This window comes from Perca fluviatilis, chromosome 22 (genome assembly GCF_010015445.1).
Source record: "Perca fluviatilis chromosome 22, GENO_Pfluv_1.0, whole genome shotgun sequence".
Taxonomy (NCBI): Eukaryota; Metazoa; Chordata; class Actinopteri; order Perciformes; family Percidae; genus Perca; species Perca fluviatilis.
Genome location: NC_053133.1, coordinates 22,071,553 through 22,295,155, shown reverse-complemented (window position 1 = coordinate 22,295,155; position 223,603 = coordinate 22,071,553). Strand labels below are relative to the sequence as shown.

General features: G+C 40.2%; 8 protein-coding genes across 15 annotated transcripts in view; 3 read left to right on the top strand and 5 right to left on the bottom strand.

The window, feature by feature from the left end:
- Positions 1-10,103: 10,103 nt before the first annotated feature.
- phex (phosphate regulating endopeptidase homolog, X-linked) lies at positions 10,104-46,531 on the bottom strand. Of its 2 annotated transcripts, XM_039790689.1 has the most exons (22): positions 46,303-46,531; positions 40,645-40,701; positions 40,348-40,509; positions 39,962-40,045; positions 38,302-38,528; positions 37,103-37,171; positions 34,639-34,755; positions 34,349-34,432; positions 33,993-34,135; positions 33,651-33,744; positions 32,221-32,349; positions 31,899-32,000; positions 20,480-20,557; positions 18,356-18,459; positions 18,204-18,262; positions 17,699-17,753; positions 16,335-16,402; positions 16,102-16,232; positions 14,759-14,824; positions 13,473-13,577; positions 12,299-12,375; positions 10,104-12,203 (listed from the first exon to the last, which is right to left on the bottom strand). In XM_039790689.1, the coding sequence occupies exons 1-22, from the start codon at positions 46,424-46,426 to the stop codon at positions 12,104-12,106; spliced, it is 2,235 nt and encodes a 744-aa protein (XP_039646623.1). In that variant the 5' UTR covers positions 46,427-46,531; the 3' UTR covers positions 10,104-12,103. The 2 variants fall into 2 exon arrangements, 1 of the variants encoding a protein (XP_039646623.1); XR_005638029.1 differs by lacking the exons at positions 10,104-12,203; positions 16,102-16,232 and having other exon boundaries at positions 12,352-12,375.
- Positions 46,532-50,646: 4,115 nt separating this feature from the next.
- On the bottom strand, positions 50,647-73,426 carry mbtps2 (membrane-bound transcription factor peptidase, site 2). 2 transcript variants are annotated; one of them, XM_039790531.1, is made up of 11 exons: positions 73,116-73,426; positions 68,307-68,455; positions 65,240-65,378; positions 64,444-64,547; positions 63,029-63,156; positions 58,448-58,566; positions 57,423-57,603; positions 55,269-55,369; positions 54,313-54,511; positions 52,613-52,688; positions 50,647-51,165 (listed from the first exon to the last, which is right to left on the bottom strand). In XM_039790531.1, the coding sequence occupies exons 1-11, from the start codon at positions 73,188-73,190 to the stop codon at positions 50,943-50,945; spliced, it is 1,494 nt and encodes a 497-aa protein (XP_039646465.1). In that variant the 5' UTR covers positions 73,191-73,426; the 3' UTR covers positions 50,647-50,942. The 2 variants fall into 2 exon arrangements, with proteins under 2 accessions (XP_039646465.1, XP_039646467.1); XM_039790533.1 differs by lacking the exon at positions 50,647-51,165 and adding an exon at positions 51,373-51,410 and having other exon boundaries at positions 52,581-52,688.
- Positions 73,427-76,774: 3,348 nt separating this feature from the next.
- Positions 76,775-92,389, top strand: smpx (small muscle protein X-linked). Of its 2 annotated transcripts, none has more exons than XM_039790526.1 (5): positions 76,775-76,882; positions 81,454-81,513; positions 85,395-85,481; positions 86,628-86,780; positions 91,619-92,389. In XM_039790526.1, exons 2-4 carry the CDS (start codon positions 81,478-81,480, stop codon positions 86,775-86,777), a joined length of 273 nt encoding a protein of 90 aa, XP_039646460.1. In that variant the 5' UTR covers positions 76,775-76,882; positions 81,454-81,477; the 3' UTR covers positions 86,778-86,780; positions 91,619-92,389. The 2 variants fall into 2 exon arrangements, with proteins under 2 accessions (XP_039646460.1, XP_039646461.1); XM_039790527.1 differs by lacking the exon at positions 76,775-76,882 and adding an exon at positions 77,697-77,844.
- Positions 92,390-95,109: 2,720 nt separating this feature from the next.
- Positions 95,110-99,920, top strand: LOC120551932 (kelch-like protein 34). The gene has a single exon (XM_039789531.1). The coding sequence runs from the start codon at positions 95,553-95,555 to the stop codon at positions 97,350-97,352; it is 1,800 nt and encodes a 599-aa protein (XP_039645465.1). The 5' UTR covers positions 95,110-95,552; the 3' UTR covers positions 97,353-99,920.
- Positions 99,921-103,460: 3,540 nt separating this feature from the next.
- On the bottom strand, positions 103,461-166,907 carry cnksr2a (connector enhancer of kinase suppressor of Ras 2a). Of its 3 annotated transcripts, XM_039790888.1 has the most exons (25): positions 166,378-166,907; positions 148,939-149,102; positions 147,088-147,290; positions 137,774-137,861; positions 137,325-137,366; positions 134,582-134,701; positions 132,252-132,311; positions 131,370-131,438; positions 128,991-129,137; positions 127,061-127,173; positions 126,824-126,978; positions 126,482-126,571; positions 122,423-122,637; positions 120,595-120,646; positions 117,540-117,715; positions 115,577-115,650; positions 115,364-115,435; positions 114,461-114,528; positions 113,678-113,775; positions 112,980-113,198; positions 111,391-111,532; positions 110,643-110,867; positions 108,447-108,634; positions 105,270-105,349; positions 104,447-104,527 (listed from the first exon to the last, which is right to left on the bottom strand). In XM_039790888.1, exons 1-24 carry the CDS (start codon positions 166,439-166,441, stop codon positions 105,314-105,316), a joined length of 2,880 nt encoding a protein of 959 aa, XP_039646822.1. In that variant the 5' UTR covers positions 166,442-166,907; the 3' UTR covers positions 104,447-104,527; positions 105,270-105,313. The 3 variants fall into 3 exon arrangements, with proteins under 3 accessions (XP_039646820.1, XP_039646821.1, XP_039646822.1); XM_039790886.1 differs by lacking the exon at positions 105,270-105,349 and having other exon boundaries at positions 103,461-104,527; XM_039790887.1 differs by lacking the exons at positions 105,270-105,349; positions 126,482-126,571 and having other exon boundaries at positions 103,461-104,527.
- A 7,637-nt stretch (positions 166,908-174,544) lies between these two features.
- Positions 174,545-180,071, top strand: LOC120552473 (toll-like receptor 13). The gene is made up of 4 exons (XM_039790569.1): positions 174,545-174,927; positions 175,117-177,722; positions 178,408-178,525; positions 179,640-180,071. The coding sequence occupies exons 2-4, from the start codon at positions 175,193-175,195 to the stop codon at positions 179,872-179,874; spliced, it is 2,883 nt and encodes a 960-aa protein (XP_039646503.1). The 5' UTR covers positions 174,545-174,927; positions 175,117-175,192; the 3' UTR covers positions 179,875-180,071.
- Positions 180,072-181,130: 1,059 nt separating this feature from the next.
- Positions 181,131-183,065, bottom strand: ccl20b (chemokine (C-C motif) ligand 20b). The gene is made up of 4 exons (XM_039790568.1): positions 182,839-183,065; positions 182,444-182,546; positions 181,659-181,733; positions 181,131-181,539 (listed from the first exon to the last, which is right to left on the bottom strand). Exons 1-4 carry the CDS (start codon positions 182,909-182,911, stop codon positions 181,464-181,466), a joined length of 327 nt encoding a protein of 108 aa, XP_039646502.1. The 5' UTR covers positions 182,912-183,065; the 3' UTR covers positions 181,131-181,463.
- Positions 183,066-205,582: 22,517 nt separating this feature from the next.
- map3k15 (mitogen-activated protein kinase kinase kinase 15) overlaps positions 205,583-223,603 on the bottom strand; it is a 27,462-nt gene continuing 9,441 nt past the window's right edge. For 2 of the 3 annotated variants that reach the window (XM_039789903.1, XM_039789905.1), the window contains 18 exons: positions 223,434-223,483; positions 222,977-223,072; positions 222,744-222,831; positions 222,514-222,647; positions 221,906-222,033; positions 221,425-221,555; positions 220,184-220,289; positions 218,582-218,739; positions 218,212-218,395; positions 217,118-217,295; positions 216,264-216,438; positions 214,209-214,394; positions 213,143-213,248; positions 212,771-213,011; positions 211,416-211,528; positions 211,205-211,311; positions 211,020-211,096; positions 207,656-207,749 (listed from right to left, as the gene is read on the bottom strand). In XM_039789903.1, the coding sequence (XP_039645837.1) occupies positions 207,656-207,749; positions 211,020-211,096; positions 211,205-211,311; positions 211,416-211,528; positions 212,771-213,011; positions 213,143-213,248; positions 214,209-214,394; positions 216,264-216,438; positions 217,118-217,295; positions 218,212-218,395; positions 218,582-218,739; positions 220,184-220,289; positions 221,425-221,555; positions 221,906-222,033; positions 222,514-222,647; positions 222,744-222,831; positions 222,977-223,072; positions 223,434-223,483 (2,352 nt within the window). Of the gene's footprint in view, positions 207,750-211,019; positions 211,097-211,204; positions 211,312-211,415; positions 211,529-212,770; positions 213,012-213,142; positions 213,249-214,208; positions 214,395-216,263; positions 216,439-217,117; positions 217,296-218,211; positions 218,396-218,581; positions 218,740-220,183; positions 220,290-221,424; positions 221,556-221,905; positions 222,034-222,513; positions 222,648-222,743; positions 222,832-222,976; positions 223,073-223,433; positions 223,484-223,603 lie in introns of all 3 variants that reach the window. The other variant, XM_039789904.1, reaches the window with a different exon arrangement.

Sequence of the window (223,603 nt, the reverse complement as noted above, 5' to 3'; positions counted from 1 at the left end):
TAGCATACAGTTGGCAGGAGCATTATGACAAAATGTAGGCTCTCTTCTGCAGGATAAAAATTCACAGTTGATTCTGTGCAACTCCTGCTTCACTTGCACAATTATGTAGCCTACAGTACATAGGCCTACATAATATTAGCATTGTTGCAGACGCATGAAGCATCTCTTAGGTTTGCTTTTGTGTAACATGTTGCCATAGAAACCAGACACATTACTTTCTTTTTTACAAGCCACCCTGGTTCCCATGGCAATAAGGATGCCACCCATCCCCCCCAAAATAACACAGATTTTAGCGCACACACACACACACACACACACACACACACACACACACACACACACACACACACACACACACACACACACACACACACACACACACCTGCTGACTCCCAATCTGCTTATGGTGTGGAGGTGTCTGACACAGTGACATGACATTAAAAGCAAAAGAGACAGACACAGAGAAAGAGACAGAGACAGAGAGAAAGAGACAGAGACACAAAGAAAGAGACAGAGAGAGAGGAAAAGATGTGAAGACAATAATGAGTACAGACAGCCTGAGATCACACTCTTCCTGTCTGTCTGTCTGACTGTCTGTCTGTCTGTCTGTCTGTCTTTGTATTCAGACCCATGAAAATCAAATAGCCAAACAGCCTTTTGGTCTGTCTGCATGGCACCAACTAATGGCTCCTTCGTCTCCCTGGATATCATAAATTAAAGGCTGTTTGGATTATAAATAGAAAACCTTTTCCTTTATTCCCTCAGCATGACAATGCTCAGATTGGTAAAAAAAAAAAGGCTTTTAAACTGGTGGGCTTTGTCCTACATGGCAAATGAATACCTAAATAGATTTTAAAATATATAAATATAACAATGATCAGGCTATAACTGACATCTGCAATATTTGAAATACAAACTGCTTAACCAAGGAGTGAACACATGCAACTGTGGGTTAATCAGCATGCTAAGAAAAACAATATGCCCATGATCATTTTTTTATAGGAAAAATAGAAAAAAAGCAAAAAAAACAACAAGAAAAAAACATCTGCATGCATGTTCTAATCTGTTATTCAATTAAGCCTCAATTAGCCTTTAATCCCCATTACCAGTCCAGTGAGAGATGAGCGGTGAAGGAATGAATGAGTAAGTGTGTCCCCGGGGAGGAAGGAAGAGCAGAATAGAAAATGAAAGACTGCAGAGATATAGGGGGCTCGGGGCAGTTTCTGATAACAAAAGTACTAATTAGTGTCGTAAAATGATTTATAGAAATCAGAATTGTGTGTGTGCGTGTGAAATAGAATGAGGAAAGTGGAGAAAATGGATAGAGTACTTTGAAAGCGTGCCCATTTCTTTCAGGCTATTTTCTGCACCTACAGCATCTAAGGGGGAAAATCCTTCAGGGGTTGAAAACTGTAGCACGCACGCACGCACGCACGCATGCACACACGCACACACACGCACACACGCACACACGCACACCGGCAGGCATACAAGATTGACAGATGAGGGAAATAGTAAAGGCAGCAAAGAGGAGAGAACCTCTTGTGACTTTATTTTTGACAGGCTGTCATTTTGCATGTCCATATATGGCCTCCACATTTCATTTGCTCTCATGTTTGTCCATCTGCATGACATCTTGTTTCCATTATTAAAGACGGCTCTATAGACGCAGAGTTGGTCATCGTGAATAAGGCTCCTCTCTCAGCTCCTACTCTTCTGAACCTGGCCCCCATCCCTGTCTTCCACCCCTCCCATCCCCCGATCCATCTGTTTTGGTGGAGGCCATCCATTAATAAAGACTGTCCCTTCATTTCTATTTTCCCTCCTTCTGTATTATTTATTTGCCAATCTATCCAGTTATGGTGGGCAGATATGGTTGCCGGATTGCCTTCTTCTTGGATGGAAACTGAGAAAAACTTGATTCTGTCCAAACCTCTTACCCACAAATTCTCTTCTAGATATGGAAACATGTAATCCACTAAAGTTTATAACTTTTACGACTTAAATATTTAAATCAGAATTAACTTTCTGACAACCACTTAAGCTCCCACAGTAACATTTAGCAGAGGCCGTGATTGGCAGCTCCTCTAATATAAATGAAGAAAATTTGCTGGGTGTAGGTGTTACAGCAGCTGAGTCAGAGTCACTTCAAATGCAGAAAACCTGCCTGATAAGAGGAATTTTTACACTCCAGCCCAGAAGAGTCAAAAAGTGATGGCTAGAGTTAGACAGAAAAAGCCTGTAAAAGTATTTCTTTTAAATGCTAATTACTGTAATGTACTACTGGCATTAAAACTTTTCATGAGCCCATTTAGGTTGCAAATCTCCACCTTTCAGATAGAAGCATTTTTAATACTTTCCTTCAAAATAGTCCAAATAGTTTATATTTCATATTTTTAAAGCCTACATTATCAATGGTTCCCCCTTTTTCAGTCAGGTTATATAACCTTACAGGGTTGTTTCCATTGTTATTTTTTATGTGTAAGCATAAAGTTTGAGTGGAAATCATCATCCTTCTAGACCTTTCAGCTGCCTTTGACACAGTGAACCACCAGATCCTCATTTCAAAACTCCAGAATCTGGGTGTCTCAGGCTCTGCGCTCTCTCTGCTGACATCTTACCTTTCAGATCGAACCTACCGGGTAACTTGGAGAGGATCCAGCTCAGAGCCTTGCCCACTCAAAACTGGGGTTTTCAGTCCTGGGTCCCCTCCTCTTTTCTCTCTATACCAACTCCCTTGGGTCTGTCATTCAGTCACACGGCTTTTCTTATCACAGCTACGCAGACGACACCCAACTAATTCTTTCCTTTCCTGAGTCTGACACTCAAGTAGCAGCACGTATCTCGGCCTGTCTGACCGACATCTCTTCTTGGATGTCCACTAACCATCTGAAACTCAACCTTGACAAGACTGAGCTCCTTTTCCTTCCAGGGAAGGGCTCTCCTACCCAAAACCTGACTATAACAATCGACAACTCTGTGGTAGTCCCCACCCAGACTGCTAGAAACCTGGGTGTGACACTTGACGACCAACTCTCCTTCACTGCCAACATTGCTGCAACCACCCGATCGTGCAGATACATGCTGCATAACATCAGAAGGATACGTCCACTTCTAACGCAGAAGGCGGCTCAGGTTCTGGTTCAGGCTCTAGTCATCTCAAGTCTAGACTACTGCAACTCCCTGCTGATTGGCCTGCCTGCATGTGCCATCCGACCCTTGCAGCTCATTCAGAACGCAGCAGCTCGACTTGTCTTCAACCTCCCCAAGTTCTCTCACACTACACCTCTCCTCCGCTCTCTTCACTGGTTACCAGTGGCTGCCCGCATCCGCTTCAAGACACTAGTACTTACATACAGGGCCATGAACGGATCAGCCCCAGCTTACATCCAGGACATGGTCAAACCATATACCCCAACCCACCCACTTCGCTCTGCATCAGCCAAACTGCTTGCTGCCCCCCCACAGCGAGGGAGAACTAATCACTCAACCAAATCCAGACTGTTCACTGTCCTGGCTCCCAAATGGTGGAATGAGCTCCCCACCGACATCAGGATGGCTGAAAGCCTACACATCTTCCGCCGAAGGCTAAAAACACATCTCTTCCGACTACACCTCGGTTAAAAAAAAAAAAAAAAGAAACTCTTTAACCTGCACTTTTGTTTCTTTGTAGCTTAGCTTATTTAAAGCTAATGTACTTGCACTTACTACTTGTTGTCTAGAGTTTGGACCTTCTCAGTTGAATGCACTTAATTGTAAGTCGCTTTGGATAAAAGCGTCAGCTAAATGACATGTAATGTAATGTAATGTAAAAATCATGGATATTAATGAATAGTGCATGTGTGACATCACCCACTGGTTTGTGGAGGTCTGCTATGAGTTTTCGAGTTTGCCGTTACGGGCGCAGCCATCCTGGTTGCGGATGTGACGATTTTAGACGAGAGGGAGGAGTGAGGGAGGAGCCATAGACTGTTGGGCGGTACTGCTTACACTCTACGTCACGTTACACACTTTCACTGGCAATCACATCATAGCCACGCCCTAAAACACCCCCTGCTTTATTGCCGATTTTAAAATCAACGAGACCATAATTCAAAAAATTAACATCGTTCTGTGTTGCAGAAGACTTAAAACTAGCGATTGAGACCATAAACTCATTATGAAAATGTTTACTGAGGTAATAAATCAAGTGAGAAGCGGGTCACTTTCTCATAGTCTTCTATAGAAACCGACCTTCTTTTGCAACCGCACGTGTCGCCTCAGATAGAATTCAGGTTTAAGGCACTTCCGCATTTGCAGCACTTCGCCGAACCGGATGCTTTGTCCATTAATATTAACAGTCTATGGTGGAAATATATTTTCCAAAATGATGTCATCTTTATATATGGCCTATTTTTACTAAAACGGCTGCTACGGAGCCATGACGTGAGATACAAGGTAATGGAGCCTTTTATACATTGTTGTGTTTCTTTAGAAATAAACAATGGACAAATAGAGTCTTTAAACGCTTCAGATGTAAAGTTATTCACTGTCAAAGTGACGCCAAAATGAATGGCAGTCAATGGAATGCTAACAGCAGGCGATGGCTTGTTAGCATCAAAATGTCTCCATAGGAGATGCGCTTTGCAGATGCTCGCTTACCCCCTTGGTACAGAGCCACGGTGCCTCTGCAAAAGGAAGGAACTTGTTTTGGTGGAACATGTGTACGTTCAAAAGTTCTTTAAGTCGTGCAACAGAAAACTCAGATTGGACAGATAGTCTAGCTAGCTGTCTGGATTTACCCTGCAGAGATCTGAGGAGCAGTTAACCATAGTTTTCATAAATCCAACACAAAGAAAGCGTAAGGTAACGGACATCCGGCTGAAAAGTGGGACATCTCACCGAATTTTCAGCAGCACCGGAGGAATCCCGGAAGTGGAACGTTACTCCATCCGTTACAGAGAAACATAATTACTCATTTGTCAACCTGATCTCACAGAATTCCGTGAAATCAACACGGCCCCTTAAGAGAAGGATAAGCTCGTGATGGGACAACGGGACAGTTGGGTTTAGGAAAACAACAACGGGACGGTTGAGTTTAGGAAAAGAAGCACAGGACAGTTGAGTTTAGTAAAAGAAGAACGGGACAGTTGAGTTTAGTAAAAGAAGAAGAACGGAACAGTTGAGTTTAGTAAAACAAGAAAGCAACAGTTTAGGAAATGTAACATGCGGGAAACGACCCCCGGTCTCCTGGGTGAAAGTCCTGTGTTGTTTGACCCATCCACCACCCCAACCAACCTCCTTACGCTGATTTTCGGGCTTTCATACTACTTGCTACCGTAGTCGCTCGTAATGATATGTCATCTGTCATTGACTTTACTTTGGCATTGTTTTTTCTGTGGTGGCCACACAGAATTTTCATACATTCCGTGCCACCACCACGTAATGCGCTGTTAACAGTTTGTGCTCATTTCACGGAATTCTGTGAGACCAGGCTGCATTTGTAGTCGTGTTTCTGGTCACCTGATGAAAATAAGTCCAATATTCACTCTCCTTTTAGCTCTGTTTTTGGTCTCCACCTCCTACTAAGGTAAAGAAGCCCTGGCCTACAGTGGGATTTTAGTACCTTTCCATTGAAAAATGCTGCTTGCTGCATCCGAGAACTGGGTTAATGAGAGCAGTCCGAGTCAGAGGTGTATAGTCCAGGTGCCAGAAAGTAAAAATCCTGCCATGTTTTTGGATCTGCCTCTACATCTAGAACAGGTGTTTTCACTAACAAGCTCATCTACCTGGTAGAGGAGCTGGTTTAGTGATGGTTGGGACAGCTGCTGGACAGGATTTCTACTTTCTGGCACCTGGACTATACACCTCTGGTCCGAGTGAACCAAAACGGTAAAGTTGCCGGCCAGAAAACCAAAGCAATGAGCTAAAAATGTGACCCCTTTCACGAAAGTCATTTCAACCATTGTTAAAATTAAAATAAATATTGATTAGGGCGACTTTAAAAGTTAAGCAACAAGCAAAACTTTTGGTTACTGAGAACAAATAATAAAATCAAATATGGTCTGGATCATTTTTTTTTTTTTCAAGATTTACAAACCATTTAAGAAATGTATGTCCTCAATTTCATGGTTTCCAACCTCTGCATCTCTATATCGTCTAATATCCATTCATCCATCTCTATTTTCCTTTCAGCTATTTCTGTCCATTGGTGTCTTGGGGATCAGCAGCATTCATAATTTCATAAATGTCATTTGGACATTAGCTCACAAGGCCAGGAAGGATGCCATAAGTGGAGAATGATGGAAGGGGGAGGTCATATGGAGGGGCTTGAGATGAGATATACAGTGAAGTCATCTCCATGGCCTCTTAGACTCAAAGATTTGATTACAGTTACAGGCCAGAAACAGAGAAGATAGATGCAGACGGATACAGATAAAGAGCACATCACATGTCTCACTCTGCCTCTCTTTCACGAAATCGCAAGAGAAAGCGCCAGAAAAAGAGAAAGGGTGAGGCAGCTGAGTGCTACAAGCTTGATGAATAAAACTGGGGGAGGCCCTATGACTTGAGTGTTGCCTGAGGAAAACCTGTGTACTAAAAGGAGTGTGATATCTGAGAAGAGCCATTTTCACCTCTGAGAAAGCTACATTTATTCTGTGTGATTAGTGGACCCTTCTGTAATCTGTACACCACCTCAAAAAGCAGCCTGAAGGCATGTTTTCCCTGCCCTCTATTGGACAAAAACAGAACTACGTGACTGCACAATATTTCTGTATTTTGGGGTGGTTTCTCTGACTGCATGTTTTATAATGCAGTGAAGTGAAGTGTTTTCTGGACTGATTCCCTTTTGCCATCACCTCCACTTAAGAAGAATTTGAGAAAGAAAAAAAAAGAAGAAAACAAAAAAAAAAAGGGGTTGGGGGGGCCCCCAAAAAAAAAAAAGGGGCCAAAAAAAAAAATAACCGCTGCCATTTGATCTGATGTTGTTGTAAACTGAAACTGACATGCACTCACATAGACACTTGCTGCTTGGTTTGACAAGTGTCTAGGATTTAGGCTATATAATGGGGCAGGGCTGGACGCCACGGAAAGGTATGTAATCATACTTTGTATATCAAGGTGACATGTAGCCTACTGTATACTGTAATAGAGTACAGTGTCTTTAAATTGAAATGACAAACAGTGTATTGATAAAATAACCAGATTTTAATATAGGTTTTTGGCTTATCCAGTGAAATAATATTTAATAAATCAAGTTACGTAACCACATGGATGCAACAATCCTGGAAATTAAATATTACCACGCTGCTGCTCATTTTGATTTGCAATATTGTTCACAATGGCCAAATACAACCAAAGATGCTTAAAGTCAGTAATAATGTGAAGCAAAATCTCTACAACCCTCTATCATCCCATAGGTTACTGTACAGCATATCATCATAATACTCAACTGTAGGTGGGAGGAATTGGCCCCCGTCGGGTTGCATTGTGTTGAACAGATTTTGAATTAAAAATATTCAAATGTGGCAAAAAGACGCTTCTGCACACTAAGGTCCAATACAAGTAGCTAATAAAAAAAGTGTTTGGGCAGTAGACCTTTATCAGGGCAAAAGTTTGACAAAAGGGAGTCCCAGATCTTATAATGACATCAAATAGCACAGACATGTGCTTTATCATGGAGTTCCCAAATGCAGTCCAAAATACAGAGGAAACCCTCAACATGAACTTAAAACTGAGGATAACTGCAGAAGGCAAACAGGATAGCAATGACAAAAGTAATAAAAGGGAAGGAGATATTGAACAAACAGAACACACAAACTGTTATGAAGTGAAATTTCATAAAGTAAAGACTCAAAAATCCACATTTTAACCCATGGACTGTAAAATGAGTATCCAATACAGCTCCTATAATTCTTGGAGGGGGGTCTCTATCTTGGTAATAGAGAGCCGAAGTCCCTGGGACCTATCTTTCGAAAAATTATGAACGGGAGTCAATGGAGAGATAATAATTATTGTTTGGTCCGATTTGAATTGAGCCACGGATTACAAATATGATGTTCGTCAATTTAAAAGATAATTTTTTCAGCCAAAGAAAGTCTCAGTTAGCCATAGGTTTGTCATATGACCGCTTAGTGTGAAACCGCTCAGTGAACTACATCTCTCGTCTCACACAATTTACGTCACCTACCTTGATGCTCAACTTGCCCGCTAGCTAGCTAGCTTAGCTCTGTTCCACAGCGCCTCATCTGAGGAGGCCCCAAAAACTGCTAAAATTAAAGTGTGTGGGGAGGGGCCCATTGGGAATACCTTTCTACAGGGCCCAGAATTTTGTGCTACGCCCCTGATTGTACACATGCTCAATACTCCATGATCACCGGTCCCAAACCATGTGATAACAATCCTTACAGCAGCAATAATAAATATATTTTGTATTACCAATTGGTTAAATGAGCTAAAAGAAGAGTGATTGTTGGACTTGCATTCACCAGGTGGCCAGAAACATGAGGGCACATGAATGTTAATGTGTCTAATGGAAGTGTAAATAGGCGACTGTTTGCTAACATTGCTAACACATTCAACAACTATACGACATGAATGTCAATGGTGCGTTTACAGCTTAATCTGCTGCACCCAAGTGGCCAAAGAATGTATCATATACATTTTTTTATTCTAAATACATTTTTGACTTACATTTTTTGAGTTTACATGGCCTGTAGAAGCAGGGGAGGCACAAATAGAATACTCAAAATGAGTTGCCCCTGTTACCACAAACCATTTTTTGTTTAGTGATCCTCGGGGTCAATCTGTGCCCCTCTGCTACTCGATTTACTGATGTTTGCAGATTGGTGTGGTTTTGTTTAACAGAGACTGGATCCAGGGGATAAATCAGCATTTTAATCACCTTAGCAGTCATTTTTACACCGGCCACTAAAGTAGATTTATCACAATTCAATAAAGTAATGGTACAAAGTGACGCAGTAGCTCATCATTAACTGCACTACCAACAAAGAGCATCGAGGTAGCTGCAGGGAATGATTCTCATGTTACTCTCCGGTCAGCAGGGCTGACTGCAAACATCAGATATATACATAATAAAAATAAAGCTTAAATCTATTCAAATCAAAGTTTCAAGTGTTATTAAAATATTCAAAATATGTAATATATATACACATTTTATGAGTGGCAGTAATTTTAAGAATTTTGCGGAAGCCTAATTGCAAATATCAGCTGTATACATATATAAAAATAAATGTTCTACTCGAATCAATATATATATATATATATATTATATATATATATATATATATATATATATATATATATATATATATATATATATATATATATATATATACACACACACACATACACATTTTAAGAGTTTTGTGGAAGCTTAATTGATCGTTTTTGTGGAAACATCTCAGACACAAATTATAATTCAAAGCTAAGTATTTTCATGTCTTAAAACTGGAGGTGATCTTTGAAATGTTTTTTTTTGGGTGAAAGGAGGCTGCGACAGAGAGAGAGAGAGAGAGAGAGAGAGAGAGAGAGAGAGAGAGTGTGTAACAAAAGAAGTGTTGAAAAACGGTTTTATCTATTTCTTGAGTAAATCAGTGGTGGAATCCGCCACGATAATGAGTCAGAGTGAAGAACGGCTGCCAGGAGCCCGATGCATGATGTTGCTTACACATCTAGTAAAATGTTAAATCTCAGCTCATTATCGTCCATCTCACTTACCTTCCTCTTTGTCTCTTAAATCCCCCACAACACACACACACACACACACACACACACACACACACACACACACACACACACACACACACACACACACACACACACACACACACACACACACACACACACACACACACACACACACACTCTAATCGACTGGGGCACTGAACTGTTTTTCCACAATAATTGGTGTGTATTGATGAGACTGCCGCTGGTGTTGCCACAGATATAAGTCATTAATGTTACCCCCTGCCTGGTAAGACACACATGCAAACACACAAACACCGTGACAGCTTCAAGTTGCCATGGGAACTGCTGACATAAATGAATGAGATGTGATGCGTGTAATAGCAGGTGCAAAGGAAAATCAATAAATGGACATGTTTTCAGATGCAATCTCAATCTCTTTATGTCTTTTGTCCTGCATCCATCAGACCCCTCCGTCCACTGTCCGCCACCTCTGAACACACACATTTTCCAACTCAACGTAACGTCTCAGAGTTTTATTACAACCCGAACTGAACGAGGCACAACGAAAAACAGCAACACAGTGAACCATAATCACATTCAGGCTACTACAGTATAATGAAGGAAAAGCAAAAAAAAAAATCCATCCCATGAAGTTACAATAATAATATTATAAAATATCATAAATGAAGAAACGCATAAATAAAAGGACTTAAGAATTCACAGCGGTTTCAATTTAATATTTTTCCCTGTGGAGTTGTGGATTTTTATTATTCAGCATTTCAAAGTACACCTTACTAGGTGATTAGAATGATCATATTTTGAGGGGGCTGAAATGATAAACTGAATAGCCAATTGACAAAAGCGAATTGTCAGCAATCACCATCAAAGTCATTCATCAAGGAGAAATGCTTAGCATTTGCTATTTTCAGCCTCTCAAGACGTGTGAAATTTGCTGTGTTTAACTGTTTAAACTGAATATCTTTGGGTTTTAAACAATAGAATGGGACATATGATGACATCATAGGGGGAAGGGGGGAGGCAGCATGTGAATATGCCATTCAGTAGTTATCTGTCCTTGAATCTGGGCGGGGGGGAAGGTTATGAATGGGGTGGGGGAGGGGGATGTATTTGTCTGGCAGTTAAGTTCAAATATCAACAATCTTACAGAATCACTTACTGCACCTTTAATTGTAAGTCTAACCCTCTACTATTTTTTTTAAGTGGCATCAATTTGTGCCGAAACTTTTGAGTGCACTTCAAAAAGGAGAACTAGAAAAGCTGGTCAGATAAATTTGAAATAAACAGAAGAAGAAATAAAAATTCTGGTGACAATTATTTAAATCTGTCAAACCAAACCTGAACATTGGGTCAAGATAAACACATTTTTCATAAGATATATTCTATACATTGTCTGACTAACTTGTGAAATCTGTAAAAAAAAAAAAACATACTCCCCATATTCCAGAGTAACATTCAATACCACAAACAAGCTAAAGTGTGAGTGCACCTTCGCCAGTGTTGTAACAGAAAGACAGATGGAGAGAGTACAGGATCTTGTAGTTTGAGTGCTTGTAATTCTGTGAGTTCATTTGCCTCGGGCGGAACTTCAGCAGAATAAATATAAATGTCTGACATAAGACCAGGGATGAAACAAAGTGGGACAGAAAGCAAAGACAAAGGCATATCAAAGGAGAACGCACGCACACGCACGCACACGCACACAGATTAGTTATATATATTATTATATTACAATTATGATAAATGCATTCACAATTATTAAAAACAAAAATAAGGAAAAAGGAAAAGGTTTTAAGAGTTAATATGAGATCAAATTGGACTGTACATATCTAACTTATTTCCTTTGTATTTTATTTAGCATGTTTTGCTCACACATAATTGAATCTTCAGGAATTCATGGCTGCTAATGAATATATGCAAATATTGACTTGATATATTTCTGCTTACCACAGTTACCGTAACATTTACCATATAGGTAAGCATTCATTGTACAGTTACTTTAATATATAAAACAATTGTATTCCCATAAGAAAGGTTCTAGCTTTATCAAGTCACACAGTACAAATATGGGCAGCTTCTTTTTTCCAACATTTCTATAATCCATAAAGTATGGTCCTTAACAAATGGCTTCAGTCATGACTTATGCAGTAACTGCAACATATGCAGTAACTGTAACGAGATACAGTAGCCCACTGAAAACTGGCTTCAGTCTACAACATTTCCCACTCTTACCGTAACACAAGTGTATTCTTTCTGTGAGAAGAACTCTGCTTCATTTTTGCATTGTTCCCACATCATGTAAACTAAGTTGGCTAAGCGCAGCATTATCAGCCTTTGAAACAGACCTCCTGCTGACAGCTCTGGCCTGGTTCAGGATCTTAGCTGAGGTCAAAGGTCACCACACCCGGCAGGACTGTGCGGCTCGGTTCATGACCGAGTCGGGGCAGCTGAACACTTTCCGAAACTCTTCATAGTTGCTCATTGCGCCGATAACTCTGCAGGGCAACAGTGATGGTGAAGGTCAGACTGTGTGTGTGTGTGTGTGTGTGTGTGTGTGTGTGTGTGTGTGTGTGTGTGTGTGTGTGTGTACCTGTATTTTGGTGGACTGTGAGCTCCACTCTGGATCTGGTCCCTGGCTGCTTCTGGTCTGTATGAGTTACATCTCACCTACAGAGAACATTGTATAGATAATTGACTTGCCTGTGTGTACTAAATATGTGTATTTTCACTTCCCTGCTTCACCATATGCGGCACCAGCAGCTAATCTGTGTTGTTGTATGTAACATTATGAAGCACATCATCAGTAAAAGTCCCTCATATGCAGTGGTGGAAAAAGTACTCCGATCTTTTACTAAAAATACTCAAATATATAAACAAGTAAAGGTCCTGCATTAAAAATTTCACTTAGGTAAAAGTACAAAAGTATTACCTGAGTAAAAATATGCTTGATATACAATATATTGGATGATTATAATATGCTTGATATACAATATGCTTGATATACAATATATTGGATGATTATAATTATTGATGTATTAGTGTGTGATCAACACAACTTTAATATTGCAGTTGGTAAAGATGGGGCTAATTTAAAAAGCATTTAAAGCTGTCAAATGTAGTGGAGTGAAAACAACAACATTTGCCTCTGAAATGTACTGGAGTAGCAGTTTGAAGCAGCATACAATTGAATTACTCGAAAAAAGTACAAGTACCTCAAAATAATACTTTAGTACTATACTTATTTACTTTCCAAAACTGCGCATATGAATAAAATGGCACGTTTCACACATCACACTTTACAAATCGAAGCACCAATCACAACCGTTGAGGTGGACTTTACATGATGACGATAGCGCAGCGACGGCGAGCAGCTTTTTGTTTACATTCAACGTGACGGCCACCAAAGCGCAGCAACCGGTTAATGCCGCTGTCGCTGCTACGTCACCCGGATCGTTGGTCTCGTTGGTCTCATTGGTTGAAGGACTATCCAATTGCACCCAGAGGCATTTGAGAGGCGTCCGTTGGGGACGCCCCTTTGGAAATGGGATGGGGATGAACCTTGCCCAGACCCACGCTCAGGGTCTGGTGTCAACCAGGCTACAGTTCAAGACCAATACCTCAACATTAACCTAGTTTTGCGAAGTAGCTACTTGCAGGAAAATGCCAGTCTATTCACACATAACAGAAGAGCAAAGAAATGCTCTTACTAGTTGAAGCATGGCATTGCCAGAGTGGCAAAATAGTTTGTGTCTGTGTGTCCTTACATGTGCATAGCTCAGGAAAAATAGTTGGTTGTTGTTCAGTCCGACACCAGGCAGCCGAGGCTCCTCCACACCACCTCTGTTCTCATCTACCCAGCGCCTGTATGCCTGCACACAAGCATAAAGAGAACATTTTCTCACCTAGGCTTCTTAACATGACAAGTTTTATAAAGAGTCCTTGCATACATATGACATTTTGAGTTGTGAAGTACAGGTAACTGCGAAAGAGGATTAGGGCTTAAACTTTAGACTTTAAACTCAGAACACAATACATTTTTTCACATGTGGCCCTAATCCTCTTCTGTAGGTAACTAATAAATAAATGCGTAACCAATTATAAGCACAGGTGCAGCTAGGTGTAGCTAATAAAAAAAAAACACATACCAATCTCATTACAATCTACGTAGCCCCTCTGGGGTCAGCTGAGAAAAAAAAAAACTAAACCGTGCGCACAGAATAAAAATCTGTTTCCCTCGGTTTTATAAACTGTTCGCACGGATTCATAATAATTTACTACATTAGGAAAGATGCGTTGTTTGTGATTTAATAACATTTCGCTATAGAGTAATTGATCCCGGAAGTTCGAATCTGTGAATATATTTCTAACTTTGCTCGTTTAGAAAACCGAGGGCACGGATTATTAATCCGTGCGAACAGTTTATGAAACCAAGGGAACAGATTTTTATTCTTTGCATGGTTTAGTTTTTTTCTTTTCTCAGGTGACCCCAGGGGGGCTCCGTAACAATGTAACTAATAGGAGCATCAGCACCAAGGTACTGGGGGAGCGTGTCTATGTTCCCACAGACCTAGGTTCCCACATTTCTAAGAATTTTAGTTTTCACTGAAAATAATGCCCTATGTTGCCACATTTCTAAGATTCTTTTCAAAATTAGGCCCTATGTTCCCACATTTCCTTTTTCATAAATTTGTATCAGATTTCATCCCCCTTTCTCCCTATTTGGTAGGTACACCCAACATATTATCCAGTAGCAATAGACTACAGATGGAATGTAACCCTAACCCTAACATAGGGCATAAACTTAAGAAAAAATTTAGAAATGTGGGAACATAGGGCTGTGGGAACATAGGGCTGGTATTATTGGTATGACTTACTGACACACCTGAATGCAATAATATCATCAGTAACGGTAGTTAGTTTCACCTGTCATTTTCCGTACAACAGGACAAAATGTCTGCCCTAAGAAAAGGCCTATTATGCAATTCTAGAATCAAATCAAGAGGAGCTTTTCTGCTTTGGCAAGAGTGTTGTGTAAGAAAACAGATCATACCCTAAAAGACTCTCTTATTCCTCCATTGTCGGCTATGTTTTCTGCCAGTGTCCTCTTGCCCCGCACCTGCAGAACAACACATCCACAAAGCACAGATTCTCACGTTATTCCTTCAGTAGTAGGGTGACTTTGATTTCCAAAAAGGAGGACACTCGGCCAGGCCTCGAGACACACATTCAGACAGGCTTAATTAACGGTTAATGAACATGCTTTATTATGCCTCAATGGTGCAAAAATAACTTCTGTAATAAAATAAAATAAAATCTGTAACCTGTAACACAATACCTCTCTTTTAAAATAAATAAATAATATGAAATAATGTTCTAAATATGACCTCTTCTGTGTTAGAAAATCCAGCTTCAACAAAATATCTCTTAATACCTTTTCAATGTAATAGGATAAATAATAAAGACACTGCCACCTTTGCACACGGTGCACTCCGCCTCCCACTTGTCCGGTCCCAACTGGGACGTCACGTGGGACATTTTTTTTTACAGTTCAACTGTGAAGCTGCACTAGTCTCCACGCAGAGATTTCGCCGTAGCCTACGTAAGTGGCGTGATGTTTATACTTGTGCGCTGGTGTGTGCGTTGAGCCGGCATGTGTGTGCATGTGTGTGTGGGGACTCCCCATTACACCATTACACCTCTGAATGTCCCACTGGGGAGTGGGTGATAGAGCGAGGGAGAAGTGAGAGAGTGACGGCGAGCGAGTACGACTCTAGAGCCATAGTGAGAGAAACAAAGTGTCTCCCCTGTGTTTTCTGACCGCAGTGGTAATCTTTAGCAGGAAACGCTTCGGCAGTTTGTGTGCAATGCTGCTCCGCTGTCTGCTCTGGTCTCTGTGTATGGTGCGTCGTAGAGCTGCCCATTAGGCAGACTCTCGGGAATTACGTCACACAACAAAGTACCGTAGTATTGTGTGCAAAGCGCCAGTCAATTCAATGGTCCCATGATAAACAGTGAAAAACGGACATTTTCATGAATTTATAAAACCCCCCCAGATGCCCTGGACAGTATGTAAAAAGTGGATGTTTACAGGCAGAAGAGGACGTTTGGTCATCCTATTCAGCAGGCCTCGTATTTACAGAGGTTACAGTCATAAAAGTTCATTCTGGATCAGGGTGACCCGGCTGTGTACTATGCAGCCCTTACTGTTGAAACACATTAAAAATGCATGAGAGTTAAAAATAGAAATGCACTGAAGACACAACCTCAAAGAAGCCTGTTAAGTGTCAAACTGGCACTATGCAAGAATATTCTTGACTTGATCGTTATTTGAATTTGTTTTAATGTTTTCAGGGAATTATTTTAAGCTCAAATTATGTAGATTCAACCTCTTACATTTAGGCCGGCCTCCTCCCAGTAATAGCCATTATACTGGTCAATCATACACTGGGTCTTCTCATTGAAGGCTGTTACAGAAGCGTTTGTCCACCACGAGTCGAGGTTGCCATTTTTGTCATACTTGCGACCTGCTCACGAAAAGCATTACACACACAAAAATCACCACTTTTAAAAATCTCTGACGCTATGATGGTTGTTTTCTGAGGTCATTCTTGGCGATCAGTATTTACCGTTATTGTCAAAGCCGTGTGTTAACTCATGTCCTACTATCACCCCGATGGCGCCATAACTTAAAGATCTGGAAACAGACAAAGGGATAAAGTTTAGTCCTCCTTTTTAGGCTCCTTTTCTAACGTAGAATAAGTCACAGCAACAAATAAAATATAATGAGAAAATAATTTCATTTAAATGAAATTGCTGTGGGATGAATGAAATGGTTCGCAAAACTCGATGGTACAAATACATCTTTTCGAATAAACTGTGTAAACTTCCGTTAGCTTAGTGGCTAATAAAAATTCTAAGTGACAGTTAGCGAGCTGGTTATAGCTTAGAGAGCCTTTTTTTTACCCTTTAATAACTCTTTATTTAATGAAATCATCTACAATGCTATGAACAAAATACCAGGGGAAAGTAAACAAGTACAGAGAAAATAGGAAGAAGCTTTTGCGACCGACTAGCACTAGCATATTTCCCAAGTTGCTGAAGTTTTATCCATTAGCTCGCCAGCTCATTTACAGCTAACAGCTGATAATGAATCCTGTATTGAAATGGTTTGTAAGCTTTGCCTGTTTTTTATGCTAACATTACTTGTGTGAGGGGACGCTTCAGTGCCAACTTTGTATAGTCTTGGTTAGCATTACCATTGCAACTAGCTGCCATTTCTCACTGGAATGCCATGTGTCATATTAGCTAGCTAGCTGACAGGCTAAGACATGCATGTGGTAAAATGTTTTGAAAGTACAAGTTAAGGACAAATGCAGCACATACTGTATTACAAATATACCTTTACGCAGTATTTTGACTGGCTTCCAGTAATTAACTTTATTTCTAGATACTGAAAATGTCCAGCAATCGTGACACTGTAGCAATTTCCAAATCCAACCTTTAGTTTTAGGAATTTCTACTTGTATTGTGTCTTCAAGAGATTTGCTTGAACTTCCATTTAAAAAAAAAAAACATTACAGAATTTCTTTGTTAGGATTATCACATTTTTTGTCTTTAAATGACAAAATAATGAATCAAATTGCATATATTTCATTGTTTTTTGTACAAACAAATTGAGGATTATATAATGTATGGTTGTGAAATACAGTATTTACCAAGATTCTTTACCAAGAAAAATGTGTATTATAAGACTCTTAAAATGAAACTCATAACTTATTTAGAAACGTATGATTAATGAGCTGTAATTTCATGATCAGTGGAGCATGAGGTATTAAATTATGGCCTCTACAGCTCTCTCTGTGGTTTTCTATTAGTAGGTTCATGTCAGAATAATTATTTCAGAGCTCCACATTGCTCCTGAGTAAAAAAACATGAGGTGGCATTTTCCTTTGGTCCGTTAGCAGAGCTTGTCACATTTCTTTAATCTCACCTTGGATACTCTTTTCCCCAAAAGAAGGGTTTTTGAAGCTCTCCAGCGGGAAATCCTAAATGGAAGACCAAAATAGTTTTAGTCTGTGTGTCTTTAGCCCTGTCCAGACAGGGTCCATTTACTTCAGAAGGTCGGGGTATATTCTTCTGTTTCAGCCTGTGTTAGGCACAGTTATTTGTGATTAAAAAACTGGGATTTCTCTGGGGAGTAACTATTATGAAACAGATCACATTTGACCTGTTTTAGGGAGCACTCCTCATGTCCTCTCTGTCAGTTTTAGTTTCTTTTTAATGCAAATTCCCAATTATTTCTGACACTGAAACGCCTATTCAGCCATTTTAAATGGAATAATAATCCCCCCAAAAATGTATCCAAGGCAGTTACTTAATTGAAATCACTAAGGTGCAGTGTAGCGTCACCCTGTCTGGACCGAGATTCAGAAGTCAAGAACTTCTGAATAATTTAATTTTGGCGTCTCAGTAATCAATCATACATTGAATCTTACTGATTTGATTCGTGGACGAACTGTAGAAGGCGTTGACAGTTGTTGGGTTTGTAAACCACCTGCAACACAAACACACATTATGGCATGTCAAGAAGGAAGTAACACACAAAACGTCACACAGTACTTTGGCAGTGATTAGTCCTGCCACTCACTCTGTACGCGGGACACTCTTTCGGAGCCAGCCGATGTCCGACAGGGCGATGAACTTCAACGTCTGCATCACATTCCCGTAGTAGTCGTTCTCCCTGAACCCTAGCTAAAAAACATACAGAAAATCAAATAAACATTGAGAAGTACCACACTTTTGAAAAAGTAACCCCAAACTTTAAGCCAAGGTGCGCAAATATTACATCAGGAAAATAAATTGGTATAAGCAGTTACTGACAGCTTGCCATCTTTGTTCTTAAGATTGATTAATACTTAACCCTTGTGTTGTCTTCCCATCGACCATGCAACTTTTAGATTTTCTGGGTCAAAATAATTTAAATGAAAACCTTTTGGTCGTCTTTTTTTTGGCACTTTTCCCGATGTTTTTGTCACTTTTTTGTCAATTTCTTCTGCACTTTGTTTTTTCCCCACGTTTTGGATTTTTTTTTTGACATTTTTGTCACTTTTTTTCAACGTTCTTGTATCAATTGTATTTCAAATGCTATAAAATTGAATTAAACAGCCAAATTCAATGAAAGAAGTGAAGTGATCATTTATTTTACTTGTGAACTTGTGTTTTATGGAAACATTCACATTATTTTATTTTGACAATTTGGTTGAAAGAAACCAAATTTCTGATATAGAAATTCTTGAAATTGGGTCAAATTTGACCCGCGGACAACAGGAGGGTTAAAGGTCCAATATGTAATATTTGTACTGTAATAAATCCCAAAATGACACCAATGCCTCATCAGATATTAAGGAAACATGTTAAACTGAAATACTATCTTTTCTGACAACAATGCTAATTTCAGTATTTTTTCTTTTTGAAATTTACATTCCGTGACGGAATTTATGTTTATGTTTTGATCTGTGTGTTGTTATCAACGGCCCAGTTTGACAGCCAGGCCGGGTTGCCAGATATACCTGTAAAAGTAAACGTAAAACCGCGCGCTACAGCTGTAACGTTAGTACAGCCATGAAAGCAGCAAACAAACAAACAGGATCAATGGAGATAGATTCTACCCGACCTAAAAAAGAAAACAGCATGTTTCTAACAGTTGCGCGACCAGAGACATAACAACCCCTGGTAAATAATGGAGATGTATTTGAAAGATGGAGACAGCTTAGAGCCCAAAAGGACCAGAGTTGGCTTATTTTTCTCCTGAACCGGTAAGCATTAGCTTCAGGCTAATTTATCACAGCTACTAGGGACGGGCATTTTTTGTTTTCAACATTTGTGTTCTCACATTGAATTATATAGCTAGAGTACCCGAGTTGGTTACTCGCAAAAACACAATTGAGACACAGCCAGTAAAGTGATCCCGACTGGTCCTGGCTAACGCCACCATGCTAACCCTGCTACCTGTTAACATTACCGGAGAACCAGGCAAGCAGCCCACGGCTGTTTACAGCTGTAGCCTTGTCAGCGGCTGGAGCCGACAACGGTGAGTTATTTTAAGCCACGAGAGGGGGGCTGTAAATCGGAAAGAGAGGACTGTGAGTTTGCAGTGTGTTTAGCGATTTTTGCCATAATTCTAAGCCAATGAAGTGTGTTCCGTCGGTAAGGTAGTGGTATTTTTAGCGTTTCATTTTGTAATTCTAAGCCGAGGAAGTGTGCCTGACTGGCGTGTGGAGAGGACAGTGAGTCAGTGTCAGTTGGTTACAGAGCTCCGCGTGAGCACGGGCTTTTATAACTGTCAATATAGCCAGCATCTACCGTTAGCTACTCCGCTGTGCTGTGGAGTAATGTCTGGCTATGTGAGAAAAGTGTCTAGCAAAAACGTTGTTGTGAATGCTGCGGTCTCAGCCTGGCAACCCCCGTGAACTTTGAGTCTGGGCAGGAGGGGGCGGGGGAAACGACTCTCCAGTATTTTGAATTGGTAGTGCAGTAACTATTTTAACCGCTAGCTGCCAGTATTACACACAATATTACACCTTTAAAGATTAATTGATAAGATTTTAAAATATTACTTGGTGTTCAGTTATTTTCTTGAAGCATTTATGGGTGAGAAAATGAAAGCAAGGATAAACCATGAATAAAATAAAAAAAAAAAACATTTTTATTTCAGATTCTATGTTGTACCCCTGCTATGATAAAGAGCTAGTTTCAGCAGTGTTATACAAACCTGCTTTAAATCTTCATTGAGGTAGGTGTCGTTCAGAATAAACTCGGGGTAGCCAACTTTAGCCAGAACTGCATGAGCCTTGAGAGAGTGAGACAGTGAGAAACAGAGTGAATGTGACGGAGAGTTTAAAACAGGTCTTCACATAAACATGAATAGAATTAAATTAAGCAATAAAGAGTGAGAGTCACAGCCGCGGTGTCCTGACAAAAATGGCTTTGTAACATAAGAAATATGGAGCCACTCTGAATGCAATGATGTTGGATTTTTATTAGGTTCTTGTTGAACTGTGCAATTCTAACATGCTCGTGGCAAACACTCAAGAGGGACTTGATTTGTTGAAATGTTTTCAATATTGTCATTTTAACAAAATTGGTGGATGGGGAGGAGATTGGTTCAAGGAGAAAAGTACTCTATGAAAGGAACATTTTAAAAGTCAATGGTCCTCCACGGACAAAGTGGGTACAAAGACAGTAAAAATGAAGGACAGCACGACACCGCTGTGTCAAAGGAAAACAAGGTCTTTAATCCAAAAATGTGTGAGCACTCACGATGAAATGAGATGAAGCAGAATCCACAGACATCAAAGTTAGATTCTCAAGTCGGTCAATATTCTGGTTTAAAGCTGCAGTAATCCATTTTTCCTAAAAATATTTTAACCCACTGAGGTCTAAGGGCAATTTCACATATCTTCTTAAATTTACCTTTTTAAGGTATTTGGATATAAGTGATCCCCATGTGTTTCTGAGGTATATTAACATCCTACTTTATTCTGATCATTCTATAACTTCTATTTAGGTCATATCTGAACTATCTATATGTAGCTAGAAGTGATGAACTTTAGCCTACTTTCAGAAGACACATCTGGAAAAGTGTTATCAATGGGGTCCTCCAGGACAGAGCCAGTTGGCATGAAGCCATTGGTCAGTTATCGATCCCACCCCAATTCATGGAATATACACATGTGGTCCACACACAAAGAACTTTAGAGTGACTTTTGAGAATCTGGGAAACTGGTCGCTCTCCGGGCTCTTCAGAGCTTGTAAATTGATGCTGATTTCTTTGATGTAAATAAACCTTTATAATCAAGAAACAGTGTCGACGGATTCCTTTCTACACAGCAACACAGCATCGCTACAAAATACACCACATTTCATATCAAAATGTTGAGAACAAACTCAGCTTTCCGTACATTTCACCGCCAGAACGCAAAGGGGTGTGTGGTTTCCGTAGGGTCAATTGCGAAACTCTGCCATTTCCGATGAAAGAGAGAGAGACAGTTTATGTTATGTTAGCAAGCAAACTTTAGCACAACTGCCCACAAAGTACTGCTTGCTGGCGAAGTGCTAATTTCAAAATGTTACTAACATATAGACACTTTACAAAGTTATAACCCCGTCACTGTAACCAAATATGTCTGAGTTTATTTTCAAAGCTTATGTCAGTGAACTAGCATGTTGCTACTCCCCACAGTAGGCTGCTTGAAACACTGACTATCAACACACAGGACGAGTTGACTAATCACAGTCCTTGTGGTCCGCGTCGCCTCGACGCAAAGTTACAAATTTTTGGAGGTGCACGTCGAGCTACGGCGTAGGGCTTGGAGAGGGGTTTGCGTCCACGCAGAGGGGTCTGCGGGGGTATGCTGTCGATTAGACGCAGAAGCATAAAACAGCTTTAACTCATAACTCAAATTGTTTCAGGGCTTGAAATGAGTTTACCACAGTCTTAGGTTGCATATTATGATTTAAATAGTAAATAAATGTCTGAAATTAAATTTTCTAATATCGCTTTTTGAGGAGTTTTGTCAAACATCACTTGGACGCGCCGGTGTGTCTTTCGTCCTCAGAGGGTTAAATGAAAAAAGGATCACTCACAGTGACAAACCCACAACTCTACTGTGCTTTTTAGACTATTTTAGCACTTTGTTTGGGCTTTGCGTCACATTCATTAGCTTTTATTATGCAGTGGTCAAAAAAGAAACTTTAAAAAGGACAACTCTGGCGCAAAATGAACCTAGGGGTTAATAACGTGTGTACAAAGTTGACCGTTCTCTGGGATATGTTTTCATGCTAATCGAATGTGTCTCTAGCTTGAAACAAGCTAGCGAAAACCGCTGATTAGCTTGTGACGCTAGTTTTCGGGGCACAGGGTAAAGTAAAAAGAAATCACTATTTCTACACCACTAACAAGGCTCAAAATAGCACCACACTTTCCCAAGATGGCGCCTGCCTGTACACGAATGATAAGTCTTTATAAACTATGTTTTTAATAAACTGTCTGTACACTTAAAAAGTTCTCAATGCTTCGGTTTACATGTAAGGACCCTCATTCTGCTACCGTGGAAGTGTGGTGCTATTTTGAGCCTTGTTAGTGGTGTAGAAATAGTGATTTACCCTCTGCCCCGAAGGCTAGCGTTAGAAGCTAATCACCGGTTTGCGCTAGCTTGTTTAAAGCTAGAGACACATTCGATTAGCATGAAAACATATGCCAGAGAACGGTCGACTCGATACACATATGTTATTAAGCCCTAGGTTCATTTTGCACCGGAATTGTCCTTTAAGTTGAAAGAAAATATTTTGGCCCGTACAATTCAATTTTGAGTTAAGAGGAAATCAGAGCGCAACTCTCCCACTATCGCCACTAGGTAGGATAAACGCTGTTAAAATGAACATTCTGCCAAAATTTCTTTACCTTTTTCAGGCTATTCCTCTGTTTCTACCCCAATCCTTCTTCAAGAATATTATCAAACTAGTCTCCTGTTTTATATGGGCAGGAAAATCTCCTAGAGTTTCCAAAATTCTGCTTCAAAAAAGTTGGCTAAGTGGAGGGCTTTACTTGCCTAATTTTATGTATTATTACTGGGCAGCAAATATTCAGAAATTAGCGTTTTGGGTACAGACCCCCTCTTTACCATGGTGCCAATTAGAAGCTAGGTCTTGTACTTTAACATCTCTCCCTGCTATGGTATTCTCTTCTCTCCCTGTGTCCCTTTCATATTGTTCGAAAAACCCAATAGTATGCTCTTCTCTCAAAATATTTTTTCAATTTCGGCGTCATTTTAAATTTATTTCGGCTTCAACCATGGCTCCGATTCGAAATAATCATCTCTTTCTTCCTCCTGTTTCAGATTATTCCTTTTGGGAAAAGAAAGGTCTGAAATGCTTTGAAGATCTTTTCATTAATGATGTGTTTGCAAGTTTTTCTGAATTATCTTCATCATTTAATCTACTTCCCTCTCACCTATTTCGTTATTTTCAAATTAGGCACTGTGCCTCCTCTCTGTTCTCCGGGTTTCCCTCTTTGCCTACAAAATCTACATGGGAAGAGGCTTTTAAAATGAATCCTCTTATGGGGGGGACTATCTCAAAGATATACACAATTATCTCGTCAAAGGATAATGCTCATAATATCAAAACTGTTAAGGCTTGGGAGGAGGAACTTTACTTAGAGTTTGAGGGTGGCTACTGGGGCAGAGTATTAGACGTAGGGTGCATCAAAAAACACAATTCTTGAATTTTGATATGGCTGGGTGCTAAAAGTGTTCCAATATATGTAGAAACAACACATGCAAAATATTTTTCCAGTACATGATGATTTAGGGGTGCCACCGCACATCTGTTTTTGTTGGATAAAGTGGTTAACAGTGCTCAATGGTCGCCATGGAGATCTGAGGTAAACAATACTACAGCTCAAGAAAACTGAGGTGATCTTTCTGTTTGAGGTGATATTTCTGTGTTGGGTATGTATTATTACATATTACTATCACATCTGTAGTTGTGTCTTTGTATACTTATTTATCATAAGTCATTTTTATAGGTATTTGGTGCTCATTACATCTAGCTAACGTTAGCTAGCAACAGTTTGCTAACCACAGTTACCTATCTATGTTGTTATGTGGTTGGAGATGCAGAGCGGCTGAAACTGCTTGGTGTCCCGGTGTATAAGAAGCAGGCCATCTCACAGCAGCCTGCATTGCCATACAGCTCTCACTGGGCCGACCACTGCTTTGGTCTGGGTGCCGGCACATTGGTGGGGTCCTCCTGAACCGGGTTTTTACAGACCTGAAGGTGGAGTCATCACGCTCGCCAGAGGTTACCTTGTTCACACGTCTGAGAGAGAAATGGAACTTGTTACCACAAGAATCCAGCAGCCAATGGTCCCGCTACATTCCTGGCAACACCGAGCAACCACTCCTGGGCAATTTACGTGCTGAACTTGTCAGGTGCGCAAAAGAAGTCACTGACCACAAGCGAGGTGACTACCATGAGTTTGTGCAGCTGTGTCTTGTGTCCACAAGGTACGATGGATGGCCAAGCTGCTCTACACTCTCAAGCTGGCTTTGATGGAGCAGCACATCACGTTGCTTCCCCAGGGCACAATCACAATCACCTGGAATGACCTGACACTCTACCACCACCTGCAGGCATACAAGGCTGTAGATGACGGCATTGCAGAATCAGCGATCAAGGCGCTGGAGAGGCATCGCTGGTACCTGACAGGTGAGATGCTACCCCTACCTCTTCAGCAGCAAGGTGCCCAATGATGACAAGCGTGCACTTGCCAGAGCGATCTTGGAGCACAAGCCCGCTGATCTCCCCATGCACATCCCTGAGCAGCGCTTTGGCACTGGCTTTGGCAAGCCAAAGTTTCCCACCCTCTTGCCAACCACCAGCTTGGCTGACCTCGCCAATAAGGATTGCTGGTTTGGGATGCACCAGCTGCACATTGATCCAGAATTTATGTCTCTCGATGTGAAGGAATGGGCGACCAATGCTGCGTTCAAAAAAAGTGAGGTCAATGTACGTGGTCAATGACTGTGCCAAGCGTGGCGTCAAGCTCACATCCGACTTTGTCGCAGTGGCAAGGAAGGAGCAGCACCTGCAGAATGTGCTGCAGGCAGTTGAACATGACCGCAACCAACAGCCAAACCTTCGCCGCTACAAAAGCAAGTCAATCCCTGAATAGGACGGTTACTCTTGGGTGGCGGGTGGGGTGACATATCTGATGGGAGACGCACTAGCTAGGTTCAGAGTTCAGGTTCCATTTCCTCTCTCTTTCTTCCTGGTGATGTTGCTCACTGGAGCAGACTCTGGCACAGACTGAGCAATTAAAGGGGTGATAGAATGATTATATAGGGTATTTCACACTGTTCCTTATGGTCTCCTAATGGGGTATATAACATTAGTTGGGCTGAAAATGGCCTGGTTGATATTTTATTGGCCCTTATGCATCCCTGTGTTTTGGCCCTATTTGTAACAAGAGCTTTTCTTCCAAATATGGTATGGTCATGAATATTTAGATGAGCTGCGCGCTGCTTGGTTGAGCCTTAGCCCCGTACACACACATAGAGACGCTGCGATTGGTTGAGCGACTCGCCATACACACGCATTAGAGGTCATGTGCTGATTGGTTGAGCGAATCCCCAATACACAGACATTAGAAACGCGACAGAATCTCATATTCCAGACACTGCAATGTTTCCTTACCAAATTCACTTCTGAGACTTTTTTATGCGAGAAATCAACTATATAAAGCTCAAATATGGGCCGTTTTACGAAAATTGATGGCTAATTACAAATTTGGTAAAACTGTGTGTCGGAGTTCAGCTGCCTGTGTTGCTGCCTCGCCGCCCGGCCTGCCTTCCTCCACAGACCCCAGCTTGCTGTGAGCTCAATTGAGCTCCGGCACGGCTGCTGCAGCCCACAGCACCTCATACCCGCGCAAAGTCACCGTTTGGGCTGGTAGTCTACTACCAAACGCATCTCCTCTCTTCCTGCTAGCTAAATGGCCAGTGTGTGAGAGCGCGGTCAGCGAGCTTTTTACACCAGCAATCTCTTACCACATGTTACACACATGTCACGCCACTTAGCTATACAACATATAACTATATGTTTTATAAAGCTAATAACGGTGTCCGATTTCAAGTTAATGAATATTTGTGAGCTGTAAGGGTTTCGTTAGCTGCGACTGTCCCTGCAATCCTATGTGTACAGATTGCGGCAAGTTAGCTTCATTTTTGGTCGTAATTTGAGTATATTTACAGTTTGAATTTCGTCACGCCACTTATACAACATCTAACTATATGTTTTATAAAGCTAACAACGGTGTCCGATTTCAAGTTAATGAATATTTGTGAGCTGTACGGGTTTCGTTAGCTGCGACTGTCCCTGCAATCCTATGTGTACAGATTGAGGCTAGTTAGCTTCATTTTTGGTCGTAATTTGAGTATATTTACAGTTTGAATTTCGTCACGCCACTTATACAACATCTAACTATATGTTTTATAAAGCTAACAACGGTGTCCGATTTCAAGTTAATGAATATTTGTGAGCTGTAAGGGTTTCGTTAGCTGCGACTGTCCCTTCAATCCTATGTGTACAGATTGCGGCTAGTTAGCTTCATTTTTGGTCGTAATTCGAGTATATTTACAGTTTGAATTTCGTCACGCCACTTATACAACATCTAACTAAATGTCTTATAAAGCTAACAACGGTGTCCGATTTCAAGTTAATGAATATTTGTGAATTCCAGAGGAATTCTAAGAGGAGGCTCGCTAGCTCTCATTGATAGAGCTCCATCCAGCCGCAGGCTCTATCAATGAGACTCATGGACAAGCGGCGTTTATTTTCCCAATCGTTTGTTTAAATAACTCAACACATTATAATTACACACATTATAAGATTAAAGGGATACTTCACCGATTTAGCATTCAGCTTTGTATCAGTAGAAACCCGATAGTATTTCTGAATGACCGTGCCTCCCTCCCTCATGTCCCCCTGAGACGAGAGATTTCTGCATTTGGGGCCTGGAAAAAATCTTCCGATGACGTAAAATGACGATTTTTGCGTCATTGGAAGATTTTTGGGCCAGAGGGCAAAGGACTACAGCCAGTAATAGGATCTACTTCCGTATGTTTTCAACACGCCCACAGGGGTTGGACTGCCGAGTCTGGCCGAGGTATTCCGAATGAAAACGACTGTCAGCCATCTTGAATCTTCGCTAAACAGGCTTTCGGTTTTCAGCAGAAAACATTTACAACAATTATCTGCATTCAAACTACCGGACGCGGTGTACCACCGGGATACATCGGTACAGATCGGAGAATATGGAGGAAACGTTATTACAGACGCAATACCGGCACACTACGTGAGCTTGCGCCTGCACGGAGACCAGCGGTTCGCCCAATGCCGCTAGCCGGCTAGGGGACATCCTCATCGGCTAGGTTGAAAGCTAACGCTAGCTGTCCACCTGTCCCAGCCATCCTGCTTGCAAGTGTCTGCTCATTAAACAACAAGCTGGACTACATCCTCCTTCAACGAAAATCCCAAGCGTGAGTTCAGTGACTGCTGTGTTTTTGTTGTTGTGGAAACATGCCTGAACAACAGTGTACCGGAACCGGGACTATCCAGCTACCAGGCTGCTCACCGCGTGGAGGTGGGCTGTGTTAAACGGACTGGTGTAGAAATAAAATCCAACTAGCTACTGCTAACTGCTGGTGGAGCTTGTGACTGTTAAATGCCGACCATTCGACATTCCACGCTAATTCACGGCTGTGTTTATACTCTGTGTTTAGCTACACCAATGCTAGTATCGTTAGCTGAACTTTACGGATCCTGCTTGCAAGTGTCCGCTCATTTAGACCACAAACTGGACTACATCCAACTCACGCACACCCAACGAGTCCAGAGACTGCCGTGTTTTTGTTGTTGTGGAAACCTGCCTGAATAGTGTACCGGACTGTCCAGCTACCAGGCTCGCTAGCCCTCCTCGAGCTAGAGATGCTCTGTCGCCAGGTAAAAGAGGTGGGCTGTGTTGCACACCGGTGGCGCAGAAATGTGGTGATTTGTATCCATTTAACTGCTAACTGCTGGTGGAGTTTGTGACTGTTAAATGCCGACCATTCTACATTACACACTAATTCACGGCTGTGTTTATGCTCTGTGTTTACACGCCCACCGCTAATGCTAGTATCGTTAGCTGAACTTTACGGAGCCTATAAAGTGTGTGTACTAAATGTAGCCTTGTTTCGTATGTCGTTTTTATATAATGTCGTTTTTATATATGTTAAATGTGTAACACCACTTGAGTCACGATGAAACGTTGTTTCGTGTATATGGTTGAAATGACAATAAAACACGCTTGAGTTGAGTTGAATGCCTCTGTCGGTCTGTCAAGCGGTAGGCGTGGCTTGGGAGTGGACTCAAAGCAACGAAGCAGGTGCATTCTGGGATTTGGTGTTTTTCATCCATATAAGACCAAAACACATTTTCTGACTTTTCTCGGCCTAGAAGGCACCAATTTAAATTTTTTTTTCACATTTCTACTACATAAGTGACCCAATTTAAAGATATATTCAGCTTTCCAGCGGTGAAATATTCCTTTAACTAGAATCTGTGGTAAGAGAATGCTGGCGTAACAAGCTCGCTGACCGCGCTTTCACTCACATACACCGGGCATTTAGCTAGCTAGCAGGAAGAGGGGAGTTGCAGGCCCTGGAGCTCTGTCAGAGCAGCGGCGTTTGGTAGTAGTCCAATAGCCCAAACGGTAACTTTGCGCGGGTATGAGGTGCTGTGGGCTGCAGCAGCCGTGCCGGAGCTCAATCGAGCTCACAGCAAGCCGGGGTCTGTGGAGGAAGGCAGGCCAGGCGGCGAGGCAGCAACACAGGCAGCACCAGCCTCTGAAGTCCGACACACAGTCGGACAAAATTTGCAATTATACATCAATTTTCGTAAAACGGCCCATATTTGACCTCTAAGTAGTTGATTTCTCGCATAAAAAAAGTCTCAGAAGTGAATTTAATGGTAAAATAGCATATGAACAATGTATACATTTTCTGAGATCTGCACGACCTAGATTCAGAAGACTAACTGATCTCAGGTCAGTTGTGTAGCCTATGCAAATGTTGTAGGGATGTGACGATCTCATAGCTAAAAACATGGTTCGGGATTGAGATCTCTTTACAAGCAACAACTTTGTTCGCCAGATTCACATCGTCATTCGTTTTTTGAATTCTATCAACCTTTTAAATATAAGTTTAGTTAGTGTCAGCTTTTTTCTTCCAACAAGCCCCCTTTTGTTGACAGTGAGTTAGCCCCTAGAGAGGGTTTGTTCTATTAAGTGTGTCAGTATCGCCCCTTTGTGTTTAACAATAGTCAATTGAACTTTATATGTGTGTTCGACATCCATCACTACTGCACAAAATTCAGGGTAAGGCCACGTGAACATGTCCCATTGACCTCCATTCATTTTGTCTATAGGACAAATGAATGGAGAATCTTGAAAGTTGAATTCTGAGAAATGCCCAAGTTGCCCAAAGGGCAAACAAACAACTTTTACTTTGAAAACCCCATAGAACATGTTACTGTATTAAAGTTCACTGTACTCAACATTTCCAGGTCAACCTTTCGGCAATTAGACTAAAAATTGCAAATTTTTCGAAATTTTGCCAAAGTTCATGTGTTAGGTGGCACCCCTAAATCTCAATGGAATTCCTCAAAACTTGGCAAAAGTCATTTTTATGTTAATTGGAACAAAATGCAATGCCAGCCAAATTGATATTTTGAAATTAAAATTTCCCATTCAAATTTGATGCACCACTTCGTGTACTAAATTTAGCTTTATACAATTTAAAACTATTCATAGAGCTCATCTCTCAAAGTCAAAACTTTCTAAAATATATCCCAATGTTTCAGATTTGTGTGATAAATGTAAACTTTCACCATGCAACCTTAGCCACATTTGCACTGTGTCCCAAGTTACAGAACTTTTGGAACTCTTTCTTTAAAAGTAGTGTCTGATGTCCTAGGGGTCAAATTGGCAGTTTGCCCTTTGATTGCAATCTTTGGTGTTCCATCTCAGTGTCAGCCTTTGAGCCGTAGACAGGCTGATGCCGTAGCTTTTGCATCTCTCCTCGCTAGGCGCAGAATACGGTTATCTTGGACCTCCTCACAACCTCCTCCTATTTCTGTCTGGCTCAAAGACTTGGCCTTTTTTTTTAAACTTGAAAAAATTAAGTACAATATCAGAGGTAGGGGAGAATCTTTTGGCAAAAAATGGCAACAATTTATTACATTCTTTAATGATTTACCTACCCTAGATGTGGATTGAGGAGGGGTTTATATAATTTTTTGTTTTGTTTTTTGTGCTAATACCATCTAAATTTTGCATGTATCCTTGCTTGTATGTAGATACGCTTTATTGTACCGGTATGCAAATATGTAATTGTTTGTTTGTTTGTTTGTTTGTTTGTATGTTTGTATGTATGTATGTATGTATATATATATATATATATATATATATATATATATATATATATATATATATATATATATATTTTATTTTTATTTTTTATTTTATTTTGGATCTTCAAACATACAGTTTTTCAGATTGGGGTTTCCTTGTTGGGGCTGGGTAGGGTTGATTATGGTGGTGGGGTGGTTTAAAGTGTAAAATGCATTTTCAGCAAAAAAAAAAAGACATTGATAAATCCACTGCACTCTAGCTGCCCAGCAGTAGACAAACAAAACCAGTGACTAGCTGGGGAAGAAAGTCAATCTATCTAATCGGAGTCATCTAGCCAAAGAGACAGATACAGTATTTTGATTGGGAGTCGGTAGAAACCAAAACAGTGCTGCCCCCAAGTGGCCAAAAAATAAAACCAATAATGCAGCTTTAAAGTGATTTGGGGTGTTATTTTGTGTCTCTGGTGCTTCTACACGCATACAAACTTTGAAAAAAAAAAAACATCCATGCTGTTTTGAGTGAGATACAGGGTGGGCTGTTCAAAATCTGCACAGCTTTCTATGTCACTAGCCGAAACAGGGGCCTAGGGGGCTAACCGTTAGCATGATAGCTTGTTCTCAATGGCAAAACACTGCTACAACACACAGAAATTCACCCTAATCTACAAAATAAATTGTATAGAACTACTTCCATGTCCCTGTTCTGCAGGTATTCCACGCAAAGTTGGAAGTGCACCATCGTTTAGAAGAAGTCTGCCGGCTAATCCTGCCTTGTACAGGCCGAAGTTGGAGAAACAGCTAGCTAGCTCATTTAATCCTTACCTAGCTACTGCACATGTGCGACTGCCAACAAAGATGTTACAGAAGTTGAGAGGTCTCACTCTGTAGCTAAAACAGAGACCTGACACAGGGTGAAAAGAGGAGCTGCAGCAATGTGCAGTACAACAAAAACATGGTGTTTTTTGAAAATTAAACCATGTAAACCTATTCTGGTACAATCTCAAATTACTATTATGAACCTAAAAATTAGCATAATATGGCCACTTTAAGTTTAGGGCAAAAAAAAAAAAATAGAAGTTCATTGGAGAATACCAGTTATTACAATGGCTGTGTCCAGACTGAGATGGGACAGAGGAAATATTTAGAAACGGGGAGATGTAGCTGTCAGCTGTTCTTGCCTTCTCGATGGCTCTCTTCTTTGTTGGTTGATCCATCCAGTCGTTCTCCTTTTGCAAAATGTCGATGAACGCCCAGCGAACGCCCTCGATCAGCTCCTCCATCTGACAAACACACACTCAATTAATAAGAGTCCGCTTACAAAAACACAACTGAACTCTGTGTCATTGCCACATAAACACACACACCCGCTTCGACGCAGATGACACAACATTACATGTCTGACACACAGACAGAATACACTCAAAACACACATTTGTTACACAAAATTTAAACACTTGACCCGCGATTTAGGACAGGGTGTCATTTCAAGAGCATACGCACCATGTGTTTCTTATCCTCCTGGAAGTGTGTGTTGACAAAGAGGCGGCCCGTGGCATAAACAAGCGAGTTCTCCACGTAGTTTACACACTTATCCCAGCGCGGGGTCAGAGAGGTGGTTCCCGTGGTTACCTGGTGGGGGTGTAAGAGACAGAGATGCAAGGTGACATTGTCTTTTCCTCCACATGGCGCTAACTTACACTCTCAGAGTCTCTCAGCCTCTGAATCATCACTTGGGGTGGGGGCATTTTGGGACGAATTTTTAAAAGTATAACAAATTATCATAATTTGCGTTTTTGGTGCTATAACATTAATTTGGAGCTCCCTCTAAGGTCTTAAAAATAGAAAACCATAGCACACAAAATCACATAACTTTCCCAGCTATGTAATCACTGTCATGAACATTTGGGGACATAAAAACAGAGATTGAGAAAGTTAAGAGTGTGGGCTTGCTGCTTACATTTTGCAGGATTTTAGGCTTTCCTCATTAACATTTTTTTTTTTTTTTTTGAGTTTTTGCATACGTATGAGGCTGAAGCTGTGTCCTAATTCCATACAGCATATTTTGAGTAAGTAGTCCATTCCAACTGGAAAAGTGATGCATACTGATTGCACATAAATTGCATTGCAGTATGAGTTTGATTTTGTTGATGCGCTGATGTGTTATTATTTACATACACACACACTTCTCTTTGATTCATATATTCTATTCAAATGTTCTTGTGAAGCACTGTATAAGACTGGTTTTGAAGGGTGCTATGTGACTATGTGTTTGACTTACTAACTAACTACTAACAAATGAAATGAAGGAGCTACTCACAGCTACAAAACATTTAGACAAAATGCACCATCTTTTAAAAATCAGCTTGATTTGATCATCTTTGGCCCATATCTTTTACCTTTAGGTTCAAACCAGTAAAGCAGGGCTGTAAAAAGTGTTTTAAAAATACTGAGTTCAGTTTTAATATAAAAAGGCAATTTTTTTTTTATTAATTGGGTTTTCATATTTTATTTAATTATATGTAAATGCTATTTCCCATGCTGTTTCAAGGCCCTGTTTACACTGACCATGGAATGAAAATGTGATTGAATATATATATATATATATATATATATATATATATACATATACATATACATATACACACACACACAATATATATAACTAGGAATTCAGGACTCTTCATGTACAGTAGAGCTACATAGTATAATGTAAACCAAATTCCAGTGTTTCACAGCCAAACAGCTTTCACACTTGCAGTTTAAGGTGGGACAGCTACAAACCATGTATCCGTTTAAAGGTTTTATTACATAATGTAATGTCTTTTTAGAGAGTTTTCTGCCCCACAACCCATTTCATTCTTCAGTTAATCTAAAACTTAAAAAATCCCCAAATATGGACATATATTTTGTAAGATTCTATCTGCACCAACCCGAGCATAGTCCAGGTATCTGTAAAGGAAACGACGGCTCAGAGTGGTGATCCTGGAAAAAACTGTCCGCCACTGTACGTAGTTAGCTACAGTCCTGAAAAAAAAAAAAAAAAAAAAAAAAAAAAAAAAAAAAAAAAAAAAAAAAAAAAAAAAAAAAAAAAAGAGAGACATTAATTAAATGCCTACATGTAATCTCATTATACCCTATAATATACTTATAATGAGAGACAGGTGCCCTCAAGCCCCACTGTGTGCTCATCTGTCTGTGTGTGTTCTCTGTCCGGCTGTTCGTGTTCGTGTGTGTGTGTATATGTGTGTGTGTGTGTGTGTGTGTGTGTGTACCTGGGGTCTGTGGTGTTAATGAGCTTGAAAAGTTCCTTGAAGTACTGCGGCGCTCGAACAATGACGGGCTCAGAGGAAGAGATGGACCGAACCGGCTCGACTTTAGACTCCACCACAGCTCTTACAAAACCCAGCCAATCAAACTGCAGAATGAGGGAGGGATAAAGGTTACATATAGAAGATGTAGGGATAAAACTATGTATTTAAAAGCAATTGTGTTGATTCGCATTTGACAAAAACAACATTGATTTGATATATAATTCACTATAAATTCTTTTTGCTGTTTTAAAGAGGGTTAATAGTCTTGATTTTGCCATTTTGTTGTTGTGTTATGTGTATGTATGTACTTAAAGTACCTGTGGTATGGAGCGCTGCAGACGGGAGAGTGAGAGTTTGTTGTACATGTTCTCACTGGTGCGGTTTTCGTAGGGAATCAGGATCTGCAGACACAATGAGCAATGTTATACTGACATGACTGATACTAAATTCCAACGTAAACATCATTTCCCCTTAAAGTTGATGAATCATTTTCATATTTCACGGTAAATAACACTGGGTTTTAATTAGCTCCAGAGCCATTGAGGCATATTGAACCGTCTCAATACATTTTAAGTGGGATTATATTTATCTGACGGGATGTCTTTACATGAGCCAGTTGGGTCTCGAAGGCAAGAGCCTCTTCCATCTGGGTCAGTGCTGATTTCTCTGGAGCGCCCAGCATGACGGCTGTATCTACCATCAAACTCAGCAAGGCTGCACGATACTGGAGACAGAGATAGAGACAGAGATAGAGAGAGAGAAAAAGAGAGACAGAAAGAGAGAGAGAGAGAGAGAGAGAGAGAGAGAGAGAGAAAACAAATGTCATTTATTTATTTATTGCTCCAGAGGTGTGCAACCTCTGACATATATAGCAATTGTGAGTCACTTTGAATAAAAGCATCAGCTAAATGACATGTAATGTAAAAATTATTTCATTTCTGTAAGCTACTGTCTAAACAACTACCAAATATCAAACGTCATCAGACATCAATCAAGGACTTACACCTGCACTCAGATACTATTGTACTGCTATAACATTATTGTATTTTTTTTATCTGTTTTAAGGGACATATACACAGCAGCAGAAAATAACCATTCAATAACACCATTAACAATATAACCATTTAAAGCTTAAACTAGGTTCAAACACCTGTGCCCGAATGGACTTAGGAGAAATATAAATACTGTATAGGTACAGTGCCGCTCATGAGTATAGGAACCCCTGCAAAAGTTGAATAAAAAGAGGAATAAAAAAAATCATCTTTTGGAAATTGATCTTAATGCCTTAATTGAAAAAAATAGGAAAAATACAACCTTTGAGAATACCAATTTTATTTGTGAATGAATAATGTATCGTAAATAAATAAATGTTCTTCCATTAAATACAGGGGGCACAAGTATAGACACCCCTATGTTAAATTCTCATAGAGGCAGGCAGATTTTTATTTTCAAAGGCCAGTTATTTCATGGATACTATGCATCCTGATAAAGTTCCCTTGGCCTTTGGAATTAAAATAGACCCACATCATCACATACCCTTCACCATACCTAGAGACTGGCATGGGGTTCTTTCCATAAAATCATCTCTCAATGCCAATCAAACCAGCTATTAGGCTAACTAACTAATTGAAATAAAACCATGCCAATCTCTAGGTATGGTGAAGGGTATGTGATGATGTGGGGGGAGGCTATTTTAAATTCCAAAGGCCAAGGGAACTTTATCAGGATGCATAGTATCCTGAATTCATGAAATAACTGGCCTTTAAAAATAAAAATCTCTTTCCTGTCTACTTCTTTTGTCTGGTACAATACAGTTTCTAACATGCAATCATATTTATAAACTATAATAAACTGTAATTAATAAATCTTTAAGCTAAACCATCTGTGCGTCCGTGTCTATTCATTGTACAGGGAATACAAGTGTGCCTCTCTGGAACATGTAACCTTCTTCTCTAAGATTGCACCCAACTCTTAGGCAATGAGCAATTCAGTGATAAAACAGTACATCTAAAATATCAGTAAATAAAATGGAATATTCTTACAGATCGCCCGGCGTTTTGCCCTATGGAAGGAGATGTGGTGGATTCTGCTGACAGCGATATTTTCCGGCTGTACCGACACAACCGCTAACATATCGACGTCTTGTTTGTTCAGGTGCTGCCGGAAAAATTCGCCAGATGTCCCTCTTTTTATTCCGGATGTCCTTCACTTTGCGCTTTCATTTTGTTGGAATTCTTAACTTTCGGTGGATTTCTGAGGACTATGGTTAACTTCTCCTCAGATCTCTGCAGGGTAAATCCAGACAGTTAGCTAGACTATCTGTCCAATCTCAGTTTTCTGTTGCATGACTAAAACAACTTTTGAATGTACACATGTTCCACCAAAACAAGTTCCTTCCAGAGGCTATTTTGCAGAAGTGCCGTCATTGTGTCAGGGGCTTAGTGCCACCCAAGACAATTGTGATTGGTTTAAAGAAATGCCAATAAACCAGAGCAGGTTTGGTCACAAGTGAGAACACAAGTGGTCAGCTGGAGATGCATGATAGACGCAGGTGTGACCGACGATGCGTCTCGGCTGTCAAGTTGAGTTCGGATCACCGAAACACATTTTTGAAGTGTAAACAGGGTCTTAAAATAGAGCGTTTTCTTCCGACTTGATATAGACCCCTGTATATATGGGGAGAATGTACTTTGCTACTGATAGTGACAGTTTACTAATAGCATGACAGTGAGTCTTTCCAGCTGAGAATAATTAGTCGCCGCATACTAATTGCATTTTATATTCTGGCCTAATGAGGCAGCTATTAGTGGGGTAATCGGTATCAGCTGCCTCTTTTACATTGTATTTTTTTTTTCATTACGAGTGTCTAGCATTTGTGTAAACGTTGAGTCTGAAAAGAAGCTCTTGTTCAGATAAAAAAAAAAAAAAAACTAAATTAACTATTGACATTTCAAACAGCCAAAATTCTTTTCTGCTACAATGTATCACTCAAGGAAGGAAGGAAATAGCTGCTGCAGGAAGAGCTCCTAGGTGACAGGTAAAAAGGGCTGAAAGATGAAGCAGAGACTCACCGCCCGGGCGGAGGAAGTGTTGGTGATGTAGTCTTCCCTGGAAGGCAGAGACAAGGACGCCTGATCGAGCTATGTAAAGTAAAAGAGCACAGGTTAGCTTCTACTGCTCTTTGTTTTCTTTTTTTTCTTTTTTCTTGTAACCTTTGCTGCAGAAATAAAAATCTGAAAAATGTAAAATAAGTACAAAAAGCATTTCTATACTGTTAAATACTGGTTGTGTACCCTCAACTACATGGGCGAAAATGGCACCATACTGTACACCAATACAAGATAATCGTGCACTATTTTGCACTATATGTCTTGTCTTAAATGTATGTAAAACTGTATGTTTGGTATTTTTAGCAGCTAATGGGGAACCCGAAAAAAGGAACAAAGACTTGAATTTCTTCGCCTTTTTTTTTCCTATCAAAGATACATAATGGTTGCCTGGTAATGGATGTGTGAACAGGCACTATTGTGAAAACCTCTTTTTGATGGCATAATCAGGCGACGCCGATGTTTCAGGTTTTGAGATTATAGGCATAAAACATTGTAATCATGTTGTCAAGCTTGGTGTGCAGCAGTTGACTCGCACATTTCATAATTTCATCAAAAGCTGCCTTGAAATCACTAACAGGAAAAGCAGTCCAAAAAGCGTGTCTGCTGGCAACTGTATCATACAATGTAACTGACAAAGATTAAGGTGGCTAAATATTCACTGTGATGGTCCTGTAGCTCAACATATGTCAGGTCTCTACAGGTCAAATTTCAAACTATGCTGGCATTAAACCAACATCTGCCTGGAAGGTAAGAAAATCAATTTAAAAAGGTGGTTTGAATAATGGTCTGCAGCAATGAAAGATATTCAATATGGTCCTTCAAAGCAATAGTTCCACATTTATATGCTTGGGAAATATTCTTATTCGCTTTTCTTGCAGAGAGTTGAATGGGATACCACTCTCATATCGGTCAGTTAAATATAAAGCAGCAAGTTTCCTTACCTTAGGATGTACAGTTAAGACTGGAAAGGGGAGGAAACAGCTAGATAAAAAGCTGCGTCTATTTAAAAAAAAAAAAACTATACCAGCACATCTAAATCTCTAGTCAGAATTCGGACTTTAAACTCAGAACTCAAATACATTTTTTACATGTGGCCATTTTCCATTGGTTTCTAATTCAAATTGTAAAAATCTAAATGTAAAAAAATATGCATGTCTGACCTTGATGATGTAGTGTAAAGAGTTTTTGTCATCGGGGGAGACGTACAGGCGAATCAGGGCACTCTTACTGTGCTGGTTCCTCATCTCTGCCAGAGTCTTCAGGAGGCTCCACTCCCCCGCCGACCACTGGTACTCCCCGCCGAGCCCATCCCCCACAACCGGCCAGCGGAACTCACGCTGTTTCAGTGTTTTCAGCATCGGTTTGGTGTCCACCTCCTCCAGTAAAGCTATGGAAGCACACACGGATTAATAAACTAGAATGAAATACACCATTGTGTTTCAAAATAGGAAAAAGGTCCGAGGCACTCTTCTTGTGAAACCAATTAAAAGGCCTTCATTTAAATGGCTATTTTATATCGAAACCTTGCATTAAAAATAGAACTGGGCATTGACACACGTGTTTTTGGCACAGATCGGCCTTCTTCAGGGTATAGCCCTCAAAACACAGTTTCCCGTTTGGCAGACATCATCATTACAAACCCAAAGCATAACCACCAGATGGTCCTACAAAGATATATAGAAGAAAAGTAAAAAATGGAAAAAACATGGGTGGGCAAAACAGAAAAAAAAAATATATATATGCCTATATGTAAATTTACAGGATTATATAAACCATTTTGTTTGATCGATTGTTTTTACTATTTTTCATGTTTGTATTTGTTTTTTGTTGTGTAATATACACGCAACTTTTGCTTTGTCACCTGATGAATCTTATTGCTTCTGCAATGAAAACCTCACATTGTCCTATTTTACACCATCACTGTGTCTTTGTTTGTGCTCTTGACATACAGGATCTTTGTGAGGACCTGTTTAGAGACATGGAGAGTGGGGACATGTTTGAATTGTGAAGACATTTTGTCTGGCCCTCACTTTCTGTTTGAGGGTTACGATTTGGTTTTAGGATTAAGGTTAGAACTAGGTTTAGTTTTAAAGTTAGGGTCAGGCACAGAGTAAAGGGCTAGGAGAGGCATTATGTGAACAACAGTCCCTACAAGGGCTGAACGAATGCACACCCTGGGGACAAAAAGAGTCACATTTGGACACTCACCTTCCATTTGGGGTTAGGATTAGGTAAATGTTAGGATGAGGGTAGTCTACATCGACAACGTTTCATTTACGGGATTGTTCCGGTGCCGTCGGAGGTTCAGCCAGATGTCCCTCACCTTCCGCTTTCTTTGCGTTGGCATTCTAAGCTACGGTCGATTTGAGAAACATCCTCTGAGCTAGAACCGACAATCAAATTATATATTTTTTTGAGTAAAATTCTCATCACACACTCGACAGCCATTTTAATTCCAGAGCTCGCCTCCCTATGTGCACGTTACACCAAGAGAAGTTCCTTCCCGAGGCTATTTTGCAGAGGCACCGTACCTATGACGATTGTGATTGTTGTTGTTTTTTTAAATGGCAATAAATCGGAGCACATTTTTCGCCTATCCAGGAATTGTACGTGGACTAGCCAGACCCTCCCCCACAGAGCTGTGAAAGAAGGTCTGGCAATTGTAGACTAGGATAAAAGGTAAAAGTTGTGTTAGACATGTAGGGGCTTTGGTCAAGTCTGCAGGCAATGAATGTAAGTCAATGCAATGTCCTCTCAAGTGACAAAACCAAGTTCGTGTGTGTGTGTGTGTGTGTGTGTGTGTGTGTGTGTCAGACTCACTCTCATTCATACAGGAGCGGTATAGGATCTTAGCCTTGGTCACTGCTTCCAGTTCATCAGGGCCCGAAGGAGCTTCTAGTAACTCTGACAAAGAAAACCAATCAGTGTCATAAGTCACAGCTCCAACAATAAACTGTACCTTAATTCAACTTTTAAGATATACTTTTAACATATACTGTAGATATATGTAGATATACTGTCTTTCCTTGTGAATGAATGATAATAAAAAAACAATTTAAAAGTCTCGCTTCTTTGCAATGTCTTTTCATGTGTATACCAAAAGAGCTCTTATGTTCTTCTGAACATTTTAGATCCGTTTAAGTCAAGCATACTTTCATCAAAGCCGATGAACCCGGGCGTTGCTGGGTAATTGTGGGCAAACGCACCTTTGAGTCGAATGTCTACATGCTGTCGCAGCCAGGGGTAGATGCCATACGAGGAGGAGTCTTCAGGGATCGGGTTCTCCTTTAACCAACCGCCACAGGAGAAACTATAAAAGTCCTCGCAGGGGTTAACGGACCGGTCCATTTTACTCAGGACAGACCCCGCTATAAGAATGAAGGAGACAAAAAACCCAACACCAGTAAGTCCAAATAATACTACTAAAATATCTCACGCTCAACCAGTTACCATACAAACAATAGTGGTTGGTCAGGGAAATTGTATGCAAAGTGACTCCTCACCTGCTTCGATGCATTCTGGGGTCAGACAGAACTCCTCCTGACTAGATTTCTGAGAGACTGAGGGAGAAGAAAAAAAGTTGAGGAGGAGGCTTGACATCTGTAAAATGTAAAAAAACACATAAGGGACTAAAATGGTTTTGATCAGAACATTTATTCATGCATATTGGTTGATAGGACTTATGGGTACCAAACCTCAAGCTTAACCTTCTGTGCATCAAGAAGTCACACAGAGTACTTTTAACCACTGCACACAGCTCTTTTGCAACTAGCACATACACACATACTCTTAATAAAATATTCCTACAACGTCCACATACAAATCGTCCTCTATGTTTGATTGATCAGTGTTGGGATGTTTATTGCTTTGGGCAACAGAGTCTCACTTTTTTTTTATTTGTTTTGAGCACACATTCACATAATCAATAAATTACTAGACCATTGTAGTAATAATAATAATAATAATAATAATAATAATAATAATAATAATAATAATTTGTAGATAGCACTTTTAAAACCGAGTTTATAAAGTTCTTTGACGGACAAAGCAAAAGTCAGATACCCAGAGGTTAATAAAACAGCAGAGAGCTGTGAACAGTGGGGTCAAACAAAAGCATGACAAAATATGGACTAAAGATGACTAAGACTAAAGATGCAAAACATAGTAGAGAGAAGACAAATAAAAAAAAATTAGAAACATGACAGATACAAATATGCAAATAAAAAGGAGAAAAGCAATAAAATCAATAAATACAAGAAAGTAAAAATTCAAAATAAGATGCAATAAAAATAGACGTAAAATGTAAATGGACTGTATTTATATAGCTTTTCTAGTCTGACTACTCAAAGCGCTTCTACAGAGTACAGGAACCATTCACACACTGTGGCCGAGGCTGCCGTACAATGTGCCACCTGCTCATCAGATACACATTTACAGCAATTCGGGGTTCAGTGTCTTGCCCGTGAGACTGCAGGGCCAGGGATCGAACCGCCAACCTTTTCGATTGGTAGGTGACCGCTCTACCACCTGAAATACAGCCGTCCGATAAAAGCAAGTCTATAAAAATGGGTTTTAAGAAGTGATTTCACTGATTCTGCGAACTTTATCTCCTAAGGTAGGTTGTTGGAGGACATGGAGCCCTGATGGTAAATGCACGGTCACCTTTAGATTTAAGCTTTGACTTTGGACCGGCCAGAAGGGCCCTGCCTGAGGATCTAAGGTTTCAAACTGGCTAATAGACCTTTTTCACGGCAGACATGTTGACATGTCATAGTAGGAAAAGCACAGGTGTATTCAAAACCATTAATGATGGCTGCATTCCACTTAGGAGAGGCCCTGGTATTGTGCATGCTGACTCACTGAAATAGCTTACTGGGACACTTGATGGAATTGAGCCATCGTTAAGGTTATCGATTTCAGCTGTGCTTTTCCTGCTATGACAAGTCAAAATGTCTGCTGTGGAAAAAGGACCACAGGAGGTCAACATCTCGGCTATACAGCTTGGAGCCGAGCTTTAAAAGAGATCAGAAATATCTTAAAATCAAATTATAAATCCGACAGGGAGCCAGTGGAGATAAGCAAGGATCTGGGTGATGTGATGTCGTCAAAACCAGTGAGAAGCCGAGCGTCTGCATTCGGAGATAGTTTTTTCCAGGTCTGAGTGTGAACGCATGGGTTTAATTCCAAAATTCCAAAGATGGATCCTATTCGAAGGAAAGTGGAGCATTAATAGAGCCGAATAACCAGAGAAACTTGACGTGTAGGTCAACAAACCACACATCACCAAGGAAAAGTTGGCTTATCTCTGGCTTTCTCTGCCAATGTGAAGACCACGAGATTTGGTTGAAAGTACCAGAAAAAGCCAGTAAATGGGCCTTGTGTTAAGATCGTTTTGTCAAAACAATGTCATGTTGTTTAATGAACAATAGTTTTGCATGGAAAGCAAAACAAAAAACTTACATTTCTTGGAGGAAAATTAGAAAGACATCAACAATAAAATGTGAGTACATAATACATAATGTGCCATTATTGTAAAAGTCTACTTTTTAGTACTTTTCCCTGCTTCTGTGCAATGCTACTTTTATCAAAGAGCTTTCCCCCAGATATGTAGTCACCAGCAAGGCACCATTCTAGAATATATAGTACAGTGCTAAATATTTCATTTTCATCATATTTTAAAAATAAACGCTGCCTGAAAGAAAACGGTATTTTTCTATATCGTTCTCATAAAAAGGCTGCAACATGAGCTATTTTCTATCAATTATTATAATACAAACTATCAATGAAGGAGGTGTATTGAGCTGAAAGTGTCAAACTTTCACATGGCTCAAAATTATACCGGTTATCAGAGGGGCGTCAATAATTCCCACAATCCACTCGTTATCAAACATGGGACAAATACAGACCAAAGTGCAGTTGATACAGCTGGAGAGCAGTCACACAGAGTAAACAGTTAGGGGATCCGATTTTTAACCGTAAATCTGCCTGCAACAAGGAATGACCCCACCTAGAATCACCCCACAACTTTTAGCGGTGATATACGGCCATGTCCAGTTGTCATCGGGGTTCAAACCATCCACCAGCCAAATGCTGGTAAAATATGCAAGTGGCTGGATAGATTTGCTTTACTCACCAGACCCTCCCCCGCAAAAAAAATGGTAATCTATTAAATGGCTGGTCAAATTTGAACATTCACAAGGCTGGTGGATGAAAAAAGTACATTTTGAACCCTTGTTGTAATTACTTCACACACTTCTAATAAAAAGGCAATCGGAACGCCACAACAAGACAGAACAGAGCCACCCCTTGTTTTTACGCTCCTCGCAGTGTGACCACAGGTTCGCTTCCCTTCCTAGAAGGTGAAGCAAAGCCTGCTCCTCTGACCTCTTTGCTGAAACCACTGTTATGTGATGTGGCTCTGAGGGCGAACAGAGGCCCCACAAGCCCACGAAGCGAGACGACAGATTTAGAAAACCAAATCCCCATTGTGAACGGATGAGTGGAGCGTTGCGGAGCTGCGCCGCAGTGTCTGACCTCGTAGGTTGACTGTTCTTGCTGTCAAGAGCTGCTTGTGAGAGTTGCTTCATGTTGTGCCCACTTATAGTAGAAACGCACACTCACAACCTCAACCCTGCACGACCCACTTGGCCTGGAACAACCCTGACCGCTCCGTCAGGGGGTACACACACACACACACACACACACACACACACACACACACACACACACACACACACACACACACACACACAGATGTCTGAGGCTGCGGGGTCACTGCTAATACCAACCTCATGTTCATTACTGAGACACCCAACAGGCCCCACAGCACAAACATGCATGTACACAAACATACATTTAAGAGGCACACTCATAAAACATAAAAAAATCAAACAAGCACTTGGCATTCCTGGGTCTGGTCATTCGCATGGCTGCAGACCAGAGGAGGGAGTGGGTGTGTGGTACTGCATACATAGACACATAACATAATTACACTTCAATGCCACCACAAGAATGTTGACTTCCCTCAATAACAACAAAAACAATACTAACACCCCTCCCTGGCACGACCATCCTCACAACCACTGAGCTACTGAAAAAGGCGGCAAGAAGACTAACTCTTAAAAGGAATAGTTTGAGAAGTACGCTTTGTTGCAGCGAGTTAAATGAGAAGACTGATACCACTCTCATGTCTGTCCGTTATTAGTCCAATTCCCCCGGATTTCACCCATTTCGGCCGGATGCCAGTTACCTTAGACTTTCTTTGTGTTGGCATTTTAAACTCTGGTCAGTTTATGAGGACTATGGTTAACTGCTAGCTAGACTATGTGTGCAATCGGAGTTTTCTGTTGCACGACTAAAACAACAAAGGAATGACAATAAACCAGAGCACATATTTCTCCCATCCCGGAATGCTGTGTGGACTTGCCAGACCCTCCTTTGCAGCGCTGTGGAGGAGGGTCTGGCAATGCCAGACTAGTCAGTTATATTATGTAGCTACAGCCAGGAGCCGATAAGCTGGAAACAAGAGGAAACTGCTAGCTTGGCTCTGTCCGAAAGTTACAAATGCTCACTAATTAACTCGGTACATCTCGTTATTGCAACTTCATTTGACATTTTTACACTTCAGCTTTTATACAAATTAAACAAACCAGATTTATTGTGATGAGTGAATGGTACTGGGTTGTTTTGTGCATGTGTTTTAATGCTTGGCTAAGCCAATTGTCTCATTGGCTGTAGCTACATATTTAACGTAGAGATAACTTGCTGTTTAAGCCAATAGAGAAGAAGTTTGATCATTTTAAGCATCCAGGCATACATTTTTTATTAGAATTAACTTTTAAGAAAATTCTAATAGTTAATTTTGCACTGTCTAACGTTTGATATATCAGGCAAAAGTTACACATGCAATTTATCTCACTGTTAATACTGTGGCTAGTGCTTCATAATTTGGTTTCTTTACAGATTTTCAAGCTGCACATGTCAATTTATGTCGAATATTTAAAAAAATGTCTATTCTCTCTCTTTGGAGCCAGTTCATGGACAGCAACTCAAAGAAAATAAGTCAAGTAGTTTAATCGACTGCATTTATCCATTCAGATGACAAAAAAAAAGAAAAGAAAAAAGAAAAAAAAAAAAAAAAAAAATCAGCCTTTTCTTTTACAGCCGGAATCATCTGGAATGCTCCACCTGTGGAAATGAGGAAATGCACTGCATACAGCACATCTGAAATCAAACTTAAAGTATGGTTCAATAGAATTTGATACTTTCTACATTGTTTGCCTCCTGTACGTTTTATATTGTCTTTTGTCTTCAAGCCTTTTATGGCTTCTGTGAAGTCATTGTCGAAAGGTGCTATACAAATAAACTTGCCTCGCCTAGCTAAGTTCATCAGGTCAAACTACTGCTACGCTTCAATGGTTACAGTGTTTTTTTTTTTTTTACAAATCACTGGTTTATCTCCTCAGACATCTATATTGATTTTTTTTTATAACATCAGTGTTAAGTAATGTGCACTCTCCCCCTATAAATAAACCAAAAAACACATGGCCGGTTAGCTCAGTTGGTAGAGCAGGCGCACATATATAGAGGTTTATTCCTCGATGCAGAATGTCCAGGGTTCGAATCCGACCTATGATGGTTTTCCTGCGTGTCTTCCCCCCTCTCTGTCTCCCCTTTCATGTCTGAGCTGTCCTATCATTAAAGGCGGAAATGCCCATAAAAATTCTTAAAAAACAAAACAAAAAAAACACACCCTACCCATTACTGTGCCACACAATTCACTGTTAATTAATTTCACATTCTGCAGGACATAAGTAATAGCCACAAAGTGTCAACACGCACAATCTTTACTATATGTCAACTATAGTTCAACTGGACTGTCACAGTGCATTACTTAGAGTACGAGGTTCTGCATGTGAACGTGGGCGTGCATGAAACCTTATATGAACCAAAAATAGTTTGACACAAGTTACCCACGAGCCCTCCACAAAGACTTTTGCTCCCACCAGCTTGCTTGTGTGTGTTATTTACAGTCTGCATGTACTATAATCTGAGGACAGTATGCGATACATTTCCGCTGAATTCCTTAGAAATTATAACGCAGGTTGAAGAAACATGTGCATGTTTGTGTGTGTGTGCGTGTGTGTGTGTGGTGGACTTACCCAGAATGAGCGCAAGCACCAGAGCGGCGCAGAGACACACACACATGGCCAGTGCTATCCTGTAGAGACGACTGTTGCCCCTCTCGGGTTTAACCCCGCCGCCACCTAAACGCTCCAGTTCCATGACTTACTGTACTATATCCCACACATACACATACAAAAAACACACACTCACACACTGTAAAAATCTAACTTTTCAGGTGAGGATGCACTCAGAAGATATAATAAGAAAATCTGGTAAAAAGAAAATCACATTTATGAAGAAACTTAAATCCAAAAACCGTATGGTAACATCTTCCTAAAACACACACTTTCTCTATGTACTCTGGTCTCTTTCCCAATTCAACACCGACTTTATTCACATTCCCAGTCCCTATCTCTCTGCTGCTATCTGTCCATCTGTAACTCCTCTAACTTCACCCCAGCTCTTCAAACTGTTCCTCCCTTTATTACTCCTCCTCTCCCCAACACTCCTCCCATCCCTCCCTCTCTCTAGAACAGAAGGGACCAGGCTTCCCAGTAATGACCAGAGATCTTTTAGTAAAATCAAACCAGAACATTATCTGTGTGTTACCGCTTGGCATTAGAGGCTGCAGACCTCATTAATAACCTGAGCATACATTTGAAGTGTGTGTGTGTGTGTGTGTGTGTGTGTCAAATCTCATGTACAAAACAGCTGGGTGCTCTGCTCGAAACGTTTATCAGATCAGACAGTCAGTCAACCACAACAAAATTAGATTCACTCACACGCTGATTACAATCGATTAATCTGATGATGACATGGCCGCCTGTAAAAAAAAAAAAAAAAATCAGTGTTTTTTGTCAGAAAGAATCAATAGTTTCTTTGAATAGACAATGGTGGTGATGATGACAATGACACCACAGTTCCTGATTGGTCCCTCAACCCCCCCCCACCCCCTGCTGTGGCGAGAAACTCTTTCCGCTCATTAGGGTTTTTGGGCGTCAGCCGCAAATTCCTTACATAGACGTGACTTCCTGCGCTGCTTAAAACACCCATTCATCAAGCAGACACATCGACCACGATGCTATTGTTCACCATTGTGACTCACAATCACTTGTCCTGTTTTCATTTGTCTTGTCTCAGCTGGGACACTTGGCTCTTAGTTTGGATTGTCTCCGTCAATCCACCTCTTTGGTCCAGACTGTAATATCGCAACAAAAACTGTACGGATGTTCACGATCCTCAGAGGATGAATCCTACTGACTTTGGTGATCTCCTGACTGTTTCATCTAACGCCACCAGCAGGTCAAAGTTAACACTTATTCAGTTATCTACAAGAATTGGCTAAAAAAAAAAAAAAAAAATCTGATATTCATGGTTTCCAGACGATATGTTATGACTTTTAACGCTAAATGTTATACAGACATTCATGTTTCACACAGGATAAATCCTGCTTGCTTTTGGTGATCCCTTGATTTTTCCTCTGGCAGCACCCCAAGGTTGACATTTTTATTGACATAGCTCAACAAATGTCGGAGGGATTGCCATGGAATTTTATACAGATGTTCATGACCCTCAGAGGACCAATCCTACTGACTTTCAGTCACAGCGAGATGTTAAGCTTTTGCTTTGGGATTGTTGTTTTTCAGTAGTTTATGACTCATTTCTGTGTAAAAAAATATGAATAGAAGATGGTTCCCCGCGGTGCATATGCCATATACCACTTACATGCTGCTTGTGCCCGGTGTAGCCAGTTTCATTGATGATTGTGGAAGCGTAGTGTTGGAGCATCTGCTCCGCATACATTACGCGTTTCAGCAACATGATAACAAGGAATTACAATAGTCCAGCGTCCAAGTAACAAATTCATGGGCTAGTTTTTCTGCATTGTTTTGAGACAGGAGGTGTCTAATTTTTGCAATCTTAAAAAAGGAAGTGAACGTGAACATGGCGGCATGCTTATACAACCATTTAGCTCAAAGCGCCGCTGCTTCAGAGTACAGCAAGGCAGAGCAGCTAGCATGGCTGTAGACTCTTAGTCCTGTTAACATAGAGGAGGTCACAGAGTTAATTCAAGAGCCCATTTCTCAATATGAAGCAGAGCGTCAGAACATGCCTCCTTTCTGCCCTCCCCTCTTCATCATCCTCCAATGTCTGTTTACCCAAACATCCCCCCAGGCTGCCATTTAAGCGCCAGATAAGCAACTGGAACACACATGCAAGGAAACACACGCAATCATTTCACACAGATAAGGGAAAGAAAATCAGCCTTCGAAATGTCTTATCTGAACACAAACATACATACACGAAAGACACCGAGTCCTACATGCAACAAGGTCCGATCCTCCCGCAAACTTCCCCAATTATTCAATGATAAAAGTTCCCAAAACTATTTTTAACCTGCTGACAGAGGTGTCTGCTCGTCGTCGGTAAACACACCTCTGTGGCTAAGCTGAAGGCCGTTCAGTATTTATATGTATGTAGGAAACACCCTTCCAAATTATAATGTGTATGTATAATCTCTCACGCTCACACACTCAGGAAACGTAATCACTGCATGACTCTCTGAAAGCACTAAAGAAACACTGTGGTCTGGAGCAGTTACTAAAAGTGTAGCTTGCAGCTTTTCGCTTGAAGACAATGAGCAGATATGCCGTGTATGAAATCCGAAAGGTGCAGTCTCCCAGAGAGGAACCTGCATGTCGAGGAGAGGCAATTACGACCTTCTGCGAGTGCTACAAAACCAACAAAAATCATTCAATTTTGTTAGAACACGTTCCAACAAACTATCGGTGAGCAATGTTAAAAAAAGAAACTGACTTATTAAACAATTCAGAAGGCAGTACTTAAATAAAAGCAGTCTTTTATTCCACAAGTTTAATAAATCGACTTTCACAACCGGATGGCAGACAGCGAGCAGCCAAGAGAGTAAAAGTGAAACTTAAAACTTTGGGGGAAAAGAGGGATAAGGTTCAAGGACAAATACATTTTTCCCCACTACAGTGGCCAAGGAAAAGAAAGACACTTAACAGAGCAAATGGGTTTCATTTCAAATGGGACACCAGCCTTTAAACATTTGTTGACTGTTAAGAGAACGTTGTAGTAGTCATCCTCATTCATTAATTGATGTACACACTTAGGATGAGCCGATTTCCATTGAAATACTGTCACATTGATATTAGCTAGTACATTTATTCCACCAGTGATATGTAGCAGAAATTCAAGGTATTGCCATGCATTTGCCAATAAATGGAAGGCGTTTAAAACTTTTTTTTTTTCTTATCTTCTCTGATCAACTTAACTTCCATGGGAACCTCTCTGCAGCACATGGAGATTGAGTCAAACAGTGTGTCAACAGGAACATATGACGTTTTGGAATCAAGCCCTTGGAAAAACCAAGACGGTTTTCTCTTAAAAAGGTCCCATGGCATGAAAATTTCACTTTATGAGGTTTTTGCAGCCAACTGTGGCTGTGTGAATGACTGTATGAACGCGCAGGGAGCAATGATGTCATAAATAATTCATGCCCCGCCAACTTTGCCCACATAAAACAACGTTGGAAAAACATGCTATAGTGAAGCATTGACTTTTGTAATGACAAACAAGTAACGATTATTACTTTGTGTTGCACAAAAGGTCAATCGGAAAATAAAAACGTTCCTCACAGAGAAAAATGAAACTCACTAGATTCAATATTTAGATAGAAGTTAATAAAACGCTGATTCACACATTAAAAAAAAGGTCCCATGGCATGAAAATTGCTCTTTATGAGGTTTTTTTAACATTAATATGCATTCCCCCAGCCTGCCTATGGTCCCCCAGTGGGTAGAAATGGTGATAGGTGTAAACCGAGCCCTGGGTATCCTGCTCTGCCTTTGAGAAAATGAAAGCTCAGATGGGCCGATCTGGAATCTTCTCCTTATGAGGTCATAAGGAGCAAAGGTTACCTCCCCTTTCTCTGCTTTGCCCGGCCAGAGAATTTGGCCCGCCCATGAGAGAGAAAGAGACATCATGGCTTTCAAACGAGCAAAATGGCAGTTGGTCAAGGCCACACCCCTACCCTCCACCTTGCCCCCCCCTCTCTCCTCCTCAATAGCTACAGACACAGAAATGGCACATCCTAAGGAAAGCTCATTGTGGGACTGGCTCTAGTGGCTGTAATTCTGCACCAAGGCTGAATTTCGGGAAAGAGACTTCAGATACAGTATTAGGGGACCACTAAGGTCTATATAAAAGAGACTTCAGATACAGTATTAGGGGACCACTAATGACTATAAAAAAGCATCCAAAGAGCACCATGTCATGGGACCTTTAAACTTCACACAGATATTAACAATCAGAAAGACTGTGCAGTCTTTGTAAACAGTCACATAGGACAGTGCTTTACGGCAAGTGCATCATTTATTTGTACATGTGCTTTTTTTAAGTATGTGGCAACACGGTGGAAAAAGGTGTTATTGTTTTCCCTGGTGGTCCAGTAAAGCCTTAAAGGCAGATTAATGCTCAACAGTCTTTTGAAATTGGACAGCACTGCTGGGTAATGCAGTCTGTTCCCTATATGTTCACAGTTTAAATGGTCCACACCGTGTCAAACACAACCTGAGAGAACAGCTCTCGGTCCACGTGGGGGATTTATTTGTTTAGTTCTTTGTCTTGCCAGGGGAGCTCACCGCTGTGGCTACCGTGCCGTGACCATCCACAGGCCCAGTGCCACGTTGGCTGCCAGCAGGGCGCTGCCCGCGAGCAGCAGGAAGAAACCGATCAGCTCACGCTTTTGACGGTCCGTTACCACGGTTACCAGCGTTGCCTCCAGCAGTGCGTTCAGCATCCACTGACCGTCGAGCGCGAAGCACGGCACGGAGTTCACTACTGCTAGCGCACCAGAGAGAGACACCACATATCTGAGGGACAGGAGGGTTAAGGAGGACAATACTACAGTATTAATTAAGTTTATTCTTAATCTTAAATACACACAGTCTCTCACACACACACACACTTTAAAACTTCTACTCCATGCTGGTTTAAAAAAATAAATAATAAATTGTCCAAGTAGTGAGATTGTTTCCCACTGATGTTTCCCTGGTGTATTACTATAATAATGCAGAATATTACATACAGCTGAGTCACAGGAGGGGACTAGAAAGACCTATAAAAAAAAAGTGAGAAAAATCAAGTTACAGCAGCTCTAAAGCTAAATGGTGTATTAGTCGTGTTAAATGACATACAGCGATAGATTTTTCCCTGTAAAGAGCATTAGAAACAAATAATAAAAGAAAACATGAATTAAATCGTGTTCATAGACAAAGAGCTGGTGTACAGATAACCGCAGCAGTCACTGGCTCATTTGTGAACAGTGTTGACTTTCCAAACATCACCAGGAGACCGGGAGGTTTTATAGAGGTGTGAATCTTCACTGATCTCCCGATTCGATTACGATTATCATGTCAGCGATTCAATTCGATTCAATATCTCGATGCGTCAAATACATTTTTACTATTAAAGCCATATAGGATATTTAATTCATAGCTTTTCAAGCTTCAAAACATTCTGCAGTGCTCTAATACTAAATAAATTGGATACATAAAATTACAGCACTGAGCACATGGCACTTCCTGAATGTGCAAAACATAACAGAATATGTAAACAGAAAGGTTGTTAATGGGCATACGCTAAATTGTAAACAGAAATAATCGATTATGGCCCAGCCGATTATCGATGCAGCTTCGATTATTTCATTAATTTCAACACCTCTAATGTTTTAGGGGGTCACTGGATGCTTAAACAAAAAGAAAAGTGGGCCTTTAAAACAACTACATTTTGGAGCGTGTCTTTAAAGAAAGATGTACATTTTGAAAGAAGAAATACCTCATTCTTCCTCTTACGCATAAGTCGAATGCCTTGACAGTATAATGCACTGGTCAATTCAATAGACTTTGCTGCTACAGCTTTACTCTGGTAGCTTATATTAGCTAACTTTAGATTCTCTTTTTAAAAATCAACAGTCCCACAAGACACAACGAAAGAAAAATGCATATTTAAACAATAAGTGACACAAACGTGATGCAGCAGAAAACTGCAATCAGAAAAGTTCCTCAGACCCCGTGACTATAGAGCAAAATGATTAAATGTTAAAAAGAAAATTTAAAAATAACAGACTGAATGTTCAGAGGCAAGTCGGAATCATAATGAAAATGTAAGAGTTTATCATTTGGAGAGAACAGATGGTGCTTTGTCCACCAAGGACTGATATTACAAAGTAACATCATTTGTTTAACTTTTGAGAAATTTACTCCTCATACATCCATCATCTACTTACGACTCATCTGTCCTTTAAACATGAAAGGATACTTGCAGAAGGTCTCCAAGAAAACAGGAAGATCCAGGTGGAGGAAACCAAAGCGGGGCAGAAAGTTGGTCAGACTCACTGGGGGAGACAAAACACGGGGAGGTGTTAAAGTCACGCGGCGGGCATTTGTACAAACCCGTCATTACAGAAAAGGTCTGATCTAGTCAACACGTTTGGATCTTAAATAGCAGACAAGACAAGACAACAAGCCTCTCCCTGCACAATCATGGTACATCACTTAAAGAGAGCCAGCTCAACACTGTAACAACGTAAACATCAATTATATGAATAATTACAGATACGAGCTCGGGCCTCCTTCTAGGGTGGGACAAAAAATATATGTATCTTGTTGCAACTCCTACACTGAAATACTACGAACTTTCTGCTGTAATATTTACAAATAAGACATACGTGTAAATATCATTTGTAACTTTAGAAGATAAGACTATAAAAATTAAAAGGGATAGTTCAATTTTTAGAAGTGGGGTTGTATGAGGTACTTATCCATAGTCACTATCCACACACAGTCCACTATTATTCTGAATATGATAATATTCCAAAATTTGATACAGTTCATGTAAACAGCATATTCTGTTGGATCCAACTGTATTTTTACAAATGTTCATGTGAAGCACTGTAAAAAGGTGCTATATCAAATAAACATTATTATTATTATTATTATTATTATTATTATTATTATTATTATTATTATTATATTCCAGTTGGATATTCTGAATAAGGCCTTTTTCCAAATATAGCATTTTCTGATTAAGACGTGGGATATTCCGGTATTATTTTGGTTTTACAGGCTTTCTTTGAACATGTATACAGTGCATTCGGAATATGTGTCTAAATCTGGGTTTTTAGCCCAGTTTACGCCCAGTTTACGCCCAGTTTACGCCCAGTTTACAGCCTCTTGCCTGTTTACGGCTTACGGTCAGCTCTGTGCGTTTCTATTGTCGCCAACCAACCAGCCAACAGTTTGCAGGGCTGCAGACCCGATAAGAAGGAGAAACACAGCTACTTTTAAACATTACCAAAGACTTATTCTACAGGTTTTTGGATATGTGCACACATGGCTACGCCACCGACCTTTTCAAGAAGCTGGTTGAAGGAATAAAAGAGGAAGGCTGTGTTTACACGGTCCCACAAGTCCACTGGAAAACTTTGAAATTGATTTTGCAGGGCTACATGTTAATGGGAATATTAGTGGAATATTCACTTTCATTAGCCATGGAAACAGCTTAGTCAGAATAAGCGTACGCTATATTTACAAAACAAGTGATTTTACCTCGCAGAACACTGGAGTTGCTGGTCTAACGCTGCTTTGATCGGTTCAACTTAACAGGGCTGTCTGACGGCTAGGTAAAATTGTGAAAATATTGTAAATATAGCGTACACTTAAACTGATTTTGATTGGTTTCAGATGGTCCCTATTTTAGGTGGCTAAAACACGTTGAGCTGCTGCCCCCATCCACAGCAGGACATTGCTAGATGCTTGTAGCGACAAAGTGGCCCAGTGGTCACTGGTCATACAACCTGACATCAAAAAATCCAAACTATCCCTTTAAGGCCTAAGATACTTTTATCATATTTCTAAATGGTTGATATGAGTCTACTTGAGCTAATCATTTCCATCATTTTGTAAACTAAAAACAGGAAGCGGGAGGTGAACAAAGCGGCACGACATCCTGTGACTCACCAGCGTACTGGAGGTGCGGCGGATAGCCCACAAACAGCATGTGTGTGTTGGGCGGGTGTGTGACACGGATGAAGCGAGTCTGGTTCTCCAGAGATGGAGTGACGCAAATGCTGGCGGCGTGGGAGTGTGCGGCGCAGTCGTCGTTGGTACGGCACACCCGTGTCCCCGTCACCATCTTACGCACCGGCATGCAGGCGTACTGCAGCCACAGGAACACAGAAGGAATGCAAAAGGACAAGAATAAGAGAAGCAGTGGGAATGCACAGTAAACAGATTATTGTTCGAACTTTTTCTGATGTTGGCTTGCTATCTTGTGTTTTAATCGACCACTTTTAAAATCTCCTTTGTTATGCTCATCTATGAAAGTGGTTATCTTGTGAAGGTCAGGGTTGCACACAATGTGTGATATTATGCAGGAAGTGCATCATTAGCAAATCAATCTAACAGGACACAAGTTTTATTATGCTCTAGTATTAAGATTATATTTTTATCTTTTAATACAATGTTGAAATGTGTTTTTTTTTGTATTTTCCTAATTTTTCCTTTTTTGCGCATTAAACGCACATAGTTGTAAACAAAATGCCACAAAATGGGAATAAAAGGAACAGAATTAAATAAAGGAAGAAATATAAATATACATGTGTGTGTGTGTGTGTGTGCGCGCGCGTGGGACTGTGTGTGTGTGGTCTGTGTGTGTGTGTGTGTGTGGGACTGTGTGTGTGTGTGTGTGTGCGTGCGTGTGTGGGACTGTGTGTGTGTGTGTGTGTGTGTGTGTGTGTGTGTGTGTGTGTGTGTGTGTGTGTGTGTGTGTGTGTGAGACTGTGTGTGTGTGTGACTGTGTGTGTGCGTGTGTGGGACTGTGTGTGGGACTGTGTGTGCGTGCGTGCATGTGTGTGTGTGTGTGTGCGACTGTGTGTGTGTGTGTGTGTGTGTGTGTGTGTGTGTGTGTGTCTCACCTCTCTGCTGTTCTTGTCCTGTGGTTTCATGTAAGAGAAACAGAGGTCTGTCAGGCTGTTGTTGCTGCAGCAGTCCATCGTTCCATCCAAGCGCTTGAAAGCTAGAAGAGAACGGAAAATAAGACAAATGGAGGAGAGAGACGGATTAGATTTGTGCGTCAGGCTGAAAACTAAAGATGGATGTCACTGAGGTTTTCTTGTTCCTTTTTCTTTTGTTTGACTCAGTTGATAAATCTACTCGCAGGAGATGATTAGACAAGGACAGAGTATCACACACTGGGTGACATTACTGAGATTATCACGCTGCCTCCTCACACGTCACCAGGAGCTCTCGCTGTGTACTCACACAAACTAACTTGACTGTTTACATATTCATACGCACATTAATACACTGTGCAGCAAAACGCATCGGGGAAGAAAGCATGCTTCAGTAAAGGCCAAGACACACCGACCGGACGGCCGACCCTCGGCAGAAAAGGCTGATCAGTCTCGCCGAGTTGGTCAAAAAAGTAATACGTCTCCATAACAGCAGGCGTCGCTAATCTGTATCGTCGCCCCCAAAAATGAAAACCGGCAGCTGACTGGACGAACGTGTCACGTGGGTCTGGTTTCTCATGGCATATTGTACTAAAATAGTTCACCCAAACGTGTTTCTGAAAACATTTGAAGCGAGAAATAGGCCGTGCAGTTGCTGAATCTGTCTTCATTTCAGATCGACAAAGGTCAGTTTAAAAGATTTTCGTCAGATTTCGCCATTTCCGGGTTAGCACTCTACCAATCAGATGGGTCATTAGATTCCGACTGCCGGCAGTGCCCGCCCCGCCGATTATCGGGGTTTGTCTACCCTTTGGTTGAAATTAAATTAGGTCTGAAGTTAACAGTTATTTTCATTATTGACTAATCAGCAAATAATTATTTTGATTAATTGTTTGGTGTATTAAATGTTAAAGAAAATGTAAAAAGGTGCCTTCAATTGGCTTGTTTTGTCCGACAAACCAACCAAAACCTAAAGATATTCGATTGACTGTTACATAGGACAAAGCTGAAAAGTGAAAAGCTGAAAAGCAAAAATGACTCAAATGATGAGTTGATTGATGATCAAAATAGTTGCCGATCAATGTTCTGTCGATCGACTAATCAATATATTATTGCAGCTGTAGATGAAATTATGGTATTTTGATTTAAAAAATATATATAATTATAAAGTCTGCCACTGGAATAGTTATAAACCACTCCAAGCAACAGGAGCTCTGATTGGCCAGCTGTTGAACTCTTGAGCTCACACATGACTCTGGCTCACAGCCCCCGCTGCTGCTCTGTGGGTTCGACCTGATTCCATTTTCAGGCGGCACTCTGAGCTGATCACAAAATACAACAAAAAGACATGTTAAAGCAGGAGAAACATTATTTGGTTTACTTGTTTTACAGTCAGTTGTTATTTAATTCATAAAATTCCAAAATTGAAGGTTTTGAAATGTATCAATTAATGAACGGATTATAATCAAAACAGTGAATAAGTCTTTATTCCAGATGCACATCGCTGACTCTCTAGTAGGTATGTCACCATACCAAAAATGTAGTAGATGGTACCGATACCACCAAAAGTACACAATGCTCGATACCAAAGTCGATACCACGGTGTGTAAAAAAATAAAATAAAATAAATAAACAAGGTCCGCTAAAACAAGTGCTAAAGTAAGCTAATGTCAGCTATCGGAGCTAACGTTAGGCTGTGACAGAGAACGGCAGAGAGAAACTCTACTTTCGGTTTGCGAGCTCCAGGTGCATTGGGGAAAGCCGTTGCTATAGATGTAATGTTATGTTAAAACCAGAGGCTGACTGCGGTCAAGCATGTGTGCACGGCAACAGAGATGAGGCTAGGGCTGGGTACCGAACGTCGATACTTTTACGGTATCGAAAAAAATACTCCAATCCTATGAGTATCGAAAAATGGTTTATCTTTCGGTGCCAAATTTCGGTTCCAAAAGCGTCTGAGCGCGTAAGCGCAAGCTTATCTGTCCTCTCTGCATATTGACACAGGACGTTCGGTACCCGGCCCTACCTCTCTCTCCCCTTTCTCACCTAGCTGTCCTGTCAAAATAAAAAGGCGGAAAAGCCCAAAAAATTATCTTTAAAAAAAAACAGCACACTCACCTCGTCCGTGAGCCCAGCTGGGCTGCAGGCTGGTGCCGGGGACACAGTATCCAGTCTGTGGGGTGAAAGAAATGCGAGACAAGCAGCTGCTCCAGTCATCCACTCCCCTGACCGGACAGTCCTCCAGCCCGGTCACTATGTCCCCGACTGACAGACCCCGGGGACCGTCAGCCGCAGAGCCCTGTTCGAAAGACACAGGCAGATATAAAAATTGGCGAAAGTTCACACAAGTACAGATTTATGGTTTTATGTCTTGCAACACGTTTGTCAGATCCGGGCGGAGAAAGCATTGACAAATGCACTTTCACTTGCCAACTACGATGAGTCTTTGAGAAATAGACCAAACTTCTTCAGCAGCCAACTGTGGCTGTGTGAATGACTGTATGAACGCGCAGGGGGCAATGATGTCATAAATAATTCATGCCCCGCCAACTTTGCCCACATAAAACAACGTTGGAAAACATGCTATAGTGAAGCATTGACTTTTGTAATGACAAACAAGTAACGATTATTACTTTGTGTTGCACAAAAGGTCAATCGGAAAATAAAAACGTTCCTCACAGAGAAAAATGAAACTCACTAGATTCAATATTTAGATAGAAGTTAATAAAACGCTGATTCACACATTAAAAAAAAAGATCCCATGGCATGAAAATTGCTCTTTATGAGGTTTTTTAACATTAATGAGTTCCCCCAACCTGCCTATGGTCCCCTAGTGGCTAGAAATGGCGATAGGTGTAAACCGAGCCCTGGGTATCCTGCTCTGCCTTTGAGAAAATGAAAGCTCAGATGGGCCGATCTGGAATCTTCTCCTTATGAGGTCATAAGGAGTAAGGTTACCTCCCCTTTCTCTGCTTTGCCTGCCCAGATAATAGACCACTAAGGTCTATATAAAATAGACCTCAGATACAGTATTAGGGGACCACTAAGGTCTATATAAAAGAGACTTCAGATACATATATCCATATATATATATCCAAAGAGCACCATGTCAAGGGATCTTTAAAAAAACCTGCGGCACTGACCTGCACAACCTCGGTGACCAGTGCCCCTCCGCCGGTGGAGTACATGGGAAACAGAAAGATGGGCAACAGGAAGAGGAAGGCTAATGCTGCCACACACAGAACAAAGTTGTGCCACACTCCTAGAGAAAGAAAACAGAAACTTTAAATATTCGAATAACGAAGTTCGGAGTCAAAGCCCTAATGAACGTCCGTTACATTCAAGCCATTGCCAAATGAGTTGCTACAAAGCTAATTAAGACTATCAGCTCCACACAAATCTCTCTGGATTTCTCAGTATGACTGTGTTCAGAAGATTGTGGCGTCCGGTGACTTTCCCGCACAGAAGCTCGAGTGAAGATAAGGACCTCTTCTGAAGACTCCATGTTTTTTTAATCCTCCGTGTCCTCCTTGGCTACAGGCAACTGCGTGTTGGTGGGGTGGGGGCAAGCGCGCGGTCACAGAAGGCTTGTATCATGTGGACGCGCCGACAGTTTTGTTGTCATTACCTAGAATTCCTCATGGGGGCGGCAGAAACTACGCACTATAGCTTTAAAGTGGCTATATGTAACTTAGAGTTTTGTGTTGATTCCAGCGGGCCCCTTTGGACAAAAGCGGTAGTGTTTTTAACCACACCTGCTGTATTGCCGACTTTATGTTACAGAGTTAGCGAGAACACGTTACAGATACACCGTTGCATTTCAAGTGTCACATATGGTAACTTAGCCTACTTCGGATGTATCGTGAGCTAAACTGGGTATCACTGTGTCACGAGCCAAAGCATTAAAAGATAGGTGCAGCAACCAACGCAGTAATAACTTAGATTTATATAGCGCCTTTCATGAAACCCAAGGACGCTTTACACAAGTACAGGACGAAATAAAAGAAAAGAAAGTAGTAGGCCAAAACAAACACGGATATAAAAGGAATAAAACGTCTGCGCTAAAGGGAAGGGGGACGTAATTTAATGTCGTTAAAAACATTTAATTTAATGCTACTGACTACAACCGCATCGCGCAATCTAAAGTTATTTTATGAATGAAATAGACATATCACATACCCGAGGGCCAATTCAAGGTCGGTTTTGAATCATTTACAATCCCGTAATTGTCTCCATCTGTTGAAAGCCCGACTGAAATTGACTCGGGTTTTCGCACGTGGCATTTCCTTCTTTTCTGTGATGGCCCTGCCCCAGTATCAGCCATAACCACAATAGATAACTTCTAAAATAAAATTAAAATACAATTGGGCCTGTATAAAGAAATCTCCTGCTACATTATACCTGCATACTCACTAACACAGGCTTTTCTGGTGTTATGCCGAAATCTGTGACCCGTCAGAATGTGTTACTGTAGCGCCGTTTACCTTCCGAAAATCATTTTGTGACTTCGCGGTGAAAATTGGACCCGGGCAAAGGCATTAATAAAATCAATATAAAAAAAATAGTGTTCTTTTCGCTGTTAGTCTCGTTTAATGTACAGGTCATTAATTAGTTTCAGTAACATTTAAAAGTTACATATAGTCACTTTAAGTACAAAAGGGACATAGAAAGGCTTCAAGCTCTCAAATATAGCCTTGAAAAATGGAAAGATTATTAATCTGATCAAGTGAACTCTACAGACTGAAGCTACTGAGAAGCCAACAGTAACACCAGGGATGTATACTAGAGTCTGCATACTATATGTTGTAACAACCGTTTTGCGTGTTCTCCACATATTCCGACTGTAGGATGTCGTGGCAAAACTCTAACCACTGCTCACTAAAAATAGCCGTCCATACCATCGTAATTATGCAAGAAGACACAGTCAGTCTACCAAAACCACACGAGGAAATGTCTCATTGCTTGATGAGGTCAAGGCACACCGTTTAGGTCTTATTTCCTGAAATGTACTAAACTTGCAAAGCCCTCATTCAGCAGCTTCAAGCAAAAATGCTACACAAAGTATCTGGTAAGGAGGAAATTTGTAGTTGAAATTCTGTGTGTGTGTGTGTGTGTGTGTGTGTGTGTGTGTGTGTGTGTGTGTGTGTGTGTGTGTGTGTGTGTGTGTGTGTGTGTGTGTGTGTGTGTGTGTGTGTGTGGGGGTGGGTTAAGTTTTTTTGGGGGGATTTTCCACCTTTAATTTTTGAAAAGGACAGCTAGGTGAGAAAGGGGACAGAGAGGGGGAACACATGCAGGAAATTGTCACAGGTCGGATTCGAACCCTTGATCTCTGCGTCGAGGCATAAACCTCTCAGTATGTGTGCGCCTAGTCTACCACTGAACAAACCCGGCCACCCAGAATTTTTTTGTACGATTTTAATTTCAGGCCTAATGGGTGCATTTGCATTTTCCATATTGACTTTATACAGTAAACAAATTGTTAAAGTGGCATCACCTATGTCTACAGGAATAAATAATAAAACATGTTATGAGAGGGAAGCCCCCCCTGCGTACAGAGATGCGCCGCGTGGGGGGGGGGAGAGAGAGAGAGAGAGAGAGACCGGAAAATAAACACAGCATGCCGTTATGTCACAACTCCCCTGATGGGAACGGCATGCTTCTCTCTCCCTCTCTGGCTCGTCATACGACTTAATTGGACGTCTCGGTTTGGTGCCTGCAGTCACCACCAGAGTTATTTCCTAGTCACATTAAGCAAAAGAAAAGCTTAGAGGAATGGGTGTGTAATAAAAAAGGTACAGATGGTTTTACAGTAGCTCGTCACTGCCCTCTAAAGGCTCCTAACAGCATTGAGAAACAATCATTTAGACTGAAACATTAGCATCTGCAGGGAGTTTAGAGTCTCTAAATCATCAATTGCCCTGTTTTGGGTTTTTTTTTGCAGGAGAACCACTGCATTTCCATGTCAAATAAATGTAAAGGTTGTGCGGACTAAAGTGATGATTCTTCCATTATTATAGCGGGATATGTATGCATGTATAAAATACTAATCACAACAGAAGAACAGTAGTGCCCTGCTATGCCCTGCTACGCCCTGAACTACTACAACTACTATTTCTAGTCAGTTCCATTATCTTTATTGTGACTATAACTGCCACTGTTCATCACACCCCCAACTGGCACCAGCAGACAACCACCCACCAAGAGCCTGGGTCTGTCTGGGGTTTCTCCCTAAAAGGGAGTTTTTCCTCACCACTCGAGGTTTCTGCTAAATGCTTGCTCCTGGGGGAATTACTGGAATTGTTGGGTCTTTGTAAATTATAGAGTGTGGTCTAGACCTACTCTATCTGTAAAGTGCCTTGAGATAAGTCTTGTTATGATTTGACACCATAAATAAAATTGAATTGAAAAAGTAGGCCATACTATTATGGTCTACTTTTCATTAGCAACAGTTAAACTGGTATAAATCAGTACAAAGCCTTTCTAAACAATCGTATCATCTTAAATAAGCATGCTATATTAGCAACTTAGCTTTTGAGTTAGTGTATTAGCTTAAGCTTTAGCACGCTAGCATTATCTTATTACCTCTGCCAAGGAGATCACGTTTTGATCAGTTTGGTTTGTTGGTTTATTTGTCTGTCTGTCAGCAGGATTACGGAAAAAACTACTGGCCCGATGTTAATGAAACTTAGTGGAAGGGTGAAGCATGGGGCCAAGGAAGAACACATTCGATTTTGGAGCATATCCGAATCACGGGGCAGATACACATATTATTTTTCACTTTTGTTAACATTGCGAGATAGGGCATGGCCTTGGTGGAGGTCTGCGCTCTCAGAGTGCCCTTCGAGTTTGTACTAGTACGAGGACAATTTGACTTGGAAAAATTACACTCTGAAACATATTATTCAGAACAATCAAATTATCTAAAGTAAAAAAAACACTAAAGTACCTTAAACATGAAGTGTGCTTAATTAACAAACACACAGCATACATAATTCACAATGACCATAGAGAATGTATAGTTTAAAGTCCAACATAAAAAAATTCACTTTTTATAGTGGTACTAAATACTCTTGCCTTTTGATTTGATTTCTGGCAGCAATTTGTTCCTTGTCAGGGTGGATTTTACTACACTTTACCCCAATTATTGGCAAATAAACCCTAAATGTGTACCTCTGTAATCAGTTTGAATTTATTTACCGTTGCTGAAATTTGTCAGAGAAAGAGAGAACTGTCCATTTTCTCTCCCTGACATTTTAACCCTCGATTGTTGAGTTGATATGGTATTATTTTTACAGTATTTAGAATCATATGTGCATTTTTTCTGCTGCTTTAAACCTGTCTCTTGACTGCTTTCTAATCAAAACCGGCAACATTCTTCCCGACCAGACTGCACTGAAAAGAATCAGCCATTTACTGCCTCCTACGGTGGCCCGGTAGGAGGCATCAGTCACATTCATGCGTGAATAACGGCCAGCTCCACCAATCAATTCATTAAAATCTAATTTCCTTAATTGCAGAGTGAAATGATTTGACGTGAGGCAGCTGTCTGGTGTTCAGAAATAAATGACCTCAGGACGACTTTCACTGGCAAAACAGAAATGAGTATTTAACAGAATGTTTGTAATAATTGTGATTAATAGCTGTGATCGCATTAGCTGGCACAATAATCATCTCTGCCATAAGGAGTGTTAAAAGCATCTCTGGATGAAAAAAAAAAGTCTTACCAGCACAGAAGATGCGGAGCTGCTGAGTGGGGGATATGATGTTGAGGTGTGTGGTGAAGAGGTCCACAAATGCACCGGGATACACCACAAACACAAAGATGCCGAAACCGTTTACTCGGACTTGCTCCCTGCCGAGGTTAGAAAAATATTACACGTTAAAATTGGTCCAAAAGAGAAAAAGACCACAATAAAGTCCCTGAAATCCTCTTACTATGAGTGATGGGATCCTATATGAAGACACTATTTTCTGCCATAGTTAGAGCAGGTTTTGGTTATGACACAATAGAGACATCTTTGTTGCTTATTAAATCATGACTAATGTTATAGAGAGATTTGAAGCCACAATTTCAGGGGCTGTAGCCCCCAACAATCATAATGTCCTGAAAACGTAATAAAACTTGCACTTAACCCGATGGAAAATGTAATAAACCCCAATAATGTAATAAAATGTACCGACTGATTTTGTAATAATATTTTTGCCGATAATGTAATACCTTTCAGGCAGGTTATTGTTTTTCAAAACTGTTGATGTAATAATTTTGACGGATAATGTAATAAAGTAGGTTTTATTTCTTGGAAATGTAAAGTGTGCAGGTATACAAAAATGTTATTACAATATCAGTCGGGACTCGGGACATTTTATTACATTATTGGGTGGGATTACATTTTTGATCAGGTTGAGTGTACATTTTATTACATTTTCAGGAAATCAATACATTATTCAGGTGCTACAAGGCCTTTAAGCATATAACTCATTACATAATGAAGGTCCAGTCATGTGCAGCTATACGCTCAGACTCAAACTTTATTTATTATTATTATTATTATTATTATGAAAAGTTTCAGGTTAAGCACTAACACAAGGGACAGACTCACACCAAACCCTGGTTGAAAAATGTCTCGATTTATACATCTTAAATGACTTTAAAAATATCTACTAACCCTTTAACCCCCTTGTGCACTTATATGGACTTGCATTGGTCACCTCCCATTTCAACTCCCATCTTAATGGCCATTGGATCCCCCTTACTCTGCCGGTTGTCATGGTAACAGTGTGTGTTGTGAAAGAGTGTGTGTGTGTGTGTGTGTGTTGGAAGTGCTTGTGTGTGTGCGCGTGTTGGAAGTGCTTGTGTGTGTGCGCGTGTTGGAAGTGCTTGTGTGTGTGTGCGTGATGAAAGTGTGTGTGTGTGCGTGATGAAAGTGTGTGTGTGTGCGTGATGAAAGTGTGTGTGTGTGCGTGTGATGAAAGTGTGTGTGTGTGCGTGATGAAAGTGTGTGTGTGTGCGTGATGAAAGTGTGTGTGTGTGCGTGTGTGCGTGATGAAAGTGTGTGTGTGTGCGCGTGTGTGCGTGATGAAAGTGTGTGTGTGTGTGTGTGTGTGTGTGTGTGTGTGTGTGTGTGTGTGTGTGTTTTACCTCAATGCTGCCACAGCGTGGCCCAGCTCGTGTATAACTCCGCTGAGCAGCAGGGCGATGAAGAAGTAGGCCAGCTGACTGGTGGGCAGATTAACACCAGGGACCTGAAGACACGCCCAAGACCAAAAAAAGGTTAAAGCAACTCACAACTGTGACTGGTACAGAAACACCACATGAACACCCACAGTCCTCTTCAGAGTGAAAAATCAACTTGTTTCATGGACGTTTTTTCCCGCTTTGATATGATTTGCATGGGTATTTGAATACCTAATTTGAATCCCTTCGTAGGAAAAAATAAATCATTAAACCAGGGTGCAATATATCGACACTGCACATTTGTATCACCGAGATATATTCCTCCCAACTCTTTTTTTGTGTCCTTTTTCAAATTAAATGTTTCATGTTTTGCTGAGGCTGTGGTTTTCTGTGCAGTCTGCATTGCATCTCCTCCGCTGGCTGTGTGGTGCATTCGCCCCAGGCTGAATACTCGGTTCTAAATGGCCAACTAATAGCTTCCCATGAATCACCTACAGTGGTCCACTGGGGATTGTGCTCACATTAATGCGCGGATATTTGACACCTCGATGAATAAATAGTGAACGGGAGAAAAATGCTAAATAAGAGCCCTTCTCATAATTGAGGGCATTTTTCGGCCCCTCATTTGAATACCACGGGCTTTGTATGACCCTTTCAAAAGGACAGTTCTGCTCTGAACTCCAGTTAACCTCTGACCCTGTCGACAGGAGAGAGAGACGCACAGCGCTTTACAAATCCAACCAGTTCGGCGTGTACATACCACCACCTGCAGGGCCTGCTGACTTCCCATCCGAGGGTTGTCCGTGGTCATCTGAGCGAGCGTCTGCTGCAGGGTCTGTGTCAGCAGCACCACTGAGCCCACCATGGCGACTACACCAAACACCAGGCCGCTGTTGAACCTGGGAGAGATAACGTTGAGAAAATGAAGCAATAATTTCAGAGTGGTCGGATGTGATAAATGTGTCTGAAAACAAAATAAACGCTTGCATGCAAGTTGTTACGACCCCTCCCTTGTCTGCCTGCTGTTGGCTTCACTGGCCTCCCTGCAGGAGCTGGCATTTTGGGGGGGGCTAATTGGCTAATGGGGGGACCACCTAGGGCCGCACGATATGAGAAAAATATCTAATTGCGATTATTTTGACTGATATTGCGATATGATAGGATTCACAGTATTGGGGGGAATCATAATTGATTAATCATTCTTATTTTCATTGAAATAAAATGATTATAGTGTGATTTTTGCGAGGATCTGTACCAAACAAAGATTTTTTTCTTTAGTCTGTAGGATTCGTTTTGTAGGCCGGGACGTCTCTGCAGCACCACAATACTTTATTCAGAATGGTTTAACACATATTTTGCCTTTAAAAAGGTCCAGTGTGTAACATTTGTAGCTGTTCATTATCAAAATCTGTATTGCCCGTTCACAAACTTGTCCTTTTTAATGAATATTTACCACCACCATCAATTCCAAGTATTCCTTTTGGCTTGAAATTTTACATTTGCGCTTGCATGAACTGGGGTAGACGCTCCATATTCATGCGCCGTCTTGAAATACGTTAGCCAGTAAGGGACATACAGGACCAACTGCTCCGCCTTTCGTGTTTTCGACTCACAGCTGCTGCTAAAGGGTATCGTAGCTTCCCGGCCCGGCAAGTTTGAAGAAGGAAACATGGAGGACCACAAGTATTCAAAATCCAAATTTCAGGAAGAGGAGTCTTCTTCTTCTCCCAGAATAAGAAAACGGATATTGAAAAGAGCAAGAGACCGGCGTCATCAGAAAAAAAAAAAAGTGAACATTGGAGCTGCTTTGGACGCACACACCAACCCAACTAGTTATTTATCCTCCGGACCGCTGCGGTCTCCTTTTCTTTCTCTCTCCTTTCCGTCGGGTGGCGCCACTCTCCGACATGCACTCCAACAACCACGGCTGATAAGACGGCCTTTTGTACACCTTTGCTTTTTGAAGAGTGAAGGCTACCGTAGCTGCAATACGGTACTTTGAACTGCGTGGTGAGAGAGAGTTGATTGCGATATATGATCTCCACGCTAGATGGGAGAAATTCCTACACATTGGACCTTTAACAAATATTGCGCCCCCCCCCTGCGATTTGGATATTGCACTAGTCTATATTGCGATTTCGATAAAATTGTGATTAATTGTGCAGCCCTAGTGACACTTGGGTAGGCTTCAATCTAGGCCTCAACCAAGGCTATAGTATATCTACATGCCATGTCTCATTGGGTTTGTCTCTTTCTCCTAGGATCCACATCTCCTGGTTTTCTGTTCTTCTGTTGCAGTTACCATGCATCCATACATGCCTTACTCATCCATTCACTCCACTGATACCATTTACTCACCACACCTCAGGTTTTTTTTGTAAATAGTTATTATGTTTATTTATCAATACACCTTTCATTGGCACTTTAACCGGTCTGGACTCGCCTCTTTGTCACATGCTTTCAGACAAAGTGCAGAAAAGAAAAGCTACACAGCACAAAGCCTGAGTGTAAAAGGTTATATCAAGATTTTGGAAGACTGGCCATACTTGTCCATTAAGTGATGAGAAGAGATGCACAAAAGAAATCATCACTGCAGCAAATATCATGTAGAGTGATAGTGACAGCTGGCCACTAACAAGTCTCCATAAGTGAGAAAATGAAAGAGCTTTGACAGCTCAACACCAAGTAACTCAGAATGATATTTGTACTTGTACTACGTGTGAGGTTTTGACAGGGAAATGGACATGTCTTTCATATACGGCTGGGTACCAATCAAATCCTGCCAATGCAGGTTCTTAGGCACTGATACTGGTTGTGAAACAATATTTATATCAATAACTTTTTAATTACAATAGTTTTTTTTTTTTTTTTTTTATTCAAAAACATTTCGTTAAACCCCCCCAAAAAATCTAATGATTTGTCCGTCACTGATCACATATCAACAACTTTATTACATTGTTTATTTTGTGTCTTTTTGTTTGTATTAATTAGCATATTTATTTTGCCAATTTATATTTATTAGTATGTTTTTATACAAAGGTTTAGACTAGAGCTTCTTGACCTCTCCTGTCGAATCGGTTTTAATTCGGTTCAAAGTGTGCGTTTATAATAAAATGAAATAAAAAAATAAAGTGCATTATACTAAAGCATTAACAATCAATGAGCTTAAGTTGGCCAACTGAGAAATCTTCCAAAAATGTTTTTTTTCGGGGGTCTTTTAAAGTGCTCATATTATGCTTTTGGGCTTTTTCCCCTTTCATTTATTGTGTTATACATCTTTTTTGTGTATGAAATAGGTTGACAAAGTGAAAAAGCCCAAAGTCCCCCCCCAAAGGGACTTACCATCTCCAACAGAAAACACTGTTCACAAACTGCTCCAAACAGCTCTGTTGTAGTCCAGCCTTTACTTCAGAGACAAACATGGTCACTTTGTAACACACGTTATAATGCTCACCTAGCTGCTAGCATGGCACCCCCTCATACTCTGCTTCTGACTGGCTAGTAGTCCTTACCTAGCTACTGCGCATGTGCGACTCCCAACAAAGATGGAACAGAAGTGAGATGCCTCACTCGGTAGCTAAAACAGAGAGCTCAACACACAGAGTGAAAAGAGGAGCTGCAGCAATGTGCAGTAAAACACAAATATGGTGTTTTTTGAAAATTAAACCATGTAAACCTATTCTGATATAACCTCTAAATACAATTATGAACCTGAAAATGAGCAGAATATGAGCACTTTAAGAGCAGGAGAATGGGAGACTGAACGAGGAGAGTACAGAAATGATGCAGGAACAGTTTGAGATATTCATTAAAACAGTAGTCCTCACCACAGGTATTGGGCTCGGGGGTTGATGCGGGCGCAGTACGCAAACAGACGGTTGAACATGGTGGTCTGCCATCTCAGATGGAAAGGAGACAACATCAGCCCTCGACTCGCCAACCAGGACTCGTAGCTGATCCGATGGGTCACGGACGACTGCAGGAGTCAATGGAAAAAGTTATCCAGAGTGCAATACCCCAACTCAATGCATTCCTGGAATTGAGTGTGTGTTAAGTTGTGCGTGGAGAGCCGAACCGATTTCTGACACCAATACCAATATTGATATTTGAGAGTGTAAAGTATCTGTTCATGATATACAGTATTATTGGTTAATATACATTTTTTAATATACACAGGCATTTTTGTTGAGGATCCCTTTAAATTTGATTGTTAACTAATTGTGACCAAGATATATACTGAATGGGAGAACTTCAAAGTTGAAAAATAAAATTGTTAGGCATTTGTTTCACCAACAATAGATCCAAAAACACAGATTTTCCAATTTGTTCCCCTGCCATGTCCTTTTTAAAAAATAAAAAATAAAAAATAAAAAAATAAAATAAAAAATAAGATCTTGATAGATGGTTTTTGGTCTCCAAGATATAGACCAGACCGGAATGCCAGCATCACCGAGGGTTTCTTTTGTGGAAAAGAATTGCACGGTCACATTATACAGAGAAACAGGAAAATGCCAAAAACGGTTGTGTAGCGGATTAATCAAGACGTTCACACTGAGATTCGAGGCTCGTCAGAAACGGGAATATTCAAAATCAGTGTGGTAAATGGCTAAATGATGCCGGTGACAGTTACTGATGGACTGCTAAGGTTAGTTTGAGTAGGAGGCTGCTACATATACAGCATAACAGCATCAGACTAGAGCCCGACCGATATATCGGCGGGTATTAGGCATTTCCCGAACTATCGGTATCTGCATTTATAATAATATAGTCTAATAGCTGGTTTGATTTGCATTGATATGGATCTTATCTCAGTTAGCTATTAGGCTAACTGAAATAAAACCATGCCAATCGTGAGATATGGTGAAGGGTATGTGATGATGTGGGGCTATAAAATTCCAAAGGCCAAGGGAACTTTATCAGGATGCATAGTATCCTGGATCCATGAAATAACTGGCCTTTAAAAATAAAAATCTGCCTTCCTCTATGGGAATTTAATAGGGGTATGTATAATTATGGCCCCTGTATTTTAAGGAAGAACATGTATTTATTTACAATACATTATTCATTCACAAAAAAATTGGCGTCCTTAAAAGGTCGGATTTTTCCTCATTGTTTTAATTAAGGCATTAAGATCACTTTCCAAAAGATGATTTTTTTTATTCCTCTTTTTAGTCAACTTTAGCATGGGTATGAATACTTATGAGCAGCACTGTATATAGGCAAATATATCAGAATATCGGATTTTTAAAATCACCAAATATTTGTATCGGTATCGGCCTTAAAAATCGTTTATCGGTCGGGCTCTACATCAGACTGTTGTCTCCAACTAAATCTCAGCCTATAGATCAAACACTTGGCTTTTAATACAAGGCTGATTATTTACAGACAATGCTTAGCCTAACAATAGTGATTCAATCAAATGTGTATGTCCAAAGAAGCAATATCCAGCCTCTGTGTTGGGTCATTGATCCGCTTAGTCCGGGGAAGACAGAGAGGACATGACATGACATTAAAGGTATGGCTAGTCTCGCATTGCCAAACCTTCCTCCACAGCGCTGCGGAGGAGGGTATGGCTAGTCCACACAGCATTCCGGGATGGGAGAAAAACATGCTTTTATGTTTTATTGGCATTTCTTTAAACCAACCACAGTCGTCTTGGGCGGTGATAAGTGCCGGACGGAGCAACGGTGCCTGTGCAAAAATGGCCTCGCAGAAGGAACTTGTTTTGGTACGTCGAGCAACAGAAAACTCAGACTGGACAGATAGTCTAGCTAGCTGTCTGGATTTGCCCTGCAGAGAAAGCGGAAGGTAACAGACATCCAGCCGAAAATTAGGGACATCTGGCGGAATTTCCAGCGGCACCTGAACAATCCCGGAAATGAAACGTCTTTCATGGAGACTAAGGTGTGGCCAATGCTCAGCTTCAGGCAAGGTCACAAAATAAATTGTAGACTTGTCTATAAAACAAACTTTTGTTTAACAAAAAAAAAAAAAAGAAAAATGCATACACATTCTTTAAATGATCCAAACATGTAAAATTGCATTGACATCTAATGGATCTTATATGTTTTCTATCCCCTCAAAGGGTGTGTGTTGTGTGTGTGTGTGTGTGTGTGTGTGTGTGGGGGCAGACTTGAAGTTTTTATGGGAAAAACTTCATTGCTCAGTGACAGAGGGACAGCATTTCGAGGTTCTAGGGCTGCACCCTCTGGTCCAGCCACAAAGTGGGAGTCAAAGCCCCTACATCAAAACGCAACATGTCGTGAGGCTGTAAACAACTGTTGGCTACTGAAACGGCCCAATATCTTTGAATGAAGGAAACCTTTATTGCCCCGAGGGGGAATTTGTTTAGCGCTCAAAAGGACCCACATTGAACGTTAAGCACAATAATATAATAATAATAATAATAATAATAATAATAATAATAATAATAATAATAACAGTAAAAACCACACCAAACATCCAACAACATCGAAGATGTAGAGGATACAGAAAACTGAACGTAAACAACAACGACACAGCAATGGTGGTAGCATGCAATCATCAGTCCAGTAGCTAAAATGAATCAATAAATAATTAAAAAGGTGCCTTGGCATGAAAACTTCACTTTCTTTTTTAACATTAATATGTGTTCCCCCAGCCTGCCTATGGTCCCCCAGTGGATAGAAATGGTGATAGGTGTGAACCGAGCCCTGGGTTATCCTGCTCTGCCTTTGAGAAAATGAAAGCTCATATGGGCCAATCAGGAATCTTCTCCTTATGAGGTCATAAGGAGCAAGGTTACCTCCCCTTTCTCTGCTTTGCCCGCCCGGGGAATTTGGCCCACCCATGAGAGAGAGACATCATGGCTTTCAAACGAGCAAAGTGGCAGTTGGTCAAGGCCACACCCCCACCCTCCACCTTGCCCCCCCTCTCTCCTCCTCAATAGCTACGGACACAGAAATGGCACATGGCTGAATTTCGGGAAAGAGACTTCAGATACAGTATTAGGGGACCACTAAGGCCTATATAAAAGATACTTCAGATACAGTATTAGGGGACCACTAAGGCCTATATAAAAGATACTTCAGATACAGTATTAGGGGACCACTAAGGTCTATATAAAAGATACTTCAGATACAGTATTAGGGGACCACTAAGGCCTATATAAAAGATACTTCAGATACAGTATTAGGGGACCACTAAGGTCTATATAAAAGAGACTTCAGATACAGTATTAGGGGACCACTAAGGCCTATATAAAAGAGACTTCAGATACAGTATTAGGGGACCACTAAGGCCTATATAAAAAGATACTTTCAGATACAGTATTAGGGGACCACTAAGGTCTATATAAAAGAGACTTCAGATACGTAGTATTAGGGGACCACTAAGGTCTATATATAAAAGAGACTTCAGATACAGTATTAAGGGGACCACTAAGGTCTATATAAAAGAGACTTCAGATACAGTATTAGGGGACCACTAAGGTCTATATAAAAGAGACTTCAGATACAGTATTAGGGGACCACTAAGGTCTATATAAAAGAGACTTCAGATACAGTATTAGGGACCGCCACTAAATTTCTATAAAAGAGACTTCAGATACAGTATTAGGGGACCACTAAGGTCTATATAAAAGAGACTTCAGATACAGTATTAGGGGACCACTAAGGCCTATATAAAAGAGACTTCAGATACAGTATTAGGGGACCACTAAGGCCTATAGAAAAGAGACTTCAGATACAGTATTAGGGGACCACTAAGGCCTATATAAAAGATACTTCAGATACAGTATTAGGGGACCACTAAGGCCTATATAAAAGATACTTCAGATACAGTATTAGGGGACCACTAAGGCCTATATAAAAGAGACTTCAGATACAGTATTAGGGGACCACTAAGGTCTATATAAAAGAGACTTCAGATACAGTATTAGGGGACCACTAAGGTCTATATAAAAGAGACTTCAGATACAGTATTAGGGGACCACTAAGGTTAAGGTCTATAAAAGAGACTTCAGATACAGTATTAGGGGACCACTAAGGCCTATATAAAAAGAGACTTCAGATACAGTATTAGGGGACCACTAAGGTCTATATAAAAGATACTTCAGATACAGTATTAGGGGACCACTAAAGTTTAAATAAAAAGAGACTTCAGATACAGTATGAAGGGGCCACTAAGGTCTATATAAAAGAGACTTCAGATACAGTATTAGGGGACCACTAAGGTCTATATAAAAGAGACTTCAGATACAGTATTAGGGGACCACTAAGGTCTATATAAAAGAGACTTCAGATACAGTATTAGGGGACCACTAAGGCCTATATAAAAGAGACTTCAGATACAGTATTAGGGGACCACTAAGGCCTATAGAAAAGAGACTTCAGATACAGTATTAGGGGACCACTAAGGTCTATATAAAAGCATCCAAAGAGCACAATGTCATGGGACCTTTAAACAAATAATGAATAGTTGACATTAGAAAATGTCTAGCTATGTGCCTGTGTCTGATCTGTTAAGTAACTGAATGCTCCTCGGCACAAATGATTTAATGGCACGTTTGGTTTGGTTTGGTTGGGGACTCTGAACTCTTTATATAGGTTAGTTAGCTGACCGTTTATTTAACAGCAAAAACAAGCACATATACTCACCCTGAGCAGCGTGTCGGCGAGATAGACAGCACACCAGACTCCCATCACACACACCAGCAGGGGAACAGGGATCATGGTGCATCAGAGGACTCTCCGTGGACACAGGGAACCGAACTGCGCTGTCTCCATCACTCCGTCCGCCTGCTCTTCATCGCGCAGTCACACATGTCGAACACTACATACACATGTCAACATTCTATATAAAACATGAAGGAAAGGAGGGTTTGTTGTGAGAGACGAAAAGAACCGTCAACACCATAAGCACTGTGCGACAAACTTCCGGGTGGCGCTTCTTCTTCGTTTTTAAAGATCAACCAGACGGAGCACTACCGCCACCACGTGTTGAACTAGAGAACTTCCCTTCTTGGAAAAAGGAACCTATTTTTTAGGAATGACGTTTACTAGGAGGATTTAATTATTATTTAATACTTTTCTTAAGCAGTTAGATAAAGTAAAATACACACTGTTACTCCGCACTCTCCATACATGCCATGCATCTGTTCGCATTTATGCTTTCCCATTTTATAAATACAAATATAAGTGTGTCGCAGTTTTATATTAAGTATGCTGCCTTCAAATGCAGTGGGAAATGTAAAAACTATGACGTGCATTTCCTAAATGAAAGAGGCTAGAAGAAGGCAAAGCTGATTTAGCCGATATGTTTTTGTGGAGAGAGGAATCTTCTTTGGCTGTGCATTTAAAATTGCAAGTTTGCAAGTACATTTTATTGTATTTTATCATCATTTAATCTCATGTTAGGGTTTGCAATGTGTTTTATTTTAGTTTTGTACGTCATACATTCATGTATCTTTTGAATGCATTTTTGATTTTTGTGGGTCACAAATGCCGATTTTCTACTTGTCATCCTCCTGCTGTCATGCTGTTTTTTTTTTTTTCTAAAATAAAAAAGATGACTTTGGCATTCAATTTAATGTTTGATTTAAAATAAAGAAAGAAGAGGACTAAACCTAAAGGCAGAACTAGCCCTTAACATGGAGCACAGAGCTACATTGGCTGAGCCAGAGCAGTAAAAAAAAATAAATAAATGAAAGTGGGAGTCTTGATATTGGATTTCATCCTACCAAAAGGCGAGAAGGGTAAAAGGACACCAATGAATTGTGATGGTCTGACTCAGATTTTGAAAAAGGAAACAAGCTCCCAGTCTGACTCATTAAGCCATAAATGTGAGCAACAGAACATAAACCGCTTGTAGATAAAGCCAAAGCCTTGTGCGTTGATGCATTTCACATCGATATTGCCACAATTCAGTGGGACACAGAGCCTCCAGCTTGTCAGTATTCATGTTTTATTCACACTATGTTTTGGAAGTCACTTTTTTCTGTTGCCATGTGGGGTTAAAGGTTAACTCTGCACACTAACAATTGTGTTCCTCGTGTCATGTATGCTAATAAAAAGTGTTGACCAGCCACCAAAACCCAGTCGGTTTAATTATCGTCAGTAATTTTGGCAAATGCTCACCATGAGAGTGAAATATTTGTGGCTTTTCACCGTGGTTGTGTAACAACATGAGCAGCTGGCGCAGGCGAACAGGACAGATGCCCTCATGTGCATGTGGCCTCCAACTTCCTGTATCCTGCCAACTAAACAGCTGCCTCCGGGCAAGAGGGACAAACTGTAGGCAGCGACAGACTATTATCTGATTGCTCATGAAAATAATCACACATCAGAGAGTTGACTCTTCATTCAGATGGCTGCATTCGTTCATTTAGCCATGAGTATCATCGCTGCATGCCTCATTTTTAATTCTAATCTCAAGTCTAGCCGCAAACCTCCAGCTCATCCACCCCTACATGAGCTGTCCCAAACTAACACTGAGTCGCAGAGCAGCTCATTAAAGAAGTGACGGCGTCCTCCCTGAGGCCAAGTCTAACCTTAAAGCTGACTCTTACAAAAAATACAAGAACACTCACATGTAGCAGATACTGGGAATACATCCAACTTGTATTATCTTCGTCAGAATCCAAACTGTTGAAATAAATGATATGTTCTTTACGTGGAAAAGCTTAATGTGCCTTATACATAAAAAAAAAGAAGGAAAAGGAGAAACAGATGAGTGAAATACAATGACTCAGTATACACTGTACCTGTTGTAGTAGGTATAAAATGTAAAAAAAAAAAAGAAATAAAAAAAAGACATTGAATGTATAAAAATAAAGACAAACGAAAAAAGGTACAAAGTAAAATAACAAACAAAGAAACCAAAGAAATGTCTGGATAATCTTGGGAGTATTAAATAAATCAAAGTACTGTTCTCTTTGGCATTTCTTCCAGGCATAATTGCATTAGCCAGCTGTGGGGACATAGGGCAAAAACAAGCTGTACCCTCCCCTCCCCTCACTGAACAGGTGGAGCACACTTATTGTATAAATAGCAAGTTTATTTTTCCTTAAGGCTTTCTGTTAAACAACACTTTGGTAAAAGAAATTCTATAATATTACCTTGTAGTTTTTTTAGTTTTCGTTGAGTTGATCTGCATTATTTATTTTGGTTCTGTTATTAATATCTCTCTCTCTCTCTCTTTCTCTCTCTCTCTCTCTCTCTCTCTCTGAGGTCCACCTCCAGAATGGCAGACTCATCTCGCAATCAACATTATTGGACTGTACCAACTTGAACTGAGGAGAGGGGTGATCTAGTGTGGGCTTCAATACATTTTGCTGTTGCTTTCTGTTGTAAGTTCAATTGTAAATATATTGTAGATACATTTCACAGCTGTTTCTGTAAGTAGAATGGTTAGACCATACATTATATATAAAGAGTTGAGGGAATTTTTTTGTTGTTGTTGTTGTTGTTGTTGTGAACATGGAGCTCTTCATTTCACCAGCCTTTACACTTCAGTGCTGTTGGTCACAGCGAATATGTATTCAACACATACTGACCCCTGACCCCCTGGCCCTGTTTGTCTCTGAAATTGATAACCTTAACGATGGCTCAATTCCATCAAGTGTCCCAGTAAGCTGTTTCAGTGAGTCAGCATGCACAATACCAGGGCCTCTCCTAAGTGGAATGCAGCCATCATTAATGGTTATGAATACAACTGTGCTTTTCCTACTATGACAAGTCAAAATGTTTACTGTGAAAAAGGTCTATAGGCCCAAAGATGTAAAAACACTGTCCACATCTGTACATCCAGAGAAAATGCACTAAAAAAACATCCATTTTATCTAATGCTACAACCCATGGACCCACCTGCAGGGTAGTTTCAGACCACAGCAAATTTCCAAAAGTTGTTAAGTACAATAAACAGTAATGATAGTGTTTATCTCTAATAGATGAGAGTTGTCCTTGCCAACAGGTAGGACCAGTGTGTGTGTGTGTGTGGGGGTTGTATTTGCATAGTCTGAAATATATACAAAACAAGGCTACAGTTTGAGTGTGTTCATTTTACTACCTGGGCAAACAATGGATTAGTTTCAATAGGCTCACTGTGGTGTGATGCCATGAAGGTGGACAACTCCATTTGAGGATAATCCTGAAAGAAAGACTTGAAAAATGTAGAAACAGATGAGAAAACACAATCTATATACAGAAACACACACACACACACACACACACATACACACACACACACACACACACACACCACACACACACAGGCTAAAAACTCATTCTACTTTTATGATGGGTCGGATTCCTCTCAGGGAGGAGTTTCTTGCCTCTCTGAGCCAATCAGGACGAGCGGAAACAGGTCAGGTAGGCGAAGAGGACCTCAGAGAGAGCGCAGGCAGGGCAGAGCAGCCACGCAGGAGGTAAGAGAGCGCACACACACATTCACACCCTAACACACACACACACACACACACACACACCTTTAACTCTGTGTGATGACAGTTCCCCTCTAAGGATGTACATCAGTGTATACATGTAGATATACCAGCATACCACTTCTGTGTGTGTATGAGTGTGTGCGTGTGTGTTTAAGTGAGTGTCAGAGCAGAAATAGGGCAGTGCCATTTTAGTCACTAACATTAGGAGGAGTGTTTTGAGGACTCAAGTGTCTCTGTTTGATGAAGCAAAAAATGACTTATACATGCCATTATAATCAGTGTGGATATCATAGAAGCAGTTTTGTTTTTGAGTATACTTTATGCTTAAATGTTGCATTTTTTTGAATGAAGTTTGGTCTAGCAGTAAAATTATTTCCCTCACTGGAACCTCTTACGGTAATTTTTGCTTGAAAACCTTACAAAGGTGTTCAAATCAGGGATTATATTTGTCATTTGTGAATATCATATACGCTTGAGAAAAGAAAAAAAAAGTTTGGTCTTGCAGATAAACTGTTTTAGTCATCGGAACGTTTAACTGTAACTCTAGTGTAAAAACCTTAAAAAGATGTTAAAAGTAAAGAGATTCCAGGCGCTCGGTGCTACTGTTTGACAATGTTTTGGTCCGTCACTCTGCGTGTCCATGTGTGTCTAAGAGTGTGTGTGGATAGAAAGCAGGTCCCTTCTGTGTATCACTCTTCTATTTATAGTTAGAACAAATCCCAGATATGAGAGGAATCCTTCCACCACTTACGAGGCAGGGAGAGAGAGAGAGAAAGAGGGAGGGCGGAGAGAAGAAGAAGGGAGAAAGAAAAAGAGAGAGAGATGGAGAGTAGAGAGGAAACAAGTGTGTGAGAGATGGCTAGAAAGTGTTATTGAACAAGCGAGAGAAGTCCTAGCGTGTTTAAAATCAAGCATTTGACCATACAGTTGTGTGTCATCAACAGGTAAGGTCTGTTTTGTTTATGTGTGTGTGTGTGTGTGTGTGTGTGTGTGTGTGTGTGTGTGTGTGTGTGTGTGTGTGTGTGTGTGTGTGTGTGTGTGTGTGTGTGTTTGAATGGCAGGTATGTTTCGGCCATTACCGTAATATCATCCATTCATTTTGTAGTTTTTAAAAGGAACAGTCTGTAAATTTTCAATACCCTGCAGGAACACTGTGTTTGGCAATTTAGAAATAGATGTGAACTCATATTTGGGTTTGTTTTGAACAAGGCATTGAGTTAGTCATATTTGTGCAAAAATTAACTTTTTTTTTTCTTTTTCTGAAAGGGTAATGCTGGCAATATTCTATATTTTTCTTATTGTTAACAAATCCAATAAAAGGATTAAAACCAACAATGAATTAGTCCCTCTTACAATATTTTCCAACGTTGCCTTCCAGCCCCAATTCCAATTGGTTCCAACTGAAGTGTAAATCTTTGAAGGAGTAGTTTACCTTTTCAGGAAAGATGTTCATAGAATGATACCACTCTAATGTCGGTGCAATAAACAGGAAGCCAGGAGATGATTGGCTTAGTTTAGCCAACATTGACTATGCTTGGCTAGCTGTTTCCCCCTGCTTCCATTCTGTATGCTAAGCTAAGCTAATCGCCTGCTGAAGCTGTACTTTGGCACATGCAGAGTGAGTACATGCTGACTTTGGGGTGTTAACATCAGGATGCTAACAAGCTAACAATGGAAATGCTAACATGCTAAAGTTAAAGCACATTATATTTGGGCTCACCATCTTAGTTTAGCCTGTTAACATGCTCATATTTGCAAATTAGCTAAGAGCTTTCACTCTGAACCAAAAATGTAAACCTCATGGGGGGCTGCTGTAAAGACAATATCGCCAGCCTTATCATTATTACCAAAGCAAAATAAACCATATTTCTCTAGTCATTCAGTCATGCCACTGTGTGTGCAGCTGAAGCTTTCCAAACATGCCCTCTTGTTGATATTCCAGGAATATATTCGTAAAGTCAGACAGGCACACACACTCACAGACACACACAGCGTCCCTCAAAGAGCCTTTTTGTTAGGCGTCTGCACAGAGGTTTTAATGTTTGAAGATTTGAATACCTTAAAATATAAGGAATTATTACTGTACCTGTGATTATGTGTGTGTGTGTGTGAGTGTGAGAGAGAGAGAGAGAGAGAGAGAGAGAGTGTGTGCACTTACACTATGTGTAAAAGTGAAAGGGTTTGTGAGGCTTTGCATTGTGTCATCAGGGGGCAGCTGCTAATCATACTGTAAATATCATCCCGTTGTATAAGCGTGTAGGCTATGTGTGTGTCTGTGGTTGTGTATTTTGGGGTGCCCAGGCTTTTGCTCTCATGTCAAGGACAGCACTGTATGTTGTTGCACAAACAGCACCCTAGTAACAGTATCTAAGAGCAGCAGCAGCCGGAGGGCCTGGGACTTACTCTGTTCGTTGGTCCTCTGCTCTAAACCACTCGTAGATAACATAAACAGGCCATGGAAACTTCTACGATTAGGAACCACTTGGGTTAGTGTTGATCTGTGAGACAGCAAAAAAAGAGAGGGAGCAAATAGAAACTAACAGAAAACAAGCTGAGGTGAAATGAGGAAGAGAAGGACAAAGTGTAGACCCATTTTGTGTATTTCTAAAAGCTAGTTCTAGAAGACACTTTGTGCAGGATTGTTATATTTGACAATTTTGAAGATGATCTAGATTGTATTTGTCAGAGAGGAGTAACCTCAGCAGAAACCAGAATTTAGACCATTAGGGGACATCGAAAACATCATAGGTACTGTGTTGCCTGTCAAGCTTGTGTTTTTGCCCGGCACATACAGTATATGCTTTACAGGATGGCTGATTGAGATGGCACTTGAAACAACAGGTCCTTGAATTCAGGCTGGCAGACAAGATCAGGCTTCTCATTTCTAGCTGGCAATGTTAACTCCATGAGTTGGTTGAAAACAAAAACAGTCATTTTAAAATTTAGCTGCAGCCCCCGTCCACAGCAGTACATTGCTTAGCTTCTGTGTTTCTCCAAACTGGGGGCCTGCCAACCGCCTTCTACTGTAGCTAATACACTGACTAAGTGGAATAAGTACATCATACAGCTCACTTCAAAAGATATTAACTATCCCTTTAAGCTAATATGCAGTAAACTTTAAAGCTACATTGTGTAAGAATTCCTCCCATCTATCGGTGAAACTGTATATGACAAACGGGTGAATATGACTTTCTAGCCCCTCCCAATCCTCTTTTTAACTGCTACGGTGGCCGAACCCGAAATTAGCTCTTAGTATCTCCATCGTTTACACGCAGCTGTTCTAGCCACTCCAAAATAACTTGCTTTGCCTGTTGCGTTGTCGTTTTAATTCTCTTTTTCGCTTCCCTGGTGAGTAATCTCCCCCTGGCATTCGTCATGTTGCGGGGGAGTGTAAGAGGGCGAAAGGTGGAGGTATGTCCCTTTTTGGCTAATGTATTTTAAAGATGGAGGCGCAACACACCGGCCGTCAACTCTATCACTGCCCAATGTGAGTCAAGTGCAGATGTGAGTAGCGCATGCGTCACTTTGCGACAAGTAGCCTACAAGATGCCAATGTCAATAAAGTAAAAATGGACCTACAACGAAGTTCGTTCACTGCTGGCTACAAGTTAGCAATCAAACACAACAAAGGCTGTCACTTAATGGTGGTGTGTGGTGGTCGGGTGCCAACCACCCCCCCACCCAAATTTCCATCTTCTGTTATTGTATGTAAAGAGAAATGTTTATTATTTTATGGATTTCACAAATTTCAGTATGACACGTTATGCCATAAACCGTTTAAATCTGAGCATCTCACATCTACACTCGACTCACATCGGGCAGCAATAACTTGCCCGTATGTATTCTGAATGATTCTAAATGGCAGATTCTAAGCTTAGGAGAATACTTTTGATTAGTTGGTGGAAGTAATTACACATGAATGAGCACATATTTGTGAAAGAACAAAGGGGTTTTTGCTAAGAATCAACAAAAAAAATTACACAATGGAGCTTTAACAATATGTTATCCCTGAATTAAAGACTTTATGTGGTTTGTTGAAATTTGAATCAAAGCCAGTGTGATTAATAAACCCATTTAGAACCTGGCTGTCACTGCTGTTTCTGCTAAGTAAAAGAAGGTGAAATACATATAGATGGCCTACTTATCCTACCATATATCACTATACTGAAAGTACTAAATAGTAAATAATTACTAAATAAATAAAAAAAAAGGTTCTTTCTCACACACTTGCTGAAATTGAGGCACTGTTGCACTTTTATTTTGACGTTCCCCACTGGCTCCCTCTCATGAATGATTCAGAGAACAGTTCCTCTACCTGCTTCTCTCTGTAAGGGCGCCGCAATGCTATACCGTAAAAAAAAGGACTCCACAGCGCCCACTTGCACCACAAAACGCAAACACACACACAAAAAAACAGCATACACACACAAACAACACACACACACACACACACACACACACACACACACACACACACACACACACACACACACACACACACACACACACAGAAATACACACAGCTGAATGTCTGTGATCTGTGCTTCCTCCAGGTCAGTGGACTTACCGAGGGGATTATGTCCAAACCTTCGTCCAACGTTAAGGCCCTTCAGGTAAATGATTTTCATCTGTGTGCACAACAAGGTTTGGATGTGTATAAAACTTTATTTTCCTATTTTAAAAACATCATACATTCAGTTGACAACGAGAAAACAAGACGAGCGAGGTATTGCAAGAATAAAATTACATAAACGCTTCAACCGAATGGCATAATAACTTTTCACCCTGTTAAAAATAAAGATGACAGGAGTTTCCACATTAAAGTATTTATTGGTAAAGGCAAATACAGAGTTCAGACTGTGCATATACAGTACAGTATCAAGGCTTTGTTAGCGCAGACTTGTAGCGAGGCAAAGGATGAGGAGTTGTCTGTATCACTGCGTGTTTTGTAAATGGGTCTGTATTTGGGTTGTAATGGCTTTGTGCGTGCATGTCAGAGAGGGTTTCTTCCATCGTCTCTCTCTCTCGTAACTCATTGTGCTCATTTTCATGTCTAACCATGGGATAGGCATCTGGACAGAGGACGTTTTAAACACCAGTACAGTACAAACATGAGGTTTCCTCGTCTCAGCTTAAGTTAATCACAAACAAGAACAGCAGAACACATTTACATTATAAATAAGCAACGTTTCCATCTAAAAAGACTTCCCATGTCTCAGAACTTGTATCTAATTTGTCTTTCAACATTTTCAAAAGCTTACCATATCTTCCATACAGACAGCTATTAGCTCCCATTTAATCAATACAATATGAAAATCAATTATTGTTGTTTTAGGTAATGCAGCTGCAAGCGGGAACTGGTTTAAAAACCCTCCCTGTGTGTTTAAGATAGAAGATTGAGATAGACTTTATTGTCTGAAAGGAAATTGTTTAATGTGGCTGCAAAATCCAAGATCAAAAGCCTTTTAAACACACACATTATAAAGATTTTTACATGATCCCATTTACGATGTCAATGCCTGCCACTTGTTTGCATTGTGGGTTGAATTTTCCGTTAATGTACGTAGCACATGATTGTATCAGGATTTTGGCTGCAGAGTGATCAAGCACTAAAACCAAAAAAGCAACAAAAGTAAAAGTATATGTCTGCAATATACTTTTCTTATTGTAAATAAAAAAGGAATGGAAAACCAGCTGTCTGGAAGGCAGGAAATCAATTACATTTTGGTTTTTTTTTTGAAAACGGTTTAATAATAATGTTAATTCTTTTTTGGCTAAACTTAAGTATGGTCCTTTAACAAATGGCCCTGTGCAGAACAATTTAACTTGGCTGATGGCTCTTATAGAACGCCCTTAAACTGGGCACTGTGTTTTATACCCAATAACTGTAAAAAATAAATAAAAATAATAATCAACAGTGTTGGGTCGCTGCCATAACGGCTGTTCGAGTCGACAAATGTACCCCACTAAACTGTCAAATCAAAGTCTGTCTGAATTTGATTTGAGCTGAATAAGAACTGACAGTAATAGATCGCTCTGATCAATGATGGCAAATTATCAGCTTGCTTTCATGTCTTGATCAAGGACACTGCAGCAGAGGGCTGTTTTTAAACGTCAGGGGCAAATCCTGCATGGATTGAATGATTGAAAGAACCCCCCCCCCCCACCCTGCTGGCATCCTTACTTATATAGACGTTGCCAATCCTCAGGAGGCTTCAAAATGAATGATCATTTAGTCAAATCCATGCCATTCAAAACTCCCGTACAGTTTGTCGGATTGATCGTCACACAGCCAGTTAACACTCTGTGGTTCCATCTCAGCCTCCTCCCAGATTAATAGCCAGCACCATCCTTTTTATAGCTGCAAAAGGCAAGCAATAAAAGGTCCATTACATTTCCTCCAAACAGTCGTGCAGAACAAGTGAAGCATTTTGTGCCCAAATGTTTCCATTGTGGATTCCAAAATCCAGTATTTACTTCTCTGATACATATATCCTTCACTAACATTGCTCTGGCTGAATACTGTGTATGCACCTTAAGTAGGGAAGCATAGTTAAATCATTAGTGTGTGTAAACAGAATAGACGATAAATAAGAAGTGGTGGGAGTACATTAACTGAAGTACTGTACTTATTTACTATTGCCACTTTATACTTTATACTCCAGTACATTGATTTGACACTTATGGTTACTAATTACTTTTCAAAACACATGATGAGCTTATAAAATGTTTCATTGTTATAAATGAAGTTACAGCTGAAAGTGTTAATCCATTGATCAATTTGTCGATCAACAGAAAATGTACCTGCTACCATTTTGATAATTTAATAATGGTCATATGAAGAAAAACGTTTCTCAGCTGTTCTCCGGTTCCAGCTTATCCAATGTGAGATTTCACTGCTTTTCTCCGTTTTTACCTCATTGTAAACTAAATATCTTTGAGTTTTTGGACTAAACGAGACATTTGAGCAGCTTGGACTCGCTATTTTCTGTCATTTTATAGACTAAATGTTTAATCAGTTATTGTTTTGTTCGACAATGGAAACGATCATTAGTTGCAGCCGTGCATTAAACTGCTAAATATAATATATAAAATACTTCAAATTAGCTCCATCACTTACAACATGAGAATGTGTTGAACAGTAAACTCTAATTTTGGAGTACTTTTACTTTTGATACATTGTGCGGCAGAGGCTGTTTGAAGAAGATTTTTTGGGGAGTAATCACATGTACTTTACTATGTATATTTTCTACTGATCCAGCCAGGCATCCATTGGTTTACCATTCATGTCAGACTCTCGCGGGTTGCTAAAGTATGTTATACCTCTACAGTGACCAACATCAAGTCTGCATACATTTTGACAAACTTCCATTATCGTCATGACTTTTCAACTTCTCAACTCTATGCTATCTAGTTTGTATTATGCAAATGTTAGGATCAAGCATTTTTGGAGCTAAATAGAGACTAAAAGCATATCAGCATATCTCTGCCTCTGCTCCATCGATTTTGGACCATTCTTTCTTTTGATCCGTGTCCTCCAACTTTATGGTGCAATGCTGTATCGCTTGAGTGCCCCCTTTAAATAACTGAAACAAACACTGGTATGGCCCGTTAGTAATGCAGGGAGGTGTAGGTGGAATTACAGCACAGGGGCTGTTGTTTGAACAGAGTTAAAGGAAGAGTTCAAACTTTTAGGAATCCACTTTCATGCCGAGAGTGAGATAAAAAGGATTGTCTTTCTCATCTCACTCTCGGCAAATAAGCAAATAAGCATCTTTCCTAAAAGGTCAAACTATATTTGAAATATTCCTTTAACCTTTGGTTGAAATGTCAGAAGATGATTGCCGACAGCACGCTAAGCATAAGACAGTAAACAACCCCAGCCAAAGCAACATTACAGGGATACAAATCTGAGCAAACATGCTTCGAATGAGGCGATTTCTTCCAGAACTTTAAACCTTAATCTCTGAAAAAAATAAAACCCAGCGTCCTCTGTGACACACACCACACTCCCTCTCTGTACAGCTGTACAATATGATTATATATACAATACAGTACACTACAGTACAACGCAAAACTACACATCAAATCCAAGTGACAGGATATCAGGGGCAGGTAGCAGTTGGACATCCAGTTAGCAGACAGATCACTGAGCTGTGTGTGTGTGTGTGTGTGTGTGTGTGTGTGTGTGTGTGTGTGTGTGGTGTGTGTGGTGTGTGTGTGTGTGTGTGTGTGTGTGGTGTGTGTGGTGTGTGTGTGTGTGTGTGTGTGTGTGTGTGTGTGTGTGTGTGTGTGTGTGTCCCAATTTTCATAAAGACACAACACCCTTTTTAGGGACATGGTGATCACAAGGAAATAGTGGTCATAATCAAAACAAGGGGTTTTGAGGAAACTGGTGTACATACACACATACACACACATGCAAAGACACAGAGACAGGGAATTTGTTAAATGTGTTGAAAGTATCTCATTGGCTGCTCTTGCTGTCCATCAGGCTAATTTGAACATCCCGATGGGAGCTCTGCGTCCAGGGGCGGGACATCCTGTCAAGAGGAGAGAGGAGACAGTAGACACAGAAGAGGTAAGACAACACAGGAGACACACACACACACACACACACACACACAGAAAGTGAAAAAGTGAAAGCAAACATTCACCAGCTTTGTGTGCAAACCAGAAGCACATTTCCATAACGTTAAGGTCTATACTGTATATTCAAATTGTATTATGTTTACCCTTCATATCACACATACAGTATATGAAATGATATATAATATAATATAAGTAAGTGGAATATGTTATGCTTGCAATGACCCACAAAACACACTTATGTGTACCGCCACACACTACTTTATTTTCATTACCATCCCCACCTTTCCTCATAGCACTTCTGTGGTTCTACTGATCCCAGAGAGGGACAATATTGCCCTACAAACAGAGATAGCAGTAACTAAAAGAAAGGATGAATGATGACAAAAAAGGGTTTAAAGTTTCTTAAGGCTCAAACCAGGTAGAAAAACTGTACATTTGATGCCCTTTTAGGGCCGAAAATTGTGGTTACAGTCACTCTGCTAAGCTAGGTTCATAATATTATCAAATTGGTCCAACTGGAAAGGAAACTAGTTTGAAAGAGTTGAGGCTTAGGCTTAGGCTAGCTGCAGCCATCTCACCAGCTAGCTTTAACTTAGCGGTTAGCGTTGTGTCCCTGCTGTCGTGTTGCAAACTTTTCATCATATTTTTTACTGAAATTGACTACTTCTATGGCATGATGAATATTTCACACGGTAAAACAGGTGTCAAAAGGTCAGATTCTACTATCATAATAATGTATAGTTCCTGCATTTTGGCTTTGCAGTGCAGAATAGCGCTGTGCTAGCGCTTGCAGGTACGGTAGTAGTACAGATAGGGATAAGGGACATAAAGCATTTGGAAAATCATGGTGGTAATGTAATACTAAGTGAACCTTAAAACTACAGTTTTGATGAAGTAACTGTAACTGAATAGATTTTTCAAATATTCAAAGAAGACTCACTGCACACAGAAACACACATTAAATATAATACGGTATTTGATGTACAGAAAATGGTACGAGATTAGTGGATTTAAAGAACCATTAAACTATTTTCTACTTTGTCTCCAATTATTTCCCACTTACCAAAATAATAATAATAATAATAATAATAATAATAATAATAATAGTACTTCTGTTTAAATTGTTTTTCCTCAGGCTCATTCACCAGACCAGCCCAGCGCTGCTGCCCAGACGCCAGAGGAGAAGAAGGCGTTGCCGGGCGCGGTGAAACTGCCCGGTCCTGCCGTTAACCTATCAGAGCTGCAGAACGTCAAGAGTGAACTACGATGGGTCACCAAGGATTAACATGTAGGTGGTCATAGTCTTATGAACACCCCTGAATGTCCTCTTCCTCACTGTTTTATGTGTAAAAACTAATAATAATAATAATAATAATAATAATAATAATAATAATAATAATTGGAAAATCAACCATTTTATTCCACACTTTTCTTCTAACCTTTATTAAAAACAGGTATGATGTTATTCCATGGAATAAGAAAATATTTTCTCATTTTATATTAATTTGGTTTGCCAAAAAGTCATTAACAGACTAATGTACATTTTACAGTGACTTTGTCTGGGGTCAGTTTAGTCTATATCCACAACGTTACACTTCCGGGATTGTGCCTGATCACGCTCTTTTCGCCCAGATGTCCAATACCTTCCACTTTCTTTGTGTTGGAATTCTAAACTCCGGAGTGTTAAATTCGGTGTTCCCGAGGCTATTTTGCAGAGGCACCGTTGCTCCATCCGGCACTTTTACTTGCCCGACCGGACAAGTAAAAAAAAACCTTAGCGTTGAAGTTATATACCTATAGATTAATCTGCTGATTGGGTCTTTGATTTATCCATCAATTGTTTGGTTTGAGCAACGTCAGAAAGTAGAGAGAAATACCGTCAAAATTATCCAAAGCCCATAATTCACTATCACTGTCATTCAAGACAAAGAAAAGCCGCAAATCCTGACATTTGGAGAAGCTGAAACCAGGAAACAATGATGAAAATAACTGGAAACTATTCATTCTGATTCTGACTCTTTATTTCGAATGATTTAAAAATGAATAAAAAGAATAACAAAAAGGATGAAAATAAAGAAGAATAAAAAGAAATTCAACACAACACACACACTAGACCCATTTGAAAAAGGGATGGGAAGGGGCCTGCAAGCTTGTCAAGTCCTACTGAAACAATGAATCATTATCAAAAGATAGTGGATTCATTTTCTGATTATCAACTACCGAACTAATCAATTAATCGACTAATCGTTTCAGCTGTGTAACTTCATACAAGGTTGGGTAGTTTCATCTTTTACAATGCTTCGTATTCTAAAAGCTCTTCATATGTTTTGTATGTTAAAATCTTCATTTGTAAAGTAACCGGAAAGTAAAAGCTGTCATATTAATGTAGTGGAGTAACATAATACCTCTGAAATGTAGTAGAAAATTTAAATACTGAAGTAAAGTGCAAGTATGTGAAATTTCTCCAACAGGCACACACAATGTAAACACTAAATTACCAGTCTGCACGTCTACAATTTGATACATTCACCTAAAACAGACCTTTAAAACTTACCTAACCTGCATGTTGTTGTAACATTGGAGGAAAGGACTTACACATTTGGAGGATATGCAAACTGGATAATTCCTAGCTGGCCAGGTAGGGTTACACTTTGTGTAAGGATATATTTGCTGTAAAAGTGACAAAACTAACCATTGAGCCAGAGTCAGATTAAATCCTTCTTTGCATATATATGTAAAACGTTTCCCCCGTAAATTTGCAGGAATATACTGGCAGCAGCTTCGCCAGAAAACTACTGTTTATTTACAGTAAGGTTTTATAGTAATTTTAAGGTATTTTACTGTAAATAATTGTTTAGACAATTGACAATTCTTACAGTATTATTTGAATTAACAGTAATATACTGGCTGCAGTGTAGTTCCCACCGTTTCCTTTTTTTTCCCGAAATGTACTGTACCTGTAATCTGTAACATTCGCAGATAGTAATGTAATATTATTATTTGCTCAAACCGTTGTAGAAAGAAGTGGCTAATCTTTAATTCAATATCTACATTGCCCATTATCAGCAACCATTCATCCAATGTTCCAAAGACACATTCTGTTTACTAATCTGATATCATTTTAAAAAGCTAACTGAGAAAAAATTGGAGAACCCTTTTGCAATTATGCAAGCACATAATATCATCTGAAAACTGCCACCCTGGTTAAAAAAACAATGCAACTGATCTCAGCTGGTATTCTGTCTATAATGGCATGGAATAGAAATTTCTACTACACTGACCGGTAGTATTTATATATATATATATATATATATATATATATATATATATATATATATATAGATATATATAAACATCTCTCTACAAACGTAGTAATGTATTACTTGTGCAAAAAAATATTTTTCTGTCCTGAAAATGTCACAAGACATTTCCATAAAAACCTGGTTACATTCAACCAAAACTATCTGTCTGCTAGATACTACAAGGGGTAAGTGAGAAAATTAGTTTGAACATTATATTTTCTAAATATAAAATAGGATCCGGGTGCAAAGCAGAACTGATTTTACCTAAGCGCATTAAAGTTATTCAAAACTTATGTTATTCAAAAAAGTTATTATTTTTTTACATCCTTACATAGCGAGACACTAAACTATTAGACATGATGTTATAATGTCTTTGTGACAGTAAGATAAACGCTACAATTCAGATCCTGGATGGTATCAATGAGACTCATCTCTACAATAATGACTTGCAGTGGTCGGAGCTCGCCACAGGGGGTCAGTGTAGGCTGCGCAGCCTGTTTAGGTGAAACAGCGCGTGTGTGTGTTGATGCCACTGTGTGTGGGCAGGAGGGGTTGAGTCAGGCTCTATATTTATGCTTTATAGAAGTGTGTGTTTGAAAAATAATGTGTGTGAGCACTGAGGGGCAGTCTGTGCTGTGACTTTCTCAGCAGGACACAGAAACCACAATATCCAAACACTGTGGCTGTTCTGCCCTGCCCAAACAATGTGGGTGTGATGTGTAGGATATAAACGAGAAGTTGGTTCAAGTCTTAGTTACAAACCCGTGTCTCTTTATCTCTCTGCTTTGGATGGACGATATATGTCCCACAATGCGATGCACACAAAAAAACTAGGGGAGCTACTCACAGCTTCAAAACAAACCAAGGAGAGCAAAAAATTGGGAGAGCAAAAAATAAAGTGTTAAATATCTAAGAAAACCATTTTGCTTTCTCTTCAGAAAGTTTGACTGTTATTCCAAGGTTGCAGTTTGATTGATTTGTTTATCGTATACTACATGGTCAAAAGTACAGTACAGGCCAAAAGTTTGGACACACCTTCTCATTCAAATGCGTTTCCTTTTTATTTTCATGACCATTTACATTGTAAATTCTCACTGAAGGCATCAAAACTATGAATGAACACCTATGGAATTATGTACTTAACAAAAAAGTGTGAAATAACTGAAAACATGTCTTATATTTTAGAGTGGTCACCCTTTGCTTTTTATTAATAAGGGAAAACAATTCCACTAATTAACCCTGACAAAGCACACCTGTGAAGTGAAAACAATTTCAGGTGACTACCTCATGAAGCTCATTGAGAGAACACCAAGGGTTTGCAGAGTTATCCAAAAAAGCAAAGGGTTGCTACTTTGAAGAATCTAAAATATAAGACATGTTTTCTAGTGAGAATCTACAATGTAAATAGTCATGAAAATAAAGAAACACATTGAATGAGAAGGTGTGTCCAAACTTTTGGCCTGTACTGTATGTGGACATCCTAAAGTTTCACCCACTTTGTAGTCTATATCCAAGACGTTCCACTTCCCGGATTGCTCCGGTGCCGCCGGATGTCCGTTACCTTCCACTTTCTTTGTGTTGTAATTTTAAACCATTTGGATTCATGAGGACTATGGTTAACTGCTCCTCAGATCTCTGCAGGGTAAATCCAGACAGCTAGCTAGACTATCTGTCCAATCTGAGTTTTCTGTTGCACGACTAAAACAACCTTTGAACGTACACATGTTCCACCAAAACAAGTTTCTTCCCGAGGCTATTTAGCAGAGGCACCGTGGCTCCATCCGGCGCATAGCGCCGCCCAAGACGATTGTGATTGGTTTAAAGAAATTCCAACATACCAGAGCACGTTTTTCCTTCCATTCCGCAATGCTGTGTTGACTAGCCAGACTCTTGTCTGCAGCGCTGTGGAGGAAGGTCTGGCAAAGCGAGACTACCCACTTTGTGACTTTTTATTTTTATTTTTTGTTAATTTGAATAGGGACAGATACAACAAACATAGATTATTACATAAAGAACATATATATATATATATATATATATATATATATATATATATATATATATCACTTTATGTAAGTATAAAATGAAAAAGTACCGTGTATTGATTTATTGTACTGCAACTGCAATACCGTACATACCGTTTACTGTCTTTTACAGCCAAAATTTGAGCTAAAAATCTGATTTGGGAACCCACGTTGGTATACTAAAAATAAAAATAAAATGTATAAAAGAGCAAGTAATTCCTTGTTTATTAATTCAAGAGTATAGAATGTCTTTCTAACATAGATGCAGGCTAGCCCATTTCAACTTTAAGGGTCAGCGAAGTTAACTAACACATAATGTAGTATGGGACAGCATCGTTTTGAATCTAACAAAGGATTTATATTATTAGCCTCCCTCTCAATCCGTTGTACTTTTGACTGAGCTTTAGTGTAACATTATTTAACCAGCAGAACAGTAGCTCCTTGGCTCCATCCACTGATGGTTAACTTGAAGCCTGAAGACCTGCGCTACGTTCTGAGAAGTGTTTGTATGACTAAAACTTGAGTGTTTGAGATGGAAATAAACAGAAAATGTGTCAGACGGTGATGGGAGATCACGACATAGAGAAACAGAAATGGAAAAAGGTCAAGAGTGAGATAAGTGCAGGGAAAAACCAGGTGATAGATCAACCAGATCTTGTATTTAAGGCTGCATCAGTGAATACAGAGACCTGGCCTTCTTCCTGCTGTCTCTCAAGGGGTGAGCCGCTCTGAGACCCGCTGATACCAGACAGTGAAAATCCCTCCCAGCGTCTTTATCTTTCTCTTTCTCTTTCCTCCAGGATCCCCAGCCAGGCGGAGAGGAAGGCGAATAATCTTCATAGACACAGACTTGTCCACTGCCACCGAAGACTAAGCAAACCACAAACTAATCCTAACATGTTTGGAAACAATAATAGCTGTCTGTGAAGCCAACGTCTGCAGAAAATGTTCAGCACTTAACCAAAACCACCAAGAAGCAGGCATCCATAAACTCTCTCTCTTTCTATCAGTACACTAATAAGTTAAAGCGCCACAAAAAAATCAGTGGAGATTGTTTTATCAGTAAATCTAAATTATGATTAGTACAAAAAGTGAAGTACTGTTGAGATATTCCGGCCTGTTTCTGCTGCAGATAAGACTCCACTTTACTTGGAGTTTTAGAAGTAAGTGAGTTGTGTTGCAATAACTGCATATTCTTTGCTTTTTTTTGTTTGTTTTTTTGAGAATTATTAAGTCTGAAGCAGCTGGCATAGAAGGACATTTGTTGACAATTGACATACGTTTCACAACAAAACTGTGATGACCCTTCTGATTCTGTGAAGACGCGTCTTTTCCATACTGTCCAAACTCCATCTGTTCAGCACTGATTTCTACTAATACTTTCTATTAAATTATTAAATCCTAAATGCCACCGCAACAATTTGCAATGTTGCGATGGCATCTAAGTTCAACTGTTTGACTTTTTTTGGGAGGGGGATTATAATGTTTTAAGTGTTTTAATGTTAGGATTCCCAGAAACTGGTAGCTTCAGGAAAATGTTGCAATAAATCAAGATGGTTCTAAAAAAATCACAAACTGTTCTACTTATTACTGGCTACACGTGCTATTACAGACTAATATTTAAATGTTATATATGTTTTATTTTTTATTTTTAGCCATGCTAGCAGCATGGCTCTATGGCCTGGCATAGCCAGACTAAAGCCCTATTCGCACGGGATAAGTATTACCTGGGGACCTCTTGTAGTTTATAAATTAACCCCACACGTCTGTATTTTGTCTGGCGCATTCACACGGGATAACTGAAGTCTGTATTTTACTCAAATTTACAGACATTATCCCCCAGATATGATGTCAAAACTTTTCATTTATAATTGACAACGCAGCCAGTTAGACCCCAAATCACAGAGATGCCCGTCGACGCGGGACTAATATTATCACAGGACCTTCGTTTTCGGCGAAATATGGTAGGTCATTTGCGGGGGAATTATTACTTTACAAATTACAGACATGACCGATTCGCACGGGATTAAGATCACAGACAACCTCCGCGATTATTACAAATGACTGGAGGTCACCAGGTAATACTTATCCCGTGCGAATAGGGCTTAATTCGCAAATGCGTTATCTGTCAGAGCAAATGAAACACAAGCTTGCAGATTCGGCTGGTTTCCAGGCTCGCGTGGCGCCATGGATGGACACGTCGGGTTGGTCCACCACTTTGGTCCAGAATGAAATCTCTCAACAACTATTGGATGTATTGCCATGGAATTTAGGACAGATTTTGAAGGTTACCAAAGGATGAATCGTACTAACTTTGGTCATTTCCTGACTTTTCCTCTAGCACCACCAGCAGGTCAAATTATTCACTTATCTAGTGAAGATTTTCACTTCTAACTTTTCCTGCAGCGCCATCATCGTTTTAATTTGTCTTACACATTTCAATTTGTCCCATGCTTCGGTTTAATGACCTTTGTTTTTGGTACTACTGAGCAAGTTTTAGCATGCAAACATGGTAAACTAACTTGGTGAACACATTGGTAAACATTCTACCTGCTGTTAGCATTGTCATTGTGAGCATGCTAGCATGCTGACATTAGCATTTAAGGCTAAGTTCCAGCCTCACAGAGCCGCTATTGTGGCTGTAGACTCTTAGTCTTGTTTCCTTGTCATTTACAAAGAACACAACAGCGGAATCAGCTAACAAAGACACCCCAAATAAGGTGACAGGACGTGTCAGTAAAGTTTTTAAGGTGGCATGTTTAAAGGGGATTATTTTGTGGCGGAAACAGCCTTTTTTTCCTGTGGGTGTCAGGAGATTGACAGTAAACAGAGTGTGACGATAATGCATGCACTGATTAAAAAAAAATATATATGAAAAAAATACTTTCAGGAAAAATGTAATACCCTAAAAAACCTGACAAAAACAAATTAAAACTTCATCTTTACTGTGATGGAAGATGTGGCCCGGAGAGTCTTTCAGAGTCAGTTTTCACATTTAAAAAATGAGCCCTGATTTTACAAATAATAATAATAATCTTATATGGTGTGCGTATGATAATGGGTGTTACTGGGTTTTAGTCGGGAGTCGGGGGCGTCTTTGTGCACGGAGTCACTTTGAGCCTCCAAATCCAACTGTTTCAAGAAGGAATGTTACATTAATAGAGGACACACATGCCATCAAACACACCACCAGCCCCCAATACAGCAGATATCCATCAGCACATCACATGTCCACACAGAGCAGCTGTATCTAAGTTTAGCCTCCATCAGGTCACAGAGGAGAGACACACACACTGCTGGTGTTTTAACAACCATACGAGAAGATCTGACATTGTGTGGGAAAGATTAAAAAACATTCTGCAGTTTCAAAAGGCGTGAGTCTGGTTTTTTTTGTCTCCTCTGCGAATAGCCTGTGTTGAATTTTGAACTGGTGTAACATTTCCATAAAACAAAACACACAAATACACACCGGGAGTGTAAGCCAGCATTTACTCCGAGATAATAACTCACGACGAAATGCACGATGCAGAAAGCGCTTGTAAGTGTGCATTAGAGCGATGTTGTTTGCGTGTATCAGACGGACAGGTGGCTTGACATCAATCACACGATCGTAAACATGCTGGACAACTTGTAGCCTGATATTGAAATTGAATCATTATCACTCTCGCTACCACCACCGTGTCGTATCGCTGCATAAAAATAATAGCATGACATCAACCTGTGATTTTTTTTTAAGCTGCACCAGGTCACCATAAGGTTGAATGCCTCCCAGAAGGGCACAGCTTATTCTAATACCAGAAGCTAAGCGCTCCTTTGGACACTTGTAAAATCTTTTGACGGCTTGGCACAATTTCCCTGGGTTTTGACACAGATCTCCGCCGAGCTGTGTCTGGTGTTTCTATTCCTGTCGCCATGGCGATGAAGGCACAGATAGGTGCCGTGGCAACCGTGCCCCTGGAATCTTGGTCTGCAGACTGTGGCGGCTGTATTTACCCATGAGTTCATCTGCCGGGATAGACACTAAGACCCGGCCAGGCTCCCTCTGTGTGTATGTGTGCGTTCGGTGTGTTTATCCACGCATCTGCTCGCTTGCCCGGTTGGCGTGTATGTTGGATGCATGTATTTGGGTGATACTCCCTCCCGGACGCAGAGGAAAGGGCAGCGGACAAACACAAAGCCAACATAGCCGGGACATCACAGAAAGAGACAGGAGGCTTTGCGACGGACTAAGTTTAAGGGCCAAAAGAGTGGAGGGGGGGATTGTGTTTGTGGTTGTAGGGGGGCAGTTGTTAGCCTTCCTATCACGGTGTCACATGTGACAGAGCAGAACAACAAACACAGATGGAGGGACTTCGACTGAGGACACGCACCTTCCTCTCTGTTCCTCTCTCCTGTCTTTTCCCATCATTTCCTGCTCTTTGCTTTCAGCAACTTATTACCCTGTTCTCTTACTAATGTCGGATTCTCTTTCTGTCAAAAGTTCTTTAGTGCAGCTTGTCGGCTACGTCTTTTTTTTTTTGACGAGACTCATCGCTGCTTTGCCTGTGCTTTCTGCTTTTAATGTTTCTTCCTCTAACTTCCCTCTCACTTCTGCTTCATCGCACCTTCCTGACTAAGCTTTTTCTTAGCAACTAGTCCTCTTTTTGACTATTTCTCCGTAGGTTTCGCTCTCTCTCTCTCTCTCTCTCACTTTCTCTCTCTCAATCTCTTATCCTCTCACCTACTATCTTTTGGATGGATAGTTACTCCCTACTCTACAGTTCCTCCCACAGAACCAGGCTTCTCTCCGGCTTCCAGCGTCTGCGCTCTCAGAGAAACATGTGTGATGTCGTCCTAGAGGCCGGCGGTGTGTCTTTTCCTTGTCATCGCGCCCTTTTGGCCAGCTCCAGCGAGTATTTTTGGGCTCTGTTTGGAGAGACTACCGCGGAGAGATTAGCTGGCTCCATCAGCCTCCCGGCGCTAACACCTGAGGGTTTAAACGTCATTCTGGACTTCCTGTATTCGGGCTGGCTCAATGTATCACCGCCAACACTTCCTGTTGTCTTGGAGGCAGCCAGGTACTTGCAGGTGGAGACGGCTGTGTCAATATGCGAGCGCTTTCTGACTGATGGTTTAAACGCTGAGAATTGCTGTTGCTATGCTAACCTGGCCGAGCATCACGCCCTCTTAGACGCACTTAAAGCTGCCAATGAAACCATCGCTATGGAGATGGGGACACTGCTGCAGGAACGCAGGGATGACCTTCTCGGGCTGAATATCCAAACGATGATGGCGGTGCTCGATGCTGACGAAATACCTGGTGTCAAAGAGGTGGAGCTTATAAAGCTGGCTCTGGATTGGCTGGATGAGAATGGACCCCTCCCTCTGCTGAAATCAAATCTTCTGCTGAGTCGTCTGCGCTTCGGATTGGTCGCCCCCTCTGACCTGACCAATATGAACCACGCCCACAAAGCCATGGCCACACCTCTCATCAGAAGTCAACTTACCCGGGCGTTGGAGTACCACAGGCTGGGTTCTGCTCAGCCAATCAGACAGAGCAAACAGTCCACGCTCAGAGCGTCGCCCAATCGGGTGCTACTTGTGGGTGGAGGATCCAGCCCTGATTGGCCGGAACAGCAAATGTTGGCGTTTGATCCTACAAGTAGGAAGTTTTCATCCCTGAGCACCAGCGTCCCGCTGCGACTGAGAAATCACTGTGCGTGCTCAGTGGGTGGTTTCCTCTTCGTGGTCGGAGGAGAAGAAGTGAAAGAGGGAGACGAGGATGGGAAAAAGTCAGTCACCGTGGCGACGTCCAACCAGGTGTGGCGCTACGATCCTCGCTTCGTCTGCTGGGAGACGGTGGAGTCGATGCTGGAGAGGCGGGCGCGGTTCACCTGCTGCGTCGTGGAGGATGCCATTTACGCCATCGGGGGACGACGCACAGGACCAGACGGCAACACACACACCTCGGTAGCTTCTGTTGAGTTTTACGACATGACCACAGGAGCGTGGAGGAGAGGAGCAACGATGCCTCGCCCCCTTTATGGCCATGCTTGTGCTGTGCTTGACAACAGCATCTACGTGTCAGGTGGTGTCCCGGGCAACCAGGGCGGCAGTAACCCTATTGATAACCAGGATGACCACAGAGCGAGCAGCAGAGAAGTCTTGTTCTGGGACCTCAAAGGCCGAGTCTGGGAAAAGCGAGCGTCCATGTCCATCGCCAGGTTCAGCCATCGCCTGGCAACCGCCAACGGCCACATCTACGCCCTGTTGGGAATGTACGAGCCTTTCTGCGATATCGAACAATACGACCCGCAGTCAGACCACTGGACGCGCCTTCGACCGCTTCTCATTGGCTCCTTCAACTACGGGATGGTGTCAACGCCGTCTGGGAATCTGCTGGTGTTTGGAGGGAGGAGATGGAGCAACGGACAGGAGGTGATAGTGAAGAGCGTGTTGGAGTACGATACAAAGAAAGATCGCTGGAGAGAGATCTGCCAGCTCCCCAGACCTCTCACTGGGACCGAGTGCACACTGCTGCCTCTACCAGACTGAAGTTCACTTAGTATGAGAAAATGTTAACATGAAAGTGAGTGACGCAAAATAGTCTCAAAATAATTACAACAGAGCACACATGAATAACATTTTGGGGAACTGAAACTATTACCGTAATTTCCCATTTTGGGATCAATAAAAAAAATAACAAAAATCTATCGGCCATGAAACTGTTCCATCTCATTTGAGAAGAACAGATGTGCATTATTCCAGGATATTTACAAAAATATTTTAAACAAGTAGACTTAAAGAATACTTAAAGAAACAATTGACAAGTTGGTTAACATATTATTTTTTGCTGAGAATTAGATGAAAAGATTGATACTACATGGAGCTAATACCAGGAGCTGGTTAGCTTAAAATCATTTTTACACTTTGGTTTTTGTATGGATGACACAAATCACATATAAGCTTTACAGATGCGTGTAGACAGAGTTGTTGCCTTTGGTCAGAGCTAGCTAGGCCAGCTGTTCCCCACTTCTTACCTGTCCTTGTGCTAAGCTACTCTTCTACTTCTTATAGGAGTAGTTAGACATTTTGGGAAATATACTTCTTTGCATTTTTGCCGAGTGTTTGATGATAAGATTGACACCACTGTCATATCTGTTAAATATGAAGCTAACCAGGAGATAGTTAGCTTACTTTAACACAAAGCACAACTTTTTGTAAAACATTTCGATTAAACAAACAATATTAAATTCATTTGTGAGTTTTTGAGTTGTTTGTAGGCTGATTTTGTTACCTTTGGACAGAGCTAGGCTAGCTGTTTCTCCCTGCTTGAAGTCTTTATGCTAAGCTAAGCTACTCTACTACTACTTTTAGAAGAACATTAACATTTAGGTTCGTACACTTATTCTCTTTTTTGTCGAGAGTTAGATGAGAAGATTGATACCACTGTCTTGTCTGTGCGCTAAATATGAAGTTTAAGCCAAGAGGTGGTTAGCGCTTAGCATGAAGCACAAGACCTCCCACAACTTGTCATTTTTACAATTCAGTTTTTGTACAGATTTAGTAAACAAGATATACCATGTTAATATGTGAGCTTAAGAGGTGTTTCTAAGCCTTTTTTTCCCCCTCCAGATAAAAGCCAAGCTAGCTGTTTCCCCTGTTTCCAGTCTTTATGCTAAGCTAAGCAAAACGTCTTTTGGAAAAACATGTCATGAAAATGACACAGGATAAAAGGTCTACTCACTGATCTGACAGATTGTTGCAAAGTACTGACAGAGGAAAATATTAAACTCTTTCGTTATGCGTTTGTATCATCTACAGGCATACATTTAAGTATTTAAGTAACCTTTATTTAGCTATACTCGAGAAGTCATTGAGGGATGGCCCTCATTTACAATGACATCGAGACAAATTACAAAGACAAAAACAAAACAACACAAAAAGGAAGCGACACCATCATGAGAAAAATAGATAGACACTTAAACTTTCTGAATTGGAAAAATGATTTGATAAATAAATTAGGATAATAAGGATGCAAAAGAAAGTACAATTATGTAAAGCAATTACAGTACAAGTAGAAGTTTGCAGGTTTAAAACCAGATTTCTAAATTGTCCAAAAGGTACAAGTGAGTTGATTTTAAGGAAGTGCTGTAATTTGATGCAGGAGTCAGAATTACAAGCAACCACTAGTGAGAAGTGATATACATGGTGTTCTGTCAACGATACTCCTGTGACCGAATGTGACAATGTTCTAAGAGAAGAAATAAAACAAGAGCTAAGGAGGGATGCAAAAGGGGATTTTGACAACAAGCAGAGGAGGAGGTGGGACGAAGGTAATTCCTGAACAAATGAGTTTTCAAGAGGAGGTTGAGCCAGGCTGCGGAGGAGTCTATCACCACGTAAGATGGAACAGAGAAGAAGTTAAAACAGGAGATAAGGGGATGAAGGTGGAGGAGGACATCTTTGTAATAAAAACAACAGCAAAGCTAAGCTGAATATTTTATGGAAGATAAAAGTCCGATGCATGTGACATTCCTGTTTATTTACTAGTGATGAATAATTTAGGTTTTCTGTGAGATAGATATAGAAATAGAAGCAAACCAAGGATATCGAGTGACCTTTTTTTCTGTCTTGTTTTCCATCTGCACTGACAACTTAATGGACGAAGTAGGTTTAAGCTGCAGGTTTAAAAAAAAACAGTAGCGGGAAATCGTATGCATGATTTGTTGATAATAGCTCGGTAACCTGCTGGAGTTTATCATGGACTTTTGTGCTTGCTTCCATTTAATCCTGAATACTGTCTGCATACACATTATTTATTTAACATGTTTTATTATTTGTGAAGGTAAAACTGGATTCAAAATGAATGTGGTGTTGCATTATATCCCATGGTTTTCAAAGAAAATATGTATAAAATAATCTTTTTTGCACGGGTACGTACTTCAAAACTTATACAGGCAACTTAAAATATTTTCTATACAAATCATAGTGTGGACTTTTCAGTTGCCTATTATTGTCAAAACCTTGTTGAATTTAATGTAGATTTTGCAGTATTGTACAATTAAACATTCCAATTGGTCATTATAATTTAAAATAATGTTTATGTATTATGAACTCTGATCCCCCAAAAAATCATGAACCACTAAATGAATCTGAAAACAATCATTCATATATTCAATTACCATCAAAAACCAATAAAACTTAATTGAAAAATACATAGGTCCGGTGTGTCTGTTTACTTTATCTCCATTTGAATCCTGAGTCCTGATTTGAGGCCTTAGTCTTTAGAACAAAGTAGCATCTTATGTTAAAGTCCAGCTAAAACAAAATCTGATCTTTGACAACCTAGTTTATCATAGAAAACCAGTTGTAAGGCTTACATGTACAGACTATGGCCAAAAGTTCACACCTGAACATCACATCCACATGTGATCGTTGAGTTTCTTATGCCAAAACCATGGGCGTTAATCTGCTGCTGTAACAGCCTCCACTCTTGGTTAAGTCTTTCCTCCAGACTTTGGAGCCTTTTCAGAGATTTGCTATTAAGTATTCAGTGAATATGAGTGAGGTCAGCTACTGATGCTAGGAATTATGGCCTGGCTCACAGTCTGCATCCGAGTTTCTTCCCAATGGTGTTGGACGTGAACTAATTTACAACTGAAATGCAAGAAATATGAGGAAGGTTACAGTCTCCTCATTGTTCTACACAGATGTGATGCTTTCTCTTCAGCGGATGCTTAAGTCAGATTCTTTATGTACGTCATCATTCATCCACTGAGACTTTGCGTTTCCATTGCACTTTGTCCCATTTAATTTTGAATCAAAATATCAACTATTCCACCTAAATCAAAATTTTTCAAATGGTATGGTAGAAAAACGTACTCTGGTTTATTGTCATTTCTTTAAATCAATCACAATCGTCTTGGGCGGGGCTAAGCCCTGGACACAATGACGGGGCCGCTGCAAAATAGCCTCGGGAAGGAACTTGTTTTGGTGGAACATGTGTACGTTCAAAAGTTGTTTTAGTCGTGCAACAGAAAACTCAGACTGGACAGATAGTCTAGCTAGCTGTCTGGATTCACCCTGCAGAGATCTGAGGAGCAGTTAACCATAGTCCTCATGAAATCGCCAGGAGTTTAGAACGCCAACACAAAGAAAGCACAAGGTGACGGACATCCGGCGGAATTTCTTGCAGCACCGGTCGTCGATATAGACTAGTTAAACTGAAACTGTTCTAGAACTGTCAGTAGTGGTTGCTATAGCAACATAACGTCCAACTGTAAACAACAGCTGGTTTCAAAATAGTAGCAGTCATACTGCAGGAAATGATTGGATTCCTCGCTCAGCTGTGATAGAGTAGCATTGAGGGAAAGGTGGCAAGGATTAGGATTGGTCAGTTGGGAGAAGGAGCACATTTGAATTTCTACACCTTAAGGATCTTAGTTGGTTTATCGTGGCCTCTCTCTCTTTGACTCCCGTGTTGACAGTGACGGTGCAGCAGCTGTTATCAGTGCTCATCATCCTGTCAGCCCCCTCTTCTTCTCACCGCCCACCGATAACGATAACAAACCACAAATACACCTTCATCCAAATGACCACACTTTATTGATCCACTCTTCTTCTTCCGACAGAACACAATAGAATGATAAATAAATACTGTTATTTTACCATAATTTATAGATTGAACATTAAACAATCTTTACTCAACTGTCCAAAAAAAACCTGATAGAATTAGAGAACATTATCCAAGACACTTAGTTTGCACTCTATAAAGAGAGATCTACTGTATCTACAGATTTTCAAACACAAAAACAGAAGAGGAATATTGTGTTTATCTACAACAAAGACATGCTACTACAACCAACCACGGGCAGCAGCATAGAAAGAGCATTCAAACTGTGTAGTGTAATGTGTGTTTATTGGCTTGTGTGCATGTCTTTGTGTATTTGTGTGTACGATTGCTTTTATAGTTTTGTGCAGTGTCTCTGAGTATTAAGTAATTTGGCGGCAGCGTACAAATAACAAAGTAATATATTTTTATTAGATCCATATTTCATTTCTTACGCAAATATTTCCTCATAGTCTCTATGTGGCATGCAGGACAGAGGAAAAATCCACCCTGAGAAACTTTTACACCGTGATATAATATATAATAAAACCGGGACGTTCGGAAAGTTTCAAGGGTTATTTTGTGATTTTCCTTCGTTTTAGAGATCCCCGTTTTAGAGATTTTTTCTATGACGACCTAAAGAAACCTTCCACTTGTTGTTGAATAATTTACTTGTAGTTGTCATGGTGACTGTATTTTCAAGTATTAAAGTGGCTGTTAAAGCCACAGAGAATCAAAGGAAAAATGAAAACAGGCCAATAGCCAATAGCAAGAATCTTTTTCTCTTTGAAGGTATTTCTTATGTGTACAACATGTCTGCACTCCAGAAGTTATAATAAACTGCCTTTCAAAATAAAATAACTTAATCAAATCTGCATATCAAGCAAACACAAGATTAAGATAAAAAAAAAAAAGAGCTTAATTCTTATGACAATCAAAGACGGGGGGTCCTGAATTCTTAGAGTTGCATTATGCAATATAAGGCTTCTGTACGCTGAGCTAAGCCCAATAGGTTTTTTTTATAACAAAGTTGCAGTCTGTTTAGTTAAAAATCACATTTTTGCATTTTAATATTTTGACTGTGGATTGTGTTCTTCTCTTACACTGAAATTACTTTAAGAAAGGATCTCACTGCGGCCATTATGGACACGACTTTCAATGACCATGTGGGCACATACAGTATATCAGTATTGGTTTAAGACAGACTTTAAAAAAATGGGACCCTATCCTTAATGTGATATCATGGGATTGGGGAATGTAATCAAAGGTATTACAGGATCTTTATGCATTTATTACAATATTATATGTATTGAGAGGCACTATGGAGGCCTTGTTTGAACATGAGCTGTTTTTCATGGAGATGTAAACAATAATATAAAATATAATGAAGTGGCATGCATTATAATATCTAACTGAAGATCATCATGTTTCTGTAAAAGGGATGTGATTTAAGGAAAATATTTAGGCCAATAAATGAATGAATTAGCTCTAAACAAGGCAGCTGATGTCAAATTAAATGAAGAGTATCAAAGATGATATGTTAAGACAAGACTCGCTGGAGGTAAAGTCATACTAAAAGTGAAAATAAAGTGACAGCATGACAGGGAGACTGGCATCATATCAGTTTTGTGCAAGAATTAAAGTGCTCATATTATGCCCATTTTCAGAGATCTGATATCATCAGAATAGGTTTATGTGCTTTCATTTAAACAAAACACCATATATTTGTTGTACTGCACACTGCTGCAGCTCCTCTTTTCACCCTGTGTGTTGAGCTCTCTGTTTTAGCTACAGAGTGAGGCATATCACTTCTATTCAATCTTTGTTGGGAGTTGCACATGCGCAGTAGCTAGGGAAGGACTACTAGCCAGTCAGAAGCAGAGTATGAGGGCGTGCCACGCTAGCAGCTAGGCGAGCATTATAACGTGTGTTACAAAGTGACGCGCGTTCGTCACGGCAGTAAAGGCTGGACTACAATAGAGTGTTTTCTGTTAGAGATGGTAAGTCCCTTTGGGGTGGACTTTGGGCTTTTTCACTTTGTACACCTATAACATGCACAAAAAGATATATAACACAATAAAGGAAAGGGAAAAAGCCAAAAAGCATAATATGAGCACTTTAAACAAAATACCCCAACATGAGCTCCTAAATGCAAAATACACTAGCAGTTTGAAAACAATGTTAAAAGTGTTTTTAGGGTGGACTTTTCCTTTAAATGGGTCTTATTCCAGGAAGCTTCTGAGTGTGCATGCTTCAGGTCCAGCCCAGCACAGTACAGTACGTTTAATTCTACCAAACCAGCACAAACAAAAGTCTCTAAAACTAGAAACTGAAACTAGTTGATTTAAAAAAGACCTGTGCTTATTGTTCTCTGCTGTTAACACTCACTGTACAGAAAAATATCATCATATACGTCAAGTGTAAGGCTTGATAGAATACAATGTATGTCATTCGATGGCTATTAGATGGTCTATGAGACACTGTGCAGTCGGTATAAACATGGCACAACAAGCAGGATGAAATACTGTTACTCATGAAGAAACTATTCTGAGGCCTCGGTCCATGTCAGGAGGAACAAACTGATGAAAGTCGTCCAATGTAAGTATTTATAGAGCACAAAAGCTAACGTGTAATACTTAAGAATCAGTTTATCGTCCGCCCCCGAGCCAACTGGAGTGGCATAACCAATCAGCTCGTAGATTGATGTGACATGAGGGCCACACAGGCGTCTCCTCAGAAAAAGTGTCATGCTGCACTTGTACACTGCAGCTGTCAAGTTGTTCCTACTCTCCCCTCTTGACAACGTCCATCACTGATCGCAACCCTGATGCATCAAAACGTCCGCTGCTGCTTGTTCAATTCTTTTTTTTTCCCCACAGAATCAGGAGAAACTCAAACATGTGTGAGTGTGTTTCACTCGTCAGACGTGGGTCTCGATGTAGGAGTGTGTGTGAGAGAGCGAGGGCGTGAGGGGCGGGCCAGGGTCTGATTCAGCGGTCGAGTCTGGCTCCTGAGAGAACAGCTCCTGATAGGCTCTTTTCCACTCCTGGAACTCTGCCGACGACAACTGGGGATTGGCCAACAGCCTGTCAATCAGCGCTAGCTCCCCCTCCCTGTCCTAGGGGGTGGGGGTGCAAAAACAAAGGAGGGGGGGAAGGGAGGGGGGGAATCACTTTTTTTAAATTTTATAATTTTTAAACCACTAAACTTAAAAACGCAGACACACGTGAAGCAAGACACACATTTAGCGGGATACAGTTAGTTTTGGGGAGAATTCTCATTTGTTACACAAAGACCACTCATTTGTTCGGCTACTGCAACTACTCTAATGCTACACTGTAAGCAAGGAAGCCTTTATAAGGGGATAACAGGGTGTAACAAAGTATATTAATAGATTAATCATTTATCAATGCTTTTTTTTTTAGATATGAACTATTAATAAGAATAATATTTGGGTTTGGGATTATCAAAATAGTTGCCAGTTAATTTTCTGTCAATCGACTAACATAATTAATTATTTTAGCTGTACTTAAACATGCTGTTGGGTAGTTTAATTTATAACAACTTTGTATGTTTTCTATGCAAAAAGCATAATTTGTTAAATGGACAGTTTGTGTATCTTGAAGTGGGGTTGTCTAAGGTACTTATCCATAGTCAGTGTATTAGCCACAGTAGATGGCGGTCAGCACGCCCCCCAGTTTGGAGAAGCAGGCACGAGTACTGACACAGAAGCTAGTCAATATACAGCTGTGGACGGGGGGTAGCAGCTAAACGGTTTTTTTTTTGTTTTTTTTAAAGGACCACCTCAAAAAATGTCAGTTTAAGTGTACGCTATATTAAGAATATTTTCACTACTTTACCTTGCCGTCAGAAAGCCCTTTACTGACGGGGAACTGAAGCTGTTCTATCCATCGATGCTCTCTTCAAAGCCACCAGACCTCTTTAACAAAAACAAAAAATTAATTTTGCCTTGCAGAACACGGGGGTTGCTGGTCTACCGCTGCCTCGATTGATTACCGTGCGATTTTGGTTTTAAAAAGGGTTAGTGACTAACAAAACTAACAAACTAACTAACCGATCGAGGCAGCAGTAGAAACAGCATATCCTGTGTTCTGCACCGTAGAATTGACTGTTTTTGTCAAAGCAGTCTGGTGGCTTTGAAGCGAGCATAGATACAGCATATACAACGGCTTCAGTTCCCTGTTGTAAAGCAGACTGATCTCATAAAGTGGCGTATGTATGACATGCCAATTCGCCTTTTTTGTGTGTTATCAAGACGTATAATCGCTTTTTAGTGTGTTTATCGACGCTGTTTGGCCGCCATTGACCTACATTACGTGGGAATTTTCGCCGTAGCGAGTAGTATGAAGGAAGGTAAATCCGCGTATGGGTAAAACACAGGACTTTCACCCAGGAGAACTGGGATCGCGTCCCGCGTGTGGCGTTTTTCAACCTTTTTTTATTTATTTTTTTTAAGCCTTCCCCAATGTTTCTTTCCTAAACCCAACCGTTTATTGTTTTCCTAAGCGTGTGACGTTGGTCACCGTCGTGGTTTTGTCATTTTTTTTGTGTTACTAAAGCCTTTCCCAGTGTTCTTTTCCTAAACCCAACCTTTTTTTTTCGCGATAGTACGGCACATTCTCACGATAAGTGGATCGTAGATAGCTCAAAATGCGTACAGATAACACACCACTTGGCTTTAGGAAAGTGGCATGTATGTTTACGCAAAGTCATGATGCCATGTTGGGTAAAGGGATGTCTGACGGCAAGGTGAAGCAGTGAAAATATTCTAAATATAATGTACACTTAAACTGATTGATAACAAATTGATGTTTTTAGGTGGTCAAAATATATATTTGCCATGTGGCCCCGTCCACAGCAGTACATTGCTTAGCTTCCATGTTGGTACTCCTGTCTGCTTCTCCAAACTGGGAGTGCGCCGACCGACATCTACTGTAGGTAGGTAATACACTGACGAAGGATAAGTACTTCATACACTCCCACAGTCAAACTATTTCTTTAACTAAAGCTGTAAATGTAGTGAATCAAAAAGTACAATATGTCCTTCTGAAGCAGAAGTAAAAACAAAGTAAAGTCCAAGTATCCCAAATCTGTACTTGACTACAGTACTTGAGTAAATTCAGTTCAACCACTAGATTGTAGCTGGTTGATTTGGTTTTGACACATGAAAGATATATATATATATATATATATATATATAAAAAAATGCCTTTATTGTTTCCACAGCAACCACTGTGGATAAGTCGCTGCTGCCTGAACACGACCTGATGCCTCGTAAACAGCAGTTAATGGTCTTCCACTTTGATCCAAACTCCCCCGACAAAACTTGGTGTATTCCTTTAAGGGACGCCAGGCAGGGAACAAACATGTACGCTCCTCCACCCAACCTGCACCAGCAGACACGTGCAGCCAAAGCCACAGACCCTCGCAAAAAAGCTACTGTAGCGACTAAGACCCCCGCGCCCTCGCCAACCATCCCCTCCCACGTACACGAAGGAAGCAACAAAGATACACACAGTCTATAGAGACAAAAAGAAAAGAAAAAAACAGCCACAGCAAAAGAGCCATTCACAGGCACCCAGCCCAGATACATAACCACTGCTCATATAGCATAAAGCCACAGATGGCTGCTTGACAAAGCTCTCAAACCAAACCGAGGAGACAGACGACAGATGACGGCACTGAAGCTAACAAGACAGAGACAGTGTGTACAGTATATAGATGTGTGCATATGTGTACATCAGGGTCAGCTCATGGTGTATAACAGCTAAAAATGTATTTGGAAGTATCCCTCTGCAAAATAAAAGGAGTAGCGTTTGATCTATTTCACCCAGCTCACATGTGATGTCGTTAGGTGCATTTGTTTGTGAATGTGGGCCAAGAATCAGTTCAGACAGGGAAAAAACAACTACTAAACTAAAGCATTGTAAAAAAGAAAAAAAAAAAACTTCAAAATTAAAGGGGTGAAAGAACGGTTTGTCAACAAAGAACAGGGAAAATTGCCTCATCTTCTTCTGCAAGAATTGCAACAGAACATGGGATATCAGATATGAGAGTGAGATATGAGATGTACTGCAAATTAAAGGTAAAATCCTTGAGATTTCCATGAAATCGACTCCTGTTTAGCCATTGAATGTTTGGTCACACTTTACTTGAAGGTATCTACATAAGAGTGACATGACACTGTCATGAACGTGTCATATACATTAGAAAAAAGTCATAAACGTTAATGACATAACGCCCCTGTCATTAAATGTCATTCGCTTTTTGTCATGATAAGTTAGGGTTAGAGTTAGAGTTAGAGTTAGGGTTCGTGGGTCATGATAGTGTCATGTGTTCATGACAGTGTCATGTCACTCTTATGTAGATACCTTCAAGTAAAGTGTTACCGAATGGTTTTACATTCAGTAATTATCTCTCTGCGTAGGAGTTTTCAGTCAGGAGACGATGCCGCATGTAATCCAGCGTTACGGTTTGTAATTCTCATTGATAACAGCTTAACTGTTTACTGTTCACTCTTCTAGAGACGTATCAGGGCTGTATTAACTTACTGCTAAAGCAAACATTTCCTACTGCTGCTACTGCACATTCAAAGTTATAAACTTGCTAAACACGGCCTGCTTTTTATTATGTGTAGTACTCGCAGGAAACGCAATCCTGGTCCCAAATTCTGACCGCTAGCAGCTCGACAAGTCTTTTCTGTACAGTAGATCGAGTGCGTTGTTGCAAGACAGAGCGATGCCAGCAGCGTCTTTTTTAAATTCTTGTTGGGCATCGCCTAATTAACCAGATGGAAATCTTAAGTATTCTAACTTTAATACAAAACAAATCTTACTAGAAAAAAATATATTTTATTTGCAATAAAAGAAATTCAATAAAGTCATCTCAAGAAAGGACTGAAATGTCATTTAATTCTTACCTTGGTGTGTGCAAGATATACATTTACAGTATATATGTGCTTATGTGTACTTGCACATTTATGCCTCCTGCACATGTGTCTGTGTGTGTTTACCAACCTTCAGCGTGGAGGTGAGTATACGGAGGCGGTGCAGACGGTCGTTGAGCTGAGGGTCGGCGGCCCGTCGCAGGAAGGACTGCCTGCAATCTGATTGGCCTTTGCCGTCCGACCCGCGACCCAGAGGACACACGCCGCCCTGCTCGCACGCACGAAACAGGTCGCCCAGGGATGCACCCTCGCTGCCGCCTTCACACAGTCAGAGAGAAAGACAGCGTCACACACTTTATCATTCAAATTTTATTTAAAGGAAAAGTGAAATCACCCTTCAACATGGTCTCAGTGCGCTTTACAATTAAAGGAACTTAGAAATAACAGACAGCAACAAAACAATTAAAGCAGTGATGATACACAATACAAAACCAGCAACATAAGAGAATGAGTGAAAAGCTTTGTTTGTGCAGGGAGGATGGTGTGTTATGGTTGACTATTGTAGTCTATATCCACAACGTTCCACCTGCGGGATTGCTCCGTTGCCGTTGGAAATTCGGCCGGATGTCCCTTTTTTCGGTCGGAAATCCGTTACCTTCCGCTTTCTTTGTGTTGTAATTGTAAACTCCGGTGGATTTATGAGGACTATGGTTAACTGCTCCTCAGATCTCTGCAGGGTAAATCCAGACAGCTAGCTAGACTATCTGTCCAATCGGAGTTTTCTGAGTTTTCTGTTGCACGAATAAAACTACTTTTGAAGGTACACATGTTCAACCAAAACAAGTTCCTTCCCGAGGCTATTTTGCAGCGGCACTGTGGCTCTGTCTGGCCCTTAGCACCGCCCAAGACCATGGTGATTGGTTCAAAGAAATGCCAATAAACCAGAGCGCGTTTTTCTCCCATCCCGGAATGCTGTGTGGACTAGCCAGACCCTCCTCCGCTGAGCTGTGCAAAGCAACACTAGCTATAGTATAATGAGTAGAGGTGGGTTTTCAATGAGATTTCAAAATGTCAACTGAGAACATGCAGAACATGCAGGTGAACGGTTCCAGTAATCCTACTGCTCCGAATAAGTGACAAAATAACGCCAACATGTTCCTATTGACATGTTGTGATTTGTAGAGTCACAGCATGTACAAAAAACAACGTAACATGAGACACAGCCATCTTCTAACCGTAAACAAACCGGGAACTATATTCTCAGGCAGAAGAATATAGTACTTGGGCGGAGTGATATGCTCGCAGCAAGCCTGTCTGAGAATATAGTTCCCAGTTTGTTTACGGATAGAAGATGGCTGTGTCTCATGTTACGTTGTTTTTTTGTACATGCTGTGACTCTACAAATCACACCATGTAAATAGGAACATGTTGGCGTTATTTTGTCACTTATTGGGAGCAGTAGGCTAGTTGGAACCAGTTACCTGCAGGATCTGTGCTAAGCTAATGCTGGAGCCGTCAGACAGCGTTACAGCACGCACGGAGATGAGAAGGGTATGTATCGACTTGTCTAACTCTGGGGGTTACTGTGAATAAGCTAAAGTCCCAATAAGTCGGCATGTTCCTTTAAAAGAAGAACCTTAAAATCAGCTCTAGCTTGCTCTGGGAGCCAGTGAAGAGAGGCCATGATGATGATTTAAACCTTCCTTTCCATTATGGTGTCAAATGATTCGAAGCTAAAGGCTAAAGAGCTGTCATAATCTGATTAGATTGAGTTATGTCTCAGAGCAACCACTGGAGGACAGCCGCACACACGTCAACACTTCTGCTCCACATTATAATGACTTGTGTTATTAATGATAATAAAGTCCTGTTCTCTCTGTCCCTTCAGCCTCATTTTGGCAGTTTTATTCCCTCTGCTTGGCTGATTAAATTGGAAGTCACATGGTTATTACATTTCATTGTTTACTATTTTAATTTGGCACTTTTCTTTCAGTACGCCGCTGGGCTCACCTTGGCAACCAGTGCACCATTGTCTCATTAGCCTCATTAGACGTGAGTGTGTGTTACCATGCTCGATACTGATGACGATTTAAATGGAAATGTGTCTGCCTGAGAGCGATTTTATTTCTGGCATGTACTGACGTCAAGTCTTCACCTAAAAAAAAACGTCTCTGGTGGCTGTCATTCAATGTGAGACACAATTTTCCTTTTCTGCTCTTACCTGACACCCACCCACCCACACAATACAAGGCTAAAAGTATGTTCTGTCTCCTCTGGTATGATTCCATGTGATTCACAGCACATGCATGTCCCTGACTAAACTCACCGTTGTGCGCTTGCTGGTCTTCTTTCGCTTGGGGTGTGAGGAGTGTGTGTAGGTTGCTGTCTCGTGGCAGTGTGAAGCTGCGGGGTTTCCCTCCCTGGGTTGCCATAGGAATCAACCTCTGCCTCGCCATGGGCAACGGGACATTCCTCTGTGCCGGAAGAGTGTAAACGGCTCCGGCCATCATAGTCCCACCGCCCGGACTGGGCTCAGCAAAGACAGCGTCCTCTGTGACGTCGAGAATTACAAGGAACAGCAGTTTGCATTGTCTGTGCTCTGTTCAATCAAAATGAGCAACTATTGACCGCATCACACATTTTAAGTACTGTACACAAAAGGCATATGCACAAATAAAATTCACCAGACATGTATTTAAGAATATAACAATAAAAAAGTAAAGAAAACAACTAAAAACATTCGATATCCAAAAAACACCTCCCCAGTAACTATTGTATTGATACGTTTGGTGCACCATTTAATAATATCTTGTGTCAGCTAAATTCTCTATGGAGCAATGCCCTACTTGGAGGAAAAAGTAAAGCAGCAAGCATGACAACAAACCCACACAATGCATTTTTCAGTGTCAAATATCTGGATCAGATGCTTGACTCTGACCTGAATATAATGGTAACACATTAGACGCTAAAACTCCCCATAAATAGTATAATTTAAAGCATTGTATCTAAAAACAAAAGTAAGATAGTCATCAGCTGGTTGGATCCATTAAGCATGTGGTGTATGCGTGTGTTACCTAGTGGTCCAGTTTGTAGGTAGTGCAATCCAGCCTCAGTCAACGGTGTCTCAATCAGGTCCTGCCAGGAACGTCTCTGAGACGAGGAAGAGCGGCCCGGAGAGCCTGTCTCACTGCTGCCCCCCGCCGGACTGGAACGGTACTACAGGAACCAGAGACAAATAGAACGTAGAAGTATTTTTCATCAATATTACTCTTAACGTTACATTTGCAATATGCTTTTTTTTTTTTGGAGAGTTTTCTGACCTGAGGTGAGATTTTAAGAAGCAAAATCATCTATGTGTCCCCAGTGGATCATAGTAACTTTATTGTGCTGTATGTGCAAACGTTGCTACTTATGTCTTTTATTTGAATATGGATGCCAGGAAGAGTAACTACTGGGGATCGAAATAATAACAAACAATCCAGAGGAAGAGGGCTCATTTCTCATTCATAACAGTTTAGTACTAGTCAAATATATTTGACACAACTGATAATATTCTGATGTGTTCACTTCACTGCCCATGACGGACAAGTTAAAGCTAAGAGTCTGGTTACTTTAAACTGCATATTTTTGTAACATTTGTATGAATTGTAACAACTATTTTCCAAAACTTGTGGATTTGGAAAATTTAAAGAATCATGAATAAATTAATAAATAAGACCCGCCAGTGGCTCCTCAAGTTTGAAATATTATTTTTATATAAACAACACACTGAGACTTTACCTTCAGAGCCTTGCTCGCAATGGGGCTAAAAATGTACATTTTGTCTGGAACAAAAGCCATTTTAATCATTTCTAAGGTAATTAAAATCAAGAGTCCCTACTGGTAGGATGGATGTAATCAGCTAATTGTGTGCCAATTACATGACGATGTGAAATTGTGTGCAAATTTGTTATTTTAGCCTGAAAAAAGAAATAAAGAAATCAAAATAAAGAGTGTTCATTCTCTGAATGTGGCAATAAGCAGCTAAATTTTGGCCTGATGGTGACGCTAAAGGATTTGAAAAGGCAGTCCTTCAAAAAATTACTGTTAATTCACATGAATATTCACAACTAAATGAATGCAAATCAGGCCTAAGTTGTTTAAAGTGCTCATATTATGCTCATTTTCAGGTTGATAATTGTATTTAAAGGTTGTACCAGAAAAGGTTTACATGGTTTAATTAAAAAAAAACACCATATCTTTGTTGTACTGCACATTGCTGCAGCTCCTCTTTTCACCCTGTGTGTTGAGCTCTCTGTTTTAGCTACCAAGTGAGGCATCTCACTTCTGTTCCATCTTTTTTGGGAGTCGCACATGCGCAGTAGCTAAGTAAGGACTACTAGCCAGTCAGAAGCAGAGAATGAGGGCGTGCCACGCTAGCAGCTAGGCGAGCATTATAACGCATGTTACAAAGTGACGCACGTCCGTCACGGAAGTAAAGGCAGGACTAAAACAGAGCTGTTTGGAGCAGTTTGTGAACATTGTTTGCGGTTGGAGATGGTAAGTCCCGTTGGGGTGGACTTTGGGCTTTTTCACTTTGTAAACCTATAACGTGCAAAAAAGATATATAACACAATAAAGGAAAGGGGAAAAGCCAAAAAGCACTTTAAGATATAACACGCACCTCTACAGCATCACATCTGTACTGCACGTCGCTGCTGCTGCTGCCCCCTGGTTTCCTCCCGCTGTGTGTAGTGCCTCCCCCTAGAGGACCAGGATGGTACTGTGGCTCTGCAGCCACCGCGGAAGGCTCGCCACAGAGGAAGTCCTCCTGGGAAGAGCGAGAACGAGACGTCTCCGTGGAAGACAGTCGAGTCGTCCGGCCTTCCAAAAAGGCACTCATCTAACATACAGAGAGGGAAGATGGAAAATGTGTTAGCCTTAAATCGATCGCCTAGTCTCATTCAATTGTATATATTACACTTAAAAAAAGAATTTCAACCGGCGAGAAGGCAGGGTGATGATTATATTAGTGTAGAGAAAGAATAATTAATGAGTGTTTGTATAAAAGGCTAACTATTTATTTTTATTTTCAGATATCATAATTCCTGTGTGTTTCTGATTATTTAAAATAAAACAGTGCTGTAATAGCAGTTGTTTTAGATTTTCATTTAATGTGGAGCAAAGCAGCGTGAGGGCCAATTATAGCATCAATTATACCAAATTTAGCCGCACCACTCCCTGCAGGCTAAATTAGCAATAACTTTAACTGTTAAATTGAATTGCGGAGGAGCACTGAGCGTGATTGTTGCCTTCAAGTACAGCATGTACTTTATATGAGTGTGTAATACAGCTGTATGTGTGTGTGCGTGTGTGACTCACTGATGGAGGCCGTGGGTAGGTATCATATGGAGGTGGGGGACTGTCCTGTTTGGGGCTGGAGGTGGTGTCCTCCTCATGTTCACTCTCACTCCAGTAATCTGCAGGAAACCCACACAAAGACAGTCAGAAACACCATCCATCCACCAATCCACCCATCCATCTATCCATCCATCCATCCACCCAACCATCCATCCATATATACTATACCAGTATAAATGCAATAGGAATAGCAGTATTAGGCCTAATGTTCAATCAGAATTACAACACAGCTATCAATGTGCAGCGTATTAGAGTTAAACATAACATACATATCCATCCATTCATCGATCCACCCAACCATCCATCCACCCGTCCCTCCATCCATCCATCAATCCATCCGTCCATTCAACCATCCACCCGTCCATCCATCCATCCGTCTATCCATCCATCCATCCATCCATCCATCCATCCTTCCACCCATCCATGAATACTATACAAGAATAAGTGAAATAGGAATAGCAGTATTAGGGCCTAATTAAACATAACATACGGATCCATCCATTCATCCATCCACCCACCCACCCATCTATCCACCTGTCGATCCATCCACCCACCCACCCATCCATCCATCCATCCATCCATCCATCCATCCATCCATCCATCCATCCATCCATCCATCCATGAATACTATACAAGTATAAGTGTAATAGGAATAGCAGTAGCGTGTTTGGTACTTAAAGACAATATCCTTAGCAACCATCTGCTGAAGTGCCCGTCAGCAAGTCACTGAATGAACCCCCTCACCCTGCTCCTGGCGTATCCTCTCTCGCTCGGCGTAGCCCACAGCGGCCATGTTGAGACGACTCAGCCATCTAACAGAAGGGAGGAACACCCAGCAACAGTCAATCACGATTATACTGTATTACAGTATCTCAAAAAACAATCAGTTTCAAATAGTTTGGATTTTGCTTATTTGCTTTCTTGCCGAGAGTTAACTGAGAAGACTAATACCACTCATATCTGTCAAGCCTGGAGCCTGGAGACGGTTAGCTTAGCATAGCTTAGCATAAAGAATGGAAACAGGGTGATACAGCTAGCCTGGTATTGTCCAACTACTTTATACCAAATCTGTCTACCAGCACCTCTAAAGATCAATAATGAACATGTTATATCTTGTTTGTTTAAATTCGTATAAAAACCAAACTACAAATTGGGGTTTTAAAGCCAGGCTAGTTGTTGCCCCTGCTTCCAGTATTCGTGCTCAGATAAGCGGCTGCTGCTTCTTCCCATCTAACTACTTACTAAATGTCTAAGAGACATATTCTAAAAAACAGTAAAAACATTCTTATTGTTTCCGCTGCAAATCAACCTATTAGAGGAATTTTGTAAAATACCCAATTGAAACGCAATGAAAACATCTATTTCTGATGTTTTAACAAAATCCTATATGCAGTAACGAGGTGATTATGTAAATGACAACACAGTTCGGGAGAACCTATGCACAGGTCGAAGTTTGAGCCTCTATGGAAATATATCTTGCAAATTATGTTTTATTTATTTTTTATTTATTAATAATAACAGGCCTTTATTTTTATCATCAAATAAAACACATAGTTGCTTTGTGCTTTGGGGATCGTAAACAGGAAGCTGCACTCCCGCCACCCAGCAGGGAGTTTGCCCTTCTGCGTAACCTTCCTCCGTGTTTACCTGTTCATGTCATCCACTCCATCTGCTGCAAAGTAGAAACTCTTGACCTTGGGGTGGCATGCTTTGAAAGCACTAGAGAGAAATGGGGGGAATAGTGGGAGTTATTTTTGCAGAAAAAAAGCATGTATACGTCATTGCATGTAAACTGCACATGGAGTTTAAACACATGAATATGCAGTAAACAGTAAAGTGAAGATTTTGACGTGCACTTACTACTTCTTGCGACATTCACTGGCCCGGTCGATCTTAAACTCCGGAAGACTGACGAAACCCTCTGCCTTCTCATCCTGAAAGAAAAATGAAAGATCTCAAGAGAAATACTAAGTTAAATGGGAAGTGGGAATTAAGGAAAATTCCAGTTTATTTCAATGTGATTTATATCCCATACATGTGGTTGTTGTGACTCTATGGGTCATGCTCCCTTGGCACTCCTAGTAGAGATTCAGGGAAAGGAGGACTCTATCAGAACAATGTACAGCTGTCTCTTACCGCTGTCCAAACAAACATCATGTTTAGATGAATCATTTCACTTGTCTCAGAGCTCAATCGAAAAATCACCGCCTGGAACGGCCATGATGACTTACTACAGATCGGTGTACATCCGGGTCAACCTGCACGTCAGTTAGTTTACATGTTTGAAGCAGTAGTTAATAGAAAGCATCCATTATGTAACCTAAACCCATGCTAGCCGGGTCTCAGGACTGGACAGGAATCCAATAACTCCAGTGTGTATTTTCGGAGCAATGAGCCTTCAGAACAGTGGGATTTTGTTTTCGGGATGACGGGTTGTCGGACTAATGGGCTTTCGGTCCAATGTGACATTTTTCAGACTTTTGGGGTTTCGGAATAATTGGCCGTCGGACCAGTGTGAAGTCCCCCTTAGTTTAGTGTTAGCATGCTAACATTTGCTAATTGGCACTAAACACAAAGTACAGCTGAGTCATTAGTTTTTCAGATATTTGGTTATAAATTGAAGTACTGAAAAGAAGAGGACATTTTGACTTAACGTCACTATTTTGAAGAAACAACTCACACATCCAAAAATTCTTCTGTGCAGGTGCGTTGGAAGATAAACTTGGAAACAAAAGAGCTATAGCAACAGCAGAGTGTGTGATTTGTTCCTTTGTTTCCAAGTTGTGTTTGACCTAAACTCACTAAAAATCAAATGTCAACTTCATGGTGGCGATAGCTAAAAGGTCAGGGGACAGCCACATTTGTTAGGATTCATCCTCTGGGATCTGTGGATTTTTGTAACAGATTTCATGCCAATTCATTTAATAGTTGCTGAGATATTTTAGTCTGGACCAAAGTGATCCTAGACCCTAGACCCTGACCGCTAGCATCGCTAAAGACCATGAGGTTCGACTTTGAAACATTTTAAAGACTTGAGAGAACTTATACTTTACACAAATCTAAGCTAAAGTCAGGCTGAAATCTCTTTTGCCTACTTCTACTCAGGTCAAAGTCTTCCTGTTGCAGTAATATTCTAGCGTTAAAGGTGCTCTAAGCGATGTCTCTGGTTTTTTAGGCTACAACATTTTTTGTCACATACAAACAACATCTCCTCACTATCCGCGAGCTGCCTGTCCCCTGAACACACTGTAAAAAAACGCGGTCTCTGTAGACAGCCCAGGCTCCACAAATGGCAACAAAAACAAACAACGCCAATCTGCACCACCAAACATAACAAACAGTGTTCCAGCCAATAACCGACATGAAGGATTTGGGGGTGGGGCTTGGGGTGTTAGTGTGCGGAAGCACGGAAGGTAGGGAGAGGGGACGGGATGAGGAGGAGGGAGGGGAGAGCTAGCCTCGTTTTCTTTGAAAATACTTTGAATGTCAACAAGAAGTGCCGTCACCCAACATCGCTTAGAGCACCTTTAAGCTCGACTTCAGGGTAACCTGACACAGTGTTCTCTCCCGTCGTCTTTTTCACAGAACCAACAGAACTATCACAAAAACCTGCTCCTGAAGTGCTTGCTTAAGTTACAGCAAGTACAGATTATGACACATTTCATCATTGGCTCTTTGTCCCAGATACTGTTTTAAACACAATGAAAGATATTACACTTTTCGGGATGCTGAAATATTGTTTTGTGACAATAATAAAAATAATGAATAAAGATTCAGATAAGAGGCTGAAAAAGGCGTAAAAAAAACGCGTACAACAACGCACCTCCTCATTGATGTACCAGTACAGGCAGTTGTCCTTGAGAACAAACCAGTACTTCTTCCATTTCTGAGAAAAGTAACCCTTTGCATCTCTCTTTCTCCACAGCCAGCCCTCGCAGTCTCCTCTGCCCAGCGCCTTGCAGGAAACACGCCTCCGACTCAGGGAGGCCAAACTTCGTCCTGAAACAACACGGCGAAAGCGTGACAGACAGTGAGTTATAAAATCAGAAAACTGAAAGAAAGCATGAGTTGAAAGCAAGAAACAATGTCGTTCAAAAGGTGCTTGTAAGTGCACACTCACATCCTAATGTTGCAATAAATCTTGGCAGCAGTTCATTCCCTGACAGAACGCTGCTGCACTGCGGTAAGGTAAGAGGTGTTTAAAGAAAATTGGCTTTTCTTTCTGGCATAGAAGCCCTGTAAAAAAATTTTTTCACAACGGGCTTCTCATTAGAGATTACCGGGGAAACTTGGCTCCCAGTCGAAGTCCGCCAAGAAACTTTTATTGTGCTGTATCAAAAGTCTTACGACTTTAAAGGGGATGCAATTCAATATTCCATTTATTTCTGCAGCAATGGAAAGTGCAGCGTACAGTATATCTCTAAAGGAAACAACTCTATACTCTCTACACAAAGAAACTTGTCTAGAGAGAATCTGCAGATCATTTACAAGTTATAGTCTCTGATATAGAGAAAACTTTACACCCTGAAAATGTACTAAAGTGCTTTTTTATTTTCACTTCATTCTCTCTGCAGCAGCTCCAAACTAATGCCTGATGATACCATCACCAATTTAATTTCTGCTTTTAGGAGAGAAAACGGCGATTGCCTCAGCCATGGAGCAAAAGGAGTAACTAATATTTCATTACTTGTTTGATAAGGGCGCTACTAAAACGATCAAGAAATCATCATCATCCCATTCATTTTCAAACTTTGGTTTAATTGCTGTAAACAAACAAAGCTGTTGCCTGAAAAAAAAAGTGCAGATGGAGCTGAAGCTTTCAGAGCTTCACGCGATGGCAGATGGTGAAATAAGTAAAAGAAAATCCCTTCCAACATGTTGATCCTCGTTAGTGTGGTGAAAGGAAGAAAGGGAAAAGCTTTGGTCAAAGATGCAAAGCCACTGATGCCAGGGAGTTGGAGAAAAGACAAATAGGAAGTGAAATCACCTCAACGAGAAGAAGCAGAAGAATTTAAGGGATTTGACATTTCAATAAACACTTGCTCTGATTAAAATGAGAGAAAAAAAATACCAATTATCTGAACCATGGTCTCATTTGTTTAAAGAAATCAAACAAAACGTCTATGCATGCATGTGTTAAAAAAATACTGCATATTACAATTGTAATGCTCTACAAAGAAAATGTGACCAAAACATAGTAGTTTTCATCTTCCCAGTAACACAAGGCGATGCTAAATCACCGGATTTTCATCCGTACAGTATAGAGCAAACAGAAGGAGACGGGACAGAGGAAAGCTGCTTCGCCTGCAGTCCTGTCTGGACTCGTGAAAATCTGAGAAATTAGCATGATGTGTTAAAATGCAAATACAGCGGCCTCTGCACCAAAAATGTGTGACAAATGTGTTTTTTTTCCCACTGAAATTGTTCTGTTGCAGAGATTTCATAAGTAAGAAGTTAATAACCTGACAAGTCCAGAAGTAAAAAAAAACAAATTCGTGGGATATAGAGCGCTGCGGTCAGTGAAGTTAGTTTTTATTCATATCTCACCAGAGTGATTGATTAGGTTACCAACCTGCATCTTTTCACCTTATGCACATAACCCTTAAAAAAGTGCCAAAACTAAATGTGCTAAAGGCACTAATGTGACTGAAACACTGATGTGCTGAAACAATCAGTCAATTAAACAATTAGTCATTATACAGAAAATAAATCAGCAACTATTTTGATATGTAACTAAACATTTACAGCATTTATTAAGCAAAACTTTAAACTATTAGCAAATTCCAGCATTTAAATGGGAATATTCACTATGTTCCTTTGTTTTATATCAATGTACATTTTTTTTTTTTTTGTAGGTTTCGGGCAATTGGTTGATCATCGAGCTTTGGGAAATTGTCAGGGCCATTTGTCACTTTGGTGGGCCCTTTGATAGATAAAAAAAAAGACTACTTATCAACACAAATAATAGATAATAGTCATTAGTTGCAGGCCTAATCCAGAAAATACATCGCTAACTGAATAATCACATACAAAATACAAGTAATAAGTCATTATTCACTCTATTGTCAGCCCTATGTACCATGTTATTGACTGATACTGTGAATAAAAGGTTGTATAATAGGACCGTGTGTAATGAAAGAATCATGATGGAATATTAATGTGAATTCATAGGGATATTCCTGGAAGGAACTATGTATTTTGGTACTTAATATGAGGGGAAATGCAGAAGCTGTGTTCAATGGAGCATTTCTAAATGTTAATGTTTAATAGGTTGCTACCATGAGAGTCTTTTAGTAAATGCACAGCAGGTCTAGCTGCACATGCAAAATATTACAGTTGTTAAAAATTGACTTTTCATTGAAGTAGGAGACTTCTTGCATTCTGCACTGATGAAATGAGCAATATTTGCATATTAATAGATTCTAGACTAACCGTATCTGGCTCAAATTAATATGCAAAGCAGAATATTGTAACGTCTTAAAATCATGTCTGGATGGGAAATGTGTCTACGGGCAAGAACACAATGAAGAATTAAGTTTCCAATAATAAAAGCATAATGAATGGATTTATTTGGGTTAATATGGAGCCTGTTAGTTAATGGAATTTCTTCTGGTTCTGCCTATGAACACAAAACAACTAATTCAAAGTCTATAATTTGTACCGAAAAACATGTTTTTTCCTTGAAACTTTCTAGCAAATTACAGACCCATAAAATGAAGTGCTACTAAGATAATTGGTTCAACTGAAGCAGCAGCTGCTCTCGCATTTTTTGTAAAATGTCCATTAGCCCGGCGTAACTGAGAGAGCAAGTGTTGGACTGTGACAGCAACTCGCAAAAAAATAAAAAAGGAAACCAAACAGGTGGCTTCTCTGCTTACCTTTATTCTTCTTCCTGTTCTTTGACTGCAGAGAGGAGGACTGCTGGTATGTCTGAGAGCGGGTTGGAAAGAAGAGAAGAAGAGGGAGGGTGAGATGAGGACAGAGCAAGCTGTCAGGATGAATCAGTGGCCTTTGTTTTGCTGCAAAGAATCATGGGATATAAAAGATGACAGAGGAGAGGAGGCAGAAGACACTTGAATACAAAGGGAAACACTCTTTGCCTCATTATCTCTTTCGCACACAGACGTGCGCTTATGCTGGGGTGGAAAAGTCGACCTCATGGAGGACTTTGGTCACTGTCACACCTCTAAACATAGAATAAAGGGACAGGAAGGGAGGGGTGGCACAACAGGACATCCAGGTGATGGAGGAAAAGAGAGAAAATAGAGGGAGCTCAGGGGCCTCAGGGATTAAAACAGAAAATTTCAGTAAGCAAAATGTGAAGGACAAACATCTAAAAGAGGGTTTTTTAAGATCTGTATGGGCTACAGCTTGAGCCTACAGCTTTGTTTACATTTTGGTAAACTGGCACCATTAATGCCATACATAATGCATTGAAAGTAATTAGCCTCAGGAGTGCCTGTTTGCACTGCACCCATGGATGTACAGACAAGTATCACTGAATTACTTACTACTGATAGTGAAGAAAACTTAAAAATTTGATGTTTCTCAGGCAAGTTCTGGAGTCTTTTTTTCTATGATTTTATGGACATTTATTTGTGACGGACATTGGAGATAACGTAAATGCCATTTGAGATGTGACCTCTCTCGACAGGTCATGTGGGGCACCAGATCAGCTCTGATGTCACGATATTACACGCCAGAGCCTGGAGCTCGGCTATTCGCAGCCCCACACTCAGCCAAGACAGATGACCTGGGCCCGCCCACACCCACTGATACGCCATCTGCCATCGCAGCACCCGTGCACACTGTAAACACACACGCACATGGAAACGCATTTAATTTCCAAAGAGATGCTGTCAAAATGTATAACGTCCCTGCCGGCCAAACGGACTGTCTGGACCTGAGAGCTCAGACAGACAGGCAGGGCGGACAGGTGTCACGGAAGTTACAGGGGGGTACTAACGAGTCAGCATTCGCTCGGATTACGCTTCACTACTTTTTCATCACGGCTAAAAGCTCAAATGTTGTTGCTCAAATGAGTCCAGGTTGCATCAAAACAAATCAGAGTGGATGCAGAGTGTTGCCTAATTTAACTAGTTTTAACTTTTGGGAGACAACTGAGGGGGAAGTCAGAGGGGTTTCGTAACCTTGTTTGATCCACATTTTGCAGCTACAGAATGCAATCTACCTGCAACTTAAGGAAGAATGAGCTGTATTTTTCACCCTTCAAGTGCTAGTAGTACCTTTCTTTATCAAGAGAAGATCAATGCCACTCTTATGTCGGTACATTAAATATGTAGCTGCAGCTAGTTAGCTTAGCTTAGTTTAAAGACTGGAAACAGGGGGAAACAGCTAATCTGGCTCTATTCAGGGGTAACAAAAATCTACCTACGAGCACCTCTAAAGTAACCTGACGAGCCAGATGGTTTGTTACTTAGAACCCTCTAAGAAGCCGTCATTGGAAACAGTTTGGAAAAGGGCAGGCACTTTCAAAAAAATACCTGGCAGGTGATTGGATGAACCATCTGTCTATCACAGTTGTGGCCATCATCACACACCTAAACCACGCCCGGAGCTGCTTACCTGACGCTGATTGATTCGGTTGCTGCTGTTCAGACACAAGCGCTTTTATTTTTAAAAGTTCTTGGCCTATCTGATGTAAATAAAACACATGTTGAGGAAACGACAAAATGAGTGACTTACGTGATAAATGGAGGCTGGGTCTCTCGGTGGAGAATTTCTTTGATTTGTCTGCAGGACGTAGTGGGAGGGGCTCTGGCTGTGGTGGCTCCGCCTTTTGGCACGTTTGGCCGTGTCATTGGTCCGTTTGCCCGGGCGAGCCGTGTGGGAGGAGTAGTCATCAGAGCCAGTCCTCTCGTCCACGCCGGACAGTCCCACGTAACGCATCAGTGACGCTTCTGTGAAATCATCCAATCAAATACATACAAACTTGCATCAAGGGTGAGTTAAAACCTTTACCTGTAGCTTAAGTGCCCACATTAGACTTATTATAATTGTGTCTACAGTATCTTGTGGTATTGAGCTTCTGTGTTATATGTTCTCCATCAGCTGTCTATCAGGAGTCTTAGTGGGTTAATTAGAGACTACATAAAAAAATATAAAAACAAAGTGCCAAAAGATCACATCGCTCAAAGCTTCATTAATATGAAATCAGTAGTGTTAAAGACACAAAAGAAAAGATTTTGACCTTTAATCACGGAATCATTATGGAGCTAATCAGTTATTCTTAAAATAAGAGTATGAATAGCTGTAACGCCTTAGGATGTGATCAACTGGAAAATACACCACGGTATTTATAATTGTTTCATACCCTTTAGTTTAAGCTTAACCTTTAATATCAGGCTGATTATGTAAAATGTGCAACAAGTCTGCCCATTGTTTCTATCTGAACAACAACAACTGGCTTCCAAAACAACGCATACGCAACATCATATGAGCATTTGCTCATCTGCCTCCTCTAAGGTGTTTTGATTTGGGTTAAGGTAACCAAAAGATCACAGTCATGCTTCCCTTCCCCCACTTCGGATGAGTAGACACAAATGTCCTTCTTGGCAATTGACGGACTTTATTAAAAAGTTACCTAGTGGAGTTTTTGACAACTAGCGAGCACTATGGAGCAATGTTTTTTACTGTTTGTATTACACAAGAGTTTCACGCTATTCCACTTATTATTTTTTTTATTGAACCTTTATTTAACCAGGTAAGTCTCATTGAGATATAACATCTCTTTTTCAAGTGAGACTTGGCCAAGATAGCAGAACAAATTAGTTACATATTAAACAATTTACAATCACAAAACAAACACAAAAAAGGCAAAGACAACTCAAGTGCATTTCAATTAAATAAAAGTGCCATTAATTCAAACATTTGCACGTGTGGATGGAATCATGTTCTATAATAACATAACCTTTAAAATCATTTAAGGAAATTAGACACTGTAGTTTGAGTGTTTTCTGTAGGTCATTCCAAGTAGAAGGTGCAGCAGACATGAAAGCCTTTTTGAACAACTCTGTCCAGGCTCGAGGTACATTTAATGAAATAGTGTTCTGGGACCGTAAACCATAAGTACTCTGTGTAAAAGAAATAAATTTGGATATGTAACATGGGAGCCTGCCTATGAAGATATAAAGGTGAGTGAGCCGGCGATTTGACAGAGAGGGCAAATTCACTGTGGAGTAAAGTGTACAGTGATGAGTCAGGGTTCTGCAATTTGAAAGAAACCTTAAAGCTCCATGATACAGAAAAAACTAGCTTCAATTTCAACTTTTTTACTAGGTTCTGTATATGAAGCTTAAAAGAAAGGTGATCATCTATTAAAAATCCTCATTTGTTTTACCCTGATCAGTAACAATATTCAGGTCTAACTCATTCTTTCTTGAATTTGAAAAGACCATTACTTTGGTCTTCTCAGCATTAAGCACAAGCTTTAATTGATAAAGCTGTGCTTGCACTCTATCGAATTTGTAAGCATTCATACGCCTTCCTTTATGGTAGCTGCACAACAATTAATATTATACATATATAATTATTGCCAGTTGCTGGTGGTATCAGGGCAACACACGTAGCAATTGAAGAAGAAGATTGCAAGCAAGAAAACATCAATGTAAACAATGCACAATTTAAAATATTTTCAAATTTGTCCTTTGCAAATGTTTTATGGAGGAAGGAAATGCAGCAAATTCAGCAGCCTTTTTTTTTTTTTTACTTTCCCAAGTTGCGACTCCGAAAGCTAACCGTTCTGGGTTTTTGAAACATATCCAGTTAATTATCCGAATGTATAGTAATAAATGAAAGGCACAAACTGGGACTAGTTGATAGCTATCTTACAGCTAACGTCTGTATAGTTGGTATACTGGCTCTTTGGGGGGTTAATAAACATAAACACAACACTTCTCAAGAGGAAGAAGTAGCATAGCCACTGGGACGTCACCCATTGGATTGTGGACTACCGTTTTGAAAGCCTCATGAGACCGCCCTGATCTCACGAGCTCCAGTTTTCTGCTCGCAGATCAGTCTGGCATCTTGAGATAGAGAAAATTTGGAGCCGTTCGCCAAACGACCGACCAATCAGCATTGGTTTTGAGGCGGGTTTAGGTGTGACGCAACGAGAAGCGACTGTTCAGTCTAAACAACACGGCAGCTTCCACGGATGAGATGAGCGTAGCTATCGCGCAAGTTTTATCCGAATTAGAAAGTATTCCTTCATTGAAAGAAGAGCAAAAAAAACGGCACTGGAGGCTTTTCTCGGAGGAAAAGATGTTTTTGCTCTTCTCCCGACTAGTTTCGGCAAGAGTTTGATCTGATTGGTTGATTTGGCCCGTCTATTGCCAACATAGGTGGTGATAGACAGATGGTTTATCCAATCAGCTAACCTGTATTTTCGCCCCTTCCCAAAAGTTCTCCAACGGAAAGTGGATATGCCGAGCAAATGCGAAGCAATCCATCTGGTGGAGTCAGGTTACCGTTTTGAAGCCTCGAGTTTGGCATTTTGGCCGTCGCCATCTTGTTTTGTTTGGAGCCAGAAGTGACCATATTTGGACGAGAGGGTGGAACTGGGGAGAAGTGAGGGGTGGATCTGACTGAGAAGCCGAGGACACCACCGGGGTAGCAACTTGTCAATCACAAGGTAGCCATGCCCTAAAGCATACCCTGCTATATCGTCTATTTGACTCTAAATGGGAATATCATTTACAAAATGAACAACAGGCTGTATTGAATAAGACTTGAAAATAGGGATTGAGACCATAAAGTTATTAGGAAAATGTTTACGGAGGTAATAAATCAAGTGAGAAGTAGGGTCATTTTCTCATAGACCTCTATACAATCGGACTTCTCTCTGTAGCTCCACTTTTCAGGCCCGGAGGTTGCCGCTTGTGCTTGCCAGAAAAACATTGGTTGCTTGGAACCACCAGTGTAAAAATGTAGTTATTGTACCAAGTTTTATCAAAATGAAAACGTTATTTTTTTTTTAGATATGTTTAGTGGACTGATGGAACAGCATGTGTTGTCGTGTCAGGTACAATAATGCTGCTGTGAGAGAACATATCCAAGAATTTAGGGAGTTAATCTGTATGACTGTTTATTATTTTTGTTCTGGTTCACTGTTTTTAAGTCTCTTCCTTCTTTATATATTTTAATTTTTTTTGTCCACCAACTTCCTCTTCGAAACTCAGGTTTCACCAGCTTTCTCTCCTCACAGTTCCCACCCTGTCCTCCCCTGGTTGCTAGGCAGCGGCCAGAGGAAAGTGAGACACTGAGAAGAGCTGCTGTCAGCGTCGCCATGGCAACTGCGTGAGTGATTCAGGTGGAGGTCAGGGAGAATAGTCTTTTTTTTTTTTTACTGTTTCTGCCTCCTCTCATACCTCATCCTCCTCCTCCTCCCATCTCTCTCTCTCTCTCTCTCTCTTTTATTCTTTCTCCCTTCATGCCTGCCTTTCATTTTCTCTGCCTTTGTACTAACTGTCTACCTTTCCTTTTTTTCCCTCTCCTTCCCTTCTCATCCCCTCTTATTTCATTTCTCTGAGATGCTAATCACAGGGAGAATTAGAGGAAAGGGATGGGGGCATTGATCCCCCCCCCACACACACACACACATACACACACGCACGCACACATGCACGCACGCACACACACAGACGGATCTCTTCGTAATACAGAGAGACGGGGAACATTTAACTGAATCTAACAGGCTCTTCGGGAGGTGCACACACACACATATGCACTCCACACGCCAGCACTCACCTCTGCGGCTTTCTCTGTTAAGCTTGGCTGGATCTTCATAGTCGCCCACCCAGTTACACTCCACAGGCATGGAGATGGGCCTCAGCCTGCCTACAAGTACACACAATTACAAAACCTAATATTCTCCCTAGAGTTTTTATATTCTGATATGTAGGATTCTTGCAAAGCTTTTATTTATTTTGTCCCCGTTGTAAAGAGCTGCATCGCTTTCTAAAACTTTTTATTGACCGCCTCGGGCTGGCAGGTGGATTCCCAGCCTCGTGGTTGTTTTTTTTGTTTTTTTAAGTGGTTCAACACAGCAGAATGAGATTGAAGTCTCTTTCTCTCATCACAAGAGCGTACCATATGTAGGCGTGGTGCAGTACACGGGCTCCTCCTCTTCTCGCCGGCGAGACTCTTGATCCAGGAAGGAGTTTGGTGACTCAGAGCGCTTAGCAACGCTGACGCCAACGTGGTTACGAGATGCCTCGTCTCCAGGCAAGGCTCCTGTCTCATCTCTATGGCAACAGCAGAGGCAGATGGTACAATTGTACATCAAAGTCAAAGCACCTCTTCACTGTCAAAAAAAAAACACTGTACCTGGGCATGTATGGCTCAGCAGGAGGAGGGGGGATGTAAAGGTCCTGGATGGCGGAGCTCTTGGTGGGTGTGCCTGAGGGTGTGGCCGAACTACTGCCTGGGCTTCTGGTTGGCTGCAGAAAGCGAAAGAGGATATATGGTTAGGACTATTCAACTTTTCTTTATTTTTTATTTTTTTTAAGTTTTTTGAGATCTTTAATGACTTGAATGGATTAGTTAATTTTAAGGATGATTTAGATATTTATTGTCCCATGAGGGAGATTTGTTTTCACAGTCTGTATGCGCATGGCAATATACACAAAATACATCAACAGATAACATAAAGACAGGTATACAGACACATAGAAACAACCTCATTTACAACAACACCGGATCTATACAAAGTCAGTGAGATAGTTTGTTCGGCAGTGCTATGGCAGAAGCGGCAAAACTTCTGCCAAAGCGAGTGTTTGCTGCAAATTAGGTACAGCAATGACATTGCTAGGATTGTGGCGACATCATTAAAAAGAAAGGCTAAAAAGATTGAGGTAGGAAACAGCAGCAGTCAGTCAGTCATACAGGTTTTAAACTAATCATGAAATGGATTACACATACAGTATTGTCCCTGTTTAACATCCATCACAGTTAACGGACCAACTTCCTGCTTCAATTGTATTCAGTACTTGCTGTTCCAGACATTTTGTATTCACTTTTTGGTTTAACCTCTTAATGAAGTGGTTTAGATAAACCTGTTGCCTTGTTTACAGCCTGATCTCGTGTTTCTTGCCCAGTCAGACTGCTGTTGTTATTTGATGACTGTTGTCTATTTGGTGAGTGTTCCTCGCTGCAGACTTAACCGTTTCAAAAAACTCATTCATCCCAGTCTCTATTAAGCTCCTAAATAGCCGCAAGCAAAAGGCAGAACAGGCCTGCATGACGATGGAGAATTGAAATTCTTGTACTTCTGATCTCTCTTTTTTTAATTTATGTTATTTATTTATTTTGAGCAATGTTTAACTAATGCATTGTATGACACCATGTTTTTTTTTTATACACCATCAGGATCATAGTGCAGTCTGTTGTATGGTATTTTACAGTATCTGTTGTTTGTACATGCTGTCTGTGTTGTTTGTTTTTGCTATAGCTGCAGCGTGGGTTAAGTGCCCAAGACAGATTTCCCACAATGTGGGACAATAAAGTTACAAGAAGCAACCCAGTCTCCCAAAAGTTATGTTTATATACTACAAATTTGCAACAGCAAGATGAAAGATACATACAGTATCAAAAAAGTACCAAAACTTTTGAAACTGTTTAATGATTATTTCTGCCAAGTCGTAAAAATTTCTGCAAAATGTTGACTCACGACGTGTTTCATTTGTTTTCCCTACATTATCTGCTACATTAACATCTTTATTGTGATGTTAAGGCGGAGACAGGGTACGGTGAGTGATTTAGTTGTCAGGATCTCGCACTTGCGTCCTAATGAAAATCTGTGCGTTACAAGAAAGTGACGGAAAAACATATTTGCAGGCAGGTTTTTTAAAAGTGTATTAAAATCAAATAAGCAGTATAGAACCTAATTCTAAGAAGACAGGGTTAACAAAAAGTTGTAATGAGCAAAAAATGATCTTTGGTCACACATAACAAAACTGTGATGGAGGGCAGGGAAAAACAGTTTCCCTCCTGATTGTGTAGATAGTCGGTGTTAATTAGGGAGATACATTTCATAATTGGGGGTGCACTGGATATGTGGTTAGAGAGTGCCGTCAACATTCCCTTCACATTCATTCCAGTGTGTTTCAGCTGGCAAACAACACCACGCTGAGCCACAGAATCCTGACCTAATTACACGCTGTGGCTGCAGTCGTACAGGGAGTGGGAATGCTGTGGGGAGTTATGTGGGCCAGCGCAGTGCTTTAATAAAGTCTATAAAAGGTAAAGCCGGTCCCACCTGCAGAGCGAGGGGTTTCCAGCGCATGTTCTTCAGCAGAGCAGGGGCCGAGCTGAGCGTGCTCTGTGGACGCTTCTTCAGGGTCAGGGACACGACGCCTTTATCTGCCCTCAGCGAGCCGACCAGGTTACGTAACTGCCAGCCCACCTGTGGACGGGAGAGAGTCAAAGCATCCAGTTATCATCATCTGGATAACGAACAACACAATCGAAGCATTATATTTATATTCAGCCTGTAGTTTGAATTCTGTCCACGTCGTGATTGGATCTCGCTTGTTGAGCCTTCTGTGCAAGGCAAGTGGGTGTGGAGGTGGTAAGTCTATCTATAGAGCTTTTATGTGATGTAACCTGCCCTCAATTTGAAAACAAATGTATCTTATGATATATCTCTCTGCTTTTTTAGCCACAGCTTTCACAGAACCATGCCAACACCAAAAAAAAAAAAAAAATGGCTACCATAAAGGTCACCAGAACTTTATTTTTCTTGTTGTTCATGGCTCTCACGTTGACCTTTTAGTCATGTGTGCTTTGTGAACAGAGGTACTTTTTAATTAAGGCAAACACACTAGCTTAATTGCATTTACTGGATTGCCCTGAGATCTGATCATAATGCAAGAGGAGGTGCAGAGAAGGTTGGAGGAACTGATTACAATCATTATGATGCATGCTGCGTGCATTTTGACCTTGTAAAAGTGAGGGCACAATCTGCAGTATAGATGTAAACAGACGGGTCGCCCTACCATAAAAATTCAAGACACATAATCGCAGTTGGCTTTAAGTTCTGTTTCGATCGACAGGTCAGATAATACAAGGCCTAGATCAGAGATCTTCAACATGGGGCCGGGACCCTTTGAGTCACTGCAGGGGGGCCCCAAGTTATTGTTCATACATCACCAAGTTAATACATCTGAAAATATACATAAACATGAGTCCAACATATTATTAGCAAAGATGAATCGGCCTATTTGTGTTTTGTTTTAAAATTTACACAACACTGATGACAGGCATACCGGCCTGTAGGTAAGGTAGCCATTAAGGTAGCAGATAGAGTTACTGTAAGCTTAAGGATTCACTGTGCTACATGTATACCAATAAAGCATGATGTATAATATATGAATGTCAATAATTATTTTAATAGCTTAGTATTGTATGCACCACAGAAAGGTATGTGTAAAGGCTTTAGGCCACCCTACATGTTATTGTAGGCGCGGGTTAATATGCAACTCAATTGCCATTCCCGGACCAGATCTCGCCGGAGTGTCCAATCCTGCCGTAGTTCAACATCACGTCTCCTTAAGTCCTCTAATATTTCCTCATTTATGTCATCAACACATCCATGATTCATGGAAATGTGTAAAACACAACAAGCCACAAAGAATGCTGCGACTTTTTCAGGACTGTACTGTAAAATGCCTCCTGACCTATCCAAACACCTGAAGCACATTTTCAGTAATATTTTTCCTTTTAATTATGTATGGTTTGCAAAAATGGGAGCTGCTGCGTCCGTGTAGATGAGAGAAGCAAAGTGTATGCGCGTTGTGCACACGCTACATTATGGCCAAGCATGCAATAGCATCTGAATAACGCGCTACTGACTTTAGACCAGGTTTTTCCTGGTCTTTGGCAGAATTGTTTTCTGAAACTGCAAAATAGCACCAGGGACCGTTTGCGCCGGAACACGCCTCCTCTTTTCGCTGAACCGCCCCCGGGAGCGCAAATATATTCCCTAATTTTCCAACGTGCGTCTGTGGAGGGAAAAGTCCGCTGTGCATTGGGTGTAAAATAGGAATTATACATGCGTCGGTGTACAAAGGCAATTGCGCTGAGTGCAAGATAGGGCCCAAGGGGTCCTTGGCCTAACAACTAAATCTTACTGTTAAAAGCTACTGTTTACATTAATCTATTCTGATTATGTTAAACTTGCAATATTTTTTTTTTCAGCAAAAACTAGCATGTGAACACAACACAGTCATATTATCCTTTTTCCCTCAAGTTGATGTGTCGAACTTGTTAGCCACCTAACGAATTTAAGTCCAATATTTACTCTCTTTTAACTCCACCAACTCCTGAGGGAAATATCTGTCTCTTTAGCTGCTAAATGTTCCACTATTGTTACCAGATAGTCCAAGTCTTTGTCTGCTATTGTTCTGAGCAGGTAGTTGGTTTCTAGGGCTTTGTTTAGCTGAAAACGGCTTAAGAAAATGTCGCTAAAGCATTGAGCCGCAGAGCAGAGCAGGGCATTGAGAGTGAACCAGCACAGTACAGTTGCAGGCCAGAAAAAACAAAACAATGAGCTAAAAGACACTAAAAGGCTAAGTGGAACTTTGGATTCATCATTATGACATACAGTATACACAGACATTGACAATAAGAAACCCACCACAGTCTGATGATTGACTTGAATGACTTCATCTCCGGCATGGATCTTCTTACAGCGGTCAGCTGGAGACTACAGAAGGCAGACAGAGGAGAAACAGACAACTATGAATTGATCCGAGTTTATTGATCGCCGCATACCAGTGCAGGCGGGCAAGTTTTCCCACAAACTGTACTTCAACACGGTGTAATATAACAGAAGGTATGCCTTGCAGAGTCATCGCTATGGAATCTGATGCGCTGTTATGGATCCAAATGTTGTAGGTATTCTGAGTAAGAATTGGTTTTATATACACTTCAACCCCACGGGCATTGGGGAAATCCACCTCAATGGGTGTTTGTGGGAAATAGTTTGTTTATATCACAGAGCAAACTAACAGCTTGGCTGAAGTTTAGTATGTGAATTAGGCCTGGGCGATATGGAGAAAATCAGATATCACGATATTCTTGACCAAATACATCAATATCGATATAGCGGCGTTATTGTAGCGTTGACAATTGGTGCTTTCACAAAATATTTTTCACAATGAGATTTTTGATCATCAATAATGTGGTAAACAGTTTCAAGTGAAATTATACAGAACAAATTAATATTTGTTTTCCAGCTATATACTGACTATTTTTACATGCATGAACAAAAATAGTGCAATGTTAAAAAAAAAATCTGCAATTCTTAAAATAATATTCCCTCAAAATGTTTCACAACAGATTTTCTGAGAAAATTGAGTTAGTATGTGATTGTTCTTATCAACGTGATTGTATATCACGATATCTCGATATATGATTTCATCACGATAGGATTCAATTGAAAGACGATAAATTATCATATTGAATTATTGCCCAGCCCTAATGTGAATGTGTGAAAATTAGGATTGTAGCCTCTTACCCCTTCAGTAGTTCCTGTGATTACATGGAGGCCGTCGTAGGTTGACTTGATGTACATTCCCTGATGGACAGAGGGAAGAAGGAGGCTTCTGTTTAGCTCAGCAGGCAAAGTACTTCATTTATAATTCTGACTAGGGATGGGGTTCGATAGCATTTACTCAAATTCAAATCCAGTATCAAATCCACTTATCAAATCTGAGTCCTTTCAAATCCCTTACTGAATCTTATTAGCTTTCCCTTTCGACAATAGCAAGTAACTGAAGGCTAAAGTAGCTACAACTCAAATGTGTCTCGTCACCTTTTGCTGGCCGAGAAGCCAGATACACTTCAGGTTTTAGTGGCAGGCTAATTAATGTCCCCCCAGTTTCATTTCCATTTCAACCTGAAAATGAGATGAGCAGCAGGATATTTTGAAATTGTTAATTAAGTGTATCTGACACATTCATTTAACAACTGTCTGAACTTGAAATACTTTAAATTCTTCAGCTACTAGTTACTCAGTTACAAATGTTCATATGAGTTAAAATGATCTTTGGCTGAATGCAGTGCAGCAGCTGCAGAGAGCACATTAACCAGAGAGCAGGCAAACTTTACTGAATTAGCCACCGGCGATGTTTGTCATTTTAACCAGGCACAGTTGACTAAAAATAAGAAGCTGCTACCTAGATGTTTCCCAGTGCTTTTTGCTAATAAAAAGACTGAGGAGACATAAAAGGTTTGATATGAGATTTGTTAGCAGCAGAGCTTAACCAATCTACATATTTTGCCAACCGGGAACTGGATCCAATTTGGAACCGGATATCTGACAGTGAATCTGTGTTGTAAATTGTTAGTTTATGCAACACGCTAAAATTCAGTCCAAACCCATACAAATTTGTTTTTTTATTAACTATATCTTACAAATACAAAACTGTTGTTAGTTTTTTTGTTTTGTTTGTTGATTCTTTGTTAACAAAAGTATATGATGTCCACCCTTTTTTTTTGTTCTTTTAGTATTTAACCACTTGGAGATGAGATTCTGTCATAACAGATTTGTAATTGTTTCCTGTATTCCAGAGCCAAGTACACAGGGTTTGACCTCCATATTACTGTTGGAAAAGGGAGAGTCATCTCATTATCTGGCTAATGCGGTTTTTCATTCCCTGCTAATAATGTAATCACATTTTCAACATGTCTGCAGAAAAAGGCTGGAGAGAGTAGGAAGGAGTATTGAACTCCTATGAAAAATACATTTCTAAAGTTATAGGTTCTTCATCATACAATAAGCACACAAAATCATGCAATTTTACAAGTGCTGTCAGTTAAACGCGTAATTAACGGCGTTATCGCAAACCCATTTTAACAGCGTCAATTTCTTTATCACGAGATTAACATTCTTTTTGGCCAAGCAAACTTTGGAGTTTTTTTCACATGCTGCTGCAACAACTAGTAACGTTAGAAAAAGTACAACACTACACCGGATGTAGCAAGACAAAACAACAGGCACTTGTTTGGGCTTGCGAGCCGGCCAAAAAGTAGTAGGCTATAACGTTACGTTTTGAGTGGATGGCGAGCATGAGACGCAGAAATGGATGCCAATAAGATTCTCAACGGAAAGTTTACTTTTAAAAAGTTGTCGAGGGGGACAGTAGTTTCACGCATACACAGCCTGTACTCCACGGAGAAAGCAGCCACACTGGAACTGCTGCAAAGTGCAAATGCTGTCTCATTAACCGGTGATCACTGGACATCAGTGAGTAATCAAAATGATTTAGGAGTTACTGCACACTATATTGACTCTGTATATCAGCATACGGTTTTAGGGCTGCGTTGTTTGTATTGTTTTTTTGACTGTTTTTGTCATTTGGGACCTTGTCCACCCCCTTTTCTGTCCAGGAAAATTGTTACATTCCTTATTAGAAAAATGTAAAAGTTACAAATGTCCTGCTGTGGCATCGGGTTTTTGGACCATTTTGTTTGTACTGTATAAGCAAAGTGTTAGTGTTACATCTTAGTTAGGTTAGATACTTGGAGGAATTGTGCAATAATGATGTTTCTTTTGTTTACAGTAAATAAAAAATAAACAAATATAAATCTTAAAGTCCAGTTCAAAAAGTAACTTTCTTTGCATTAATTTGATTCCCAATTAAGATACACTGATAAGAATTGCTTTCCATTGTTAATATGTACTTAAACACAGTTCTGAAATGCAAAATAATACAATACGGAAAATACATGCATCTGGCAGAATTTCCTGCAGCACCGGAGCAATCCCTGAAGTGGAACGCGAAGGATATAGACTAATAAGATACTAAAGCCTAGTATACACACACACACACACACAGTCATTACCAGGCCTTCAGAGGATTTGATGTTGGTGAGGTGAACCAGCTCGAGGTGGGCTGACTGAGAAACCAGCGGGTCGGATGACACACACACAATGTGCTCACACACCTCCGACAGAGTCTTGCACTGGAGAGAAGAAGAAGAAGATGAGAGACGACAAGTAATAACACACGGAGCTTTTAGAAAACAGGTTCAGCAGCGGTGCTTTATTAAGAAAACAGAGCTGGAAACAAAAGAATAACATGAACAACCTGCATCTTGTGATTGCCAAAATTAGACCACATAGACTACAGCTTGTGTTCCTTTGTTAGAGGATTTCTCTTTGGCTTTACTAAGAAAGAAACAACTTTTCTCTCCTAATCTAAATACAATGGCTCAGAATTAGAGGCCGCCACTATTAACACAGCTATAGTTTATTGCTAGTGCTTCCTGCAGCACTTCAAAGGGTCAGTTCATCTTAATTAAAAAAAGCCTCAAGTTGTATTTAGTTATGCGGATAAGTTTCGATTTTACTTATCCAGTGTTTTCAGATATGCGTCTCTAAAATGTCTGCGCCCACACCAATATAATGCAGTGTGGAGCCCACAACACTGAAATTCAAACAAGCCGAAAGTAGAATCCACCCAACATGCTGTCGACAGTTTCAGGCAACATTTCCCTGGTGGAAAGCACTGAGTATAAAAAAAAAAATAAAAACAGCTGACAGCGTATGTTCAGCAGTGGCTCCCAAACTTTTTATAGAAACAACATTTACAAAAGATAATGGCAGTGAACTCAATACTTTTCATGACATTTTGCTGAATATATTTTGACCTAACCTGAACCTGGGCAAAACAGAGCACTCTGGCTTCTGCAATTTCCAGAGGAATTAGAGTCATAGACCTTTTTTCGCAGCAGACATTTTGACTTGCCCTGGCAGGAGAAGCACAGCTACACCTAAAACATTAAGTATGAACTCCATTATAGCAATTACTGCAATGCAGTAGTTAGTGATTGTAGTAGTAACACCTGTGTTTGACGAGTCAAAAGGACTGCTGTGAACAGGGGCGATTCTAGGATCAGAGCTTTAGGGGTGCCTGGCACCCTTTTAACATCATTCTTTTTTAAACGTTATTCTACTGGGCTAACTGTGCATTTTAACATCATTTTGGACCATCATGGTAATGGAAACACTGAATTATGTAACTAAAAAGATACCAACAATTCTGAGACATTAATGCTGAGCCACAGGGCCATTACTATAAAGGTGAGGTGGTATTACAAATGAAATTGGATATTTATTTATGGAAAAGCAATAATTCCACAATGCAGTATCAATAACATGCATGCGATTTTGACTAATTCATTCAACTAAACAATGTTGTGATGTTCCCAGAGCAGAACTCCTTAGCTCACGATAGATTAACACATAGTTTTTTTAAATTAATTTTTTTAGCAATGATATTTTGAGGGTGCCAGGATCAAGTTTACGGATGCTTTAGCACCCTTAAAAAAATCACCCCTAGCTGTGAAAATAGTCAATTAAACTTGATCTGCTCCACAGTTTGTGATTTTTTTTTGGCTGTAAGGAGATGTTGCTGTGGAATTTTTCAAATGTCATTTTGCTTTATTGTATTGGTATGAAAGCTAAAATCTCACAGATGAATATCTGTAACATGTCCAGGACAAACAAAACCCAACCTAGCTGCACAGCTAAAGCTAGAGGTAAGTGATCAAATAAGTTAGTGTTATTTGAATGAATCAACCATTTAAAGGAATTAACATTTTGGGAAATGTGCTAATTCGCTATCTTGCCAACAGTTCAATGAGAAGATCGATACCAGTCTAATGTCCGTCCCTTATGCCTCAATTATAATGTTTAAACCATAACTATGAGCAACCAACTACGCATTTTTTTAGTGAGAGTATTTGACAGCGACAATGTGAACTAAAAGAAATGTCAACAAACTGTTGGCAAAGTGGCCGCAAAGCCACCATTGCTGGTACTGTAGAAATACAATCGATTCAGCTAATTTAAATGTACACTAAAACGTAAATCAACAATGGAATCTAATTTAGGCTATTTTAATAATATGACTACAATGCCAGCAGTGTGTTAATATTTCCATTCGGAATAACTGGATTTGGCTTTTCTTCCCATTCTGCCAATATCATGTGAATGCAGCACTAAGTATGGAGCTTGAGCCAGGAGGTGGTTAGCCTAGCTTAGCATAAGGACTTGAAGCAAGGGGAAACAGCTAACGTAACACTTTCCAAAGTTCAAAAATATGACCATGAGCAGCTCTAAAGCTTACAAATTAACACATATTTAGTTTTCTATAATAATTACACGAACGAAAAAGTTAAAACAATAGTTTTTGTTTTTAGGAGCGTCCTCACTGATTGACTAGCAAGCTTTGGTTGACGACAAGACGCCAGGAAGTAACTGTGCCTTGCTGTTATCGGCATGTTTTTTTTTTAAACTTTGGACAGAGCCAGGCTAGTTGTTTCCCCTGATCCTGTCTTCATGCTAAGATCAGCTAATCACTTCTTGGCTGTAGCTTCATCAGAGAGGTATGAGAATGTTTTTTGATTTTCTATAGAAACAATTCAAGATGCCTTTGAAAAAAAATACTAGATCCAGCTGGAGCTTCTGTGTTTGTGGAGTATTGTATGAGTGAGGGACTGGGAGATTTTAAAGATAAAAACTGGACACTACCCATCAACACAAAACAAATAAGCAACAGCTGGCTGATGAAGCAGGACTTACCACATGAAGGATTTTGTTCTCCGTCTCAAACACCGTACAGTCCTGGAGGAAAAGCAGAATTTAATGTAGCGCGAGCAGAACATCCTGTCTTGCTCAAAACAACACACACACACACACACACCATCTAACCGCTCTGTATACTGTCTGGGCCTCACGTTACTGAACCCTACACTTGCACACTCTATACCCTCTCAGATACAAAAAAAACACGCCCACGCAAACAGACACATTTATCTTTTATTTACACACACATCAGTCACAGAGAAGACAGACTGTAAGGACGTAAATAGCAAAGAATTGAGTCTCGCTCGAGGATGCAGAGAGTCTGAGGTTGCTGCATCACACCCACACACACCGTTCTTAGGGTGATATGACAACCATGGCAGAATAAAAGCTATCAGCCTTCAAAACACACACACACACACACACACACAAACAATTACACACACCTGCTGTACAATGGTGGTGAGCTCCAGGCAGAGCTGAATGACATTATTTCGGGTTACTGAGTAGTCTGCCACTGTAGCAAAGGGAGACCTGGAAGGAACAGATAACACAGCAGCATGTCTTATAATGTTCCTGCTGCATTCAATAATGTACAGAGATGGGACAGGAGCATTGTTAGAGAGAGAGACACTGTCCGCACACATACACAGGCACACAAATCTATAGGAAGTGTTTTACGACTCGTACATGAGTGAATCTGCGACATCATGTGTGTTATAAATCAGGGAAGTGGCATTTTATAGGATAACAAATGAAAACGTGGAGTAAAGTGACAGAAAGAAAGTTATGTTTGTGTTGTGTTTGCATTGTTTTTAACCTTTAATACAATATAAGAGGTTACCATTAAGCAGACATTATGTAAATGATCAGAACTCATTTCCTAACAATATTTTTATGTTTGATAAAAAGCTTGATGAGGTTCTCCTTCGACATACTTTACTGTTATACAGCGCTGCAACTTATGATTATCTGTATTTTCATTATCAATTAATCGACCAATTAGTAGGGGTGGAAATCACCAGAGGCCCCACGATATGATAGCGTCACGATACTTATCTCACAATACGATATTATTGCGATTTTAAACATATTGCAATATTCTCACATTCAATTATTATTAATATATACGTTGGGGAAACGTATGACGAGCTGCATGTCCTTTGCCCTTTGCGCGCACTCACATAAATGCATTGCCGATGGCGACACCAAGTCCTTCCGGAGTTGTGCCTTTTGTCATTAGTTTTGCTTTCAATAACTTCGTAAACAGTGGCAGTAAGCGAACAGCTACATGCAAGGTGAGTGGCACCAAGATAAATGATGCCGGATCAACAACGTCGAACTTCATCAGGCATCTCAAAACGGGTCAGTCACTTGCTAATGTGAAAGAGACGTTAAATTTAGCATATATCGTCACAGGTAACAAGCTAACTATGTATAAGTGTTGTGCTAATGCTGGGAACAGGCAAATTGTATCTTTATAGTTGTATCCATATGATGTGACAGACTTAGGTTAAAGGACAATTCCGGCACAAAAGGAACCTAGGGGTTAATAACAGATGTGTACCCACTCGATCGCTCTCTGGGATATGTTTTCATGCTAATCGAATGTGTTTGTAGCTTTTAAACAAGCTAGTGTGGACCGCTGATTAGCTTACAACGCTAGTATTTGGGGCACAGGGAAAGTAAAAACAGATGTCTATTTTGTACCACTAAAAAGGCTCAATATATCACCACACTTCAACAGTAGCATAATGAGGGTCCCTAAATGTTAACCGAAGCCATGAGAAGTTTGTAAGTGTACAGACAGTTTACTGAAAAAAGTTCACATTCATGTTTACATGCGGCCGCCGTTTTGAAAACAGTCATGACTTACAGCTGGCGATGCAAACTAAAATCAAAAGCAATTTGCTCAATATATCTGAAATAATCACCGATGTAAAACATAACTTGTCTAGTGTAGCTACTTAGCTACTCAGTGGATAACTGTCCATCTGGTCCCTCTGGTCTGGGTCGCTGTCTCCAATTTATTTTCAGGACATGGAAAAAAGTTTCAAGTACAGCCCTGTTTATCAGAGAGGGGAAATCTTCAGACTGTACAAAACACTGCGTCTCTTGGTTGTCGCAACGCAACAGGTCCCATTCCATGCAACACAGACACTCCTGTTCGGTGGCCATAGCTTCACAATGTCCACAGGTACACCACCAGTTTCCCGAAGTATGAGGCTGTGTTGCGGCATTGAATACCAGTAGCTCTCTCTCTCTCTTGTAGCCCTTTCACAGAGCTTCCGCAGCTCTTCGTTCAATAAACTGTCTGTACGCTTACAAAGTTCTCAATGCTTCAGTTAACATTTAGGGACGCTCATTATACTACTGTTGAAGTTTGGTGATATTTTCAGCCTTTTTAATGGTATAAATAGCGACTTGTTTTTACTGTCCCTGTGCCCCGAATATTAGCGTTGTAAGCTAATCAGCGGTCCGCGCCAGCTTCTTTCAAGCTACAAACATATTCGATTAGCATGAAAACATGTCCCAGAGAGCAATCGAGTGGGTACACATTTGTTAATAACCCCTAGGTTCGTTTTGCGCCAGAATTGTCCTTTAATATTTCACCAGGTTTTTTTTTTTTTTTTTTTTTTTTTTTTTAAAAAAAAAAAAAAAAAAAAAATTTTTTCATTTTTTTTTTTTTTTTTTTTTTTTTTATTTAATAATTATATAGATATTTCCCTTAAACTTTGAACACTGAAAAATGTAATGCATGATGAGGTTGGGCTTTACAGCCAGTTAGTAACACAGACAAACATGTATTCTTTGTTGCAGATACCAAAATTTGTGTTTCTTCAGATTGCATCGCAGTAGACCCCATCAAGTTATCCTACAACTGATTTTGATACTGTAGGCCTACTGTATGGATGGTAGCTACAGGACATGCTTTGAATTCATAAGATTTAACAATATAGTGTTAGGGACAGATCAGATGGCCAGAGACTTGAGACTTGACTTGGATTTGTGGGAAAAGACTTGAGACTTGACTTGAACTTGCCCCTCAAAGACTTGAGACTTGACTTGGACTCAAGCTCAAAGACTTGAGACTCGACTTGGACTTCCAAAACATGACTTGTGAACATCTCTGGTATCGATTCAGTACTGCAACAGTGCCGTGTTTAAATTACTCGTTTGTGTCCGACTAACCGTTGTCACGGTCACAGGTTAGCATTGATCGTTTTATAAACTTCAAGTCTTATCTAAAGTATTTTGGTTAAGTTTCCATCTATTTGTTTGAATAAATCAACTGAAACCAATGCTGATCCTCTTGTTTTGTTGGCAACCAAGGCACTCAGGATTTGTTGTGACTTAAACCAGAAAGTGGTCATTAAAGACCCAACAAGACCCACTAATTTTACCAGTACTACCAGTACTGTGCTGTGAAACTAAAATGTTCCGATTACAATAATGTTAAAACAGATAAAAGCAGCTAATCCTCACATTTAAGATGGAAGAGAGAGTTGTGTGTCATTTTTGCAAAATTGTCAGTGACGGATTTTCTGTGGCTCAACTAATTGATAATATCGATCAACTAGTCCTAATTGTTGTAATAGAAAAGAATATAAACACCTCTCAAATCAAGTCAGGAATGCAACATGTACTTAACTTTAAAGCTATAGTGCGTAGTTTCTGCTGCCCCCATGAGGAATTCTAAGAAATTAAAACAAAACTGTCGGTGCGTCCACATACAAGCCTTCCGTGACCGCGCACCACCCCCACCCCTCCTCCACGCAGTTGCTAGTAGCCAAGGAGATACGGAGGATTAAAAAAAACATGACGGATTCTTCAAAAGAGGTAATTATCTTCACTCGATTTTCTGCACACGAAAGTCACCGGACGACACCAATCTTCTGAACATAGCCATACTAAGAAATACAGAAAGAGTTGTGTGGAGCTGATAGTCTTAATAAGCTTTGTATCAACTCATTTGGCAATGGCTTGAATGGAACGGACGTTCATTAATATAAAAATTTACGCACTAAAGCCAAGTCTAAGCTAAAGTCAAGACAATGGACCCCAGATGGATTTTTAGTGACGCTGCCAGTGGAACCATAACAGGAGGGGCCTCAATAAAAAATGGGTGATGCTGTCAAAATCGACCTCCATGAGAAAGAATGGGCCTCTGCAATCTCATTCATAAAACTGGGCTCGATGCCACACTTAGATAAAGAAAAGAGTTCACACTCAATCAAAATGCTCATCTACATGCTGAAAGTGTTGCACACATGCACAGGCCCTGATATGCAACCCCATTAACTGCAACAATTACTCCGATATGATTAATGAAATGTCCATTGTGGCCCTTTAATAATATGCAAAAATGTGAAACGTCAAGCTACTAATGCAAAATGTTAAACATTACAGTTTAATGCTGGTCTGTCAATAGCTCTGTTGTGACCAATTAAAAAAGACATCCAACTTCAAGAATAAGCTTACATGCTCAAAAATGGCTTCTTTACAGTGGAGATTCAACTCCCACAGAGGAAAGGGGACACCGCATTTGGAGGGATGAATGAAGCTGCATTAGAGAACCTCGTAGGCCATTCTGTTCTGAGTGCACCAATTTACACACCTCATACTACTTTTATTTCAATCCAGGTTTTGGAAACAACAAACCAAAAAGGCATAGTTTGGCTGTTGACTGAAATAAACAGTGTGAGGAGGGTTATCGGACCATTGGGGATTTATCACACTTTGCCATTGGCACCATCAATTCCCAAAGTCTCCCACATGTTTGTGTGCTCATTTTTTTCCTGAGAGAAGAAGGTCTTTAAAGCCATTTTTTGTGCCAACACAATGTTTATAAATGAGGCGCATATGGTAACATAATAGGCTTTTCAGGTATGAAGGTGTTAACGATAAGGAACACTGCGGCTAATGCGGTGCACATGACTGCATACAGACACAAAGAGACATCAACACTAATGCATACAGTATGACAGAAAGTCATTATCATTCAGCTTTCATGACATACATGTATGTTTACAACCAGTGGTGGATGAATTATTCAGATCATCACCTTTACTTAGCCTAAGTAAAACATATGTACCACACTGTAAAAAAATATATTTATATGTACTTAAAGTATTAAAACTAAAAGTACTCAATGCAGAGAAATGCTGGTTTTAAAAATTCTGAGAATAGTGAGAAATGCTGTTACAATTACCCAGAGCACAAAAGGACACATTCACAATACTTAAAACATTATTAAAATAATTAAAAAGGAAAAGCAGCAAATCCTCACATGAAATGTTATTGCATGAAAAATGACTAATCAAAATAGTTGCAGATACATTTTCCTGTCAATCGAATAACCGATTAATCATCAGCTGTACTTGTATACTGTTGGGAAGTTTTTAATGTATAACACAGCATCACATTTTATAAGATCTTCATATATTTTGGGTGCAAATAATTTCAGATCAGATAGTTTTAGTGGAGTAAAAAGTACAATTTTCTTTAATGAAATGTAATGAAGCAAAGAAGTAGGACATAAAATGAAATGAAAAGTACAAGTAGGCTACCTCCACCACTGGTTGCACCAGAGTGATGAAATGAAAAACAGAAGCACAAATATACCCCAACACACACACACACACACACACACACACACACACACACACACACACACACACACACAATTACTTTACTTCATTGTTCTAAAGACCCAGATTGAAATTCGACCACAGCCTCAAGTGTATGCTGTATCTGTGATGTGTGTGTGTGTGTGTGTGTGTGTGTGTGTGTGTGTGTGTGTGTGTGTGTGTGTGTGTGTGTGTGTGTGTGTGTGTGTGTGTGTGTGTGTGTGTGTGTGATATTTGGGTCATCAGTATTGAGGCTGTGTTCTATATATACACAGGACCTAAGGCTGCACAGACTGTTTGCTAACCGTCAGGCTCCAACACTCAAACAACCCTCAGAAAACTAGGGTTCAAAATTTAATTTTTTGTCCACCACCCAAATGGCTTGTGCATGTTCAAATTCTACTAGCCACTTAATAGATTACCATTACCAAGATGATGCTAATTGCGTGAGGTGAAAGAAAGGCAAGTAAGGAACGAAATAGACAGACATGATACACATATTTTAAGAATCAGTGTGACTTATAGTATCCGAGCATTTCATTATATCCAATGTCCATAACGTATAAATGTCCATAAATGCGCTAGAAATCATAAAAAAATAAAATGAAAAATACATCCACCTTCTTACTCCCGAACTTGCCTGAGAATCATCACGTTTTTCAGTTTTCTTCAGTATAAAAGTAATTCAGTGATAGTTGTCTGCACTTCCATGGGTCCAATGCAAACAGGAACTGTTAATAGCTAGTTTGGCATACTTTTAATGGTGTTAATTTGCCAAAATGTAAACAAATAAAAGCTTTAAAAAAACGGGCTCTAGTTGTATGGCAACATTATACTTCCTGTTTACATCTCCCCAAAAATTATGGGAACTGTAGTTCCAAAAATTAGAGCTTGATTATCAAATTTAAGTACAAAGTAAGACTAATAATAATAATAATAATAATAATAATAATAACAGTAAGTGACAAAACCCATATATATGATATTCAGGAACTACTGGTTAAATCTTTAACGATACTTTGTATTTCATGTGTTTTATGTATTCTGAAAATGAATTAGTAACTCTAGCTGTTAAATAAATTCAATGGAATAGAAACTCAAGTAAAGTAGATGTACCTCAAAATTGGACATAGCTCTTATATTTTCAAGCTTAGAAAACGGCTTCAGTTCACAGTCGGAAAGGGCTGTCTGACAGCAAGGTAAAGCAGTGAAAATATTCTAAAAATAGTGTACACTTAAACCAATATAGAGTTTTTATTTAGGTGGCTAAATTAGGTTTAGCTGCTGCCCCCGTCCACAGCAGAAGCCTACATTGCTTAGCTTCCGTGTCGGGACTTCTGTCTGCTTCTCCAAACTGGGGGAGTGCTGACCGCCATCTACAGTAGGTATAATACGCTGACTATGGATTCAACCTCACTTCCAAACATCCAAACTATCCCTTTAAGTACAGTAATTGAGTAAATGTACATTAAATATCATCACATAATCCATTTGGAGTTATTCCCCGCTGGGTAGTTTTGATTTAAAAAAAATTTAAGTCTGCTTCACTACATTGGTTAAAAATACAGAAAAAAAGAACCATTTTTACACTATCAGCAAAATACATCACACATAAAATCTAGTTGTATGTGGTAATGTTATTAATTTATATGTAGGCACTTTCAAATGTGCATATAAAGAGGAAATGAAGAGTTCAAAGAAACAAGTAATGCGGCAAATTTCAGTCATTGTGCATTCCTGATAACATCACTTTTCTCCCTGACAGATTTAAAGCATTTTGCAGTGTGTCGTTTGATGTCAGCACAGAGATGAAAATGGTGTTTGTCACCCAGAGACGGAGAAAAGTAGCTATATAAGGACACATGAGGGTATCAAAGGCAGGGAAAAGGTGATCTTTGCTGTACCCACGCTATTATTTCATACATGAAAAGGTTGCTTAAATGTCTTCTCAAGTCATTAGAGAGAAACTACATTATGCTGTACATTTGCTGCCTGAGCGCTGAACTGATGTGTGACTTCCATTATCCCTGAGAGGTCTAATAACTAACGATCAGGGGGAGATGAAAGTTCAGTTTTAACATGCCTTATGCTAATTTGCTGCTGCTGTAAACCTTCTAGGAAAGAGTCATCTGTATTAATGTAATACAAGACAGATTGTAGCCCAACATCCTCGGAAATCATAACCTTTTCCCACATAGTCAGGGTCTCTTAGTGAATTCAACATATCATCCACCATGCAGCTTAAATTCGGCTTGTTTTACTCGCTCATTTGCTATTCCTAGGCAGTAGAAATCAATTTTAGAAGATGTGGTTTCATTGAAATGAAAGCCCTGGTGGGATCATATGCATGTTAAATTTACACAGCTGGAAAATGCTCTTTTCTTCCTCTTTGGCATGTTTAATATGCAGGATAAAACCTTGAAAACGTAGTGTTTGACACTGCCCGAACACAGATATGTCTCAGAAATGAAGACTAGAGAGCATGAAATGTCGGCTCTGCTGAGTCTATCACTTTCTCAATGTCGCTTTGCCATTTACAGTTGCATCACCGTGCGTGGGCGAACGCGTGTGCGCTTGCATAAGAAGTGTGTCAGTGCGTGCAGATGTGGGTGTGTGTCTGCAAACGTGTGTGTTTTGTACAAAGTGTGTGGGTGTTTCGATGGGTCTGAGTGTGCTTGTGGCCCTCCTTTGTGTGTCTAGATGGCCTAAGGACAGATGTGGGTGCACGGCATTTCAAGAAGCCGATGTCAAAGACCTTTAGTTCTGTATCTGACGTGTGTGTCGTGTGCAGGAGATCGTGTCGAGTCATGGATAAATGAAGTGACAGAGAGGAGAAGAGAGCAGAGGGAGAGACAGAGAAACATGGTTGGAAAAAACACTGACATTATTCCTTTGGGAAAAAAATATGGACATATTTCTGTCAACAGCCAACAGCTGCAGGAGAGTTTGTGTTCTACAGATTGAAAAAAAACTTTTGCATGCGCTAGAACAACAGACCTCAACAGAGGGGAGCTTCATAACTCTAGTTTCCATATGAAGTATTAAATACATTAGTGTTATTGATAATAGTGTAATTTTAATGATAATTCTATCTAATACTTTGATTAATGATTGATTTAGGCTATGAAATGTTAGAATGTGTTTTGTTCAACCAACTCAGTTTACTATAATAGAAGACTAAGAAAATGGAAAAATATTCACATTTAACCAGTTAATTTAGCCTCTTTTGCAACAAAACAAATTACTTACTTACTAACGTATTGAACTTTTAGTTTAAGTGCATCATTGTGCACTGCTTGCTTGTAATTTTTAGTTTAATTGGATCTTGTTTAGTTTCTGTTTATATTCTTATTGTATATACTTTGTACATCTTACTTTTTTACCTTTCTCTATTTATCTGTACTAATTACTACCTTTGTGCTGCTGCCACGTCTGATCTCCCCTTTTGAAGATAAATAAAGGCTTTTCTTAACATATATCAAATAATAAGTCAATAATAACAATAGTTGAATTTCTGTCGATTTACTAATTGATTATTTGGCTAATTGTTTCAGCTCTAATATCCATTTTTTGTAAATACAAAACGTATTGTGATAAGTGAAAGGATCATAATTAATCTAAAGCTAAACTTAAAACGTAAAAAATACGCACCTACCTCGCTACCAAAATAAACTTCCTAATTCTACCTTTAATCCAAAGTCAGAGACGTCAGGAATTTCTGACAGTGAAAATGTCTCCCACTTTGGTGAAATGAACCACAGGTTTCAACAAACTGCAGTTACATTTACATAAAATCCAATATTAACACTAATACAATGAATTCAGCTCATTTCAAAGGAGCTACGCTGTTTGTTTGTATCTGGCTTCACTTGTTAATGAACTCAATGAACCACTAACTGAAAACACCTGTGTGGGTGTTCAGGGCCTTTTTCTTGGGAGACATGCTGACATGTCACAGCAGGAAAACCACATCCAATTGTCACTGTTAATTGTTATTCCTTCTATGAAAAGTAGCTTTCCTGCTGACATAGGAAAAGTAAAATAATAAAAATGGCAACTCATCACATCTGTGTAGAAGAGAAACGGAGTATATCTCTGAAACAGCGACAGGGAGCCTGTAAACACATTACCTGTCCAGCCAGGCCAGCAGGCTCTTGGCGGCGGTGATGAGGTCGACAACGGAGGTCAGCAGATCATTGGGGAGCCGCCGCGAGGACCTGCTCTCTGATTGGCTGCTGCGGCGGCGGCCGGAAATGAAGTTCTGCAGGTTTTTGGCCGAGGCGCCGAGCTTGTGAGCCAGAGTTCTGACGCTCTCCGTCTCCAGACCTGAGTTCTACACCCACACACACACACACACACACACACACGGAGACATAAACAAAGATTAGCTGAACCTCCAGACACTGAACCACCATGAATACTGATTAGGATCGGATTTGTCAACATGTTTACAGGCTTTTCTTCAGGAGTCTGGTGCATATTAATGACTTATAGTGCATATTTGGTAGACAGGTCATCACACTGACTGACTGATGTTATTTTAAAAGTTATTCATGTTTCCATCAATTTGTAACCAGGGTTTTTCTGAATTTTGTCAGATTATTGAGCAACACATAAATTCTTAACAATAGAACACAGGAGGAAGACAATGCAATGAAATCACTTGTTTACATGTCACTGTTGGCTTGTCAGAGTGTAATAACACTACACTATTCTTTATTTGTTTAAAATAGTCCTTAGGGAAGTATTATTTTCTATTTGTCAAGTTGCATTCTTACATTCAAACACGATATGATACTTACTTTTACCTATCCAGGCCTCTTTATCTTTCAGCTGGGGATTCTGGTGTTGATTATTCAAACGATGACACACTGGAGCTCTTTAAACGACTTTTGAACAAATGCATCTTTCAACCTACGGTCAACGAGTTTGTTTCAACCAATTAAATGTTTTTGTGTGAGCCAGAAGGAAAGGAAACCAAAATGAACACATACTTGATTGACTTGTAGAAGCCATAGTGACTCTTACATTCAGAAATATGAAAAATGAAGCTCGTTATGACACGTTTGTTTACTATGTGATAACCACCCTCAGTAGCCGACCATTCTCTTCCAATCTCTCTGTAGACCATATTATTATTACAGGTTGACATTTGAACTTATAGGTTGTACTAAACAGTGACGGAAAGTGAACTAAGTATATTTACTCAAGTGCTTAAGTACAATTATGAGGTACTTATAAACCTGTAAACTTTACATTTTCTTCTACTTTAAACTTCCACTCCGCTATATCTCAGAAGGAAACATTGCACTTAATTGCTTAATACAAAATGTAATCAACAAAAAAGTCTTATTTATTATTATATGTTAAGATAAGACTTTACTGAACCTCAGGGGTAAATGTACAAGCTACCGATCAGTATATCAAATAATTGATATAGCTCCACCTTTACCAGCTGAAACATTAAAGTGATGTACACAATTATTATTATAAACTTATATCATATATTCTGAAATGGGCCATTTTGTATAATGAGTACTTTTACTTTTGTTACTTTAATATGTTGATGCTAATATGTTTGTACTTTTAGTAGTAAGACTTTTACTTGTAAGACTCTTCTACACTGTGGTATTACTACTTTAATTTAAGTGTAAGATCTGAGTACTTCTTCCACCACTGGTACTCAACTATTTCCAGTTGTGTCTTTTACCACAACACCTTACAAGTCTTACAATGTAGTTTGAAGAAGCTTTAAAGAGCCATTTCAACACTTTTTTTCTTAGTTTGTGACTGTGAAAAATTGGGAAATGCAAGGATTTGATGCAGCACAACTGAATTGACTTTGTGCAATCTATCACACTCTGCATTCAAGCAGAACAAGAATTCATTCTTACAGCTGTGGCTGTAAAGAGGGCTAATGAGAGTTCAGCACTGCATTGAAACTACAAAACACACACACACACACACACACACACACTCACCAAAGCACAGAGCAAGTCGACAGCCTCCAGAATGAGCTCCTGGTGTCCGATGCGAGAAACTCCCAGGTCCTCCAGCTCGGCATGGCTAATCCTCAGCAGCCTCTCCCCGCACACACATCCGCGCTCAAACACACACACATACTGCTGCAAGCAGTCGTCCAGACCTGAAGAAACACACACACACACATATTATTAGAGGCACTCACAATAAATACACTCAGATTTGTTCCCAAATAAGATCACGACCGCAACAAAGATTAATACATCATTTTCTGCTTAGGACCGAGAACGAAACATGGTGTTTGTTGTTAGTTGTAGCTAGTAGCCTACACAGTTAACCTGAAATATCCTGGGTTGACACCACATTTTCTTTATATCGCCATGATGTTTTATGCTATATTAAACATACACTGCAAAAGAAAATGTTTAACAAGTCATTCTGTCTATAATTTACCCCTAAAATCCTTAAGAGTTGGAAAAATAGAAATTTCAAGGAATAAGTATATAGGAAAAAGTCAGACTGCTGTTTTAGAATCAAGAAAATGCTGCATTGAAAAAGACATCATCTTAACAGGCAGCTTTTTGCATGTGTTTTAAGAAAATAAGAGTTTAAACCTGCATAAACATGCTTTTGGGCTATCTGGGAGCAGGATTATTTTTTGGGCTTTTTTATTTTTGTATTAGATAATGAAGATAGACAGGAAAGGGAGAGAGAGAGAGAGAGAGAGAGAGTGGTTGACATGCAGCAAAGGGCCACGCGTCGAATTCAACCCCGGGCCGCTGCCGAGGACTCAGCACTAACGTGTTAGCAAGCAGTTGCTTATTCCCACATCCAGCGAAGACTGAGCAACATTATCATTATTTGGAGTAATGATTCTGGCATATTATTATTTGTCATTCCACACAATGTACACAAGGCAAATTGGTAGTTTAATCCCTTTTTGTACACACGGCACACCCACATGCATTTTAAGGGAGTAGTGCAGGTCCGTATGGGGGATCCAGCGACGAAGTCCAATATTCACTCTCTTTTAACTCTAATGGAAATATGTGACTCTTGCTCTCGCTGCAAAATGCTCCACTGAAGTTTCCACCAGCTAGTCACCAAAGTTGCCTGCTGTTTGGTGCTGGTCAGGTAGTGTACATTGGGTTTATCAGAGCGATAAGACTGAACCAGTAAGTAAACGTTCAGTAGTTATAGAACTAAAACAATGAGCTAAAAGATGCCGAAAAGCTACATAGAGCTGTACTGCAGGCAAGTGATAATTATCTGTGTGTTAATCACTACAAGCAACCCCTTTTACATTACACGTAGTCAATTCAATTCAATTCAATTTTATTTATAGTATCAAATCATAACAAGAGTTATCTCGAGACACTTTACAGATAGAGTAGGTCTAGACCACCCTCTATAAATTTTAATCAGCAATTGAGCCATTGCTGATTAAAAAAATGTAAATTGAGAATCAAATTCTGCAATAAACAGGGAAGTGGCAGAAAAGAGGAAGAGTTGACAAGCAAGTCAGGTCAAATAAGGTCGATAAGTTTATTTTGAAAGTATCTTTTACAGACTAGTCTTCTGAGAAACTATTATACTGTTACATCGTGGCGGCACTGTTGGTTCAAGGTGTTTTTATCTAGTATACTGCCTGTAATTATATCTGTGTTTATGGCATTTATGAGAATACACAGAAGGTAGATAGAAAGTATGTTTCCTGAGCACAGGAGGGGAATAATCCCAACAACATTGTCACTCTTCATGACCCATCCACAGATGAGACTTTCTTCAACACTCTCTGATCGATAATCGGACACATGCCTACTTTTAAATTATAGATTTTGGGCTGTACTCCAGAATAATCAGCTTTTGTTGCCAATTTTTTTTACCTGCGGTTTCCCTCTTCAAAGTCAGCCTATAGGGAGGACAGATTTCTTTTACTCAGGAAAATGCCAGACATTTTTACTGCTGCTCTGTTTGTTTCAGATAACACAACAGCTGCTGTGTCGTGTTTTTGAGACGTTTCAGCTTGTTTGCAGTTTTGTAGATTTCAGCCCAACCCTGTTTCAAACCACAATAGGATTAGGTAAAAGTATAAAAAACAGTTTGTTTTGAGAGACACCTGAGGGCCACAAAAGGCATTTAGGTCTTCTTTTGTTTTTCTGTTTTATGTGGCAGAAAGGCAGAAAATGTGTGACTTTGAGACCTGTTTCACAATGTAATAAGGGGAAGATAGAGAGAGAGAGAGAGAGAGAGAGAGAGAGAGAGAGAGAGAGAGAGAGAGAAGGAACCGACACCCCCCTGTTTCACTCTCCCACTGTGCTGAAGCGACTGATAAAGATGATCAACAATATTTGTGCTTGTATCATCGCCAAACAGCTTTACAACCCATGATATGACAAAGCTCTCAACATCCCTTCAGAGGACCATGCTAGTGTGTTTGTCATGTTTTTGCTGAGCATTTTCAAATGGATGGTGAACAGATTTAGATTGGACAGTACATTTGCAGACATCAATTGGTATTAATTAAATTATCCCCACCATGAAAATCAACTTGTTGACTCTTGAAACTAGATTGAGTTGTGTAATCCATCACAGTGAACATCTAGTCTGCATTAAAGGTTGTCAATCTTACATTGTCATTGCATGGTAATTGAAAACTGTCCTCATTAATACAATGTAACAAAAACAAACTTGATGTACGGCACACTGTGATGGATTACATAACTTCACCAAGCTTCAAGAGTCTGCTAATTAATGGTAACCAATGAGTGCAACAAGTCCTCCAAACTAATGTAAACAACTCAACTTGTTTTTTGTCAGAAAATTAAAAAATGATCCATGTTAGCGTTTTCTGAACTGGTTCCCAAGGACAACATTGGAAGGACAAAATTGTTTGACAGTTAGTGGCTGTTATCTGATCTGCCAGCATCAGAAGTTAGCAGCTGAATTTTTAATCTGGTGATGAAGTAACGGTTAGCAATAGCTCCTGGAGCTCCCCTGGCATTTTATTCACTGTTGCACACTATTTTGTTCAATAAAAAGTTATTCAAGATGGAGTTATTCAAGAGGGAAAATAAAGCGCTCTCAGCTAACAAGCTTGCTAACAGTAAATTGGCAAGCTCATTAGCTTGTTAACTTATCTTGGTTGTTAACAGGACACATAGCTTGTACCATTGAATCTTGTCTCAAACTATTTCCTTTTTTTGTGGAACACTTATTAATACTCTGACAGAGGAGGGTTAAATAAAAGTGAAGGGTGCAACACAGCTAATAAGCTACGATAGCTTCCTCCATTTCGGGGTCTCTGTCCCCTCAGAGGTCAGCACTGTCAACACGGCTTGCTATTGGTCAACGGAAACAAAGCTCAACACAAATTTATTCTCCATAAAACCTAAAAGAAACTCTGTACCTGAAACAAGAGTCAAGAGACTGGAACAAAAGAACTAATGGATGGGCAATCAGGCAGCCACCCAGGTAAGATTTTACTCTCTGTAGGATTGTGTAACGTCTCTGTTGTGAGTGGGACGGTCTCTCTAGATCTGCAAGTGTGTGAGCGTGTTAGTGGGTGGGTGCGTGATTTGTTATTGTGTGTGCATGTGTGTGTGCATGTGTGTGTGTGTGTGTGTGTGTGTGTGTGTGTGTGTGTGTGTTCGACTGGCCTGACAGGGTTTGCTGAGTCAAAGGAAAGCAGATCAAGACAGAGCAGCTGAGCTGCAGCCCCTGGCTCCCAAAACAATGAATGTATCCAGCTTCTAACCTCTTAACAAACAGCCAACTGGCAAACACACACACTCCAAATACACATACACACACACACACACACACACACACACACACACACACACACACACACACACACACACACACACACACACACACTCAGAGGAATGAGCATTGATTTCCCCCGCTTCAAGTCCCCGCTTTATAATACACTCATCTATCATAACCACACTAACAAAGATGGGAAAGGAAAAAACAGGATGGGAAGAGGAGAGAAAAAAGGAAGACGGAAAAGAAGAAAAGAAAAATAACTCATAAGCCAGCTGCTAAATTGCATGCAAACTATTTCTCACGTACACACACACACACACACACACACACACACACACACACACACACACACACACACATTCCATCTCTCATCAGTGACGAGCAAACACCATTTGTCGCTTTCTGCACCCTCCACAGCCACTACATCTGAAGTCTAAATGAAGCGTTCAGTTTCAAAATGCCACATATCGAGTTAGGAAAAAAGATGTCGGAGCCTGAAATCCATCAAAATTTCAAAAAACACGACATTTTACCTATTATAAACATAAATAAACAAAGCTTTTGTGGTCTGCTAGCGAACAATTTTGAATACAATGCGTCATTTTCACCATTATCTCATTTTGGAAGGAAACTAGACTTATTGATTCCACTATCTGCCCCCACCCAAAACACTTCAAGTCGATGAGCGATATCTCGGCTCCCAGCTTCCCACTGAGAAGCATGAAAAGATTTGCTAATCATTGATTCGATCATGTCAAGTGAAGGTCGCTTGAGTTAACTTTAGGTTCAGAGAATAAGTTAAAGTTAAATCTTTAATCGAGAGGATAGTCTACCTACCTTGTAAGATATGTACAGTAGCCTATGTCTATTTTATGTCTACTTTTATACTTCTACTCCACAACGTTTCAGAGTAAAATATTGCATTGTAATTCATTTATTTTACAGCAATACATCCAAAACATACGATAATTTATAAGGTTGACACGACTCTCATTTCTGTGCATTAAGTATTTAGCTAGAGGCAGGAGGTGATTAGCGTAGCTTAGCTTAAAAACAGTAAGTAGGTGGAAAGAACTAGCCTGGCGCTGTCTAAAGTTCAGAAATCCGCCAACCAGCATCTTTAAAACTTACTTATTACCAAGCTGTATCTCATTAGTGTATTATGTATATATTAGTAAGTTCGCCATATCAACTTAAGGTGATAACATGTCAGTGTTTGGTTCACAACTTGTTTCTACGTCTTGGTCGGTGCTAAGCACCGGAGAAAAGCTGTGGTGCCGCTGCAAAATAGGCTCGGGAAGGAACTTGTTTTGGTGGAACATGTGTACGTTTAAAAGTTGTTTTAGTCGTGCAACAGAAAACTCAGATTGGACAGATAGTCTAGCTAGCTGTCTGGATTTACCCTGCAGAGATCTGAGAAAAGGTTAACCATAGTCCTCATAAATCCACTGGAGGTTAAAATGCCAACACAAAGGAAGCCCAACGGATATCCGACCTAAATGAGCGAGCAATCCCAGAAGTGGAACGTCAAGGATATAGACTACAGTTTTAATCACCAAAAAGTATATTAAATATCCATCTTACCCAGCTCCAGTATTGAAATTCTGCTTATATGTTAACGAATCATTATACAGTAAATAATAAATAATTTAATAACATAATATAACACTCTAAAAGGTCAACCCCAACCGGTCAAGGCAGATGGGTGCCCACCAGGAGCCAGGTTCTGTCCGAGGTTCCTGCCTGTTAAAAGGAAGCTTTTCCTCGCTGCTGTCGCACCAAATGCATGTTCTTAGGGGAATTGTTGGGCCTCAGACTGGGTGGTCTAGACCTACTCTATCTGTAAAGTGTTCTGAGATAACATCTGTTATGATTTGACACTATAAATAAAATTGAATTGAAAGGGGCTATTCTGTATAAGTATTATCTTGCTGCTCATACCTCCAGACTTGTACATCGGCTAATTCAGACTGCAATTTACACACTTTTATTTCTACATTGTTGTATTGCTATTTCTACTTAAGTAAGGCGCCTGAGCACTTTTTATTCTCACAGTGTGTGTGTTAATGACTGTTAATGGCGGCTGGTACTAATAGACGTGAAGCTGATTAAAACAATGTTGGCTCTCACAGGCAAAGTGCTACTATAGCTGAGAGAGGCAGAGAAGCAGAAGGGGGAATGAACACTGTGTAGCAAAAGTTCACTGATAATCAGCATCGCTTATCACTGGCAGTGAGGGAGAGCGTGAATGCCCTGAATACTGATGAGTCAAATTGTGAGCGACATCAGTGAGCGCACACACATCCACGCAAACAGAGACAGAAACTAAAATTGTGCGTTACAGTTATTAATATATACATGCAGCATAATGTCTGCTTCACAAGATTCACTCTCTTACTGCAGTGGTTCCCCACCCTTTTTTTGTCAAATAACCCACCCCCCCCCAGCCCTGTCAGATGAACTCAATACTCGCACTGCATCAACATTTCCATTTATTTCACCCATTTATCCATTACTTTCAGCCATTTATCAATTCGGTTTAGCTAACACTGTCAACTGTTTATTGATCACTTTAAGCTAACCATTTATCAATAACTTTTAGCTAACTATTTTCATTTTTTTTTATTAATGTTAACTTTTTAACATGGATTGGATTCGCCCCTCACGACATTGCGGGGGCGTTCCTAGATTTGATGCTGGTCTGAACTGATCATCTGCCCAAATGATCATGTAATATAAGGGGGTTTACAGATGCGGGGCCCTATCTTGCACCTGGCGCAGCGCGGCGCAAAGCCTGACGCAAAGCCCAACGCAAAGCCCGAAGCAAAGCCCGAAGCAAAGCCCGACGCAAAGCCCGACGCAAGTGTCTTCGCTAATTTAGGACTGACGCAGTTGTCAGTTTCCCATCCAGCACCCACATCATTTAAGTAGCAAATGCACCTGTGCCCATGGGCTTGCTGGGCTTACAGAGAGGTGTGTTCAGGTGAATTCTTGGCGTGTTGCTCTCTTGAGGCAGCGGGAAGTCATCGTGCCATTGACCAACAAAAACCTGGTCTAAAGTCACTAGTGCAGCATTTCATTGTTATTTTAACAGGAAATTAGTAAAATGCGCCTAGGCTTATGCACAGCGCGCACACACTATGCTTGTTACACACAGGGAACCGCAGTAGCACACAAACATGCAAAAGATTACAGATAAAATTAAAACTGCAAGCAGCGTTGAAGGGGCCCTCGCACCTCCTTACACATCGGGGTAACTGGTGGACGCCGTTACTGGCGGACACCGCTCCTTACAACTGTGCATTTGCGCGGCACTCAAACACTGCAAATCATCACCAATGAAAAGGGAACTCTCTGCTGAGTTCAATGATATCTCACTCTAAAAGACTCTATGTCATACAGTTCTTTAGCTGTGAAAGGGGGTGTGGCTACAGCATAGGGGACGGGCAAAACCATCACCAATCAAAAAGGAGCTCTCTGCTGAGTTCAATGATACCTCACACAAGCCATAAAAAGCGGCTCAGTATCACATGTAGACCACACATTATAAGTTTCATGTAAATCGGACGATGTTGGTATATAAGGCTGATTTCCTGTTGCAAGCGGGGGGCACTATGACCAAAAGTCAATATTGGCCTGTATATGTCCTCAGGCCTGGACCCTTGTCAATTGTGAGAAATTTAGGCCAGATTGAACAACGTATACTCAAGTTACAACAACTTCTTCGTTCATCGATAAATGCTCAAAATGGCCACACGCCCACACTGTTAGATGAAAAGTTTTGCTTTCAATAACTTTTCATCGTTTACGTCTTTAGATGACACTGACCAAATTTGAAGTTGATCGGATTAAATCTCTCAGAATAGTTTGTTAAAGTATAGCACCTGTAGTTTTGGGCCTACTTCCTGTTGCCACTAGGGGGCGCTATGACTTTGAGCCCATTTTGGCCACGCACAAAATGGCTGCCCCGCCACGGCCATGCCCTATAACGAAAAGTTTTTCTTTTAATAATTTTTCATCTCTAACGTCTTGTTGTATGTGGAAATGGTGGACTTCCTGTTGTGTTAAGGGTATGGCTCCAATGAGTTTTTTTGTACGTCTTGACATGCTACATATGTGTACCAAGTTTCGTTAGTCTACATTAAACGTACTGCAGGTAGGGGGCGCTAGCAAGCCATTTTTGTGCGCCTATTCCCGAAACCCTTAAAATATGTACATTTTCACCAGGCTTGATGCGACCACCAATTGTGGTGAGTTTTTGAGTATGTTAAGCCCCTCAAAAAGCCGATTCATTTGCCAGGAAAATAATTCCTTCAGTTTCAATAGGGCCTTCACCGCTGTCGGCGCTCGGGCCCCAAAAATCTGTCATTATGTCGTGGTCTCCCACGTTTTTAAAATCAGTTAAGATTTGAAAATCCTCTAGTGTGCACCAGGCATTAGCAAACAATTTCAACTGTTTATCCATTAATTTCAGATAACTATTCAACTTCTCTCCTCGCTTTCTGACGCTTGTTTAGGTGTTACAGCTGACTCAATATGTTTTTTGTTTTTTTTTGTTATCATTTTTTTTTTATTACTGCAGAAGTACCACCTGGAGAACAAAGTTGGGGATCACGATTCTACTGTATATTCAGTAGAAATGCCAAAAAGTACCTGCTCCCGTTTTTTCTATAAATTGACAATCTCAAGCTCAGTGTAAATGTCTGTGTGGGTTTGTTGTGTAATGGTGTAATCTATACAATCATGCACTCACATCTGTGTATGTACAGTATATGTGCGCATGTGTTTGACTGGTACAGAAAAGGTGTGATTCATAGATGACTCACACACTTAACTCCTACAGAGGCACACTTTTCACAACAGCAGGCGAGCCAAACTCCCACAAACACCCTCTCTCTCTCGTTCTCTGTCTCACGAGCACACACACACACACACACACACACACACACACACACACACACACACACACACACACACACACACACACACACACACACACACACACACACACACGTCTAATAAAACTAGATTTTCCGGTGACTTGGGATGTTCAAGAGTCCTCTAAAGGATCTGGCCCTCCCTGTCAGGTTATGTGTCATCTGTTCCAGGCACTCTGAAGCTTCAATAACAATAAAAAGGTAGATGAGCGTTCAGTGTGTTCCTGGGATTTGTAAATGCACAAGGTTAGAAGCATGTAGGCTATCAGAAGTAACTGTATGGCCGGAGGGTTGTCAGCTTAAATCCCAGTGTCGATTGGGGTGATTTTGCATGGGGGAAAATAAACCAAACAAATTCTAAGTTTTTTTGTGCTTTTGTCTTAATTTCCTTGCTTAGTGTAAATGCTGTTGTTTACTGTAAGTAATTGTTTACTTTTCTCGTTGACCTCAACTACAAGGCCATCTGTCACGTCTTATTCCAATGCCTAATTTAATTAGGCAAGCTAAAAACAAAAAAAGCACTGGCTTCATGCATGATAAGTCAGCAGGAGGCAATCGAGGCAAAACTAATGCTCCAGGCAATGCTAAATCAAAAAAAAGTGTTCACTTAGACTTAGATTTTCTCCTTGGAAATTTGTATTAGTCGATAAACAGAACACCAATATGTGTCAAGCAGGATTATGGTGCCTGTAAATGTCTGTTCCCATCTGTTATTTGCAACTGGAAAAATGTCCATTACATTTTTTTACTTTCTCCGGGTGACTTTGAATGTTTTGAGCTAAATTGTTTTAAAACAAAACCCTGTAAAAAGTAATAGTATAGCTCCATACATGCTAAAATGCTAAAAGATGGAGGCTAAAGCGAACAGGTCCCTCCCAGGCAAAACATCCTAACCAGCTCATGATCCATGTAGACGAAATGGAAATAAAGAAACAACATTTAACAGTATAATTGCATAGATTTGTCTCCAATATGAAAGGCTTTTTCTTACATTTACATGATGGATGGATGGATGGTGAGTCCAGAAGGATCTCAACAGCCTGGGGATGGGTTCAAAAGTTTGATGGCCTCTGGTAGGAATGATTTCCAAACCCAGAGCTCTGAGTGACCAGAGTTTAAACAAAATTCCCCCTACGCACCATTTGTTTGCTCAGTACACACAAATGAAACACACACATATGACTTCTCTAATGCAAACTGGCGAATATTTTAAGGGTAATCTAAATCCTCATCAGCATGTCTCACCTTGAAAAGAAAAAGTCTAAAAAGATCAAGGCCACAAGCCTAAACACTACTGATCCTGAGCCTGTGACTATCACTCTGGCAGCTTTCTCTTGTCATCAAAATGTGCTCACATGCTGTCGCGGCAATTTCAATGCTGATTTTCGAGTCTGGCGATCAAATTCATGCAAGGGAAATGAGATAAAATTTGCACATTTCCACAGGCGGTATGGCAAAAATCCTTTGGCATTCTTAGCAAATTCTCATATTACTATTGAAGTGCACCACTCCCATATTGTTTTAGGCTCAGACGTGCCAATGCAACACTGTCGCCAAATCAACAATGTGCAGACCTTTTGGCCCCAAACGCCAGTGTTACTCTACACACACATGCAGAAATATAGTATATCATGTTTCCCTCTGTCGCCACAGACACACCCAAGAGAGCCAGCATGAACCGAATACCAAACTACTCTAAAGCATGCCACGTGTGTTTTGTGTGTGTGTGTGTGTGTGTGTGTGTGTGTGTGTGTGTGTGTGTGTGTGTGGCGCGCAAATGTCCGAGTACCCGGTTGGAGCCTTCTGTTCAGTGTGTGTGTGTGTGTGTGTGTGCGCGCGTGTGTGTGTGTGTGTGTTGGTGTGTGCGTGTGTGTGTCAGCTGTTCTGCACAGACGGTCTGAGACGAACAACTCACCATCCACCCACTCCCTGACTACATACACACACACACACACACACACACACACACACACACAGGGGTACACCAAAACACATGCCATATGCACATGACCAACCAATAACCCATCAAATGATGAGGCTCTGAGAAACTGACAAAGAACATCATGTAAATAAATCTTTAAAAAGTATTGGAGCATTTGAGTCAATAAAATCCCTGACCTGCTTTTTATGCAATAAACAGACATGATGAATAACAATTCTTTCTAATATTAGTTGTTATTAGTCATTTTTCTCAGTTCATGTGGAGGGTGGGACTTTGGACCAGGCTGTGTTTTGTGATGATACATGTTGGCGCTGCGTTCCGATATGTGAAAAATGTCACTAATTGACCTGATTAGGGCGCTGTTAAAGATCAAAGGGGCAAATTAAAAGGTAAAAAAAGTGTGTCATACAGTAGGCAACATGTTGGACTTCACTGGTCCAGTTCTTTTTATCAACTTCTGTGGGAAGATTTATTCTGGTGCAGTGTTTACAAAATTACACCGACTGGCCTAATGGGGCGCTATAGTTAAAGGGGTGATAGAATTATTATATAGGGTATTTCATAATGTTCCTTATGATCTCCTAATGGGGTATGTAACATTGGTTGAGCTGAAAATGGCCTGGTTGATATTTTATTGGCCCTTATGCATCCCTGTGTTTTGGCCCTATTTGTAACAAGAGCTTTTCTTCCAAATATGGTATGGTCATGAATATTTAGATGAGCTGCGCAGACATTAGAGACGCGCGCTGATTGGTTGAGCGAATCCCCAATACACATACATTAGAGAAGTGATAGAATCTCATATTCCAGACACTGCAATGTTTCATTACCAAATTCACTTCTGAGACTTTTTTAAGCGAGAAATCAACTATATAAAGCTCAAATATGGGCCGTTTTACAAAAATTGATGGCTAATTGCAAATTTGGTAAGACGTGTCGGACTTTAGGAGCTCCACACAGTCTGACGAGAAAGCGACAGCCAGCTGGGCTCCATACCAAGGACAAAGTCACCCTTTGTGGATACTGCATACGGGGCTCCGCGGCCAGCTGCCGGCATAACTATATCTATAAATAATACATTTACGGTTTGAATTTCGTCACGCCACTTATATAACACCATTCCCCAATGTCTTATAAAGCTAACCGTTGTGTCCGATTTGATTTTAAGGCATTTTTATGAACGCAAGGCGTCTCTATAGGACGAGCAGCTGCTTGCTATATGTCCCATTCATTACAATGGGGAAATACCGCAGCTTGCTCACTTTCGCATAACTAAAGTATATTTACAGTTTGAATTTCGTCACGGCATGAATATTACAGGTTCCTCAAGGTCTTACAAAGCTTAGCTAACACTAGTCCGATTTCGGATTTCAATTGAATGTATTTTTGTGAATGTCAGAGTTAGGAGGAGGCTAGCTAGCGCTCATTGATGGACTCCATCTCACCGCGGCTCTATCAATGAGACTGCGGAAGCAAGAGGCGTTTATTTCCCGATTGTTTGTTTAAAAAAAACAACACACATACCCATTATAAGATTAACTGGAACCTGCGGGCTGCGGTAAAAGATTGCGGGCGTAACAAGCTCGCTGACACTGCGGTCAGGGCGGCAATGTAGCAACCCAGGCAGCACCAACACCGGCACTAAACTCCGACACACAGTCGGGGAAAATTTGCAATAAAGACAATTAGCCATCCATTTTCGTAAAGCGGCCCATATTTGAGCTTTATATGGTTGATTTCTCGCATAAAAAAGTTTCAGAAGTGAATTTTGTAATGGAATAGCAGAGATCTGCGTGACCTAGCTAGATTCAGAAAACTACCTGATCTCAGGTCAGTTGTGTAGCCTATGTAAATGTTGGGGCGTGACTGTTCTCTTAAGGTTCCGGATTTTGAGATGCTTGCGCAAGCAACTCAGCTTTGTTGGGATTCGCCCGTTTTCAGCGGCAGTTTCAAAATATGAGATTTTCATAGTAAAGGGGTGTCAGTGGGACTTTGAGCTTCTATGTATGTCCTATTTACCCACCGAACTGTCGTTATTCAACTATGACAGGGTAAAATCGGTTTTGCATTCTATCACCCCTTTAAGGTTTAAAATTTCAAACTTTAAATTGTCACGGCTGGCCGAGTGCTAAAGCAGGAACCGGATTTCTGGACCCAATATGCAAGACACAACGACGAGCAGGTTCAGGTGTATCATTTAATTAAACAGAAAATCTAGTCTTACGTGTGGATGACGAGCAAGGACACCGAACAAGAGTGGAAATCCAAATAAAGAAAAGATAAATCCAAAGCAACTAGAAGAGTCCAAACAATTTAATAAAAAACAAGCTAAAACACTCGACAACAGACGATGACACGACAAGGACTGAACAGAACAGAGGACATTAAATAAAGGGGCAAACGAGCAGGGAGGGAGCGAACAGGTGAAACGTATTACAAATCCGACTCAAACAGGAAACAAAGGTAAACCAAGACACATGAAATTAAACACTACAAAATAATACAGGAAGTAAACCAAGCAAAACATACAAGATGAGTACAGGGTAACAGAACAAATAACAAGGAAACAGGACTCAATAAAAAGTCAGGGCAAGAGTTAACAAAATAAAACAGGAAACGTGACAACAGAAACCCTCAACCCTTAAGGCCAGACACACCGACCAGATGGCCGACCCTCGGCCAGAAAAGCCAGTTGGACTGATCAGTCTCCCCGAGTTGGTGAAAAAAGTGCCTCGGAACACACCAAAGCGACAAGACGTAATACGTCTCCATAACAGCAGGCGGCGCTAATCTGTATTGTCACCCACAAATGAAAACCGGAAGCTGATTGGACGAACGCGTCACGTGGGTCTGGTTTCTCGGGAAATTCAAAGACAGATTATCATGGCGGCTTGTTCAGAATACGATCTCTTCTACTAAAATAGAAACGTGTCTCTGAAAACATTTTAAGCGAGAAATAGGCCATGCAGTTGCTGAATCTGTCTTCATTTCAGATCAACAAAGGTCAGTTTAAAAGATTTTCGTCAGTTTTGAGAGACTCTAGTCACGCTCATTCCGCTCCCCGTTTCCAGGTTAGCACTCTACCAATCAGATGGGTCATTAGAGTCCGACTGCCGGCAGTGCCCGCCCCGCCGATTATACATGTCAAATCGGCCCAAATGAAGGCTGACGGCCCTTCGCACAAATAATTAACAGACAAATTAAAAGAGCAGGAATTTGTGTTCCATAATCTTATTGTTTATGGTGATGCTGATATTATTTTGAATGTGATCAAAATTCATCATTGTGTATAGTGATATTAACGATATGCTTTTATGACTTATTTACCAAAGAGGAAAACAAAACGCAACAGTTTATGAGAAACAATAAAAACATAATAACAGCATTTAATAATATTTTCCGTATCAGTATCTTTTCACATACATGAATATGTTATTTTTAAGTAAGTATTGACAAATCTGTGTTAATAAAGAACACTTCTCTGAACGTGTCATTTTTTTAATTCTTGGACAACCAATTCAATTCAATTTTCAATTCAATTTTATTTATAATATCAAATCATAACAGAGTTATCTCGAGACACTTTACAGATAGAGTAGGTCTAGACCACACTCTTTAAATTCCAAAACCCCAACAATTCCAGTAATTCCCTCAAGAGCAAGCATTAGCAGTGGCTGTTGCGACAGTGGTGAGGAAAAACTCCCTTTTAGGAAGAAACCTCGGCAGACCCAGACTCTTGATAGGCGGTGTCTGACGGGGCCGGTTGGGGGTGTGATGAACAGTGGCAAATAATAGTCACACTAAAGACAATGGAACAGTGACTTCAAAGGTAGTCGTGGAAGTTCATGTCATAGCAGGGCACATCGTGTCATACTGAGTAGTGCAGTCTCCAATACCGGATCCTGATTACTCTGTGAGTATGAACATCACAGCTAGTTAACTTATTAGTAAATAGGTACCTTCATTCCTGGTTTGTTAATTATAAGTTTACGAACTTGTCACCATTGAAGTCCATTGTAACTGCTCTAAATCCTCCATTCTACAAAAACTACTAACTTTTTATAACCACCTTAGTAGAGAATCAGTGGTTGGATCCTTGAAATTGTGATTTTGGGTGGTGTATAACTTTAATGATACAGTCCCTAATTTTGTTTTAGCACCTTATCATGCCCCCAGATCCCATTCATTTCCTTCAAACTCAAGTGTTAACTGCTTTAAGTTAAAAAATACCAATAGCTGGAAACTGAAGGGGGGAAAAAAGTTATGCATAACCTTCACAAAGTTCCCTTTTTTTGTTTTTGCCAAACTAGACATAGTATATTACTTTTTTAATGGAACTTTTACTTACAGTGTTAGCATCCTAGCTAAAACTAAATTAGGTTAGATAATAAATCTGATTATTGAATTGTTTTTTACTGTGGCAGGTCTCCTTTTGGCAGATGGTTTTTGGGGAGGCCTGGGTGATATTGGCACAGCATGCTGAGCCAAAATTAGTTGTTACCAACATGTTACAAATATGTTGGCAACAACTTGTGTGTTAGAGATAAATGAAAACATAAACAAGCTATGATAGGTGTAAAACATCAAGCCTAAAACTTGTTTGTGAGGAAGAAAATGTCATCTTTGTCCTTGATTGTTAGAAAATGTCATCAAACTGTGTGTACCTAGGTGGGGAAATGCCAGAAATGCAGAGTACATCACATTGTCTACATTGGCCCATTATTCATAGGAATAACGAAGGTGCACTACAGCGAGGATGCTGGAAAGCACAATGTATCAGCAATAGCCATTTCTTTTTAATGCATTTAAAGAGTTTTTCAATGTTCACACAGGCCCCTGGCAACAAACCCAATCAGCCTGCATCTTGAATTATGAATGCCTGTAATCTCTACTCTGATCACTGCAAGGTATCGCAAGTACTCTTGTAAACAAAACTCAATTACATTTTCAGATAAATACTCATTTAGGTCTTTAATTTATATGTTTTTCTTCTTCTTTTGCTTCTTATTCCCAAATCTAGCAGCATGGTGGCCCAATGGTTAGCACAGTGGCCTCACAGCAACAAGATTCTGGGATTGAATCCAGGTCATTCCAAGCCTTTCTGAGTGGTGTTTGTCAGTGCCCTTGATCAAGGCACTGGTCCCTGTGTGCTGTAAATGGCTGCCCACTGCTCCCTTGAGGGATGGGTTAAATGCAGAGAATGAATTTCGTATATGTGACAACGAAGTACCTTTATCTCAGTTTGACAGCACTTAAGATTACATGAATTTAAATCATTAAGACTATTGTCTTGTTGTAAAAAGATGAGAGAATTGAGCTCAATCCTGCTTTCTTAGTCCTTGCATGTTAAAAATCTGGCTGGCCAGAGGGGTGGCACCCTGGTGCCCTTGTACCAGAGTAAGAAGGTGGTAGTTAGCTGGCTTGTTAGTATCAAAACCTCTGTATGAGGTGACCGGTCACATTTCTTGTTTTAAAGTAAATCAAACAGCTACAAAGAGATGCATAATGGTCACAAAGAGATGTAAAACTCTGCAAAGAGATGTGATATGACCACAAAGTGCAAAACAATTACAAAGAGACAAAAATCAACGAGACAGCAAACAACCACAAACACACACTAGAGACCATCGTGTGGTGGGATCTCACCAGCCGCAACGCCAAACCAGGCCAGGGGTGTATGGTACCCTTGCTCGGACCACACCCATTTTCCAACTCAGCCTTTATTTTTATCTCAACTACACACCTGTAAGGTTTTGTGACTCGCAGTTACATAATCTGACATATCAACATATAAACACCTGGCAAAGTACTCAAAAGCGGCTCAGTGGTAGTTCCTGCTATAGCAGGTGTTTACAGGACCACATTTTGCCATGATGACAGTGTCATCATGACACACACACACTCTCACATGCATATGCATACGCATGCGCACAGGCACACACACACTCACACCCACACGCACACACATGCACACGCACACACACACACAGACTCACAAGGTGAAATTACAGTAATTCCAGCGTTGCTGTCACAGCAACAAAAGACTTACAATGCAGCCATATCACAAAGAGACATACAATGACCACAAAACAGCCAGAAAGAGATGCAAAATTACTTCATAGAGACATAAAATGACTGCTGTGTTTTGTGTCTCTTTCAGTTTGGGGGTATTTCTCCTACATAGGAGGGGTGGGTTTTTTTTATGTGCCTGTGTCCAGGGGCTGTCTCATGTCCATTATTACAAATAGCAACTATTAATTGAGATGATTTCATACAAGAAGATTTAAATTTATTTATTTGGCATTCATTTATTACACTGAATAAACCATGTAACTATTTATAATGCCAGCCTCCAGTTTTTGATTGCTAAGGACCCACCCCCTTCTTTGAGTCTAGCCCCCCAAGCCCCCATTCAAAAGTTCTTAAACCTGCCCCTGCTGTCAGCAGTGAAGTTTGGCTGGTTTCCCTCCTGTCACTCAAACATTACATCATCACCCACTGATCATCAGGTGCCAGGATGATGTATGGGCGCACGCGCGCGCGCGCGCGCACACACTCACACACACACACACACACACACACCTCCCATGCAGCATAACATATTGCCAGCCTCTGTCTCCCCTGCATTACTGTTCATCAGTCATGATCACTCAGATTTTGTGTGTGTGTGTGTGTGTGTGTGTGTGTGTGTGTGTGTGTGTGTGTGTGTGTGTGTGTGTGTGTGTGTGTGTGTGTGTGTGCGTGTGTGTGTGTGTGCGTGCGTTTGTGTGTGTGTTTCTATAGTCTACCTTTCATCCAGTCCACCACCTGGCTCGTGCTCCATTTACTAACCGGCTCCATCACCAGCGCCATCGAGGAAACTTTGCGCCGACTCTCCGTTGCGCGCAAGAGGTGTTGTTAACCCAAAACAAAGCTCTGTCAGCAGGGCACAGCTCCCCTCCAGCACTCCCTTCCTCCCCTCCCTCCGCAGCCAGGTGACTTATTTTTCACACTATCCCGGTTCGGTCCTCCCACCCCTTGCTCAGCGCGGTGTCGTGTCCCGTTAACGCAGCGCAGCCCTTAGTGCGGGACAGCCCGGACGTGTGTGCAGCGGAATCCGGTACATTCCTCTGCTCGATCTGGTCTGACATATGTCCCTTTCCCTCTCTTCCCTCTTTTCTTTCCAGTGCGCCAGTCCGGTCCTCCTGGTGTAGCCTATGTGTGTGAGTGAGTGTGTGTGACAAAGATAGAGAGGAGTGTGTGTAGGTTTGTGCGCAGCCGGTCCGTTACCGACAGCAGCAGAGTAGGATAGATAAGTCACACCGGACACAACACCCGACAGCATCTCTCTCTCTCTCTCTCTCTCTCTCTCTCTCTGTACCTCTCCAGATATGATTAAACCGTGCACGCGCCTCGTGGGTGGCTCCGCGCGCACATATCAGTGTATTTCCCTCTGGAGCGATGGAATCATGCAGATATGATGGAAAAAATATTCTCAGAAGATCTTTAATCAGGCTGTATAAGTGTGTGTGTGTGTGTGTGTGTGTGTGTGTGTGTGTGTGTGTGTGTGTGTGTGTGTGTGTGGGGGGAATTAAGAATTCATTGGCCAACCTCTCCATCTCCACAGATTTCTGTGTACCCTCAAACCATTTCTTTCTTTCTTTCTTTCTTTCTTTCTTTCTTTCTTTCTTTCTTACAGATAGATGCAGATAGTTTGCCTGTTTTCACACAATTCAACCTTCTCCTTAAAACTTACAATAATAAAATAGGATGTTTTTTTGGCCAGTTGGGGGCAATGCTGTACCTTGAAAAGAGTCCAGACATCAATAGTCCCCAGACGTGAAGCGTTAACTTTAGTGATCCTCTCATTTCCTTCTAATAATAATAATAATAATAATAACAATAATAATAATACATTCACAGACGCTTTATAATTTAGGTTACATAGATACAACAAACAGACAAGGTACATAGACAGGTTATATAACACACAAAAGAAAAGAAAACACATAGGTGCATGGACAAGCAGAGGCAGGCAAGAGAGGTGGGCAATGAAAAGGAGGGAAAAACTGGGAAAGTCTGTCAACAGGAAAAGTCATGTTTGAAGAGGTGAGTTTTGAGGGCCTGTTTGAAGGATGGTAGGGTGCTTGACTGTTTGATGTGGTCGGGGAGGGCGTTCCAGAGGGTGGGTGCAGCGGCTGAGAAGGCGCTGTCTCCACCAGGTCCGGAGCTTAGTCCTGATCTGATGGTCTTGAGTGTGTTAGCATCGACGGACCTGAGGAGGCGGGCGGCAGTGTGGCGGGTGAGGACGCCGGAGAGGTATGGAGGGGCAAGGTTATTAAGTGCTTTGTATGTGAGGAGAAGTATTTTGAAGTTGATCCTCTATTTGACTGGGAGCCAGTGGAGGTTGTGGAGGACAGGGGGGGTGTGGTCTCAGCGGCAGGTGGAGGTGGGAAGGCGGGCAAGCTAGCGCCATCTTAAAGCCAAAAATGTAATTTGTCTAGTACTTTAAAAGTTGACCACTGAAAATGACAGCCTCACAAAGCAACTAGTGTGGCTGTAGACTCATAGATTATGTTGGGAACATTTTGTCTTTATTTGAAAGAGTAAGCAAACAACGTGGGTAGCATGCATAAAGAAGTCTCCAGCTGGATTTGTACCGGAGACGTTGCAGTTATGGCATGTATAGGAGACCTCTAGTCTACCAAGATGCCATCATTTGCATTTTTTATATTTTTGCCGTCAGTGCACTGCAGCTGTTTATGTGTAATATTGTGAGTTCTTTTTTTTCTTCTTTCGGCACATTTTGTTCCAATGAATAAAGTGGGAGACTTTCATGTCCCTCTGAGCCGTAGAAGTGCTCCAACTGTGAGTCACGTAACATTGTCTACAGAGAAAATATCTCTCTCATCTCTCCTGTGTCTCAAGACAAGTTACATAAGAAAAAGAAATCTGACGGTCGATTGCAACATACAATCAATGCAACAGGCCTTTTTTGACAGCTGACATGTTGACTTGTCATAATACAAAAAAAGTGCAGGTGTTCCCCGATAAGCCATGACAGCGTCTCCTGTGACATTACAATGTCCTGCATGAAAAAAGTTTGTTTGTTCGTTTGAACCACGAAACGAACAAACGTAATTAGCAAATCTTTTTCCGATTTTCGTTTCAAATCAAAAACGAATAAACGGAAAAACGAAGCCGTATTTCCGTTTTTGTACACACAGTAGGCATACATTGTTAAAGGGCCGGTTCACCTAATTCCACCTGAGATTTTCCCTCCACCATAAACAAGCTTTTCAGCATCAACATCTTTTTCCAAAAACAGTGTCATTGTCAAGTCAGAGAATATTGTTTTTGTAATTTAGTTGAATAAACCCTTTGAGATCTTTTCACTGACTAAACACTCAAAATCTTACTGTTTCCGCCATCAGTTTAATCATACTTCCTTTTTTTAACATTTACAAAATCACTGCACTGTCAACTCTGGGGATTTTGGAGGATTCTCCCTTAAACAAAGATGTTGTTTCCTTTTCCTGTGTATCCTGTGTATATTTAACTCCAGCACTGAACACTGTAATGTTTCCTGTATCATTGGTGAATAAAGCTGTTCCTATAGCCACACTAAATGAATTCTTATACATATTAATGTTTACCAGTGAGGGGATAAGTTAACACACTGTAATTTCAATCAGTGTGATAATATAATGAAAGTATGATTAGAACATTATTCAGTTTAATCAAATCATTAAAGATTCATTGCTTGCTCTGTAATGTGTGTGTATATGTGTGTGTGTGTGTGTGTGTGTGTGTGTGTGTGTTAAAGGAGAACCTACTCTCCCTTAAAGCATTTCACACACCCACACATTACATTTCAGTGCATTGCACACACAGTTCAAAAATAGCAAAGGGAAAAGATACAAGTACTGAAGATCAAATCAGATCTTTCCATTTGATTCAGTGCAGTGTGATCTCCTCTGTAGGTGGATGTATGCACAGACAGCATAAAGCCAGTAAAGCAGTGACGGCTACAGTTTTGTGTCCCAATAGAGACCTCTGCTGGTGACTAGTGTTGTTGATGTTGGTCACGTGGTGAGAAACAGCTCTCTTTGACACACTGGGAGCTATTGCAGAGACCTGAGAACTGGTGTAATGAAGACTATTCTGTTTTTTAATTTTTTTTTTTTTATTGGGACTCAAGTATCTGATGTTACTTGAGAAATTTTGAAGTGGGGTTAAACCTGCGGGAAATAAAAGCAATGACTAGTTTTCCTAACTCATGGCTGGACTTTGATCCTCTGATTTTTGCTACTCTGTGTTTTCTCCTGGCCAAGGTGAAGATGAAACCCACTGACTTTGGTGATCCCCAGACTTTTCCTCACTAGCATCACCCTGAGGTTGATTTATTTTATTTTTTTTAGTAAAAAGTCTCAATAACAATTGGATAGATTGCCATGAAAGCTGGTACAAATATTTTCCTGACCTTTCATCTATTGCCAACTGCAGGTCAACGTAATTCCCAAAATAATTCCCTCAGCTGTATTTTGGCTTTATTGCTAATTAATTATCAAATGTTAGCAGGCAAACCCAGTAAACTAAGAAACTTTATACTGTGCCTAAACTTTAAATGGAACTCAAGCTAATGGTTAGGAATGTGAAGTCGTGTACACGTTATACTTGGTGTTGAAGTAGTTAAGGCCTAAGAACAACGCTGCTAGGCAACGGCAAAGAAGGCAGCTATTAGCTAACAATTTAGCAAACTAGCGAGCGTTCATGTGAACTCTTCTCGTGAACAAGGTAAACCCGACCCCATTTGAATGCAGCGCTGTTGTCACTGTAAGCATGTTAGCACGCTAAAGTTAGCATTTTAGTGCACATAGCACAGCGAGTTTAGAATAGTGAGTACGGCTGTAGGCTCTAGTCTTGTTAAAATGAGTACACCAAGAGTGAGTGCTTAGTCTTACTTAGCTGTAATAACTTAGCGCAATTGCTCAACGTTTTTGGAAATATGCTTACTCATTTTCTTCCGGGAGTTAGATGAGAAGATCGATACCACATCATGTGTGTACGCTAAATGTGAAGATAGAACGAGCAGCCAGTTAACTTTAGCATAGCATAAAGAACAGATTGAAGAGAGAACCAAATACAGAAATCAAGTGTTACCAAACATTACACCTCACTGGACTTGTGAAATACATACAAATCACTGAACTGGAATTCAAGCAAGGTACATTTCACCTTTGAAGTAGTGTTAAGTATTGTGTTTCAAGAGGATTAGTCCCTTTCTTTCTTTTTTTTTTTTATTTATTTATTCGGGACAGTGCACATTAATGAACAATCTAACATTTCTGTACAGACTGTAAATGAGCCAGGTTATAGCATAAATGCTAATTTCCACCTGTAGTCCCGAGGCAGGAAAACAACAACTTACAAGATAATGCAAAACAGAAAAATATTACAATATACAATATCAAACAAGAAACACATTAGTACGAATTCAGACAGATTACATTACATCAATAAAATTAGTCAAAATGTTCTGTGGTCTGCTTGTATTCTTATTATTGTTATTGCATTGTTCACAATCTTTAACCACTTTACAGGAATGGTCATAATACTGGGTGAATAGCTTAAATCCGTAAGAAGAAGTTGAAGTAGTGAGAATAGTTGAAAAGGTGGAAATTGGTTTAATAAGTATGAATATCATTGAAAAGTTGAATAACACCACTAATGTATAAACTAATTTATTTTCTAACTGGAATTATGAATAAGTATGGAAGACTTACAAATGCTGTGAGAAACATTTATGAGAATGCAGAAATATGGAACAAATAGTTTGAAAAATCTCAAATGCATTGCACTACACTGCTGAAAAACTTGGAAGTTGGAAGCTGAACTGCACATAAGTTAAGAGCTGAAATACATTTGTAGAAAAGATGGAAGTTAAACTGGAATACTGTCAAAAGTTTCAATACATTGACTAAAAAGACTTATTATCAGATGTGTAATCAGTTAATTAACGAGCGTGTCACCTGCTGAAACTGTCAGCTGTGCTGTGCAGCAGCTATTGAGAGACACTGAGAGCGAGCTCTCAAATAAAGGCTGAGACTGGCAAAACGATAACTGCTATCAGTCAAATTACGTCATCCTGAGCACCACAAGGCCTTTGTGAACGTATCGGTATAAAATGTATATGGATAAACATAAAAATGTGGGCATATCAGCGATTTAAAAAAGTGGTTCGTTCTGCATTTTGCTTGGAAATGTGAAGAATGTTATACAGGAGGGTGGATGGACAAAAGTGCTGAACTGTTGTCATTTGGAAGCTCAACCAGCCAAAAGTAAAAGGCGTATCACAAAACTGAGCCCATTGTCTGAAACTAGACAAAAATAGCTACGTTTTGATGTATAAATTGTGTATGACAAGTAAATATTGTGGGCGTGAGAACAATTTATAGAGAAGGGACAAAGATAATTTTTTTAAGGCTCTGTGCTGTAGCTATGACATCATCCACTCTAGCTCACGCAATACACACTCTGTTTAATCGATAAAAAATCCTGAAAAGATCACTAAACTTAAACAGCTTTTTCACAAAAACTGTAAAAGATATCAAACTGAAAAGATAAAGCCGGATAGCTGAATATTTTGTAAACATTTTAAAGTTTGTTTGGCGTCTATAGGTGAAAGTATGAAGGAGCTGAAACTTTTGGGAGCAGAAGAAGATTTTAAGAAGTTGAAGCATGCTCTCATTCACTTCAATGTTAAAAAAAGTGTTAAAAAGCTTAAAATTTTAAGTGTAAATAGTAGAAAAAAAGTTGAAGAAGTCCATCATTAGCTGAAAGAGCTGAACATTTGAAAAGTTGAATGGTTTTAATAGCTCAAAGTATGCAGAAGTTACACAGAGCCAAAAACCTTACGGAAGAGGGAATAAAAAGTTTATAAAGAACCGAATAACAATAGTTGGAATGCTGTAGAACAGCATTCCCACTAATGAGCATTCATAACACTTCATTTTCCCACACTGATGTTACAGGGTCCCTCAACAAATGACACTTTATTTTTTTATGTACTGCTGGCTTGTCTTTTTCTGTGCACACAAAATGACCAAATATTACAACACATGTAAATGTAGTTAATTTGTAGCAATTATACAGTACATTATTAAATTATATGTGAAAGAAATCACCCTTAGTGAAGAGAGATGAATGTTGACATCTACAAATCAGCACCGGATTCCAGCTAAAACCAAAAATATTTGGCTAATTGTGCAATAGCATATGTTTTGCAAACATTAAGAAGGTGAAATTAAGTTATGTTTTGAAGCAAGATGACTCACTGTTGTGTGACGTCAATCAGCCATAGAGAAGCAAAATGTCCCTCATGACACAACTAGTATTTTGAAATACTGTTTAATCAAAATGGAATTTTTTTTAGTTATTGCACTAACAGGCCTGGAAACCAGATTAATCTGCAAGCTTATGTTTTATTTGATCTGGCAGATATGCATTTGCGAATTAGTCCAGCGATGCCAGGCAACCAATTTGACTGTATATCTACATTTTAAAGGGTTACACTTTACTTGAAGGTATCTACATAAGAGTGACATGACACTGTCATGAACGTGTCAGAAGCGTTATGTCATGAATGTTCATGACTTGTTTATAATGTTTATGACACGTTCATGACAGTATCATGTCACTCTTATGTAGATACCTTCAAGTAAAGTGTTACCTTTCAAAGTAACACCAATGATTCAGAAAAGACTTGGCATTCTACTCCATAACATACTGAATACTAAAATGTCTGGCTTATAAAACCTTTTCCAGCTCAAACTGTTTACAAAAGAACTCACAGTAGTTTCAGAAGGATCAACGTCAAAAGGGTTGTAAGTTTTCAGGACTCAGTCACTTGACTGGCAAGGTTTGTATGGGGGAATGTAAGCACATTTACTCAAGTACTTTGCAATTCTGTTTTATACTTCTACTTCACTACATTTTTGGGGGCAATCAAATATTATTTTTCACTGAATTTATTTATCAGCTTTAGTTACTAATTACTTTGCAGATTCAGATTACTGATACAAAATAAATTCAACTCATACATTATTATTACAAATATATGACCTATGTTATTCTGAAACAGACCATTCTGCTCCATAATGTGTACTACTTTGTATTTTAAGTATATTTTGATGCTTATACTTTAGTACTTTTTTTATGATTATTTTTGGGGCATTTTTAGGCTTTTATTTACAGGACAGCTGAAAAAAATGAAAGGGGAGAGAGAGGGAAGAATAACATGCAGCAAAGGGCCGCAGGTCAGAGTTGAACCCAGGTCCAATACATCACAGTGGAAACCTCTATATATGGGTGCCTGCTCTACCAACTGAGCTATCCGGGCACTCATGCTTTTGTAATTTTACTTCTACTTTTAAATGCAGAACTTTGACTGTGGTATTACATTTACGTCAGTAAATTATCACAATACTTCCGGTAATCACAACTGAAATGTTTACTTTGAAAGCTGATAATATTGTAATCCTTGTCGGCTTTGAACCCACCTTGAGTATCACACAAAAACTAATTACCGTCAATGTCATTACTCAAGCTCACACCTAGTCTCCCCCTACACCTGTTTACTAATGCACCACGACGCTACCTCATGTTGCTTTAATGAATTTGAGCAGTAAAAATGTCTAAACTTTTCTCTGGCTGATGGAGATAATTTAGGTTATCTAACAGACAGCAGAGAAGAGGAAGTGTTGGTTATTTTGTGGTCACTCTCACACTGGATTTGCATTAGTCATTAGGTTTCTTTTTAGAAGAAGTGGCTAAAACATCAAGTCCCTGTTTGAGTCATTAAAAAGAAGTAAAAGAGGAAATAGAGTTTGGCTTACTAATTTTCATAAAGGGTATTAACATTAAAATCTTAGACGTATTAGAGGTCTTCTAAATTTCTCTCAGGAATGTATTAATGGATGTTTACATACAATCAACATCTACACGGTAGATGATGGTGAATTCAGCATCCTGAGACAACTAATAAAAAAAGCTGAAAGTCTTCAATATACAGTTCATCTAAAATTTCTGTTGCTGCTGAACAAGCCCGCCCTGCCATCTACTCTCACTTCCTCACTCGAGCTGCACGAAAGGGGACAGAGACGACAGGCAGAGGAAAGATGTTAAGGCTCGAGGCCAACATGTTTCTCATGTACACTGTATATTACATGGTAAGAGATATCAGTTGCACCCTTTTGATCTGAGAGGAACATTTTATTCGAACAAAAGGAAGATAATTAAACTACAGCATTCCATGGCTACGACATCAGTGATTAATCGGCAGTTCTTTGTGTGACACAGTGAGTATCAGAAGCCATTAGTGAGTCTTAATCATTTATAATGAGGTAAAATAAACTGTCTGAGCTTAGATACTGCACCTACGTGTGGTGATCATTTATGATATCATTTGTGTGAGTGTGTGAGATTTGAGTGTGAGTGTTTGTTGTTTGTTACTGTCCTTGACGGTCTTTGTTTTATTGGATTTTCAGAATCACCTTCTGCAGTTTTACCAGGTGGACTATATGTTGAGAAACTGCAATTCTTTGTTCTAAAGAAGATTTTAAAATGGGTCGTGGAGTGAAAGAGGACAAAATGATACCAAAAGGAGGAACTGGATGTTTTAAACTGAGTGTTATTTTTCTCTTGCTAAATATCAGCAGTTTTCTTGTTCTGGTCACAGGATTTTCACTGAAGTATTGCCGAATCAGTTACAATGTCGCCATATGTTCCGGGAGTAAACTCACAACGGTTCCACAAGATATTCCCTCAACGGTGAACGGTTTGGACTTGTCTGTGAACAAGATTAAAAAAATACAAGCATCAGATTTCAAAACTCTATCAGTTTTGACGCAGTTAGACCTGAAACGCAATTTAATTGACCAGATAGCTCCAGGCACCTTTGCCAATCTGATTTCCCTCAAGAAGTTAAATCTAAATAATAATAAACTTGTTCAACTTAGAGATGATCTTTTTGATGGTTTGAGCAACCTCACAGAGCTCAGATTGTACAGAAATCACATCAGAGCAGTGGCATCCACCTCTTTTAAATCCTTGACAAGCTTGACATTTTTGGACATCTCCAACAACAAACTGCACCACATAACACAAGTTCATACTATACTACAGCATCTGCCAAATCTACGGGAGCTGGTAGTCAAAAACAACGATTTAACCACTTTTCAGTCGTGGGAACTGACAAACAGCTCACTAAAACTTGCTTCCCTTGATTTGTCTCAAAATCCAATTGCAGTCTTTAGGATCACTGCAGATGTTTTTCCAAATCTCGCCTGGTTAAACATCGGCGGCTCTTCTACAAAGCTACGGATGAAATGGGACGTGCACAACAAGACTTTTCTTAGTCGAGTGTCTACTCTTGATATTAGCGGGCTTCAAATAACTTCTGATGACATGGAAACATTACGAGACACCTTCAACTCCTCACTGAGTTCTCTGAGGATGAATGCAATGAAACATACAAACCTTTCAGCTGTAATCAACATTTCCTGCACCATCCCAACGTTGTCCGCACTCCAACTTCAACGGAACAGACTCTCTTATGTCCATTCAAATTTCTTCCAGTTGTGTATTAACGTAAAAGAGGTTGATTTATCAAACAATTTAATAAAACATATTGATGACCAGGCCTTCAGATCTCTTCACGGTTTAAGGATCTTGAGTCTGAATCACAACAAACTCACATCTGTTCCAGGTGATTTGAGGAATCTACCAACTCTTGAAGAGCTGGATCTCAGCAAGAATAACATCAGCACACTTAAATGTAATGATTTCACCAAACTGACAAAGCTCAGAGAGCTCAGCCTTAATCAGAATTTTATCTCAGCTCTACAAGAGTGTGTTTTCGAGGATTTAATACGATTGCGAGTTTTAAAGCTACAGAACAACACCCTCTCCAAATTAAACGGTGCTTTCAAAAAGTACTTGCCCAATCTTAAACAACTGCGTTTGAATGGAAATAAACTGACGGCCATTAAACGTGGGGAATTTATGGGCTTGCAATCCCTCCAGAACTTGTCATTACATGAAAATCAAATAGAGGAAGTTGAAAATGGGGCTTTTATTGGATTGACTAATCTTACCGATATTCAGCTGCAATCAAATAATATTAAAAAAACTGCACTAGACAAAGGGGCTTTCAATCATCTGATAAATTTAATAAGATTAGATTTGAGGGACAATCACATTAAATACTCCGACAGTTCACCTTTGCCTTATCCACCATTTTCTCAGCTGTCCCATCTGGAGACATTGGCTATTCCTGGACAGCACAGCAGGGGGAAGTCCAATCTGCCTAGCAACTTCCTGCAAGGTTTGACTAATCTTTTGGATTTTAGTGCCAGGAACATTCAACTTCTATCCCTGGCCAATGAAACGTTTAATTACACGCCTCGACTGCAAACGCTCGACATTAGCTCAAATGACCTTAAGGAGCTTTCTCCGGAATTGTTTTCCCCAATTCAAAGCCTTAAAAGCCTCTACGTATCTAGAACAAGTCTTTGGTCTCTAGATTTCCTTATAGATGCCAAACTAACTAAGCTGGAGTTCCTGCAGGCAAGAAAGAATGAATATTCAATTTTAACTGAGAAAGTATTCACTTCCACACCAGCTCTTGTTTACTTGGATCTTCAAGGCAATAGCTTCACGTGTGACTGCGATAACGCCTGGTTCAAAAGGTGGGCATTAAACGACACACAAACACAAGTTTTTGACGCCTACAACTTTGTGTGCAACTATCCTCCAGACCTCAAAAATACGAAACTGTTGGACCTAGACGTCCGGTCATGCACAGTGGACACTGGATTCATCTACTATGTCTCCACCACATTTACAATACTCCTGTTCATGGTGGTGTCCTTCACCTACCATTTCCTGAGGTGGCAGCTGGCCTACGCCTACTACTTCTTCTTGGCTTTGCTCTTTGAGACAAAGCATAAAAACAAGCAAGCTCATGATCAGTATGATGCCTTCATCTCCTACAACACCCATGATGAGCCATGGGTCATCAGAGAGTTGTTGCCAAAACTGGAAGGGGAGCAGGGCTGGAGATTGTGTCTGCACCACCGAGACTTCGAGCCAGGTGAGACTGCCCTTTGCACCTGGTGTTAAACACATGTTTTAGCCATGTTAGTAGATTGGCTTTGGGGATGGCTATGCCAGGCTGTCAGTTGGTTGGTCCAGAATCAATGGCAGTGTTTAGGTGGCTGGAGAGCAAGGGAAATAAGCAACATTGACAATCTGGAAACTGATTGGGGTAAAGAGGCTGGTATATGGGTATTTGAGATTTTTTAGAGATAGGGTAAAAACAAACTCAACTGAGGAAGTCATCTGGACAGAAATATCTCAGCAACTGTTTCCTTCATGGTAATACATTAAATAGTTGTTGATCTCGGTAATTTGAAATACACATGAGATCCCTTAACGTTTCATATAGTCTAAGTTTTAATTTGTCCAATTCTTTGATTTATGGCCAAATACCATTACCACCAATACCAAATACCACAATACCATGCCAGTGTTTCTGGTGATCAGTATACCATGGAGAACTGGCCAGCAGGAATTGTTTTATCCGTGTCTAACGACAGACAAAGGTGCGTGTTACTTTCATGTGCTTAAGCCTTAACAATTGTTTTGTACTTTCATCTATAGACCAGAGGGTGTCACCATAGTACTTTTTGTACAGCACCATCAGAGGAACTAATGAGGAGAATACAGATTATATTTACTGAGCCTTTTCTTCTCCTTTTTCCTTTTCTCTTCCTCAGGTAAACCCATCATAGACAACATCACGGATGCCATCTATGGAAGCAGGAAGACCATCTGTGTGATCAGTCGCAGATACCTAGAGAGTGAGTGGTGCTCCAGAGAGATCCAGGTGGCCAGGTAACATGACTTTAAATTTCCCTGAGTTGACACGTGGCATATAACACTAACATATAATATAACAACCTCATAAACTCTGTATGAAGTGAGTTTGTGTGATTTGTCTAACACCGGATATGCTTATAAAAGTGGGATCTTTATAGTTATTCCATTTACATGAACTGTTTTGTTTAGTCTACTGTTTACAGTTTCAATACAAAGCCATTGGGGAGAGGGGGGGTGGGGGGGAATGAACAGGTCTAGTTTATCCCACAGCTATTTCTAACAAAGTCAATGGAAACTATGTTTTACTGAGTACTGCTCACTCCTATTTGTTTGTTCATACATGACAATGTCTTAAATCAAGTTTCCATCCAAATGTAGCGCACATTTTAGCCAAATTTCCAGTGAATCTGCAAAGTAAATGCAAATGAATGTGCATTCACTACTATTTTGTGAGTAGGTTCATCAAAATAAACAGATAAATAATTCCATTGTAATTTGCCATTTCATGTTGATCTGAAACTTTTATACCTCAGACCAAGGCAGTAATCCTAATATATATATTGGAGAGGACACATCTCCCCCAACATTTATAAATGTCCCCCCAATATATTGATAGGCTAATATATATTGCTATTCTACAACTATGCAGATTTGGTCCCCCACCCCAAATGTTCACGTCATGCTTACGGCCTTGCCTCAGACAGAAGTTTAAAAAAAAGTTTGCAATATGTCTGGGTAATTTGAAATTTTTGCCATTTCCACACGGAAGTGAATGGAAACACACTTTGACTTTTTGTAGATACTGAACCAAAATTAAATGTAGAGTTTTATGATCTCGAACACCATGTTGTCACTGTCATAATGAACACCGTAACCATAATGTTAAACCTAAAACAAGTCTGAAACTTTGAGGAAGAAGCAAACATTATTTCTTATAACTAACTTAAATTTTGTTCTCATTTGTTCTATTTGATCATTGTAAATCGAAAACCTTGGGGTTGCGAATACACATTGGGATCTAGGAACGTGTGGTCTGCAAACATTTAGTTGATAAATAAAGATAAAGACATAGAATATTATGACTGGTGTTGTCCTCTTCCTCATCCATCCATCCTTTTCCTCGGAGTAGCTTCCGTCTGTTCGATGAGAAGAAGGATGTGCTGATCCTGGTGTTTCTGGAGGAGATTCCGACCACTCAGCTGTCTCCTTACTACCGCATGAGGAAGCTGCTGAAGAAGAGGACCTACCTGAGCTGGCCTCGAGCAGAGGAGCACCCTGAACTGTTCTGGGAGAAACTGCGCCAGGCTCTGAATTCCAGAGAAGATCTCGGAGACAACAGGTTCCTCCTGGTGGACAGACCGTGATGGAAAGGAAGTACTACAGAGTTAGGTTTAGAGCCGCAGTCCATTGCTTTGAGTCTTCTTGTTGGTTTGTATTACCACTAGTCTATATCCATGAAGTTCCACTTCCGGGATAGCTCTGGTGCCTCTGGCAAATTCCGCCGGATGTCACGCCAGATATCCGCTCCCTTCCGCTTTCTTTGTGTTGAAATTTTAAACTCTGGTGGATTTATGAGGACTATGGTTAACTGCTCCTCAGATCTCTGCAGGGTAAATCCAGACACCTAGCTAGACTATCTGACCAGTTTCCTGTTGCACGACTAAATCAACTTTTGAACGTACACATGTTCCACCAAAACAAGTTCCTTCCTGAGGCTATTTTGCAGAGGCACTGTTGCTCCGACCGGGGGTTGTTTGTCATACAGTTTGATTTGACTCTTTATAGACATCATCATTAATCATCACTCTTTGTTGTTAGGCAACCACTCGATTTACTTTTTCTTTACATATGTATATATAAATGTTATACTTGGTATTTGTTCAACCCCATTACAAACTCATGCTGTGCAGCCAACCCCACAGGACTCTAGTGGAGATCCCAAAGTTTCCAAAGATACTAAATCTGCCAATTAAATTTTGGGGGAAATGTGTATTTAATAATGCCCAAGATATCTAGAATATTTTTGATTCGGTGTAATGGTGCAGCCATAAAAACTTGTCTTGTAGCTTGAACAATGTGAAACGTATATGGTACAATCAGTGTGGAATAAGATGATTTTAACAATCATGTAGATATTTATAGTGAAACAATGTATGTTAAAGGGCTTACAATGTAAACTTGTCTAATCTGACATGCAGTTCTGAATCTGCTATTTGGAATTATTATCCATTTTTAATTGCAACTACATAGCATTATTGAGGAATAGGCTAGAAACGTTCTTTTTAATTTATATCCTATTGTCTTACTATTAAATTATATCAACTGCATATTTCACAGTGCTCATCTTGATTTTATGCACTCTAGTTGAAATTCTGACCTTTTATTGACTGACTTATCACTGTAAAGTAAGATGACATTTGCAATGTATAGCAGCTTTATAATTATGTGACATTTAAAAAAATATATGAATATTACTTGTTCTATATACTTAAAATTAAATTGTCAAAAATTCATTTCAAGTTTTTTTTTTTTAATACAACTGAAAAGGTTGTATAGCCCGATGTATTGAAGGTATAAAATGTGTGTATATGGTTAATGCAGTGAAACCCAGACTCGTGTCTTATTATTAACATCTCTGTTTTAATAAATTCTTTGACAATAAATTACAATGAAAACCTCCCACTTTCATACAGCTTTTCACTGGCCTCAACATTTCAGAGCTTATCAACACAAATTTTACAAAACTATATACATTCTTCTCAAAAACAATGTTTTCATTACATCTGGTTGATGCTCTGCCTCTACAGCGTACAGTTTACTATGTATTAAGAATACTACACTCCCCTGTTTATAAAACAGAACAAATATGATCAGATATAATAGAATAATTTAACAGGAAATTACTTCATAGTCTTGGGTGTGGGAATGCATTAAGAGTCATGGGCTGCAGATATTAACTGCTGTGTGGAGATGTGGTGTTGCCTGGGGCTCTGCTTGCGAGGATCTGATTGTTCTTCATCTTCCTATGACTACAAAGAAAAATGGAAACATAACATTAATATGGTTCAGTGTTTTGGTTAGAGTGCCAAATGAAAATAATATACAGAAATTGGCATTAAACACACAAGAGATATAGGAGTGTACTCACTCCAAACACTTCATCCCTCTCTGAGTCCAGTTGGTTGAAGGGTCGGCGCACACAAACCTCCCTGGAATGTGGAATCTGTGGGAAACAGGGAAGAAATGATCAAACACGAGACACATCACGTGAATGCACTTTATTACACATTACAGTTCGACCCTGTGGTCTCATTCCAGGTTGTGTATTATTAACCTCAAAGTGTCTTCTAGTAGGCTATATATACACATTACAACAGTAACACAGAGAGAGCTTCTCAGAAAGTTCTGCAGCACTTGTAGGGAATTATGTCTAAAATAAGGCCCTAAGGCCTGTCAAATCTGATGCCAATTTATTCATTCCTGCGCCTTCTTTCACTTCAGGATTGATTTTCAGTCACACTTTAACGGCCAGAGAAACACAAGCAAAGGAGTGCAGTGCAATTTAGAAACACAAGCTAACCAGCAGACCAGCAAGTCTGCAACTGCACAATAATACAATCATGAGGTACATTTGAATTTTTTTTAAGAGATTTAATAACGCCACCTTGTGCTCAATTGCAAAAATAGTCAGCAGATTAATCGATAATGACAATTAATTGTTTATTGCAGCCCCAATTCTAAGTATTACTGCACATTTCATGCAATGCTCAACTGGCCTACATTGTCTATAAAGTAATACTTAATTGTAATGTGTGTGTGAGACCACAATTCAGATTTTGGACTGCTTTGTTTCTACCTCTTTACGACCTGCTCCCTGTGCCTTTCGAATTTGCAGAATTTGTAGTCTGACATGACATCAGATCATTTACTCACATAACAGCGTTGATGTCGCATGAGTTGTGGATGGTCTGGATGGTGTAGCCCAGCAGCCGTTTGCATGGCAACGGACGTCTGCCGAACATCAGGCAACAGCTTGCTGTAAAGACACACACGAATTGTTAACACAAATACAGCATGCACAACCTTTTCATTTGGATGCTGGACAACCAACACTGGCAACTTTTTGGTCCACGCAATACAGGCATAAAATATAGGCCTAGATTCTACGTATGGACTGTTTGTCAGAGCTATCTGATTTGCAGACACTTCATGTACTACAATAATGCAAAGCAAAAGGCAATTTCATTTCCTAAATGCATCCAAATGTGTCAGAGATGACGCAGAAAGGACGCTGCACATGGATTATCAGTAGTAGCTGAAGGACTCACCTGACTGTGTGCTGCCGATGAAGGTGGTGAGGATGACGAGAGAGCAGAGGAGAAACACTTTGCTGCTTGCCATGGTTTCTTATAGCTGGAGCGCTGACTCAGCCGGTCTCAGAGTGTTGCTGTAGTAGCTTAGTAGTAGGTGCTGTAAAGTGCCTGAAGGTGTGTGTGAAAGAGACAGCGCTTCTCTGTCCTTAAGTAGGGCGGCTGTGGGATTTTCCCATATTCGACAGGATTATGCAATGCCATTGTTTGAATTTGGAAATGAGCCAGTCGATACGCCTGCGTCCTCTAGCTTGTCCACGTGGCCTATTAGAAAATGTACATTTGAAGCCTGTGTATACAAGTGAATATCAGTTATAAATATTCAAGCACTTTACTCAGTGTAGCCTCACTAGAATATAGAATAGAACAGAGGACACAACTTAGACTATTAATGCAAACAACGGACAAAAAAAGTGCAGCAATTATTATTAAACTACAGAAATTGAAAATTCTCTTAAAATAAACAAACCTCTTTAACAGCAGAATAAAACATCACCAAGGCAGCCAACCCAGACACGTATCGACAAGTTAAACTCGACCGCAGCTACAGCCCACAAACACACGCACATATAAAAAATACTTCATTACAATTAAAGTGACAGATTATTTAAACTTTTTTTTTTTCAAAAGTATAAAAAAATAACCTTAGTACAGTAACCAGAGCTTAAAGGACAGTAAATATTGGACTACTGCAAATGCTTGCTGCACGTCTGTTGTCTATAATCTGTATTAACTCTGACCGTATAATTATTGCTGGTGATTTTAACATTCATGTTGACAACCCCCAGGACCGAGGGACCAAAGAACTGTGTTGTGTTTTTGAGAACTATGGACTGACTCAGCATGTGACACAGCCCGCGCACAATAAGGGGCACACACTGGACTATCTCCAAGGGTCTGAACATTTCCAAGGTTGTGGTGACTGATGTTGCTCTCTCGGATCATTCCTGTGTTTTCTTTAACTATCTCGGTGCCCAAAAGTGTTCAAACAAAGTTAATCAGAAAACGGTATATCACGGAAAACACCAGTGAATCATTCATTCAGCGTTTCTCCTCTACACCCGCCCTCACTGGGGCCTCAGTCACTGAGTTTGTAGGTAATTTCAACTGTAAAATTACGAATGTTATTGATGCTATTGCTCCCACTAAGATTAAAGCTGTCTCTGATAAGAAAAGATCTCCATGGAGAAATTTTATAGTGGTGAGAACAGAAAAAAGAGAGTGTCGAAAAGCTGAACGCAGTTGGCGAAAAACTAATCTTCAGGTCCACTACAACACCTATAAAGAGAGACTTCGCATTTATAATTTGGAACTAAGGAATGCAAGGCAGTCCTTTTTCTCTGACATTATTGCCAGAAACAATAATAATTCACGTGCTTTGTTTGCTACTGTCGATAGATTATGTTGGGGACCAAGAAGCTGGTTAAACAGTGATTTGGCTCAGATTGAGTTGACTGCAGAGACAAAGGGATCTTGGCCTACATGTGAATCCCAAAGCCAGTTTCACCAAACTCCTACAGGCTGCTACTTGGAAGCAGAGTCCCTAAGATGGAGATTCTAAATTCAACACGTGGAGGGCAAGGCAGACTGGTGGTGAGACAAAGAACTGCTTCACACCTGTGAGAAGGTTGCGCTTTCCCATTGGCTGTCGGGTCTTTGAATGCACCACCCCGCCACTAGGAAGCGGAGGAAGGATAAAAGTTGTCGGGGCGTGTGTTTCTTCGTCTTTCACGGTAACCCCCGGTTGCTGACAGGAAGCACTAGTTCGGACTAGCTAGCCAGCATCACCTCGCTGGTCGAGTTTTGAGCTGGGACAATTTTATATCGGTCTGATATACAAAGGGGATCTGAGGAAATACTGACCGGGTATTCCCTCTATCTGCAGCGGGTTTAATCAGCCTGGATTCAAGAAAAGGATGGCGTTCTGTTTCTTGCTTGTCGACCTGGATTACATCCCATCCACTGCTCTGGGCGAAACGGATCATTAAACTCTGGCGAGAGATTTAACTGACAAACAACGCACACCGTAAGGCTTTACACAGTTCTGGGCAGATGTTAGAACTAGTGCGTTTTGGTTTGTTATTAATAAGCAAAGGGTTCGCTACCGCTTGTGCCATTAATGTGATCTGATTGTAATCATGTATTGGCCATATCTGGTTACTAATCTGTTTCTGTGAATGTATAAATTGATCACTATACGGTTTGATTTTGTTGTGTTAAGTAGCTGGGTTAAAACCGTAAGCGCTACCTGCTAAACCACTCCTTTGACAGAGTTTAGTTACTGTCTGCGAGACAATCGCGGAAATCAGCTGTTAGCCACTGATCTGGCCGTTATCGATAACTAAGATCAGAGTGTTTCTTTTCTTTTCCTCCTTTATTCTGTTCCTTTTACTAACTCACACACGGACACATAAGCTAGCCACGTAGCTCCCGAGCTAACGCTGCTAACTTAACCACGTGGGGTTTGTATAGAGCTAATAGGTGATTTAGCATATGGTATAAACGTGCGCGTTGCCTAGCAACCCCCACCTCGGCTTCTTCATCCCCTCTCAGTGCACCCAGCACCACTACCGCCCTCTTGAGGCTAAATGGTTTTGTGCAGCTCACAGGAGTAGCCATTTTTGGAGTTGTTTTTGTATTAGAACTATATCTCGACACCGCCCCCTCCTCTTTCACTCACTCTCTCTCACACACACTCACACACACACACACACACACACACACACACACACACACACACACACACACACACACACACACACACACACACACACACACACACACACACACAGACGTGTCCACAAGACATGCTGCTTTTGTTTTTGCTTTGTTTGGTTGTGATATTGTAAAATGTATATACGTTTTATTATTGAAGGATTATTGATTGGCTACTGATAATTGTGACGTTAATAAATTCGATTATACTTAATTAGCAGTTGCTGGTGATTATTGGTGTATTTGTTGTGATAATTGCTGGTCGAACGGGTCGCGCTCGAAATCACCCCTTCCTTTTATTCCTTTTAAAAGATTTTTACAGAAATGAGACTGTTCCACAGTTTGATTATTGGTCCCTGACAAGCAGGGTGGTGCCCCGTTTTGATTGTTTGTCGATTTGATAAAGTTATTAATAACCATATTCATAACTTTATTAATATTCATAAAACATCTTTCATAATTTGCCAATGATCAAATCTGTACCCTACTTGAATCCTACAATTAACAAACCCTCCGGTACCAGTAGCATCTGAACTATTGTCTACCAAGTCTTGCAATGAATTTACAGACAAAATTCAGAAAATTAGACAAACAGTCAGTGCCTCCATATCAAGTACAGGATATGTATTGTCACAGTGTTCACGCAAAACAAATTACACTATGACACAATTTCATACGATCAACCATAAAAACCTGGAGGACATTATACAACATCTGAAAACCTCCTCCTGTTGCCTTGATATTCTACCAACGGGTGTTTTCAAAAATGTTTTGAATTGTTTGGCTTCTGATCTTCTACAGATTGTAAACACATCTCTGCTCTCAGGTATTTTCCCAGAGGCCCTAAAAACTGCAGTCATCAAGCCACTCCTAAAAAAGAACAATCTAGATACGTCACTAATAAGCAACTATAGGCCGATATCAAACCTTCCATTTTTAAGTCAAATCATAGAAAAAGCGTTTTTTCAACAACTCAACCTTTTCTTATCACTAAACAAAAGTTTTGATGCCTTTCAAGTCAGGTTTTCGACCACACCACAGCACTGAGATGGCTCTTGTTAAATTCTTTAATGACATCCACTTAAACACAGATAGTGGCAAAATTTCAGTCTTAGTATTACTTGATCTCAGTGCTGCATTTGATACGGTCAACCATGACATATTACTTGACCGATTGGAAAACTGGGTTGGTCTTTCTGGCTCAGTACTAAAGTGGTTTGAATCCTATTTAAAGAATAGGGACTACTTTGTGTCTATAGGTAATTATACATCTGAGCATACAAATATGACGTACGGAGTTCCCCAAGGCTCAGTTCTGGGGCCTCTTCTGTTCAACATCTACATGCTTCCACTGGCTCAGATTATGGAAAACAACAAAATAAGTTACCATAGTTATGCGGATGACACACAAATTTACATAACCTTATCGCCAGGGAACTATAGCCCAATACAACAACTGAATATGTGCATTGAACAAATTAACGACTGGATGTGCCAGAACTTTCTTAAATTAAATGAAGAAAAAACTGAGGTGGTTGTTTTTGGAGCTAAAGAGGAACGATTAAAAGTCAGCGGTCAGCTTCAAACGACAATGTTAAAAACAACAGACAAAGCCAGAAATCTTGGCGTAGTCATGGACTCAGACCTGAATTTTAAAAGCCACATTAAGACAATTACAAAATCAGCCTATTATCACCTTAAAAATATATCAAGGGTTAAAGGACTTATGTCTCAGCAGGATTTGGAAAAACTTGTCCATGCTTTTATCTTCAGTAGACTTGACTACTGTAACGGTGTCTTTACAGGTCTCCCTAAAAAATCAATCAGACAGCTGCAGCTGATTCAGAACGCTGCTTCCCGAGTCCTCACTAAAACCAAGAAAGTGGATCACATCACTCCAGTTCTGTAGTCTCTACACTGGCTTCCAGTGCCTCAAAGAATTGATTTAAAAATACTTTTGCTGGTTTACAAATCACTAAACGGTTTAGGGCCAAAATACATTTCTGATCTGCTACTACACTATGACCCACCCAGACCTCTCAGGTCGTCTGGGACAGGTCTACTTGTTGTCCCCAGAGTCAGATCTAAACAGGGGGAAGCAGCATTCAGTTTTTATGCTACACACATCTGGAACTAACTCCCAGAAAACTGCAGGTCCGCTGCAACTCTCAGTTCTTTTAAATCAAGACCTATCTTTTTGATGTTGCCTTTCTTTAAATAACCTATTTTATCTGCTTTTATATGTTTAACTGCTTTAACTGCTCTTTCTTTAAATTCTTATCTCTCAGTTCTTTAAATTCTTATACTGCACTGTAAAATTTATTCTTGTTTTTTTAAATTGTTTTTAATTGTTTTCTAACCGCTCTTTCATGTTTTATGTAAAGCACTTTGAATTGCCCTGTTGCTGAAATGTGCTATATAAATAAAGCTTCCTTGCCTTGCCTTGCCTTGCTGGATGTGGTAGCAACAATTAATGCAGCTTTTAAATTTCACGTTTTAAACACTGAACACTGTGGCAAGGATCTGCATTGTCAGACATGAAAACATATTAACTTTCATTTGGGTCAATAATTTATCAGTAGCAATTAAAAAAGCAGCCATGAAGTCAAGCTGCAGGAGTACATTTTTTCCTCCTTACTTCCCCTGATAAGTTATTGAATAACTTTCTGCCTTGCAGCAACGTGAAAGGAATTTCACTTTTGTGTGTGTTTGGGAGTTTAGATTAGTTTCTCTTTCCCAGATAAATAGTTCCCAGATAATGATATCTAAGGTTAAGATAACCACAACATGCACTATAAAAATATGAGTGTAGGACTGTAAAACATCACACTCCACATGTGAATGGCAAGTGATAAGATTGTTTAAAAAGTGAGCAAGTGTGTTTAGATAGGAACACCTACGTAGAGTCCGGAAAGACAAACAGAGGCATTTTGTTGAATAGAAAGTCCCTTGACTCTCTCGTTAGATGTACACACCGTTTGGGTGATGTGGGATCATCAGTAATGTGGATATAATGACTAAGTGGGTAAAGGCAAATAATAGAACAGTTACAACAGTCTGGTAAGTTCAGAAAATGACATCACTTTACTGTAATGCAGCCTTTAAAACCAGGAAAAGACAACAATTATGCCATATTACAATATCCCAAATCGAAGACGATATCTAGTCTCATATCACAACATCAATATAATATCGATATATTGCCCAGCTCTACTTCCAAACACATTTTTAAGTATGTAAAAACTACTGGTGTGATTACTATTAGGTTTAACATGGTTTTCTCACATAAAAACTAAAAAGAAAACCATACTGTAATCTACTCTTTCTCCCTCATTGAGAAATTCTGGATCTGGCCTCGCCCCACGCACCATCGCAGTTTTCTGACTGCAATCTAGCGTCTAACTTAGACTGACCAGTAAAAGAGCAGCGTGCATTAAGGCTTGAAACATCTGAGAGATTCAGCCATATGCCTACATGTTTGAGCCTCACTCCGGGGCCAGACACGATCGTCCCCTAACCTAAACTATGTGGTTATTATTGTTAAATTTAAGTAGAAATTTGATCCCAAACTACTAGAACAATACATATTTGAACCCAAAGCATGTTCCTTTGCCCATCAGCCCTCTACTAAACTCCTGTATGTGACCCATTAGGTTGGTGACAAGACAACTGGAAATATCCAGAAAGGTCATCTGGGTAGTCATCTGGGTTACTTAAAGCCATCGTCAGAACAGCGGTTAAAGAACTATACTGTCATGAAGAGTGGAGCAGGAGACTGCAGGCAATAGGACAAAGAAAACTCTCTATTTAAGGTGATGTGCAGGCAAGGCAAAACTGTTCTCACCAGAACAAAACCAAAAAATCCAACAGTGGCTGAACTGAAAACTAATCTGACGAGTTTTGACACCCAACACAATACTTTTCTTTTTGTTATTTTACTTTGACGAATATAGACTTGTCTAAAAAAAAGGTCTGTAGCCTTAAGCAGAGATGAGGTGCGGGCTACAGATCTCTGGTAAATTTCTTTGTAACTCCACACCCACATCTTTATTTTTTTTCTTTCAATTTCAAACCTGTAGTCTTTAGCTGCAACTGACGCTGACTCAAGTGACATCACTTGAGGCAATAAGTCAGATTTTGCACCCTCTGGAGTAGAGTTTAGATTCTCTGCCCGAGCCCGAGCCGGCCGGGCCGTTATTTTCCACCACTATCCTCGGGCCGGGCCCTTTATCAAGCATTTGTATTTTTTTTAAATCATTACTTTATTGGTGGGGAGAAAGCTATGCCATAATCAGAAATATTATCTATATTGGCTATATTTAGGCCAAAGTAACAAATGTGTCCAAAACGTTACACAAGTTGGACTACAGTTACAAAATGCAACACGTGTCATGCGTGGAGTCTCCTCCTCTTGCACAAATCACACCGGGCCTGCTGGGCTGTATGGTGGAGCTTAAGTGCAACATGGAGCTTTAGGATGTAAAGAAAAGAAAAGAAAAACAGGAGAATTACCTTTGAGCAAGTTTGGAGGAAAGTCCAGAGGTATGAAACCATTTTAAACAAGTCGTGGGCAATGACAACATACGTGTCGGCTTTGTCGAGTGCATTAGGCTAAGTGCGGCACGCTGCTCGCCTATGACAGCAAATAAAACAGGGACTTGGATGATGAACAGACACATGAAGCAGGCTCGCCGTGGCAGAAAAGATGATAGTCAGCCTTCAACGTCCTCTTTTGTTACTTCTCCAAGCATGAGGGCAAGGCAAGCCCTCACAGAGAAATGCGCAGAGTTTTTTTTTTTTAACGGTTCTTCATTTGGATCCATTTGCGATCCATTCCATTCTGAATAAACATACAGCACAGTTTACATGCTTCGCTCTTGTTGCATTATTCATTAAAGGTACAATATGTAACATTTCTGCTTTAAAATGTCTAAAAATGACCATACCTATGTTATATATTTTTATGAGTTGTGTTCTTACACTATCCCAAATGTTTCCACCAAATGTCAAACCCAGAGAAATCTGTTATTTTATTTTCAGACACGGCACGTTTCTCTTTTAGTCGTCCAGTGGCGTAACATAAACCTTTCACCCTCCAGTTACTCTAACTTCCGTCAGAACACTGGCACCAAGATGATACGTTCAGGAGTAATTGTAAATCATGCAATGTCACAGAAAAAAAATACTTGTAACCGCAATACTGCTTTTTTTTTGGCCATAAAGCATCATTTTGTGATTAATTACATCCCGCTTTTTATCACAGTAATACAACAGATACCTTATTTATTTTGAAAGTTCAATATCGACAAGTAGCTAACATTGATGCTAATGCTTTGTGGGTAACATTATGAGGTTACAACATCATTCAACATGCTTTAGTATGACTGTTTCGACCACAGTTAACAGGACTGGGCTAACCCACGAATAACTTCACTAGCAACGTTAACTGTATAGATAGACGATTAATCTAATGCTAATTTAGCCAGCTAGAACACCCCCGGTCTGTTCTGCCTCACTCCCCGGCGCAGAGAGACTCAGTCGGGATGACAGCTGACAACAGCCCGGGGACATATAGCTAGCTAGCTATCGCTTCCCCAGTCAGCTATCAGCCAGCTACTTTTATTACAGCAACCCCCCGGCCAGAACTTATCTCCAGTGCCTGGTGCTTACGACGCTAACGGCAGTTTAATTAAACGTTGGGAAACGGACCATATCAGACCAGGCACCGAGTCCCAACAGCGGCCATCCATAGAGTTAGCTAGCTACATCTCCGCAGCGCTACCGGTGTATGTGCTGAAAATCTCCTCCCTGCCGAATTTCTCCCCTCTTCGCGTTAAAAAGTTACATATTGTACGTTTAAGATAATTCTAAACAGATTTCTGTAGTTCAAACAACTCTGAATTATAGTTGAGAACGTCAGTTATAATGGCCCACATATTAAAGAAGTGTCGGGTTGAAATCGGGTTCGGGCTCATAATTCCAGTTAATGTGTCGAGCCGGGCCGGGCTCGGGCATAACGTGCACGGGCTCGGGTTGGGTCGGGCTTGATTTTTTGGGTCCGTTCTAAGCTCTACTCTGGAGCCTAAAAAGGCTTCATACAACTTTTTTCACAGGCAGCATTACTTTAAAATTAAATCTGCCCTCCAATCATTAAGAACAATGTAAATTCATCTCGACATACATATCATAAATGAAATTGCATACATGCACATTATGTACATATGGTATATGCATACAAAAAAAAGTCTATACATGCAGTACAGTACTGTCTTGCCCTATGAAAAGACCTTCCATGATACAAGTTCATCATTTCCTTTACTGTCCTGTATGTCAAAAAGTGTGTTTGATGCTCTTTGAGATTGATCATTATGTTACCACATGTTGGGGTTAGATCTACAGTATTCCTACTTTTTCTCTGGCCTCAGACATGACTTTGTGTGGCCCAACCTCTGTATTTTCATATCATTTCACAGTTGTATCGAGGAAATTTCTCCTCAAAAATCCCCAGTTAATCAACAACTCCTTATAGAAAGTCAACCTGCCATAATAGAAGTATTTAAGGATAATAGCATCTTTTATTCCTGCTAAACTCAATCAAAGTGAATAAGAAACAAAACATGTACAAACACCAGATAACTTTCTGACCTGATTTTGTCATGTGTGCTCTTCTTGCACAAGGTAACCTAGAGTTTGCAATCTATTTTTATACCACAGCCTTTTAGGAGCTAAAAATAGTGCTAAGACATGTGCTTAAAATAGTAAACATTATGAAAGAGTCCAGGAATGTGAATGCTGACGTCTGAGCCGCTATTACCTTGTTTCGTCATATAGATAACAAAGCTGTAGTGCAATAGGTGTAAAACACACCCTCAGTTCAACTCATGGGTCCAAGGTTTCAATGGGTTTAAGTCATCTGGGTTACTTAAACCCATTGTCAGAACAGCGGTTAAAGAACTACACTGTCATGAAGAGTGGAGCGGGAGAGTGCAGGCAACAAGACATTGAAGAAAACTCTTTATTTAAAGAGGCCATGACAATAGTGTGAAAAACTCCATCGCTACCTTTTTAGCGGTTCCTGAATGGCCGCATGTGTGCAGTGCCGTGAAAAAATTTGTTACATCGCGAGACCTGATATCACGCAACGTTGCAAGGGTGATTTTTCTGCTCACAGGCGCTAGGGGAAGCGAGACAACCACCATTCAACTCGAAAAAAATCACATAACCATTCCAATGACTCCAAAGCTGTTCAGTTAAGGTAAATTAAGCTAAAAAAAAACCTGCAAAGATCCCCTTTAATGTGATGTGCAGGCAAGGCAAAACTGGTCTAAGCAGAACAAAACCAAAAAAATCCAACAAAGGCTGAACTGAAAACTAATCTGACGAGGCGATGAAGTGCAGCTGGAGAGAAGGGCGGAGAAGTTCAGATGAGGGGAAGGAGGTGAGTAGGCAGGAGAACAAGCAGTGAGTTGATTGGTTGGGGAAAACTTTGGGATCAGGGAAGGATTAACGAGGATGATTCAGAGCAGGTGGGTAGATGGGCCAGAGGAGGGAAAGGCAGCTCAGGAACACAGCAAGACAACACAGAAAACCCAAAATCCAGAAAACACAATCCTCTTAATAATAAACGGACAAATCATCAAACCGTCTAAGAATGTACGTGAATATAAACTCAGGTACACTACAACTTGCATACACTTTTAATCCGTAGCAACAGAAAACCAAAAAACCCAGACAACGAAATAATCGTAATCTCTCGGCACAAAAGTCTGAGGGTGAAATATAGACATGCATTAAAGTGAAATCTGTAACAGATGTCTAAAAAGATGTTCACTTTTCAGGCACAAATTGTGCACTTTTGGCATGCAAATCCTTAAATCGCTGCCTATGCGAGGGCTTAAAGAGACAGGCGCTAAAACAGAGCATTTCAGTATATTCAGACGGTATTTTTTTTATTTTTTATTAAAGCATGTCTACATATTCTAGTGGAAACCCAAAACACAAGTAAGAACCCGAAAATGAGCATGACATGGGACCTTTAACACGGTTTGCACCACAAAAGGTTCAAAGTGTGTTGAAATACCAAATGTAATAGCACATAATTGTTTTACTGCAGGAAGAAGGCCTTTGATACAGTCGGTTAGTTTGCGTCCTGAAATGACAGATAAGGGACTTTATTGATGATGGCTGAGGAGATAACTATAAGCGTCACATTCTTTGTGGACTTTCATCTGGCTTTCCTCTGAAATGTTGATATTATAAATCATGCCTGTTTGTTTTACAGTCAGTGCTTACACTGCAGTTTAAGAGTTGACCAGGAAGACAATACATGAAATGTACTATTGCCGATAAAATACCTGAGTTTCGACACCAAAACAATACTTTTTTTTTGTTATTTTACTTTGACGAATATAGACTCTTTGTAACTCCACACCCAAATTCTTTCATTCAAACATGTAGTCTTTAGCCCCAACTGACGCTGACTCAAGTGACATCACTTGAGGCAATAAGTCAGATTTTGCCTCAAAAGGCCGTGATGTACGTACCGGTATATGCATAAAAAAAAAAGTCTATACATGCAGTTCAGTACTGTCTTGCCCTATGAAAAGACCTTCTATGAAACGAGTTTATCATTTCCTTTACTGTCCTGTATGTCAAAAAGTGGGTTTGATGCTCTTTGAGATTGATCATTATGTTACCACATGTTGGGGTAAGATCTACAGTATTCCTACTTTTTCTCTGGCCTCAGACATGACTTTGTGTGGCCCAACCTCTGTATTTTCATATCATTTCACAGTATCGAGGAAATTTCTTCTCAAAAATCCCCAGTTAATCATCAACTCCTTATAGAAAATCATCCCCTCACAATTGAAGCATTTAAGGATAATAGCATCTTTTATTCCTGCTAAACTCAATCAAAAAAAGTGAATAAGAAATAAAACGTACAAACTCCAGAGAACATTAGGACCTGATTTTGTCATGTGAGCTCTTCTTGCACAAGGTAACCTAGAGTTTGCAATCTATTTTTATACCACAGCCTTTTAGGAGCTAAAAATAGTGCTAAGACGTACTTAAAATAGTAAACATTATGAAAGAGGGACTGTCCAGGAATGTGAACTTTTGTTTGCAATGCTGACGTCTGAGCCGCTATTACCTTGTTTTGTCATATAGATAACAAAGCTTTAGTGCAACAGGTGTAAAACACACCCTCAGTTCACCTCATGGGTCCAAGGCTATAATCTTACCTTTTGTTTTGGTGTAATGGCATAAAGAATGTCATCAGCCAAGGATGTTTGCACAATCCGTGTGACACTGGAGCTGCTTCCGTATTCTAGGTCAGATTACACACAAGACAACATAGACATAAAAAATAAAAAAGAACCTTGCTTAATTTGCGTTATAAGGAAAAGTAAAGTAATCAATTTGAGCTGCACTTTTTATGTAATGGATCAAATGGCTGTGTGTATGTGAAATGGGTTGTTTCGTAATGAAAAAAAAACCTGTAAAGCCCTTAGCTGTATGTAAAATCTTAGCAAAATTATTTTAGTTTTGCGACTCCCCATTTCAGCTCTCATCAACTTTGATTGCAGCAGCAGCAAAATAGTTCTCATAAACCAATGTACCATGTCTGTCCACTACCATCTGTCCATTACGTATCCCACACACCATCTGAAGCTGAACCTACCCAGGACCTTACTATAACAATTGACAACTCTGTGGTAGTCCCCACCCAGACTGCTGTGAACCTGTAACACTAGATCGCTACTCTGCTCCCTCCACTGGTTACCAGCTTCTGGCCGCATCCGCTTCAAGACACTGGTACTTGCACACAGGGCCAAGAACGGATAAATCCCAGCTTACATCCAGGACATGGTCAAACCTTACACCCCAACCCATCCACTCTGCATCAGCCAACCTGCTTGCTGCCCCCGCACAGCGAGGGACACCTAATCACTCAACGAAATCACGACCGTTTGCTGTCCTGGCTCCTAAATGGTGGAAGGTGCTCCCTATTGACATCAGGACAGCCGAAAGCCTACACATCTTCTGCCACAGGCTAAAAACACATCTCTTCTGACTGCACCATGGACAAAAAAAAAGAAGAAAGAATTTACAGTTTAAGCTAATGTACTTGCAAATCTTGCTGTCCGGAGTATGTACCTTCAAGGTTGAAAGCACTTAATTGGAAGTCGCTTTGGATAAAACTGTCAGCTAAATGACATGTAATGTAATGTCATGGCACCACATAGCATTTAGCAGCTAAAGATCCAGATATTTTTCTCAGCTTGTGGAGGCCAAAAAAGATGAATATTGGCCTTATATTCTCCAGGTCACAAAAACATGACTCTAAATGCATGATAATGTTGTTTTGTGTCCGCCTTATGTGAAAATAAGCAATCTTTTTTACTAATATAACTTTAGGAAGATATAGTTTGTAAATAATGTGATGTGTCAATGTATTCTCAATTCTCATCAACAAGTTTGTATGATATCTTACGAAAATCAACTATTGCAGCTCAAAAACTAATTTCAAACTTGTGTTTTGCGTCCAAACATTGTTCAAACCCACAGAACTTTGTATATATCCCAAAGTTTCTGAAGATACCAAATATGTGAGGTTGAATTTTGGGTGAGAGTGTGAAAATGATTCTCAAGACACCTGAAATTAATTTGCAGAAATGTTAGTTACGACATTCCTTACTAAAAAGAAATTAAGTCAAGACTTAAAGCTTTTCAATTAGCCTACAAGATAGCATCCATGGAAATAGAAACCTGGTTTGATCTCCACAGCTTCCTCTACAGTTTATTATCACCAGATAAATAAAAAGCTTTGAGGTATATGAGCTTTGATCTAAGGTTACGTAGCTGGAAATCACATCACGTGACCAGGCTGGGAAAATAAACTTTGATCCTAATGGCATTTGCTTGGCCAACAGATGACTGTCAGTTAACCATTAAGTGTTCAAATGCAGTCTGATATGAAATGTTTGTCTGAATTTGTTTTTTTTTGTTTTTTTGTTGGCCATTTGAAAAAATTATTACAGTTATTGCATCAAAATAAAATGTATTCACTCCCACGAATGTTGTGAAGGAAATTTAATCTGCTCAATCCACACACAAACATAAAAATGGAAAATACCTGCTGTGTAACCAAATACACAAACAAACAGCAAAAAGTGCAGTTCAGCCCTCCCTCTGAGATCTCTATTCCCGGTAGTGAAGCCCATGAGTATCCACAACAATACTCAACCAACTAACCCTTACAGCTATTCCCGTAATCATTCAGCAGGCTCCACACCTCCTTGTCTCTGGTGAAATGAAGCTGCTCTCTAGTCTACTGCTGGCTATTCTTTGCGTGGCTGTTCAGGCAGCAGGTAATTACTTTTTTTAGAATTAAAATTATTAAAATTATTGCAGAATGATATGGATATGGTCCATATGTGTTCGTTTCTGCACATTAAAGTACATATTCTTGCTGATTTATCAGATCTACTTGATCTCTATGTGTTGGAGTAATGTCTTGCCATATTGCATGCTGAAGCAGTTTTTTCTATTCCTACAGACATAGAGAGTCAGGTTTAAATGACTAACTTACTGTGTGTGATAAATCTGCAGGAACGTTACAGACTGATCTCATGAAATGGCGTATGTATGACACGCCAATTCGTATGCCATTATTGGCGTGTTATCAAGACGCATACTCGCTTTTTAGCGTGTATATCAACGCAGTTTGGCCTCCGTTGACTTACATTACCTTGCGATTGCGTGTGAATTTACAGCGTAGCGATTAGTATGAAAGGGCGAAAATCTGCGTCACTTTCTTCTTTCACTAAAGCCAACCCCGTTGTTTTTTTCCTAAACTCAACTGTCGCTTTCTTCTCGCGAAGAAAAGGCGATAACACGCCACGTGGGGTTTATGTTTATGTCTGCTGAGAAAGAAAGTGGGCGTGTATGTTTACGCGAAGTCATGATAGGGTTAATAGGGTCGTTGATCACAACCACAGAGGAATTTGAAGACAATTTCTCGGTTGTTCAACCCAACTGCATGATTGGCTCAACTCCCATTTGCTTGTGATAATATAATAATAATATAATAATAATAATAATAATAATAATAATAATAAATGATTTACAGCTCCCTATCATGCAATGTCATTTTGGAGGTCATATTTTGTAATTTGTTTTGCCCTGCACTATCAGTTACAGGTACACAGATAATGAAGAACAGGTGTGAAGACCGGATTGGTCCGGCAGAGCTGATTGCTGTCTCCTGGTTGGTCACCGGTTAATATAGTGTTTCCTAATAATATTGCCTTGAAGAAGCATATATAAGGTGAATAGAATTGGTCCAAGTGAGAACTATCTGACAAATAGGACTTAAACCAGCTGAGTGCGGTTCCTTTAATGCCAATTAAATGCTCCAGTCTCAGGATGTGATGGTCAATATGCAGCACTAAGATCTAATAAGACAATTACAGAGACAAGTCCTTTGTCTGTAGCAATTAGAAGGTAATTTGTCATTTTTGCTATGATTTCCATGAATAATGATTACCTTAATTCTAATTCTAATATTCTAATGTAGGTAGTCACCCAACTGATTAGCCACTACCTTCTCAAGGATCTTAGAGAGAATGGGAAGATTATAGGTCTAACGCGATAAAATGGAACCCACTGAAGTTCTAGGTAAGACCCGCTCTTCGTCAGGCGTCAGCTTGCGCGAGGTAACGGAACCCGATTTGTTCAGGTCCTATCCCCTGACCAGTCGGCTCTCCTAACCTTAACTACTCGAGGTCAAAGCCTAACCTCAATCAAATTGGGCTGCTTCGTAGGGCGGGTCCTGCCAAGAAACCAGGTGGGATCCATAATAACACAGGTCTAACAAATTAGCCATATCCGCTCTACACGGTGATAAATATGTCAATGTTATGTTTACAGTTGGCTACTTTGCCCTTTGTGAAAAAATCATTGCAGACTTGAAATACAGAGTCTCTTCTAAGATGTTAGATTTCTACAAAACTGCCCGTGAAAAATCTGTTTCCAAAAATGTCCCCATGCAGTATTATCCTCATCTAGCTTAAGTAGTAGCTTATACTGTACATGAGGTTAGGGTTTGAGGTTGGTCCAACACAAACTTTATTTTTGCTGAATTCCTATTGGATATTTTTTAGACTTGGATCTTGTTATGAAAATTGAGCTCACAAGATGTAGTCTTTCTTTATGACTCTAATAAAGCTTGCAGGCTGTCACACGGTATTTCATATCACTCTTATCTCATTAGTATTTTGTTCATCCAAAACACAGCAAGGCCCTGACAACTTGCAACATTAACCACAAACTACCCCTCAAAAATATGAGCCAACAACCCTCAAGATTTTATCTAAAGAATTGGAAGGAGCCTGCCAAAATTGGCTTGATTAAAATATCATATGACTATTCTACCTGTGTGTGCCTGTTTGTGTTAAGGGCATCATGGCTGTTGTTCAGCTTTCTCCAAAGTCAATGCTGTGAACTCCATTGTAAAAAGAAAAGAAGCGGATCACCCAAGGGCAGCATTAATGCAATGTAAGATTATGTTTCCTGCTTTGTCCTTTCTCTTCTTGTGTATGTGGTATAAATTATGATTTCTTGAACATGGCTGTCCTTGTGGCCTTTGTTTCAAATTTGCAATTATCAGCTTCCATTTTTACCAGACTTCCTCACAATGATCCAAGTTTCCAAAGTGATATGACTGAGGTTGATTCACTTCCAAAAAGTAATGCAACTTTTTGTTATTTCTGTCTCTCTTCCAAGTGTCATAAAGTGGAAACGTCGCCAAATGTGTTCCTTAAAGCCCTCCCTCAAACACTGATTGTCCAATCATAGCTTAGCAACCATAACTAGGCCAGAGATGGATCTTTGACTAGGCACAGCAGGCCTGTCAAGGTTTCAATTGTCGAAGCATTGTGAATGGGGCTGTATAAAAGCCAAACTCTGCATCTAAAGCGAGTTGCAGGGTGGTGCCTTTCCAAAACACAAGCGCAAAATTGTGCATATGTGTTTATTTGCTCTAATGTAGGTTGCAATCATTACCATGTCTGGCTAACTAGCGTCCTACAGTATAGGAACCAATTGTTCACCTAAAACATCCACTACGTAGTAATGTACCAATGTGAAACAACTGGTCCTTAATGCTATCAGAGTTTAGAGTAACCAAAGAATTTCAAATATGCGAAGAAGTTTCACTCTCTCGTTACTTCCGGCTTCTGAACTGTTCCAACTGTTTGAGCAGTTCCACTCTTGATCCATATAGGTCACAGGCCAGTGCAGAATGAATGGGACTCTATGGAGCTATACCCCTCAAAATCCACTTTTCTCAGGATATAATTGCTTATCTAGTAATTTGAATGTTGCATTCGAAAGGGGAGGCTAAGAAAATACACACAAATAGATTTTTTTAAAGTGGCTTTTTTGTTTTAAAAAGCCTTTTAAAATGTCAATGACGTCATACACATATATGGCCAGAGATACTGCTTTACAGCAGATCTGAGTCGTTTCCTTTTTTCTCTCGAGGCATCGACAACACAACTAACAGGTTAGGCTCTCACTGTCAATACACGTGCTAGAAAGAGGTTTGATAATGTTTTGAAATACCACGCCGAAATATTTACTCTGACATTCAAGTTCTGCTTCGGATGCCGTCAAGCAGGATCTCCGATCGTAATCAGTCCTTCACTGACCAATCAGCATTCATTAGCAGAATGCTAGCGTGTTATGGGCAACAACGACTCAACCTGTAAGAAATCAAAAGGCTATACTCGGTCATTCAACTTTCGACCTGTAATCCATGTTGAACTTGCAAAAACTACAGTCAAATCTGAGATTTCTCAACAACAATCAGGCGAAAGAGACACATTTAGCTGTCTAGCTCCATAGAGTCCCATTCATTTTGCACTCGCCTGCGATCACCCCCAGTGGAACTCTGGTGGAACTGCAACCAAACTCGGTACAATGGGGCTGAATAGGGAGTGGAAAGGCTTTCCGCAGACCAGCTTTGGAGTAACGTTAGCAGCTCTGGCCTGCTTGGATTTTGGGTGAGTTTACACTCCAACCAACCAGCGTTATCTGAGATAGCATTACGTTTGCCACACAACACATCATTAGTCCTTATCCTTAAAGCCTTATCATGCTAACTAGCTCCACAAAAGAAGAACAATGCTTTGCATTTATGTACATCTTCTAAATCAACCACTGGCGAGGATGCTGACTTTTTGCCTGGGATTTGTTAGCTTTAGCCCCAGAGTTGCTTGCTTGTCTCTGTCTACAACTAAGGACCAATTGTATCAATAACTATTGTAGACTGCATATGTACCATATGTGAACAGAAAGCTAGACTGGAATAGCCACAGTAACTAAGGGGGCACGGAGATAAGGGTCAATTACAGTCTTGTATGGGTAGGCAATATACGTTAATACAAAAAAAAATAAAAAAAATAAAACTAAATTAAATGGAAATACTACAGTTTAAGTGATGTTTTCCTTTAAACAGTTGGTTTACATATCTGCGGGAAAGTTAGGGAACCTTAAAATTAAAGCAGTTCTTACAATTAGAACAGCCACGTGGGATTATCTAAGTGCAGATGTATTAGCACACACACAATAGACAAGATATTCAAAATGGCATCAAGCTTACAAAAACAAAGCATTTTTTTTTTGTTCAACCTGACACCTTCCTGAAAGCACACACACAAAAATCTATGAAACTATAAACTACACAATGTGCTGCTACCTGTCACTGCAATTCAGGCTGACCCGTTTTCTGTGATCCAGCAGCAATAAGGGAGTGAGAAACCACAGACAACAACACAGGAGAGCCAAAATCTGAAGATCCAGACCACAAACTTGACAACCAGTCTCTGTCACTATTTGTCTTCTGTTACAAACCGAGTCTTACTTACGAAAGGTATCTGCTCATCGGTAATTCAAGTTGCTCTGGAAAAAGACATAAACTATTGTGTAAAATACAGTGGTGGAAGAAGTAGGCCTACTCAGATTATGCATTCAACGTTTTACTTCAGTAAAAGTAAGGTATGGTATCAACATATACTTAAAGTACAAAAAGTAAATGTACTAATTTTACAGAATGGACTATCGCAGAACAATGGAGGCCTATATTATTAATTACAAATTCACCTGTTTTGTTTTTTAGTTTTACATTATGTTATAACACTAATTTAAAAGGGCTCATTGAAAAGGGATTTCTGTGTACATATTTTTGGCCTATAGAAGAAGCTCAAATGGTCACAAACAGGATATTTTGTCCCGTAAAACAGAATAAGAAGCTGTCATACTGCTGTCTTATGACCTTTTAGCTGACAGTAAATTACACTTCTGTCGTCATCCAGGCAAACATTGGCACTGTCACAAGTCATCTCAATCTTCCTTACCCCATATTGACTGACTATATGGACGTTTGACGCACAAACCTAATTACATACAGATGTGGGAACAAAGAAAACTCAAGAGCAATGTGATGAAGACATTAATTAAAAAAACAATGATAAAAACAACTTTCAATAGATGACCAAATTTCCCACGTCAACACGGTTGACTCCCTCTATTGTGACATTTCTAACACCTGACTTTTTATTTCAATGCAGTATACCTGTAATTGCTTCTACTGTTGTTACTCATGCAGGCGAACATTCACTGTCACATTCAAAGTAACTTTAACAACTGCAATTATTCCATCTTGACTGGATATAAGTACCGACGTATGACGCAAAAACCTAATTACATACGTAAAAAGTGCGGTGATAAAGACAATTGAAACAGCTTTCAATAATCACATGTCTTCAGGCAGTTTGAAATGATATAGAAGTGTACTGAATGTCTTTGGTGCAAGGAAGGAAAAGGCATCCTGTGTTAATGGCACTGTTTTTAATAAAGTGGTTTCCATATTGGTTGTATCATGTTCTGCCATCACACACACACACACACACACACACACACACACACACACACACACACACACACACACACACACATGCCACAGGTGTGGTGATGAGGAAATACATTTTCCATTTGCAGAGAGTACTGCTGACTATTAAGCAGCAAAAGGTAGCAAAATTAAGACAACAAGAAAGAGTGAACTCGAAGGCGATGTAAATGATGCATTATAGACAACACATTTGACGTGTCCCTTTGACCAGATAAATAAAATACTTGACAAATAGAAAACGTGTCATTTTTACACTTCTGTTTGTGTACAGATTAAAAAAATGACATATCATGTGTTAGTTAGTGAGCTTTAGAGAGGGTTCTGGTAGGCAAGTACCTTTGGACAGAGCCAGGCCAGCTTTTTCCCTTGGTTTCCACTTGTTATGCTAAGCTAAGCTAATGGGCTGCTAGCGAGCCTTATATCGACAGATATGAAAGTGGTAACTCAAACTTTCCCGTCGGCTTAAACAGCCAGCAACTGTTGCTCTGTAGCATGGAGCTCTGTAGCCGATGTCACGTGATCAGTCGGAGGTCTCCCAGTTTTCGTATAATAGCATACGTTTTAGTGTGCATAACACGATGAAAACTTGTGAAGCTTTGAGTTATGTGTTTCAAATCTGTGTATTTCCAGACTGATCTCATAAAGTGCCATATGTATGACACCCCAATTCGTATGCCATTTTGGCGTGTTATCAAGACGCATAATCGCTTTTTAGCGTGTTTATCAACGCCGTTCGGCCACCACTGACCTACATTACGTGTGAATTTTCGCCATAGCAAGTAGTATGAAGGGATGTAAGTCTGCGGAGGTTGGTTGGGGTGGTGGATGAGTACAAGACAGGACTTTGACCCAGGAGAGCTGTGGCGTTTGTAAGCAGTTTTTTTTTTTTTTAAGCCTTTCCTAAACCCAACCGTTTATTGTTTTCCTAAGCGTGTGACGTTGGTCACCCTCGTGTTTTTGTTGTTTTTTTGTTTGTTACTAAAGCCTTTCCCAATGTTCTTTTCCTAAACCCAACCTTTTTTTTTTGCATGCGTGTGACGTTGACGTTCTCACGATAACAAGCAACGTGGCGACGCCACGTGGTGTGTATGTTTACATCCGCTGTATACAGCATAGACATACACGTGGATAGCTCAAAATGCGTACAGATAACACGCCACTTGGCTTTAGGAAAGTAGCGTGTATGTTTACGCAAAGTCATGATGCCATGTTGGTATTTTTGTCTTGCTTATATTCAAGTAAAATGTCTTCATTTAAAAGTTTAAGTTTCCTTGAATGTGAATGTTGATTAAAGGTGGCTAATGTTGAACTTGTTTTTTCTCAATTTCGCTCCTTGAGGTGTTTCCACCTGGTTCTAAATACGCACTAGTAGAGCAAAAATATGATAAATCTGGTTTTTAATTGAATTATGGGGACATATACAAAGTGTAACAATGTGATATAGATAGGAGACATCAATGGGTGTGCCTGGTGGGAGTCACAGATTTTCTCTCTCCTAGTGCTTCCCGCGGATGCCTTCCTCACTGCTAAACATAGACTCTCCCCCCTCGTGCAGGCCTCAGTAGAAGCTACACAGCAGCAGAGAGAAAGACTGGTGCGGAGCCCATGCCCTAAGCATGAACCTCAGAGACAGCATCCTCAGCTAAAAATAAGCTGAATCAGCACTATTCCCCAACATAGGAGGGTCTTAGACTCAAAGGTAGCCAACTGAATTGTTACACCGCATGTCCGAAGGTGGTCATTGGAAGGTTTTTCTGGGGGATAGTCTGTCTTGGCAAAATATAGGACGCAGCAGAACAAAAAAATCTTTATAAAGCTTACCGGGACTTGCTCGGGGTTTTTCAGTGTTATCTTTCGTGCACATTAAAACTTCTTTTTCACATCTGATTCCGACTACGTGTGGATTTTCTAAGACCTTTTTTGAGATCTTTTCATACTTTGAATAGAACAGGAAGAGAAGTTGACGAAGTGCAGCTGGCGATAAGATGCGTGCCTATAAATCTGGCCTTGGGTCACAGGGTCAACAACATACTGTAGGCTATGAATGAATAACTATTTTAAGCTGCAGGAAAGACGAACATGATGTTCAGTCTGAAAATCTCTCTACAACATGATGTATTAAAATGTAAAACTGTTCTCTACGGAACAGAATAACAGCTTTTCATCCCTTTCCAAGTTTCTTTGGTATGAAGAAAGTAAACCTGTTGGGTTGGTAAACGTGAGCATGCTAATTTGATTTCACTTAATAGCTTAAGGTTAATCTCTTGCAAACTACACCCACTGGTGTCATAGTTTCCTGGTGGAACATAAAAACACATCTATACAAACATCAGAAAAATAGCTTCCATAAGATAACACTGGAGTCGTTTGGCTTGAAAGGTAATTCAAATACAGGCTGACAGTTTGAACAATTGGCAGACAGTCAGATGAAATGAGGCAATACAATTCCAAAGAGTTGAGCGAAAATGATTGGCAGGTAGGAGGCAAACCTGTTCCAAGCAGGTAAAAGGTCAACGGATAAGTACATTTAGGCAAGTAGGCAATGTAAACGATCTAGCAAAGAACAGCAGTGAATTGAGGTTTGTGTAAACTACCAATATTAAATCTCACTTAGCTTACATAGGTCACATAGGTTACTTTGTCTCTTCAGTATGTCTGTGAGACAATTTAAAGGCCTCTGCATTGTCCTAAAGAGTTTTTTTAAAGGCCAAAAAATGAAAACGACAAATGATAAAAGCATCTATTTAGGCCTAAATTGACAAAGTGGGCAACAATTTCATTATTTCCAGGTTTATTGCAGTTTTAAAGCAATCCATGAAACAGACAAGCACGTATAACAGTTGGAATTAAAAAAAAAAACATTTTAATACAGGAACACAGAGAGGAGAAAATAAGAGTTACTTCATTAAGAATATAAAGGAAATCTTAACTTATTTTTTCTTTTTTGTTTTACTTATAACAGATATTCCTGTCACCGGTGGGAAATAGATAGTATGTGCATAAGCTTATGTATTCCATCTTTTTTTTTTTACATTTTTGGAATAATTATCTCGTAAATTAGGAAAATACTCAACCTGAAACTACACCGGTTTAAGGCCTTTTTCTTGTTATACATTGAATTTGCAATTTGGCTAAAAAACAAGGGGCTGCCAGATAGATTAGAATTAATGTCTTTTTTGGGGGGGATGAATGGAATTGGCAAACAATTTATATGAATAAGTATGTTACATTACAGATAGAGAGTTGGAGATAGACTTTGCTTCTTTACTTGTCTTCTTGAAACTTGTCAATCCACTCCTGCAGCATAATCAACTTTCTGCTGTTCATCTATATGCTCAGTATGAGGAAGGATAGAGCAGTTCAGACTGATGGAGACACAAGACAAGGAAAGCAATGTACATACAAGTTAAACAGGGTCATGGGTGAGGGTTAAGACGGAAGCAATGCAACCACATTTTGTCAAAATTATGTTCATATATCTTTCATTGAACACCACTGAACAGATTATGCTTCAGGAGCAGTTTTCAAGGTTTTTATGGAAGTTTTGATACCACATACCAGGGCTGGACTAGGGAAAAAAAAAAACAGCCCTGGACTTTTGAGACCCAGACCAGCCCACCACAATCGACCGGACACCAACAGTCCCTGCACTCCCCCTTGTACACATGTACATACAAGCAGGGTTCAAAATTAGCACCATTTACCATCATTTTATTTGGCTGGTAAATGGTGCTAATGTTGAACCCCAAGTGGCTGCTAGATTTGCTTGACTCACCAGCCAAAAAAAAAGTAAAATTGGCTTCACTAGCCACTTGGCTGGTGGACAAAAAGTTAATTGTGAACCCCGCATACCAGCCCCTAATACTCGTACTTAGCTGAGTGGTAAGTAAGAGAGTATAGTAGTGTACTCACTGAGTCAAATAGGCTGCCTGGGTCCTGATGCTAAGATGGCTAAAGTTTGAGGGTAGAGCATGGGTATCATCAATATATATTGTATAGTAAACAAGTGACAAGTCTGTAAGTTAAGCTAAAGCTGCATTTTGTACACAGTAGCTAACATTTGCAACTTGTGTTATTGTGGAATGTGGATAAATCAGAAAGCTATAGTATTATATTTGCAAGTGCCTTGGCTTTCTAACACATAACTAACATAAGCTTACTAATAGCTAACTTAACTTGTCCTCTCTCCGGTAGGAGATATTCTTTTTCCCATTATGGCCAGGCCAAGACCCGACCTTCAATAGCATTCACACACTACTATTGGCCAGGCATCCATGCTTATATGCACATGTCCTATCCCCTGACCAATCCCCTAACCCTAACCTTAACCACTCGAGGTCAAATGCCTAACCCCAACCAATCAGGCTGCTTCGTAGGGCGGGTCTTGGCGTGGCCATAATGGGATTCGTAATTTTGCCTCCGGTAGACAAAGGGTGCTAAAATAATCGTTTGACATGCTTAAATCTTGTGTTTTTTGCTAGCTACCGTCAACCGAACTGGTACTTGGTGGAGTTATTTTCGCCGCCAGTCGGGGCGGGACTTAAATGTGCTCCCTGCCTATGATAGGATGGAAGTGGGCCATAGTGGGATATGATTGGCAAGTTTTCAGATGAGAGACAAACCAGTGGGCCAATCATGTGATCTCTCTCCTCTCTGTGGGCCAGTCAGTCAAAGACCAAGGATGTGAATGGCCAGTTTTAAGATGAAGGACACACAAGTGGGCCAATGATGTGATCTCTCTTCTCATTATGGGCCGATCAAAAAAAAAAATTTGCGACTAGAGTGCAGCCCATTCTGCCCACACAAATTTACCGCCGGTATGCTGGCCATTTTTCTCTGAAGATTTTCAAGCACAAACACATTGTGGCACAAATACACATTTAATTACACATTTGGTCTGGTCAAGTCTGACACTGTGAAGATGTACAGTCAAACAAAGATTCAGTACTGTACGACACAGACTACAACATGAAAAGGCACCGTGGAGAGAAATAGAAAGGAGCGCCATGCAAGGCTGGTAGTGTGCAGATGTGTGCGTGTTTTCTGGCAAACAGAGTCCTCCAGAGTTGTAGTCCATGTATCCCATCATGCATCCTCTTTCGAGCGTTCGTCGCCCCTCAGCCTCTCTCGCTCTCGGTGCCGCTGGATGGCCCGCCAGATGCGGCAGATGACGCCGCCCCTGAGGGGAAGAAGATAGATTGATGTATGATGGCGTCAAAATTCATCTTTCAGAAAGGAAGACCTACCTCAGCTACTCTTGAAAGCTGATTATTTACCTTTTTTTCCACATTAAATTTTATTCTTTTTCTTGATCATTTTATTTGATTGTTTTTTGACTAAAAGACTTCATTAGGTTCATGAAAAAGGCAATCAGGCTGAATCCCGAATACTCAGTTATCATCAGACAGTAAAGTCTTTTGATTAACGGACTAAAAACACATGTGGAACTTGTATGCAAAACATTTCTGATGGCACAACAATTTAATTAAAATGTACCTGCCATGCTTGTTGAGTTAGCATGTTGTGGTTTCCTCTCTTGACCCTGTGAATCAAACCTACAAACCTCCAACAGGTCTGCAGCCGTGCTAAAAATCTGCAAGGTGTGCTACAATAAAAGCATGACAGATGCCTTAAACAAACAATATGTAACTTTCTGCAGCTAGGGGTCTCTCAACCAAAACGATGGATGGTAAACACGGACTTTTGTTGACGTTGGGAAGTTGCATGGAATGATGGGAGTTATAGTTTTTTGTATTAAACACCTTCGCTGGTTAGAATGCATCTATTCACAGACAAATTTACCCATTCAAGTTTATTCACATTACGTTTAGTAACGTTTATTCATGTTATTCTAATAAAATAGCAGTTTCCCCAACATAATTAAGTTTTTCTTGATTATATTTTTATTGTTAGCTGACCAGTTAGCTAGTGAGCCAGCAAGCTAACATTAGCCAGCAGCTAAAACACAAAATATTTCACATATCAATGTCACCTTTTGGATGGTTTCAACACCGGGGCAGACAGGGTTTGTTGTAACGCTAGCTAGCTAGAGAGCTGAGAGACGGGTGTGGGTGGGGATTGCTGGGGGAATCTCTGCGACGGTGAGGACGTTCAATAGCCGTCTTGCAGCAGCAGAACATTTCCCAGCTGTACAGCTTGTTTTGGTGCTTAACCCACCTTTTGTCGGAGGAGATTTTCGCCATGGACACCGGTAGCGCTAACGCAGACGTAGCTAGCTAGCTAATGTTTGGATGGCCGCTGTTGTGGCTCGGGTGCTGGGTCTGATATGGTCCGTTTCCCGACACTTCATTAAATTGCCGTTAGTGTCGTAAGCACCACGCACTGGAGTTAAGTGCTGGCCGGTGAAAATTTTGCAGGTGCTGATGCCGGTTCGGGCCTGGCCCCAGTGGCCAGGGTTAATCTGACTCCAGAAGATCACCTCTTAGATTGCACCTTTAAGTTTGTTTTTGGTTGTATGGTAAACCAGAAATAACTCTCAGGAGTCCTCTAGTTGAAGTCAATTATCTTTAGTGACAATATTGCAAGCAAAATACAATATATATATATATATATATATATATATATATATATATATATATATACATATAGACTGTCTCACCCTACCATTAACACAGTCTCTCCAGGTCTGACCCAGTCCTAACTTTTTGGTGGCTTCTTATACTCTTGAGATCCTCCTTTCGCAACGGTCCCGTTGCCACTATCAATTGGATATAATCCAGACGTCTCATTTCCCAGGACCGTAAAAGGAAGGTCGCGCTAGCCATGAATACAGAGACATGTTTGTTACTATTATATTTTATTGCACTCTGTGTTACAAAATGCTTCATGATGTGTCTTCTGCTACATGCATTTTGTAGTCTTATCTTACACAGGCCTCAGAAAGGGATGAGCGGGGTCATCCATGGCTCAGACATTTTACCCTTCAGTAGCTTCTTCCTACACTGCACCCACAGTCATCATTTAACCTTTTTGTTGTCTCTGTTCCTCTGGCCATGAGATTATTTGTTTCTATGTTAATTATTTCCCGGGAGAGTGCTTCAGCACTCCCTAATTTTGTTTTATCATGTTACAGGCCAGATGAAATTCTCACAGCCTAGAAGGAACAGAGAGAGTGAGGTCAGCTATTACTTCAGGCCTTTTACTAATATTTTACAGAAATATATTTCCACACCGGGGGGATTGCTGTAAGTGGCTGGCTTCTAGCTGACTGGGGGCTAACGGTAACTAGCTAGTTATATGTCCCGGGGCAGTTGTCAGCTTTCATCCCAACTGAGTCTCTCTGCGCTGGGGGAGTGAGGCAGACAGACCGGGGTGTGTTAGCTAGCTGGCTAAATTAGCATTAGATTAATCGCCTATCTATACAGCTAACATTAACGTTACTGGTGAACTAATTCGTGGGTTAGCCCAGTGCTGTTAACCATGGTCAAAACAATCATACTAAAAATAACTTTATGAGCATATTGAACGATGTTGTAACCCTATGTTATCCACCAAGCTTAAGAATTAACGTTAGCAACTTGTCAACCAGCACATTGTAGTAACGTTAAGCTGGATAGATATTGATATGTATCAATAAATAAGGTCTCTGTTGTATTACTGTGTTGCAAAGTGGCATGTAATCAATCACAAAATGATGCTGTGTGGCGAAAAAAGCAGTATTACGGTTACAAGTATTTTTTTCTGTGACATTGTATGATTTACAATTACTCCTGAACATATCTGGGTGCCCGTGTTTTGACGGAAGTTACGAGTAACTAGAGGGTGAGAGGTTATATGACGCCACTGACGGGCGACTAAAGGAAACGCTCCGTGTCTGAAAATAAAATAACAGATTTCTCTGAGTTTGACATTTGGTGGAAACATTTGGGATAGTAAAAATAAAAATATATAACAGGTATGGTCATTTTTAGACATTTTAATGCAGAAATTTTACATATTGTATCTTTAAGCCCCTGCATTTGCAGTGAGATGGCTGTTAAGCCTTGTAGACTTGAGAAGATTGTGCCTCAAAATCCATGAGACCAAACACAATGCATCTTAAAACTTTGGGTGCCTGGGGAGCTCAACTGGTAGAGCAGGCGCCCATATATAGAGGTTTACACCTTGACGCAGCGGCCACAGGTTCGACTCCGCCCTGCGGCCCTTTGCTGCATGTCATTCCCCCTCTCTCTCCCCTTTCATTTATTCAGCTGTCCTATATAAATAAAGGCCTAAAATGCCCAAAAAACAATCTATAAAAAAAAAAAGTCTAACAATAAAAACTATCTATCTATCTATAGATTCTGTACACACGTGCATATAATTTAATTGCATTTAAGTGCTACCCCTTTTTTAATAACATCTGTCAGTCGCAATTAGAAGTAGCTTGATTTTATGTTTCTTTCTGTCAAAATATGATGCGACAGGATTCACATATATGAGTAGATACCGTAGACGTAGACACTGGAGGTCATCTTTGGTGATGTCATTGAGAATGTCGGTCAGTGTGTATTCCTCCAGCACGAACTAGAAGAAAACACATGAGCCGTCAGTCTAAAACCACACTAAACATAATGGGCTGTAGTTCTGCTTATACACAGATGTTCAAAAAACCGACAGATACTCGTAGATAACCTTATCTATGGTGTCAGTGTCTGCCCCCTGCTCTTTCAGCCAATCAGTGAGCTTCTTGTCCGGCTCGTGATCTGCTGGGATGTGAAAGATGGAGGGAGGTGAAATGTCTGTAAAATAAAAACAGGGAGTAAGAGAGGAAGAGAAACACAAACAGAAGAATAATCAATCAATCAATCAATCAATCAATCAATCAGTCAGTCAGTGTGTTTACCTGGTTGTCTGTGTCTGAGTCTGACCAGCTCCAGGTCGTGTGCTCTCTGCTGCAGTGTGGCCTTCAGGACCTGCTGGTACTCTTTCTCCTTTTGCAGCAGCTCCTCCAGCAGCCTGCACCCAACAGTGACATCCATTATAGTTAGCGTCCTGCTATGCCCTGCTATGCCCTGCTACGCCGCGCAGTGTCCTGCTACGTCCAGCTACACCCTGCAATGCCCTGCTACGTCATGCTATGTCCTGCTACACCCTGCTACGCCCTGCAGTGCCCTGCTACGTCCAGCTACGTCCAGCTACACCCTGCAGTGCCCTGCTACGCCATGAACTACTACAACAACTACTATTTCTAGTCATAGTTCCATTATCTTTATTGTGACTATAATTGCCACTGTTCATCACACCCCCAACTGGCACCAGCAGACAACCGCCCACCAAGAGCCTGGTTCTGTCAAATGTTTCTCCCTGAGTATAATCAAAAGTGTTTAATAATACATGGCTGACACCATTGCATTTCAAATAAAAGCCTTCATCAGGGTACTGAGGTAAAAAACAAAACAAAACACAGACACTTTAATGGCAAACGACATGACACATATGAGCTACAGGTGTGTGAATTTTAGCCAAGACCATGCAGGGCTATGAATGCTTTTGAATTCAAAGGACAATGATAGGCTCCAATCTGCGGAACGGATCTGTGAAAGACAGAAATAGATACTATTTTCTCATCTAAAGCACATCAAACACGTATAGATGATTTCGTGAAGATTTACGATCTTAGTATCGTTGTCCTCCACCGCACTTTAATTATTGCAGGTACAGCAGTAAACAAGGAAGTAGGATACTCTGTTATCGATACTGGCAGTGTTGGAATGTAACTAAGAACATTTACTAAGTATTAAGTCTTAAGTACTAAGTACTGTACTTAAGTAGTTTCCAGTTTCTAAAATGTCAGAACTTTTCTGCATTGAGTACTTTTACTTTTAATACTTTAAGTACATTTTCCTGATGATACTTGTCACCACTGTGACAAACATCATGTGTGACAAACATCAATCACACAAAGCCCCACAGCTATTGTAATCGTTGCATGCATGAATGTGTGTGGGTGTGTGTGCACATTCTCTTTGACTTTTCCACTTCCTTAGTCACGAAGGATATGAGTGGAATTTCATCATCTTGACTCCCACTCACACAACGTGCCTGCAGCAGGTGTTGTGCAGTATGTGTTGACATCTTTGAATGGCACTCCCTCCACTTCTTTTTTTTTATAATTGTGAATAATAAGACAATTGTTTTATTGAAATGTCTTTAACTGAATGTGTTGTTACGTCTGTATGTGGGTGTTTTGGCACGCACCTGTTGGTCTCCTGTTTGAGCCGCCCCAGCTGCGCACCCAGTGGATGATGCGAACGCTGATGCTCCTTGGAGTGGGCGGAGTTTAGCGTGCTGGCCGCAGAGTGGGTGGGGTCAGCGGTCGGCACAGGGTCATCAGCTTGAGGAGCTAAAACAGGACCAAACTCTACTTCCTCTTCATCCACTTCGTCTTCCTTCTCTGCTCCCTCACACTCTGACGCCGGGCCGAAGTGGGTCTGCAGCTCTGTCAAAGACAAGCGTAAACTAATTCTTTGTAGCATTATATGAATTGTCATTATTATTGTTTAGGTGCAGGACATAAAGTAATACAGGTGTCAACTAGATGGCGCTAAAAGCTAAGGCCAGGATTCTGACCTGGTATGAGGATGGTGATTGCAGCCTGCACAGCTCGGCGGATGATGTTATCCATAGCAAACATCCAGTGGGGTTTAATGTGATGGTTCCTCAGGACTTTGTTCACCTGAGAACATCACACACAAACAGACAAGGACAGATATTTAGACCTAAGATGATTCTCTAACTAACTTACAGTCTAAACATAGTGGGTAAAAGACATTTATCATTTTTGTTCAGAATTTATTGTTAGACTTAAAGCACCCATATTATGCTCATTTCCAGGTTTCTTAATTGTATTTTGAGGTTGTACCAGAATAAGTTTACATGGTTTAATTTTCAAAAAACACCATATTTGTGTGTTCAGGTCTCTATTTTAGCTATAGAGTGAGACATCTCATTTCTGTACCATCTTTGTTGGGATTCGCACATGCGCAGTAGCTAGGTAAAGATCACATCAGCTGTTTCTCTAACTTCAGGCAGTTACAAAGCAGGATTAACCGGGACAAGAGCACACTTCCAACTTTGCGTGGAATACCTGCAGAACAGGGACATGTAAGTAGTCCTTTTGTAGATTATGGTGAACTAGTGTGTGTTGTAGCAGTGTTTTGCCATTGAGAACGAGGGGGCTAACCGCTAGCATGCTAGCGCTAGCCCCCTCGTTTCGGCTACTGACGTAGAAAGCCCTGCAGATTTTGAACAGCTCACCAGACAGACTGAAGGCAGAAGACATTAAGAAACCCATATCTCACTCAAAACAGCATGGATGGGTTTTTTCCAAGTTTGTATGCGTGTGGAAGCACCAGAGACACAAAATAACTCCTAGATAAAATAACTCCCAAATCCCAGAAAATGTGAATTTTTCATAATATGGGCACTTTAAATCTAATTAAAAAATGTTTTCGTCTGCATCATTTTGGATGAAGTTGGATCTTTTAACACTCTGCCATCCAGTGGGCCATTGCTGCACCGTGTTGCTGTTTTGTAATGTGCCATCACCAGTTAAAAAGGCCAAATCACTTATATAACAGCTTGCATATTGTGTATTAGCTTGCATTTCCAGCTGTGTGTGCATGTGTGAGCTGACCGAGTCCTGGAATCCAAAGAGCACCAGCTGTATCTGGTTAATGGAGGTGGAGTCGAAGTCCAGGTCCAGCTTGAGCTTGGAGATGGTGGCCGCCATGATACGCCGCTCTGGGGAATGGATGAAGTCTCGAAGGATGCAGATGATCTGCTTGATGTGTTCGACGGACAGCTGGAGCTCTTCACTGCCCTATACACACACACACACACACACACGCACATTTACGTACAGAAATCCAATAGAATTTAGACAAGCATGGATTTAAGCTTACTGAGCCTGTGAGCGTTATTGTCCATATGTAGTGATAAAGATGTATGGAACTGAATAGTTTTACAAAGTTTAACTATTGCACATGAAGCATAAATATTAACTCTCAGGAACAACTAACAATACAAGTTTGAAGCATCTTAAATTGTGAATTTGTCATCAAAGCCCTTATTTGTAGGACTTCTGTAGAAACATATGACTTTTGTGCCACCCATTGGTAGTATGAGAGAATGCAGGCTCCTTTTCTCACAAGTTTTAGATGAAAATGTCATGTGATTGGATTTTTTTTTTACACTCAATAGTGCAGTTGGAGTGCACTGATGGGTTAGAAAACTCAGCTGAATTGATGCCTTAGTTCAGTGGTTCTCAAACTTTTTCACATCAAGGACCCTTAAACTGACACAAATTAGACCACAGACTTTGTCCTAGGGTCCCCTACCTGATAGAATTTTTGCTTTTAACAATCACGTGTCAAACTCAAGGCCCACGGGCCAAATCCGGCCCCTCGCAGGTTTTGATCCGGCCCTCATATCAATTTAGGTTCATAATACATTTTGGCCCAACTACTTTTTGTTGCTTTATCTGTAGGTTTCATTAATTTTGCCAACGATTTTTGTGCTTTTTTCAGCATTTTTGCAAGTTTTTTTCCCGTTGTTTTTGTGTCGCTTTTTTCTTTGATGGCTAAGTTATATTTTTTGGGGCTTTATGTCGACCAAGCTGTAAGTGAGAAGACTATATGAGACATGCAATAATACAATAAAAGATGTTTGACTTTTTTCGATTAAATAAAGCACATCAATAAAATGTACATTTCTGGCCCTCGATGTGATTCTTTTTTTCCAGTGTGGCCCTCTGGGAAGTTGAGTTTGACACCCCTCTTAGATGTTTTATTATAGAAAGTGAATGAGACGCATGAGCAAAATAGTCATACAATATGTCATTGTGTTACTTACGGATGAAAACATAATGAAAATAAATGATTCCCCTTTTTGTTGGGGACCCCCTGGAACCTCTTCAAGGACCCCTGGGGGTTCCCGGACCCCACTTTGAGAATCAGTACCTTAGTTAATGGGACCCTACAGAAACTGCATATGTACTTAAACATGGCCACATGTTGCATAAATCTAATTTATTTATTCTCATTTTTGGGGGGCGATTTGCTCTTGTGAGATGCTTTAAAAAATAATGTTTATTATTTGGGTTTCCAAACTGTACTCTGTGCTTAGCTGATCAGAGTGTTTTAAACATTCCTAATACTGAGCTAAATGAACTATTTGAGTTAGTTATTTACTTAAATTTTTTTGTAATTCAAAATGTATTAAGTTTGCCAATAGATAAACAATGTAATACAAAACAAGGCAAAGTATAAATAAAATGTAAATATAAATAAAGTAGCACATTTTGTATTAAAAAAGGTAGGAATATTTTCATTCTGTTATGTTAAAAAATGAGACGAGACTTTGTAAATCTTCCCTTGGAAATTATTGGCCTTGCAATTAGGGATTCAAAAGAGGTAATGTCCGTCATTAAAAAGGCCTTGTCTGACTGTTTCAATGTTCCAGATTATAACATCTCTCGAATAATTCCAATTGCATGCATTTTTGTGTGTTGAAAAAAGACACAATTGTGGTAAAACATTGGTGTTGCTTTTATTCCTTCATAGCACATCGGAAGATGACTTTTTACAGATCAGTTTACCACTTAATTCATTTAGTTTGTTTAACGTATTTATTTTATGAATATGGCTCATGGTGGGGATAAAGATGCAGTGAATCTTTGTCACACACTCACCTGGATGTAATTCTCCTTGAGGTTGGAGATGACTTTTGCCTGGTCGTCATTGAGGACCTTGAACAGAATGGCCCGTCTCTCGCTGTCCTTCTTCAGCAGGAACAGACCGCCGTCCCTGTCCTCAGGGGAGGGGGGGACACTGCGGTCCTCCGACACTGAACCCTCATCTGGAACACTGCAACACACACACACACACACACACACACACACACAAAGTGATCTCACTGCAATATAAAATAACACATGAAAGCACACAACTGATTTACAACAGCGTGACGCGGCGTCCACTTTATTTACAGATACAAGTCTCTCCTGGCTACTATGTGTGCCCAGGAAAGTGCAGCGGCAGCATGAGTCAGCGCGGCAGGTTGTGCACATATGCACGCACACACGTGTCTGTGCACGTGCAGATGTGCATGAGATTGTGCGTGTGTGCTCAGCCGCCAGCTGAAGCTTGTAAACTGATTAGACCTCATTATATCCGTGTTGTAAAAGGCAGCGGAGCACACTGGGCACAATAAAGCCACCTGCCACCAAAAGATCACACACACACACATATACACACACTCATTCACATCTTCTCACATGATCTGTACAGTCCCAGCAAGATTTGCAGTAGGTTTTTATATTGTCAGAGTATGTAATATATTTTTGCATTCAGAATCAGCATGACTGTGGAATTTGCTAAGTTAACATCTGTGCTGGAGCCAGTAAAGATAATTAATGATGCAAATTCTGCAAAGCAGTGGGATCTGAGACAAAGCAAATTCAAGATATCTAAGAAATATGAGCCCCATCTCTGTAAAATCTATAAACTTGACCCAGCTAACCTGCACACAAACACACATACACACCTCAAATAGTTGGAGTTGGTGGGTTTGAGCAGGTTCTCGGAGCCAGAGCTTTTCTTCTTCTGGAAGAAAACATCATGTTTGGAGTCGCAGTCTGGGCTCACGGAGCCGTGTTCACTGCTGCTGCTCCCGGTGGCCTCAAACTGCAACTGCACCGGCAGCGAAACGCTGTGTATGTAGTCTGCACAAAACGTCAGTTTAGAAAAGAATGGAAGGAATCTATGTAAGTCTTGAGAGGTTTTTTTCCACATAACGTCCAAGTCAATCACACTTTTCCTTTGAACCAATCAGATTTTTCCATGACCTCCATTATCCGATCATGTTGTTGCTGTCAAACCTTAAAATCTGTAACCTTCTCTGCTTCTGTCAATGGTAATTTTAGTTCCTGACTGGGCCAACCCACTTTCGACCCCAGTTTTCATCTGGACTAGTCGTCTCATTGGTCCATCAAATTACTTCATCAGGAATCTCACTCCAGATCACATTCAGTTGGTCTCAATGTTCTTGCATTTATTTTGTTACTATTGTGCAAATAAATGAATAAATATCAATTAATCTCTCCTGACTTAACTACATTTGAGGCGGATAGACAGCACATGTACAGTCCCTCTGCTCCTTAGCTACTTACTATTCTTGTGGCAGTGTGTCTTTCATATGCTGTCTGCTGAGTGTAACTTTTCTTTTGTTATTTTTCACTGTGCAAGGGGCAACCAAATTAGTTTCTCCTCTGGGAATTAATTAAGTTATTGATCCTTCTCAGGTGCCGAGCTCACCTAGTAGAGAGGGCACCCATACATAGAGGTTTACTCCTCGACGCAGCGGCCACAGGTTTGACTCCTACCTGTGGCCTTTTTCTGCATGTCATTCCCCCTTTCTGTCCTCTTTCAAGTCTAAGCTGTCCTATAGAAATAAAGGCCTAAAATGCCCCAAATATAATCTTTAAAAAAAGGTTATTTTTCCATCTCTAGCAACATCCCATAGAAATTGTTTATCTGAGAGAATTTAGGTACTTATTAGTACTGGATAAACAGTGCCTGTCAACAGTGGAATAGCATGCTCCCTGTTCTTTATTTTTGTACATGTGTGTATGTGTTTACCTGATGGTTTGAAGGCGATCTTGCTCTTCTTGCCCTTGGCGTTGTGTTTGACAAAAGTATCTTTGAGGAGGTCCGAGGTGATGGCTCTCTTGTGAGGGTCCGGCTCAAAGCAGCGCAAGATGAACGACTTGGCCTCCAAAGACAAGGACTCAGGGATCTCTGGGTGGATCTTAAACATGCCCACCTGTAACATAAAACCACAGTTACACAAAAGAATCATGACCTGGAAATTTGTTTAAGGAGTCGCCGAGAGAGTAAGTGTTCCTAACAAAAGACTTACAGCTTCTATAATAAATATATTTATGTCTTTATTCAACATTTACAAAACCTCATGTAGAGGCAAATACATGTACACAGAGGCAATACCTACCTTAAACATGGCCGCCTGTGGTTCTCCCAGTTCATGAAAGGGAGGCTTTCCAGTGGCCATTTCTATAATGGTGCATCCCAGGGACCAGATGTCAGCCGGGGCCCCATACCCTCGAGGGCCCTTATCAATGATTTCTGGAGCCATGTACTGCAGAGTACCTGCAACACACAGATGCAGATGATGACCTGGAACAATTTCATAGATAATAGTTTTGGCGTCTCCTCTATTTCTTGCACGATAGCATATGTGCCAAGCCAGGAAGGTATATCACATACAGGAAGACCACAGTGCAGCCGGATATTTTACCAAAATAGACACATTTCAAAATAAAACAGCCATGTTTATGGTGAATTTGATCGTCTTGACTTCTCACAGCGAGACACGCGATCAGGCGCACGGCGAGAGAGACCAACGGACGGACAGAGAGAGAGAGAGACATACACACACACACACACACACACACACACAGCCACATATAGGCTTCAATTACCACAGTTTCCCCACTCATCCTGTCTCTTTCGAGAGAGAGAGAGAGAGAGAGAGAGAGAGAGAGAGAGAGACGTGACCGGTATGAATGGCCAGGTGCACGATCAGGCACGTATCTACGATATTGACTTTTTTTTTTAAACACATTTAAATTCAAACACATAGCTAATCTTAATAAATGAAGATGTGAGATTTTAGTTATTTTAGTCCCAAAAACTGAGTTCAGAAGAATTTGTTAATTACATTTCATTCGATCCTTGAGTATTTTGTCTGCAGTTAGTAATTCTGAGCAGATTTGGCATTTCTAGTCTGCTCTAAATGCTGCGATAGACAGAGAGAGCTATAAAAAAAACATGGAGTCAGAGGAGAGACAGATAAGGACACACACACACACACACACACACACACACACACCTGCTAATGAAAGGTAAACACCCTTCTGCCTCTGCTTGATTAGCTAATCTAATTACACACCTCGCTGGCTGCTGGAGAAGGCCAGATGGCCAATGAATGTGTATGTTCGTACGCATTCACACGCACGTTCGTCCGCGCTCTCGTGTCTGAGTGTTTCTATAGAGGCTGATAGTGGCTCTTGACATTTTGAGGGTCAGTTGATATTTACACTCATAGACTATGAGTCCATTTATGCAGTCCAGACTGAATTACTGTCTTTCTCTCTAAGACATTACTGGAGTACTTAATATTGTGTATTAGACAAAGCTTTATGTGGTGGTATACAGTGTTATTTTTTGATGATTTAGTTGATTGAAAATCATTTTACGTTAAAAGAATGAGTAGATTTTACCATTTTAGCATTAGGGCTTTTGGCTTTGGTGGAGGTCTGCACTCTCCGAGGGCCCTTTTTTTAGTTTTATTATATTTTATTACTATATTTTAACTTCTGCACTATTTTATGTTTATGTCATGTGTACTTTTTAGACATATTGTATGAGCATTGTTGGACGGAGCCTGAGGACAAAGAACTTTTTTCATTCATTGCCATCGTTGTGCATATGACAAATAAAAAAACTTTTTAACTTTAATTTAAAAATGTAACCTGGGGATTTGCGGACATGCCAGTTAAAAATATGTATGTTTTTGTGTACAAGATATTACCGGTGAATGTCTCGGTGCAGGGGTTGACTCCTGCCAACCTCTTCGAGGTACCAAAGTCTGAGATCTTCAAGACACCACTGTAGGTGTTCACCAACACATTATCACCCTAATGGAGAAACAGCAGCAGTTTACTATTAAATCACCACCACACCACAGTGAGTACATTTACATGCACACTAACATTCCACTATTAATCCAAATATGATAATATTCAGAATCTTATACAGGTCATGTAGATAGCGTATTCCTTGTGGCTATCCGAATTAGGTCTTCTTCTGAATGTAGCATTTTCTGATATTTGATATGCTGGTATTATTTGAGTTTTAGAAGCAGTCTTTGGACATGTATATTGCACATTTGGAATATGCATCTGAATTGGAGTTTTTACCCCAGTTTGCGACAGTTGTATTTTGTATTTTATTGGTTTACACATACTGTATACAAATACTGTAATACAGGTTAATATACACATAATCAATAAAAGATGTGATGGAGAGATGCAAAAAAGCATTAGAAGGGCTTAATCTGGGCACTCTCCAATGCATAGTTTGCATTATCCAATTGAAATAAAAAGAAAAACGATTGAAAGAAACTGAAATACTGAAAGAAATGATTTTAAAAAAAGCCCAAAAATTTAAAAATGTACACACAATATTAGATCAACAGAGTACAAATGCAAAAAGTGATATAATATAAGGAAATACATGGGTTGTTTACAAAGACAGTTTTACAGCCTCTTGCCTGTTTACAGCTTACAGTCAGCTATGTGTGTTGCTATGGTTGTTGTACACATACCAACTAGAAAAAAGTTTGCAAGGGTAGGGCAGAGATGCATGCCCAAAAGAAAATCCCACTTTTCTGGACGGATGGAGAAACACGCCTACTTTTTTAAACATTATGAAAGACTTGGATATGGACAGGTTTTTGGATTTGCGTAAATATTGCAACGGCGACCTTTTCAAGAAGGTGGTTGAAGGAATGGGGGGGGCTGTGTTCACCCGGTCCAACAAGTCTACCACTGATGAAAAATATCCTATTTTGCACAGCTGCATGTAAACGGGACTATTAGTGGAATATTCATGTTTAATAGCCATGTAAACAGCTAATCAGGAATATTGTCTTTTTGTAATAAAGGCAAAAAAGGGAATATTGTGTATATGTAAACGTAGGCAGTGACGTCACACTTGATCGAACCACAGACTGTGTTGTACAAAGGGCTCCTTCGACGTGCTGCCTTGTACCTTGATATCTCGGTGGACGATCTGGTTCTCATGCAGGTATCGGAGCCCCTCCAGGATCTGTCTGGTGTAGAAGATTATAGTCGCCTCCTTCAGCGGACCCCATTTAGACCGCAGCAGCACAGACAGGCTTCCTGGAGAAAGGAACAGAAGGAGTGTCCAAAACCTATCATGAAATGGGAAGATGACCAAGCAGTTAGAGAGACCGCTCAGTAACCTAGAGGTCACAAGCATCGATCTCTGAAGTAGACAATTTGTCCATCATGAATCAAGAATATCTGCCTACCTGCACAGGATAAAATTATCAGTAAAGCACAAAGTAGACAGTATTTTTTATTTGTTCTGGTGTTCTATCAATGCATTTCTAAGTTTCTAAGGATTTCCAAACAAGTTTGAATAACAATTGTTTTAACATCTCTCTCTCTCTCTCTCTCTCTCTCTCTCTCTCTCTCTCTCTCTCTCTCTCTCTCTCGTACAAACGTACCTCCAGGCACTTGTTCCATGAAGATCTTGATGTATCCGTTCTCGGAAACCGAGCCCAAGTACTGAACAATGTTCCTGTGCTTCAGGTACTTGTGAAGGGCAATCTCTTCATGAAGGGGCTGGGAGTACCTAATTCACACCGAGAGAAAAAGAACCATAGACAAATGCTTTTTCCCCCCCTTTATTTATCCAGATAAAGTTTGCTAGAACAAAAAATAAGTGTCAAAATAAGACTTTCATTCACACGCAAGATATTAACATTTACAAACCAAAAACACAACGCTGAGTCAATTCTATGACAATAAAACAAAATGGAAAAAAATGATTTTTTTACAAGTTTTTGAATGTTGAACGTGGTAGGTCTCGATCCAGGGGTCACTACAGGTCATCATATTTCTACACAACCACACAAAATACAAAGTTTCGGACCTTCATGAAGGTCTAAGACCGAAACGTTGTATTTTTCTAAATAAATTATTGCTTGCGTAATGGTCAGTGTACGGGACTTTCTCTAAGCTTCTGATCTGCTACTTTTGATCATATCCTACACACCTGCCCGATGAAAGAGGTGTGCAAAAAAGCTTTCCTACGTTACACAACCACACCTACCTGCTGTCTCTCTCAGGGATCTCTTTGATGGCAATTCGGACCTGGTTGCTGACGTCTCTCCCGGCGTACACCACTCCATAGGTGCCCCGCCCCAACACCACCCTGTCACCTGTCTCATTGGTGTCATACTCATACTGTAACAAACACAGAAACACACACACACATTCAGTAATCATAACTGGAGTTATAAACAAAGATATGTACTGTAAAATAATGTCTATATTGATGACCTCCAGTGTATCTCCGTCTCCTTCCCCCTCCAGCTCCACAGCGTTCCCCGTACCATCAGATATCATCTCTTTAACCATGGAACAGAACCTTAACACAATGTTTTAACATTATTATTTCCAACTCTTGGCCATCAGGTCATGTTGCAGTACCATCGCACATACATACTGTACGAACACAAACGCAGACAAACACACACACCTACACAGACACATCTAGAGGTGTGTGTCCTCACCGACCGCACTGTTCCTCAGTGGAGAAGTAGATCTGGAAGTCGTCTGAGTTATCATGGACGTAGAGGAAGCAGCACCGCTCATCAAACTTACTGATGCTGCAGACAGAAGAGTTAGAGTAGATGAAAGCTTAGATTATTTTTTTCTTGTCTTTCATTGTAATATTACAAAAACTTATCGACAGTCCGTTAGTTTTAAGGTACAAGCAAAACGTTGGTCATGCCATAATTTGTTTTGAATTGCAGAAAACATTAGCTCATCTGAGTAACACGTTTTTATGCGTGAACATAGAAAAGTTAGTTCAATTTAGTTTGTGAGCAGAAATTAACTTTGTACCTCTTATAATAATAAACCCAAATAAACAGTGACAATGCTGTGTTTAAGCTGCATCGTGTCCAGCATACCGCTCAGTTTGGGAACTTTTGCATTTTATTCACATCCAACTTAACTTATTCATACCTAATGCCTTTGATGGACATTGCTGTGAAGTTCCACTCATGGATCCCTTTCTGAAATAAAAGGGCATGAAGTTTTTTTTTATTTTCAAAATAAAATAATAACATTTTACAAATGGATAGGGAACAGAAGGATAACATATGTGTGATGTTACTTCTTGATACGAGAAGCCA

Bases quoted from the DNA above. Each gene is read 5' to 3' on its own strand.
- phex (XM_039790689.1), bottom strand. From the start codon at position 46,426: ATGGAACTGGAGCGTTTAGGTGGCGGCGGGGTTAAACCCGAGAGGGGC. The intron at 32,001-32,220 runs GTGCGTATGCTC...TGTGTTTGTCAG, and splicing joins AGGAGGATAAGAAACACATG to ATGGAGGAGCTGATCGAGGG. The intron at 12,376-13,472 runs GTAAGGACACAC...TGTTCTCTGTAG, and splicing joins TTTTCCTGAGCTATGCACAT to GTGAGATGTAACTCATACAG.
- mbtps2 (XM_039790531.1), bottom strand. From the start codon at position 73,190: ATGATCCCTGTTCCCCTGCTGGTGTGTGTGATGGGAGTCTGGTGTGCT. The intron at 64,548-65,239 runs GTATGTACACGC...GCGTGTCTTCAG, and splicing joins AGCAGGCCCTGCAGGTGGTG to GTCCCTGGTGTTAATCTGCC. The intron at 51,166-52,612 runs GTATCCTTTCAT...CCTGTCCCTCAG, and splicing joins TTCTTGGAGACCTTCTGCAA to ATATGTGGTGTCTCTCTCTG.
- smpx (XM_039790526.1), top strand. From the start codon at position 81,478: ATGTCCAAACCTTCGTCCAACGTTAAGGCCCTTCAG. The intron at 81,514-85,394 runs GTAAATGATTTT...GCTGTCCATCAG, and splicing joins CCAACGTTAAGGCCCTTCAG to GCTAATTTGAACATCCCGAT. The intron at 85,482-86,627 runs GTAAGACAACAC...GTTTTTCCTCAG, and splicing joins AGACAGTAGACACAGAAGAG to GCTCATTCACCAGACCAGCC.
- LOC120551932 (XM_039789531.1), top strand. From the start codon at position 95,553: ATGGATAGTTACTCCCTACTCTACAGTTCCTCCCACAGAACCAGGCTT.
- cnksr2a (XM_039790886.1), bottom strand. From the start codon at position 166,441: ATGGCGCTGGTGATGGAGCCGGTTAGTAAATGGAGCACGAGCCAGGTG. The intron at 117,716-120,594 runs GTAAGCAGAGAA...GTGTTGTTTCAG, and splicing joins GAACAGGAAGAAGAATAAAG to GACGAAGTTTGGCCTCCCTG. The intron at 111,533-112,979 runs GTGCGTGTTATA...TGGTTCCTGTAG, and splicing joins ACAGATGTGATGCTGTAGAG to TACCGTTCCAGTCCGGCGGG.
- LOC120552473 (XM_039790569.1), top strand. From the start codon at position 175,193: ATGGGTCGTGGAGTGAAAGAGGACAAAATGATACCAAAAGGAGGAACT. The intron at 177,723-178,407 runs GTGAGACTGCCC...TCTCTTCCTCAG, and splicing joins CCACCGAGACTTCGAGCCAG to GTAAACCCATCATAGACAAC. The intron at 178,526-179,639 runs GTAACATGACTT...TCCTCGGAGTAG, and splicing joins AGAGAGATCCAGGTGGCCAG to CTTCCGTCTGTTCGATGAGA.
- ccl20b (XM_039790568.1), bottom strand. From the start codon at position 182,911: ATGGCAAGCAGCAAAGTGTTTCTCCTCTGCTCTCTCGTCATCCTCACC. The intron at 181,734-182,443 runs GTGAGTAAATGA...TGTTTCCCACAG, and splicing joins TGCGACATCAACGCTGTTAT to ATTCCACATTCCAGGGAGGT. The intron at 181,540-181,658 runs GTGAGTACACTC...TTTTCTTTGTAG, and splicing joins AGAGGGATGAAGTGTTTGGA to TCATAGGAAGATGAAGAACA.